A 284,190-nucleotide genomic window follows, 5' to 3' on the forward strand; every position below is an offset into this window, starting at 1 on the left:
TCGCCATTAGAAGACCGCCTCCTTACTGAGTTTATGATGGAAAGGGCGACATCACTCACATACCGCAAATTGCTCAATAACTTCCCTGATCCAACACTCCTGTTGAAGGCGAAATGGGAGGGTGACACTGGCGACATGGATGAGCATGAGTGGAATGAGACACTTGGGTCCCCTAGGGAAGTGGGCATCTCGGCCCGAATGCGGCTAGTGCAACTCAAAATACTACACAGAGTTTATTACACTAGGACCATGCTACACCGCATCCAAAGAATACCTCATCCTTACTGTCTTCGTGGGTGCGGGGAGGAAGGAACATTTTTTCACACCATATGGGAATGCCTCAAGATTCGTGAATACTGGCAACAGATACTTCGCACACTCTCACAAACATTGGACCAGTCGTTGTTACCAGACCCAAGAAGGTGCTTGTTAAACGTATGGGAACCTACTGACCTTTCCAGATACGAACGTCTCTGGGTCACAGTCGGATTAATGGTGGCAAAACGTGACATCGCACAGCGCTGGGGGGCGGCGGACGTGCCGACCAAGTCACAATGGTGTCTAACTATGGACAGTGTGATGATAACAGAAAGGGCAGTTTATTCTAGCCGGGCCTGCCCAGGGAAGTGGAACAAAATATGGACAAAGTGGAATGTGTACAGGGGGGACATTTGTGACCCTTTGCAGGAAGATGATTTAGATGGCTCCGACGAGGACGAGGAAGAGGGGTGAAGCTGAGCGAGAAAGGCGGGGAGAGGGGAAGCCAGGGTTACGGTGCGGGATCTCCTATTAGACTTACTAAATTGGGGGGCGGGTGACGGATGTAGGGTAAGAAAGGGGGGGAGTAATTGCACAAAAGGGTGGGGGACTAGTGTAGACCTCTCACGGGAGGAACATGTAACTCGGATTGTGTTGATTCATGCAAGATCGTAATGCTAATTCCTAACGGTTAAAGTTAGTTGTTGTTGTTTTACAAAAAAGAAACAAAAAAGTACAATCAAAAACCTCATCCAGCGTCGATACAGATATTTGGAAAGCACTGTTATTTTGCAGCGACTTTATTTAGATCTATATTGAGACTGTTGATTTCACTAACTCTCTGTGATGCTGCATTCTGTACCACAAAATGTGTTAGCGGCCGGCCCGCAGGGTTGTAGGCGCTCCGCTGTGTAATATACAAGTGCAATAAAGGTTTTTATTGAAAAAAAAAAAAAAAAAGACAGTGGTGCATCGATTAACATTATGCCCATGGTAAAGTTTAACAGCCTGTCTCCCATGCCTTGCCTCACTCCATCAAGCTTGTAGGTATACACCCGGGCTGCGTCTGAACCGCTCCAAAGCCAAGGGTCATTCACAGCGACAATGCGATACAAAGAGACATTGGTGCAAGCCACCATTCATGTTCTACAGGGAATTCCTCTAGTGCTTGTTTACTCATGTTTGCCACCGCTGCTGACATTAGATTGATATCCCTCAACTAGAACCTCTGTGCTCCATCAACCATCAACTCGAACTGGAGGAGAACTGCAGGCACATTACTACCTTTTCAACTGACGTTGTTTTATTCAGCTATAAGAGACTGAGTTCTCAAATCTGACAACAGCCCGCCCCTTGATAGAAGAGAGTTCAAAGAATTCCTTGTTCAGCTCTACGTCAAAGACCAAAAGTGTACACCCTTCTGGCCCCAAGCCAACGGTGTAGTTGAACAGTTTATGGTCACCCTCAACGAGTGTCCATGGAAGGAATTGAACTGAACCAAGGCTTGTTTCAGGCCTTCAAAGCCTATTGATTAACTCCTTACTCCACAACTGGTGAGAGTCCAGCCATCTTGCTATTTGGGAGAGCCATGAGAACAAAACTACCTCAATGGATCTTGGATTGATCAGTGAGCACTAACCAGGTTCAAGACTTCAACGTAATGCAGAAAAGGAAAATGAAGACCTATGCCGACGAGCATAGCCTGGCACAGGAAACAGTCTTTTATGAAGGAGACTGGGTACTGGTTAAACAGAGACGAAAATGGAAAAAGACACTCCTTTTTGCCGCTGATCCTCTACAGGTTGTGGCGTATGAAGGACATATGGTGACAGTACATCGTCCTGGACAGTCTATCACTCGGGACATGTCACATTTTAAACACCTACCATGACGTTGGCCGAATTCGGAAACCAGGTGTGAGGTGAACGCGCCAGCAGATCCGGCTCAAGTCTAATGGTGTAGGAGCAGCCAAATACCGTTCAGGTTTAGTGTATGCTATACGGCCATCTGGATTAAACTAATGTTGGGCAAATTGAGCCTGTGCAACCAGGTAACAGAGATGGAAATCCGGGACTGCAAACCCTCCCCGCTCATAAGGAAGTGTTAGGGTGTCCTATGCTACTCATGGTCTACGCCCCGCCCAGACCAAGCGGTTAAGCAGACCCCGCAGATGTGTGAAAAACGCTTTTGTAAGCAGGATAGGTATATTAACAAATAAATAGAAGAACCGGGGGAGGACAATCATTTTGATGAGGGCAATGCGTCCAACCATTGATATAGGTAATTGGATCCACCTCTCAATCTGTGAGGCAAGTTGCTCTGTGGCTGGTCCGTAGTTGTGGCGGATAATTTGTTCCTTATTTCTATGCAGAGTAATGCCAAGATAGTTGGTGGTATCCACCGCCCATCTAAGAGGTAGCTCAGCCTCCTGGCTGAGTTGGTAATCGGGAACATCTCCGACTTGCCCCAGTTAATTCGCAACCCAAACATGTCCCCAAAAGGACAGATTTAATCAATTAAAGGTTGTAAATTAACGCTGGGATGTCTAATACAGAGCAGGATGTCGTTCACATACATAGACATCAACAAGGGTCCCGATTGAAACTGGATGCCCCTGAACATGTGTTTTTCATACAAGTGCCAGACTAGGGGATCCATGGCCATTATAAAAAAGTAGGGGGAATTAATGACAGCCCTGGCGGGTGCCACGTCAAAAAACGGAATCAGGAGAGACAGTGAGCCATTCACCTGGAGCCGAGCTATGGGAGATGAGTATTAATGCGCAACCGGGATGGTGTAAGGTCAGTGTAACCTAGCGCTGCCTTTTGCTAAATTTCTATTTTAATCTTCGCTCTGCCCGGCTTTTAAAAAAAACGTAAGAAACCTTCTATGTTGTAAAACTGTACCTGCGCACAACTCTGCTTTGAAGGGGCGCTCTCACCTCGTTCCACCGCAGGGCTCCTAGCCTGATTGTTGTGGAGGGTGACAAGTGTTGTACTTCCGCAGAACCACTCGCAGCTGGCGGGGCTCGGGGGAGGTGTGCTCTGATGGTGACAATGACCTAGAGTTCCACCCTACTTGAAGCCTGCCATTTCACACGCGCAGCGGATGGTGTAAGGTCTGTGTAACCTAGCGCTGCCTTGTGCTAAATTTCTATTTTTATCTTCGTTCTGCCTGGCTTTTAAAAAAACTTAAGAAACCTTCTATGTTGTAAAACTGTACCTGCTCACAACTCCGCTTTGAAGGGGCGCTCTCACCTCGTTCCACCACAGGGCTCCTACCCTGATTGTTGTGGAGGGTGACAAGCGTTGTACTTCCGCAGAACCACTCGCAGCTGGCGGGGCTCGGGAGAGATGTGCTCTGACAGTCACATGACCTAGAGTTCCACCCTACTTGAAGCCTGCCATTTCACACGCGCAGCGGATGGTGTAAGGTCAGTGTAACCTAGCGCTGCCCTGTGCTAAATTTCTATTTTTATCTTCGCTCTGCCCGGCTTTTAAAAAAACGTAAGAAACCTTCTATGTTGTAAAACTGTACCTGCTCACAACTCCGCTTTGAAGGGGCGCTCTCACCTCGTTCCACCGCAGGGCTCCTACCCTGATTGTTGTGGAGGGTGACAAGCGTTGTACTTCCGCAGAACCACTCGCAGCTGGCGGGGCTCAGGAGAGATGTGCTCTGACAGTCACATGACCTAGAGTTCCACCCTACTTGAAGCCTGCCATTTCACACGCGCAGCGGATGGTGTAAGGTCAGTGTAACCTAGCGCTGCCCTGTGCTAAATTTCTATTTTTATCTTCGCTCTGCCCGGCTTTTAAAAAAACGTAAGAAACCTTCTATGTTGTAAAACTGTACCTGCTCACAACTCCGCTTTGAAGGGGCACTCTCACCTCGTTCCACCGCAGGGCTCCTACCCTGATTGTTGTGGAGGGTGACGAGCGTTGTACTTCCGCAGAACCACTCGCAGCTGGCGGGGCTCGGGGGAGGTGTGCTCTGATGGTTACATGACCTAGAGTTCCACCCTACTTGAAGCCTGCCATTTCACACGCGCAGCGGATGGTGTAAGGTCAGTGTAACCTAGCGCTGCCTTGTGCTAAATTTCTATTTTTATCTTCGCTCTGTCCGGCTTTTAAAAAAACGTAAGAAACCTTCTATGTTGTAAAACTGTACCTGCTCACAACTCCGCTTTGAAGGAGCGCTCTCACCTCGTTCCACCGCAGGGCTCCTACCATGATTGTTGTGGAGGGTGACGAGCGTTGTACTTCCGCAGAACCACTCGCAGCTGGCGGGGCTCAGGGGAGGTGTGCTCTGACCGTCACATGACCTAGAGTTCCACCCTACTTAAAACTAATGTCATTTCTCACGCGCAGCGGACACGCGCAGCGGGCGCGCGCAGCGGGCGCGCCACGGGAGCGCTGAAGGCGCGCCTAAGGCAAGCCCGTCCGTGCCCAACCGGAGCCAGGGGCCACAACCCCTGCCCATAATCCTGTAGAACGGATTGTCTTTTCCGCTGATCAGCTCCATGCTCTTCGGCCTCATGAGAACAAAGGCTGTACCTGGCTCCAATTGGACAGATTTTGCTCCAGTTTTTGCCCCAAATGTAAATTTTTCCTGGATTCCCCACAATCCTCTCTCCTCTCTCTGCCTGGGACGAAGGCCAACCCATCAACATTTACCCAGTCCACCTTAAATTTCACCTTTCTCAGCCTCAATTGCCGCTCCTTACCCAAGCACAAAAGAGACATCTATGATCTTCTAACTGACGAACAGCCCAACGCCCTATTCCTCACAGAGACCTGGCTTCATGAAGGCTCTGGCCCTAACATCGCCGAAGCTCTACCATCTAATTATGCTATTGTCAGGAAAGACAGACCAATTAAAATCGGGGGCGGCATAGCAACAATCTTTAAAAACACTCTTCAATGTAAATTTGAGCCTCTAAATTTCCCTAACTGTGAGGTTGCCCTCTTCAAACTTTCTTTACACCCTAATTTCACCTTCTCAGGCCTGCTTATTTACCGACCACCCGGTCCTTCAAACTCTTGGGCTCTATCGTTCCCTAATTTAATAGCCGCTCTCCTCATGAACTCTGAATACTTCTCAATCCTAGGTGACCTAAATTTACATCTAGAGGATCCACTTAACTCTACGAGCAGCAATCTTATAGTTGATTTAGCTGCTATGAACATCACACTCTATAATTCAGGACCCACTCACAGAGCCGGCCATCTTCTTGACCCGATCTTCTCCAACCTTCCCTATATCCACTGCACCTCCGCACTTCCTCTGCACTGGTCGGACCACTTCTTATCTAAATTTAGTTCCGCCCCTCCTATCGCCCCTCCCCCCCCCCCAGCTCAACCCTTAATGTCTACAAAAGAGATTAGAAAAAATTAGATATAAACACCCTTAATCAGGCCCTAAACTTATATCCTCCGTCAGCTTCTTCCAATACGGACACTAATCTAGGAGATATAGAAACTTTTTCAGGAAAGGTTAACGATTGGCTCGCGGGTGCCATTAACACCTGTCTTCCCCTTTCACAAAAAAAACGGAATGACCATAGAATTCCAGCTCCCTGGTTCAGCGAACTGTTAAAAGCTGCAAAATCCAAATGTAAGCGCCTAGAACGAAGTTGGAAGAAAGAATTAAAACAATATCACAAATTATGTACTATTGCTAGGGCTAGCTTTGTTTCAAAAACGATCTCTGAAGCCGCTAACCAATCCAAAACTCTCTTTAGTCTGGTCAAAGAACTAGCTGGCTCCGAGATCACAGCCAAACCACCTCCTCTGAATAACAACCAGTGCGAAGAGCTCGCCCAATTCTTCACGAAAAAAATCTAAACTATCTATCAGGATATAGCCAACTCTCATTCAAACTTGCCCCAGCATTCACAGTCAACCACTTCTAATTCCACAACCGGCCCCGCAACGTCTGACCCTCCTGGCACCAACATATACCTGGATTCATGGCCACTTCTTAATTTGGACGCCCTGATAAATATATTAGGTAAATTAAAGTCTGGTTCACCCAAAGACCCACTCCCGATCTCAATACTAAAACAACTTGACAAATCCCATCTATACATGATTTGCAAAACCCTTAACCTTGCCCTGCAAGATGCAACTGTCCCGGCTAGTTAGAAACACGCCATGGTGACGCCTCTCCTGAAAAAGCTTACGGCAGACCCAAGCGACTTAGCCAACTATCGCCCTATTTCTCTCTGCCAGCCTTTTCCAAGATCCTTGAGAGGCACATTCATTCCCATCTCGCTCAGTTCATCGAATCCAATCACATTCTTCATCCCTCGCAATCCGGCTTCAGAACCGGTTTCTCCACTGAAACAACACTACTGGGAGTTACAGAGAATCTGCGTCACCATCTTGACAGAGGAGATACAGCTGCGCTTATACTACTCGACCTCAGCGCAGCGTTCAACACTATTTCACATACCATACTTATAAAGACACTAACCTCACTGGGCTTCTGCGGCCCAGCACTGAACTGACTCTCCTCTTTCCTTACACACCGCACGTTCCAAATCTTTTCTATCACGGTGAATTCTAATATTCATGCTTCACCCTATGGCGTCCCCCACGGCTCCGTGCTCAGCCCCCTACTTTTTAACCTGTATGTCAGACCGTTGGCCCATATCGCGGAACAAGCAGGCCTTACTCTATTCACGTACGCCGATGACTCCCAGATCACATTCTCCCTTTCAAACACCGGCCCTGGCTCCGCATCCCTCTTGCAGTCAGGCTTAGGGAAAATTGCCACCTGGATGAACAACAATCTCCTTAAATTGAACAGTGGTAAGACCGAAGTCCTGATTCTGGGTAAAAAGACAAGACCTATGGAGTACTAGACACTGGCCTGCCGAGATGGGCACCCTCCCTCTCCCATCTGACCATGTACGCAATTTGGGTTTCACCATTGATAATGCCTTGATCATGTACCAACAGGTCAACAAGGTCTCAGCCACCTGATTTACAATCCTGCGGTGGCTCAGGCAAATCATTTGGATGCTGCCAAGTGACACCCAAAAATCTGTGGTCCATGCTCCAATAACTTTCCGACTGGACTACGGAAATGTCCTCTACTTAGGTGCTAACAAGGCAGTGACAAGACGATTGCAGTTGGTTCAAAACGCCGCTGCTAGACTTCTGTAAAAAATTCCCAAAACAGCCCATATCTCTGGCCACCTCCGTGATTTACACTGGCTCAGGGTAGAGAGTTGTATCAAATTCAAAACCCTGAGCTACATATTTAAAATCAAATCGGGCTCTGCTCCACTTTACCTACAATCCCTTGTTCGTCCCTACACTCCTTCTCGCCACCTTCGGTCCTCATCCCAAGGTAACTTTAATGTACCCAGATTCAAATTCGCTAGGGTGGGCGGCAGATCTTTTTCATACCTAGGTCCCACACTCTGGAACTCTCTCCCCCTGGATATCCGCAAAGAAACGAGTTTCACCCGCTTTCGCAGAGCCCTTAAGACCTGGCTTTTCAACCAATAACACTGTCCACTGTATTAAACGTTATGTCACCTAGCACTTGCCCATCCAGCGCCGGGAAACCCTTTTTGGGTAGCTGTCGCGCTTAATAAGCTTAATAAATAAATAAATAAACCAAAGCAATAAAGTTGGCTGGAATGCCAAGTTTGTGAAGAGTGGCAATGAGGAATGGCAACTCCAAAGAGTCAAAGGCTTTCTCCACATCGAGAAGGGCTATCGTTGCTAGGACACTCAACTCTATCCTGGTGATCACTGAAAAAAACGGTTCGGAGGTTTAGGGCTGTAGACAAATGTGGGATAAAGCCAGACTGCACTGGCAAGAGAATTTGGTCCAAGAGTAATGACAGTCTGGTGGATAGCATTTTGGTCAAGATTTTATTATCGAAATGTATTAGGGGAATGGGGTGATAGGAGGCGCAGTTAGAGTAGGCTCCTTACCCGGATTTAATAGGAGGGATATAGCTGCCTCCCTCATGGAAGGGGGGAGTACGCCATCCTCAAGTGCTTCAGCATACACCTTGAGTAGCTGTGGCACTAAAGCTTCTTTAAATGTCTTGTAGAATATCCCTGACAGTCTGTCATGGCCCGGTGCCTTTGCTCCAACCAGAGTGTCTATTGCCTGAGTGATCTACACTACAGTGAAGGGTTCACCGAGGAACGGAGCCTGCCCAGTAGTAAGCCACACCATTGCAACCTCCTATATATAAGCTAAATGCTGTGTAGATACCTTGGTTGCATATAAGGACTGGTATTAAGAGACCCTATTCTGACAGTATGTCCGCATTGTCAGTGGCCATGGAGTCGTCAGTCCGCCTTATTGCTGCTATATGTCTGGCCCCCCAGGAGGTCGCACCAGTGTCCTAGCAGGACGTCCCTCCTCCCCATATCGACGTGCTGCGTGGTGCTTGCCCAGCAGGGTTGCCTCCCTGTCTGCGTGCTTTTTGAACTCAAGTGTAAGGGTGTTGCGTCGGTTTAAGGTGTTTGGTGTAGTTTGTGATGCGTCCAAACACAACAGATCTGTCTCAACCCTAGCAAGGCTGCTCCGTATTGAGCGCAGATCCCCTGCCTGCTTAGATATGCAAGTACCGCTGATATACTCCTTAAAGGCATCCCATAGTGTTGCATACTAAGCCACCGAGCTCGTGTTCAGGGTAAAATATTCAATGATCGCCTCTTGCAGTTCAGACTTAATCAAAGCATCTAGCAGGGCCGTAGTTGGAAAAGACCTTCTTCGTTCCCACCCCGAGGAGTGTGGAATGCTCAAGTGGAGGAGTACTGGTGCATGGTCTGACAGCGTGCGGGCAGCTTTTCTATACCCTTAGTCTAGTGTATCAGTGAGCCAATTGTCTATACGTGTCTGGGTGGAGTGTGGCGCCAAATGGAAGGTGTATCCCGGGGAATCCGGATGGTTCGCCGGACATCGTGCAGAGTCAGGGATTTTATTAGGCCCCACATTGTTCGGTGGGCATGGGGTTTGGTAGCATGCATTGGGTTAGAGGAGTCGTGTCTGAGGTCTAACCATAGGTTCAGATCCCCTCCAAGGGTGTGTCATATTCATAGCGGGTAAGCATAGTGTGAAGTTCAGTGAAAAAGGTGGGCGCGTCCGTGTTGGTTGGATAGATATTGAGAAACATAACTGTTTTGCCCATCAACGTTCCCATCACCAACAGATATTTCCCCTGCACATCAGATATAGTGTGCTTGTACTTGCTAAATATCTATGAGGAGGCAAACGGGGGGCCTTCTGTAATGGAAGATGGGATTCTTGTAGAAGTGCTATTTTTAAGTTGTGCCTTCAGAGATGCGCAAGTACTAGTTTGCATTTACTGGGGTTGTTAAGCCCTCTCACGTACCAGGTGATTAGTTTTGCCTCAACAGCGGGGTCCGGGATCATGGTCGTAAGGGGGGAAGCATGTATCTGTACCACCAGCAAGCCATAGCATCCGTGCGACGTGTGGAAAGGGAAGGCTACAGAAGAAAAGACATATGAATGACATCAAAATCCAAGGGAACAAAAATACCATCAATAAAACCCAGATGAAAAAAAACAACCTCCACCCCCTCCCATATCTGGGCTCAAAGGTCTGGTGAATACCCTCCATCCCCATACAAAGAACAAAAAGAAAAAAAACAAGGGAAAACTAATCGTAGTCATCTGTAGGAGGCGGCCAACGCCTCAGGTGTCCGATGCCCGTTACCTTAAACTAAACATTCAGCAAAATAGAGATATAGAAACATGTATAACATATGGAAGAGTTGCAGTACTTTTCTCAGTCCCAGTTACATATCGAACATCGTGATAGTTGGGGGTCTTTAGGAGTGGGATGCCATAATTCCGTGGTAAATAAGTCGGCACTCGCAGCCAGCTGTCGGCCAGGAGAGGAGTGTCCAGAGGACTGGGACGGGCTCCTACTGGTTGTCCTTTGATGCTGTTTGCAGAAAGCCAGCACATGCACAGAGCTATCAAAGAAATATGGTTTATCGCCCACCATCACCCGCAACCTAGCTGGGTACAGCATGGCATATTTCAGGTCCATTGCACGGAGCTGGTGTTTCGCTTCCACAAATTTACGACAAGCTACTTCAACTGCAGCTGTGTGGTCTGGATATTTAGAGAGCACGGCACCCTGATATTGCACCGGCAGGTATTCCTGGGCCTGGCGGAGGATCGCATTGCGGTTCCTGTAGTTGAGTAGGCGGGCAATTATGGGTTGTGGGAGGGCACCTGGGGGAGGGGTGGCATGGGCCGAGGGATCGATGTGCTCTTTCCACAATGAAAGTGTTGGAGAAACCATCAGCTCCGAACAGTTCAGTTAGCACAGATTCAACAAACGGTTTTGGTTGCCCGATGTTTGTGGATTCCACCAGGCCAAGGATGCAAATGTTATTCTCTGTGACCTAGCCTCTAGGTCTTCATTCTTTATGGCTACAGTCTTGAGTAGGCATTCCACTAGCTCCAACTGGAGCGTTGTATCTTTGGCTTGGTCCTCGTGGGAGGAGATATGTTTCTCCACCTCATCGAGTCTGGTGCTGTGCCCTTCCAGGCGCTCCCCCATTTTATATAGCCTGGGAATTAGGTAATTGAATCTGGAGTCTATTGCGCGGAACCACGCATGGAGCTCTGCCATTATGGCTGCAGCGCCCTCCATGGCATGTGGCTGTTAATCTCTCTCCGATCCATTCCTTCTATCAAGACTATGGTTTGTGCGTTCCGATGTGCCCTGTTTATCAAAAGTCAGCTTGCGCTGCTTGGGGCCCCCAAGACCCATTCTCACATTGTATGCAAGAGTGTTTTGTCGGGTTCATTACGGATACAATGCCAGAGTTTCCGCAGTAGGCAGGGGGGTTGAAAATGGTGGTGTTTCTCCTGCGCTAGGCATCAGTGGCAGTTATTGTCTGAGACCCCTACCCCTGATAGTTGTGTGAATCTGTTGCCATTTAGAAAGGTGTAGGCGTGCTTGTACAGTTTGGTGGGCTCAGTCCGGGGTGGATCCGGCGGAGATGGGGCTGGGTCAGGCTCAAGGATGTAGTGCTTGATTTAGCCTGATCAGGCAAATGTGCTAGGCCCCGGCGTTATGGATGCATGCCGGTTCGCCCGTGGAGGCGCCTAGTTTTGTAGAGTCCCCGAGCCCATTGCTCTTCCACACGTCAGTGCGCTGGAGCTCACCTCCTAGGTTCAAGGTGTCACTGCCCCTCCCATAGTCACCCGGGTTACACCCCCGGCCTAGTGGAATCTCTTTGGGGTGCTATGCAATTATAGGAGGCCCTCCCCCAGCGTTACAGGGATGTGTTTGTGGCTCCACCTGCAGAAGCCTCTGTTGCCGGTCTAGTGTCTCGTCATCAAGGGCGGGGAGGTGCACCACTGCAGTCCTGATATGAAGGGGGGTTAGGAGGGTGTTGATAGGCTCAGTGGTGGGGAAGATGGCAGCATCTCTAGGCCGTGCAAGTCCTTTCGCTGAGCCTTGGCAGCGGTTTCTTTTGCTGGGCCTCCACTAGCTGTTTATGGTGCAGCGGGAGACCTACAGAGATATTGCTGGTCCTCGTGGGAGGGGGGAAGTGGCAATCGCCCTAAGCTGTGTAAGTCTTCTCACTCGTGGGGGTCACGGTTATTGGGTCTGCAGGCCGCGATGGGCCCCCTTTACTCACCCAGTTCCTGGCATTGAACGTTGCTCCCTCGGTCAGTCCGACCTCTACAGCATGCATGTTCTGTAGTGTAGTTCCTATATTCCCAATAGGCTCTGCGCATTGGAATAATATACACTATAGATTTAACATAGGTCTGAGGCCAGTATGTCTCTATCGAGTATACTAAACTTAATTGTGAGTGCCAGCTAGCTCAGAGGTCACTAGAAACTTTCTCGGATATACAAGAAGGGATTCGTTTCTGACAACTGCATAAACATGGCAACTTTGTTTCCCCAAGAAAAAAAACGTAACTTCAAGAGTCGTGGAAACAATAGTTAACTATTTTACTCAGTCAATCATGCATGCTTCGTTTCTACAGAGTTGCAGAGAAAATAGAGAGACTGGCGTTTCAATAAAAGGGGTTTATTGAACAGTCTTCTTTCTCATGCAAGAGAGGTGAACTGCTACAATCGTTAGACAGAATGCAATGTATAATGCGTACAGCGTAAACAGTCATATAAACTAATACTGTAATAGCATTGTCTGGTGCTATGACATATAAAAATACATACATAAATGACACAGGCTAAAATACTCAACTGGTGCTTGTAAAATATGCCTACCCCGGTGTACCTAACCTAGGTCTAGTACGAGGGAAGAAGTAAGTGTGGTTTTTAGCATAGGTTTAGTTTTTCCAAGAGTTGCCAAAGGTTTCTCTAGGTTCTAATCAGCTCCATACCTTAGAATGAGAGAGGTTGGTATCTCTTTCACGAACTTGATTTCCCAACACACCGCAAGGGGAGTCAGAAACACTGGAGCTGGATTTCTTGGCAGAGGAGGACAGCTTCTGATCAGTGCGTCAGCTGGAGCGTTGTCTTCCTTCGGCACTTGCTGTAGCGAGCCGCGTCATGCAAGTAGGTAGTCGAACTGCACCGAGCCACACCGTGCTTTGCCATAGCAAGTGAAGGTATATTTATACTTTGAAGGTGTTTAGGAATGCCAGCTTTGACAGAAATTCGGGCATATGAACGTCATGAATAAACCCCTAAGGAATAGATGTTCGTGTATAATAACTGAGTTCTTGGAGAAATCAATATTCAAGCAAGGGGAAGTCCCTAACGGCTTAAGAGTCTGGTTTGCCAAGAAATCGTTGTGACGTAGATGAACGGATGGAAGTAGCCATGCCTGTATTTGGGCAGCATGGGCTATGCCTAAATAAGGACTGGATTTCTATGCCTATATAAGGGCAACACGAATTGTACCTGTAAAAGGGCATGAATCGGGAAATTCAATAAAAATCTAAAATCGAACATAACACCCACTCCACTTTCTTATGTACGACTCCTACTAAATACTAAGTTCTAAACATGTATAGACATAACTAAAAAACTATCTATCCAACAAGTGTTTAAAACCCACCCAAAATACATAAAAATGCATTGGTACTGGTTGTACACAAACGAGCATTGGTGCTGTACGCATTTAAAGCAACGTTTCATTCAAGCATATAGTTGACATTTTGAAAAAATGCTACTTGAATGATTCATGAAAATATACATTTATGAAATGGCTCGTAAATACAGAAGAAAAAGTGCCGAAACCATTTCATGTCAGATTACATAAAACTGTTTGTATGTGGACAAGGTCATATATTGTCTCTGGAAGTTTTTTCAAAGAATTCTTGTTCTCTATGAATAGTTCTACTTTAAGCAGATTACTTAGGGCCAGATGTAGGTAATTTCCATTTACCGATTCATAAATACCGACTCATACCGAATCGGTATTCCTGAATCGGTAAATGGTATGTAGGTAAAAAATCGGTAAAAGTTACCGAATCGGTATGACTCGGTAACCAAAATCGGTAATTACCGAATCGGAATAATCCGAATCGGCTTTTTCCGAATCGGTGAAACCCAAGCATCCCTATGGGCCACATGGCCCATAGGAATGAATGGGATTCACCGAATCGGAAAAAGCCGTTTCGGAATTTACCGAATCGGAATTCACCGATTCGGTAATTACCGAATCGGGAGTTTGAAACACGCCATGTGAGCCTGCCAACCAATCAGGGACAGCCTAAACACCCCACAACCAAGGCCCTGTGAATCCAACCAATGAGAGTGAAGCACCCCACCCCAGTACCTGGGAGTGGCCAAACCCATGCAGGTGGAAACCAACAGAACAAACAATTCTTCAGAGGAGAGAGGAGCAGAGCATCCACAGGCAAGCAGAGTGAAAGAATGGAGGCACAGGAAGGCCAAAAGGATGGTGGTGAGAGGAAAAGGAAGATAAAGTTCAGCCCAGAGGAACTACAGGTGGCTGTGGATGAAATAGTAAGCAACTTCAGCCAAATATTTGGGAGACAGTCTCTGCATGTTGCAGAGACTGTGAAGAGGAACATTTGGATAGCCATTCAGGCCAAAGTCAATGCCATTGGTGTCACCCAGCGGGAGATTGAGGACATCAGAAAGAGGTGGTATGACCTGCGCATCGTGACGAAGAAAAAAATAGCTGCACAGAAAAAGGATGCGGGTTTGACTGGAGGTGGCAGGAGCAAAGCACCATAACTGACACCAATAGAGGAGCTAGTGGAAACCACCATGGAGCCAGAATGCATCCATGGGATAGGAGACCTGGATAGCACAGCGAAAGCAGCCAAGAAACAAGGTAAGAGGCATGATCCCACATCCACCCCCAGCAACCCAACCCTGTACCCCACTGTGTACACACATCACACTGCAGAAGAGCTCAGATTTTGTGGCAGCAATGCATCATGGTAGACGTAGTCATGTATACATAGATGCTAAGTATACCACACATGACTCAGCAAGGCATGCCACACACATCACCAAACAAGCAATGTGGACTGTGCAAAGGTGTGCAGACTATTTAATTAAGAACCACACACAGACAAACAACAACATTGACCCTATGTCAATTTGAATCCACAGGAGAGTCGTCACGCAGTTCAGCACCGCCGAGGGAGGAGAGGGCAGCACCAACAAAAAGAGGGGAGAAAGAAAAGAGGAAAAGTTGTCACAGCGCAGGAGAAGGAGGGAACAATCCCACCCATGAGCCATCATCTCCAGACCCACCCACTACACCTGTCCCAATGTCCCCTCTGTTGTTTGGAACTCCTGACCTCACAAACACATCCAGTGCAATGTCCAGAGGGTCCATGCCGGGAGGGGAAAGTAGCCATGCGGAGCCCCCACAGAGGATCCTGCAGACATCTGAATCAAAGGATGAGGAAGATGTCCCCTAAAAGAGTGCACCAGCGGTTGACAGGCCAAGACCAACTATTGCAGCAGGCGCAGCGCGCACCAGTGTCCTTGGCAGGAGGGCACGTGAGGGTGGGAAGGGCCAGAAAGGGGAGAGCGTCTTCTGTGGCCTGGAGAGCACGATGGTGAAAGTACAACGCCAGCAGGCCAAATCACTGCAAGCCATGCATAGGCAGGTTCGCTGTATGAACACCAAAATGTCCAACATGGACAAGGGCATAAGCCAAATGGCATCTAGCCTGGAGGTGATTGCACAAGGAATCACAGACATCTCAACATACATGGGAGTTCTCTCCGACAAGTTGGACAGGGATCATCTCCAGCGTGCCAGGGAACGACAGTACATGCGCCAACAGACAAAGGCCGTGAGTAGGTTCGCAACCAATACAGCACTCCTCTGCAGACGCTCCATTTCAATGCAGGAAGCAATAGAGCACTGCTGCACAGACTTAACACGGGGCATGGGTAGAGTGACCTCTGCGATGGAGCAGATGTTGAACTCCAACACAGGCAATGCTGGTGACACGGGTGTGGAGGAGACTGAGGGGTCAACCAGCAGGAGTGGCTCCAGTACACCTGTACCGGAGGTGCGCCGGAGCGGCAGGCACAGCCATGCGGAGTCAGGCACCAGCAGGGTAACTGAAGGACAGGCACCAAAATCCCGCAATGTAGTGCGAGGACGCAAGCACTGACCTATGCGGGAGACAGACTCAACTGCTCGTCATCTATGTTCTCATGATGTGTCAACTCCACCTCTGTGCCTTCCTTGGTAGCAAGATTGTGCAAAATGGCACAGGTGACTATTATTTTGCAACACAGGATGGGGGTGTACTGTCGCACACCTCCACTTTTGTGGAGGCAACGGAACCTGCTCTTCAGGAGTCCAAAGGTTCTCTCCACTACGTTGCGGGTGGACCTGTGTGCCACATTGTATCGCCTTTCTGCTCTGTTGGTTGGGTTGAGGTACGGTGTCAGCACAAAGGAACGCAGGGCATATGCACTGTCACCTGGGAGAGAAGGAGAGGTAAATGAGTTACATTCACATTTCACTTTTAGATGAGATCCATTTCAGGGTGTGTACAACATTTTTACCTAGGAGATATCCATCTCCAAAATCTCCATTCAGTAGCCGGGTGTATATTCCGCTGTTCTGGAATATGTAGGAGTCGTGCGTGCTGCCAGGGAATTTGGCAACTATGTCGGTGATGATGTTCCCTGCATTGCATATCACCTGCACGTTGATGGAGTGCGTCGACTTACGGTTTCTGTATATGTGTTCGGTGGCTGCAGGTGGGCATAGGGGAATGTGGGTGCCATCAATGCAGCCTATCACATGCGGGAAGTGTGCCAGTCCATAGAAGTCTGTTTTAGTTTTGGAAAGTTCCGCAGGTGTGTCAGGGAACTGTATGTAATGTCCCATTCTCTGAGTCATGACATCCAGGAATTTCCTGAAAAAACGGGACAGACAGCTCTGGGATACACCTCCTACTGCAGCTATCACACTCTGGTAGCTCCCAGAGGCAAGCAGGTGTATGCTACACAGCACCTGGACATGGGGAGGGATGGCGTGGGCCCTGGGTGTTGGATGATCCAGGTATGGGTGGAGGTCCCTTATTAGGTCCATGATGGTAGTGGGGTGCAGCCTGTACCTCTGGAGTATCTCAGGCTCAGTCAATTGGAACAGAGTGATCCTCTGCCTGCCTGTACACCTGCTCCTCCCTTTGCCATACCCTCAGACCTGCAGCCTGTAGCCTTCGCCTCCTCGCAATCACATAGAGTGCCGCTATTTTGCCAACACTGTTGCATTTTGGGCCCTTTTTTATAGCATGCACATGGTTACCACCTGCTTTCAGTTCATGGTAAATATCGACTCTTAAATACCGAATTTCTATGAATTCGGTATTTTTGGCCTTTCCTACATCTCGATGGCCATGTTTTCCGATTTCTTATTTACCGATTCGGTGAATAAGGACTCGGTAATTATCGTATCGGTAAATTACGAATCGGTAAATATGTACTCGGTAAATACCGAGTCGGTATTTTTCCGATTCATATTTACCGAATCGGTCTTTTTTTGTCACCTACATCTCGTTCTCGTTATACCGGTCGGTAACGGCCAATTTTACCAATTTCAGGCCGTTACCGACCGGTATTTGGCTACCTACATCTGGCCCTTAGTGCCAAAAAATTAAAAATAAAATTTTGGAGAAAACAAAATTAATCATAGAAAAAAGAGTTCCAAAGTTAGAAGTTTGTTTTGAAAAATGAAGGTCGTATTTAAAGTCTCTCAGAAAACTGTGTGCCAAAATCAAAAGTCAGTTTTAGGTCTTGGAGAAAACATGAAATCTTCTAAGTCTGTTGACAAAAATGTGTCTACCATTGTAGGTGAAAGTTGGATTACCTTGTTTAGAAGATTAACCGCACATAGATGTGAAGCATCGCCGTCAGCATTGTTCGCATTAGCAATGTTCGTACTGGATGGTACCTGCATGCCTGTTTCCTCTCGTACCTCAGCAGTTGCAATTTGCGTCTGTGAGATCTCAATGAATGCTATCATCAGAAATGGTAGCCACTGGGAACAACACAGTGCATGGGCCGTTACTGGTTCAAGCAAAGTATCAACATCTGTTGGCATGATTGATGGGAGTGTGAGACATGTGTCTAACACGCATTTTTCTCCGCATAGTAGGCAGCCTAGAACAGGTAAGATGCAATCTTGTCAAATTGGTATGAATGACAGAAACCATGGGCCAGATGTAGGTAAATCTCATTTACCGATTCATAAATACCGAATTTTACCGATTCGGTATTCATGAATCGGTAAATGAGATGTAGGTAAAAAATCGGTAAGATTCGGTATTTACCGATTCAGTAAATACCGAATCGGTAAATACCGAATCGGTATTTGCTATTGAATCCAATGGGCCTTGAAGCCTTTTGGATTCAATAGCAAATACCGATTTGGTATTTACCGAATCGGTAAAATACCGAATTGCTAAGGGGGACAGGGTGTCACTTTGACACCCTGTTGCACCCCTGTAACTGGCTTGTGCGCCATGTGGCACCCATACATGCCCTTAGGGCTTGTCTGTGTGCCACATGGCACAGGTGTACATGCACAGATGTGCATGTACACAGGGATTCGGTATTTACCATGCAATTGTATTGCATGGTAAATACTGAATTCTAAAGTCCCTGTAGCACTGTTAGAAATGCTACCTACATCTCAAAATACATATTCGGTAATTTTACCGAATGGTAAATTTACAGAATCGGTAAAATTTACAGAATCTGTAAATTTACCGATTCTGTAATTTTACCGATTCGGTAAAATTACCAATTCGGTAAAATTACCGAAAATGTACGTTTTTGAGCCCCTACATCTCCATAGCCCAATACCGGTCGGAAACGGCCAAAAATCGGTATTTTCGTCCGTTTCCGACCGGTATTGGGCTACCTACATCTGGCCCCATATGTGGTATTTAATTCTCGTAGACGAGGTAGTCCCAAAATTTGGACGATGGGCTCAAGACACTTCATCGCCAGTAGAGTTGTCTCCCTGGAGAACTGGGTGTCGATGGTGTATTGGCTTGCCATATCGCAGCAGTAGGAGCAAAAATAGTATCCATTGCATTGATTCCCAAAACGAGGGGCAGTCCGCCAAACACAGAGTGCACGAAGTTTGGAAATATTCCTAGGACCGCTTCAAAAGGTGCTAATTGTCCAGAAAATACGGTCTTAAATATATGTACAATACCGCTCATATCAGACATGTTTAAGATATGACTTAACATTTCCGAGACATGTATAGGGCAGTTTGTAGTTAAGAGAGCATGTATCTCGGCAGAAGTCCTTGCGACTTATAGATCATAAGTTTCTTTGGCCGAGGTCAGTGGCACAGTATTTTGCAAAAGAATAGCTTTCATTCTGCTTAAAGTATCAATTCGTATAGAAGAGATGTTCAGTGAAGGCCATAAAGGCGAATCCCTGTCTGTCTTGGTTTTTGGAAACAATACTTGTATACAGCTAGTGACCCTGGCTGACACAGTTACTAGATATGGTATACCTGGCAACATACCCCAGCACAACATGAGGTAACTTCCATTTGAAAGTTGTCCAAAAATTGGATCAATCATTGCAACTGGTGAACCTTGCAGGTGGCAGGATAAATTGTTCGAGGAACCATCACAGGCCCCATGTAAGTCTATAGCCTGACAAAGGAGAGAACCGCTTAGTGCGTTTTCACAGTTTTTCCCGCTAATAAACACTTCTCGTCCCCGACTCTAAGATCTATGTGTGTACGGTAATTCCCAGGTTGTCTTGATGCATTCTTTACCCAACCTTTCATATGTGCCTGCTGGTATATGTTTTATGCAATACTGAAAATGGAAAATGGGGTGCCGCTCGCAGACGGATTTTGCCTGTTTGCAAGGGTGAGGAGACGCTGAGGGGACTACTAGGACCAGGAGCCCTGTGCTTCTCTGTGACCCAGCCCACCTGTGCCTGCTATTTCACGGCTCCCGGCCCCCGCTTTGCGGCGCCGCTCGCAGCCGGACTTTGCCTGTTTGCAAGGGTGAGAAGATGCTGAGGGGACTACTAGGACCAGGAGCCCCGTGCTTCCCCGTGACCCAGCCCACCTGTACCTGCTATTTCAAGGCTCGCGGCCCCCAGCCAGAATACTCGCTCCTGTAAGGAGTGCTGTGACTGTTGATACATCAAAGATAGCACTACCGTATGTTGTGATACTGGCAGGTGTTCCTGCATTGAACCAAGGTAAAGATGAGTCATACACTGATCTTAAAAATAAATTCATCCACTGGTTGAATCATACTAGGCCACTCCCCACACAGGCATTCAGTGCAATTCTCTTTGCCCGTAGAGTAAATTGGGTGGGGCAATGAAAGAAACATATTGAGGGCGACTGTATTCTGATTAACTTCAGAAACAGGTGGGTGGTTGAGCACATATGTAATTGGTATCCAGTAAGGTCAACAACACATATACAGTCCCTTCCTCTAACCTACTTTTACCCAATAATTTCATTCCCATTTCAAAGAGAGGGGGCCAGCTTTGGGGTAATTGGGATAGCTGGGGCCCAGGAGTCCAGGCAGGCAATAGAAAGTTTGGTGAAGATAACAATGAAATCCCCCTATCAATTGCATTTGCAGTAAGCAATAGATTCAGTGTTCTGGACCAGGTAGATTGACAGTTTAGGAGTAGTTGTCATCTAGTCCCTCTTGACAATAAGCCGGGACTGTTAGAAACTGGAAAGGGTATTGTGGCCTATGATCAGACATTTCCCCCAAACAGTGCCCAGGGGTGTGAGAGATCCCCGAGGGGAGCAACTGATGATAGCAGGGAGGATACGGGGGGTAGCGTGGAGGATGGTGTGCCGTCTGGCACTTTACCAGTGTTAATACGGGATGGTGTAGCCATAGTTGTACCACCTCTAGCAGTTAGGGGGGCATCAATACAGAACTGGAGGTGGCAGAGCACAACCAGGGCGGACTGTATCCTGATGGCCTATCAGTTAAGGATGATAGCTGCACTGAGGTACTCCAGAATACCCGATTGTTAGAGGCTAATGCTAATATTAAAAGTTTGTCCTGGAATCTGGCTGGTATTAAGAATAAACTATCTTGTCCAGACTGGGGTCTTTTCATAGAAAACTGTGATGTTTGCCTGTTTCAGGAGACGTGGGCCCGGGAGGAATATCAGAAAACAGGCTTTGCTCCTTTCAATATACTGGCCACCACGAAGGGTAGGGGAAGACCCTCTGGTGGCCTAAGTATTTGGGTGGGTACCCACCTTGCTATTAAAGCCGAGCAGATTTCAACCAAATCTGATGATGTACAATGTGTTCTTTTAACAATGCCCTCAAAAACACAAATTGCCTTACTAAATGTTTATTCAAGACCTGTACAGAATGGGCATGAATCCGGAGCCATTGAATATCTGAGACAGTTTATACCAACTCTTGACCCAGCAGTTGTCCTGATAGTAGGGGGCGATTTTAATTGTCAGTTTGAGCCCCTAAACACACCAACTCTAGATGGCCCTGCTGATGAGGATCAGTACTGGCACATACCAGATCCTCAGATTCCACCTGTTAAAGCTTGGAAGCCGCTGGTCTTACAACTAAATTCACTTACCCTGGCATCTTCACTGAGGGCATGTAATGGGAGTACTAAATCCGATAGACCAGGCCAGCCCAGCCCACTTTTAATAGAGAAGGGCAGAACTCGCTCCTGGACTACATCTTGGTCGAAACCAGAACCTGGGATAGGGTTCTAGACTTCCAGATCCACCGGAGACAAGACAGTGATCATAATGCCCTAGTAATGACCCTCAAACTGGGGAGTTTGGGTCTGTCTAACCCTCTATCAGTGCCAAATCCAGCACAAAATGTATTGTCTCTAGCGAACAACAGGCGGAGAGTAAGGTGGTGCCATATCCAGAAATCCCCAATTAAACTGGGAAATATTTACCAACAGGCCCTACCATATTTAATAGAAATGGGTGAGGTAGGTGCAATGGACACACAAATAGGGATTGCAGACAGGCCCCTAAAAATCCACAAGCAGTTGACGTCAAAATTGCTTGATGTGTTCTATCCGGTAGGAAAGCAAAGGGCGAAAATCGACTCTGCCCACACTTGGTACAATGCTAATTGTCGTGAGGCTAAATTAGAACTGCTAACTGCAGTCAAGGCAAAGGATAGAGTAGCAATTAAGCAATGTAGGACTAGGTATAAGTAGATTACTCATCTAGAAAAGAAAAATTGGGAAGCCGAGAAGTGGGAAGATCTTAGGAATGCCCTGCATGAAAAAGACCTGAAAACATTCTGGGCAATAGTCAGCTTTGGGGGCAGGGGGTGGCGACTCGCTGTAGAAGCCAATATAGCCCCAACAGTTTGGGAAGCACACTTTGGGGCATTGTATGCTGATTCAGGCAAATATGGTACTTTTTTTCCTTCTCCGAACCCCTTCCATGAGTATCGATTGGAAGGGGTTTGGGAGATCACCATACGCAAAGTAGAATCCGCCATTGACAAATTACAACCTAATAAAGCGCCAGGTTTAGATAAGCTACCCAGGGATCATTTTAGGATGGAACCGAAAATTTGGGGTCCGTATCCGTGTGCCCTGTTTAATGCTATCTTAAAGGGTATAGATCCGACGGATACTTGGCGTGGGGCCGAGATAGTCCCCATATTCGAAAAAGGTTGCCCTCTCTCACCGTCCAACTATAGGCCTATTAGCCTAATAGATACCACTCAAAAACTGATGGGACAGGTCATCTTAGACAGAGTTCAGGGCTGGATAGAGGAGATGGAGATCCTGAGTCCCTTTCAAGCAGGCTTCAGGTCGAGTATATCAACTATCGATCAGATATTCAGACTCCAGGTTTTATATTGGAAGACGGTGAGTATAGAGGGTGGCAGTCTCTACCTCATCTTTGTCGACCTGAAGTCTGCCTTCGATCTAGTTCCTAGAGAAAAGCTGTGGAAAGTACTGTGTGATCTTGGGATCCCACCGTACCTTTTGGATGTGTTAGTGAGTTTGCACAGGGAGACTTACGCCCAAGTTAGATGCGGGAAATATGGAGAACTGTCCGCACGTTTTCCGGTGAAGCAGGGGGTTCGCCAGGGGTGTTTCCTGGCCCCCACTCTATTTTGTCTGTACATCAATGGGCTTATTGACCATCTACTTGGTGTTAAAGACAGTGATGCTCCAAGGTTAGTCTCGGGGAGGGTTCCTGCGTTGATGTTCACGGACGACACCCTGTTGTTGTCCAAAACATCAACGGGCATTCACCGCACTCTGGATGGCTTTGCTGACTTTTGTATCTTGAGAGGCTTGGAGATCAACTTATCCAAAACCAAATTTATGATCTTCAACCCCCCCAGGACCACTCGTCTGAATACATAGTTAGACGGCACTCCCCTGGAGAGAGTGAAGACTTTCGAGTATTTGGGTATCACTTTATCGGAACAGCTGGAGTGGGACACCCAATTGGCCAGGGCAACCCTAAAGTTAACCCAAACTGCGGGGGGGATAATGAAAATGTACAGACTGGCCACGTTTAAGCCAGCTGCCCCTATCATTGAAATTTATAAAGTACAGGCTAGGGGGGCCACCCCATATGGGGCCGAATTGTGGGGGCACTCTAGGCCCTCCAACCTTATGAAGGTAGAGCATTCGTTCATGAGGAATTTGGTGGGACTTCCGCCTAGCACACCTCTAGTTCCCCTCCGCATGGATTTAGGGTTACTATCCATTGATGAAGAGATTGCTTTAGCCCTTTCCGTGCTGATGACGGAACCGCTCCGTCATCAGCCGTGGTGGCGGTGTGCTGATGACGGAGCGGTTCCGTCATGGGCACAGCTCAACCGCGGCTGGTGACGGAGCGGTTCCGTCACCAGCATGGGCGCGCCGCGCGGCCCACCCGCCCCCTTAGCGCTGCGGCAGAATAGCCGCCCCAGCGATGAGGCTAAGGCCTCTTATGTATTGGGGAAGGTTATGGTTAGTACCAGAACTGTCTCCCTACAGAGACGAATTTAGGGAGGTTTTACCAATCCTGAGTAGTAAGAAAATTCCTTGGCTTAACCATATAAGGGCACTTAGTAACAAAATAGGAAGGCTAGATCTTTGGGAAGCACCGGATATAGCGTACCCATCAACAACTAGGGTAGACCTGGTGCGACACTATAGGTACCATAACTTGTCAATCCTCCAAGTAAGTTCCACTGCTGGTAACTAGACAACAGAGTTTTTTCAAGTGAAAGCGCAATATAAAATAGAAGAGTTTCTAGATTTGATTTACCCTCCCCTGGCCAGGAAATTATACATGCAATTCAGATTGGGGACTCTCCCTCTTATGTCCTTCACTAGTAAATGGGACAATGAAAAGAATTATGAATGTCAGGCGTGTAAACATAAGATAGAGTCCGAAATTCATGTCTCTTTCCTTTGCCCTGCTTATCATGCATCCCGCAAACGATGGGTAATCCCAATTTGTAGAAACCTAGGATTTAGATACTGTTTCCAAGCTTTTAGGATTTTAAAGTACGATACCCATCCCCCTATTGTTTTTGCTGTCTCACGTTTTTTGAACGGGATGTGGCATAAGCGTAGGAGTTTAAAAAAAAAAAATTATCTGTGGAGCTGTGTATTCGCCTGTCTGTTAAAAGAAATTTATGAAGGCATTTATAATCTGGTTATTTGTAACATTTATTAACTTGGTGTTTAATATTGATAACTTTTAAGGAATCTTGATTCTGTTCTTATCAAGGGATGGCTAAAGCATAGTTTTGAACTGGAAAAATGTAGAATATATGATTGTATTGTATAATTTTATGCTATTTATTTACCTGATTGTTGTTTGTATGAATGTATCAATGTGCTTTTATGGCCCGAAGTGGCCGAAATAAAGTTATCGAATGGAATGGAAAATGGAAAATTGTAACAGGCAGAGTGATTGTTCCATGTATAAACCATTCAATAGCTGTTTTTTCTGCTACTGTAAATGGCAATCTTTCCAGTTATTCAATGCTTAGCACCGTATAGTCTGCTCCCTTTTGTGCCAATTTGATCTGTTTGTCAGTGAGATTGAATTCTGAAAACAGTGACGTAGTATTGATTAAACGCCAAAGCACATAGCCTGAATGAAGGTTTTGCAACGTCCAGCCTAATAGCATGATAGAACGTAGTTGCGACTGACCATGTTGCAGCATGACCAAGTCCTGTTCCATGATGTCTATGGCAGAAGACACTGTGCTGTCCAATTAATATATCCTGGACAACAGAGTCGTTAACCCATTGTCAACCACAGAGAGAGTTTGCTCTAAATTAATACAATCAATTTCTCGTATTCTATCTGCAGTCTCTGCTTGCGTAATTTTCCATGCTTCATTATAAGCAGCATAGATACCGGCATATATAAAAGGTTTATGACGCGGTGTTCTTGTTCCTAGCAAGAATTCCCAAAGATCAGCGCCATCTTTAAGTAAAGATAAATGTTGCTTTACAACCTTTAGTGCAGATCTTTGTAGCCAATCAAGGCAAAGCTTCCCTACACTGTATGGTGTTACTATTCCAGTATGCTGTCTCTGAACATATCTTGGGTCTGGCCTATTGAATGTGAAACCCTGTGTTTTGTTCAGGAATCTATCTTGACAGTTGTTTGTGTCTGTGGGCCAGATTAACCATTTATTCCAATCTGGATCTGTTCTGAAGCAAAATAGTATGTACATCGACCTCCCCCTCTGAAGTGCTATCATCCTCAAGTATAGGTGTAGGTATGGATGGATTGTTCATGTCTTTTATCTTGGCTAACCCAAGGCAAGACGTCTGTTGGACAGTGTCATTCAAAAACATAATTTGCTCAGGGATTATACAGGCTTTAAACATAGCTTCTATACCCTGGACCTGCCAATCTTTTGTACCCCAGACAGTTTTCATCTCAACGTTGTCTATCCAAAAGTCAAAATCTAGTTTAGACAGTTGGGCATAAAAGGCTGCAGAATAAATCTGTTTGGTATTTGTCAACATACTTTGCCTTCCTGTTTTGTTTACATTTTTAAAGTAAAACGATTCTGGATTGGACACATTGAACCCTGAAAAGTACGGACATTTTCTCGCAAATGTTTTTGAGCTACCCTTTGGAGGCGTAGGACAATGTTCCCATTGGTTATACATTAATACATTTCTAGGATTTGCAGATTTGTGCGAGAAATTATGACCATAATGATTATAACAATACATTTGTTCATAGTCTGATGAACCTTCTAAATATTCATGCTTTGTGAATACTGCAGACATTTCTAGGTCTGACATCATATTATTAACAGTCTCGAAGTCACAATCATCAGAAAGGTACTAGATGAAACAAAGTCCCTTAATGAAATCTTGAATAAGTGTAGAATCTTCAACAGCTCCGATGGGCCAAAAATGTCATAATCCGTTTTGTCCCAAGCTATACCACCAGGTATAGGAACGGCTGTGATGTTCATTGATGGCAAGTCTCTCTGTTCATGATGGGACGATTTGTCTGGCTTGAGTAAGTTGATGTTCTCACTTGCTGTGTCCTTCATTTTGACATATCTTCCATTTATCAGCATTCCCAAAGTTATTACCAGAGTCAACCAAAGTAGAAGAAAAAATACACCCAACACAATCCAAACTTCAATCCATGGTGAAACCAGATAAGTCTTTTCCAGGTGATGAAAAAATTCTGTTACTTGTTCTTTCAAAGTTCTTTTCCCTGGCGCTGTTTCAGGTTCACTGGGATCCTCAGAAAACGTATCAAAGTTAATGAAATAGCCAGAGGCAGTTCTGTCAATTGTTGGGATTGCATCAGGATTCGTTGAAATCGCAGGAACCACTTGGTACATTTGTGTAGTCAGATGCTACTTCATTGTAGACAGGCGTTTCTTGATGAACTGTTATTTGGGTCTCAAGAGGTACAAGTTCCATAGCTTTGTTGCTTAGTCCTTCATTTCGCACTGCAGATTCTTCAAAGGTGATGAGTCTCTCAGTTTGAACCTCTTGAATAGTAGCCAGAGCAGGGCGTCTGCTACATTGATGTAGTCCACTTGGCCTACTGCTTATTATCGGCCACATAATGTGGTTTGACCAGGTTGATAGACACGAACCTGTTCTCCTTTTTACCAGCAAGGGCGGCAGTAATACTGTTCTTGATCCGTGGATTGCTAGGACAGGTACTAGTTGTCTGTAAGAAGGCCCAAATTCCTTCTTGTCCGCCATCTTATCTCTGACTAGATCACCAAGCTTTGGGATCCAGACAGGCCTTGCTGGGACGGACGGTTTTTCTTCAGTGGTGGTTGGCTTCAGGATCACGTTACTTTGTTTTGTTCTTATTTCTTTTAAGTCCTGTAAAACAGTCAAACGATCTTTGATGTCAAAGTCTTTCTGGTTCACCACTTATGTCTGACAATCAAGGTCCGCAACCAGCATCCTAGTCCCAAAAAGGACTTCATATGGAGTGATACCCCCTAGAGGACTTCTTGGCAAGTTGTTAAGACTACATTAGACACTTATTAATGTTTGACCCCCCGTCACCCGAACCTAATGCCCTAGCTGTTATAGATTGCTTTATGTCCCGGTTTTTTCTCTCCACAACCGAATTTCCCTCAGGATGGAATGGACTAGAGAACCGCAATGCGACGCCCAAATTGGTCATGGCCTCCTTGTAAGCTTGAGAGCTAAACACAGGACCCTGGTCAGAATGTAGCGTGCCGACTGCGTATGTGCCAATAAAGACTTGCAAATCTTTTATAACAGTTCGAGCGTTAGCCAAGCGCTGAGGCCACATCCAAATGAATCTTGTCTTAATATTTGTGGGACCGCATTTGTCCACAGGGACGTCTGCGTGTAGAAAGTCTAATGCTGTCTAACAATGGTGTCTGTAGTAGGCTGGCTTTGCTATAGTCAGGTATCTGCCGGCGTTCTGTGCTGCAATCTCTATTGCAGTCTATGCAGTCAATGACAAACATATGAATGTGAGCATTCATCCCTGGCCACCAGTACGTCTCTTTTACAGTTAGTATTGTTTTAGAGATCCCTTGATGTATCAGACCCTCTCCCAAATGTGCTTTGTATATCAAAGCTACTCTACGTTTCCTGTTTGGCATTACCCTATCCCCCACTCCAGGGATTCGAGCAAAAGGAACAGAGTTTGCATCAATTATATATGAGTATTTGAGTGGAAACTTATTAGGTAACACTGCACCACTGCCTTTGCTTGTGGCATTGACAGCTAGCATTATTTAGCTGTCTATTTTAGTTTTTGAACAAGTGATTGCAGCTACGGAAGCCGTTTGCAAAGCTGCCTTTGCTTCATCAGCCAATGAATTCCTTTCAACGTGAACGCCATCACGTTGATGACTCAGCGTATGTATCACGTGAGTGTTTTGTAGTCCTTGTCCTAACTGAACTACTTGTTCCCAAAGCATTTTATGCTTGATTGTGCCATCTTTTGCATCTTTGTAACCGTTTTGAAGCCAGTTTTGCAAGTATTCATTGTAAGATTGAACACAATAATACGTATTGCACACTATGAGTGTGGGGAATTTGCGGTCGTATTCTCAAGTGCCATCTTGAATGCTTGTAGTTTAGCTCCCTGAGCTGTGCAAACTCCTAGAGATTGCGTTTTAGTGACCATTGGTCGGAATTTGCCATCGCGCCAACGACCTTTAACGATCGCGCACGCCGCACTAAAGGCTTGTTTACCCCCCGTTGTAGGTTGAGCTGATCCGTCAGTATACATTATACATTCATACTGTTCTAGAGGCAGAATTTCAGTAGGCAGAGGACATTCTTGTTCGTATTGTAGAAATGCTTGTGTTTTCAAATAAGGATCAAAAACGTATTCAACAAGAGAATCAACCCATTGTATCTATCTCAGATGTAAAGCTTTAGCATTTGGAATGCTCGCTTTTGTCACTGCCTCTAAGGCAGGTACAGGTGTAACAACCATAATGTGCTTACCCTGTACGAGGACTCTCTCTTTTGCTACAGCAGTTTGAACAGCTGTCAGAATTTTTTCTGTAGAAGTGAATTTCATTTCTGTTTGTGTGTACAAGTGTGATTTGTAAGCTATTAGTACTTTTTTACCTTCGTTAAAAGTACGTGAATCCGCATTGTCCTGGAATGATTTGGATCACTAAGTTGCGTAGGTTTACGCGGGTTTGTAAATGTTTAGTTGCTAACATGTCTGTTTGCAATGAACGCAAAACTTCAGTGTGTTTTTTTGTCTAATTTACTGTTTTAAAATCAGATTTGATTAATTTGTAGAGAGTTTTAACCCTTTTGTGTGTAGTTTAGAATGTAAGTTCTTCTGAAATTCAGGAAACCTAGAATCGACTGTAAGTTTTTCAGCATTTTTGGAGGTTGGAGCAGCACATACTTTTCTAAAAAGTTAGCTGCCAAGCTTTTGACTTCACTTGATAACTCATATCCCAAGAAAATGACGTTGAGGTGGGCAATTCTTGATTTCTTAAAATTGAATTCGTACCCTTCATTGGCGAAGCCCAGTATAATGGTGTTCACCCTGTTCAAGAGCCTATCCGAGTCATCGTCTGTCAGATAGATGTCATCTACAAATGACAATGCTTCGTTATCATACATTTGTAGTAACTCTGTTTCCCTTGCTGAAAATAACCCCGGACTATTCTTGAATCCTTGAGGGAGACAACAGAAGTGACGCTATGTCCCCATTATTGAGAAAGCGGTCAAATACCTACTTTCAGGCGCAATTTTTTGACAGAAGAAACTATTAGAAATATCTAATGTGATTTTGTACTTTTTACGCACAATGTCATTCATTAATGCTGTACTGTATGCATTCTGCACAGCAAATATTTTGCAACAAGAATTTAGATGTCTATAATCCAATACTAGATGATATGTATTTTCTGGTTTGGAGACAGGAAACAAAGGATTGTTCATTGACGAGGTGCATGTTTCAATCACCCCTTGGTATTCAAGTTGATCTAAGATCTCCCTGACCTGTTTTTTAGCTTCTTGTTTCAGTTCGTTGATTTTTTAAATGGATTTTATGGTGAGGCGAATCCTCATCCCATCCTACATTATTTTTGTATAATGCAGGAGCTTGGGCGACTGCCCATTTCAAGGCATAGATATATTTTAAATGAATTGGAATGTGGTTGGAGAAGGCTGGCATAATGATGTCTTCACCATGTGGGCACTCCCTGACAAATTCTGGTGGCCAGTCTTGTTCAACAAGAAGAATTTCATAAACCTTAGAAAGCCGCTCCCAAAAGAGTGCTCTCACTTTTCTTGGTATGTCTCCCCCCATCCGGAGTGTTATTTCATATAACTTATGCGGAGAACTAACCCTGGTATCTGCAGTTTCAACTTGAACGTATTCATTCAAGTCCGCTGTCTCCAGATGATCCTTCAGGTTCTGTCGAGCTATGATGAATTCTGCTGCGCTGTCCAACACTGTCTAAGCCCATTCTCCGTTCTTGAGTTGTGTCCTCAAGATCCTCGGCATGTCTGATTTTTAGACCTGCTACCTTCTTTTTGGTGAATTGAGGTTTCTTGTTTTTCTGAACGTGTTGATCGTCTTTGGACTTCACGCGCTCTTTCTTGTTTTCTGACCATCCTCTTCTTTCGGATTTCTGTGACGAAGTCTGAAAGGTACGAGAGGGAAGTGTTTCAGTATCTTGATATCTATCAGGTTTTCTCAAATTATCCCTATTCCTGAGGTTATACCTCCTTTCAGAGGACTCCTTTTGAGGAGACCTGCCTCTGGAATGAGAACGCTTCTCTTTGGAAGTTTGTTTGCTATTTTCCCACTTCTTTTTAGAAGGGGTAGGAGTGTTTTTAGTAAAGACCTTTTCAGGACTTTCAGACAGTTGGGGTTTCACTGGTTTCCCACCCAGACCGTCTCTGCCTAATTCTTCATAGGAATTTTCAATTATTCTGGCTAGTTCTTGTGGTTGCTCAGTTATATCAAATTACCTTAATTTCTGCCACTTTTAATATTAGCTAATATTATTGCTGAGACCTGTTTGAAATATTTCAGTAGTTTCATACTCAGATTTAAAGCAGGCTCTTCCCCGTATTCATTTTGAATCTGTTTCAGGACGTCTGGTATTACCGCCATAGACGGAACGCCATGTGTTTTAGTGTAGATGGCAGCAAAGACTGTACCCCAAGTGGTGCAGTCCTCCAAATGTGGTGTGATCCCCATTGGTAAACAGATTGTTAAAAACCTGTATTTCTCATGAGGGCTAATACTTGGAAATACTGCTTCGACTTGAGTAATTTTTGAGCTATCCAGAATGGAATTTGTTCCCGTTTTGCAGGTAATTTACCAATGACTGAGTGTAAAGTCTGTGGTGTAATTTTTAGTGTATTCCCCTGGTGAGGGGTATGTTGTGGAATTACTATTGCAGGTTGGACTCTGAGAGTCCGCATGACATATTGAACCAAGTGTCTATACATTTTGATTAACTCTTTGAGTTGAGCTAGTAAGTTTACATCTGACATTTCATTAATGCCAGGATGTGGTGTATAGCTGGCCAAAACCAGCCATGGTGCTCCTGGTCTACCTAGTGGACCGAGCCCGGTAATGTGATTTAAATGTTTTAGGGCGCCTTTAAACTAGAGCTCATGCTCCTGGTATATGAGTGGAATTTCAATATCCTCGGAAGGAATGTATTCCTCTGGTGGATCATCTTCTTTGTAGAAGTGAAACACATGTGTTATTGGATTTGCTTCTGGGAAGCCTATCCATGAATAGAATACATCTGTCTGGTGATATTCATGTGCCTCTATTACAAAAACGATCCTACCACCTCTTGATGTTCTGCTATGTTTTATAAGTTTTATAGTGATGGCTTTCCTTAAGTTTAGAGGAATGGATATAGCATCCTCGTCGGTTTCTTGGAAACCTGTTATGTTAAAAGCTGCTGGATCAGCCGCAGCTCCACCATTCTCGTGTTGTTGCCGTTATTCGACATTGTTTAATAAAAGTTGCAGAGCAAGTTTCAAGGAAACAAAGATAAGGTGCACAATATTTTGGAACACTGTATCCTTCAATGTTGAACAAACCAAAAAGCTAATACATAGGATTTTTCGTCCTACTCATCTATGGTGGATATTATCCCTTTACCCACTCCAGACGTCTATTGGAGTATTTACGGAAAAGGGGATCTCTGAGAAAAGCATGACTGGGCTACTCCGGTATCTAGCATTAAATTAGTGCCTTACCAAACCGTTGGGTGCCATGTAGTGTAGTTCCTATATTCCCAATAGGCTCTGCGCATTGGAATAATATACACTATAGATTTGACATAGGACTGAGGTCAGTATGTTTCTATCGATTGAGTATACTAAGCCTAATTGTGAGTGCCAGCTAGCTCGGAGGTCACTAGAAACTTTCTGGAATATACAAGAAGGGATTCGTTTCTGACAACCGCATAAACATGACAACCTTGTTTCCCCAAGAATAAAAACGTATCTTCAGAGTCGTGGAAACAATAGATAACTATTTTACTCAGTCAATCGTGCATGCTTCGTTTCTACAGAGTTGCAGAGAAAATAGAGAGACGGGTGTTTTAATGAAAGGGGTTTATTGAACAGTCTTCTTTCTCATGCAAGAGAGGTGAACTGCTACAATCGTTAGATAGAATGCAAAGTATAATGCGTACAGGGTAAACAGTAATATAAAATAATACTGTAATAGCATTGTCTGGGGCTATGACATATAAAAATACATACATAAATTTCACAGGCTACAATACACAACTGGTGCTTCTAAAATATGCCTACCCCTGTGTACCTAACCTAGGTCTAGTACGAGGGAAGAAGTAAGTGTGTTTTTAGCATAGGTTTAGTTTTGCCAAGAGATGCCACAGGTTTCTCTAGGTTTTAATCAGCTCCATACCTTAGAATGAGAAAGGTTGGTATCTCTTTCATTGACTCGATTTCCCAACACCCCGCAAGGGAAGTCAGAAACACTGGAGCTGGATTTCTTGGCAGAGGAGGACAGCTTCTGATCAGTGCGTCTGATCAGAAGCTTGCTGTAGAGAGCTGCATCGTGCAAGAAGGTAGTCGAACTGCACCGAACCGCACTGTGCTTTGCCATAGCAAGTGAAGGTATATTTATACCTTGAAGGTGTTTCGGAATGCCAGCTTTGACGTAAAGTCGGCATATGAACGTCATGAATGAACCCATAAGGAATAGATGTTCATGTATAACTGAGTTCTTGGAGAAATAAATATTCAAGCAAGGGGAAGTCCCTAACGGCTTAAGAGTCTTGTTTTCCAAGAAATCGTTATGACGTAGATGAACGGATGGAAGTAGCCATGCCTGTATTTGGGCAGCATGGGCTATGGCTAAATAAGGACTGGATTTCTATGCCTATATAAGGGCAACGCAAATTGTACCCATTAAAGGGCATGAATCGGGAAATTCAATCGGAATCTAAAATCGAACACAGCAGTTCTGCTCTTCTTCCCTGGAAGGTCCGAGCAGGCGGGGGACCCAGCGGAGCACTGCTGCTCCGGCCTCAGGCTCACCTGTGGACCCTGTCACCACAGGGCCTCCGAGGCGTGCTGGGTCTTCGCACATCTCCGCCTGCCGCCGCTGCGCCAGGGGTGTCTGCACAGGATTTCTTCAGCCCTTGCTCCACCACCGTGATGTTGTGTATGGTCCCTGCGGCAGTTCCAATGGTAAAAGCTACCAGATCATGTTGTTTCCTTTACATTGAGGGCATCGGGCGCCGGAGCTTCAACGCCGTGTGGCCATTTTGGTTGACAGCTTGGCCACGCCCCTCATATTTATTCATTTGTAACAAGGCGTTATCACTCAGGGATCAAACACAGGTCTAGAACACGTTTAAATGTGTTTTCAGGTTATATTTGCTGTTTTAATTATGTATAGATAGGGGACAAATAGACCAGCTTTAGGTGATTTGCTTATTTTTTGCTATTTTTGTGCTGGCTGGAACATGAAACAGAACAGAACGAGACAGAAAACCAGTTAGGTGACAACCCTAAATGCAAACAACCTTGAATGAGGAATTAAACCCATTTTTTGCAGTTTTGTATGGAGTAAACGCGTCCCACAGGTATTGGTACACTTTACATGAGAACCGATTACATAACACAAGGACACATTCTTTTTTTAGGCAGAGGGAGATTAAGTGATTTTCCCAGAATTACAGGATCTTGAGCTGATGCCAAAACTGGAACCTGGTTACCCAGTTACAAAGTTGGGAACTCTAGCCATAATGCCCAATCCTAGTTAGACAGAGGATGGCAGGCAGAAGCCACATGAAAGCTTGACTCTTCATGGACTTGTCATTCAAACTGTACCTCGAGCTGAGCCACAGCCAGGGAGTCTGCCTTTGCTGTCTTTTTCTCACATTAAGCCTGATTCAAAGTGATTCTGTATTGTCAGATCAGTAGACAAGGCACAGGGAGAGTGTTATTTGCCCAGGATCAAACAGTTTGTTAAATTAGTAGACCCAGAACCCAAGTACACTGTTCCTTGGTACAAAGGCTATATATTTACCCCTATACTGCATTTAGTTGACTATCACCCGCCTGGACACCTCCCTTCACTCAGGAAATATTTAGTCCATTTTCAAAAATCTCGGTGACTAGCAGTTTGTACATTGAATCAAAATACTCCCAATCTTGCCAAAAAGGAAGCAGCAGAGCAATACACAGGAACACTGGAATTATGTGACGGGGTTAAGTTATGAGGCAGGGCTGAGTAAATTATGTATAAAGAAAAGGCTGGTTATGCGGCTTAATTTGGCACATTTTATGATGGTATTACGTCATTACATTGTCATTTTTAATGAATGAAAAAATGAATTGTTCTTATATAGCGCTTGGCTACTCAGAGAGTGTCCCGGGGCATGGAATTCAGAGATGGAAAATAGTGGCAAAGTTTCTCATGTGTCCACTAATCCCTATAATTTAAATAGATAGGTTTTTAGCTCTCTCTTGAATGGAGATTCCTCTGCGATAGATCGTAGATAAACAGGCATCTGCATCCACATGCTTGCTGACCTGACCATGAAAGAAGATTCCCCTCTCTGGTGTTTTTTAAAAACGGGGGACTGTGAATAAGTCAGCGTTACTAGAGTGCAGCAACCTCCCTCGTCTATATTCATTGATCCTCTCATTCAAATAAGTTGGACCATCGTTGTGGAGAGCTTAGTGGGTCAGTATCAAAGTTTTGAACATGATACACTTGCAGACCGGTATCGAATGTAGCTTTTCTCAAAACAGAGATACTGCGGGCTGCTTTGATAGTTTATTGAGTAAGCAGACTGCCATGTTCTGAGCACCTGTAAATGCTGAACTAAATATTCTGAGAGACCTAGTTACAAAATATTCCAGCCAATAGAGAATCAGCACCCTGACCACAGTGACTTGTGTGTCATGAGGCAGGAAGTTGATTTTTGCACTTATTAACACTGCCTGGGCATTGGTTGCACTTAATTAGAACCAGTTTAATATCCAAATGTAGCAATAAGAAACAGAAGGGTAACCAATCTAGCTTTGCAAAAGATCTTCAGCTGTGCTGCAACACATGTGGTTGTGTTATTAGGAACTTTTGTTCCATTTGAGCTACAAACAAAAATAGTTATTGTTAAAGCCTGCAGATTATGGAGCAGATGGTGGATTATGTAGCAAATGCAGCAAATCTACAATTATGCGAAAAATGCAGAAGCCGCACAAATGCCTAATTTCAGTGGCCCTGGCAATAAATTCAGGAACGTGATTGCCCAAGAGAACTCAATTTAGCCAAATGGGAGGCCAGGATTAAAAAACGTGTCTCCTGGTTCCATAGCTTCAACTAGTCCACTAGACCACAACTGGGGTGTCAGTGATTCTGATCGTAAGGCAAAGAGGCTGCACCACCTAGGGAATCGCTACTCTGTTATTGTGCCTGCTCAGCTTTAGAACATGGTGATTATTTCCATCATAAAACTGTGATTACATGTCAATTATCCTAGGTCCATGGTTACAACATACCAGCTGAACCAGATTCTGTGACAGTGGGTACTTAATGGACAGTATGAGTGTTAGAAATTGATATTTACCACTGGTGTTTCAAAGCTTAAACCTATTTCATTCTGTTTTAACACCAGAGTTCATTTTTTTAACTTGTTGCTCATAATTTGCAATTGCGAGCATTCAAGGCTTACTCCAGGATGTGACAAAAGGATTAGAACTCAAATATAGTAGGAATAGTATTCATGCTCGATAAACTCAATATCCAGCTGAGTTATCTTTTAACATGACCTGTTTTAGAGGGGGTATTTAGAATAAAACCCTACAAATCTGCTATCTAACTTTTAGGCTTTTAGTTCCCCTGCTCCCCAATAAACATCTCCCCTGGGCCCTGCAGCCATGCTTCTGTGCTGCAAGGCCAATGGGTTAGTAGGCTCCCTCCCCTAATCCTCTCAGTACTACACCATGTCTGAGAGTACCAGTAAGGGGGGGGGCACCATGTGTGGGCCCCTCCCCCTGGACCCCACTGAATGTACCTTACAGTTCTGTACCATGGCTATGTAGATATCAATGTGCATTCCTGTGATGTCATTTCCTGTGATTTCATGTTGCATGTAAATTAGAGGAGCTTAACACATTCCCTTTCTGCCCAGGCATAGGCATCAGTCAGGGGTATAGCCATCAGTAGTGCAGCAGGTGCAGTGGCCTCAGAGGTATTAAGCGCCTAAAATTTCCAAATGATGGCCTTATTTTACTGTGCAGCCAGAGTACAATAGTGAGGGGCTGCTTTTACTGTGCACCAGCATCCATGGCATCATTGCTGCATGACTTGCCTCTCTTCCATGGACATTGCAGCCATGTTCCAGAGCTGTGAGGCCTCTGGGCATTGCAGTTGTCTGTGATTGGACCCTTAGGGGAGGAGGTGCCAGTCAGTGTGCTTAGCAGAGGAGGAGTATCGCTGTGAGGCTCGTTGAGGCCTCTCTCAGGGGTGGAGCTATCAGAGGTGCAACAGGTGCTGTGGCGCCAGGGCTCATAGATGTTCTGGACCCAATGCACCCAGATTATGGCTGGGTTTTATTGTCTGGCATCATTTTCTTGCATCAGGGCCCATGGCTACATTACTATGCATCTGATACACTCTCTCATGCACCGTACAGCCATGTTCCAGAGCTGTGAAGGTCAGGAATGGTTCACCCTCCTCTAGGTTTACCAGCCATGGTCTAGTGCTGAGAGGTATATCTATCAATAAGGAGCCCAGATGGTGTTTTTGTGGGAAACGGGTAGCCCTCCACTCAATAAATCACATAAATCAACAATACCCGCCCACAAGGCAAAAAGTATATATATACCGTGTGTAGAACACTAATCTTTGTCTTATAACACGTGGTGTATATATCACAAAATTGTAAAATGTTTTAGCAAAAATAACCTGTTTTTTGCTCATGATTAATTGCTATACATCAATTGCTTTAACAGATTTCTAACAATTGCTTCCTTTCCACTGACAGTCTATAGCACTGTAGCTTGCCCCTTCCTGAATGCACTCTATTTACGTTTGAGGAAGATGGTACTGGTTGTGCATGCTGCAATTTTATATTTAAAGCAGGGGCAAGTATGGAACATACTACCCTAACTACTACCACCTTCACTAACTCACAGGTAACCTCTCTTTTAAAATGCAGCCCTTCTTTCAATAAGGAATATACCTTTTTCAGTATTAATTGCTGCTTGCTCCCTAAACATAAGGCAGACGTCTTTGATCTTCTGATCAGTGAACAGCCAGATGCTATCTTCTTATCGAAAAACATGGCTGTACATGAGCTCTGGCCCTGATGTAGCTTTAGCTTTACCGTCTAATATTGCCATAGTTAGGAAAGATAGGGAATTCAAGACGGGTGGAGGCATTGCTATAATCTACAATAAGTCCTACACGTGTAAATTTGAAGATTTGCCTTTTACGCGCTGTGAGACTGCTTTGTCTAAACTTGCCTTTACCCCCCAGTTTACTTTCTCGGGCATACTAGTCTATCGCCCCCCTGGGCAGCCAGGCCCATGGGCATCATCATTTCCGGATCTAGTTACTTCACACCTTCTTAATGCCGCCACCTTTACCATCTTGGGTGATCTCAACCTTCATCTGGATGACCCCGCGTGTGGAAATAGTACTACTTTTATTAATGAACTGGCAGCTATGAATATTCCACTCTGCAACTTGGGATCTACTCATGTGGCGGGCCACCTAATGGACCCTATTTTCTCTAATTTACCCACTATCCAATGTCCCCCAGCTCTCCCTCTGTGCTGGTCAGACCACTTTTTGGTTGGCTTTCGGCTCAAAACGTTTGTCAACAGTGGCACTTAGCACCAAGTCTAAATCTAGAAATTGGGGAAAATTGGACATTGGAGCTCTTAATAAGCTTCTATTTATTAATGCTCCTACCATCAAACAAATGTCCATTACTGATTTGGGTGCTATACAAAATTGGATTCTTAAAGCCTTGGATGTTTGTCTCCCGACCTCTTATCAAGAAGGTGAAAAATCATCGTCCCCCTGCCCCTTGGTTTACTGAGAGGCTTAAGACTGAAAAAACTAAATGTAAAGCTTTGGAAATACGCTGGAGGAAGAACTATGCATCTAACACCAAACACATATAAATTGGCTAAAAGAGACTATCACGCCCTCTGCAAAGCCGCTCGAGCAGATTATGTTTCTTCTACTATCTCCAGCGTGCACGATAGCTCAAAGACCTTGTTTAAGATGGTCAAAGAACTTTCTGGTTCAGAAACTCAGTCCACACCCTTCATTCTTAGTGGACTGCAATGCGAGGACCATGCCAACTTTTTTCTTAACAAAGTTGAAAAAAGATATTCTACGCTGAATGGTGACATACCAGGGAACGCCATACAGCAACCCTACACCCCTCCCCTGGTAGCCGGAACTATTGGACAAGGAGACAGTGAGATTTCTGAAACCACCAATATACTGGAAACTTGGTTGCCCTTAGACATGAACTCCTTCAAGCAGCTCTTAGGCAGTATTAAATCTGGCTCTCCTTGCGATCTCTTCCTTATCTCTGTGCTGCAACAGCTCGAGTTGCCCTCACTTACGATAATTATTTAACTCCTTAATGCCTCCTTACAGGAAGCAATTGTCCCACTAGAGTGGAAACATGCAATGGTTCCTCCACTTTTGAAGAAGGCTAATGCTGATCCTGCCCAGCTTTCTAACTTTTGGCCCATTTCATTACTTTCTGATTTTTCCAAAATTCCTGAAAAACACATCAATTTACAGTTTTCTCATTTTGTAGATACCCAAAAATGTTTACACCCCTCTCAATCTGGCTTCAGAGCCGGGTTTTCGACTGAAACTACTCTTCTTGGAGTTACAGAAATGTTGCAGCACGGTTTGGAGACTGGGGATACGGTGGCCCTCATATTACTTGATTTGAGTGCCACTTTCGACACGGTGTCGCACACTGTGTTATTGAAAACCTAGCAATCTCTGAGCCTGGCAGTCAAATGGCTTGCCTCTTTTCTTACCGACCGTCCGTTCCAGGGTTTTTCTTCTACGCTAGTTCCAAAACTCATTTGTCTCCCTATAGGGGTACCTAGAGCTCGATCTTTAGCCCGCTACTGTTTAATGTTTACCTTAGACCTATGGTGGAGATTGCAGAAGAGGCCGGTTTGTCCCTGTTCTCTTACGCGGACGACACCCAGATTATCTTTACTCTCTCTGCCGAAAGGGTGCCTACGTCCTCTGCTCTCCAGTCTGGGCTGAGGAAAATTGCATCATGGATGCAAGCCAATTTTCTCAAACTTAATGGAGAAAAAACTGAGGTTCTGATTCTGTGAAAAATAAAGATCTTTGGGGTCCCCGACATTGGCCTGTGGAAATGGGTGCTCTACCCACCAAGTCCGCAATATAGGCTTTATCATTGATTTTTTTATTTTTAAACACAGACTTTTATTGGTTTTCTGAGAAAGCGATACAAACAGCCTCATGGGCATCATAGCGAAGTAGTTGGAGAGACAATATGCATTACAATTATAATCATTAGCATTCCAGCGACCTTCCAAGATGGCTACAAGCAAAAAGTCTTACCCGGGTCCCCCAGGAGCACACTACTGGCTCCCCGCCATCCCCCCTAGTTAGCCTAACATATCAGTTCTGTTTACCTCCACTAGGCTTTATCATTGACGACCAATTATCAATGAGGCAACAAGCCGTGAATGTGGGTGCCACCTATTTCACCATCCTGAAATAGCTTAAGAAAATCATCTGGATGGTGCCCTGTCCTACCCAGAGAACAGTAGTCCAGGCTCTTGTTACCGCTAGACTGGATTACGGCAACATTATATATCTGGGAGTTAATAAGGATGTGATACATAAACTACAGGTAGTGCAGAATGCTGCTGCCAGATTGCTCTGCCAGGTTCCCAGAGCTGCCTCTATCTCTGGCTCTCTGCGTGATCTCCATTGGCTCAGGGTAGAGAATCAGATTTAATTCAAAGTCTTGAGTTATATTTTTAAGATCAAATCTGGCTCGGCTCCTCAGTACCTGTAAGCTTTGGTCTTCCTTTACTTGCCCTCTTCGGTCGACTACCCAGGCTAAATTTTCGGTTCCCATGATCAGACTGTCACGGATGGGTGGCGGATCTTTTGCTTGTCTAGGTCGTTCTTTGTGGAATTCTCTTCCCTTTTATTTTATTTTTATTTATTTAATGCGATTTTATATAGCGCAGACTTTACCCGAAGGTGTCAGAGCGCTTTACATAAGAACCAGTTGCAAAACATAAGGACTAAGGATTACATGCGTTACATAAAAGATACAAACAGAAGAAATTGCAAATGTACAAGATGTAAAGTCACACAAGAACAAGATACAAAAAGAAAGAAAAATTGCAAATGTACAAATAGTAAAGTCACTCAAGGAAGAGATACGAATGGATATACTCTAAGAGTCACATAGGAATGGTAGAGAGTACAAAGGTCTACTGCATATACTAGTGATTAGAGTTATCTCTATATACATAGGGAAGGGATACGAATGGATATACTCTAAGATAGGAATGGTAGAGAGTACAAAGGTCTACTGCATATACTAGTGATTAGAGTTATCTCTATATACATAGGGAAGGGATACGAATGGATATACTCTAAGAGTCACATAGGAATGGTAGAGAGTACAAAGGTCTACTGCATATACTAGTGATTAGAGTTATCTCTATATACATAGGGAAGGGATATGAATAGATATACTCTAAGTGTCACATAAGAATGGTAGAGAGTACAAAGGTCTACTGCATATACTAGTGATTAGAGTTATCTCTATATACAGAAACGCAGAGTTCCATTAAGTGGGGTCGGAGGAGGGATGCAGTCACAGCACCAAGGGAGGGTGGGAGGGATAGACAGGTATGGAGAAAAGGCAAATCAGAAAAGGGAAGAAACATTTGAGGATCGTCAAGGGGGGAAACGAGGGAAAAGGGTTGAAGGACGAGGGAATGGGCAAGATGGCAGGTCAGGGTCTAGAGAAAAGCGGCTGAGAGCAGCAGCGAAATGGCGGCCAGGACAAAAGAAAAAGTAAAGAAGTCCATGAGAGTCCGTGGCGTAGTTTCTTTCATTCAAATGTGGCTGCAGGGCTGCTGCCTGCAACTGTTTTTTTCACGGCCCTGCTGCTTTGGTTTGCGGAGGAGTGTGTGTGCCCCGAGGGCCACTCCGCACTAGCCCTCTCCACTGGCCCAGAATTGCGGGGGCTGCTGCAGACGTGGGGTAATGGGGCAATGTAGGTGGTGGTTCTGGTACTAGGGAGCTGAGGGCCTGCGCAGTCTGCGTGCTGTTCTAGTGCCCTCTCCCTTCTCCGTGCACGGTTTTGTCTGATCGCAGGTCTAAAATGGCGGAGCTCTGTTGTTCTGCTTCCAGTTTCGTTTTGGTTCTTAGTGTCACTGGGCTTTTTCCCTGCCCCACTCCTGTCTCTCTACATCCTCCGGTTCTCGTGTGATCGCCTCTGGGAGTGCCACTTCTGGCAGGGGTCTGGAGGCTCTTAGGCGCCATGCGGATCATTTTATGCGGCTGTCGCCTCTCGCCGTCTGTGTGGTGCAGCTGAAGCAGCTCCTCTCGCTGGTCGTGGTTTTAAGTTCTAAAATGGCGGCACATCTTTGTTGTGTAGTTGTGCCTGGTTTCAGTTTCGGTTAGGGGTTGAGCACATATGCGGGCTTTTCAGCTCCCCTTTTCAACAAAACTGTTTACGGGAACTTCACAAATGTTTGAAAACTTGGCTGGTCAATCAATAACTTTCTGTTTTTCTTTTGCTCTTCTCAGGCTGGTGCCGGGAAACCCTGTTGGGCAGATGTGCGCCTTACAAAATTAATTAACAGAACAGAACTCCTCATTCTCGCCCTTCACTTTCACACTCACCCTGCACTCACAGAGATCACAATGCACTCACACTGATCACCATGCACTCACACGATTCACCCTGAACTCTCAGCAATCATAATGCACTCACACTGATCACCATGCACTCACACCATTCACTCACACCATTCACCCACACCATTCACCCACACCATTCACCCTGCACTCACAGCGACCACAATGCACTCACACTGATCACCATGCACTCACACTGATCACCATGCTCTCACACCATTTACCCTGCACTCAGTGACCACAAAATGTATGCCACTCGCTACGAACTTGCACAGTTCTCATGAGCACACTGCTCATGTGGCACTCACAGTAATCACTCTGCACTCACAGTGCACTTGCACTGTTCACCCTGCACTCACACGAGCACACTACTCACCCTGCACTCATGTGACACTTTACTCACCTGTCCCCCTCACTGCTCACTCTGCAATCTCACTCAAACAAGCCCATCACTAACCATACATTCATTTTTCCCACTCTGCACTTACATCCGCACCCAAATTAATATGGTCACCTCAATCACCCTGCAGTCACTCCTCTCACCCTACTCTCACACTGTTGCATCGCTAACTGTGCACTCACATGGGCACTCCTGTCACCCACACAGTGCAGAGGGTTAATGTGCCTGCTACAAAGACCGTGTACCATGCAGATCACAGAACGGAGTGTGAGTAAACAACGAGTAGCTCTATAAAACAATGAAATGTTTGTCAGAAAGAGGCTGTAGAAAGATGAGGAGCATTGTTGGCAAGGGGTAGTGAGGGAATTCATGGAAGAGGAAATGGGAGAGGTGCCAAAATTGACTGTTGCACCATGCACAACGTGGTACTGCAGGACGCCAGGTGCCGCCGGAGTGAGTAAAAATGGCGCAGCGGAGGGAACCAAGCGGCAACTAAGAAGAGTCACATTGGGGCCGCAATTGTAGGAGGCTTCATAGCGGAATACCCCCCGCATCCCGGGAGAGTCGGCACCTCTGCGGTTGACTGGAGGGATCAGTGCGGCTACAGAGGGTACACTATGGTGGCAGCTGGTGCTCACGGTCCTGATGTCGCGACACCTACGCCTGAGGCTCCAGAGTCCCAGATTATGCACGGTGAGGATGAGGGCAGAGCAGTCGCGGCAAGATGCAGCAGGTGGGGGATCTGATATAATGGGGCACTCTGGCTGCCACTCGTCTGAGAGGCTCTCCAAGCCCAAATAAAACAGCGCAACAGCACGCCTGAGTTTAAAATGGCGGCAGGAGGGGGATTCAAACCTACGGAGAGTGGCAACAGTAATTGGAGGGGTTCTAAAATTTAAGGAGGGAGTGTGGTACCGGGGTAGAGGTGGGGTCACAAATCATTCAGACAGTGGGTGTACCCCAGAAAACGTACCATGTTTGACCCTAAAATGGCCGCCGGAGGCCTAGAGACTGATAACTAATAAACGGACACAGCCGCAACACTGAGTACCACAAGGAGACACATATACCCACGTTGTATTTCACACTGTGAGGGCGCAAACTCCGGTGGCAGGGTATGCCCAGATGTGGGTCCCTTGCTCACTTTACCACTAGATTCTATCTAGCCTAATATCTCACCTTGATGCTGCAGTAAATGTTTGGTTGGACCAGAGAATTTTGCCCTGCTAACCTGGACGCCTCTTGACCTCACATTAATCCGATAATTTAATTTGAATACCGGAATATGTGCCCTCTTCTTCTTATACTCCTTTTCGCTGTCGCCACCCTGGTGGCACCTTCCTCTTACCCTCACCACCCTCCTCCTCCTCATTTTCCTTACATGGCCACCATTCGAGTTAAGTCTGGAGTAAACTGCTTCAAAATCATTTATCCCCCTAATCTGTCTAAAGCTTCAGCAAAATATATTGTTCAAACATAACACCATTGAACAATTTCCTGATTCCCTCTTTGTTGACCAATTCCATAATGGTCGTTATGGGAGGCTAAAAAAGGACTTCATTTTTTTCACTCACGACAGTCCTTCCTGGTCCACCAGCCCTTCCTGGTCCACCAGCTTCTATAACTCCTTCAACGTCACCTCCTCCTCATCTATCCCACAAGGGCAGCAGCTACAAATGTCCCCCTCTACTTGTTTTAATGGCTCTCTCACTATTTCACTATATAACAAGGGTACTGTATTGATTCAAGCTAAAGACACTTGTCTCTCTCTTTGACCACCTCTTCCCTTCCCTACTCCCCACCCCTGCGACTGTGATCTCCCTTGATTCTTCATCTAGCTCCACCCTTTACTCCCTTTCTCCTCCCCTGACCCCCATATACCCCAACAGGCCGCTCTCTCTAGAGGCACAGGCTGACCCTCTGCCCCCCCTTCCCCTCCTATTATTCCCTCTCCCAATGTGAACTTCCTCTAAACATGTTAGTCATACCTCTGGCTAACACTCTCCTGTTCCACTCTGCACCTTCACGGTATTCCAAAGTTACCTCTTCCCCCTACCCTGCCCACCACCCCCTTATTTAATCCACCTTTTCTACAACCTGGTCTCCCGGTTAACTTTCCATATTTTCCCCCCTCTCTTCTTCCCTACCCGCTCTCCCAGTCTCCTTGTGCACCCTGAATTCTTCACAAACCCATTTCACCTCTCTTCATCCTCCCATTCCTCCAGTAATGCTGTATAACTCTTTATCCCCCCTTGGTAATCCCTTCCTTTTCCTTCCCGCGAACCTAGCAGAACCATATTCTTTCCTCAACTCCCCTCCAGCCCCATCCCGCCACTCTGCCTGGTGCCTGTCCCCTTATATTCACCTCTCCTAGCTTACGTGACCTTTCCAGCCCCTTCTCCTCTCTCCAAACCTCCTGCCATTCTATGGCTCCTCTCTTTCCCCTCCCCGCATTCCGCCCTCCCTACTCGTTCCTCACCTGTTTCCTCCTAAATATTATCTCAATTCTATCCCTCTGTTCAACATCAGGAAAGATAACTCTCTTTCCACCTCAGTTGCTCCAACAACCTCTCTCAACCACCATCTATCTGCATCTTTTACTCTTGCACCCCAATACCCCCGCACCTCCACCTCTCCCTGCCCTCCCTCGCCAATTGCACTCCCTCCTGTATCCATTGAGCCACCTAACATTCCGTGCTCAGCCCTACTTTCTCTGGGAAATAAATTAGGATTTCTCATCTCTTCTATTTCGAGGCTTGAAGCTATCATCTCACTCTTAAGCACCAAGATATCCTCCTTTCCAAACTACCCAATTTTCTTGGCAAATACTCACTTTCTCAAACTCCTGAGGAGTACCTTGCTCCCGCCCCAAAAAAGCCAAGCACAATCTGTCTTCTGCAGACATCGCTAACTTACTGGCTAGTTACAAGACTTCTAACGCCACTCCCCTTCCACTTTCCTCTCCAAGTAAGTGTACTCTGTACACTATTCCGACCATCTTTTCTGTCAGAACTAATCATCAGTCTTATTCTACCCTGGCACCCTCTTACAGGAACATTATCCCTATCACCTCTAAAAGCCCAAACGCCCCCGTCACCAAAACAGTCTCGTCAGAGTTGCACTTTTTGCTCCACAACTGCAGATCTGCAATTAAACACAAACTGGAAATTTCTGACACCATCATTTTCCACAATCTTGACATTCTCTTTCTCACTGAGACCTGGTTCAACGACACCTCTCATACTATGTTCGATCTTCTGTTACCCACCAACTATTCTATCTTTAGAAATGACTGAACAGACAAACTTGGGGGAGGTGTTACAATCATCTTCAGAAACTCCTTCAACTTAAGGCTTTTCCTAACAGCTCCTTCCGTACATTCAAATGCCTGTCTCTGGAGCTTCAAGTGCAACACTGTTCACCCTTCAGATTTAATGCCATTTATCACCCGCCTGGTGACTGCTCTTCATTTTTGGAGGAATTCACCGACTTCATCAGTGACCAATACTCTCAAAGTGACAGACAAATCTTCCTGGGAGACTTCAATCTTCACTGGGGCTCTTTGAAAGACTCAGCTGTCAACATGCTTGCCACTTTTCTCCCAGAAAACGATCTTATCCAACACTGCACTGAAACAACACACTCTAAGGGCTCAAATATGGACCTTGTTATAGCTAAAGCAGACATGCTTACTTTTGCAATCCCTATTCATGTAGACTGGTCTGGCCACTTCTTGGCCAACCTAAAAGGACTACCTGGTTCCGTAACACTAAAAACATTGACCGTGACACTCTTTGTAATTCTGCTATGCTTTCACTTCCAAGGCTAGACCCTAACTTGGATGTCAATGATCTTACCTCCCACTGCTTCTCAGTCCTTGCAGTCGAACTTGATAATGTCGCTCCACTTCAAAGCAAAAGGAAAAGGCATATTCCTCCAGCACCATGGTTCAATAAATCCCTTTATGAAGAAAGGAAGAACCTGGGAATCCTGGAGAAACAATGGAGAAAATCTCCATCCACCTCTAATCTTTCTATTCTACGTTTAGCAAGAATTTGACCACATCAAAAATCCAAACTGCTCTCCCTCAACCATCAAGCCTGATGATTCTCCAAAGAAAGCAGCAGAATTTGCTATATTCTTTGATGAAAAAGTGAAATCACTGGTCATTCATCCTACCCCCTAGAGGAGTGCAAATCCTTAGTCATATGGCAGAACTTTGAGGTCATCTCTGAAGACAACCTCCTCAAATATATCCCCGAAGCAAAACCCTCTAACCATTCTTTTGACCGCATCCCTAGTGACATTGCCATTGATTTCTACACCCATACTCTTTCCTACTGGACCTGTCTGGTTAACCTCTTCCTTAGCCAAGGCTCCCTTCCTGTTGCCCTTAAAACAGGACAGGTTACCCCACTTCTTAAAAAACCCTCTGGTGATGCGAAAGACCTCAACAACTTCCGCCCCATCACTAACCTCCCTTTTCTTGCGAAAATTAGGGAAAGATGGGTAGCGAAAGAACTTTCCCTACATATTAAGAATAATAATCGTCTTGACAATTTTCAGTCTGGTTTCATTCAAAACTGCAGCACTGAAACAGCCCTGCGGCAAGTGATTGGAGATGCGCTGCGTATACTCGATTCAGGGGAGTCTCGTCTTCTGATTCTTCTAGATCTCTCTGCAGCATTTAACACTCTTCAACAGAGAATGGGTTTGGAAGGCACAGTGCTTAAATGGTTTGCCTCTTTCCTCTCGGCCAGATCTGAAATGATCAGAATAGCGAACAGTCTTTCGTCTTCATTGGCGGCAGGTCAAGGCGTCCTTCAAGGCTCTATCCTTGCACCCACTTTGTTTAATCTCTATTTGGAACCACTGTCAAATCTCCTAAGTAATCTGGGATCCTTTACCATCTCTATGCGGATGACACTCAAATCTACCTTAAGGTGTTTCCGCACACGATATCTCAATCCTCAACTGTACTCTCAACTCTAATCAAAACTGGATGTTAGCTCATCAACTCATTCTGAATCCTTCCAAAACTGAATCCCTCCTCCTCTCTACCTCACTCTCTCCTTCTCCTGTTCAGTCTTGAATGGATCTGCTGAATTTACTCAACAATATACCTATCGTTGTCGACAGCGCAAAATACCTTGGTGTCATACTTGACTAAGGGGTCAATCTAATCTCCCACATCAATTCCATTGCAAAGAATGCACAATACCAACTGCGCCTTCTCTGGGGGATTCGAAGTTTCTTTATGGAGCAAGACCTAAAAACCTTGGTCCAATCTCGGGTTCTCTCTAGATTGGACTATTGCAATTCTCTTCTTGCTGGCCTCCCCAATCCCACCTTTCCCCTCTTAAATCCGTTCTCTATTCTGCGGCTTGTTTCATATTTGGGGTCAAAAGAAGTGATCCCATCACACACATTATGTCTTAATCTTCGATGGCTTCCCATTGAGGCAAAATCAATTTACAAGACTGCCTGTATCACTCACAAAGCCTTCCACACTTCCTCCCCTCGATACTTGGCGAATAAACTGAAAATTTCTGGAGGCTCTAGACCATCTCATAATATGGAAAAGGAACTGCTTGAGCCCCCCACCTTCAAAAGGACAGATCGATGGCTCAATCCTTCTCAGGCAATGCGGTGAGAATCTGGAACTCGCTTCCTCCACTACTCCGTACCACCACCTCTACCAGGACCTTCAAAACCTACCTCAAATCTCTTCTCTTCCAAACACACTTCCAGAACTAATACACCTCTTTTCATATCCCTCAAGAATTTCTTTCATTATTGTAAATGTGTAATCTATGCCTGTACAATCTTCATCCTATTGTGTTTTTTTGTGCGACTGCCATCTATTGTTTTATCTGTAACGTGTAAATATGTATTATTCTCCTCATGTAACATACTTGGTTCTATTGTGAAGCGCTCTGACACCTTTGGGTAAAGTCTGCACTATATAAAAATATATTAAATAAAAATAAAAAGTGCTAGGGCCAGCCCTGGCTGGGAATCTTAGCACCGCACCCACCCCCACCCCAAAGTTCTGTTCTTTGCGCCCCTGTATACATTCCAATTGAACTAATAGATGCAGGCTGCAATAGAAGTCAATGGGAAAAATACATTCTCAACTTGTATTTATTTTTTATCTCCTCTTCCAAAATGTTGGCATGTATGATAATAGACAGGGAAGTGTCAGGGTGTGGTTAATAAAAAGTATGATGTAATGTGCAATGAGCGAGTTTATGCTGAGGAATAAAGTGTTTAACTACAGCTCCCGAATAGAGTACTTCATCTGCATGCTCCGGGGATGGGAAGACGATAGAGTATGCTAAAACACTGGAGAAGTGCGTTCTCCAACAAGTGGACAAACACATTGATGAGCTCAACCTCCATGACACCTTTCAAACGGGTTTCAGGAAAGGGTGTAGCACCGAAACAGCCATACTCAACATTTCTGACAATATCCCCAGAGCCTTAGATGAAGGTGAAGTGTGTCTCCTCATCATCATTGAACCTATCAGTGGCATGCTACACAATAAATCACCCAGCTTTACTTGAGACCTTGAAGAGGCGCTCTGGCATGAACGGCATAGTACTAAAATGGTTCACTTCCTTCCTTCAGCACCGTTCGCAACAAATTAAAATCAGCTTGTTTCTCCAGACCTACACAAGTCACACTTGGGGTCCCACAAGGCTCGATCCTCTCACCATCACTCTTCAATCTCTTCATGGCACCCCTTACTATCATTCTGAAACAAGCAGGAGTTAACTACCACCTATATGCAGATGACACACATATATTACAAAATGAAATCACCCAGCGACATTCTACAACTCAATGTCACACTAAACAAGATCCAAACTTGTTCAACGCAAACCACCTAAAGCTAAACCCGGACAAAACGGAATTAATAATGTTCTTCCCGAAAAGTAACCACTGACCAATCCAAGACTGGCTCAAGAATCTTGATGCCCTAAACTGTACCCTCTTCCTATCCGACTCAGTTAAGTCACTAGGCATTACCCTGGACAAGAACTTATCAATGAAGATCCACATCAAAAACTCTGCAAAAGGTGCGCTTTACTCACTAAAACACCTCAAGAAAATTAAAGCTTTCATTCCTCAGGATTATCTCAAGACAATAGTACAATCCCTAGTCCTCTCTAAACTGGACTATGGGAACACCAAAAGCTCACCTAGCCCCACTAAGGTCAGTCCTTAACATGGCTGCTCGCCTCATAACTGGTGTAAAAAAATTCGAACACACCTCACCAACAGTCAACTGGCTTCCCATGGAAGAGATGTATTTACAAACTGGCTTCTTGCATCACACACAAAACCCTTCACTCACCTTCCCCCAACTACCTAAACAGCAAACTGGTTAAAGCAGGAAAATCCAGAACTCTGAGAAACTCCAAGTCACTTCTGCTCATCCCTCCGAAAATGAAAAAGAAAACCACTCAGTGCCGATCCTTCTCTGGTACCGTACCCAGGATGTGGAACGCACATGCAACCCCTCCTTCTCCTGCTTCAAAGGGGAACAGAAACACCATCTCCTCAACAAACACTTTACCGACCGTCAACTAACCTAGACTTCAATATCCTAGCGGACTCCCCTGTCACATGACTATTAAGGATAGGTGGTTTCATGAATGTTTTGTTTGCACCTCCCCTTTACTGGTGGCCTAATTATTATGTTTTACAGATATCTTCTCTGCAATGTAATGCATTTCTTTTTTTCTCCTCTGTGTATTTAAAGCTCTCTGATACCCACCAGTCAAGCTAGCGCTATATAAAACTTTTAAAATAAATAAAATAAGTACGGTCTGAGTTGTATTTTAGGATCATTTTCACGTTCACAGTAGTTAAGAATCAATGTAATATTGGGAGATTCTGGAGCGGTGCAGCGCACCACAGCGCGGGGAGAAAAGGATGTTCTCTGTGTTGGCTTGGACATATGATTAAAAGGAGCACGATGGTGGTGTAGTGAGCCATCTAGCCACTGCAATACTTTGTTGCACCAGCAACTCCCTGGGCCGGGCCGGGGAGTATAAACGGCGACATCAGCGCATGTGGCTGATGCCGCGGATCTACTCTCTGTGTGCTGGTGTCCCTTTATTGCGGCTCTGCTTAGTTAGGCCTTCCGTGATCCCCACTCATTAGTAAGTCGGCTTCCACCCCCCAGCCGCACGTCCCTAGGCGTGCCCATAGTCTCCCCACATTTACACTGGCAACGAGGGTTGTGTGGCGCCGCACCTGCCGAGCGCAACGTGCTGAGGAGTCAGTGGCGGCGTGGAGCGGCCCAGCGTGGTGAGGCACAGCGATTTCCACCTGCTGCGGTGAGAAGTGGACCGTGCGGTAAAGCGAGCGAGCGCCCTGAGTACGGTAGGAAGAGGCGCTGTTTGAGCGGAGAGGCCGCGTGCGTGTGAGACGGCTGTTTGGCCTAACGGAGGTGCGTGTGCGGCCTGAGAAGAGGAGAGCATGCGCACAGTGCTGCAGACGCGGCTGGAGACCTCTGGGGAGTGCATGAAGCGCCAGCCTACCCTGGGGGCCTAACAGCGGGGCAGAGAAGAAGCGTATGCACGGAGTTCCTCTGCTAGGAAGTGAGGCAGTGAAGGAGAGTGTACGGGAAGTGCTCCAGATTGGTGTGGCAGAAGGTCAGCTGAGGAAGGGGACGCCTTGAGGCTAAGAGGTTCCCTGCAAAGGACCATAGCACAGAGGCCTGTACCAGTGGTGTGAAACCATTGTGCCTGAGGACTCCGAACGGGCAGCCTGCAGCAGCTCGTGACTAGAGGGGTAGAAAAGGCACGCAGGAGTAACCACTGGTTGTGAGGCAGCTGAGGCGCCTGGAACAAGATGACCACACCCCAAGCAGCGGCGCCGGCGCCCCAGGATGCGGGTGCTGTGGGGAGCAGGCCAGGGAGGATGGCAGTGAAGGCTCTTCCGGAGTTTATCCAACTGGCAGATCCGGCTACGGCGGCGCCTCGGTGGCGAAAGTGGTTAGGTCAGCTTGAGAACTACTTTGTGGCTACGAGAGAAACGGACAATGCCGTCAAATGGTCCACTATGCTCCTGATGAGGAGATGAACTCTATGACCTGTTCCAAGACCTGCAGGATACAGGGGACGGAGATGACTATGAAAAGGCTGTGAGGGCATTAAATCGGCATTTTGACCTGCAGGTCAATCCAGATTTTGAACACTTCACGCTGCCCCAAGACAAAAAGGAGGAGGATGAGTCCATTTATATGTTATTCGTACATCTGCGAAAGTTGGCGAGCACATGCATTGGGATTGACCATCAGTTCGAGATGAGAGCACAACTGTTCGTAGGGTGCAAGTCACTGAAGTTGCGAAAGCTGATAGTAAGACAGCCTGGGATCTTGTTAGACGACATCTTAGTCCTGGGAAGGTGGCACGAGCTGGCGGACGTCCGCACTGGTGAGATGGAGGTGGCATTGGCAAAGAAATCTGGGGCCACTCAACCTTTGTACCCGGCTCCTATCAAGGAGGAGAGAGTGGATGCCATCCGGAAAATGTACACCAGATTGGAAGGTACCAGCCCTGGAACAGAAGAACAAGCAGGGGTGCAGGAACTGTGGGTTGACGCAGCACTCCCAAAGAGGATGCCCGGCGCAGGGGCGGCAGTGCCTCAAGTGTAATAAATATGGACACTTTGCAAAGGTTTGCCAAGGGGCGGCGAGAGCCAGCCAAAAGGGGCGTGACCCCAGAGAAGTGTAAGGACTGTCCAGGAGGTGGAAGAACTGGCCATCAGATGTCAGAAACTGGTGGTGGCCGAAGATGAAGTCGAGGACAACATATTTGTAGTGTCAAATATCAGAGGAGCTAACTCCACCAGGAGACTGCTGCCATTGTGCCAGAAATGGATCGGAAACAATTGCATACAGATACTCATCGACACGGGTGCGTCGGTAAATATACCGGATGCAGCACAGTACAGCGAATTCGTCTCCTGCATCGTTCGATGTCAACCACAGCAAAGATACTTACTTATGGAGGTCATACACCAATTCCACTGCAAGGAATCATCAATGTAGAAGTAAAACACAGGGACAGAGCGACATACACAAGGTTCTACGTCACGTGCGACAGAGCAGGGTCGTTGCCAAGTTGCCACACCGCCGAAGACTTAGGGCTGGTGATGTTTGCAAGGCACATACATCAAACGCATGCGGAGGTGGTGCTAGCCGAATTCCCGGAACTCTTCAGAGGACTGGGATGTCTGAAGGGAGTAGAGGTACAACTTCACATCAATGAAACCATCAAGCCGATAGCACTCCAACATCCGAGAGTACCTTTTCACCTTCGGCCGTTGGTAGAGGCGGAATTGGAGCGTCTGGAGAAAGAGGGATTGATCGAAAAAGTGTCAGGACCAACACCGTGGGTGTCGCCACTGGTGATAGCGCCCAAATCCAAACAGCCAGGAGCTATCAGGTTGTGTGTGGACATGAGGTTAAGCAATAAGGCAATACTCCGAAAGAGACATCACAGATAGTAGCGGACATCAACGGGGCACAATGGTTCTCCAAGGTGGATTTGAACTCAGGTTACCACCAGCTGGTGCTACCGGAGAAGAGTCGACACATAACGTTTTAGACACACGTGGGCCTCCACCCTTTTAAACACCTGAGCTTCGGAGTATCCTCAGCGGCAGAAGTGTTCCAGGACGCTGTGAGGGAAGCACTGTCCGGACTGGTGGGAGTGATTAATGTCAGCGGCGACATTCTCATTTCCTCCAAGTCGCTAGAGGAACACCATGTCCGCCTTCAAGCAACTCTCCAGAGACTGGTTGAGCAGGGCCTGACGCTGCACAGAGCCAAATGTGACTACTATGCCAACGAAGTAGAGTTCTTTGAGTACAGATTTTCTGCCAGAGGCCAGCAGGTCGACCCAGCAAAGGAGGAGGCGATCCAAGTGACGGCCATTCCCCAGACGCAATCGGAAGTCAGAAGCTTCCTGGGGATGGCGAACTATTGTGGTTGTTTCATTCCACATCTAGCAACGCTATCAGAACCACTTCGAAGATTGACCAAGAAAGAAGTGCCATGGAGATGGACGATGAAGAGGTGCGAGCGTTCAGTGCTATCAAGAATGCTCTGTTGAAAGGGGCCACGGTGGCATATTTCCAGCCCGGTGCAGCCACTGAACTGATCGTGGACGCCAGCCCCGTGGGGCTGGGAGCGGTGCTGCTCCAGAAGAACGGGCAAGGGCACTGGGTGTCTATCGCCTATGCCAGCAGAGCACTCACACCATAATAATAATAATAATCCACATTTGTATAGCGCACAATCACCCGTTAGGGTCTCTAGGCGCTGGGGGCCGTCGGGTAGATTAAGCAAGCTATTGCCCAGAGTCGCATGGTGCTGGGCTAACCTGCCGCTGGAGCTGGGGATCGAACCGTGATCCCCAGATTCCAATGTCAGTCGCCCTGGCCGCGGCGCCAAGGTATGCGCAAATCGAGCGAGAGGCGCTGGCCATACGGTGGGCATGCCAGCATTTTGATATCTATTTGTGTGGGCACCCTTTCACGGTGGTGACGGATCACAAACCTCTGGTTCCCCTGTTAACAGGCACTGCCTGGAATGGACCTCCCAGAATACAACGCTGGGCTGTACAGATTCAACATTAACGGTTTGACGTGGAGTATCGCCCTGGTGCCAACAATCCAGCTGACTACCTGTCGAGACATCCTCTAGCACCAAGCTCCGGGAACAAGGGGGAAGTGGATGAAGGTACCACAATGTTCATACGACAGATCGTGGAGAAAGCATACCCACAGTTATTGACAATCGAGGAGATCTTGGAGGCCACCGGGCAAGATGAGTGTCTACAGGCGGTGAAGCGAACTCTCCAAGACCACAGATAGAAGTGATTCCTGCAAGTGGCCGGTCAGTTGACAGAGGAAGTTCGAGAGTACTGGGAGAGTATATGGAGGTGCCGAGAAGATCTCAGCAAGTCTGGCGAGGGGCTAGTTCTGAGAGGCACCCGGTTGTAGATTCCAGCAAGGCTCCGGAGAAGAACGGTCGAGCTAGCTCACCACGGCCACCAGGGAGTAGAGAAGACCAAGGCCAGGCTGCGATCTGAAGTGTGGTTTCCCGGGGTCGACCGAATGGTGGAGGAGAAGGTGCGAGGGTGCCATGCCTGTTTGATAACAGGAACTGATCCGCCCGTCATCGCGGAAGGGCCCAGCAAAGTGCTGTGGTGCCAGGTGAGCATGGATTTTGTAAGCTTTACGGATGGCCGACACACATTGGTGATAGTCGACAGCCATTCCAAGTTCCCAGTAGTGTAGGTAGTCACCTCTACAGCATTTGATTGCATCCAGACAGTTTTGGAAAAAGTGTTCGCTCTGTTGGGAATGCCGGAGGTGATACGGACAGACAATGGGCCATTGTTCCAAGGACAAGACTTCAAGGAGTACCTGAGCAGATATGAAATTTGGCATCGCCGAGTGACCACACAATGGCTTCAGGCTAATGGGGATGTGGAGAGGTTCATGTGGACTTTGAACAAGACAATAAGGCATGGATCAGGAGGAAAATCTGGAAAACTGCTTTCAATGATTCCTAAGAGCGTATCGCAACACCTCGCACTGCACCACCAAGTGCGCACACAGTGACCTACTCATGAAGCGAGTGGTGAGAGACAGTATTCCCACCAGTGATCTATGGGTCCTGGCAGCGCTTGACTCGGAGGGCACCCAGCCCCGGCGGCAACGCAACAATGACAAGGCCAGTAAGAAAAGGGGAGCCCGACCGTCAGCCATACAGGAGGGGGACTACGTGGTAGTAAAGGATCGGCACCCCGGATCCAAGTTCTGGACACCATTCGAAAGGGAACTGTGGAAAGTGGTGCAAATCAAAGGGTCAATGGTGATGACGAAACGAGGAACACAACAGATAGCACGCAACATGTCATGGTTCAAGAAAGTGCATGAACCTGTGGAGGGAGCTGTAGATTCCGAGCCTGAGGAATGGCTGGATGAGGAAAACCCCCAATTAGAGGAAGGGGGGGGGGGATTGTCGAAATGTTTCAGGAGAAATGCACGAGGGAGGCCATGGTGGAAGACACCAGTGTGCATACAACCCCGGGTGGTAAATCGTCGGCCGAATGCCGTGACAGTCAGCATTACGGATTGAGGGGGAACCCTAAACCCAGCATGCGACTAAGAGATTTCCTATGCTGAAGAAGAAGGTGCGCCGGAGATGCTGTGAAAACAAGTCTGTTGGACAGTACTGGTTATCATGTTAAGTGTGGGGTTTAAGTTTGTTTGTACCCTCACATGTTCCTGGGATAGATGGGATGTAATGAGCCATTTGGCCACTGCAATATTCCCCGGGTCCGGGCCGGGGAATATAAATAAACGGCGACGTCAAAGAAAGGATAACATCTTGTTAGTCATGAATACGACATCACTAAACGGATTATGTAGCAACATATCTTTCACTCTGCGCTATTCCAAGTGCAACAAGCTAATCCAAACCTGTTTATTTAAAAAAGAATTTGGGTACTGGTAGACATGGATGTAAAAACAAAGCAGCGGACACAAAAAGTTTAATGTATAAAGATAATAATTCGGCCCAGGTGCATAACCTAATCTACTATTTAACAGCATATTCTTTTTTTTTAAATGAAGCAGATTTTATTTAATCTGTAACTGCTCTTCTTGTCTTTAACACTTAGGCCATGGCCTGTGCACGAATGGTATGCTCCGGGTGTAATGAGTGTAGTTATTTAGTGGCCCGAACCCATGCAAGGGCATAGAGAGCGTCAGCAGCAGCTTCAGCACGTGCTCTATACTCCAGCTGCTCGTAGTTAATCCTGGGAACACCAGTAAGTCCATGCAGCAATCCAAAGCAGGCACCAGCAATCACCCCAGTGGAATCACTGTCCCCTCCGTGAAACATGGAACGGCTGCAGAGCTCCTCCCATGAATCCCCAGCTCCAAGAAGAGCGTCATAAGCAATCATGGGTGCATCGTGGCCGCTGCGGCCGGCCCACCCATCCAAGCTGAAAGTCTTGTAAACGCTATCTCGCTCCAATGGGCCATATGCAGTTGGGAACTTGGCAGGGCCTACACCATCGGAAAGACAACGCTCTGAGAGGTACCAGGCCCATTTTTCTGGGAAATATGTCCACGAAGACAGGTTGGCATCTACGTCGACTCCAACAGCCTGAATGTAGTCCTGTGCCAGTGGAAGGGCTGCCATGAGCCCAGCACCCCACTGCACCAGGGGCTTCTTCTGGACAGCAAAGGCAGTGAAGAGGGCAGAAGCCAGAGCACCAAGGTAACCAGTGGGGTGATGATGGGTCATGCGCCCACTCTCCACGCTGACTTGAATTAGGTCGGGTAGCTCAGAGGGTCGGGGATACCTGAGGCCAATACACATTGCTCTCATTGCAGCTCCACAGCCTGTGGCTGTTGGATTGAATGGGATACGATGGCCCTTGACTTCTCCCGGCCTCAACTGGGATGTACCCAGAATGCTGGTGGGCCCGGGTTTCCGCCCCTCCATGTCCTTCATTGCCTCCACATATCTGTTCGCCATGTTCTGCCATATGGCATCCAGTTCCCCACCTTCTGCCAGGGCCTCGGCCGTAGCCAGGTGAAGTACTGTATCATCACTAACGGGCCAGTCAGGCAGCTGGACCTGTATGCTCTTCAGCCCCCCAAGCTCTGCCAGTTCCTGATGTATTTGTGGCCCAGACGTGCAATACTCCCATCGCTGGTTCCGGTAACCCAAGGCATCTCCTGCTGCGCTCAGAAGCATGGCAGCCCGGTATGCATCGCGTGTGATCTCCATGCTGTAATACTGCAGCTCTTCGATATTCTGTAGTGCACTCGTGCTGGATCCGGGCGTTTAACAGGGCGGGTCAGGATTGATTACTCCTGTCTGCGCATGCGCAGGCTCGACCTAAAAACAGACTGACCGGGGAGGGGTTGCTTAGCCAGCAGAAGTTTGTGGCAAAGGAATCAAAGGTCAAAAAAAGTGTACGAACTCAACGTAAACACAATTGGGCAGCAGGAGAGGAGCAGCGTAAAACGGGGTTGTGTGTGAAGGGACATATCGATGCATACACGGGTGCGACGAGGCAGATTAACTGCATATTCTAAACGGGCTGTTTCAACGATCGACACTACCCAAACCTATGTTGACAGTTGTGGATTGGATGGCATGAGCTCAACAAACAGAGGCGGTCCAGACATCCCCCACTTCTAATAGGTTGACCCAGTGATAGGTGGGTCTTGCTATCCACGAATCCTATCGCTTTGTACGTCTACGGTATACAAGCTTGGGTGAGCCGAGAAGCTGTGGTCTGAGTACAAAAGGTGCAGACATTTGATTGGATGGAGTATAAATTGTTGAGACGGAAATGAAAGAAAGACAACTTATCTGTAATGTATCATTCTTGTAAGCGTTGGTTTGAAGACCACTGTAAAAAATAAAATTCCGGAAAAAGAAACGGTTTACAATATCAAATATTAAAGTATTGCTATATTTCTTAATAAAACTGTCACTTCATTGTGTTCTTACATTCTATATCATTTACTAAAAGAGTTAGTTTTAGAATTCAACAATTATTCTTTTGAGCCATTTGTTTTGCAAAAATAGAATAACCATGTTAGGACTCATAAAAACAATAATTGCAAGCTGCCTTTTATAGTATACCGATTAAGTTTTTATTTGCCTGTTCACTAAAATTCACATTTTAAAATGGCCACTCAGATAACGTTCATCGTAGTTGTCCCTTTTCTCTGTCTATGCTTGGTGTGCTGCTCGCTGCCGGCGGTGGCATCTCCTAGGGTACCTTTACCTCTGTCCTGCACAGTTTGCAGTCTCCTTATCTGATCCCCTCTTGCCCTGCCTCTCCCGCCATGAGGAACAAATGAACGCCCGGGGAATGAAATATAAATTCCAGACAGGGGAGAAAGTGCTCTGCTTCGAACCGGATCCCACGAAGGCCAAAGTGCTGTACGATGCTAAGGTGCGGTGTGTAGATGCCCGAGTCAAGAGTGTGTGCGGGAAATGCCCCTTGCCCATACCCGTTTGTGCCCGACCTACACCTTCCTTTTTAAATGTGGGATTTTTCAATCATTCTTTGTTTACTTAGTCACCCCACATTTATTTGTACCCAACTTATCTTTAATTACATTCACGTCCCAAATTCTGGTTCTCTACTGCTCCCCCACCCCTAACATAAACAAATGGAGAATGCATCTTTCTGCCTAATATTTTACTTTATCTGCGTGCCCAGCTCGCCCCTTCACTGTCTTCAAATCATAGTCTTGTCTCTTGTTTACAAAAAAATATTGTGGGGGGGGGGGGGGGGGCGGGTTTCGAGGGTCAGTGTTTAGACATGGAAACATTTTAAACCTTCGTGAATTATTTTGTGTCCCTATGTCTTTTTGGCACATTTACAAGCCCCTTACGTCTCGTTTGCGCTTCGATTGCGTCACTTTTTGTGACACAGCGGCGGTGTACAAATGCGGCCCATTTACAAGGTGACACATCTAGGGAAATGTGTCACCTTGTAAAGCCCTGCGTCACATATCTGCGTCGGGTATAATGTATGCAGGGTGGGCGTTCCCACGCAGGAATGCAACTGCGTCAAAACCGTAGTCCTGCTTGAAGCAGGCATAAGGAGTGACGCAGCACAATGAGGATAGGCCTCAACATGGATTGCTAGAGTTGCGTTGTGTGACCCCAGCAATACATGACTTTTGCGCCAACAGATGCTTCAGTGACGTATCTGTCAATCCTTGCGCCAAGGTACGCCGTGTAAATACGGCGCATCCATATTGGCGCAAGGATTTCTCAGGGTGATTCAGGGAAAGCGACGCATCTCTGCATATGCGTCACTTTTCTTGTAAATCTGCCCCATAGAGTTCCATTTGTCCAGTATAATGGAATCCGGGATACCCACGTAACTAGAGACAATTAATTGCCTTATGGGACATTACCTTTTGTGTGCAGCACAGTACTATGTGTGTTCGTTCATGAGAACAGTGTAGTTGTTTGGTTGAGTTTAAGGTCTGAGGCCCAGTTACACTTACATCCACTCAGTGCATCACTGTTTGAACATCCGCAGTGCTTGGTTGCGCTGTTAAAAATCTTGCACAGTTCTAGATTCACCCTGTCACACAATATAGTCTGTTTATCATTACGCTAAGTTTTATGCTACAGTACAGGCATGTCAGTTGTGTTTAGCTTGAGGTGTGTGTTTGATGTACAGCATTCAGTGAAAACTTAAACGCAATGACGATCGGCAAAGGGTAGGAGTGTAAAATGTCTACATGTTTTTTGCTGGAATAACGCACACAATTCTGCTCCCCCTTTGCGCTGTCGTCAGGTGATTCATCCTTGGTAGCATTAATGCCCCTTGCAGTATATGATGCTCTTGTTGAATGCAGGGGCCATCATTGTGGTGTTGTAAGCACACTTTTTAAAGTCTCACCAAGTTCTTCTCCCCCACTGTACCTGTGTATGTTGCTGCCTTGATTGTTCCCCTTTCCTTTGGTGCCCAGATTGTGTCCCTTTTTTAGGTCTCGCCTGTCGATGCGCATGCGCATCGAGCAAGCGAGACTATAGGGGCTCATCCACTCTTTATCCACACTGCAAGGAATCGTGGCGATTCCTTGCAGTGCCCGTGACTTTTAAGGTCAATGCGCATGCGCATTAAGCTTATGCGCATGCGCATTGACCTTAAAAGTCACGGGCGCGTGCATGTCCGTCTTTGTTTACCCGCTCCGCCCCCTCCCGCCGTGTCGCCTTGCCTACTCTCTTCCACAGCCTCCCCCAGCTCCGCCCCCTCACTACTTGATTGCACGGCCGCTAGGCCGTGCCTCCCCTACTCTCCTCCCCCCTCCTCCTCTCCTCCCCTGCCTGCCTGCCGCTAGCCTTGCCTACTCTCTCTCGCACCCTCACTACTTGATTGCACGGCCGCTAGGCCGTGCCTCCCCTACTCTCCTCCCCCCTCCTCCTCTCCTCCCCTGCCTGCCTGCCGCTAGAAAGCATGGGATACTGTGCTGCCTTAACTATTTGCTATGGCCATGTTAAAATCAGAGCCAAGTCGTAAATATACATTTTTCCACACCACTGTTTTTTCGATAAAAACGTGATTATTCACAGTTTACGCTGCTAATCCGTGACCAAACAGACAATATGAAGCTCTGAGTCTATTCTCTTCCTAGCGTGCTGTGACTGCCTCCCCCGCTGTATCCCCCCCCCCCCCCCCCCTGCTGTATCCCCTCACCCCTGGTCTCTCCCCACGTCTCTCCGTTGCTCTCCCCTCTGCTGTCGCTCTCTCTCTCGCTCACTCCCCGGCTCTCTTCTTGCCTTGCTGCTGCTCTGCCTCTTTGTGTCTGATCCCAGGCTCACATGTCGGAGCTGGCAGCCCCCGCGGCTAGTTCCTATCTGTGCGACAGCATTTTTAATTTAACACAACCGCCTTTGATGTTTTCAAATATTTATAGCCAGCTTCAGAGCACTGCAGAAGTGTTTCCATTCAGATGGAACGGCTCGGCTCGCTCTCCTCGTGCAGGCCCTCTTAAACTCGGATCCCGCGGGATTTAGTTCACGCGAAATTCTCTCCGTGTCTCGTGCTTTTCTGTCTCTTTAACTTTTACTTTCCTTTCACAGCCTGTCATATGTTGTTGGACTCTCCCAGAAATAGCTAATGGATCGAAATATCAGAATATACAGAAAATCGAAAACTGCGACCAAGAAAAGCTCGTGCTGAGAAGTAAATCTTTAAATCTAAGAAGGACTTTGCGTGCTTTACAAGTGTTTACAGGGGAACAGCGTAGAACTGCACAGTTAATTTGATAGTACAAGCACATGCAATGGATGCACTTATTTCATATCTGTTTAATCCGTTCATTTTAATTCCTTTGGTCGCTTTAGTTCTAGTCATTATTTCTTTGCCTCTCCGATTGCGCTCTATTGCGCTCTTCAATTACCCTCCACGCCCACAATTTATTTTTCTCATTCTCTGTAGTACTCTGCCAATTCTCACAATGTCTACCATTTTTCGAACCCCGCCTCCCCCCTCCCTCCCAGCCTCCACAGTTTCCGCTCTTCCAATATTCTGAATATTTCTGAATTGTTTCGTTTCTCTCCCTGTATGGAAGTGTGAAGTTTAGAAACTACCTGAAAACGTGGTTATTGAAGCAGGCTGTACACTCACCCTCAACCCCTCACTCACCCTCACTCTCACTCATCCTCACTCACCCTCAACCCCTCACCCTCACTCACCCTCAACCCCTCACCCTAACTCACCCTCACCCTCACTCACCCTCAACCCCTCACTCACCCTCTCACCCTCAACCCCTCAACATCAACCCCTCACCCTCACTCACCCTCACCCTCACTCTCACTCACCCTCACCCACCCTCACCCACCCTCACCCTCACTCACCCTCACTCACCCTCACTCACCCTCACTCACCCTCACCCTCACTCACTCTCACCCTCACTCACCCTCACTCTCACTCACCCTCACTCACCCTCGCTCTCACTCACCCTCAACCCCTCACCCTCACTCACCCTCAACCCCTCACTCACCCTCACTCACCCTCACCCACCCTCACCCTCACTCACCCTCAACCCCTCACCCTCACACAGTGCAATAGGTCTCGGAGCATTTGAGTTAGAGCTTTTAGAAATGTTTATGGCTTTTTTTTTTAATTCTTTAGCATTGGCTACAGGAAACAAAAATGCTAAAGATTTACACAAAAACCCATAAACAATTCTAAAAGCACTAACTCTAATGCTGCGAGACCTATTGCATTTCCAATGCTTGTTTCTTCAGTCATTCCCCGCGTCTCCCCCTCGGTGCCCGTTTCCCGCCGCCGCGTCCCGTAGCTCCACCCCCCTCACACCCTATTGGCCGCCGCGTCCCGTGGCTCCGCCCCCTCACACCCTATTGGCCGCCCCGCTCCCACCTCCCAGCTGCTCCTCCATCCCTCTCCCACTCATATGGAGGCCGCGCAGCGGTAGAGAGAGCGACCTCTGACCCTGTTTACCAGGCAGGTCGCTCCCCTCACCGCCACGCAGCCCCCTGTGTGACCACTGACCGCTGCTGCATTGTGTCTGCCTGCGTTAAGAGTGACTGTGCCCTCCTTCTCTTCTGTACCCACGAGTGAGTGATTCTCCCCCACTGTACCTGTGTATGTTGCTGCCTTGATTGTTCCCCTTTCCTTTGGTGCCCAGATTGTGTCCCTTTTTTTCTTCGGTCATTCCCCGCGTCTCCCCCTCGCCGCCCGTTTCCCGCCGCCGCGTCCCGTAGCTCCGCCCCCTCGCACCCTATTGGCTGCCGCGTCCCGTCGCTCCGCCCCCTCACAATCTATTGGCCGCCCCGCTCCCACCTCCCAGCTGCTCCTCCCTCCCTCTCCCACTCATATGGAGGCCGCGCAGCGGACGCGCTGCTGGCGCGCCGAAGGCGCGCCTAAGGCAAGCCCGTCTGCGCCTGTCCGCGCCTGGCCCGCGCCCAGCGCCAGGAACCCTGTCTCCCGCAGACACCAGCCCACCCGCCGGACCTACGACGCCACCGAACTCTACGCACTCAACGCCGGCCGAATCCCGGGCTGCTATCGAGCCACCCCGAGACGCACCCACGGACCCTTCTGCTGCCACTCCTGCAAGTTCACCTGCATCCGGACCTGCACTACACCAGCACCGACCAAGCCGAGCACCAGCAGCAACCACCTCAAGTACATCCTGCTCAACACCCGTTCCGTCCACAGACATGCCGTCGAGCTCTGGAACCTGCTCGACACCACAGCCCCAGACGTCGCCTTCCTCACGGAAACCTGGATGAACGCCTCCTCAGCGCCCGACATCGCCATCCCGGACGGCTACAAGATCATCCGGAGGGACCACGTCAACCAGACAGGAGGAGGCATCGCCATCATCCACAGGAACACCATCCGCATCACGACCAACACCGACGACACCCTCCCACCCGCCGAACACCTGCACTTCCAGATCCACATCAACCCCAAGACCACCCTCAGAGGCACCCTCATCTACAGACCCCCAGGACCACGTACACAATTCAGCGAAGACATCGCCGACTTCATCAGCCCGCACGCCCTCCTCTCCACTGACTACATCCTCCTCGGGGACCTCAATTCCACCTGGAGAACAACAACGACCGCAACACCACCACCCTGCTGGACAACCTCGCCAACCTCGGTCTCAAGCAGCTGGTGACCACCCCCACCCACTACGCCGGACACACACTCGACCCCGTGTTCTCATCCAGCAAGGACATCACCTTCAGCCACGCCACCGGACTCCACTGGACGGACCACAGCTGCATCCACTTCAGCTTCAGAAGGACCACGATCCACCACCACCAACAACAGGTGGCACGCAGAAGCTGGAACAAGATTACAGCCGACCAGCTCGCGAACTCCCTGAGCATGAACCCTCCCACCAGCGCAACTAACCCAAGCCAGGCGGCCACCAACCTCACGAAGTGGATCAGCAACTGCGCAGACGACCTCGCCCCTCTGAAGACCCCGCCTAGCAGACCCGGCAGCAAGAAAGCCCCATGGTTCACCGACGAACTCAAGAGCTCCAAGAAGAACTGCCGAGCACTCGAGAAAGCCTGGCGCAGAGACCCAACACCGAACAACATGACTGCCCTCAAGCTCGCCACCAGAAAACACCACCAACTGATCCACGCCACCAAGAAAACTGCATTCAAGGAACGACTGGACAACAACGCACACAACAGCAAGGAACTCTTCAACATCGTTAAAGAGCTCTCCAACCCCAACGCCAGAAACAACGACATCACCCCTTCGCAAGACCTCTGCAACTCCCTCGCCTCCTACTTCCACAACAAGATCGCGGACATGCACAACAGCTTCAGCACTCAACCGACGCACGCCACGACTGAACCACCGCCCCCCACCACCACCCTCCGCGCCTGGACCCCGATCAGCACCGAAGACACCATCCGCACGATGAACTCCATCCACTCCGGATCTCCGACCGACCCCTGCCCTCACCACGTCTTCAACAAAGCCGACGCTGTCATCGCACCCCACCTGCGGGACATCATCAACATTTCCTTCAACACCGCTACCTTCCCGGAGAGCTGGAAGCACGCCGAACTCAGCGCTCTACTAAAGAAGCCATCAGCCGACCCCACCGACCTCAAGAACTACCGCCCCATCTCGCTGCTCCCGTTTCCTGCAAAAGTCATAGAGAAGACCGTCAACAAGCAGCTGGTCGCCTTCCTCGAGACGAACGGATCCCTCGACCTCTCGCAGTCTGGCTTCCGGGCCAACCACAGCACCAAGACCGCCCTGATCGCAGCCACCGATGACATCCGAGCCCTGCTCGACAACGGAGAAACAGCGGCCCTCATCCTCCTAGACCTCTCCGCGGCCTTCGACACTGTCTGCCACCGTACCCTAGTGCGGCGCCTCAGCAACGTCGGAATCCAGGAGAAGGCACTGGAATGGATCATCTCGTTCCTCGCCGGAAGGACACAGAGAGTCCGCCTCCCCCGTTCAGATCAGAAGCCACCGAAGTCATCTGCGGCGTTCCCCAAGGCTCCTCGCTCAGCCCAACCCTCTTCAACGTCTACATGAGCCCCCTCGCAGCCATCGCACGCCAACACAACCTCAACATCATCTCCTACGCCGACGACACCCAGCTGATCCTCTCCCTCACCAACGACCCCGCCACCGCCAGAGCCAACCTACACGAAGGGATGACAGACGTAGCCAAGTGGATGATGAACAGCCGCCTGAAACTGAATTCGGACAAGACGGAAGTCCTCATCCTGGGATCTTCACCCTCCGCCTGGGACGACTCCTGGTGGCCCCCCGCCCTGGGCAACGCACCCAAACCAACAGACCACGCACGCAACCTGGGCTTCATCCTGGACTCCTCCCTCTCCATGACCAGACAAGTCAACGCCGTCTCCTCGTCGTGCTTCAACATCCTGCGCATGCTACGTAAGATCTTCCGGTGGATCCCCACCGAGACCAGGAAGACGGTCACCCAGGTCCTCGTCACCAGCCGCCTGGACTACGGCAACTCCCTCTACGCCGGAACCACCGCCAAACTCCAGAAGAGACTCCAGCGGATTCAGAACGCCTCTGCACGACTCATCCTGGACATCCCCCAACGCAACCACATCTCCGGACACCTGAGAGATCTGCACTGGCTCCTGGTCAACAAGAGAATCACCTTCCGTCTCCTCACCCACGCACACAAAACCCTACACAACCAAGGCCCAGGATACCTCAACAGCCGCCTCAACTTCTACGCCCCCACACGCCAGCTTCGATCGACCGGCCACGCCCTCGCCTCCGTCCCCCGCATCCGAAGAGCCACCACAGGAGGAAGGTCCTTCTCCTACCTGGCCGCCAAGACTTGGAACTCCCTCCCGACCCACCTCCGCCTGACCCAGGACCACCTTGCCTTCAGGAAGCAGCTCAAGACCTGGCTGTTCGAGCAGTAGCGGACCCCCCCTCCCCTAGCGCTTTGAGACCCTCCGGGTGAGTAGTGCGCTATATAAATGCCTTGATTGATTGATTGATTGATTGATACAAGAAGAAAGGCAGAAAGCCAGGAATTAATTTTTATTTTGCATTTCATAACCCCGCACTTTGGTACTAGACATAGTACATCACCATCTATTTTTTCATTTTTAAACCAACAGAACATTGCATTGTGCGGATTCAAGTTTAGTTTTTAACAATTTCACTATGGGCTCAAAACCCTAACTTGCAGAGGGCTTTGGGCTAAAATGGCAGATTTGAGTAGATGTATTGTAAATGGCTTGGAGCCACTTTTCAGCTAGGTTCTTAAGTTTTGCAAAGTAGCCTATTCCATTTAAAAAACTGCTTGTTTCATGCGGAAAACCAAAAGTAAACTCTGCTCGCTTATTTTGTGGCAAATCATTCTTTCACTCACATCATGCATTTAAAGAAGCATTGGCAACGTGAATCGTGTATTCGTATGTGTAGTGAAAAGTTTTATACCGGGCTTCCCAACACAATCAAGGTACAACTTGGGCTGCAGCAGCACAACCTTCCCTAACACAAATAGTAGGTTAAGGACAGGTGGCAGAAGAAACATATCCCAGTTCACTCACACATATAGGACAGGTACAGCACAGGTAGCTAAAGAGTGAGTGAATGGCACTAAATAACTGTTGGATGTTTATTCGTTTATGGAAATCATACAAGAAGTACAAAACTCCTGGAAGAAACAGCTAAACAACATATGCAGTTACCATATGTTCATGCTCCTATAAAGTATGAGGAGCGCTTAGGCTCACCTACCTAGTATGTTACGCTTTATCGGAGGGTTCAATATCCTGCACTAGGAAGCATTCAAGAGTATTACTGTACACTGGTTGGGCGCATCGTCCTACTTATGAGTTCCCTAGTTTGGTGAAGTTCTGTTACTTATGTCAACATTTAAGTTCTTCCTTTGTTAAACTGTCAAGCCTATATTAAAATTGTGTGGGTGAGCGAAATGTTTTTTTTTTTAACTTTAACTATTTTCTCTCTACCAAAAGATTATTTTTTTTTTAAATTGGGAGAGCAGAGTAGCAAATCCTACTTCTCTCTTCTATCAACAAGTTTTGATGCTTGAATATAGCACCTATGGGCTCCGGTGTCATCCACCGGGATATAGGTCTGGTATGAACATGTCCTGCCTCATAGAGCATATTCACATACTGGGGAGGGGGGAGTGGAGTGGGCTGGGCTGGGGGATGAAATGCACTTTCTTAGGACCCACTCCTCGAAGAGGCCTTATGACAAGTTGTTGGCAAACTGCCAGCATGTGCAGCTTGTTTCACTTTACAAGTCACTGGAATTGTAGTGTGCTCAATGAAACAGGCAGTGCCAACGCTGCCAAGCCAGATTCACAGCTGCCTGGGTGTGGGAGTGCGTAGGTTTTGAGACTGTAAATCACATGCCCAACACCAAAACATCTCCTGCATTATTACCAGCACAATAGAGCAGTGGTAGTGACTTAGGGGGCCATTACGATGGCAGTCTGACTTTCTTACGATTGCCATTGTTGTAGTGGGATCGGCCACCTACGAGGCGGCCTACCCACCTATCGTATTACGATGCGACTGCCACCGCAGCGGTCGCAGGCCCTATCCCAAACATTGCGGCAGGGATGCAGTCAGCAGCCCCCACCGCAATTCCCAGAAAAGGGCACTTGCATATCCCTGCACTATGTAGCAGGCACCATGCTGTGTCTGCTACAGAGGCGGGGTTGAGGAGAGCACAATCCTTAGGAACCAATAAGAATATAAGAATGAATGACTTGTTAGTCACAGTACATAAGTACATCAGTCCAATTCCAAATGTCGTGGAGTCTTCGTTATTAGACAGGATAACAGAGAAGAAAGTTCATGTTTTTAATTCTCTTTATTTGGAGTTGCGTCATGAAATAAATGCAGAATCAACAAAAACAGCCGACACGTGTTTCGTTAGTACCATCAGTCGGTACCATGACTTTCTCAAGGCTTAGAAGACACAAATGACCAAGATACGTCGAGGTCTTGTCTATGTGATAAAATATGACTTTAGAGCCAGGAACCATAAATGTGTACAGTTAGGATGAAAGCCAGGACATTCATTTTTCAAAAAGGAGATGAAAGTCCGAGACAATAGTCTTGACAATGTACAGACTTCCCCCTAATCGTGGTACCGTGCCACAATCTAAATCTGGAATGGTGATCATCCACACAATATAATGTGTTAGATGTCAAGATAAGAGTTTGATATTTAAACACGAAATTGGTAAGGTAAGAGCCATACTCCGACAACAATTAAGAAGGACATCAGGGTCAGGCGAAGAAACGGTGTTGAATCAACAGTAGTAGATGCACAGGTCGCATAGTAACAGCAAACTGAAACGCTGCCCCAAAGTCTCTATAGGCTGCAATTAGGCAGAAAGGTCCGTGTAGTGACGAAACCGAAAAAAAAACATGCTGTGCCTGCCACATGGTACAGGGATATATATGTAGGGGTGCACCATAGGGCCCTCCACTGCCCTTGCCCCAGGCCCAGAGATGAAGGGGGGCCCGCTACGGGCCTCTAAATCGGCTTCCGCTATTCGTTTTGCTGCTGTTTGACCGCCGCAAGACGAATGGCGGAAAGGGATATCATAATCGCGCAGGCACCGCCGCAATGTAGGGCAATGTTTTGGTTCTGACAGGCGGTCGGAAAAGGACTGCCTGTCGGACCCGTGGCAGGTGGTCTTTTACGACCGCCGCGCTGAATCAACGATTCCCCCCGCCATCATAATTTGGCAGGGGGAAAAACAGCAGCACAATGGCGGAAGGCCCGCCACCGACAGGCTGTCAGTGGCGGGCCTTCCGCCATCGCAATCAGGCCCTTATTGACGGCCCGGTCCCATGATTTTCCGTTTCCCCTTCTGCGTTGCATTCTGTCTGAAAGAGCAGTTTTATGATGCTGCAGAGAGCAGCTCGTAGCTCAGCCTTCTAGCTCACCTGGTGGGTGTTCAATGGATTACGCATTAATACCTATTCATTTGCACCTAGGAATAGAGCTGTGGATTGTCTTTTGCAAAGGTTTTTATGGCTATTTCAATTGTTATGTGTTTCACAATTGCATTTTTCCAGTAGTTGATCAGGCACACTATTTGCTCACTCTACTCTTCAGCACAGTGAGGTTTTTGCAATCAATATTAATCCAGTAATGTTTTAATAAAATGCATCATCTATATTCTTTTCATTTTAATGTTTTAATTTAACTGCAGTTGATTTGGCAACTACTAGTACTCTCTCTGACCTGCTATGTTACCATCTTCCTCCTTCATTTAAGATTGCTTAATAGTCTACCTCTTCTTCCTGGAATACAAGAATCATTGACAACCTCATTCTCTCATCGCCATGCGCAACAGACAGTAAATACCACATGCATACTACATGATACCTTAACTTATATCGCACGGTGCTTAATGTATAATAGGTATTAATCTCTCCATTTTTTCGCCATCTACTTTCAATTAACTTGTATTCTCTCAGTTGTGTTGTATGCAACCAAACTGACTTTGTCCATACGTTCGTACTGTTTCTCTTTAAAGCATTCTTCTAGAAATGTTACTGCTGCTAAATATATACCAATTGCTTCTTAAATACAGAGCTTAGGTGAATACGTACATTAAAAGCCTTATCTGTGGCTACTAAAAGTGATTAATAACAATAAGAGTAAACAAAGGCACAATATCTGACTTGAAAAAATAAAGAAGGATTATTTGACATTTCCCAACCTTTATAGAATGTTGAAATATGAACAAATGGACAGTATTTTCTCTGACAAAGGTGGCAACCCTATTAGCATCACTACCTGACATACTATTTTCTATTGACACTATACCTGGCCTTGCTCTTCCATTCCCTCTCCACCACTGAATTTAGGCTAATTTGATCTCGTGTCTCCTACAATTACTTAACGTTGAACCTTATCACTTCTGCGGGGAGCCTAAGTAAATTGCCCGTAGTAATGCTTCTATAGTTTTTCTGCATGCCTACTGGCTCCATGTTCTGCCTTCTGACCCATATAGTATGCAGGAAATGTATTTATTGTAACTTTGTGAATGAAGCTCTGTACTTTTCTTTCATAGGTTTATATAATACTATCAATTATTGTTTTTGGGACCTTGTAACCTGTTTTGTTTTTTCAACTAGGACCACAGAACGGAACACTCCAGTTGAAAATGCCACCATGAATTGTAATAGCGGTTTAACCACTGTGCTTATTTGTCTGATTACTTTTTAGCAACAGTTGTATTTAAAAGTCGATTTTTTTAATGTTTTACAGCATTGCGTATCCAAATTGATTTTCAGATACCGCAAGACTTTGTCTCATTTGATCAGAATTCCTTTGTGATACTCCATTTTGAAATATATTTAAAAGTTATGTTATGCATTTTGGAAATTCAAAAATATATATTTTGCAAAACTTTTAGGCAGGCATTTTAAAGATTTGCTGTGTTGGTTAATAGCACACTTTTTTTTCTTTCAGGTGGTTGATGTTATTGTTGGAAAAGATGAAAAAGGCAGAAAGAATCCAGAGTATCTGATTCATTTTAATGGTTGGAACAGAAGGTGAGCTTTCTTGGTACTCAGTTTGAAAGCCTTCCAAATCTGTGCTCTTTTTATCTTTTAGTGTTCTTTTCTGAGCGATAAATGCACAGTTTTTTGCTATTATTACTCTTGAATCTTTTTACGGGTATGTTATCCTTTTAATAGTCTAGTGCCTCTGATAAAGAAACCATTTTTATATTTATTAAGAGAGCAGTGTTATATCTTCTGTAAAATTCGAAAGAAATGTTAAAAAACGTATATTCTGACAAAGGCTTCTTCCTGCAGATTCCTCTCCTCATGAATGTTCTCCAGGCTCCAGACTTGATGTGGGAAATGTTTACCCTGCAATAGCTGTCCGGTGTCTCGGGTGGGGCACTGTGTTTACAATTGCAGTTGTGCACCAAGGTGTTATGACATCTGGCAGTATATTGTGTAGTCTAGCTCACTAGTGTCAGTTCCTTTTTTTCTACACCTCACCAATGCAGGTTTGGAGCTTTCCCCTGTTCCTTATTACGAGTTCTACAGCAACTAGACCAAGTGTCTCCAGCTATGGTCTCTAAGTGACGAGCCCATAAGGATGCCCTGAAATGGTACCTCCTCCATAAAGGGCATAGGATGGAGAAGACATCTTCGTCCTTAAGGAAATGGTCATACTCCCAGGACCGATCAGAGACTTGCTAGCACCTTTCCCAAATGCTAGCCTCCTTCACCGTCGCCTAATCTGATTCTGGTTCTCAAAAAGAGGCAGCCATAGTTTCCAGCTTTCTCCGCAGTCACTTTCTAGGTTGAGGCCTTTTTGGACACCTTGGCACAGGACCCTCTAGGCCACTCCTCTGTGGTGGCACCGTTCTAGGTGGTTTGGCAGTTCTGGCGCCTCAAGTCTGATGCCTCCTGAATGAGCCTCCACAGACTCTGGCGTTGCTTCCAAGGAAACTATTGTCTATTACGACTGCCTGCATGGTCCAAGGGATCATCACCTGCACCACCGTCAACGCCGTTCTCAGTGCCACGTCAACCATCAAAGTCAGTAGACCTTATTTTAGTGGAAAGAGACAGAGCATCTCCTCAAAGCCAAGTGATTCACGCGACTGGAGAAGATATGTGGCTCAGACTTTCCCTTATACATGTCAATCAAAAACTGGGGGATCACGGCACAAGATTATTAGGAGATTGTTAACCTCCTCCTTCATTGTCACACTGTTGCTGGTCTCTAGACACATCTACAAAACACTAGTCGTCTTGACACATCTCCAGAGGGAGGTTTTCAGTACCTCTCTGGTCCTACTTCAGAAGAAGTTTGTTCCTTTTTGTCTTTTTGACTGTGATATGAAAAACAGTATATGTCCTGAAATTTCTTTTCCCGACTTCTGAGGTAAAGACCAATATTGGAACTTTGGTAGCTCCGCATTCCCTGCTGCTGTTAAGTGAAATGCTCTTGGAGTTCGTTCCAGCGGGTGGGAAGAAACCCTCCTCATGCTTGAAAGTTCATAAACTTAGCCAAATGCCTTCTTGGGTGGAAGTACACGCCCCCTGAAACCCCCCCAAACCGCTCAAAGAAGCCCTTCCCTGACCTAGGAAAGCTTGGAGATCTGCAGATCCAGAGCACTCTTAGTCCATCTAGAGTCCCCAGTGAAATGGTTCCACCAACACACTAGTGTCGTTTTTAGGGATTCTCGTATGGGCAACTCTCTCAACAACAGCCTTTCTAGTTGGTGGAGACCCCATAACAACTCTACTATTCTTTTTGTAAAAGTGGTGGATCTAAGGGATGCAAGCAGCAGCACATGCTCTAGCTTTTTTCTTATTTTCTGCTGGGTTTGCCGCTTCAAAAGCAGTCTGACTCCTTCCCCCTCGATTACCAGCTTCAATAGAGCAGAGGGTGTCCATGTTGTCACCTTTTGGGAGTTGATTGTAGCAGATCGCCTCATCCCATCTGCAAGCTACAAGGGTTGTTCACTTTTATTTTCCTTCTTTACTTTCTTAACCTCCCACACTTCTCCTTCCCCTTTCCAGACTGTCTACAGAGGGTAAGGAAGGCCTCTCCACCATGACACACCTCGATCTTGAATGCAGAGGTCTAGCCCTGTCGAAAAAAGGTGCCATGCTAGTGGTAAACATGGTGAAGAGGGGTACAGTAATTTACTCCTTTTATTTCTTTGCCCCGAAGATGGCATAGACCTCAGACACATTATGGACATACAGCTCCTCAACCTCTTCTTTATGCAGGACGGGTTTAAAATGATTGGCCTCCGCCACATGTTGCTAACCCTCAATGCAGGAAATGGGACGGCGTCCCTGAATCTTCAAGATACCTGTTTTCCTTCAGACAGTCCTCACTGCTTTAAAAAAAATGTTTTATATAGCGCGAACTAGACCCGAGGATATCGGGTATCAGAGCGCTTCACATGAGCACCGGTTTTGTTACAGATGGACACATTCATTTTTGTTAGGCACGGGGAGATTAAGTGATTTCCCCAGAATCACAGGATGTTGAGCGTCGTATCCGAGGCTCGAACCAGATTCCCCAGTTTCGAGGCTACAACCTCTCCCCAATGCTTACAAGCGCTACCTCCAGTTACGTGAGGTTTCAGCACAGAGATTTGTGTTACTTCCATTTATTCTGACATCTGCTGCTGGAGATTTTACTAATGTGCTAATTCTTGCGGCAGCGTCATTCAGGAGGTTGGGAGTCCATGCATTCTCATACATGAATGACTTACATGTGCTGGTGCGGTCCCTGGAGTTGGTCACGGACTATCTCCAGTGCATTATCATTCTCCTGCATGACATGGGCATCTCCATCAGAATCCAGAAGTACCACCACCACGAGGCAGCGAACAGTTATAGGTGCAGTGCTGACACAATCTGCACAAATGCCTTTCCACGTCACTAGAGGATTGTTGACACTCAGGATAAGATTCTGATGTTTTCGACTCTGGCTCTGAACCTATTTCTGCAAGTCCCTCGCCTACTCGACTTAATGTCCTCATACATCTTGTTGGTGTAGTAATTTCTTTATGTTCTAGTCCCTTATCACCTAAGATTTTAAGTATTAATAAATAAGTTAAATACAGCTTTAAGTGTCTTTCTTTAAGCATGATATGATATTTCTGGCACATTAACATAATCTGTGTTTAATGTATACCGTTGGTATATATGCAGCAATTCATATATGAATAGATTATAATGTTGTTTGTGTATATGGTTGATAATATAAACATTTAGCCATGTGCCTTTGACTATATTCAATCACAAATAGTGTTACAGACTAGGTCCCCACAAGGATGGTAGCACGTGTTCAAGTCCCCACAAGGATGGTGTTGTACGCACGATTAAATAACAATATATTTGCAAATTTGAAGCAGGATCCTGTATCATGAATTTTTTCTGAACATTTTTCTGTTATTAGTGTATTTTAAAAATATTGGGAAAGGTTAGTCCCCACAAGGCAGGTATTCACACATAGTCCCCACAAGGATGGTAACACGTGTATGTGTGTGTTGTTGTGTGTTTTTGTGTGTGTGGTTGTGTGTGGTTGTGGTTGTGTGTGTGTGTGGTTGTGTGGTTGTGTGGTTGTGTGTGTGTGTGTGGTTGTTTGTGTGTGTGGTTGTTTGTGTGGTGTGTGTGGTTGTGTGTGTGTGGTGTGTGTGGTTGTGTGTGTATGGGTGTGTGATTGTGTGTGTGATTGTGTGTGGTTATGTGTGTTTGTCGGTGTGGTTGTGTGTGGTTGTATGTGTTTGTGTGTGTGATTGGGTGTGTTTGTGCATGTGGTTGTGTGGTTGTGCTTGTGGTTGTGTTTGTGTGGTTGTGTGTGTGGTTGTGTGTGTGGTTGTGGTTGTGTGGGGGGTTGTGTGTGTGATTGTCTGTGGTTGTGTGTGTGTGTATGTGTGTGGTGGTTGTGTGTGTGTAGAAAATATCATCAAATACACCTGTTAGATGTAAGTGGAAAGGTCTTCTCAAAAATCCATTTGGGGATGTGTATAGTTGAATGGCATGCATTTTAGCTGTTTCTTATACACAAACAATTTAGTCGTTTTTAATTTGACTGAAATTGACCTCCACAGCAAATTAGATGTATTTTCAAACTACTGTGTGGTTGTGGTTGTGTGGTTGTGTGTTGTTGTTGTGTGTGTTTGTGTGTATGGTTGGATGTAGTGTGTGTTTGTGTGTGTCTGTGTGGTTGTGGGTGGTTGTGTGCGTGTGGTGTGTGTGATTGTGTGTGTGATTGTGATTGTGTGTGTGGTTGTGATTGTGTGCGTGGTGTTGTGTGTGTGGTTGTGTGTATGTGGTTGTGTCTGTGGTTGTGTGTGTGCGGTTGTGTGTGTGGTTGATTGTGTGTGTTTGGCTGTGTGTGGTTATGTGTGTGGTTGTGTGTGTGTGTGGTTGATTGTGTGGTTGTGTGTGTGTGGTTGTGTGTGTGTGGGTGGTTGTGTGTGTGTGTGCTTGTGTGTGGTTGGGTGTGGCTGTGGATGTTGTTGTGTGGGTGTGCTTGGGGTTGTGGTTGTGATTTTGTGTGTGTGTGGTTGTGTGTGGTTGCGTGGTGTGTGTGTGTGTGTGGTTGTGTGTGTTTGTGTGGTGTGTGTGTGTGTGTGGTTGTGTGTGTGGTTGTGTGTGGTTGTGTGTGTGGTGTGTGTGTGGGTGGTTGTGTGTGCTTGTGTGTGGTTAGCTGTGGATGTGGTTGTGTGGGTGTGCTTGGGGTTGTGTGTGGTTGTGTAGTTGTGCGTGTGGTTGTGTAGTTGTGCGTGTGGTTATGTGTGTGGTTGTGTAGTTGTGCGTGTGGTTGTGTGTGTGGTTGTGTGTGTGGTTGTGTGGTTGTATGTGTGGTTGTGTGGTTGTATGTGTGGTTGTGTGTGTGGCTGTGGTTGTGTGTGTGGTTGTGTATGTGTGTGTGGTTATGTGTGTGTGTGTGGTTATGTGTGTGGTTGTGTGTGTGGTTGTCGTGTGTGGTTGTGTGGTGTGTGTGTGTGGTTGTGTGTGTGATTGTGTGGTTGTGTGTGGTTGTGATTTTGTGTGTGTATGTGGTTGTGTGTGTGGTTGTGTGGTGTGTGTGGTTGTGTGGTGTTTGTGTGTGGCGTGTTGTGGTTATATGTGTGGTTGTGTGTGTGTGAGAGTAATACTAAAAGCATCTCAAAATAAAGGAACACAAACATCGAGTTTGTGGAAAGAGAAAGCACGTAAGTCAAACGGGCAGCAGCAAAGCATTAACACATGTTCTTTGATGTTTGATGTTCTTTGAACAAGAACATCAAATGGGCGCTGCGAAAGTGATCGCAGGCGAACATCAAAGGGGCGCTGCTAAAGTGATTGTGGACGAAAGTGATCTCGGGCGCTTAATGAGTATGACGAGGTTTGCCATTTGGCGCCTCGGCTCCTAAGCGCGCGCCCGCGCACATAGACTGGTGATCTAGGCTGGCCATGGTAGCAATTTTTGAGCCCTCACTAAATGTCTCGCCAGGGCAGCGTATGCGCTGGGTCAGGCGAGACCTAAAAAAAAACAAAGGCAAAAATTCCCGCCAAAGAAACTATCAGCAAATACACCTGTTAAATGTAAGTGGAAAGGTCTTCTCAAAATACTTTTGGGGAAGTTTAGAGTTGAATGGCATGCATTTTAGCTGTTTCTAATACACAGACAATTTAGTAGTTTTTAATTTGACTGAAATTGACCTCCACAGCAAATTAGATGTATTTTCAAACTACTGTAAGAAGAAAAAATGAACATGGAAAAGACCAAAGTGCTTCTGATAGGGAAGACAAGATGGGGTTAAGCTTCAAACAATGTAAAAATTCGAGAGAGCCAAGAAACATAAATATTTAGGGATGTGGTTCTCCCATGACTTACGTTGGAAGGATCACATAGCTTCTATACAAGCCTAGGCTCTCTCATCAGGGGAAGAGGGTGGGGGGCTGAAGAAATGTGATAATCGCTAAAGGAATCCCTCCCTGCATCCAGTGCTGGCAGTCTTTCAGGGTATCATAAGGCCGCAGTTCCAGTACGTTGCCAAGGTGGGCGACAAAGGAGGTAAAAAATCTGGGACCACAAAGAAGGAAATGCCGTGTAGGAAGCTGGCTTTGTATATAATATGTCCACTAGGTGCTTATACCGTGCACAGAGTTCAGGGGTTCGCCAAAAGTGTACAGGGCTCAATGTAAAACCCAGAGTGCTATTAGTGGTAGTGTTGGCAAGCAGCTTTAGGCAGACTACAGAGGAGTGTTGGATATTTCTTTCACAGCATTGATCAATAATGGACACGACTCAAAAAGGAGATCCAGATACGGTTGTGAAAAAAAAAAGGAGATCCAGACCAATTAAAAAAAAATAAGCTTTGTTTGGTTTTTATTTTAAGACCAAGATCTTCTCAATAAGGTATGTACATTTTTAACAAAAAATACTTTTCACTTTCAAAAGTCGACACAAACAATTTCTGAACAGTTCAATGCTATCCTTTGGGGAAAACAATATTGCTGTTAAACAGGTAAGTACCGCATTTACAGTTCAAGTCTTCGGGACCAAAAGTTAGCAATGGGCAAGGGTCAGATGAGTACCAAAACTGCACAACCAGTGGCAAAGGGGTGGCCGGGTGCAGAGATCAAAATCGTAGTTGGCCCAATTTGTTTCATTGACGAATGGGAGTTCTCTGAGCAACACTGCTTGCAGGTAGGTAAATCTATTATGCCATCCTCCTGGGGGAGGGAGTCTAGACCAGCCCTGATTGGAGAGGTTCCCCCATCTTCAAGATGGTGGGGACTGAACAATGTGCTTCACCTCACCTCCCCCACCTTAGGGTAGGAGTTGGCAGAGCAGGGTTCAATGTTGGCTTTGTCGTTTTGTACCTCACAGGGGTATGCAAGCTGCAAGGGCAGTGACATAGTCCAAGTGAGGGGAGTCCCAGGAGGCCCTCTTTAGCTCCCAGGTACCCAGGGTACCACTTACTAGTAACTTACAGGGGGCAGAAGTACCAATTGTGGATAGGTTTTTGGAAAAAAGCACTGTCACAGGGGGCCTGGTTGAAAGGGACCTTGTTCACTACATTCAAAACCAGGAAAAAGTTGGGGCTAATCATGTAAAAAGAGGCACTTTTCCACATGCCTAAAAAGAATACTTTTTCTCCCATCATCTACAATGATGCAGGCAGTTAGAGTAGAAACCGGTCTGACGGGTTGGACCCAGTTAGCAGATGCAAATATAAAAAAATTCTGGTTGCGGATAGATTGTGAGGAGATTTCCAAATTTCTCTGCTATGTAACAGGGAGATATTATAAAGTGAGCTAACCTGGGCCCGAGGACTTGAAGGTAGGATTCTTAATTGCTGGAGGAAATAAAAAAATAAAAATAGCAGATGGTATTGATCAGATAGGGTTGAGCAAGGCTGAGCTCAAAAGAGTATAAAAACAGGTCTCCAGAGAGGAAGATTTCATATATCTTAAGAATAAGAAATCTGTTTCCCATCCTCTGATATTTCTCCTAATAACCCCCTGACCTTCACTACACTTCCTGACCTTAACCCCACTTCGTTAGCGGAACTTGCTACCCGGGTCAAATCAGGCTCCCCTAATGACTGCTGTCCGCCTTCGGTCTTGCGGAACGTCTGCTTCAACCTACCCGACTGCATCCTACCCCTGCTGAACGGCTCACTCAGCAGTGGTATTGTCCCTAGATCTCTCAAAGAAGCCATTCTAGTGCCCCTCCTCAAGAAACCTGGCGCTGACCCTGCGGAACCATCCAATTATCGCCCCATCTCTCTCCTCCCTTATTTTTCCAAATTAATGGAGGCTCACGTCACTCGATGCCTTTCTAATTTTATTGAAACCTCCTGCCACCTCGAGCCCAACCAAGCCGGCTTCAGGCCTGCCCACTCTACTGAGGCCGTCATTTTGGCAGTCCTGGACACACTGAGGAGTAACGCGGACGCGGCGATTCCCCAAGCCCTTGTACTCCTGGATCCTCGGCCGCCGCGTTCGACACGGTGGACCATAACATCCTCCTCCACCGTGTCGGCCAGGCAGGCATCCAGGGTACTGCTCTTAAGTGGATCGAGTCCTTCCTGACTGGAAGAACACAGGCCGTTTGTCTGGGCCCCTATACAGCGGCAAAAACTCCCACGACCTGTGGAGTCCCCCAAGGCTCCTCCCTTTCGCCACTGTTGTTCAACCTATACCTCCGGCCCTTGATTCATTCACTTCAGAACTGGGACATTACTGTATACAACTACGCCGATGACTTGCAGATTATTTTTCCACTCAACTTTCCTAATGCCACTAACACTTTTCACACCGTCATGATCCACATCCAACACTGGATGAACCTGAATCAACTAAAGCTAAATCCGGGTAAAACCGAGCTCCTTCTCCCTGGACTCAGCCTCGCTCACTGGGGCGCGCAGTTCTGGCCTTCTGAGCTAGGTCCCCCCCCAGTCCCGGTCAAATCAGTAAAAAGCCTAGGTGTGATTATCGACTCTGAACTATCTCTTAAAGCTCAAGTGGCTGCTGTCATCTCCTCTTGTATGCATCAGCTCCGGAAGATCCGCAAAGTCAGCCATCTACTGCCACCCGCCGCACTAACCCAGGTTGTCATCTCTCTGGTACTATCCCGTCTGGACTTCTCCAACTCCCTCTACCATGGTCTCCCACAATCACTGCTGCACCGCCTTCAGGTTATTCAGAACCAGGCGGCCCGTCTCATCCATAAAACTCCCAAATGGCAATCGGCAAAACCTCTGCTTCACAGCCTGCACTGGCTACCAATTGGTCAAAGGGCAGCCTTCAAGGTGGGCTGCCTCACATTTAAAGCCCTTCACTGCACCGGTCCCGCGTTTCTCAAATCCCTAATTATCCCTCATCGACCAACGCGCAACCTCCGATCAGCTTATCTTCACCTGGTAGTCACCCCCAGAGCTAAATCCAAGAAATTCGGTGGCCGCCGGTTCTCCCACCCAGCTCCCGGTCTCTGGAATTCCTTCCCTCTCTCCATCAAATCCAGTCCTTCCCTTCTTAATTTCAGAAAATCGCTAAAAACTCACCTCTTCCCCCCCCTTGGTTAAAGCTCCGTCACCCCTGCCTCACCCTCACTCACTCTGTCTTCAAGCGCCAGGAAACCTTTGGTGTCAGTGCCCTATACAAGCTTCACTTAACATAACATAACGTAACCTGATAAATTCATGGATGGGATAGTGTACAGGTGTGTTGAAGACTCCTGAGATTTATATTTGGGGTAAACCAAGTTCTGATGTCTGAGGTGATTGGAACTTTGCTAAATGAAGATAACATTTGTAAGTGTGGCCTCAACACGAAGTATGATCTAATACACATCCTTGTGGACTGTCTGTGGTTTTAAGTTCAACGGAAGTTCCTATTAAATTTTTTTTCACGAAATATGATATCAAGGATATGGGGAAATCGATTTCTCTACTCCTAGAAATGAGATTTCTGTATGTAGTGTGTGCTATGGGACGATTTTTATTGTCTTTTGATACATTTTTACGGTCATTGATATATTTTAAAAGTATTATGAGGACCAATTTTAATCTTCTGTGTAATCTTAAAATAAGTAGATTTATACGCGATTGATGAATTGTGGTTTTAATTGTGTTATATTGTGAGTGCTGCCCATTTTAACCACTGGTCCTAACTGTCATTTGTGTTTTTAAGAATCTATGTTTAAAAGACTAAAGTCTAAGAAAACTTGTCCTTTGACTTGAAAAAAATCCTGTAAGGCAATGCGGGTTCTTGGAACCTGTGTGAGGAGCTGAAGCTGGGTGTTTTCCCGGTGGCAGCCAATCCTGTTGATGCTAGAGTCACCTCTCTGTAGAGAACCAAGAAAGGGATTGTAATCTCGAAGTCACCTTCTCCAAATTGGGATATCTGCATGCGGACCACTTTGCCATATTCCTGAACAGAAGTATACACTGTGTTGTTTCATTTATTTCACTCTGAAGAAATTGCCTGGAGAATGCCTTCAGATTTGGCTGACCACTGGAGCTGCTTTATATGTTCCTCCTCTTCTGCTCATCTCCAGGGTCCTATGGAAGGTGTGAGAGGATCGAACTCCTCAGACTGGGCGAGGAGGATCTGGTACGCCAATCTATTGGAACTAGGCATTATGCCTCCACTTTTACATTTGCAGCAGGATGTTCAGTTGCTTAACCCTAATCCTCATACTCTTCATCTACATTTGCAGAGATTTAGTGGCGTTAACCAGAGACCGATTACTTGTCACCAGAAGTAGTAGATGTCTTCCTGGCTGCCTGAAAAGTTGCTAAGTCAGTCTTTGCGAGCTGTTGGTCAAAATGTGTTGCTTTGTATGACTGAAGGCTTAAATCTTTTCAAGTCTCGACTCTGATGAGGGCTTGGCAGTTGCCACTGTAAAATTATATTTGCCTGCCTTTTCAGCTTTTGTGTCTCTTCCCGACCAGTGTATTCTCTGCTGCCACTGTAGCTTAAAGCTTTCACAGTACATCTCGATAGGCCTTAATTGGATGTGGAAAAATGTCAAGGAAGTTATGCCAGCGTACCAGTCAATGCCATAGATGGCTAGATGTTCTCAGATCCTGTGTCCTGAAGCTTAATAGGAGTCTTGAATTGCGGCCTGTCTGCGTTGGAGAACTATTGCTTGGGGAAAAGATTTTCTTTCTATACCCCGGTGCCTGCCGAATCGTCATAATGTGAGGAACTTGTCGGTATGGTAAAATTATTACCAGGAATATTGCCAGTGAAAGTAACTTTCCCATTTAGTTTTTCCCTATTTCTTATTTAGTGTTGATGATACAAAGTGGAAGGACTGGCTGAATGCAATCATTCGGCATTATTGAAATGCAAGTCTCAGGCAATGGCATAGCACCACTCTATGTGACTGCTTTGTGATACATACCATCATCCTTTTTCTTTTTTCATTCTCAATAGAACTGAAATGTGTGTTATGGTTGAAAGGTAAAATAGAAAAATGGCAGGACCAAATTTATATCTATTTTCACAGCCTTTCAAAGGCTTATAGCTCTGGCTACTCAAAAGCCCCTATTCCTTCTTTTTCTTTTTTTTATAAAGTAATTTGTTGTTTTTAAATAAGCTGCGTTAATGGTGTCAACATGGATGTGGTAGGCCAAACGGCCTACCACATCAATGGAATTTTGCTAGTGAAAATAGTCGAATAAACTGTACCTACCATACTGCAGTAATCCACCACTAAAAGAAAAATAATCACATTTGTGGTACTAGATCGGGCTGTGTGCCCTACTCAAAGATGAGGATGCCTGCTTTTGTTCTAGTGCCTGTCTGCGGCTGTTGATCATTTTGCTTATGAGACACTGATATCGTAGCACACGAGAACTGGTGCCAGTTAGAGTTGTATGTTCAGAAGCAGATTTAACCCAACCAACATTTTAAAACCTCATAGTAGAGTCAAACTTCAGTCCTTGAACTTAGCTTCTTTGACAGTTTCGTTCCTAAATGTGCTCCACCATTGCAGAACCTATAGAGTGTTTCAATGTAGCACATTATAATTGCTTTTATGTGAATTTATTGAATCTCTTCTTTGTTTAGAACTCCAAGTGGTGAAGCAGGTTTGGTGCAGCTTCAAACACACTCTGCATATCTTGCCTTCTTGTTATTGGGTTGCAGCTATTGATACTTTATATCTTCTTGATTGGAGTAGGAGAGCATTTTCTGTCTTTGTTCATCCAAAGAAACTACTTTCTTGGAAGCAGAAGACTGCAGCTCTTCTTCTTTTTGGACTGACCTGTCTCAAACATATTACACTATATTATTCTAAGTTGTTTGGTAATAAGTTTAACTCTGTGCTGGGTTCTCAAACGTTAATCACCCTTTAGTTCTTTTTGTGAACAGGTTCAAACACCATCACCCTTTTTGTTTGACCACTTCACACTTTACTTTCTGGTCATAGCATTTTGTCTTTATAGCATTGCTTTCTCGTTTGCTGAACTTAATGCCTTGCTTGGAAAACAAGTCCATAAAGCGATCAAACTTAATTGTTGCATCTGTAATGATTATCAGTTGAATGGACGAGTAACTAATATACACATTCAAATAATACACACACGCACCAAAACTCATCAGCTTTTCCTTGAATTAGTCTTTCTCACTAACTCTGTACCATTTGCTGTTCTGATAGCCACCCCACACTTCTGACCACTCATTCATCCACTTGACTGTCTCATCCCACTGCCCCATCCACTGCATAGGAAGGAAAAATTATGACTCACACTGATTGTAATTGTAATTCCGTTTATACAGCACTTACTACCCCTGATGAAGCGCCGAAGCGCTTTTCGTCATGTGGCACACTACTCCATAACCCAAATAGGATTAGTGGTGAATTAGTATAGGGAGTTATAAAATTTATTTGAGCGGTGTGCAGTGGACATGTGAGTTTATTTGGATTGTAAAAGAAAAATGGGGGGACAGAAGAGCGAAGGGTTTGCATTTACATAGCGCTTGCTACCCCTGATGAGATTTCAAAGCACCTTTTGGTGGGTAGCACACTACTTCGGAACTCAGACAGGATTAGTGGGGAATTAGTATAGGGAAATATGAAATTCATTTGAGTCTGTTAGTTGGTTTGAAAAGGATACTGGATGATTTGGAGATCATAGCAGTAGGAGGAGGTTTGGGATGAGTAATGGGGACCTGGGACCGGGAGAGGGGAAGAGTCAGAGGGAAGGGTTTAGAAAGGCTTGTTTGGGAGATCTGAATAGTACAAGAGGTTTGAGATCATTCAAGAAGGGTAGAGGAGGGAAGAGTCAAGAAAGCATTCTTTTGGGGCTCATAGTAGTAGAATGGGGTTTGGATGACTCGGAGAGTGGAGGTAGAGGATATATTAAGAGAGCTATAGAGTGAGATATAGGGTAGTACATTGGCTATGCTGAATTACAAATAAAGTAATAAGTATAAACATGTATATGAAAGGTTTATATATATATATAAGGAAAGTAATATTTGTAGATTTAAGTTGCATTTAATAAACTCAGAATTTCAAGTGTTTATAATTATTTTTTTATAATTCGATAGTGAAGCAATTGTAGATAAATAGATATGATGAGAATGTACCTATTTATGCAGTGACCCATATACACGTTAAAAATAGAATAATATAACCATAAGTAATATGTACATTTGTTAAGCAGAACTAACCAATATTTATAAACATAATTATTATACATGTTTATACAAAGGAATACACATATCTAGGTACACATTAATAGTCCAAAAAGATGCATAGTTACACAGGGATATGCTGTATATTTATGTTTGAGGATGGTGGTTATGTGGAGGAGAGCCAACTCTTGAGTAGTCTTCTGAATATAAGGTAATTATCAACAGAGAAAGATGTGCCACCAATGTTTTTTTCTCCTGAGGCAGGATTTCGTGGCGAGGTGCCAATCTACAGTAGAGATTCCTTTGTTAAATATATTTGGTGCTTTTATTCCTGATGAAGACCGGCCCTGTTCCATGTATCGCTTTGTGGGAAATACAGAGCAGCCTGAGTGTCGATCTTCTGGCAACCGGAAACCTATGTATAGCCTTTAAGGCAGGGTAGATGTGGGCTTGTGGCATTTTATGTAAGAATAGTCTGGCAGCAGAGTTCGGAATCCATTGTAGTCTTTTCATAGTGGTTAAAGATGATCTGTGGTAAAGGCTATTGGCGCAATCAACTTAAGACAGAACAAGAGAGAAAGTAGCCTGGACCTTGTGTGGGCATCCCAGGTGGGCGAAGATGCGTCACAGAGTTTTTATATAGTGAAGCTTGATCTTGCTAGTTTGTCCACTAGGGCATTAATTGATAGCTTGGGGTCCACGGTAGTTCCTAGGTTTCTTACTTCCTATGATACTTTAGGCGGAGTTCCCAGATGGTCCGGTCTGGCGGCGAGTGGGTCATAATTTTTCCAATCGCCACATGTGAGCATTTTCATTTTGTAAGCATTCAATTTGAGATGGCTCCATGTCATCCACCGATCAACGGCTCTGTGGCAACTAAAAATTTTGTCAGTTTCCAAGGTGTTTGGGGCTTTCTAGCTTAAGGAGTATTTGTGTGTCATCTGCATAGTTATGGCATATGAGGTGAAATTCATTGATCCGTGCTTGTAATGACTTCATGTAGATGTTGAAAAGCGTGGGTGAAATAAAAGAGTCTTGAGGGACCCCTGCTTTTGTAAAGTTTGGATGTGCAAGGGGATATGGATAGAATTAGTTTTGTTTTTAAGGTAGGATGTGATCCAGTCGAGAGCAGTCTCCGATATGCCTGCTTCGTAGAGTGTTTGTATTAGAGTGATATGGTCAACCATATCAATGGCAGCTGTGGGGACCAAGAGAAGTAGTGCAGCAACCTCTTCCAGTCAACTGTGCTGTTACGGTCATCCTAGATAGAAATGAGGGCAGATGCTGAGCCTCTTCCTGGACGGAATCCTGTTTGGAAGTCTGAAATTATGGAATTATCTTCAATGAATTGTGGCATCTGGGAGAATGCTGATCTTTCTATCAGTTTGTCCAGGAAAGTTCCATTTGTATTTGGTCTGTAGTTTTCAGGGTTAAGCGGATCAAGGCTTGTTTTCTTTAGTAATGGGCATATGTATGATTTTTTTTTTAGCTCTTCTGTGTAAATTCCCATAGTTAATGAATTGTTGATGATTCTTCTTACTGATGTGGCAGCAGAGGTAGTTTGAAGCATTTTCTTGAAGGTTTGTGGTGGACGTGGGTCAGAAGGACTGCCGCCAGACCGACTTGCTTTGACCAGGTCCCTAAATTCATTGCGTGATAATTTTTGGAAGTAATGGAGAGGCTGGGTTGCCTACTCTTGGGATCGGGGGGAGGGGGGCGGGTTGGAAAAGGGTTGATGCTGGTGGGTTTTCTTTGTTTTAAATAAGAGTCTAACGTGTGTACTTTGGTTGTATATCGATTTACCAGTTTGTCTGTGAATTCTTGAGTAATGGGATGAGCTCCTAGGCAATTTGGTTTACTGAATTCAGTGAGAATGTTATCAAATTCTTTATTTGCACATTTATCATTTTGAATTCTGTCGGAATAGTATTGTTTCTTAGCTTTTAATTGTTAATGTTTAATCTCTTAAGTTTCTGTAGGTAAAGTTTGTCTTGATTGATGTTTGTTTTGAGCCAGGTGCTTAGGAGCTTTCTAATTTGCTGTTTTATCTTTTTTAGCTCTGTATTTCTCCTAGGTGCCTGCTTTCTTTTCTTTTCCTCTGGGGGTCTTACTGGCATTAGGATCGCAAAAGCTTGCTGTAGCCACTCTTAATTTTTAACAGAATTTATTGTGCCTATAGCTGTACTGGATGTTAGTTGTGTTTCTAAGTGTTTAAAATCTAATTTGTTCGACGGTCAATATGTGGATGCATGTAAGGTGGTTTACGTTGTGTTGCTTTGTGTTGTTTTATGTTGGAAAGCAAGCAAATGGTTGTCTGACCATGTGACTGGAGTAATTGAAAGGTAACAAGTTCTGATTTGGCAAAAATGACATATCTGTGTCCAGCGATGTTTGTGGATGATCTGATATAGGTTCAGTGTGTCTAGGCCATTTTGGGTTTGTCAAACCAAATGTTTGGGTCACCAAGAATGCATAGGTTGAAGTGTAGTGTTATTAGGTTTGAAACTGTGTCTAGAAGTGTTGCATTGCTAGGTGGAGGTCTGTAAAGGAGTAGGAAGTTACAGGAGGAAGATGGTGTAGGGTTGCATCTGGTAAAGCGGACCTCACAACCTTGTATGGAGACGTTGTCAGCTTTAGTGACGTTGAATACAACAGCTAGGCCACCTCATTTTTCCTATATGATTTTGTGTGATAGTTTGATAGCATAGAGGAACGGCTGCATGCAACACTGGAGCCATGTCATCTCCCAACCATGATTCAGTTATGAAGATTAAGTCCGGTTGTTCATCAGTGAGAAGGTTGTAGATGTAATGCTTGTTTCTTTGTAGTGATCAAGCATTTAATAGTAGGCAGTTTTGAGAATGTGTTCTTGTGATGGTGTAACTTTGGTTTGTAGAAGAGTGAGCAATGTTTTGTGTATTTGTAGAAGGTTTGTCCTTCGTATTAGCTGTATGAGAATATCAATAGCATAGTTGTTCTATATCAGGGGTCTTCAATCTGTTGGGTGCGACCCCCAGGGGGGGGCGTGGAGTCCTAGAAAGGGGGTCGTGCAGTCCCATCGCACAAACGTTTGCATGGAACTGCCTGGATCTGGAATCTAAAACGTTTGCTGTTTGTTTTGGATTCCGAAAAGTTTGGCATCTTCATGCGCCCTCTGATTGGAGGACAACAGCGTCATCAGTGATTGTCCTCCAATCAGGGAAATTGCAGAGTGAACACCAGTAAATGCCGGGAACAGGGGCCATAACTATGCTCCTGGGGAAGTGTCTGCAGTGTTTCAATGTTTTGTTGTTGCCGCTGCCTTTCACTCCTGCTGCATTTCCTGGACGTCCTCGTCGTCGCTGTGTTTTTCCAGCTGGTGTCCTTTTCGTGCTCCTTCTTCGTGGATCTTAGCTACTGAAAAGCCGAAAATGATGTTTTCTGCTTAGAGTCTAAGCAGAAAACATAATTTTCTGCTTTTCAGGAGCTGAGATCCAGCAGAAGTTTTCTACATAGGGCCTGATTACATGTGAATGGAACAGTATTAATGCAGGCTTTATGCGTTAATTGCGCTCTGCCTGATGACTACTGGTTCGGTTTTTTCGCACCCAGTTTTACTGGATATGAAAGAACATGACCCGATTTTTCGGACTGGTAAAACCTGCTGGAAAAATCGCATTAGACTTTGATGACAGTAGCAGCAAAGCCTCATCCCGCATTTTAGAAGCATACAATGCTTTGCCCTGCTAGAAAAAAAGTGTTTCCCTCCCTCCTACTCCCTCTCCTTTCTCACCCCATCTCTCACATTTACCTCCTGCTCAAAACAGTTGGGAAAAGTATTTAGAAAATTTCCATAGCATTGCGAATTATGTGTGATTCTATGAGCGGAAAAATCATTCCACACAGTAATTCCCTGCGCGATGAGGCATAATGACCACAAGTAGTGTAAGGACAAAGGTTACCCAACCAGCTATGCAACTATACTACTTCTGCCATTTGCTCACTTCATTCGATCAAGCTCCCATCCATTTTTGTATTCAGAGAACAGTTTATGGGCTCTCTGATTTTGATTGATTCTTTAAAATCCATATGAGGTGCCCCTTAGGAACACAATTACTGTGCCTTAAGAAGGAAGGGTGTCTATTGGTGTCCCCACCTTTTACTCTCGAGGTGGTAGCCCAGCTTGATTTTCTATGTACAGCATTTGGCTTGTGGCAACATTAATATGTTTTTGGTGCTGTTACTGCACCAAGGGAAGATGTCTGCTGCTCTAATCTTCTAAACTCAGGCCCAGATTTATTAAGCCCCCGCGTTGGATTGCGTCAACTAATATGACACAAGGCAACGCAAGGGCTTATGTGATATTTACTAAGCACCTTGCATGGCTCTACATGGCTTAGTTAAACCAGAGTAACGCAAGGCAGCCCAAATTGTGTTACTCCTCGTTGGGATGGCGTTCCTACGCATCCACCCATGGATTTTTGCAAAACCCCAGGTTTACTACAGGCAGTAAAATTCGGAATGCATCAAATGCTACCCCATCCCAACAGCGGCAGAATGAAGAGAAATATATTTTTTTCCACGATATTTCCTCTTTCGAGAAAGAGGAAATGCCTCTGATGATTATTTTTGTGCAGGAAGGTGTCCGTTCCTACACAAAAACAATCCTGCTTGTAACGTAGCCGTTGCACCATGGCGCAAGGGTGCCTGCATTGGCGCTAGGCTGCACACTTTGCACCAGCGCAGAGAGAGCAGGAACGCACCATATCTTAGTAAATATGGTGCATTCCTGGTCCCTATTTGATGCAGTACAGCACAGCTCAGCTCAGCAAGTTGTCTTGCTGTGTTGCGCTATGTCAAGTGTTAGTAAATCTGGCACTAACAGCATTGGCCTGCGGCAGGTGGGGCATAGTTTGTGTTTATTTTTTATGCATGGAAATGTTTGCTGGCATTATGTTGATGAATTGCAAACATTGAACAGTGTGTGCACGGGAGATAATTTGTGATCACTAGCAGTGAACTATTCAATAAGATTACCATTAATTGAGCACACACTTCTGTACTAAGGATTTATTGAGCCCTTAATGAGCCTTCGTTGACTGACTAATTAATGCCTGTGTCAAAGGAGGATTTGGCAGACTACAAAGATCATCCTATCACTAATAATGGGTCACACCTTATCACAAGTTGACACAGCCATATATAATTTGTGGCTGTTTCCTGGTTTTCACAGCAACCGGAACTTCGTGTAACTTGTAAGTAGACAGCCTCCGCCCCACCTCCTCCACCATTCTCTGGCTTTTCACCCCTCAGACCCACACACAAGCATACCGGCACGCACACACACACATCTTCTTAACTCCAAAAATTCACGCCCACCCTTTCACCACTGCTGTCTTTGGGATTCCTCTGCTAAAGTAAGTCACACAACCAATAGCATGAGGTTGGAATAGTGAATGCAGGCTGGAGAGCATTTCTCATAGGTTCAGCCAGGCACCTGCTGACTTGCCTTGGCTATGCTTTCAGACCTTTTATACTTTGCTTGATACCACCAAAAACTCTGCACTGTGTTTTATGACTATTTAAACAGTCTCTAAATATGTTATTAGTACATGAGCTGATGCTGTGTTTCTGTGTTAAAGTACAATTTTGACAGATTCCAATTCTCTTCCATCCTCTGCTCCAAACTTCGTCTCCTTCCACACATCTTTGTCTTTTATTCTCATTTCTTTTCTTTCACTTATGTCCTGCTGCTGATGTCACCCATATAATGTTGTCAAATGTGCAGCTTCCACCATAGAAAGCCCTGGTGGTCCCTTTCTGTTTTGAAGATTGTCCATGGCAGGGGGTGGTAGTGTATTCCGCCCTTACCTTTTTGTCGAACTTCCTGTCTCTCTTCCTATCTTCTCTCCCTTAATTTCCTTCAGGTGGCTTCTTCACTTCCGGATTTGTTTTCTCTACACCTGTCCTCCCACCCCTTCCTCTGCCATCATGTCCAGGGCAGGCATGACTCTCTGTTTCAGTATATAAGTGTATTTCCCATCATCAGGATCATGTGGGTCCTGTCCCCTCACCCCTCCAGTGGTTAAGACCTAGCTCTGTCTTAGATATGGTCTCCCTTTGTTGTGAGTAAGGAGTGTCTCTCCCACACTGGGGATCTCTTGGCTGGGTCTTGCCCTCTCACCCCTCCAGTGGGACTGCCATTCCACAAGGTCTCCCCTTCCATTATTATCCAACATATTAACCAGGGAAACTGTGTTTTGACATTAATGATTTCCTGGAGAACAGGTGGATTGAACAATTTTTTAATTTGCCTCAAACTTCATGTAGAACCTGGTCTCTCTGTAGAGAGGAACACAGTGTTTCATGGTCTGCCTGTTTATTTGAATAAAGTATTGTTGTCTGTGAATTGTAGTCCTCCAATGTTTAAGATCAGTTGGATTGCTGCACCTGATAACAATATTTTGCAAAAATTAAAGCCTGAAAGTGGATGCATGGACACTCTTTTACTAATGTTTTGTAAGGGTGCTTGCATGCTGAAAGGCTACACAAGAGTTAGTGTCAATCTACTTACTTTTTAAAGGCCTGTATGCTTTATTGTGTTGTGTTATGCATCCGCCAATGCACACTTGAGTAAATAAATGCCATGGTGTTTGGCTTTTATTCTGAGATCTAGTTCCATAGTGACCTGGTAGCATAGTGTAATTTAGCGTCCCTATGGATACTAGGGTTCTTTGCGGCGCTCTAAGGCTGGCTTCAGAGCCTGGCCTCTCAGTAAAGAGGGATGCAATGTGGTTCCCTGGAGAAGGTAAGGTGTGACCCTGAAGAGGCAGGAACTGGGTGGTCTGCTCCATAGCACCCATAGTAGAATGGAGGTTGTCCATGAGAAGTAAGCAGGTGGTGGTTTGCGTCCCAAATTTTATTGATGGGGCAAAATGAAACCTGGGGGATGGCAGGAAGCAGTGGCGGTTGGCAGGGACCCTGAGAAACAGAGATGGGTAGGTAAGTCTATCCTAGATACTGCATAGTCTGTGGTTGCCTTGTGGGCTGTGGTCCAGGTCCTGATCTCCGAGGGTAGCAACCCTGAGACAGAGAAAGTAAGGACTAGGAGGCAGGTGTCAGCTGTAGCAGTGGGGCTGAAGGAGGGTAGTAGGAGAGTCTGTCTGTATTTATATTTATTTATGTTTGCCCATCTTATTGGTATTTATCCATATTTATTTTGTGTTTTTTGAAAAGATGATGTGATAACTTGTATATTTCCACATTTACTCAACAGATAGACGTGCACTCATACTTTTATGCCTGTCGCGTTTTAGCAAATTACACTGCCAAAATAATATAATACACACATCAAACAATTGGCATAATAGCACAAATACCTGTTGAGAAATGCAACAGTTAATTTGAGCAAATCTCAAGCTACTGGTCTGAAAGTCAATGATCTCAGCATAGTCACCCAAAAGTAGCCAATTATCTGTATTTTTCCACTTTTAAAAGTAGATACAGACAGGATACACAATGTTTTCCGTCTGTAGTTATCTATAAAAATCCGTAAAAACGGAAAACAGGGAGCCCTAATTATGAGGAGTACTAAGTTCTAGAACTTTTTGTAAGGAGAGGGTCCTCCTGCCTGAAAAGTTTTGACAGGGGGGTCTCGGCATCCAAAAGTTTGAAGACCTCTGTTCTATATCATATTCCACGTCCAGCAGGCTATGAAGGCATTTTGATGGGTCTGCGTGTGTAGGTGGTGGAGATGGTGGCTGACAGTGAGTTTGTGACCTGAGTTGTTTTTGTGGAGTAGCCTTGTTGTGCAATAGACATGGAGATGTGAAGTTGTAAAGAGTGTCATGTAGCTAATTTTCTTTCTGTCTGTTGAGGTTGGAAGGTGTATGAGTTAGGGGTGGTGGTGCAGCAAGTAGTCATGTTGTAGGGTGCTAAATTGTCCAATGGATGAGAGAAGGTCAAAAAGGAGTTGCTGTATATGTGTTAGGTGTGGGGGAAGAGAGAAAGCTTAGCAGTGGAGTTGGTTTAGGGTGTGTATTATTTGTTTAGTCAGGAGGGTGGGAGTGGGTGTATGTTTCTAGTTTGTGACGGAAAGGTTAATGATGTAGTGTGTATGTGTGAGATTTTGTTGTGTTGGTGTACGTGTTATATTTTGTTTTTGAAGAGCAGTGAGAGCAGATGATCATGTATTTGGTTTCTGAGAAGTATTTGTATGTACGTAAAGTATTGTTGGTGAGTGGACGTTGCAGGGTAAAGGGGAGTGGTGATGTGTTTTGGAAAAGAGTGCATTTAGTGTGTGAGAGGGGATGAACAAGAGTTAATAGTGTTTGTGTTAGATGTGATTGCTGGAATAGGTAATATGTGTGGTTGTGTTTTTTTGGTGAAGAGGAGGGTGTTGGTGGATGAAAAAATGGAAGGCTGATGATAGGTTTGGTGTTGACAGAAATTGGTCTTTAGGAGTAATTAGAGCAGGGTGTGTGTGTCTGGATGGGATATAGTTCCTTGTGGCGTGGATTGGGGTTGTGTTGGCGATGAGTGAACTGGTTAGTGCTATAGGATAGATTGGTGTTTTGTGTGTGAGTGAAGGTGCAAATCTGAGATAGTTGGCGTAAAAGGGTTTATAGGTGAAGTTTGTGAGGGTTTGCATTGGGTGTTGAGACATTGAAATGTGTGTAGGGTTTCTTTGTAGTAAATAAGTATAGTACATTTGATGTGAGTGTGTTAATATGTTTGTGCATGGGTTAAATTGGGTGCTGCTGAATGGGAAAAATGGCAGCATTTCTGACCCTAGGCCAGACCAGGCCCCAACAGGTAACTGCCTTGTCCTCTCTGCCCTTAGCCTCGATGCCTGGGCTGAGGTGCCCTGAGCCCTAAGCTAAATAGCCCTAGTGATCAGGTGAACCCTTCGGTCAATGAGAACCTTATCCCTAACCAATCGCATTATTAGCCCTAAGACCAATAGGAGACCAGGCCCTTACAACCAATTCAAACACAAGGAGATGATGGACAGAGTGTTGAAACTTTTCAGACATTCACCCCCAGTCACAGGTCTGGGTTGAATCCATCATGGTTCTATAGCTCACTTCACCACCCCAGTTCAGGCCCATCCATATGCAAATCAGTCTGGACACTGTACCGAAAACAAGGATGTGTTTGCCTTATAAACAATCACAGCCCTAGTCCTAGCAGTTAATGAGAAACAAAACCCTAAAGCTTGTGCTTCTTTCCAGATGAGAGAATGGAGAAATGGGCAATACAATAATTACTATTGCTGCATTGTGTTCTAGGTCTTGATGTAACCTACCTAACCACTGTAAAAAGTCCTCAACCTTTCCATCGACACACTTTTAACTTCCCTTGATGCACCCTCCACCTTCTGGCACCAGGCTACCTGATACTCCTTGTTTAAGAGAACCATTTGCAAATGACTGTTCTGGATTTACAATCTTATGCCCAAGAGCTAATCCCCTGCCCAAATTGCACATTCTATCCCCCTCGCTGTTCACTCTGCCCCCATGTGATCTTTTGTGTCTCCACTCAAACCTCTCTGTTCCTCCTCCTGGTTTCTTTTATTCACACTTGTTACCTTGTCTGTGTGTTAAGGTGCCCAACACCATGCAAGGAGTGTCTTCACAAAAAATGGTTGTTCTATAGTTTTGTTCAAATGGATACATGTCAATTTCAAGGGAATCACTAATTAACATGAGTTTTCTTCAGGGCAAGGATGGTGGACCTATAGATTCACATGAGGGCAATTTAAGGTGGTCAGAAATACCTTGCACTAGATATGAAATAATGATGAACTGTGTTTATAGAGACCTTTGGAATGCCTATGGTGTAACTCTTTCAGAGTTTTCTGAATTACGTTAGCCTTTAATTTGTGAGCTAATGTTCTCTCATGGAACTGGTAAAATGATACTGTGCCCGAGTGTGTGATCTGGGTACTGGAGAATTGAGCATATCTTCCTTATTGATCTGATTTACAACCAGCTGATATTTTTTAAAATTATAGCTTGGCAGTTTAACCATGTCGAAAAACGCAATTGCAGTTTACTGAGGACTGTGCAATTTTATAGTCTTACTGATGTATGGCTGTGATTTTGCTCCTTTGAAACCAATTTTGAGATATTTAAGAAATGGTCTCCAAGGGTTTTTGAACTCAAGATAGTACCAATGCTTGACATTTTAGTTTTTGAACGTGCATACTAGTGTCAGTGGATCCTTAGTGGAAGGAATTGCCTCAATTTCACAACAGACTTTTTATTATCTACAGCTGGGATCGATGGGCGGCTGAAGATCATGTTCTTCGTGACACAGACGAAAACCGCAGATTACAGCGCAAATTGGCAAGAAAAGCTGTTGCTCGCATGTAAGAAAAATTTGATGCTAACCAAAGAAAAACTTTGCAAATCACTGAAGATAGTTTTGTAGTGCATTTTTACCCACTTTTGAAAATAATAAAGGTGTAAGTACTATAACTTGATTTCCAGTGTACCATCCTGAACACAACCACAAGCCAATTTAAGGCCTTATTTAGAGTTTGGAGGACAGGTACTCGGTCACAAACATTAGGGATATCCCAGCCACCTTATTACAGGTGCATTCGGATACAATACACTTGTAAGAAGGAGCGCAGGATATCCGTCACTTTTTTGACAGAGTACCAATCCACCAAACTGTAAATCCAGCCCTTTATGTGGTATGCCTAGGACACAGGTTCCACTGAAAGTTTCCAGAGATTAATGTTAATTTAGCACTATCTGCGTTTTAGATGTAATATACATGTAGAACCTAATCCATACTGAGTGTTGAATGATTGTAGATCAGATTTTGTACTGCACGTTTAGGATACAGAAGTCCAGGTAGAGTATCCATGTGTCTATGTAGACAGTTTGTAAAAGTGAGGTCTGGTGAGACAGTCAATACTTGTGGCTAATCGGCTGAGAGCCTGCATTTGTGTTTCTGCTTATTCCCGAACTTCATAATATGCGTTGAGTGTCATTGATGAAGAGACTGCCAGACAGGAGTCCAGGATGCTAGGATTTGTCCCTGCCACACTTAAAAGTGTGAGGCAAGTGCGCAACTTGTTCCTGCAAGAGGGTGCCTAGCCTGGTATGATCTTTCGCTGGACAAATGGAGTAGATTTTCTTGGACCAAATCGGTGGGAGAGTGAGCACTATGGTGGCAGTAAGCCACTGGTGAGCACATTATCTTGTGCCTTCTGTAGTGGGAGCTAGTGTTGAAGATGGTAGTGTAGCTGACTTAAACCCAGATCCTATAACCAGAGGAGGGCTACATTTGCTCCTTTTGCAGAGCAATTATCTAAATTATTATCAGACTCCCAAGGAAGGAAGGCTTACAATCCAGTCAGTGTGCCCACTTGAAGCTCAAGAGTGTTCACACTTTACTCCTGTTCAGATGACCATTGTTTTACATTGCTTCTTACACTTGAGTAGCTCCAGCGTGAGGCGGTGCCAGATCTGTGAACCCATAATTTGGGAGGCTGGCTATGTCCCAGTCCCAAGGGAAGGAAGGAAACATTACACCTTGGCTTAAGATCATACTTTAAAATAGAGATAGTGAAAGCCCGTTTGTGAGGGAGATAGTGTTTGTATTGCCAAGATATCCACGTGGCTGTAATGTTTGATTTGCCATTGCTTTCTGCTTAATTAGTTTTCCAAATGTAGACAGCGAGACTGCAGTATCTTGTCCCCTCTGCAGTAATTAGAGATATTGATGTTAATAGAGACTTTGATCCTGGCTTACATCTACTTGTGTGAGCGCTTGTTAGCTAATAGAAGGGACATAAATATTACTGGGCGATAAAGGCCTAGCTGGAGGCACTGGAATTCTCATTATTCAACTCTCCTGACCTCTGCATTTCATACGAGCAAAATTCATGTCCCTAGTCTTAAACTTTGGTACAGTAGCCAGCTTCCTGGGCATGTTTGTTTCATATACCCCTACTTTTCATCAGAGGGAAATTAGTAAAGGGGGGGGAAGCTAAGGATAAATGGGTTAAATGCATATACCTTGATATATGATCTCTTGTACACGAGTCTACTGTTTCTTATAGTGCACAACATTCTGCAAGTTATTGTGTTTTTAGCCCAGTATTTTTGTTCCATTTTGGCAGCTAATGTTACCCATTTCTTCTCAGTTTGTGGGAGTTCCTCCTCAGTTCTCAGGCTTTCAACCTTTGCTAAGCGCCTCCTGACTCTCCTGTCATTAATTATCCTGTTATATCTCAGTATACTCATCTGACCTCCTTCTGCCTCACTCGAATTATCTCAGCTCCTTTGCTATCTCCTTCCGACTTATTAAAGAAGTATGTCTAAGGAATCCTTCTTAGGGGTGTTTTATTGCCCCTGGTACAGATTTGGAGGATGGGGCTTGTGAACAGGATAGTAACAGTAGTGTAATATTTTAAAGAATTCAGCTGCACTATTGATTCATTTCAGCAATGATACTGTTGAATTTGTGACTTTTGTTTGCTTTTTAGGAGAAGGAAGGGGCGGAAGAGAAGACCGTGTAGGCTGCCTGGCGTAGACTCTGTCCTGAAAACTGGGCCCTCAGAAGATAAAGAGGAGGTTGAAGAAAACTGTAAGTGTACTGCTCTTGTCGTTTATGGTGGCAGAGTTTTGTGACGTCGCTGTTTGTTCTGTAAATTGTGCATGAAGTGCAGCACCTTCTGTGGCATTTATGCAGTCACCTAACTGTAGACAATGGGCCATGCCAACTTACTGCACCTTTGAGAAGCATGCAAGCCAGTCGAAAACTGCCATTTCCAGCTCAGACTGGTAAAGGGCATCCTAGAAGTGGTATAGAGAGATACTCTGGGTAGGGGGTGATTGTTTGTGCCAGTGCATTGTATGCCGGGATGCCTGCGTGGTTTTTACAAAAGTCAAGAGAAGAGGGAAGAGTATTTTAAGATTGAAAATGTGTGCTCACATTACATCGCCCTTGATGTGCCATTGGCTGTATTTGCATCATCCCGCCCCCCCACCCAAATACAACTAACTTCATTGTTTATCCAATATAGGCCAACTAGAGCTCTCAGGTCAGGTATAGGCCTGAAGCTCACAGTGTCAAGAAGAAAGTCTGAAGATGTACAAACTTTAATCTCTAGGCTAAACCCTGGATTACATTCTGGCTGAATACCTTATCTTGAAGCAAACTGTGGGATATATTATAGATGCTATATATATTATTATTAACTTGACTGAGAAGGCAGTTCTCTTGTGAGACCCCTTATTAGATCATCTGTTATTGTCTTGTAGCTGTGCTAAACGTCCCCTCACCCAGTAGATTTCCCTTGGCCCTGCAGACAACATGATATACCAACTTCCATTTTGAGCAGAGAAAACGGGTGTCCTGCCAACCTCTCCCAAACTTAGCTAGAAGAAATCCACCTTAGGAACAGACAATCGTAGATTACTTTTTTGGGTCCCCTTTACCCTTCCTCTAAATTGAGTATACACGGACTAAGCTTATGATAGGCTTTTATTAGAAACCAAAATAGTGCAGAACAAATGCAACATTATTGTAACAAATATGACACTAACAAACGTGACGGAGAACAAATTAAAAATTAATAAAATGAAAAAGAGTAGCATGTTATTGTCTATAATTCTCCTTTCTACTTAGTCTCTGCTAATTAGAATTAGCACCCAAAATACTGCCATTAGGAGAGATGCAGTGCATTATCGCATGTTTGGTACAAGCATGCTGCCATCTACTTGCACAGCCAGGCTTTGTTTGTGGGGGCTCAGCTCGCTACCAACCAGTGGTTTTGATGGAGAAACGAGCTGCATGGCTACCAAGATGGACATCTCTGTTTGACATGGCTGTTATAAGAAAGAGAACTCTTCATTGCTGAATCAGTGTGTAAAGAGTCACATGTGAATACCTACATTTCTACCTATGAAGTTCTATATAGGAAACCATTCGGTCTGGATGACAATGGTTAATTAAATTAAGTAAAGGTATCCTATCATATTGTTAAACAGCTATCCGCGTAATGCAATAAAAGCTAGCCACATTAGCGATGAAATAATGGGGGCCTTACACTACATGTGATGGGAAATGAGAATGGAAGGGTAGAGTAAATAGAGAAAGTATCTGTGCAAGTCATGCTGTAAAGCCATTTTCAAGATTCGTAGGATATACACCTTAAAACAATGTGGAGAACAATTAAAATAAACACATTCTAAGAATTGTTGTCTACCAAAAAGGTAAATGTCATTTATCTTGGGTGGGTAAAAAGTTGAGGTGAAATACTTGAAATTGGCAACCTGTCAGTTTTTGTAATAAATTCACATATACCTGGTCCATCACAACAAGTTGTTGTAGCAAATCCACCTTTTGTGCTTGGACACCCCAGATTTGCCATCTTTTTCCGGACCCTGCTTTTGCTGGCTTTATGTCTCTGCCTATACACATGCTAAACATTAGTTAAGTGCCTGTACTTCCCCTCCAAAACATTTGCTGTACATTGGAACTTCCTATTTCGCCTACATAACTTCCCTAAAAGTCCATTGTAAATGGTGCCTAAAGTGTGCCTATGACCTGCAAAACTGAATGTCATGTATGCTACGTAGTGTATATTTGACCAACCACTGTGCTCTGGCCAGGCTGCAGTTTAAATGCACTGCAGTTATATTCTGCTTTGCTAAGTATGAAACAACCCATTTTTTAAATATTTATACAGTACTTATTGGGATTAGTGTGCCCTCACAGTGAAATAAAACCCAAAAGCTATTTCACTTTGTTGCCCTGGCTAGGCTGTTCCCTTATGGGCCTAGGTAGGATTAATATTGTGATTTATTTTTTCACCTCCTCATAGGAAAGGGCTAAAACAAATCATCAAAGTTATTTCCTCTTAAGTCTTTGGTTTTAATCTCACTTAATAGCGAAATCAGATTTTTAAAATAATTTAAGTAGCTATGTAACTTAGTAAAATGTACTTTAGGCCAAGTTAAAACCAGTTTTGCCACTTATAATATCTCTAGAGCTAAAATATGCATTCTTAACTAGGAGAGTTAGCAGCCTTAGTTCTGCAGTCAATGGCCGGCCTCTGAGCCAAGGCAAGGCCAGTGGATGTTTGCCACTGACCACGTAGCAGGGATGAGCTATTTCTGAGTAGACATAACAATTAGCAGAACAAAGAGCAGCCTTATCACTAACTCTTTTGACTTGGGGATGCCAGACAGGTGGCAGGATGCATCTCCTATTGATCCTCAGGATCCCCCTAAACAGACAGACTTCAGTCACAGTAGGATCAAAAACCAGTGTTAACCCTGTCAGGTAGGGGAGTGGCCAGGAAGCTAAAGACAAGCCTGCCTATGGACTGTCCTGCTATGTTGAAACCGTTCTTACTGTTTGCAGTAAGAAACTGTAAATAAGCATTGGAAAAGCCAATAGGTCTCATCTATGAAATGATTATTGGCTGTGCCAATATGTTTTAACCATGTTGCACACCAGCACGGCTGCTGTTCACCATTGGTAAAAGATAGCAGAGTAGAGTGGAGGGGTGTAGAGTGATGTAGAGTTCAGTGGAGTGAAGTTGAGTGACATGGAGGGCGTGGAGTTGAGAGGCGTAGAGTGTCAGAGCAGAGTGCCATGGAGTGGTGTGGAGCAGAATGAAGGGGTGTAGAGGGTGGTAAGTAGAGTGGAGTTGAGTGTTGTACAGTAGAATGGCGCAGAGTAGATTGCCATACATTGGAGTGTCACAAAGTGAAGTAGAGTGTTGTAGAGTCGATTGGCGTGGAGTGGCGTTGAAACAAGTAGTTTGTCGCACAGTAGAGTGGAGTAAAGTGAAGTAGCATAGAAGGAGTTGCCTAGAGTGTCCTCAAGTGGAGTAGTGTTGTAGGGTGTCAGAGTGGCAAAGAGTTTAATGGAGTTGAGCATCATAGAGTGGAGTATCGTAGAGTGGCCTAGATTTAATTGGCTTAAAGTACAGTGGTGCAGAGTAGATTGGAGTGCAGTGGCTTAGAGTGCACTGGTTTTGAGTCGGTGACATAGAGTAGAGTGGCATAGAGTGCAGTGTCGTAGAGTGGAGTGGTGCAGAGCAGAGTAGAGTGCAGTGGCTTAGAGTGCAATTGCATAGAGTAGATTGTTTCAGAGTAGATTGTTGCAGAATAGCGTGAAGTGGAGTTGTGCAGGGTAGAGTGGCATGGAGTGATGCAGATTATAGTGGCATATAGTAAAGTGGTGCAGAGTAGAATGAAGTGGCGTAAAGTCAGTGATGTTGAGCGCAGTGGCATTGAGTGGCGTAGCATGCAGTGGTGCAAAGTAGAGTGGTGTTGAGTGTAGTGTCGTTAAGTGGTGCAGAGTAGAACAAAATGCTATAGAGTGCTATGGTGTAGAGTGGCGTAGCGAGCAGTGGGGGCAGAATAGTTGGCGTGGATTGCAGTGGTTTAGAGTAGAGTGGCATAGAGGGCAGTGGTGTAGAGTGGAGTAGTGTGGTGTAGAGTGCAGTGGCGTAGAGTGAAGTGGCTTAAAGTGGAGTGGTGCAGGATAGAGTGCAGTTACATAGAGTAGTGGTGTAGGGCGCATGGGCATAGAGTGCAGTGGCGTAGAGTGGAGTGGCCTAGATTGGACTGATTTATAGTGTAGGCGAAGAGTGCAGTGGTGCATAGTGGAGTGGGGTAGAGTGCACTGACATAGAGTGGAGTGGTACAGAGAAGCATAGAGTGAAGTGGCGTAGAGTGCCACATCTGATGCCAGCAGTACTAAAGCTGGCCCTGGTGGTAGGCCATTGTTGTTTCAGTGGAACATCTTCACTTATTTCATTGTTGACAACACACGCAACCACCAATTAGTATAAAAACTATGTTTTGACATAGGCAGGTTGTCTAAGGCTTTAGTGTAAATAATGTAGTCGGTTTCTGGACTCCTCTTTGTACTTTTCTGGGAAGCAGTAGTCTGTGTTGTCTAGGTTTTTATGGCATGGTGCTACTGCACATGTTGCACAAACTGAGACTGGTGCCCATTAAGTGTCATTGCGTAGGCTATACCTTTTGGCTTGCCAATACATATTAGTATTAAAAGGGTTTGATGCTCACTGGCTGACTGTAAACAGAAAGATCGTTAGACATTCACTAGAGGGTCATATTAAGCAAAAGCCAGCAGTGTTTGGATAGAACAACTTTGACATGAACATTTGTTGCCTCAGAATATGCGTGCACCTCCTCCCAGCAGGCCTGTTTTAACGGTTACATTACAGCCTTATAAACTGGAGTATTGGAGGGGAACAAGCAAACTCCATTGGGAGAGTAATCTGCATTCCTCTTGCTTTCCTATAAACGCTCTCACTTTAAAGTCACAAAAAATCAAAGTAGATACCAAGCTCCATTGAAAGACTGATCCTGACATTTAACCTGTGTGTTTAAATGCACAGCAAATGTTATGTTATGTTATATGGGTTTATAAAGCTCACTGTTACCCAAGGGTGTCCTGGCGGTGAGCACTGTCTACCTGGTACCCTCCACCCCTGAGCCCAGACTGAGACTTACCTGAAAACAACCAGGTCAAGATCAGAACAAGATTTAAAGGCCTGTTTACCAAAAGTGAGATCTCGGAAGGATACAGTATGCAGGTTTGGGCAAGGGAAGGGACGAACTTAAGCTGAACAGCTTAAAACAAATAGAGCCAGAAAATAGAAAGCTAGGAAATGTGAGTTACAAACCGCAAAGCCAATGTGAAGAAATAGGCAGAATGCATTCCCAGGGAAATGTTCTGAATGTCTCTAAGATGTCTTCAGCTAACCCGACAGCTGCACTGTCTTTTAGGCTTCGACCTAAAAATGACTAGATATTTACCCATCCTAATTGACCGGGTGGACATGTAGCCATTTCTCCATCAGCCCTTACTCCCCAGGGCAGTCGGAAAAGTTTGGCCACAGCGGAGACAGGCTAGTTTCTGCCACGGCCAAACTTGAGATCCGCTCGCAGTTAAATTAGGCAGGTGGGCCACTATGTTGGCGGGTAGGGAACACTGTCACTGCTGCGACTGTGTTCCCTTCCCGCCAACATATAAATTATGCCCCAAGTCTGAAGGTAAAACCTTTTGACAGAGACAACCAGCTTAGTGTATCTGACCTCTGCTCCATCGCGGTCAGCCTGAATTTGTACCTAGGGCCCATTCCATTGCAGACTGTTTTTCCATAGTGCTTCACTTTTTCCTAAATCTTTTGACCTTAAAACATTTACAACTCATATCTCTAGTTTCTCTTAATCTATTTTTACGAACTTGTTGTCTTATTGCTTATTATTGTTTTAGCTATTTTATTGTTCTAAATAGTTTGTGGATTTTATTGTGTTGTATGTTTTTTTTTTTTTTTACATTTGCTGGTACTGCCTGAATTTAGCACACGTCTCTGGAGATTCCCTTCTGCTTGTGCCATAGCTATCAAGGGTTGAGCAGAAAATCTCTCAGAACTGTGTTTTGACCTAACCAGAGTTTGTTGGTAGTGGTTTCATCCCCCAAATTAATAACCCCATCTCTGACAGTACTATTGATCAGTCACCCTAACTTTATTTTCACGGTGTTAAGAGAAATATTTTCGTATTATGCTCACGATTCCTTAGCTGAACCCTTCCCTGACATTGATGCTAAGTGCACTTTAGGATTTTATCTCACTCTTTATTCTACAGATTAGTTGTTTATCACTTACGGTTGCAATGACTCTGGAAGCCACCTTTGCCAGAAGGATTACATCTTGCTACTCTGCAGGCACACATCCTAAACGAGTGCCAGATCACTGTATCAGAACTCAAGAGTGTTTCTGTTTCAGTATTGAGGCACCTGTCTGCTACAAGGAGATGCAGGGCAGCTATGGGGCTGCTTTTTTCCCGGTATGATGTTGACCTCTGTGTTAATCCTAGGATGTAAGCTCCACTCATTATAAACATTTCAAACCAGCCGCTACTCCATCAAGGAAATGAATACCTACCAAAACAGAGAGGCCAACCAGCCTGAACCTTTGCTTGTTGCTTGTCTCATTGAATTCGCTTGAGAGAGGAATTGGTCGCAGATCACGGCTGCTGGCATAGGCTGCTGTCTTCTCTCTGGACTTCCGGCATTGTCGCAGCTGCATCTGTCACATAAACAGCCCGGCACAGTACTCCGCTGTGATGCATTTGCTAAGGCTTTGCTAAGACTTAAGTTCAAGTTCAAGTTCAGGAATTTGTATAGCGCACTACTCACCCAGAGGGTCTCAAGGCGCTTGTGGGAGGGGGTGCATTATTTATCGACTAGCCAAGTTTTAAGTTCCTTTCTGAAGGAAAAGTGGTTCTGTGTGAGGCGGAGGTGAGTGGGGAGAGAATTCCAGGTCTTGGCCGCCAAGTAGGAGAAGGATCTCCCTCCCATGGTGGATCTGTGGATGCGCGGAACTGCGGCGAGAGCTTGATTGGAGGATCTTAGTTGGCGGGTGGGTGTGTAGAAGGACAGTCGTGTGTTGAGGCATTCGGGTCCTAGTTTGTAGAGGGCCTTGTGTGCGTGGGTGAGGAGACGGAACGTTATTCTCTTGTTGACGGGAAGCCAGTGAAGGTCTTTCAGGTGGCCGGTAATGTGAGCTTGGCGAGGGATGTCCAATATGAGTCTGGCTGATACATTTTGGATGCGTTGGAGTTTTTTCTGTAATTTGGCTGTGGTTACGGCGTAAAGGGTGTTTCCATAGTCCAGTCGGCTAGTGACGAGTGCGTGGGTGATAGTCTTTCTTGTTTCGGTGGGGATCCAACGGAAGATTTTTTTGAGCATGCGAAGTACGTTAAAGCAAGAGGATGAGACGGCGTTGACTTGTCTGGTCATCGAGAGGGAGGAGTCTAGGATGAAACCTAGGTTACGTGCGTGGTCTGTGGGTATGGGTGCTGTGCCCAGGGCCGATGGCCACCATGAGTCGTCCCAGGCAGAGGGGGATGACCCTAGGATGAGGACTTCCGTTTTGTCTGAGTTAAGTTTTAGGCGGCTGTTTTTCATCCATTCGGCTACTTCTTTCATGCCTTCATGAAGATTGGTTTTGGCAGTGTTGGGGTCTTTGGTGAGGGAAAGGATCAGCTGTGTGTCGTCAGCGTAGGAGATGATGTTGAGGTTGTGTTGTCGCGCGATGGAAGCGAGAGGACTCATGTAAACGTTGAAGAGGGTGGGACTGAGTGATGATCCTTGTGGTACTCCGCAGATGACTTCGGTGGCCTCTGATTTGAATGGGGGGAGTCGGACTCTCTGGGTTCCCCCGGCGAGGAACGAGATGATCCAGTCCAAGGCTTTTCCTTGTATTCCGACGTTGCTGAGGCGTTGTATGAGGGTGCTATGACAGACTGTGTCGAAGGCGGCGGAGAGGTCGAGTAGGATGAGGGCAACTGTTTCTCCGTTGTCCAGTAGCGCTCGGAAGTCGTCTGTCGCTGCAATGAGGGCGGTTTCGGTGCTGTGTTTGTCTCGGAAGCCAGACTGTGAGGGGTCAAGAGAGTTGTTGGATTCAAGGAAGGCGACGAGTTGGCTATTGACGGCTTTCTCGATGACTTTGGCAGGGAATGGGAGGAGGGAAATGGGGCGGTAGTTCTTAAGTTCAGAGGGGTCTGCTGTGGGTTTCTTCAGGAGAGCGCTGAGTTCGGCGTGTTTCCAGCTTTCTGGGAAGGTAGCGGAGTTGAAGGAGCAGTTGATGACATCACGGAGATGGGGAGCGATGATGGAGTCTGCTTTGTTGAAGATGTGGTGGGGACAGGGGTCGGTTGGCGAACCTGAATGGATGGAGTTCATTAGGCGGATGGTGTCTTCAGTGGTGATTGGGTTCCAGGCGCTCAGGTTGCTAGAGAGCGGTTTAGGTTCGGAGGTGGGTGGAGTGGACTGTTCTTTGGAAATGTTCTTAAAACTGTTATGTATGTCGGCGATTTTGTTGTAGAAGAAAGAGGATAACGAATCGCAGAGGTCTTGGGAGGGAGTAATGTCGTTTGAGGCTGCGGTGGGGTTGGTAAATTCTTTTACGATGTTGAAAAGTTCCTTGCTATTATGGGCGTTGTTGTCGAGTCGATTCTTGAATGCTGCTTTCTTGGGGGATCGGATCAATTGGTGGTGTTTGCGGGTGGATGCTTTGAAGGTGGTCAGGTTGTCAGTGGTTGGGTTTTTTCTCCATGTTTTCTCGAGAGTACGGCATAGTTTCTTGGATTTCTTAAGTTCATCGTTGAACCAGGGGGCCTTTTTGCTACCCTGTTTGGTTTGGTGGTTTTTCAAAGGTTGTGAGAAGTTGGCCTGATGTGCAGTGTTCACTATTCTAGTGATCACTATATATCAGTCCAAACAACCCTTATTGATGATTGGTTGTAAGTCAACCTTATAGACCAGCTATCCTAGTAGCATGGATACGAGCAGTCTAAGGCTAAGACTCTAGAGGGCGTGTTAAGCCAGCTGTTTTACCATCACATTACCCCTTGAACACCCAGTGAAAGGACACCACACAAGTTGTTATGAAAATAAACAGTGTATTTATTTATAACAAGACTACCCTGGCTCTTTATGAGACAGGGAGCTAAGCACACAACAAAACTCTTACGAAAATACTTAAGTTAGCACGTTATACACAAATGCCCGAGGGGCACGAAAAACCATATACTCTAAAAGTGGAATGCGAATTACTAGCAGGTAAGTAACAGTTCTAATAGGCTTTGGAATCGCTAGGACTGGACTAGGGAATCGTTAGATTACTACTAGGAGGCCCAGGGGACTCGGGTGCAGAGGGTGCACTCTCATGCGGGATGCGGGACAAAGTCTATGGAAGCTAGAATTCACAAAGTTAGTGTTCACGGGCGAACCCGACCTGGTAGGGAGAAAACGACAGTGGATCCTGACCCTTGGATAGTGAGGCTATGCTGGGACACCGGAGTGCCGAAGTTACCTAGCCCAGGGGCTGCAGCTGCATAGGTCTGAAAAGACGTCGGGGATCTCGTTGCCGGACCAGGAGCCTGGAAGGAAGAAGTTGCTGGCAGGCGACCAGTGAAGAAGAGTTCGATGGATCCAAGCCTGGATCAAGGAAGAAGAAAACCTGAAAGCAGAGGGGACCAAGTTCTTGAATCACTAGCCAGTGATTAAGTGGGCACCAGGATGGCACCGGGCGAAGTCACCGCAGTCAGGTGAGTGGGCGCTGCTGGGCTCTGCAGTCTCTCGGACCAGGAGGCGTTGTCGGCGACCAGGATGGAGGTGCGAGCTGTCCCACGAAGGTTCTTGCTGTCGACGTCGCTGGACCCAGGATTGGGCAACAAGTCTTGGCAAATGCAAGGCCCACGCGGTGGACCTAAAATGGCGTCTTGGGCGGACCAGGAGGGTCCAGGGTACTTCTCCGATGGAGGGAAGCAAGGGCCAGTCTGGAGCAACCAGACCAGCAGCAGAAATGTCGTCGGGCGTCGTCAGGAAGGCCACAAGCCAGCGGGCTAGTAGCCAAACAACGCGGTGAGCAGCAAAAAGCAGAAGGGCCCCACGCAGATCGTGGAGATGCTGGGGGGCTGCACTTCGGTGCTGGAGCTGCTCAGGGTGGGGGCTTCTCGGACCCCAAAGCACTCACCAGGAATTCACTCGGCGGGCTTGCTGGAAAGAAGTCGTGCAGTCTTGAAGATGGCCGGTCCCTCGAGGTCTCGTCACACCCACGAATCTCAGCGTGACTGATGATGTAGGTAGAGGTCAGAGGTGCCAGGGAAGCCGGTTCTCGTCGAGCTGGGCAGTCGGATTCCGGAGGAAGGACTTGCAGCAGACCGCAGTGTTCTTTAGATGGTGCCTGCGGATGCAGGGTGACTACTCCTTAGTCACAAGGGAGAAATCTTAGGAAGAAGTCTTGAGTTCCTTTCGTGGAAAGTAGTTTCAGGATTCAAAGATGATCTGCTTTGGAAGGGGGCCAGTTCCTACCTTTATCCTGTAAAAAGGGGCTGGCACGCGACTAAGTCCTGCCCTAGGGGTGGGACTAGGAGGGGGGTGGTTACACCCACTTCCTTGGCGGGCTTTTCCCCAGCACAGGGTCTGGAGTGACCCTGGAACTGGTTCCAGCCAGCCTATGCACAGTGAGCACCGGGGTGCCACGTGCAGTCACCTTCCTCTAAAGCCCTGCCTACCTACAATACACAAAACCCTGTCTGGGACGGTGCTGGCACCGCCCCTGGCAGGAAACCCTTTGTCCTTATCTCCTGCTCTGGGAGGACTCCCAGCATCAGGAGGGCAGACTTGTGTCTCGGTGGCAGCATCCATTTTGTGGAGCTGAGGCTCTGTTTGACTTTAACCGGGGTTAGGGGTTACATACATGTCGTGTCCCTCTAGAAGGGTGGAATGCTAACCCCGTCGCCAGAATTGGCGAGGGGTTAGTATTCCAATTCGTATGACACCTTACTCGACATGTTTTGATAAAGCGATACCAGAGTTGGCATATAACCGCGAGGATTATAATGCACTTAAGAGTATATGGTATGCGATATCATGGAAACGGCTAAGGGATGGCTCCCGAAAGCCGCAGACAGGCTCAGCTCATGCCAGAGCACCATCTCACACGATTCCAAGCACTCTGCCTTCAGGATTGTTAAGGCCTGCCATAGGAGTGACTGATAGGAGATCTGTGTGTCCATTTTTAAGGTTAGATATAGGTATACTATATCTAAAGCAAAGGGTGAGTACACCACCTTGCCCCAGCTGTCGTGCAGCCAGTTGTGTCAGATTTGGATGGCCAGCCAGGGGTGGCATAATACATGCTGCAGCCCCTGGTAGGCCCTGGGTACACCTATGCCCTGGGTACCTAAGGTACACTGTACAGGGACTGGTAAGGTGACTCAGTATCCAATTTAGATATGTACCTAAGGTACATGGAATCCATTTTACAGAGAGAGCAGTAGGCCTGGGGTCCTGAATAGCAGGGCCCCAGGTCAACTAAGTCAGAAAACCAGCAAAACACCAGGCAAAAAGTTGGGGGCAACCATAGTCAGGGATCTACCTTCCTACAAAGGTGCTAATTCGTCAGCGCTGTGAGTGATCCATTGTTTGAGTTTGGTGGCAGCTTCGTTTGGGTCCGATGAGAGGGTGGGAGGGTTTTGGTTGAGCGATGTGAGGAGTTGGTCGGTGGTGATTTTGTTCCAGTTTCTTCGGGGAATAGGTTGTGGTGGGATGTGGGTCGTGGTCTTTTTGTAGTTGAAGTGAACGCAGCTGTGGTCCGTCCAATGGAGAGCTGTGGTGTGATCGAAGGAGCAGTTGTCATGCGAGCTACAAAACGGTTAAGCAGCTACCAATCCTGAATGGGACGAATTTGGAATGATTAAGTCCAGAGTTTATTTCATCACCTTTAATGTAATAATTGCCGAAGAATGTAAAATGTATCTATCCTTTCTTGAGAATTTTAAGATCGTCGTCATTACACAAGAGGTACAGAACGTCTTTGAGGACATTACCGTTCTAAAATGTCTGCCATGTTAGACCTGGTCAGTTGCTAAGGCAACCTTCAAAGTTTCAGTGTATACAGTACAGAAAAGCGTCCCGCCATATTGCCATGTCCTCTGCCTACCATGAGCGGCTGTGAGAGACTTTCTTTTCTGAAGTGACCGCATGCTTCAACCAGCTAACAACAACATGTCCCTGCATCAGCCAAGGATGAGTGCACGTTTGCCTGCCACTGTGGAGGAGTGCACAACTTGGAAAGCAATAGCTGCAGAGAAAAAACTGTTTCCAAGCAGAAGGTGCATCAAAGAGAGCTGATAGCGGGTGGCATGAAATTCCTATCATCTGCAACACGACTCTTGCCAAATTTCAAGGTAGATAAACAAGGGAGTAGTGGTTTAAAACAAAATGAGGAGGCTGCAACCTTGGGTATGCAGGTACGTTTTCTGAATGATGGTTGAAATCATCAGCATACAGTGAGTATATTACTGAGTAATGGTGGAAACCTCAACATGCAGTTTGTATTACGGAGGGATTGTGTAAATCTGAACATGTATGTAGGTTTACTTGGTTATGAGTGAGTCTAAACATGCGAGTTATGAGTGAGTCTAAACATGCACACGTGATTACAGACGAAGTAGGCAAATTTGAACGTGCACGAAGGATTAATGAGTGCCTTTGCAAATCTAAGCATGCAGCCAAGATTTATGAGTAATGGTGCAGCTTTGGGCATGCATTAAAGATGTCTTATTGTTTGTGTAAATATGAGTATGCACTGATTATTTCTGAGCAGTAGTGGAAAACGTGGTAAGGATTGAGGAATAAAAATCGGAACAGTGAAGGTGCAGACGAAGATAGCCAGCCGAGACTTATAGTCATGCTCCGAATATGGGCTAGCAGGCAGTATTTCTGAGTACACATTTGAACATTTATTCAAGAGTAATGAGTGATAGTTCAAGTCTGAACTTCATTTTGGATTTTGTAGTGGGGCATTTTTAAATGAATACCAATTGCAGGATTATATTCCTCTGTATTCTTGTTACAACAGTGCCCCCTCATGATTTAAAGGCTGCATTGGTATAATGGTGGTATTTATTTATATATTGGGATCTTTCTTCGTGCAGTTGTGCCCAGTGCTGGTGTAAAATTTGCTCTGGTCTGATGTTGGTAAATCTTGTCATTTTGCATATTCAACCATTCATTAATGCCGCCCTATACACCCATGCTCACTCACCCATTAATTATCCGTGCACGTAGTCATTATCATCTTTCACCCACTCGCTTGTCCCCACAACCAACCCCCCCACACACACACAAACAAAAACATTGTAATCAGTGAAGCAGCAGTTTCACTTATAAAATAGCAGACCTGTTGGCATTGCTCTTCTGTTGTCAAAGTCTTTTAATTAAACAGCTAGTTAAATAGCTACATAAAGCAGTTTACAGTTTCCCCCATCACATAGTACTTGCACCCACATTTTGTTTGTGGAAAAAGCTTGCAGGTTGGGAGAAAGGCTCTCTATTGTAGGAACGTGCCCCTTTCTGACACGGTCAGCCTCACTTTTTGGCTGGTTTCTGATGCAATTTTGACAAAAGTGCACTGAATTGGGACTGTCCAGGTCCCCAGTATTCGGTCTCTTTTCCTAAACTGTACAATTTTTCCCTCAATTGGCAATACCTTTGGCACCCCCTGTAAGTCCCTAGTAAGTGGTACCCCAGGCAGGGCTCGAAAAATCATAAAAATGTTATTAGACCTGCAGGTCCAGTAATTTAAATAATCTCCTCGACCTATTTGTAATGCTCTTGACCCATAAACTGGTTTTAAATGATGTGATTGTAGGCAAATATTTTAATCCATGGAACCGCCATTTTCTTCATTATCACATATGAGAGAGCCTTCAAATGTGCAAGTTCAGCATGTCTGCTGTACAAAAAACTCTTATTTGATTGAATGTGTAGGAAGGTGGATACCTGACTATGGTTAACCCAGATTTTTTGCCTTGTGTTTAGCTGGTTTTCGACTTAGTTGGCCTGGGATCCTGCTAATCAGGGCCCCAGGCTATCTTCTCTCACTGTAAAATGGACTCCATGTACTCTAGGTACATCTCCAATTGGATATTGGGTCACCCTTGTGAGTCCCTGTATAGTGTACCATAGGTACCCAGGGCATAGGTGCACCCAAGGCCTACCAGGGGCTGCAGCATGTATTATGCCACCCCTGGCTGGCCATCCAAACTGACACAACTGGCTGATCACTCAGCTGGGGCAAGGTTGTGTAATCACCCCTTGCTTAGGTATAGTATTCCTATATCTACCCTTATATATAGACACACAGTAACCTATAAGTCACACCTATGGCAGGCCTTAATAATCCTGGAGGCAGAGCGCTTGGTTATGTGTGAGATGGTGCTCTAGCATGAGCTGAGCCTGTCTGCAGCTTTCGGAACCATGTCCTTATAGCTGTTCTATGATATCGCCATACCATATACTCTTAAGTGCATTATAATCCTCGCGATTAATGCTAACTTTGGTTTGGCTTTATCCAAACATGTCATGTAAGGTATCATGCACTTTGGAATACTACCCCCTCGCCAATTCTGGCGACGGGGGTAGCATTCTACCCTTCTAGAGTGATAAGGCATGTTGTTGCTGACTATCCCGGTTAAAGTTAACCAGGGCCCCAGCGTCACAAAATGGACGCTGCTGCCACCAACACAAGTCTGACCTCCTGCTGCTGGGAGTCCTTCCAGTCACGGAGGTTTGGACAATAGGTTTCCTGCCTGGGGAGGTGCGAACACCACCCCAGTCAGGACTTTGCGTATTGGGACAGGGAGGGCTGAATAGAATGAGACACTGCCTGGAGCACACTAGGTCCTCCACGCATACCCCAGTTCAAACCGGTTGCTAGGGCACTCCAGCCCCAGCTCTGACGTGAAACTGGACAAAGGAGAGGGGGTGTAACCACCCCCCTTCCTGGTCCCACCCATAAGATGGACCTAGTAAGTAATCCATCCCCTTTTAGTTGTATAAAGGTAGGAGCTGAGTCCCGAGAGATTAGATTAATCCTGAACTGCAAACTTGAAACAAAACTCTGGAACTTCGACATTCTGCTGAAGCTGAAGACTGAAGAATCTCCCTTGTGGCCAAGGAGTGACCACCCTGGGCAACCAGGCACCATCCAGCAAATCAACGGCTTGCTTTGTCGACGTTCCCGCCGGAACCGGAGCACAGAGCCTGACCAGACCCAGACTTCCAGACCTGTCTGACCCTCTCTTCACGACTGCAGCATAGCCGAGATCCGTGGAGGCGACGAGACACGTGGGACCGGACATCTTGGAAAGCCTGCAACTTGCTAACTGTGCAGCTCCTGAGGCATCCTCGAAGCTGTGCACTGGGGATTGAGAAACCCCGAACCCGAGCTCCACCTGCACCGAAGATCAGCCCTCCACACTCCACGAGTTCTGCGTGGCGCCCTTCTGCCTGTGTTCTGCTCGACGCGTTGTCCGGTTGCTGGCTCGTTGGCTAGTAGCCTCTGTGACGACAATCCTTTTGAACCACCTCGCTGGTCTGGTTGCTCCAGACTGGCCCTTGCTTCCCTGCAAAGGCGAGGCACCCCAGACCTTGCTGGTCAGCACCAGAAGCCTTTGTTGAATCCTGAGTGGGTTGCCTTTGCCAAGGCTTGTTGACTCCCATCCGGAAGTCGACTCCTCCATCTGCGAGAACCTTCGTGGGACAGCTCGTCTCCAGCACCTGGTCGTCGTCGACGCCTCCTAGTCCACGTGGCTGCCAAGACAAGCTTCACGACAGCACCTGATCGCTCCTCTACGTCGTCTGGTTCCTTCCTGGTTCCACCGGTCACTGGCTAGTGACCCAGACTCTGTCCCCTCTGCTTTCAGGTCCTCTTCATCCTTAATCCACCCTTGGATCCACCCGGACATCTTCCTCCTGGTCGCCTGCAGCATCTTTCTTCAGGTCTCCATAGGATCCAACGACGAAACCCGACACATCTTCACACCTATGCACCCACCGTCCGTGGGTGAGGTAACGCGAGTACTTCGGTGCTCCCAAGGGTATTGACTATCCAAGTGTCTAGGTATTTAGTTGTTTCATCCTAGCTAAACCGGAAGTGTCCTAAATCCTTCTAAATCTAACTTCTAAGTTCCCATTGACTTTGCATTGACTCACACGTGTGTGTAAAGACACTGCACGCGCCGCCTCTGGGCCTCCTACTACTAAACTATTGTTCAGATAGTGTAGCCCCAGCGATGCCCTAGACCTTTCCTTTTCTCGTGATGTGGTACTTGTACCACTTTCTTAATATATGGTTTTCTTCGCCCCTAGGGCCTAACTGTAAACTGTGCAACTTAACGTATTCCGACTAAGTATCTTGATATGTGCTTTGACCTCTGATCTCATAAAGAGTTCAGAGGAGTGTGTTAGTAAATAAATACATATATATTTTATATATATCCTGTATGGTGTCCTTTCATTTGATATTCAAGGGGTTACATATGGTAAAACAGCTGGCTTTACACGCCCTCAAGAGTCTTTTAGCCTAAGACTGTTCTGTCCACGCTACCACTAAGATAGCTGGTCTATAAGGTTGACTTACAACCATCACCATAAGGGTTGTTTGGACTGGTGCAAGGTGAGCACTAGAATAGTGAACATCATATACCAGGCCAACTTCTCACATTGGTATGCAGCGGTTGGGATTTGAGCTTGCTGTTGTTTTATCACTTGTAATCTTGAGATATCATTTGAAAGATCACATGGGTACCTGTAGGTACATATAAAAACATGTCTTAGTATACTTAAGTTCTACTGAACTTAGCTGTTGTAGAGAAAAGGGCCTAGCACACCCTGACTACAACTCCTAGAAAGGTTCTGTGGGAAAACAAATAGTGTAGGTAGGTGCAACACCACACCTCACTAGAAACCATGTCTCAGACAGTGAACCCCAGTGGTTCGCTGCCTGCAGCGGTAGATCCCTTGAGGACTGCTTCGAGGTATGAAGCCTTAGCCTTCCAAGAATTGAGACAACTGTGTACTTCTAGAAGGCTAAAACAAGGGTCAAACCCTACCCTCAGATTCCTGGTTGAGTTCTTAGAAGAGTATGATGCTCAACAGGCACCTAACCCAGGTTCCCCAGGTAGTGCAGAGGAAGTCCTTCCCTCCTCAGATGATGCTCCTGATACTATTGAACCAGAGGAAGAAGGGGAGGTAGTGGAGGAAGATTCTGATCTTGAGGTAGACAGCCAGGTCCCAGTCAGAAGACTTAGCCAGGCTAACCTAAGCATACATGGGAGTCAGTATGGGCAGCCCTCACACAGACCCCCAAGTGGGCTTAACCAGAGGCAGAGGAGAGGAAGATCCCACTCAAGGGAATCTCTCCAATCTCATGCTTCAAATGGCTCTCATGGCCCTGCTCAGAGAGCGATGACCTCTCCTCAGAGAAGAGAACATGAGGCCAGAATGAGAGAGGCTGCTCTGAGGATTGAGAGGCAAGAACTCGAAGTTGCCTTGGCCAAAGAGAAGCTTGCTCGTGCTAGAGAGCACAGAGAGAGTGGGTTAGAACCCACTGGTGACAGCAATATCCCTAAGGATAAAGATAGGTCCTATGATAATAGAAACCTAAGCAAGATTGTGCCCCCCTAAAAAGAAGGGGATGCCATCCACAAATTGATAACTGATTAGGAGAGGGCCTGCAAAGTACAGCAGGTACCCCAAAGTCAGTGGGCAGCAATCTTATGGCTCTCCTTTTCAGAAAAAGGTAGAGATAAGCTTCTCACAGTTAGTTATGAGGATGCTAACAATTACACTGACCTGAACCTGAAGAGTGCTCTGATTGATGGGTTTGGCTTAACCAATGAACAGTACAGGTTGATGTTCAGGGATACTCAGAAGACACACACTCAGGACTGGACAGATTTTGTAGATTATGCTACTAAGGCTCCGGAGGGCTGGTTATTGGGCAGCAAAGTACAGGACTTTACAGGATTGTATAATTTGATTATGAGGGAGCAGATCCTTAGTAATTGTCAAAACCAGCTTCTACACCAGCACCTGGTGGACTCTGATCTGACCTCTCCACAAGAATTGGGTAAGAGGGCAGACAAATGGGTCAGGACCAGGATTAGGCCTAAAAATCAGGGTGGTGACCAGAAGAAAGATTCTACCAAGCCTCAAGAGAAAGGTGGGGATAAAGCAAAAGACAAGTCCTCCACGGGGCCCCAAAACTCCAATGGTGGGGTTGGGTCCCAAAACACTTCCTCTAACCAAAAGAAACCTTATTGCCATGCCTTTAAACAGCCTGGCCACTGGAAAACTGACAGCAGTCACCCAAGAGCCAACAATAAGGAAAACATTCCCCCAAGTAATACTCCCAGACCTCCTGTTACTGTTAGTAGTAATCCCCCAGGTGGTGGGAGTACCCCCAAGAATTTGGCTGGGTTTACTTTGGGAACTCATGTGGACTCTGGCCTAACCAGGTCCCCTAACACAGCTACTCTTGTCTGTGAAAATGGCATGGGGTTTGCCAACTTCACTGCTTGTCCCAACACTTTGGGCAAGTACAGGCAGGAGCCCCACATCAATGGCCAGAAAGTTGAAGCCAACAGAGACACAGGGGCTAGCATCACTATGGTGACTGACAGTCTAGTCCCCTCAGGACATCTTTTACCTGGGTTCACCTATCAGGTGACTAACATTGATGGAGTGCAGAAAGATCATCCCATGGCAGTAGTAAATCTCAGCTGTGGAGGTGTCACTGGCCCAAAGGTCTACAAACTTGCGTGTAGATTGTCTACTGGGGAATGATCTAGAGATCTCAGCCTGGGCTGGGGTAGAACAAGAAACCCATTCCAAAATGGTAGGCATTCCAGAAAAGGTTAGTGGGGCTGTGATGGCTACAGCCCCAGCTCAAGCAGACTTCCTTCCTAAAGAGGTTGGAAGGGCTGTGATGGTCACAGCCCAAGCTCAGGCAAACTTCCCTGAAAAGGTTGGCAGGGCTGTGATGGTCACAGCACACACCCCCCAAACAGAGTTCCTTCCTGAAAAGGTTGGTAGGGCTGTAATGGTTACAGCCCAAACTCAAACAGATGTTTGTGTTGTGAAGCCTGAAACTATGGATCACTCCACTCAGACAGAGAGTATTGGGGAGGAAGAAAAGTCTCCCTCCCACCAGACATTAGGTGAGAGTCAGCCTCCTCAGGGAACTGACCCTACCCCTTGTGAAGAAACTGCCCCAGAGGTAGCCAGGCTTGGCCTGACAGAGCCTCTGATGTCAGTGGACCCTTCCAAGGTGGGACCCAGTCTGGAGCAGGTAACCTGCCCCTCTCTACCCTGCCTCAGTCAGCCCAGGGCTGTAGAGGTCAGGGAGGCCAGTGGACCCCAAAGGGCCCCCTGTCCACAAGAACACCCCCATCAGCAGATTAGTGGCACCAAAGCTAGCAGCCCTAGCAAGGTGAAAATGTCAAAAACTCCTTAGGGATCTCCCTTACATTTAATTAGGAACCTCCCCCAGATGGACACTGTTGGGCACAGCCAAACATGGGACCCAAAGGCCCCAAACCTCACCTGTCCCTCCGGTAAGTCAAGAAAAGGGACCCAGCCTCCAGCTGTAGGCCGCCAGAGGTTGACCCTGAGAGCACAGAGCAACTCAGTCATGGAAAGAAAGGCACACGTGGTGGATAGTGATTGGAGGAAGCTGAGCCCTACATTAGTGGAGCATCACTTCAGTACTCCATCTCAACACCAGCCTTTTACTTTGCCAAAACACACCACAGGTAGAGATTCCCTATGGTGGAGACCCTCTGATACCCCTAGGGTGAGGGATTGCTTAGTGGACCATGAGACAGGGGGTAACCATGCTAGTGCAGGTACTTCCTTATATGGCCACTTAGGCAATATAGGCTTACCTGGTCAAGGATAGCCTTATCTCCTTCGTTTTTTTTTGGGGGGTGGGGTTGTGTAGGAAGGTGGATACCTGACTATGGTTACGCCAGATTGTTTGCCTTGTGTTTAGCTGGTTTTCGACGTAGGTGGCCTAGGATCCTGCTAATCGGGGCCCAGGCTATCTGTTCTCACTGTAAAATGGACTCCATGTACTCTAGGTACATCTCCAATTGGATATTGGGTCACCCTTGTGAGTCCCTGTATAGTGTACCATAGGTACCCAGGGCATAGGTGCACCCAAGGCCTACCAGGGGCTGCAGCATGTATTATGCCACCCCTGGCTGGCCATTAAATCTGACACAATTGGCTGATCACTCAGCTGGGGCAAGGTCGTGTAGTCACCCCTTGCTTAGGTATAGTATTCCTATATCTACCCTTATATATAGACACACAGTAACCTATAAGTCACTCCTATGGCAGGCTTTAAGAATCCTGGAGGCAGAGTGTTTGGTTATGTGTGAGATGGTGCTCTAGCATGAGCTGAGCCTGTCTGCAGTTTTCGGAACCATGTCCTTATAGCTGTTTTATGATATCGCCATACCATATACTCTTAAGTGCATTATAATCCTCGCGGTTAATGCTAACTTTGGTTTGGCTTTATCCAAACATGTCGTGTAAGGTGTCATACGCTTTGGAATACTACCTCCTCGCCAATTCTGGAGACGGGGGTAGCATTCCACCCGTCTAGAGGGAGAAGGCATGTTGTTGCTGACTATAGGGGAGAGGTGTGGCGCCGCGGCCAGGGCGACTGACGCTGGAATCTGGGGATCAGGGTTCGATCCCCGGCTCCAGAGGCAGGTCAGCCCAGCACCATGTGACTCTGGGCAATAGCTCGCTTAATCTTCCCGACGGCCCCCAGCGCCTAGAGACCCTTACGGGTGATTGTGCGCTTTACAAATGTGGATTATTATTATTATTATCCCGGTTAAAGTTAACCAGGGCCCCAGCGTCACAAAATGGACGCTGCTGCCACTGACACCAGTCTGACCTCCTGCTGCTGGGAGTCCTTCCAGTCACGGAGGTTTGGACAATAGGTTTCCTGCCTGGGGAGGTGCGAACACCACCCCAGACAGGACTTTGTGTATTGGGACAAGGAGGGCTGAATAGAACGAGACACTGCCTGGAGCACACTAGGTGCTCCACGCATACCCCAGTTCAAACCGGTTGCTGGGGCACTCCAGCCCCAGCTCTGGCGCGAAACTGGACAAAGGAGAGGGGGTGTAACCACCCCCCTTCCTGGTCCCACCCATAGGAGGAACCTAGTAAGTAATCCAGCCCCTTTTAGTTGTATAAAGGTAGGAGCTGAGTCCTGAGAGATTAGATTAATCCTGAACTGCAAACTTGAAACGAAACTCCGGACCTTCGACATTCTGCTGAAGCTGAAGACTGAAGAATCTCCCTTGTGGCCAAGGAGTGACCAACCTCGGCATCAGGGCACCATCCAGCAAATCAACAGCTTGCTTTGTCGACGTTCCCGCCGGAACCCGAGCACAGAGCCTGACAAGTCCCAGACTTCCAGACCTCTCTGACCCTCTCTTCACGACTGCAGCATAGCTGAGATCCGTGGAGGCGACGAGACACGTGGGACCGGACATCTTGGAAAGCCTGCAACTTGCTAACTGTGCATCTCCTGAGGCATCCTCGAAGCTGTGCACTGGGGATTGAGAAACCCCGAACCCGAGCTCCACCTGCACCGAAGATCAGCCCTCCACACTCCACGAGTTCTGCGTGGGGCCCTTCTGCTTGAGTTGTGCTCGACGCGTTGTCCGGTTGCTGGCCCGTTGGCTATTAGCCTCTGTGACGACAATCCTTTTGAACCACCTTGCTGGTCTGGTTGCTCCAGACTGACCCTTGCTTCCCTGCAAAGGTGAGGCACCCCAGACCTTGCTAGTCTGCACCAGAAGCCTTTGTTGAATCCTGCATGGGTTGCCTTTGCCAAGGCTTGTTGACTCCCATCCGGAAGTCGACTCGTCCATCGGTGAGAACCTTCGTGGGACAGCTCGTCTCCAGCACCTGGTCATCGTCGACGCCTCCTGGTCCACGTGGCTGCCAAGACCAGCTTCGCGACAGCACCTGATCGCTCCTCGACGTCGTCTGATTCCTTCCTGGTTCCACCCGGTCACTGGCTAGTGACCCAGACTCTGTCCCCTCTGCTTTCAGGTCCTCTTCATCCTCGATCCACCCTTGGATCCACTCGGACATCTTCCTCCTGGTCGCCTGCAGCATCTTTCTTCAGGTCTCCATAGGATCCAACGACGAAACCCGACACATCTTCACACCTATGCACCCGCCATCCGTGGGTGAGGTAACGCGAGTACTTCGGTGCTCCCAAGGGTATTGACTATCCAAGTGTCTAAGTCTTTAGTTGTTTCCTCCTAGCTGAACCGGAAGTGTCCTAAATCCTTCTAAATCCAACTTCTAAGTTCCCATTGACTTTGCATTGACTCACGCGTGTGTGTAAAGACACTGCACGCGCCGGCTGTGGGCCTCCTACTCCTAAACTATTGTTCAGATAGTGTAGCCCCAGAGATTCCCTAGGCCCTAGGCCTTTCCTTTTCTCGTGATGTGGTACTTATACCACTTTCTTAATATATGGTTTGCTTCGCCCCTAGGGCCTAACCGTAAACTGTGCAACTTAACGTATTCCGACTAAGTATCTTGTTATGTGCTTTGGCCTCTGATCTCATAAAGAGTTCAGAGGAGTGTGTTAGTAAATAAATACATATATATTTTATATATATCACGTGTGGTGTCCCTTCATTTGATATTCAAGGGGTTACATATGGTTAAACAGCTGGCTTTACATGCCCTCAAGAGTCTTTTAGCCTAAGGCTGTTCTGTCCACGCTACCACTTGGATAGCTGGTCTATAAGGTTGACTGACAACCATCACCATAAGGGTTGTTTGGACTGGTGCAAGGTTAGCACTAGAATAGTGAACATCATATACCAGGACAACTTCTCACAGAATGGACTAAACTTTTTTCAATGTATAATATAAATCTAGCCACATATAGGATACACATGACCCCTGACTTTCTTCTTAGTTCATTAACAGCATTGCCATCATGGCGGGGGCAGGAATGTTTCTCAAATCATGTTTAAAAACCATCACTTTTAATAAATACATAACTAATGCATTAAGTGGTAGCACACTGTCATTTGTAATCAGCTGATTCTACATTGAAATGAACTTTCCCACTGATATGCAGTTTTACTGATACACCATACAGTGTACAAACAATAATGTTTGGAAATGGAGTTTCTGCAGATGTGTCATTTGCACATCACCAGGTAAAGTGTTCTATTTTGTTTTGCTCCTATTGCCTTTTTGTTTGCATCCGTCTTCTTAATTTCAAATACATGTGCTATCGCCGGGACACTTTCGAGTAGCTGTGCGCTGTGCAAATTAAATATAACATGTGCTTTTGTAATTCCTGATATATTTGTAATATTAATTTACAGGCTATTTATATAAATGATATGTGTTAGAGAAAATAACTGGTATCTTCATATAGCTCACTTGACAAAACCCTCTAACTCTATCTAGTAAGATAGGGAAAAATAAACCTAATTTTCCAAGCAGCAGTTAGTTCAATGATCAACTGACATTTGACCTCTTTCCTTGAAAAGAAAGCAAATGTGTCAAGATAAAAACAAGATTTAATGGCATATTTATTGCTCATTCACTTTCTGAATCAACACCTGTTCATTTACAGCCTCAGTTTACTAACCAGATGGGACTAGTAGGTGCTAAAAATAGTTTGACCTGATTAAAGTTTTACTCACAATTGCGAGTGGGCGAGTAGAGTTTTTGAAGCCTGCCCAGGTACCTAGGGCAGGGAGGCTAAACAGGGTCATCAGGGGTTGCAGCATGAGTTGTGCCACCCTGAGAGACGCCGTAGGACCAACATGCAAACTGCCATTGCATGCTGCATGTCTTGGGGCTAACAAAAGTGAAACCATGACATGAAAAATATCCCTATGTGCCAGGCCTGCAGACACTGTCTGCAGTGTAGGTAAGCCACCCCTACAGCAGGCCTTACAGCCCTAAGGTGGGTGCACTGCACTACATTTGTTGACATATCTGCATGAGCAGAATTGCCACTGTGATGTCCAAGTCAATTCGTAGATATCACAAGTGAACAGGGAAGCCATTTTAAGTGCATGTGCTGGACACTGGTAAAAAATGAGTTGTTAGGTATGAAAACCCTTGTATTAATGTACCCACACTGATTCCAGTGGTGCATTTATGAATACATGCACCCAGAGGGCACCCTGGAGGTATCTCCTGAAAACCTACTAGGTTGTAGTGTGCTGGCTGACTGGTGTGGACCAGCCTGACATCACAGACCGGTTTCTGACCCCCTGCAGGTGATAGCCTACAGTGTCTGAGGGCTGAGAAAATGCCCGCTCTGCCCTCCAGTGTTGTCACGTCCTCAAAGCAGGATGGCTAAGTAATCAGCATATCTAGGCAAGAGGCGTTAAAGGCCTCTGCCGCCTTTATTTTGCGACCAAGGCTTCCCAGCCAGGGGAAATGCCAACCCCCTGCCCAAGGCCCCTTTGGCACCTGGACAGGCAGGGAATTAGATATGCAGAGAGGCGTGGTGCACTACCAGGCCAGTCACACCCCTAAGATGAGCTGCCAGATATGCCTCTCCTTTGGGAAAATTCTGCCATCATGATGATGGCAGAATTAGGAACTCTGGGACAGGGTAAGGCCCACTTCCCACAGAAAGCGGTGGTATAGGGGGTGTAGTGACCCCACAGGTAAGTACCCCATCGGCTACCGTCCTTCACTCCCTTAATGGCCTTAAATCCAGTATTTGGGGGTGCCCTGGCAGATTCTACTGACCTAAGAAGAAGGCCACTGAGGAGCTGTGAAAAGCAAGAACTTAGGAGCAGCAACTGACCTGCTGTCCCCGACAATTGCACCAAAGTCGACTCGTCCTGCAGCTGCTCTGCATCCAAAAGCTTGGGAGGACTGTCAGCAATTCAAGAAGCAACCAGGATTTCATGTGGAGTAGCGAAGCTGCTCCCCTGCACCCTGCCAATGATGCCAACGAGGTCCTGAAACCCTTCCAGAGTCAAACCCCATTTTGGGTTTGCCCAGACTGGATTCCCAGTCACCGCCTGCAACCTCTTGGTGCAGGCCCCCTCAAACGCCAAAAGTATTCCTGGCTCGACCCTGCTGGACAAAGCCCCACTGCACACTTGCCCCCTAGCCAGAATTGCTGTGTACCAATGGTGTTCCTGTTTTCCCAAGATGCTCGAAACCTAAGCCCCGCTCTTGGTTAGGCCGGACTGCTCCTCCCCAGTCCCTACTTACAGCATCTTTTGCCTGGGACTGCTTCCCATTGAAACCAAGGGGGCAGGAGACACCAAAAAGCCCCTCGGCACTCAGATGCACCAGAGCCCACTCAAGTGACCTGTTTGTGCAGCCTTGGTCCTTGCCCCATACTTATCTTAACTTCAGAAGATTATTATTATTATTATTATTATTATATGAAATTTGTAGCGCGCTCAGTTACCCAGGGGCATCCCGGCGCAGAACAGAACAAGGAAGGGAAAGCTCAGACTCAGTCACTACACAGGAAACAAATACGTCTTCAGAAGTTTCCTAAAGTGCAGAATGTTGGGCTCCGAACGAATCTTAAAGGGCAGGGAGTTCCACAGTGCCGCCACTTGCACTGAAAAACGCCGGCCCCCAGGGCGAGCTCTTTTTACTCTGGTTAACTGCAGAAGACATCCTTGGTCCGATCGCAGTGGCCGTGTGGGTTTATAGGGGCGTGCCATATTGGACAAGATAGAAGGGCCCCTACCATGCAAGATTTTATGGGCCGTGCATAACGCTTTAAATTTCACCCGCTCCTTAACCGGGAGCCAGTGAAGCGTTTTCAGGGCCGGAGCAGCTGAGTGTCTTCTAGGAACCTCCATCAGCAGTCTAGCGGCTGCATTCTGCACCTGTTGAAGGGTCCTAAAGGTCGCTTCCGGAGCGCCAAGGAACAGTGCGTTCCCATAGTCAAGTCTCGACAAGATTAAACCACGAATCAGAAGCTTCCTGGAAGGATTGGGGAGCAGTGGTAGCACCTTGCGCGCTGACCGCAGCAGGCCAAAACACACCCCTGCGATCTTCCTGGCATGTGTCCTAAAGGACAGGTCTTCCTCCAGCCATACTCCTAGGCTCTTAATCTCCTTCTTAGGAGATGGTGGATCACCCAGAGACTGAGGCCAGCAACTGGCGATAAGCGAAGGCCTAGATTTGCCTAGCAACATAAGCTCAGTTTTCTCTCCGTTGAGCTTAAGGGCAGAGTGGGACATCCAACGATGAACGTTGGCAAGGCAGTCATGAAGAACCTCTGGTTGTTCCGCCAGCTGGGTAAGGCCTACAACCAGCTGAGTATCATCAGCATAGCTGATGATCTTCACTCCTGAAGGGGAGACCACTCTCTCAAGTGGAGTCATATAGACGTTAAATAAGGTAGGGCTCAATGATGAGCCCTGCGGGACTCCACATTGAAGAGGGAACAGGGTCGACTGCTCTGCCCCTTCCCAGACTTGATAGAAGCGGTCAGAAAGGAATGACTCAAGCCATTTGAGGGCCATCCCCGTGACACCCACCTCTGACAGTCGTTGGAGGAGCACCTGGTGACTCACGGTGTCAAAGGCAGCACTCAGGTCCAGGAGGATCACTGCCACTGACCCCCCCGTATCAAGAATGCTCCTTGCTTCCTCCACCACTGCCAATAAGGCCGTGTCCGTCCCCTGACCAGGGCGAAAGCCCGTCTGGGAGTCTCCCAGCAAATGATGGGATTCTAGGTGGTACGAGAGCTGGCGATTAACCATTTTTTCTGCGTTTTTTGAAAAGCCGGGCAAAAGAGAAATAGGCCTAAAATTGGCCAGATTCGAGGGATCGAAGCCAGGTTTTTTCAGCAGTGCTTTAACAACTGCTTTTTTCCATCTCTGCGGCACCGTGCCCTGGGAGAGGGAAAGGTTGATAAGATCTGTAAGCGGGGCAGAAATAGTATTTGCCACTTGTTTGAGCCATTTCATGGGCACCGGGGCACTCGGAGACCCGCTCTTCATCCCTTTCAGAACTTTTACGACCTCCTCCTCCGAAAAAGGGCCAAAAGAGGACAACTCAAAGGGACATATTCCTGGGCTAGAGTCCATCTCCAGATTCTGAGATGTCGCAGGCAATGAAGCCAGAATCTTCTCTATTTTGGAATGGAAGAAGTCTGCCAGCTCTTCACATTTTTCTTGGGGGTTGTCGTGCACGACTGGAGGAACCGGAGACTTTAGCAGTTCCTTAAAAATCTTAAAGGATTCCCCTGATGAGTTACTCGCCCTATCAATCCTATCACTGAAATAGCTTCTTTTGGCATCTTTCAAGGCAGCTTTATACTTCCTCATCGATGCCTTGTAGTGTTCTCGACTTTCTTCCGTCAGCTTTCTCCTCCATGCCCTTTCTAATCTTTTACAGGGTGTTCTGAGATCCCTAAGTTCAGGGGTGTACCAGGGAGCGGAACCGGCTCTTCTTTCCCTAATGGGCCTTTTCTTTTCCGGAATTAACAAGTCAAGGGAATTGATCAGCCAATTTCCCACATGCTGATCAGCAGTGATAGGGTCAGAGACCAAAGGAGGACAGGTTCTCGCTAACTCAGCCGCCCAGTTATCCACCGGCAGCCTAGACCAGAGCCGTTCAACTGAATACCGTTAAGGTACAAGATCTCTCCCCTTCCCCAACTGCCATATAAGGGGGACTAGACAATGGTCTGTCCAGGGAAGAGGCAGAGGCTGAAGGGCTTGAAGATTCTCTGAGTTTGTGAAAGCCACATCCAGCTGATGACCTTTAATATGGGTAGCTCCGACGTTAACAAGATGCAAATCAAGTGCACCCAACATACTTTGTAGCTCTCTCGCCACTGCATCACAGGGATCATCGAAATGCAGGTTGAGATCCCCCAACACTATAAATTTGGAGGAGGCGGCAGCTAGTTGTATCACCACCTCAAGGAAGGAGTCTATGATTGGTCCTGTAAGTCACTGCTAAGTCCCCATGCGCAGTATATGTGTTTTCCCCGTAGGAAGACAGGACCGCGATAGAGACAATACAAATGTATTGACCTGTTTTCATCAAAACTTCTACCTTAAGTACTTTTCCAAAAACAAAGTTCTTGGTGCCTAAAATTATATACAATAAGTGTTATTTTCTTTATTGGTGTGGATGTCCTTATTGACTCTGTATACAACAAATGTCTAAAACTCCTTGTTAAGCCTAAGGCTGCTCGACCACACTACCCCTTAAAAGAGCATCATGGGATTGTTGAAGCAAGCCCTGTCCAGTCTTAAGGGATACCTGGACACACTACACAACATACCTCTTTTTGATATATTCTATGAAGAGCCATAAAAGTAACTTTATCCTTTTTTTTCATCAGACATTATTTACTCCTTTCCCAAACTGACTGTAAATGTCATTCGTTCTCCACTACGCTGCCAAACTTGCATTTACATTTTGGAACATGCTGAATGTGCAAGTCTTTAGGAAGGAAAACGCTAAATTTTAATCCCTCACTAGTTCCCATTGATGACTTGAGTAACGACAGCAAATTATTTTTCAGGTGAGCGGGTGTACTGATGTTGTCTTTGTTTCAACACTTGGGATGTTGGGTGTCAAAAGTATGCAGTAGCTAGTATGAAGACAACTGATTTGTGGTACTTTTAGTGGGTTCTATGTAGAAACACAGTGAATTTGAATCAAATGTTTGGCTAAGGGATCTATATTCTAAGTGTTGTAAATGATGAGAATCAATACACAACACCAAAGTACATAACTGAAACTAGAAGAACCTAGAAGAACATATTGGGGTAAACCCGCGGACAGTTGCTGATTGTTTGATGAAACATTTATCTTTAAAAACATAGTTTTTAACACTGAAATGTGGTGTAGTCCATGTCTATTAAACCCTTTTTCTTCAATTCTATTACATCGTTGTGAAACTTAGATTTGTAAAATGAAAGCGGAGTAGTGTGGCTCACTGGTTAGAGGCAGCAGGCCCGAGAGTAGAAGTCTGCCCGGGACCAGGGTTCAATTCCCGACGAGGCAGGGTCGTGGACCTTGGTCAGCGGACTCGATAATTCTCGCTTCGGTGCTTACTCTAATCAGGGGTTCCACTCGGCAACTCTGGGCATTAGCTTGCCTAATCTCCACAACGGCCCCACCAATTCCGGGGATGCCTGGCTCCACCTTGGGGACTCCCAGCAAAGGACCATCCCACAGGGAAAGCCAGGATGGGTTCCCCAGAGTTATACAGCACCAGGAGACCTATGGACGGGTAGCAGTGCACTTTACAAGCTCAAAAACATTTACATCACATTTACAAAGCATTTACCACTAGGAGAGTTCCCTGAAATTCTGCCAAAGCAAGCATGTGAGGCAGAGGAGTTCTGCTCCTTACTCCTGATCTAGTTTATTTCTATATAAAGCACTCCATAATAAATGGCTAGGATGAGTGTTCTTTTTCAATTCACAATTTGGGTCTGTTTCTCAAAATGTAAGCTGGTTCATGACATGTATTTACATAATTAAAAACGTGCTTTTTAGTAGGAACAACAGCTATGTTAAAGAATGTTAATACAAGATGCTGTTCTATGCAATTTCGACACTTGTACTGTCTAGCATACTCTGTTATGAAGATATGTATATCCATATTTTTCAGCTGTGAGCAGTTCTTCTGATGACAGTGACGAAGGGACCGATGAAGAAATAAAAAGTGAAGAAAGTGACATAGAAGAGAAGCCTGAAATGGTATTTATGTTCCACATATTTGTCAATGTATTGCAATTTGTTTCTCTTCTAGTTAGAATGTAAATGATTATCGGGTCTTCTGCCACAATAAAAAGCACTATAAAATAGAACCTGTACCGAATTGTGGACTTGTTAATGATTGGTAATTCCTAAAGTATAGCTGTGGATCCCTGGACTTCAATTTCACTTCAGATATTGAAGTATTAAATATTTAACATAATATGTCATCCTTTTTTGTAGAAAAAGTACAGTAGGTATGTTGTGTTTTGCTTGCCATGTCTCACCCCCGGATATAGCATAGGCTCCATATTTCAGTAGACTTTAGTTGCACATCAAATTAAAACATAATCCGCATTTTGCAAATTAGCATTAAGAACCTCTACTTGGTGTATGAAAATGCGAAATGTATAGATTGATTTTTCCACAACAATAGGAAATTGACTCATCGGAAAATGTTCCAAAATCAACATTTTTTTCTGGAAGTAGAATTTTGGATAATCACCAAACTCTTCATTTTGATGGAGAGTGGTCTGTGTGTTCGTTATCCTATTCTTTATTTCTTGTAGTTTGTCTGCAAAGCAAATTATTGAAAACTACAGTTCCCAGCTATCCTGGAAAATGACAGTTACTCGGATGTACTTTTTGTTACAAAACTCAGATCTTGGTTCCACCTTTGTATCCTCCATACACAAATAGTATCTAATCAAACTGTAGGTCATCCAGCTGTCAATTGTGCCCTTTTTCAACAGTTAATGCCTCATTGGCTACATGCTCATAACAAGAGGTGCTTCACTATTCAGTAATGTCTCTACAGTTGACAAAATCAACCACTATGCAATTTGTTAATTTCAAGACCTTTTTAAAAAACATTTATTTATCCAAAACGATTCAGGAGCATTGTGCTTGCTCATTTTCGAGAATCCACTACCCTTGTGGGCTCTCTATAGGCAGGATTTCAACCTGGCAGAGGGACAAACTCTGTTCTTTTGGGGTTAATCGATAATTTCCCTAGGAAGTTGGATAAGGGTGGTGCTTTAAGGAAAAGGTAGAATGGGGTTGGGCGGGGGAGGGGGGGTTATCCCGTATGTCAAAACTATAGCCCAAATAATTCCAATTTCCTCATGCTTGCCATGGTGAATGGATGCACTATTCAGACTCTGGGTCAGCCTGTAACTAGGGTACCCTACAACTGAGTGGAGAGGGGGTGGATATTAAAGGGCCTTTACTCTACTGCCTCCCTAAACTTACAACATGCTGAAATCATGAGACTGGTAAGCTCTGTTTCAAGAAGTTGTCGAATATTAATTCCTTGTGTTACTGTTCAGGGGCTTTATGTTGCTTGGGGAATTACACACCACTACATGATCTGAGTTTCTAGATTTAGATAGACATTTTTCTATTTTTTAAAGACAGACACCCTCCTTTGGTGGCATGCTGTATCATGGGGGTGATCCTTCGCCAGTATCTTCATTGTGCAGGGCAAACTCATCGAGTCTTTTATGCTCACTCTGTGTCAGAGTTTCTCTGACAAATATGAAGGGGTTCTACGTTATACTGGTAAAGTTGTATGGGTAGATGCACTAAGAATTAAGTTTGTCTCTGTTTAACCTGTTCCATACAAGACTGAGAATCACTGCAGGTAATAACCGCTGCGACCCAGAGGCCGAGACACATGGTGCGAAGGGTGTTTGAACTGCATGGCCTACCTTTTGGTAATGCACCTTAATAGTATTTCCTCTCCCTGAACGCAATAATCCTGTTGTGAAAGGTGCTGCCCTAATTGTGAGCTTGACATTGAATCAGGCATGTGTGGATGCCTGCATCGAGTGATGAGGCCTACACACTGCACAAAGAATCTACGGGGTGTACACCTGAAGCACCTTCAGAGGCTCACCGTGAATTCGGGTTGCAGAGCCCATCGCTGAGCTCGCGGAGAGGCGGGGCGCTGAACCTGCACTCTACGGAAGCAGGCCTTGCGGAGGTTACTGACTGAGTCCTGGTGAAGTCCTCGCTGATACTGACACTGATAGTACCAAAGCTGGCGCACCAGGGAAGAGGCGAACACAATACTCCCGGTGCTGGATACTAGATAGGCCCACTCATTTTGGAGGTAAGAGCTACCCTGGGAACCGGCGAGGAAAGAGGTGATGAGTTTGCTAGCAAGAACCCCAGAGGGCCCCCATTGATAACTCGGTCCATATGGACCTGCCTAGAACGGTGAGCATCCTGACTGACAATTGCAGTGGTAGCACCTCCAAAACACTGGTCCTCTGCCCACAAAGCCACTAACACTCCAGGCACTGTTGCTGTGACCTGGGCAACATGAGAAGAACCGAAACAAAACAAGCCAAATTGCCCTTTGAAGCCAATCGTCACAAAACCCCCTAGGAGATACAAACGCAAACATATTGCACGGCCAATAGTCGATTGCGCCACCAAAAGAAGCTGATGTGAAGTCCTTATTGCTTACTATGAAACAGAGCCTCACATCAATTGAATCCAAGATTGATTCCATGAGCATGCGAATGGACTATATCAGGCAATGACTCGAGAAGCATGAGGGACGCATCGGCGATAAAGAACACAGAATTTTCCATATAGAGAACGAGGCCACAACTAAAGGAGAAAAGCTGCATGACATGGAGCGTCTGTTAAAGGTTATCTCTGCCAAAAATGAAGATTTAGAGGCGCGCTCGCACAGAAACAACATCCGTTTCATAGGAATCCCGGAATTTACGAACATAAAACATATGGAGGACTATATAGAAGCCATGTTGTTAGATCTGTTGGGGCCACATCCTTCGCCAAGCTGCTGGTGGCAGAGAGGACACACTGAGCGCTAACCGCCAAACCACCTCCATGTGATCCCCCTGGCCCATAATGGCTAGGCTTCTCAATTACCCGGACATGGTACTAAGATTGGCACGGGCAAAGGGCAATCTGAACTATGGGGGCAATTCCATTTACCCAGACTTTACAATAGCAGTCCAAGAGGCTTGCAAGAAGTTCCTCCTGGTGAAGCGGAGATTGCGGCAGGCCAACATCCCATCCGCCATGTTATATCTGGCAAAGCTACGCATAACCTTCAGTGAAAAGCACAATTTTTTCACTACACCGCAGCAGACCCAAGAAAACCTGAAGCGAATGGGCAGATGAGGTGCTCAGACTGGTGACACCAGCCGCAGGTCTAGTCCAACTTATCCTCTATCAGAGACAAGATAGTTGGTTGGCTTGACGCCTTCCGGAACTCTACATTTCAGACAACCTACTACTCCGTGCTGCATTGGCACTTAACAAATAGACTCAGGCATGAATATTATCAAATCTTTAATATCCCCGTTCTCTTTTTCCACTACTTTAAAGTATTTCCTCAATGAGACACCATTATGGAGGGACACCGAATCACATTGGATGATATTCACTTCAGTGAAGCCACTACTTTAAAGTACTTCCTCAATGAGAAACCCTTATAAAGGGCACATAGTCATATTGGAAGATATTCACCTCAGTCAAGAAATGCACCATATGCTATAAACAAAATACTCAGTGGCAGTAAAGACTGTGGACAGTCTCCACTAATTCTCTGAATCTCGGGCACCCTCGTTCTTATGAGAACTATAGCTGGTACCATCCAGCAGGAATTCCCCCTTAGAATGGCATACTTGCTGTTTCTCTTTAATGATGTATTTCTCACCCTTCCCCTCTTCTCTACTTCTTCTCTTCACCCCCTTATTCTGACCTAATTTCTACTGCACTTCCAATTTTCCCTCTACTCTCCCCTACCACTACTCTAGCTGGTGTCCTCTGTGTAGGGCAGTTTCCTGCTTTCAGGCATTTGAAATGACTGTTCTTTTGTTCAGCTTTTGTTGGGTTACATTATGGGGACATTTTTGCCAGCGAGTTCGGGCTGCTGGTGTGGGAGGGGGGGTGGGAAGGGGTTAAAGAAATGAGAGGTTTGCCCATAACTGCATATGCTCTCACTAACCCCTTACAACACTTAGACTAACCCAGGAATACAGAATGACCACGGATGGTAGACAACAACAAACTGCTCCCAAGGAAATTGCCAATGTCCCCCCCCAAACAAGCTGCCCCTTTATTACCCTGCTAACTTGAAATATGCGTTGCCTCAGGGACCCTCGAAAGCGCAGGCACATATTAGGGTATCTGGATAGGCATAACATACAAATAACTATGCTACAAGAGATACACCTTGACCCTGGATACAGATGCTTTGCCTCCTATTCAACTTATGCTCAAGGGACTGCCATATTATTTAAATCTAATGTCTAATATCCGGCGCTTTGCAGGATCCCCAGGGATGATACTGTGTCATGTGGGGACACTTAGCCACGCACTCCGTCACACTTTTGAATTGCTACGGACTCTACGTAGATGATCCTACCCTCTTTAGTAAACTATGGGGACTCATCCTAGATATTGGTTCTACACACCTAAAATGGGGAGGAGACTTTAATACCACACTTGACCCAAGCATAGATCGCTCCCATCACACCCCAGCACCTCAAGCTAGAGCAGGAAAGTGCCTGGTGGAAATTGTCGGCCCACCAGCTATTTGGTGCATGGAGGGTGTTGCATCCTTTGTGTCAAGTAGGCACCTTTCATTCCAGCGTGCACTCCAGCTGTTCTCGTATTGACTATTTGGCTGACATTGCGGGGACTGGGTATATGGATTGTTGATGCAGCTCATCTTGCACGGACATATTCTGACTACTCCACAGTGCTGCTGAAACTGCGGCCTCCAGGTGTTGGTTTTCCCATTCGTCTTGGAGACTCCATGCTACTGCTCTCCTAGATGAATGTTTCCGTACAGAACTGAATCAGGAAGTATGCAATTTCTTTCCAAGGAATCTAGAATCGGTTTCTACATAAACCTGCGTATGGGAGGCCTTCAATGACACTGTGCGAGGCATGTGCATCGCAAAGGGAGTAGGGATTCCAAGGGACATCAGACGGCAGCTTAAGCATTTAGAAACGGGCATTAAGGCCATTGAAACACACTCAACATATATATTGAAAGGTTAATAGCAGGCCAACCTTCAGGCCCACCTTCATGAACTGATAACGAAATACCAAGAAACAGCAGAACAAAAAGACCTCTTCAGATCTAAATACCACTGCGCCCGCAGATACGGATAGGATGAGAGACTGGGGAGAGCCCTGGTGGAAACAGTACGTATCCCCAGGTTCTCTAACTATATACTAGCAGTTGAAAACACTGACGGTTCAGTATGCCAAGACACCAAAAGTATCCTTGGTGCCTTCTCTGCATTTTACTCTTCCCTTTACACGATGCATAGGACGGAAGGTACACGCGTAGATAGTTACTTTGAAGATCTAGCGCTTGGGAATTCCTCTCAGCGGATTTTGAGGCAGAGGAGATATGAGTGGCTATAATGCAGCTAAGATCCGGGAGGGCCCCTGGTTCGGACGGCCTACCTGCCGATTTCTATAAATGCTGTGCTAAAACGCTGGTCCCCATCATAAAAGCAGTCTATGATGAGGCAAGAGACTCAGGAATCCTCCCCCCTAGCCATGCGTGAAGCATCGATCATCACCATTCTTAAGCGGGCAAAATAGCCCCAGCGTGTGAAGGCTACAGGCCATTGTCTTTAATTAATTGCAACACAAAGATATTAGCAAAGGCATTGGCTAACAGGCTGAGTCTCCTAATGGAAAGATTCGTCCTACCGGATCAAACGGGATTCATACAAGGACGCACCACCTCCCAAAATTTGCGTATCACCTTTGCTCTGATTCAAGATATCGACCCTGACTTAGCTGAGGTGGCAGTTGTTTTAGATGCCACCAAAAATTCGATCCGATAGACTATATGTTTGCGGTGCTAAGGAGGAGGGGGTTTCCCCACTACATTTCTGTCCTGGATCGCCCTACACTATAGCAAACCGAGAGCCTTTATGTAGATCAACGGCAGCAGATCTAGCTCTTTTCCCATTTCACAAAGCATCAGGCAAGGGTGCCCCCGTCACCCCTCCTGTTTGCTCTCGTAGCAGATCCTTTAGCGGCAGTGCTTCGTCAAAGGCATAGAGAATAAGCACTCAGATACCCAACCCAACACCTACTGATTTCGCCATATGCTGATGATAGGACACTTTATTTTCGTGCCCTGCATATCAACCTGAATCCTATTCTTAGGGAGATCATTCGATTTGTTGCATTTTCAGGGATAAAGACAAACACATTTAGGCCCATATCTCTGTACTGGGATGAATGTATGACATTGCTCTGCATTCTGAATGAAAGAAGATTTATAAAGCGCGTGGTTACCCGGAGGCATCCCAGCGCTGTGGCGCCATTTATGTTGTGAGGAGATCAAGGAAAGAGAAAGGTTTTCAGTAGTTTTCTGAAATTGAGATAATCAGGTTCAGAGCGTATGTGGAGGGGAAGATTATTCAAAAGCCTGGCTGCCTTATATGTAAACAGTCGTCCTCCACTCCATGATCGTTTAATCCTGGGAACTAAGATTAAACCTTTATCAGATCTAAGGGCTCTGTTGGGCCGATAGGGTTGGATAAAGGGACGAATCAGAAGCGAGCCCTTTCCAGAGTATGACTTATTTGTATGCAAAGGGCCTTGAATTGAATTATTTCCTGAACAGTGAGCCAATGCAAGGTGGCGAGAGCGGTTTTCGCTGAGGAGCATCTGGGAATATTCAGAAGCATGCAGGACTCACAATTCTGTGCCATTTGAAGTATTTTGATGGTGGCCTGAGGGGCTCCCAGGTACACACCATTAGCATAGTCCAGTCAAGATAGAATAAGAGCTTGGACTAGCAGCCGTCTGGAGGCAAAGGGTAACGGGGGAGTATCCTTCTGATCATTCTTAGAAGGCCATAGCAGCAGCTGGCTGCCACTTTGCGTGATTGTTCCTTGAAATCAAGGTTACAGTCAAGCCAGACCCCTAGACTTTTAATTTTTTTTTTGTGTTAGGGGGGCAACCTTGGCAGCCAGGCCAGAGGAGGTCTATGTTTAGAGGGGTGGACTTCCCCAAGAGCAAGAGTTCGGTCTTTGATCCATTGAGTTTTAAAAATGAATTGTTCATCCAATTAAAAACCTTCTCAAGGCAAGAGGCTAGGTCAGGACCATGTTGGTTGTGTTGCTTCATGGAGATAACTAACTGGGTATCATCAGCATATGTGACGATCTGTACACCGAATGGGCATACAGTTTCTGCCAGTGAGATCATGTAAACATTGAACATAGTGGGGCTTAGAGAACATCCCTGTGGGACCCCACATGTCAGAGGTATTTGTTTCGAGGAGGATTCTTCTTCAAAGACTGTAAAGACCCTGTTTTGAAGGAAGGACTGTAGCCATTTTAATGCTACGTCACTCCAGCCTCCCTAAGTCTTTGGATCATCAGATGGTGATTTACTGTATAGAAGGCTGTGATGAACTGAAATAGAATTAGGGCCGCGCAGCCTCCGTTATCGAGGATCTTCCTGGTTTCCTCTACTACGGCAAGAAGAGCCGTTTCGGTGCCCTGTTGAAATCTGAATCCTGTCTGAGTGAGATGAAGACGATTATTGTTTTTCAGAAAGGCAGATAAAATCGAATTAGTGTGCTTCTCCGCTAATTTACTTACTCCAGGCAGCAAGGAGATGGGTCGATAGTTTGCCCAGTCTTCTGGATCCAAATTGGGTTTCTTTAAAAGGGCTTTGTTCTTTTTGCATTTGTCACCCCAAGTGGGACGGGTATGCCCAGACATGGGTCCTGTGCTCTCCATGCTACTGGAGTCAAGCTATCCCGGCTGATGAGGGGTGAAACCCCAAAACTGGTCCTAGGATGCTTGTTTCCAGTTCAGGGAAGACCTGGCCTGGCAGTTCGGGCTGGACTGTTCCCATGAGGCACAGGGTCAAGACTGATTTGCATATGGCTGGGTTCAAACTGGAATGGCATGGTGAGCAAAAGAACGATGGATTTAGGCCCGGATCTCTGTACTGGGGTAAATGTATGACATTGTTCTGCATTTTGTCCATCATTTGTTCTTTTTGCATTTTCAGGGATTAAAATGAATTAGAGCAAATCGCAGCTGTTTCCCCTCATTCCACTTTTTGCAAGACTACTGATGGACTTTGACTTGATGTGCCCTTGGTCCCTGCCAATCAGGTTCCCATGGCCTGTGTTCTTTCCCCAAAACTGTACTTTGTACCCCCAATTGGCACCTCTCTGGTCACAGGCAAGTCCCTTGTAAAAGTACCAAGGGCACTGTGGCCAGGTAAGGCCTCTAAGGGCTGCAGCACCGATTGTGCCACGCTTAGAGGCAATGTACATGGTACACATCCCTGTGTGCCATGCCTACAACCCACTGCCCTGGCATAGGTCAGCCACCCTTCTTGCTGGCTGCTCTATACCAGTGGTGAGCGTACAGGTGCATGAGCCCTGTACCCCTACAGTGTCTAAGCCAATCCTTAGACTGTGTAAGTGCAGTAATGTCTTTAAGAGTATATGGTGCTGGGAGTTTGTCATTACGAACTCCACAGCACCATAATGGCTTTATTGAAAACTGGGAAGTTTGGTATCAAACTTCTCAGCACATTAAACCCACACTGATGCCAGTGTGGGATTATAATGAAAAATGTACTCCGAGGGCATCTTAGAGAGACCCCCTAAAAAACGACCAGCCTCTGGTGGGTTCCCTGACTGGTACTCACCAGCCTGCCATCATGAGACATGTTTCTGGACCCTTAGGGTGGGAGCCTTCACTCCCTGAGCCCAGAAACAAAGCCTTTCCTGGGCGAGGTGTTCACACCACCCCCAGGCCAGGAAGAGCCATCTATGGCAGGGGAGCTTCAAAGGCCTTGCAGCCTTTGTAATACAACCCTCCGCCTTTCCTGCTAACTGAAGCAGGCCCCCTTCCAGTCTCCCCTCATTTTCGGCAGGAAGACAAGCAGGACAAATTTGCCAGCCCAGAAGGTGTGCCCACCTCTGCCAACCCCACCACTCAGGTGGGGGAGGCGAGGTGAAGCCCACTCTTCAGTGCCCGCCATCTTGCAGATGGCAGACACTACCCAATCAGGATTAGGGATTGTGCTCTCTCCTCCACGTGGGGTGAGCACCCCAAGGGTGTAGTCACCGTAAGGTCAGTAGCCCATTGGCTAATGACCTCGAGGCCCCTAAATATAGTATTTAGGGGGCAGCCCTGAACCAAGAACTCAGATTACCGCAGCCTACGAAGAAGAAGGACAAAAGAAGACGCCGTGCAGAGGAGACTGCAGAGAACAAAGAACTTGGCCCCAGCCCTACGGCCGTCTGCAGTTTCCAAAGTTCCTGAGCCAGAAGTTGTCCTGTCCTGCAGTCAGCGACCTCCAGAACCCTGGGAGAACTGGCTGCCTTCAACAAACAACGGATCTCCTGTGAACAGCAGCTCTGTTTAAAAGAAACAGCCAAGAATGACTCTGAGCTTGGTGAGGACAAAGAAACCAGACGCCTGGAACCACCACTGCTCCCTATGGTCCGAGTGGCCCACCAGTCCCAGCGAGGTTCCACAGCTCTCCAGAGTCTGAGCCCACTGTTGGTTGACCCCTCCAGGACTCCCTGATATTGTCTGCAGTCTCTGCACTGAGACCGCCCCCCCAACCGCCAGTGGCACGGTAAGGTGAAATCCAACCTCAAAAGACATCCCTGCACCTAGCCGCCCTGCACACTGGAGAAAAGAACCTGAGGTTTCACCTACGTCCCCGAGCCCTCCAACTTACCTACCCAGTTGTTGGTTCCTCCCGGAAGTTTTCTTATACCGAGCCTGCAGCTGAAAACTAAAACCCCCATTGAAAACAACAGGGCACCTGACGCCAACACAGCACCCAGCCACTGCTGCAGGTGCACATTGTGTGCTAAACTTGATCCCCCTTTACCCTATTCCTAACAGCAAGAGCTTTGCTCCCACAACCTTGTGGCCTGCTCGTAGGCAGCCACCAACCGGAGTCCCCCTTACCCCATTGGATAACATTGGGCCTCAGCACCCGGCCATCCTAGTGCCGCTGAGGGTGTAACAAGAGTGCATCCTTGACCCTGGGGGACCCTGAGTCTAACTTCGGAAACCCAACTCCCACAACAAAGTACTTACCTCTGAACCGATAATACTATTATCTCCCATAGGATAACATTGACTGTTTTTCTATGAAACGTTTCGAAGTGTGGAGTTGGAAAATCTATACCAGTCTCTAAAACTGTAACCAAATAACAAAAACGCTTTTACTTACCTGTTTACTGGAAATATCCCAGTGCGGTATCCAGGCATACTACACTGTGTGAGAAAAGTAATCTGCAGAGTAATCTACTTGACATTCTATTGAAAAGCCAATACAAAGTATATGTACAATATTTCAAAGCATTGCATTACTAGCAGTTCTACTGTAATCAAAGTAAAGTATATACACAACTGCAATTCCAACTGTATATTCTTACAATCCAAAGTGTATTATTACTGCAAAGTATAAGTCACTTACCTGTGCCAGGCTGGCTTGGTTCTAGGAAATAAAATAACTAAAAGAATATGTTTATACAAACAAAAATGGTCTGAGTTCAGTCTTTAAGTGTGTGACAATCATTTGCTGATTGAGTGTGAACAACAAATGCTTAACACTACCCTCTGATAAAGCCTTACTGCTCGCCCACACTACCACAAATAGAGAATAAGGTGCTATCTACTTTTACCTCTGCCTACCTTTGGGATTCCACTGGACTCTGTGAACACTATACCTCACTTTGGTATAGTATACACAGAGCCAGCTTCCTACACTCGAAGAAAGCAACATTTTCTATGGATTATCCTTTGCAGTGGTGTGAAACGGAGGTGAAATATCTGGGGTTGACAGTCTCTAGGGACAGGGAGGAAACACTGCAGGCAAATTGTGGCACATCCATAACCTCCATCGCAACTTCAATATCACGCTGGATAACAGAGCCTCTGCCCTTGGCGGGCCGGATCTCCCTTATCAAAATAGTTATCCTTCCAAAGCTTTTATATTTTTTCTCAACATCCCCCGTTCCCCCAACCCCCCCTCTCCCCTCCCCTCCCCAGGAAGAACATTCTTTTAAAAGTTGCAAATGCAACTACTTCAACTAACTTGAAGGTGGGGGGGGGGGGTAGACACCCCAGAGTCAATTGGAAGACACCCTCCCATTTGCACTTGGGGGCTTCGATGCGCCTGATATGGAACTCTATTATCTTTGCGCACAGACCCACTATGCGGCCTATTGACTCAATCCACCTCCATATATGCCCCACTTAGCCATTGTCCTCCTACTTGGGAGCTAGAGTCCCACGAGAAGAGATCACCTACTCCACTGTTGCATGCCCTAATCTTTTGTGGAGGAGACTAGCACGACAGCTATGCAAACCCCTATTATATTCTCCTTGTCTCCCTCCCGTTTCATCATCTGTTCCCTGTCACCCATGAGGGGTTATGCTGCACCATGCAGAGTAAGAGAGAGGGATTAATATGTGGGGAGATCTATATCATGAAGTACAATTTAAATGCCATAGTGACCTATTCAGCGAGAGGTCCCCAACACCACTAGAATTATTTTTATATCTCAGACTACAGCAGGACGTCCGCTCCTTTACAACTAGCTTCCCTCATGAGCCCACCACATTTACGACATTACACAATCTACTGCAGTCACCGAGTCCAGCACATGCAGTTTCCAGACTTTACCGGACTCCCCTTGCGGAGTGGCCAGACACATAGGCGAGTTCCAGACATAGCTGGGACTCGGAACTAAGCAAACCCCTTACTGATGGGCAATGGCTCTACTGCTTCACGCAGGCAAGCATGATAATGGCTTACAGACGGTTGCGTATCATACATTTCAAATTCTTACATCAAGTATACTATACACCGGTAAAGCTGCATAGGTACAAATTATGACCCGAGGACCGTTGCGACTGATGCACGCTGAAGGAGGCAGGATTTTTGCACCTGACCTGGCAATGCGAAAAGGTGCATCAGTACTGGATAGAAGTGGAGATGGCGCTGTATGAAATGGTGGGTACCCCATCACTCTCACTCCACTTATAGCGCTGTTAGGCTATACAAAGGAACTCCCAGATACACATAGGAAATTCATTTATCTAGGACTGTTACTGGCGAACCGCAGGGTTGCATGTCATTAGAGCAGAGGGAGGCCCCCAAATTTAAGGATTGGATAATCGATCTAAGTTATGTTATGTTATGTTAAAAATATTTGTACAGCGCACGGTCACCGGTTTCATGGCGCTAGGGACGAAAGGGGAAAAGAAGGATGCGTGGCTACTCATAGGCTTGTTGGAACAAGTGCGTTTTAAGGAGTTTCCTGAAGAAACCATAGCTGGTAGTGAGTCTGAGGTTACTCGGGAGAGAATTCCACAGCTTGGGGGCCAGAAATGAAAATCGGAGGCCACCGTGTTTTTTTCGCTTAAACGCAGGAATAGTGAGCAAGTTGTGGGAGGAAGAGCGAAGGTCGCGTGAGGGGGCATAGCGAAGGATTCTGGAAGCAATTAATGCCGGGCCCTGATCAGATAAAGCCTTAAGGATGGTGCACCCAAGTTTAAAACTGCAGCGTTTTGCCACCGGGAGCCAATGGAGGCTCTTCAGCAGTGGAGAGACATGTTGGTGTTTGGGCTGACGAAAAACAAGCCTCGCTGCCTGGTTTTGCACCAGCTGCAACCGGCGGAGCTGGTAAGCTGGGATCCCAACATAGAGAGTGTTGGCGTAATCGATACGGGAAGTAATCAAGGCCATGATGACAAGTATAAGAGCCTCCTTGGTCAGAAACCTGCAGATCTTGCGAATTCTGCGAAGATGAAAAAAGCAGGAAGAGGTAACTGCGTTGATTTGAGGCTTCATTGACCGATCTTTACAAATGATGACGCCAAGACTCTTCACCGAATCGGCAGGATGAGGAGGGGAACCCAGAGAAGAAGGCCAGGAGCTAGCATTCCAGGGGTTGGCAGGCCCACCCGTAAGGACTAGCTCCATTTTATCGGGGTTGAGCTTCAACTGGCTGTGGTACATCCATTCACTAATAGAGAGCATGATGGATTGAAAGTTAGTACGGGAAACCGGGGTGGAGTCGAGGGTGAAGACCAGCTGAAGGTCATCAGCATAGTTAAAGATGGTGACCGGGCTATTGCAGAGGGAAGCTATCAGGGGTTGCATATAGAGGTTGAACAGAAGAGGGGATAAGGCCGAGCCCTGAGGGACTCTGCAGGACAGATTAGAGTGAGATGCCGCAAAAGTGGATAGGTGAACCGCCTGGGTGCGCTGATGCAGAAAGGATCTGATCCACCTTAGCGCTAAACCCTGGACACCAGCATTATTGACACGGTCGATCAAAATTTCGTGATCGACTGTGTCAAAGGCCGCCGATAAGTCCAGTAGCACAAGTGCCTGGAAGATGTTCTTATCGGCGCCCTTCCTAAGCTCATCCATCACGGACAGAATGACGGCTTCGGTAGAATGGGCTGGCCTAAAGCCCGCCTGCTGAGCATCAAGAAACTGAGATTTCTCAATAAATAAGCTAAGACAGCTAGTGACGTGGGCCTCCAAAATCTTCCCAAGATAAGGGAGGAGGGAAATGGGCCGAAAATTGCTTAAGACCAGAGGGTCGGCGTTCGTTTTTTTCAAAATGGGGACCACAACCGCGCGTTTGAAGGAGTCAGGGACTATGCTGTTGCTAAGGATTCATTAAGCAGTGCAAGCGGGGGGTCAGGGCAAGCAAGAAAAGCCTCCTTAAGAAGAGGGCAGCAGTCATTAGGTGAGCCCGAGCTCACTTTGTTCAGTAAAGCCACAAAGTCTGTCATGGAAATGGGAGGAAAAACATCCAAAAGTAATGTATTCTTGGGGGGCAAAACCGGGGAGATGGGGTAAGAGGGAGTTGGGATGTTGTCTTTTATAGTAGTGATTTTATTAATAAAATAGAAATGAAGTGAATCACAAAGTGTCTGTGAAGGGCTAGGTTGTGCAGTCACCCGATCAGGTAGTGTAAGTTCATTGACGATGGAAAAAAAATCTTTTGCCTTAGAGGCTGAATCAATGATCTTTTGAGAGAAATATGTTGTTTTGGCTTGGAGGATAGAGTTTTTGTATTGTTTTAACAAAGCAACATATATGGATTTCTCTTCAGGGCCATATGTACGTCTCCAATGGCGTTCAGCCTGACGAAGGGCCAATTTGTCTCTCTTTAATTTTTCAGTGAACCGGCGTTGGGCGTCATGAGGGCGTTTGGTTTTTATTATTTTCAAAGGTGCGACCCTATCACTGACTGATTCCAACCACAGCTCAAGGCAGGAGGCCTGACAGGCAACCGAGGCCTGACCACTGGGGGCGGAAACAGGCAATAAAGAATGGAATTCGTCCAGATTGGCTTGTTTCCAATTTCGAGCCGAGAGGTTGCTAGCCAGAGTCGGGGGAGTGGGAGAGATATGAGCCAAGGTGAAAGAAATAAAAAAGTGATCAGACCAGGAACAAGGGGAGATAAGGAGGGGGAAATGTCAATATTAGAGGTCCAAACTTGGTCCAGGATGTGTCCCTTGGTATGCGTAGCTACCTTAACATGTTGGGAACAGTTCATTCCAAGCAGGAGGTTGGAGAACTCTTCCGAGAGACTACTTTCACGAGTGTCTGTGGGCCAGTAATTAAAATTCCCAATAATGACAATCTTAGCATGGTTAATTACAAGCTGGGAAAATAGGTCACCAAACTGCTGAGGAAACAGAGGCATATGATCTGGGGGACGATAGAAGAGGGCGCAGATAAAAGAAGACCTCGGAGAGGAAGAGACTATCCACCCTAGGAAGAGTAACGCTTTCCAGGGTCGTGAATTTATACTGTTGACGGATAATGGCTGCAACCCCCCTCCCCCCCCCGCTTTACCCGGAGGCCTATTAGTTTGCAATATATAGTATCCGGCGGGAATAGCAGCAAGGATATCTGGGGCGGAGTCATCTGTCAGCCACGTTTCTGATAGAAGAAGGATATCCGTCTTGTTGGCATCCAGCAGCTGGAAGATCTCGAGTTGGTGCTTCACTATTGAACGCGTATTTAGGTAAGTCACCACAAGAGAATCAGTATCCAGGGGCATGGTGCCGGAGGGCGGCTGGGGGTGCTCACGGGACTGATAGGTGGCACAGGGTGCATGTGGGCTAGGGAGGGGCCTGCGGGGAATTAAAATACCACAGTCCAAGGCTGCCCTCCCAGCACAAGGATTCAAGGGCCCGTTGTGTTGGAACTTATGGAGGTCAGACCAGAGGTAAGTGACCAAACAGGCATTATCACTGGCCCCTGGTCCCGGACGGGCGCAGACGGGCTTGCCTTTGGCGCATCCGCTGCGCCTCCGTCCGTTCTTCATCTTAAATAGATCTAGGGAGGGAAATAACTAGCCCGCTAACCTGCGGGATCTCTGTGGCAGGCCGGAAGTAGTACAGTATGTAGCGCTCGCAGTAAGACCCTCCGTGCAAACGGCACAATGCCGCGGCGGAACGGGGTCAGGAGCGTGAAGATGCCAGATGGGTCATCTAAAACAATGAAGGAAACAACTGACCACGTATGCAGAGCTTTTGCCTCTGACCTCCCGCCCACTGGATATTTAGGCTTCCTTACAGGCATACCTAAGAGATGTGACCGATTCATGCAACATAAGATAGGCTGCTGGCATTTAGACAGCGCTGCAGATTTAGAATGAGACTAAGGATGGTGTGGAGACGATAATAGATTTCCCCATATGCAGTAGAAGGGGGCAACGGGAACACTCCCCCTTCCTCAATGATAGGGACATTCACTATTATGCTGTGTAGCTGCAAATTTATTGCTGTTCACCAGGGATCTGGGCGAGGAGGGCAGCAGAGGGCTTTTAGAGGGAACCATAGGTATGTGTTACTCAATCTACTCTAATAAAGAGCGTTGGAAATGGTAGAGATTGTTGTTTATGGTTCAACTTGAATGTATTGTGAAAGGGCGTATTATGCAGAAAATTATATATGCACCTCTGTACTTCATGGTTAAAATTTAATAAAGAAATACAAAAAAAGAAATACAAATATAGAGAATCCTTGCAGGAGTGGGAGAAAATTGGTACTAGTTGGGATATCTTCCTCACAATCCTGCTTGGTGATTTGCTAGGTTATATTCACCCTGTGAAAAAAGGGTTGAATCAATCAATATCTGTTAGATGTTTTTAGATTTCCATCCCAGTTCCTAAGGGGATTAAAACATGAACTGGAATAAAAATAAGTATGATTCATTGAGTAATGCTATTGGTCTTGCATATGATCCCACAACTCATAAACTCACACCCTACTATTGTTGTCAAAAGACCATGCAATTGTGGCACCCAGTGAGCATCCCTGCTCATCTATTGCAAATAAACATCCCTCTTCTGGAGAATAGGTAATGCTACACCCCATCTACCCTGTAGAATACATTGTATTTGCTCGATCAAATGTATGGTAAATAATGTTTAATCAAATTGCAGAGTATGAAATAATAATGCAATAGTCCCCATTGTCCCGTAAGATTTGTCGTGCTTCTATTCCTTGTACTGTTCTGTCAGATAGATAGAACCTCTACTTATACTATACTCAACCAGATGCTTTTTATGTAGTTTGTAGGGATGTTTAAGTGTGGGGTAGTGAAGCATGTTAGTCTAAAGAAAATCAGGGAATATTTATGCTCTCATATAGAGGGAAATAAGTTGCTAGTTTAAGTCAGACGGCCATGGGAGTGACTTACTGGCTCAGTAAGATCATAACAAGTAGGCGTCTCTAACTTGATTGGTGTTGTGCAGCTGTGTGGATGAACTTTCACTCATATATTCAATTTGTTAGTGTTTGTGGCCTGTAACATGTATGTAAAACTAGGATATGGCCAACCATCTAAAGGAAACTCATGGTTATTTCAAATCACTTGTGAAAAAATAGCTGTAAAAATATTATCACACTTTGCTGTGTTTGTAGTCGTTACCCTGTATTTATTTGTCTAGCTGGTCAGCCGAGTAGCTAAGTCATCTGATCAATACTGTGACAGATAACCCCTTCACCTTCATTGCCCTGAATAGCACTCCTGGCCGATAAATCCTTCTGAATAATTGTCTTGAGATCTTGTTACAAAACACTTACTAGGAGACAAGCTCACATACCATGAGTTGATGTTGAGTTCATGTTAATCCACAACGATGTAAATAGTACATTTAATGCGCAATGGGCATATTAAGTGCAATAAGATTTTATAAAAGGTTCTAACTGTAGATCGGTGCTGGTAAAAATCAGTTTTACCTAGCAGTTTTGAAAATATTACAAAGATTTTAACTGTATTATAAACCTTTTTTTTAAAATTATGATATTTAGGTAATATGTGTTATAAGTAAGTTTTAATTAACTGAACAATTTCGTATCTACTACTACAATGGTAATAACATAATCCTTTAGAATCAACATTATAAAAGGTATGTAACCTTTTCTTAGTAGGCCTGTGGCGAACTGCATGATTTTCTCATGGTCTAAAACGAGAAAAAAACCTTGTTTATATTTGCTTGCCTAATGCTTCTCCATTGCCATCTCATATCAAGAATCCACAAATTATTCCTGCTTTGATTGTGTACTGAAAGTTATTGTCACTTGCTATAGAAACATCCTTGGGTTGTTCATTTCTTAATACCTTTGCCGCAAAGCTAATTCCCCCGCAGTGCTGGGTGGGGGGGAGGGGGCACAGCGCCACAGTGCTTGTGACGAGCACGGCTCGTCACGCTGCACGGTGTCGCTGTACTCATGACGAGCTGAGCTCGTCCTGACCACGCCCGTTTTTCAGAACGTTCAGCACAGCAGGGGAATAAGCCCCGCGTGTGAGCGCCGGCGTGTCCTGACGAGCTCAGCGCCACCGTGCCTCATGACGAGCTGAGCTCGTCACGAGCATGGGAGGAGTTAAGGAATGATGCTCCACTCTGTGTCTAATAAAGTTGAAGACCTTTGCTTATTCTACTTAGGCAAAATGTGCTTTTCCGACTTCTCCTAGTTCACAATGTAATGAAAGATAAAAACATGCTTAATATGTTTGAAATGGATGTACTAGTAAGTTGAATCTCCAGACTGGTTAACCACTCCAGGCTGTTCTCCAGTCTTGCTCCACCTTTTAGCTCATGATCCCCTACCATAGTTTTCTAGCCAGTTTGCTGCATTTACCACTGCTCCAAATGTGAAGAAGTTAGTGAACGTATATAGGAAAGTGCCCCTTTTTGCATGGTTACCTTCTAAGTTTTTGCTAGATACATGAAGCCAATTTGACTGAGGGTTCCTTGGGTCCCTGCCAATCAGGTTCCCAGGGCATGTGTTCTTTTCCACAGTTGGCACACCTCTGGGCAACATGTAAGCTCCTTATGCCACCTCAGAGACTCCTCTCCTAAACACCCAACACAGGCTGCGTGGTTTGGTTCAGGCTAAATCCATAGATCCCTGGATGCCATGTCCACCAACACTGCCTGTGACCAGGGTAAGCCACCCCTCCAGCAGGCCGTACAGCCCTAAATTCAGGGTGTACCTTACCACCCGTGAGGGCATATTTGCATGACCAATATGCCCCTAAGTGCAGTGAAGTCATTTTGAGTATAGGGGCTGGGAGTCTGTCATTACAAACTCTTTAGCTCCATGATGGCTCCACTGAAAACTGGGAAGTTTGGTACCAAACTCCTGAGCACATTAAACCCACACTGATGCCGATGTGGGATTTAATGTAAGATGCACTCAGAGGGCATCTTGGAGATATCTCCTGAAAAACGACCAGCCCTGTTGTGGGTCCTCATTGGCTACCAGCCACCTGCCACCACTAGACAGGTTTCTTGACCCCTGTGTAGAGAGCCTCTGCTCTTTGTGTCCTGAAACAAAGCTCATCTGGGGCAGAGGTGTCCTGCCTCCTCCCCCAGGATGGGTAGGGTCCATGAAGGGGTAGCTTTAAAGGCTTGCTGCGTTTGTTAGCTACCCCCAGCCGCCACTGCTGCTATCAGTAGCTGGCTCCCACTGTTTCTGTCCCTCACTTTGATGGCAGAATTAGCGGGAAAACCTAGTGAGAAAGGGAGATGTATCCACATTTGCCCCCCCCGCATGTGGGGGAGGCAAAGTGAAGCACACATCTCAGTTCCCTCCATCTTGAAGATGAGGGGACTACCCTTGTCAGGACGAGGTGCCACTGGAGCGTGGCGTAAGAGGGGGTGTTAGATAAGATCTTGTGTTTGATGCTTGAACTGTCTTGATTCAGTCAAGAGTAAATTAGTTCAGCTTGACAGTATGTGGCCAATTTGTTTGCCTTTTTTACTTTTATATATTCTTTGTAGAAGGATGTCCAGTAGGCAATTTGCATACCTGTATTATCTATGTATGTAGGGGTATTTATGTTACTCAAAACGTAGCTCGGATGCAATAGTGCACTAATCCACCACATCGACACTCTCGCACATCCTTGAATCTAGAAACTATATCCTTTAAAATGTATACTTCTTAATACTTTATTCTCTCTCTAATTTTACTGTCACAACATTTACTTTAGAAAGAGGAACAAGATATTCACTCAAAAAGAGAAATGGAAGAAAGAATAATAAGCATTGAAATTCCAGAGGTTTTAAAGAAAAAGCTTGAGGAAGACTGCTACTACATCAACAAAAGAAAAAGGGTATGAAAAGGCACTTTTCAGTCCTTCACCTTCTTATAAATTGCATTTTTACTATCTAATAAGTTCAGCTTTATTTTCTAATTAAAATTATTCTAAGTAACTGATAATAGTCTGCCTTTCCCTTTTGATTAAGTATTATTATCCACAACTTTTGACATCTTGCAAATTTTCTTTAAATTCTTATCTATCTTTGTCACTTCATACATAGCTCCCAGAAGTTATGCTTTTAACATTGCTGCTGATCAGTATAAAGTCCGTAGACATATATTTTGAGTAGAATGTCTGAAGTGTTAACATTCTTAAATTACTCCCTTTGTCTCTGTATCATGGTAAACATTTCCTTGATTTATCATTTTAGCTGGTGAAGTTGCCTTGTCAAACCAATATTATCACAATTTTAGAGTCGTATGTGAAACATTTTGCAATTAATGCAGCATTTTCAGCAAATGAGCGATTTCGAAACCATCAAACGACTTCCAACGTTAATATGAATTTGCACTACATCCCACCAGAAAAGAAGTAAGTGTCCTTTGGTGTACTGTTCATTAATTGGTCACTGTATCAGTGTCTCTCATTTTTTATGTTTTTGATCCGAGTGCCTCTGTCTACAAACCAACAAACTTTGATTGTTGATAGGAATAGAATATTTAGGTGGGCTGTCTAAATGCTATCTGAATTTAAGTACCAAGAAATAAACAAATGCATTTTTATGTTAAGCTGATTTAATGCTTAATGGTTGCGTATCCTGTAATTTTTCCAGTGTCGAACTGTGTAAAGAAATGGTGGATGGGCTAAGGATCACTTTCGACTTTACGCTGCCATTAATTTTGCTATACCCGTATGAACAAGCTCAATTTAAGAAAGTGACGTCATCTAAGTTTTTTCTACCTATAAAAGAAATTCCAGTTGTAGTAAACAGGTAAGATTACACCTTCTCCTTTATGTTTTTGTATCCTTCCCTATGTCTGTGGTTCCTGCACCTACTCACAATCCTAGCCGAATGCCATCTTCCTTCATTTTGTCTTCTTCTCTCTCGAAAAAAATAAAAAGACAGAAGTTCAAACACTAGCACATCTAGTTATTGTAACTCTTTCTTCTTCAGCTCTCCCTGTGTTGATTCTAATTCATGTCAATGTGCAGTTTGATCTACCTTCTACATGAGTCACTCTGGCTGTAGTAACTTGCCCTTAACAACTTTTTTTAATTTCTTGGGGTACTTCACCTGTCCAATGCATTTCATGATGTAACTCTTATCTTTATTAGTTTGTTTGACTAGTAAATGTTGTGACTTCATTCCCATTCTGTTTAGGGTTGATCATTCAGGATGCCATGGATTAGAGTGTTTGTTTTTACAGGCTTGTAGACAGTTCATATGTCCATTCCCTTTAAAATATGTTTTGTTGCATCTGTGGCGCTGTAAATACACATGCTCTGCATACTCCTGTGTTCTAGTGTTGGGTGCAGATGTTTGCAAGTTTTTTTCATTGTAGTTATTTTCAAATTTCAAGACCTGTTGTGACTCCACCCTAATCGATAATGCAATAGGACAAAGACACAACCTCAGATTATTTTCTTCTGCCATTATGTTTGGGCATTTGAGTGCCAGCTCAAGGAATCTTTCCTGGGAACTTCAGTGCAAACCATTGGGAATTAGACCTAAGGGACAAGAACACTTCAGCAACCATCAGTGAGAGCCGTAGAGAAGTCTTTTCCAGGAACCAGCCACTTAAACGCACCATGGCTAAGAATATGACTTGCTGGACCGCAACCAGGGATGCTCAGCGGCGGTCGCACTGAGAAGTCTGGACAATAAGGTACTATTTGGAGAATGACTATTGTGAGGGGTGTGAAGGATAGAGCATGCTTTCTGTTCTGTCTTATTTGCAAAACCAAATCCCGTTGGTCAAACCAATGCAGAGTCTGCGGTCTATACTGGTCCCCTCAGCACAACAAGATGTCTTGCTCCTTCTGCAAGGCCTTTGTGCAGAAAGACTATTTAATACTAAAGGCCTGGCGCTGGGCACCCCATAAGATGTAGTGCCAGCATTGGCCCCCCGACCCTGAACATTTTCAGCTGCGATGATATCTTCGAGAACGCGGGAGAGGGAGCATGGGCCATCAAGTCTTTCATAGGTGCATAGATATAAGAGCCTGGCATTGCTGTCTTCCTAGACATCGGAGTCTGAGCAAGAGGAAGAAGAGGTCTGTGGCTGTTCCCAGAAGCCCACAGGGCTAAGACAAAGACCACACCTAGCATCTCTATCCCTCCTCTTCAGCCCTCCCCACATGCTTGAAGGACAACCTGGGATGGCCCAGCCTTGAAACCATCAGCCAAGTTGAGGCAGAGAAGCACTGGCTAGTGAGTGTTGAGTTGAGTCCCAAGCTAAGCCTCGGTATGCACCGAGCTTCAAGTCCAGTTCTGGCTGCTGAGCCCACTCAATCCTGAGAGTCTGTCTCGACTCAGAACAAACCCTTGGCGAAGGATGCTGGGCTGTGCCAACCGTCATCACACCTCGAGCCTGAGGCACCTGCAAACCTGCTTCTCATCCGAAGTACACTCTGAGGCCGCGAACCAGGCCTGTTCCTAAGCAACCCTCTACTCAATTCAGCCTTGAGAGAGATGCCAATCATGCTGCAGCTCCCGGATGTTTAGAACAATAATCCGGTATTTGTAAAGTGCAAACTAATCACCCCATAGGTTCTCAATGCCCTGTGGGACATCAGGGAGATTAAGTGAGCTGTTGCCCAGAGTCACATGATGCTGACCTGCCGCCTGTGCCGGGTATTGAACCGGGAGCCCCGTGCTCCGGAGTTAGACGCTTTGGTGGCTGCACCACACCTTTCCCTCTATGACACTAAACAAAGGATGATTTTCATTCACGTGGAAAAACTGGCCAGGCCCCTTTCACAGGAGCTCCCACAGACACACCATTCCTAATCACTAGATATGATAGGTTTAGTTTAGTTTTTGAAGAAACGTTCCAATAATTGCCAGTCACTCTCCATTTCCAAAGAGGGTTAGGGCCACAAGCCCACCACCACTACCGGTTGTGATTTCCTACACCTCCCAACACCCCCCGTCACCACCACCCCGTCTCCATAGTCCTCTTCACAATGAGTCCACACAAACCAGGAAACACATACTACCCTGGAGGCTCCTATTGTGAAATGTAGTGCCTTCGGGAGGATCCCTGGGAAGACTACCACGTGAACCTTCAAGATGACATGGATACTTGTCTGGTTATGGCTGGGCCTCATGATGGCACTGATGTGTCCCACAAAGTAATACAGAAGGCTGCACTGCATCATAGTGTAAAGCTACATGTAGTATAGGTGGAGGATACGTTTCTCATCAAGAACCTCTAGAAGACTGAGAGGACAATGCAGTACCTCCCATTGCTTGTGGATAAGCTTAAGAGGGCTATGGAAAACTTTGAAGACAAAGTGATGACAAGAATTGTGACACCCTCCCCCGCAACCTCCCCACTCCCGGCCAAAACATTTGTTAAAGCTTAAAGCACCTCCAGCTCTGTATCAGGGAGCCTCGCACGAGCTAATAGTCTGCCTGACGAGGAAACATGCCTTCGCCAAGGAGGCCCCCCAGAAAACAAGAGGAAATGGTTGCTTACCTGTAATACTGTTTCTGCTTCAATCTCCATTGAAATTGTTAGCACTGAATAGTCCTGGCCACATGCAGGATCCCAGAGCACTTCTTTCAAAGTCATGTTTTGTGGAAAATCTTCACCTTACCGCTGAAAGGCCATGAAGCACATGACACAGATACATAATTTAGCATTTAAAGAAGGCTGTTTTATTTCAATTAGATTAACAGTTGGAAAAAAAACTCAATAGAAGGTAAGAAAAGTGACATTTTAAATCATGCTTCACAACATCCTTTTATTTTATTTTAAAGTGAATAAAAGGGAAGGACATGGCAATGTAGCTCTATGGATTGCAGCTATTGATAATCATAAGCACTGAATAGAATGGCTTGCTCGTCACAGAATTTGTGATTGAATAGGTAATAAGAACAGATCCATAAAAGTAAGCAAAGATCTCTTGATGAGGGCAGTTCACCAAACGTGCCAGATTTTTCCACCATATTCTTGCCCTAACAACGTGCTTTTAAAGTAATACTATGCCATTTATTTTCAAATGTGCACTGGAAAAAACCCTGACGTTTCATTAAATGACCTTCAACTGCGCTCCTAATTCAAAGAATGCCTATATTGTGCTTCAAAATGTGCTCTTTGCCACAAAACATTCTTACAAATAATACACATTAACCTGCCTTTGATAATATGAAGTTCAGTGCAGTTGTAGCATAAATGTGCAATCAGATTTCCAGCATCTGTGTACCTTCAACATCTATCAAGGTGCCAATATTGCATACCATTTTGTGAGTGTTGTTCATGGGCCAGAGAGGATGGACTCTGTGGAGCATCACAGGACAGTGGGTCTTGGACTAGGAGAATAGTCTACACTGAGTATGGTTGCTGTTTTGTCAGAATCTTCCAAAACTGCATAGGTCTTTGTCAGACTCACTAGAAACAGTAGTAAGTCTAGAGCGAAGTCCTCTGTAGGTAATGCAGTGGACAAATCAAGTACTAAGTCTGGGCAGTGAACTCCGCTTGCGGAGTTTTCCGCACTCCGCGTTACGTGAAGCTCGCGGAATTCCCAAAAACTTTGCTCCGCTGAGTTTTTTTCCTCGATCGCGCCAATCAGCATCAAGTTGGCAAGCGCGAGCGAGGGAAATCAACCGCCAAGCGAGAGAAGTCTCAACGCGGGCAGTCGGATTTCTCAGTGCGAGTGGCCCGTATGCTCGCGTTGAGAAACCGTATGTTTGCGTTGAGAAAGCTGCCTCTCGGGTTGAAAATCTACTCGAGAGGGCGAAAGGAAGCAGCGCCTGCTTGCGCCCATGTGCATGGTGCCCTTCGCGATAATTTCACAGCGCGAATAAACACCCGGCACATGACTATTATCGCGAACTACATTTTTTCTAACCCACTCTGCCCCTTGCGGAGCACCGCAGAGTGGCTGAGGTTTTTTTTGTACTGTGCGAAGTTCCGCGTTGCGTAACTCCGCGAACTCTGCCCAGGCTTATCAAATACCCTTGAGAGTAGCTTCTAAGGTTTTTCTCAGTACTTCGTTGAAAATATGCATATGAGGCAGTCGTTTTTGTGTCTCTGGTGGTTCTGCGTTGTGCTTTCTTATGAGATGTTGGTATGTTTTGGTGAAGGGCATTATGGGAAGAGAAGTGCTTATTATGCTTGTGGTCAGTGGGACTATTGTGTCACAAATTACTTTTATTACAGGTCAGTGGGGCAATGATGAGCAGAAGACATTGAAAGATTATACTACTACCGCCAACGCTGCGCACACTTGTGTAACCCTGGCTTAACTACATTCCAGGATTCCATAATGGCTGCTGAGCAGACCTGTTCTGCCTGGGATGGCAAAGCAACAATTTAGACCTGTTCTGCTTTTCCGTTGTACACAAGACTGCTCTTGTTTAACATTTTAATTTTATCAGAGAAATAGGAGTCAAAGTGTGAGGTTGTGACATCCTGACACCATAAAGCTACCTCTGAGGGCAATGCTAAATCCTATGTAAAGCATTAAATAGCAAACCTTCCTTTTGAGTTTCAAAGTTTCTTAGGATGGATTGCACATCATACATACTGGCTTCAGCTATTCTTGATGAGAGTTCTGCCAAGGAATCAAAAATGTGTGCGCTGGGTGAAGGAACTCCTACTACAGGATTTCTTGAATCAACTCTCCGCCTAAGAGTTACTCGTGCCGCAATCTATCGTGACCTCTAGCGATTATACTGGAGTGAAGACCTCTCCTGATCAATGGTCAAATACCAGGGATTTTATCATCTTTGAACACTGATTTGATCTCCCATTTTCAAAATAAAACAGGTTTCTGAGACTCTAAGATTACATCAAGAGTAAACTAGCTGGCACAAAATGTGTTAGCTCTATCTACACGTTGACATTAAACCTCCAGCTTTATAAACAGTAGACTTACACTGAAAGGGGCGGTATTGTAATGGCTTTGTCTTTTAATATAAATAAAAAACATGTCAGCCTCTAGAGTGGTCGGCAATGATGACAACAACATTTTTGCCGGTACTCTAGGAACTTCCTACATTCCATTAGAATGCAGAAGAGCTAATGACAGGCAAGGAGTGATAACAAATTAAATGGGAACTGTCACATTGTTCACAACAACCTTCCGCAAGGCAAGTTCTCCAGGAAGAAATCGGACTGTCCACAGAACCTATATATACACCAGAGTGTCTGTTCTCGAAACTGTCTTCCCCAGGTTTTGGGTAAAGTCCCTGAAGCTTCTCTCTCTCTTCCAGAAGGGAAATTCCTTTTGAGCAGCATGGAAGTGCTTTCTCTTCTTTCCTTACACACATATCCTGACTATTGAGCTGTGCACAGGTTATTCACTTGTGAAAGATACTTTATCATTGGTACCACTAAACCTGCTTTTACTGTTCCTAAAATTTGACCAACTCAAAGTTTCTGAACAAGATGTATTTCATGCTATGCTGAGTATCATATAGCAAGTATGGTCTCCCCAAGCTCCTTGAAAGTGAATCGAAAATGGAAGAAGGCTTTTTATATTTTTCTCAAGATATGTCTTTCTTCAAACCTGGGCTCATCTTTGACCAGAAATGCCCTTCCATAAAGTAAGGAATGCCAACTACTTAAACGAATACTAGCAGCATTCCACTGTACAGTGAGTTTTTGTACAAGACATACAATTAAACATATACCTGAGAAACAGCCATTAACGCCTGTCTGGGGCATTTAATCACTTTGCTAATCTGTTGTCTAAGAATCCTTCGAAACTTGGCCTTAGGAATATGTCTATACCAGGCATATTTACGTAAGGTATTTGGATTTCGCTCCAACCATAAAAGTGACCATTATCTCAATTAATGCCTGCAGGAAAAACTATAAAATATTCAGTCATGCTTACCTTAAAAGCTATTACAAAATTATACTTTAATTATTCTGTACTGGGCAAAACACTTCAAATGTCTAAAGTAGCTGCCACCAAACCTGTTTTATTATTTTAAGGCTATGCTCATCCTTGATCGATGAGAAAAGGTGGTACAGAAAGGCTGCCATTTATTGATGAGAAAATGTGGTACCTACAGAAATGCTGCCAGTATTGATCTTGTCACACAGGTAATGGAATTTTTTTTATTTTGGGGTAAAAATGGTCCTCCCACAACACCCAGTAGCATAAGTAGCATAACAAGGGTGCCATCCGTTCTAATGCAAGAAAGGAACATGTCGCCCTCATGCAACTGTTTGGCAGTAAAAGATAAGAGTAATAAGGGTTGCAATAGCCCTGAACACTCCAGGGCTCTTTTGCTACTGACCTGCTGTACTAATGATGACTGCGTCTCTGCCACCACTAAATATTTGTGTATCTTTTGTATATATGTATGTGTATGTGTGTGTGTGTGTGTGTGTGTGTGTACATACATATATACAAGATGGAATGTATAAACACCAATAGCTTACAGTGGGTTAGTATATTCCAGACCCTTTATTTTCATTCTTTTAGCTTGACACAGTGTCAGAGCAGTTGTAAAATAGAAAAAAGGTGAAAGGAAAGCCCCAACCACAGCAAGAGTTCAACATCTTTTGTTGAATTAATGTAAGTCACATTTGAGACTCTTTTTTCCAAACAAAGATCGGTTGATATACTGTAAAATTCTGTGAGGAGAAAGTAATAATGAAAATGTATGCCTTTGAAAGTTCAGCTTTGTTTAAGAGTTAGAAGCATAGAAGTGCCTTAGGATCCAAAATTAAGAAAACCATTTATCTCTATTCACAGAAATCAAGAAGAAGTATCCCCAAGTCCACCTCTGTTGAATCCACCTACCCCTCAGTCTACAGATAGTCAACCAACAACTGGAGAGTCGCACACCCCCAAAAAACGAAGAACTGAACCAGATATTTTGCAGTCTTTAAGACGCTCTACTCGCTACTCTACCTGTGACATGCAGTCAGAAAGTAGTGCATCACCACAATCTAAGCGACGCTACCCTGAAACACCTGCTTCAATGCCGAAGTTGTTTCTGCACCTGGATAAAAGTAAGTCCATCTGTGAATTGTACAAATCATTTTGCCATTATTTATTTTCATGTGGTTAACCAGTATCTGGACATCTTTTGTATTTTCAGCGCTTTACAACTATAAATGCATAAGTTGCATCGCCTTTAAAACAAGCATTGGCATTGCCAATAGGTCTCGCTTGTGGGACCTTATAAGTATTTAGTTTTGCAGCACAATATCCTTGTTGCACCAAGGATATTGTGCTGCAAAACTAAATACTTATAAGGTCCCACAAGCGAGACCTATTGGCAATGCCAATGCTTGTTTAATAAATGATGCTAGGAAGGCAGGGCAATAATTGAGAAAAAAAGGCGGAAGGTGATGGGAGAGGTCTTTTTAGCCTGCTGCTATTTTTGTAGTGAAGGCAAGTGCCGTTTCTCGAGTGGTTCTTTCTTATTTTGAAAAGGATGCTGGCTAAACACAAATATGAAAGCGTGTTCCGTGCACCGGGATGAGGTTGTCGGGGTTATAGCTGCACTCTCTGCCCTTTGTTGATTTAATGGGATTTTGTGGCTAGGAAAAATGTGTCGAATGGCATTCTAAAAGCGAGCATTTTGCATTGTAATACTCGTCGTTGATTTACTGAAGCGTAATTATACACCATGCTTTGTTTTATGCATGCTTTGCACGAGCTTCTTTTATTGTAAGTTAGTCTGTGTGAAATAAAAGGTGTCAGAATGAGCGAATATCGCACCGCTGGTGTCTGCAAAGAAACACAGCTCATGATACGTGAAATTACGTAACCCAGCTATATTAAGGTTTTAACCCAGAGCCTTTGTAGTTCCTTAATAAGCGTAGCTATTAATCTCCGCCTTGCCTGCAACGTAAACATTGCAATTGGAAATTAATCTTTTTCGGATTTCTAATTAACGGACGCTTACACCAATACCAACGTTTTTAATAATGTGCACATTAGGTCTCATGTGAGTTAGGGTGGATTGGTAATATTGGGGAGATGTGCTTGGTCCCTGTCTGCATGCACTGTGTTAAATTGAACTGGAGGACTGCAGCCTTTTTCGGGAGGGGGAGGAGAAATGCAAGGAAGGCTGTGTGCCGGCCGGCCATCCAAGAATAATTAGGGGAGGAGAAGCCGAGAAGCCGCAGAGCGCACACTGGGCGAAGCCCTTTGATGTGCTGTGCGGCAAATGCAATTAGGAGGGAGGGAGGCAGATGCGCGTTCGTGTTTGATCACGTGGTTCACGTGAACTTCATGAAAACGCCAGCAAAAAGCTGGTGGTTTCATTAGGATTTTGGCTACTTGAATTCTCGCTCCGCTCGATGCGCTTGCGCGCATCGATAGGTCGCAAGACCTAAAAATATGACTGTCCCTTACTAACTCTCTTTGCCTTTTCAAATGGTTGATACTGCCTGATTTCAACATTTTCTATATGACTTGGGCTGCTGTGGTTGTTTCTTGACTTTTGTTTTCTTTTTATCCCTTGAGGTTTTTTAGTCCCTAGTGTAGGAAGCAGACTCATTTTATAGTATACCAAAATGAGTAATACTGTGCAAAAGTCCAGGTATTCCATTATGAGTGGTCTGGGGCATGCTCTAGAAATCCCATGGTGCTCTTCTAGGGGGGTAGGGTGGTCGAGCATCCTTAGACATATCAGAGAGAAGTGTTAGACATCTGCAGATACACACACGGTCAAAATGGTACGCAGTACTCAATAAGGAGCTCCACACCAATTTATGAAAATAACACTGATCTTCATATATATTTAGGCACCAGAATCAATACAAGCAGGAATGTAGGTTTTGTAATAGAAATACTTTCAGTTTTTAAAAGTAGACGGTGCAATTTTCAGAGTTGGCAATGTTATCCTATGGAGGAAAAACAAAGACTGCATTAGGTATAGTACATCGACTTACAGGACCTATCTCCTGGACTTAAGGTGAGTATGGTACAGGGGTGGGGGTGAAATGGGGTATGGGCATCCTCTCCTGTGAGGGAATCCAGATTTGCATAAGAAAGAGGGTGAGCTCTTTGAAGTCTCCTTGCCTTTGAATGCTAATTCGCAGGTCATTCTGTGGGAGGTGGTGTAAACACCCTCTGCCCAAGCAGGCTATGTTTCTGACCTGCTGAGACCAAACTCCCTCACCCCTGGGGGTCATAAGCTCGCCCATGGTGACAGACTGGCTTGGAGCAGTCCGTCAGCACACCAGTAGCTGGTAGGTTTTCCGGGGACACATCTAAGGTGCCTTCTGGGTGCATGTATTAATAAATAAATCACTGGAATCGGTTACGCTTATTAATGCGAGATGTTTGATGCCAAACATCTCTGGTTTCAGTGAAGCCATCATGAAGCTGGGAAACACGTTTCACCAGTGTCCAGCACATGTACTTAAAATGATTTCTGTGTCACTTGTTCTGACAGCAATTGAACTGACCAGCACAGGGGCATATCTGCTCATGAGACATGTTCACACATGTAGCATAGTGCACCCTTTCTTAAGGCAGTAAGGCCTCCTATAGGGAAAACTTATCTAGACTGTATGCAGTGTTTGCTGGCATGTCACACAGAAAGGTGTGCCATGTTGTGTTTTCACTTTTAAAAAGCAAAAACCCTTCACTTTTGTCTGCACCAAGACATGCAGCCTGCCGTGACAGTCTGTATGTGTTTGGTGAGGGGTTCCTTCGGGTGTTACAATTTGTGCTGCAGCCCTTAAGGACCCTCTTTAGCCTCCTTACCCTAGGTACCAAGGGTACCATTTACTAGGGACTTACATGGAGTGCTAAAGGTATTACCATTTAAGGAAACAATTGCACAGTTGTGGGAAAGAGATCTGGCATTGGTGACCTGGTTTAAAGAAACCCAGTGCACTTCCAGTCTAAATCGCATCAAATACGAGGCAAAAAGTGGGGGGTGACCATAGTTCGCTCTAAACTGCATGCATGCGCGGGCGCACACCCTTGGCTTCCCTCCATGCAGAGATGTACAATCAGCACACACCACAAAGGATTCCCCAGCATTCATGAAACGCTTCACTGGAGCCTTTGAAGTGTGCTGATAGTTATGAGGCTACGCTGCTGAATGCCTTTTAAAAAAATATCTTTTTGTCTTTATAAATGATAATATCGGGTATTTAAATACCTGCAGGGTACCCTGAAGCAGCAGAAGAGCAATTTAAAGCTTTCCCTGCAGCCTGAGTCCAGTCTGCACGTCCCTCTGCTCACCCTCAGGGAACAATGGGGTGAAATGAGGCCGTTTCATCCTCGGCTCAGATTCTTTATATAACGCCTCTCTTGGGCCCGGTCGGCTGGATGTTTTCTTCTGGGAGTGTAGGGTGTTTAAGGTCCAAATTTGGGACAATACAGCGGAGCCTTACAAGCTACTTGTAAATGATTTCCACATTCTCCTGTGTGTCACAATAAAGTGAGGCTGGAGTTTTCTCAGTTTCTAATTTGACGAGGCTGAGCACAGCTGTTGTGTCTGCTGCTTGGGCATCCAGGTAATTTCATGTTGCTGATTACCCTCTCCCGCAGATGGTGCTTCTAGTGGCGGTGACTGAGTGAATTTTAGATGACTGAAAATACATGTCCAGGATCTTAGTCTTTGAAAGGTCATCAACCATTCAGGGGCATTCAGAGAGTGATTGCACAATTGTACTTATCTCATTATAAAAACAAGACTGCACATACTACGTAAGTTTAGTGAGCCAGGAAGCAAAGGTTCCCGGAGGTCGTCCCAATCACAGGCCCTTACATACAAGCCAGGTCCCTGAGGACTCACACCCACCCCCAGACAGTTCCAAAGACCCACCCTGGAAACCTGAAGGGCATGCCAGACGAGCCAGCCCTGTGTGCCCTCTGCCAGTTCACTCTAGATAAGAGACATTGTCATTTCCTAGGGCCTTTCAGATGAGCCACCGTGGGATCAAATAGTCCTTCTAGAAAGCAGATGCACCACAGTGCATTTCGCCAGGTGTCTGCAGAGTCCCCACCCTCTTACAACCTTCTCAGGCAAGTCTAAAATGGAGATTAAGAGCTAAAGATAGACACAAACTGTATTCCTCCTTTGCAAATCAAAATAATTCATATAATCATAACTTTATGCAGAAACTTGATTTGAATGAATGGATTAGTGATTATGCAAGCAAACAGTGAGTGAGTGAAAGAAAGAGAAATGGAATGAATGAGTGAATGGGCAAAGTGAGTTTGTGGGTTTTTGAATGAGTATGCCGCTCGCATTGGGAGTTGGACGTTGTGTTTGTTGCCTGCTTGGAGCCCCGGTACCAGAAGCCGTGTTGGGGGAGAGAGCGCCTGCCACAGGAGGACGGGACTGCGAGGCCCACCAGGCTGTGCGCGAAGCATCCAGCACACCTGCCGCCTCTTCCCGTGTCTCCGCCCCCTGCTCTGAGCCTCTGAAAACTCCTTGCGGCCCCCGCTTCGCGGGTGCCGCTCGCATTGGGAGTTGGACGTTGTGTTTGTTGCCTGCTTGGAGCCCCGGTACCAGAAGCCGTGTTGGGGGAGAGAGCGCCTGCCACAGGAGGACGGGACTGCGAGGCCCACCAGGCTGTGCGCGAAGCATCCAGCACACCTGCCGCCTCTTCCCGTGTCTCCGCCCCCTACTTAACGTCCCGTATAAGACCAGGAGCTATACCGCGTTAGCGGGACGCGTGAGCGGTACGAAGCCCGGACTAAGGGCGGACCCTCTGAGACCCTCCGAGAACCGAGGAGATCGGACTGGGCACACCCATTTGCCTGCAGGTACTGACTGTTTTGATAATTTCTCATTACTTCCGCTGACTACTTTGCAATTTCCTCCTATTGCTTATAGATGGCCACCACAAACTCTGAGCATCCCATGCAGGAAAAACAGGGCTTGCTGTTAAATGGGACTTTGGATAATTACTTTCCTAAATCTTCACCTGATATTGCAAGGGACATCGTATTGGCGGAGCGGCGGGCGGATCTACGCCGTTCCGTGGAAAGTATAAAGAATGGGTCTGTTTTACCGCCGTTAACTCCCGTGACTGGAACTCTTGACACTGTTACTGGCATAGTGGCCGATGAGACGATTAATATACCGATTGCCAACTTCCGGAAGCGAACATGGTTGTTCACTCACCAGATATTTTATCTAGGTCGGATACGATTGGCTTGCCTTTAATACCACATGCAAGTAGTTCAATTACATCGAAGGGAGATGCTTTGCCACAGTTGCATACAATTCGTAATAAGGCCAAAAAATTGCCACCCACGCGAAATAACTTTGGTCCACCACCGATCAAAAAACGGCGGAAAAGATGGGATCCGCTACAACCTAAATTGAGCTGCTCTGATTTTGGAAAAAAAGCTGCCAAACCTGATAAGAATCCCTGTGTTTTACAATCTGATACAGAGGGGATCCATACCATATCTACATCTTTAGTCTTGCCTAATACACCGATAGACAAGGAGGACAGTATGGACACTAGTGTTATTGTTAATGAACATACTGAGATCAAGGGTCCTGTGTCCTTACTTGATATCGAGAACCTGATTAAATCTTACTCTGCATCCATTTTGGAGAGGCTATTGGAAGTGGAGTGTAGATTGTCTAAAATTGAGGATGCATTGGTCAAAAAAGATTTTGTAACTCACACAGGTACCATCAATGTATCCAGTCTTGCATCTAACAATGCACCTCAAATCACGTCATCCACAGTCCAACCACTTTCTACCATTTCCCCCTGTATTGTTTCTATCCCCTCCTCAACTGCATCTACTTCTAAACTTATGCAGAATACAGTGTCAGCTATTGTTCATCACCATGCATCCCCCACACCCCCTCAACAAAAGACTGCTGATCAATTATTGTGTAATATTACAAACATAACTACTGATAATACATCCAAAACTATCGGTAACAATTCCAACCTACTTTTGATAAAACCACCAAGGGAGGTGGGGGAAATCAGACAAACCTGGGGGAAATCTAGAAGGGTTCCGCTGCCCGAACTTCCACCAGAGGCAGTACCCTACGTAGTAGTATTAACAGGTGTCCCGGTGCTTGAACAAAACAAGAGGGAGGGTTTTTTCCAATTAAAAAACAAGATAATGCATTGGCTGAGAATGCATAGGCCAATTGCAAATCATATCAATGGGGAAATTGTTCATGTTCGTCGTCTTGATTGGCTGGGGGGCAGACCTAAAGATATTGATGGTGACGTGGTGGTGGTGAACTTTAGGGACCCCAACGCGGTTCAATTTATATTGAACTGGCAGACAGGCAGCTTCAATAATACTATAATTCCAAGACCCTTAACGTATTTTTATCCAAGGTCAGTGGTGGTTCCATCCCAGTATCCCCCTCCCCCTCCACATTACATAACTCAAACTCAGCCACCTAACTACCCTATTGTACAGCATGTGGGGTGTAATCAATATGTTCAGTACCCTCCGACCCAACAGGGCACAAGAAGTACGTATTATGCCCCCTGCTCTGTGACAGCCCCAGACCCTATGGGATGGAACTACGTTCCAGTTAGATCTCAAAATTTTCAAAACAGAAGGATGGATCACCTAAAACCCTTCACGCCACTGGAAACGTCAAATAGATTTGATATTTTTAGTGGCCTTGATAATTGCGATTGATGTTTCCCGAACCGGGGGGAAGAGGGAAGAGATATAAGGAATCCTACTGTTCTGGGTGCTGTAAATGAGCGTGATGTATTTGCAACTCTTGTATCCCTGTCTCCGGTTAAAACTGTAACTTATAACACAAATATTCCCGAAGAATTGGTAGAACCAACACGCACTTTGAGTCAGTCGCCTTCCGAGGGAAAACCCTCGGCATTTCAACTGGTAACAAACATTAGTGAAAAGATACCAAAGGCCAACACTGTTATGCCATCTGTACTTGGGGTGCCAGTTAACTTGGTATGTTGGAATATAGCCGGGGTCGCAAACAACTTGAGGGATCCTGAGTGGGCTAATTTCATAGAATCTTTTGATTTTTGCTTACTCCAGGAAACATGGGCAGTTGATACTCCCCATAGGGTAGGCTACAAGACCTATGGTATTGGGGAAACCCCTTCCAGAAGTGGAAGGTCGTCGGGGGAACTTCTGATTTGGGTAAAAATAAATCTAAAGGTTAATATTGAGGTGATAGACGTAAATTCTGTAGATATTCTAGTATTAAAAATTACAACTTCTAATGGGAATAAAGTATTCCTAATAAATATCTACAATAGGCCAGCTTCATCTTCAAAAGAATCTCCAACCGTCTCTAAATTAGACTGTTTTTTGAGTGGGCTGGAGCCTAGGGAGGATTTTGTTATTTTGGCTGGGGATTTGAATTGCAATTATGAACCTGTTTTGGGCCTAAGTGAGATCTTTGAGGAAGAAGATCAGGCGAATAAAATCCCTTTCCTCGAGAATATTAAATCGGTCAAATGTTCCACTTTGGCTCTCCAGCTGATCAAACTATGCACAGAGCATTTCCTTAGAGCCTGTAACGGTCGGTTACCATCCGACACCTTAAAGAAACCCACCTTTAGTAGGAACACCTACAAGAGTAATTTGGATTTTGTGTTAGTTTCTATTCCCTTTTGGCCGTATCTTGTAGATCTTGAAATAATGGAGAGGGTTGAAAGCGATAATTTCCCCTTAAAATTGACCTTAGATGTTGCACTATTTAATGATCCATCTCCACCACTCCCATTTGAGGAAGGTGTTGGCGATGACAATGAGATCCATATTAGCAACAATAGGAGATCGCTAAAATGGCCATTTATTTTGGATCACAGCGATATCCTTAGTGAAATATACTCACCTTTTGCGGGGACCTTTGCTTTATATTTAGGTTTAACTCCCGAGGAGGAAGCAAAAACTCCCTTCTTGACTATACATCAGGAGTTTTTTCTCAAATTAAAATTATTGGTAACTAAAATGCCTAAAAAAACCCAGCAAAAGACCCAGAATCTGTCTCATAGCAAGCCTTGGTACGACAGATCCTGTAGAGAGTCAAAGAGGGAATTACTAATTGCGATTAAATCCAAGTCCCAATTGGATGTACAAAAAGCAAGATATAACTATAAGTCTGTCCAAAGGACATCAAAAATAGCATGGGAGGAAGAGAAATGGGCCGAATTGCTGTTAGCCGCAAGACTACGCGATAATGTAGCCTTTTGGAGGCTGGTAGCAAATGGGAACCATGTAGGCAGGGTGGTTAAGGACACCTTTTTAGATGAGCTAACTTGGGTAACTCATTTTACAAATTTGTATAAAAAATATGATGATTCCCCTATAGTATCAAATACAGTAAGTCACGAAATTCCAGCAGATCCGCTCGTTTTTAGTTTAGGGGAAACAGAGTTGGCAATAAGCCAAATAAAATCTGGGAAAGCTCCAGGCTTGGATAAAATCCCTGGGGATCTCTAAAGCATGACTCACAAATATGGGCACCCTATATTAACTATCTGTGCAATAAATTATCATTCAGTTTAGAATTTCCCGAAAGTTGGAAGGGAGCTGAAATTGTTTTAATATACAAAAAAGGTGACAGGAAGGACCCCTGTAATTATCGGCCAATTAGCCTAATGGACATCCTTCAGAAAATCTACTCACGTCATATTTTATTACGTGTGAGTAATTGGTTGGAGGAAAATTTATTTTTGACTAAATTCCAAGCCGGGTTTAGAACAAAAGTCAGCACTATAGATCAGATCTTTAGATTCTGCTGCCTCTATTGGAAGTACGTAAAGATAAAAAAGGCCCACTTATATGTTGCCTTTGTTGATTTAAGGGCAGCATTTGATTTAGTGCCACGTGATCTTCTGTGGAAAACGTTGAGTGCAGCGGGTATGCCAAATAATATAGTTGTTCAGATTATAAAACTACATGAAGGGAACTTTGCGAGAATTAGATGGGGTCCAAACGGCGAGTTAACACGAAAAATTCCAATCGAACGTGGAGTTCGTCAAGGATGCGTCTTGGCCCCCACGCTTTTTTCCATTTTCGTGAATGATATTCCCTCATATTTGGAGAAATGCAAAAATGACTCTCCGAAACTGAATGGCGAAAGGGTAACATCTCTATTATTTGCTGACGATACCATCTTGATATCTCAAACAAAAAATGGCTTGCAGACTTTATTGAATACTTTTAACGAGTATTGTAGTCATAAGGGGCTGGAGATTAATGGAAAAAAAACAAAATACATGGCCCTAAATCCAACCAAACCAGACAAGGGGTGCCTAACTTTAAAAGGAGTAAAGTTGGAGTCAGTGCCACACTTTTCATATCTAGGGGTGACACTAGATTCCAACTTTACCTGGAAAGCTCAATTGGAAAAAAGTAAAATGTTATTTGCTCAGAATGTCAAACCAATACTTAGGGAGCAAAGCCTAAGCACTAGTAAAGCGGTGTCTCCAGTAATGGAACTATTTAAATTCAAAGTTCAAGCATCAGTTCTTTATGGTGCGGAATTATGGGGGACTGGGTCTAAGGAGACCTTTAGCGTCCAAGATAACAATTTTATGCGAAGCTTGGTAAGGGTTCCGAGAGGTACACCATTAGTACCCCTGCAACTGGACCTTAACTTTAAAAGAACTGACCATCATGTTCTTATCAGACCGTTAATGCTATGGGTTAGATTGTGGCATGTCCCTGAACTTCAAGCCTATAAAGATGGGCTGATAGAGATTATGGCGTTTGACAGCCAGAAAACTATACCATGGCTTAGACATGTTAGTACTTGGCTCAATAACATAGGTCTGAAACACTTTTGGGAGAACCCTGAGCTGTTACCACCCAACCCCAAATTAGTCCTGAAAAGAGCCTTTTGGTCCTTCGTAGCAAATATGACTGTAAACACCACAACTAGTGGTTCATTAGTCTCAACATTTTTAAACTTTAAGGATGAACCCCTTAATGAGACTTTTATGGACGAAATAGAGCCCCCACTTGCCAAAACATTATTTTTAAAATTTAGATATGGTAATCTTTTAATAAAATCAACTTTGGCTCGTTGGGCAAGGAACCGAGATCCATCTTCTCATGCATTGGACGAAGTTTGCTCATTTTGTGAAAACAACCAGATAGAGAATGAGCAGCATATTCTTTTTTTCTGCCCTCTGTATGGCCAAGAAAGAAAAAGATGGATCAAACCAATATGCCTATTATTAGGCTTGAGTTCCTGCCTTCAGGCTCTGAGAATCTTGTCCACTAACACATCGCAACAGATAACATTTAGTGTTAGTAGATTTTTACTTTCTATTTGCTACCAGAGGAAAAAAATGGGTCAGCAGCTGTAACTGAGTTGTTATCATTTTTTAGACTTGAATCGCTTTTGACAGTACTACTGAGCCGTATATTTTTTTTTCCAGAATTATTGTGGTGTCCTTCAGTGTCCACATGTTTTTATTGTCATGCTCCGAGTGTCTTTCAACATGTATTGCACAGCTTCAAAGAATGAGTTTAATATTTTAATTGAATGTTTAATTATCCATGAACTGCAATGTATAAACTGTTCTTTTATGGCGTGAAGCCGAAATAAAGATTTTGAATGAATGAATGAGTATTTGACTGTCCAAGCAAGTAGGAGAATGAACAAGTGAGTAGATAAGTGAAACGGTGGGTGAGTGAGTCAATGAGTGGAGTGAATGTCTAAGTTATTGAACAAGTGAGTGAGCAGTTTAATGTGGGAATGAGCATGTATGTGAATGAATCAGTAAGTGTTTGGATGGCAAGTGTGCAAATTAGTGAATGAATAAGCAAGTGAAAATCAGTGAAAGGGTGATCAGCAAGTAAGTGAGTGAGAAAGCAAATAAAAGAGTGTGCAAGTCAGTAAGTGACTGAATGATATATGCAAGTGATGAGAGTGAAGGAGTGTAGTGTGATTCCTATATTCCCAATAGGCTCTGCGCATTGGAATAACATAAACGATAGTTTAGACGTAGGACTTAGGTCGACTAGGTCTCTATTGAATACGTTAGACTTAATTATAAATGCCAGCTAGCTCAGAGGTCACTTGAAACTTTCTCGCGTAAACAAGAAGGTGTTAACTTTCCTGAATAGACAAGAAGGGATTAGTTTCTGACGACCGCATAAACATGACCACTTTGCTCCCTCCAGAATAAGGAGTATACCTCCAGAGTCGCGGAAACAATAGATAGCTATTTCACTCAGTCAATCGTGCATGCTTAGTTTCACCAGAAGCGCAGAGAAATAGATTGACAGGCGTTTTCAATAAAAGAGGTTATTTATTGAACAGTCTTCTTTCCCGTACAAGAGAAGTGAGTTGCCACAATTGCAATACTTGTCATAAAGTAAAGTGCGTACAGTAAAAGGAGTAATATGAAATAATACTGTAGAAGCATGGTATGGTTTCTGAGCCATATGGTGTTTAAAATAGATAAGATATATACATAGATAAAATTATAACTAAACGTACTCAACTGGTGCTTCTAAGATACGCCTACCCCGGTGTACCTAACCTAAGCCTAGTACGTGGGAAGGAGTAAGTGAGCTGCCGTTTTAGTTAAGATAGTTTCTGCCAAGAATCTGAATAAAGAATTCTCTAAGGGTCTAATCATCTCCGTACCTTGGTTATAGAATGAAGGAGGTCTTGTCTCTCTCTCTCAGGACTCAATCTCCCAGCAACCCGCAAGGGTGACAGGGAAACACTGGAGCTGGATTTCTCGGCAGGAGAAAAGACAGCGTCTCTCTCCGTGCGTCAATGGGAGGGTCGGCTTCCTTCGGCAGGGCGTCGGGCAAGTAGATAGCCGATCTGCTCCAAACCACTGTGTGTTTTGCTAGGGCAGATGCTGGTATATTTATACCTGGAAGGTGCCGAGTTTGACGTAAGGTTGGACATAAGACGTCACTAAGAACTCGCAGTTCTTTCAGGACTCCAGGAGTTCTAGGACAAATCAATACAGAAGTAGGGGGAATTCCCGGGCTGCTGTAGGCTTGGTTTGTTTAAGAACACGTTGCGCTTTCTAGGAGTCTATGGCAGTAGCCTTGCCATATTTGGACTGCATTGGCTATGACTTAATATGGGTATGATTATTATGCCTTTATAAGGATATGATTTGATATAACCACATAAGGGCTTATATCGGGAATATTTAAATAGGGTCCTAGATTCGTTTACAACAGGAGTGTGCAAATGAGTAAGTGACTAAGCACATGATAGTGACTTAGTGAGTTTGAGTTTACAAGTCAGTGAATTAACAAGTGAGTGAGTGAACCATGAAGTGACTGAACAAACAAATGACGACCAAGAGTTTAAAGCTTCTCTTGAATTTAGACAGAAAAAATTAGCATGCCCGCGATCAAGCTAAGTGAGTGAGTGCAGAAGTTTTTGAGTGATTAATACAATCAGTTAGTGAAAATAAAGCCTTCTGCTGAAGAGAGGCCAAGCGGTGTAACACAGTCCCTTAGCCACACTGCCTTCACCTCTCCCCCTAACAGGAAATCTTGCTCGCCATATTCTTCGGAGAAGAATAAAAAATATTTGACTAGTAACACTATCCCTTTACTCATTATTTGACACCATGTGTTGGATTGGGAACTTTTGGTCAATACATTCTGCAGCAAATTCCCTGGCCACCCCAAAAACAAAATACAAAAATATGGCATACTAAAACATAATTAAATAAAAGATTAAGTTTTAGGGGTGTAGAGAATTCATGGAGCTCCCCAACATTTGGGGGAAATTATGCAAAGTTAATACTTATACAAAATGCAATCCAGTTGTTCTTTAGAGAATTTTCATTTTGTAAGTTTGTCATTTTATTGCAGGATACATGATGGTTGCCTTGTAGGAAAGCTTATTCTCAATACATGTGGCCTGACTTGACAGTGACAAGCCAATGGCAAAAGCCATACACCTGATTGGTTCACTGGGAAGGTTATTTCTGATAGTTTGGATCCGTCGCCCATGAAAAGTTCAGACAAAAGCAGTAGACCTAATTTATTCACTATGAAACATCTGTTAAAGCCAGTAGGCATTTATAGACTGAGCCCTACTGGACCCTCTTAAAGATGACAGATTTATTTTGTTACATGGAATCTCACAAATTACAGTTTTTAGGCAAGGAGTGTGGTGTTGAATACTCCCTTCAGCAAACCTTAGGGGTGCAAAATCCGCACTGTAATAATTCGTGCTAGAATCTCTATGGAAGGCCTGACAGGTTTATTTGTATATCACGTTCTTGTAAAAAAAAAAAAAAAACATTAAAAAATCATGCATTTATATATACATATACATCCATATAGATACTGAGAGAGGCTTATGGTCAGCCATCTTCTGCCACTGGTCTGTATGGGTGTCATTTACACTTTCCTTCTGTCATTGATATCATAGAGCATAGGGGAATGTAAGTGGCATGTGGCTGATCACATGTACACATCCATCTGAAAATGAGTGCCTTCAGTTTCGAAGCTAGTAGGCCAGTCTTTTAGTTTTCCCTTTTCGGCTTACAAGTGCTTTTATTTACTTATTTTTATTTTCATTTTTAAAGCATGCTACAGCTCCAAAGATGGAGCTTATTGACTACTTGCTTGAAGTTTACTTCATCTGCAGTGCACCTCAACCTGCCCAACGGCTGCCTCTAAACTAGCTGATCACCATGCAATGATATTATCCACACTGCATCATTGTTTTACCATTGCAAGATGTTCTACAGAATTCTAACGTGGCAGTCAGCTGGAACTATACACAATGTACAATACCACTGCAAGATTTCCACCACTATTCACAATACCATTGCAAGATGTCCATCTGCTGCTTTGTTTAATTTTGTTATTGTAAGAATATGTCTGCCATTTTTAGGCAATAGCACGGTTTGTACTTTTATCTTGTATACGTGGCAGAATCTGTGTATGTGTTGTATTGTGGTTGTTTGAGTTGGTGAATGCAAGAATGAATAAGTGATTAATGGATGTACAAGGATGAGTGACAGAGGGCATGTATGATGACCAATCAGTGTCTAAGGAGGAACTTGAATGCTTGTTTTCAACATTTCAGTGGTAGCTGGTCTATTTGTCTAGTTGCACATCTCATCCCTCAGTTGTGCACACTAACAAGAAAAGTATGCACACAAGCATTCTATTGCCGCACACGAGGAAGAATAATTAGAGAGAACATTGGGGTTGAACATGTCAAAACGTGGCAGTTTTCTACACCTAGTGCATAGACTATGAAGCTTTTCATTAACCCCTTCCACGCGTGACTAATTCCCCCGCGGAGTGGGGGGGGGCTGCGCGTGGCGCCGCGGTGCTCGTGACGAGCCCAGCTCGTCATGCTGCACATTGGAGCTGTGCTCATGACGAGCTCGTCACGACTCCGCCCACTCCTTTAGAACGCCCGCACAGGCGAGGAATTAGCCCCGTCCGAGGCAGTTATGACGAGCTCAGCTCGTCATGAGCACAGCTCCACTGTGCCTCATGACGAGCTGAGCTCGCCATAAGCATGCAAGGGGTTAATGGGTTTCTATCTGGTTTCCATTTCCTTTCTCACCTCCTACTGTCATTTTGTATACACTTTTAAGTTGCTTGGCTCAAAGGCAACACTCTTAGTGTTAAGGAAGGTAATTGTGCCTTTATTGTCCTGCTAGAACTGTACTGTATCCAACTGGGAATGGTTTGCTGTGTGGACATTGTAGCACGTCAACAGGCATGTGTTAGCCGGACCATACACGGATCTTTACTATTACGTATCTGCACGACTAAATGGCTAGCTACCGCTGGGGAAGAACTGCTTTACAGACAATGCAGTGTAATGCAAAACAATGGCACTTAGGCATTTGAACGTGACAATGCTACCAACCAAACTGTCATTTTTTCCAAACAATAATCAAGAAAATAGTTCTTTATAAAAGCATTGTATTGCACAGTGGGTGTGATGAAAATATTTGCTTGGTGCCCTCTCTTCGGTAACACACACACACGACAATAGTGAGAAAAAATGTGTATCTAAAAACAAGAAGAGCACACCCCATTCTTGGCTAATCAACACTATAGTTAAAGGTCCGTGATTGCAGTTGATGTTTCGATTCTTAAGGCAATAACAGGATCATCATGGGGACTCTAGATATAATAGAGTCCAAGAATCATGAGTAAAAATGTACCTTGTAAAAGACTTCACGGGTAATGCAAAAAGAGCATTCCCTAAGGCGTGATACCTTGGGATACTGTTCCAAAACTGTGGGAGGACGACCCCAGGAGCCAAATGGAGGCGTCCCCAAGCCAAGGGAGACTATGCTCCCTGCCTAGTGTGTAGTGTGATACAAAAGGGACACAAAGCGATACAAAAGGGGATGATGGATGGAGCGTTTGAGCTAATCAAACACTCACCCCCAGTCAACTGATCTGGGTTTAAATCATCACCATTCTTTAGCTCACTCAGCCACCCCAGTTCAGACATGGCCATATGCAAATCAGTCTGACCCTGTGCCTCATGGGAACAGTCCAGCCCGAACTGCCAAGCCATGTCTTCCCTGGACCGGAAACAAGCATCCTGGCACCGGTTTCGGATTCATAATCCTCATCAGCCAGGCTATCTTGAATCCAGTGGCCGAGTGAGCAAGGGACTCACGTCTGAGCATACCCTGCCAACTTAGGGCGAACAAAGCGATAAAAAAGGGGATGATGGACGGAGCGTTTGAGATAATCAAACACTCACCCCCAGTCAACTGATCTGGGTTTAATCCATCACCATTCTTTAGCTCACTCAGCCACCCCAGTTCAGACATGGCCATATGCAAATCAGTCTGACCCTGTGCCTCATGGAAACAGTCCAGCCCGAACTGCCAAGCCATGTCTTCCCTGGACTGGAAAAAAGCATCCTGGGACCGGTTTCGGATTCATAATCCTCATCAGCCAGGCTATCTTGAATCCAGTGGCCAAGTGAGCAAGGGACTCACGTCTGAGCATACCCTGCCAACTTAGGGCGAACAAAGCGATACAAAAGGGGATGATGGACGGATGCCACTGGATTCAAGCAAGCCGGGCTGAAAACGGCTGTAATGCCAGAAACCGGTCCTCGGAAGCTTGTTTCCGGTCCAGGGAAGGCATGGCTTGGCAGTTCGGGCTGGACTGTTCCCATGAGGCACAGGGTCAGACTGATTTGCATATAGCCATGTCTGAACTGGGGTGGCAGAGTGGGCTAAAAATGGTGATGGGTCAAACCCAGATCTTTTGACTGGGTGTGAGTGTTTGATTGGTTCAGATGCTCCGTCCATCACCACCCCCTTTTGGACCGTAGTGTGTAGTGTGAGCCTCTCAATGCAGAAGCAGTCTCAAATGGGGAGAGCATAGAAGAAAATTGAGCGTGGTGCGATGGAAGCAGAATCCCAATGATGAAGTGAACAGCGCTGTTCACTTCGCCATCGGAATGCTGTTGAGTTTTCCCAAGGTCCCAGCCCACTCTGGCGTTCCCTTGTTATGTAGAAACTTAGTCAATACAGAGCATCTGTATCTACAGCCATATGCTACAAATGCATTATGTTACTTACCCTGTAGACATCTATTCATGACATGTAGTGCTGTAGATTCACATAAGCCAACCCACCTCCCTAGAAGTCATTGGTGGTCTCCGATACTGCTTTTTGCTGTATATACTGTACATATTTGTACACTTCACTTACAATACATGGTCAGCATTATATCCAGGTTTCTAGATGCACCGCTGTGCATCTGCTGTGCAAAAAACACTCGAACAATGGAGTTGATCACCGTGTGCATTGCCATGGAGTGGAGGGGTCACAATTTCTCATGATTTGAAAGACTTCTTCGAAGAAAATGTTGCAGATGTCAGAGCCCAACACTAGATGGCAGGAGTAAGCAGAGAATGTGAATCTACAGCACCACATACCACAAATAGATGCTTACAGGATAAGTAGCACAATCCTAGTTCAAACTTCAGCTAGCAGTGGGTCCTCATTTAAATAAGAATGTTTAGTTTTGTTTAACTTTCACTAATCAATTGTTGATAAAACAATGCTCAATTGTGAGTTGTTTTTTTTTCTCTGAGTTTTATATAGCGCGAACTTGGCCCTAAGGTATCAGGTATCGGAGCGCTTTACATGAGCACCAGTTGCTTACACAAGGACACATCCATTTTTGTTAGACACGGGGAGATTACTTGATTTCCCAGAATCACAGGATATGGTGAGCGCCATTGCCGAGACTCATACCCGGTTCCTCAGAATTGAGATCGACCGTCCTAGCCATTAGGCCACATCCTCTCCCCAAGATTAGTGCATTTATGTGATTCTGTGGCTACACTGTTTATTGCATCATTTTGGATTTACTGCAGTTGCCACATAATTTGCAGATTTGTAGATTTCACGCAAAATATTGTTTCTAGCTCAGATGGATGGAAATAATACTGCCCGAAAATATGCAGCATACTTTACCTTTTTTGCCACATTATTTAGATAACCTTTTCAACCCCATCCCCATCAAAATCATCAAAAAACTGGATGATCACGCATTGGAGATCATTGCGAATCTCCTAAATTCTTCCCTTGACCTCGCCACTGTCCCAGCCTTATGGAAGCATGCCATGGTGACGCCCCTTCTGAAAACGCCGACTGCAAACCCGGAAATACTGGCCAACTATAGGCCTATATCTCTTCTCCCAGCATTTTCGAAATGTTTAGAGAGACATGTACACTCTGCTTTAGCCATTTTTGCAGAAGAAAACTCTCTACTTCATTCTTCACAATCTGGTTTCAGGGCTGGCTTCTCTACAGAAACCGCCCTGCTTGGAGTCACTGAACATATCAGGAAACTTCTCGACCAAGGTCAGACAGTCGCACTCGTGTTATTGGACCTAAGTGCGGCGTTCGACACCATCTCCCATGAAACTCTTATTAAAGAGCTGGATAAAAATGGCGTACGAGGCAAGGCATTGGATTGGATCAGATCCTTCCTGGCTAGCCGAACGTTCCAGATCGCATCTTCACGAGCCGTCTCAGACACCCTGCCTGCATTGCATGGAGTGCCCCAGGGGTCCATTCTAAGTCCGTTGTTCTTCAATATATATCTCAAACCCCTGGCCGACCTTGTTGAACAATCAGGTCTAACGCTTATGAACTACGCTGACGACTCCCAAATTGTCTTCTCCCTCTCTGAATCTTGTCCCCACTCCCCTTCATTACTCAAAGAAGGACTCTTAAAGATCCTGAACTGGATGACTAAAAACCAGTTAAAATTAAATGGTGACAAAACGGAAATACTGATCCTGGGAAAAGATCAAGATCTCTGGAATCCCGTACACTGGCCCGACCAGATGGGCACTTTCCCTACCCCAGTGACCCACGCCCGTAACCTGGGTTTTATACTGGATAACTCCCTATCCATGAACAAACAGGCCAGTAAAGTAACTGGCCTATGTCTCACCATAGTTAAATGGTTAAGGAAGATCCTCTGGATGTTGCCTGTGTCAACGCAAAAGACCGTAGTCAATGCCCTTATTACATCAAGGCTTGACTACGGCAACATTCTGTACTTGGGGGCAAATAAATCTGTGATTGGACGTCTGCAGATCGCGCAAAACTCTGCGGTCCGACTTCAATGCAATATTCCAAAGCATTCTGGAGTCTCGAACCACCGTCGAAATCTTCATTGGCTCAGGATCGAAAGCAGAATCCGCTTTAAAGCCCTGAACTACGTGTTCAGAATTAAAGCAGGTACAGCGCCCAAATATATTCAAACTCTTGCCTACCTCTACACCCCTAAAAGAAACCTACGGTCGCAGACGGCAGCCTGTTTCTGCGTACCAAGGTTCAAACGGGCAAGAATAGGTGGAAAATCCTTTGCCTACCTAGGACCCTCCCTTTGGAACACGCTCCCCCCCTGCATCCGAAAGGAAGAACATTTTTTCAGGTTCAGAAAGCTTGTTAAGACCTGGCTGTTTGAACAATAATCACTCAACAGCCCTCTCCCCCGCTATTCTGCCCTCAAACTAGCTGTGTCTAGGCGCCGGGAAACCCTTTTTGGGTAGCTGTTGCGCCCTATAAATTGATAAAATAAATAAATAAATAAATTCAAGGTTTTTGAGCGTTCTGATTCTGAAGGTGATTCAGGAGCTGGAGATAAACTCCTGGCGGCCCGATATCCGAGAACTCCACACCACTCAAGTTCGCGGTCATATGGAAGGTCCCAGGCCTGTCCTCAGAGTCGTTCCTGCCAGCTGGCGGTGTCGAAGTCATTGTCTCCTAAGTCCCATAAAAAATATAAGAAGTCGAAGCGCACTTTTGACTTCACTGCACCAGTCTAAGTCATCGGACCAGGCGCTGGGACGATGACACAAGTCAAGGCCCTGCTCCGGCACTCCACCTGTGGTGCCTGAGCCTAGGACCGATGTGTGCCTCCCTGAGTTTCCTCAAACCAGAGTAACCCCCACCCAGCTCAAAAAAGTTTGAGGGTATGCACCTTAAATTTCGGCATGCTGACCCCTCTGAAGTGCCTTCGGGCCCCACTTGGATGTGCCCTAAGTGGACTCCCACCGGCGGGTTCACTCTCTACACCACTTTGACTCTCTACATCCGTACCGGACTGACTCCAGGGGCGAACCCATGACCCTTGCCAGGGTTCGGCCCCGTGGCACCGTTCCCGGCAGTGGCGCCAGGCCACCAATGTTCAACACTGGCGCCGGTCAGACACCATCGATTTCCTAGACCCGAGACAGTGCCTCCTTTCCTTGACCGGCCCTGTGAGGAGTTTCGCTGGGGTGAATCTGAGGATACTTACAGTTACCCTGATGCCGATGAAGACCCTCTGGTCCAATTGGATGATGACTCACACCAGTCGCTGGCTTCGTCTCTCCTACTAGTGTGGTTACAGAGAAAGGTACTTCCTTTCCTGTGGTGGAAAGGAGCGAGGCTGATGTCCTCGACCTCCAGCTGCCCTCCGCGGAGGTCCAGACCACTGTCTTGACAGAGGTTCTTCAGCCGTGGTCCCCCACTTAAAATCTCTATTTCCCTTCAATTAAGTTCTCTCTGATGTCCTGCTCAGCAGCCTGGGCTACACCTGCACAGGCACCCCAGTGCACAGGATGATTTCACATCGCCACTACCCCGTTCCTAGGGACCCCGCTTTTCTCATGCAGCACCCCACCCCTTATACATAAGTTTGGTTTTGGGTTCCTAAATGTGATATTTTAACTGGTATGAACTGTTGAATGTATTGCTAGCACGGATAATGTATGACTGAATGGAGTGCATGAGGGGTATGGCTGGTACTGCTTACAGGGAATTTCTTTGTTAAAGGTGTTTTATATTGGTTATATATTTATAATATGTTTTGAAAAATATGTACATGTGAAATTTAACATGCATATTCCAAAAAACAAGATAACAAGAGATACATTATGCAATAAATGTTTTTCTAAATACATTTATTTGGCTTGGGTGGGCTATTGAATATGATGGCTCTAATGTGATATTTGAAGTGTTAGGAGTTACACCATTGTCAAAGAATAGAGTTGGCAGGTTGCTTTGTTGTCTCCGAGCCTTCCTGAATCAGGCTATTGCCAATGTCAGGGATGCTGTAAAGTTCGCCATCAGATGTGGACAGACTCACTGGGCAGAGTCATTGCTTCATCGATTGCACTCCACCGTAACACCTGGCTGAGGTCATCTGGCTTTTCGGGGGGTGGACCTGCCCTATGAAGGCACTCTCCTTTTTAGTGAAAAGGCTGATTCATTGCTTGCACGCTTCAAGGAGAGTAAGGTCACCGCCCGGTCCTCGGGGCACGTCATGAACCCAAGCCAAATTCACTCTTCTTTCGCTCCTTCCATAGCTACGGTCGGGGCTACTATCCACGTCTCTTATAGCAGCGCCAACAAGCATCTCAGCCTTTGCATGGCCGTAACTCACACAAGTCTGAAGGTCATTGATCTGCCCAGACTTCCACAGTCCCAGCCCCACACCCCTGGCAGCCTCCAAACCCCTTTAGCATGCCCTAGCAACAACTCAATCACTCTCTTGGAGGCAGGATCAGGCACCGCCTACCTCAATGGCTATCCATAACTTTGGACAAGTGGATGCTCCTAATTATCTGCCAGTGTTGCATCCTACCACTGCTAGAAACCCCACTGCCCCTGCCACCGTCCTCTGATCGGCTGATGGAGGGCCACCTCTCCTTGTTGCATTAGGAAGTGCAGGCTCTTGTGGCCAAAATCACTTGCTCAAGTCCTGTCTGCGTTAGATCATGAGACTGAATGGTAGTGTTGGACCTGCATTATATCTATATTCATATATCCGTTCTTCAGGCCTATCTGCAATACCTGTGGTTCACAGAGGGACAGGACCATTTTTAATTTGCAGTGCTCACCAGTGCCCCTCAGATGTTCACAAAGTTGATGCCAGTGGTTGTTGATCTTCGGGGGTTGGGAATTCCAGTCTTTCCTTACATCAACAACTGGCAGCTGAAGGCAGTCGTTACCCACTTCCAGACTACGGCGGACCTCCTGCATTTGCTGGGGTTCACTATCAATGCGCCAAACACACAGCTGTCTCCTCCTCAGATGCCTCCTTTCATCTGAGCCATTCTGGACACGGTGCAATTCTGCACCTATCCTCCGAAGCGCAGAGTACACAACATTCGGGCTTTGAGCCGATCTTTCAACTTCAGTCCTGGAATTCGATCAGACTGACTCTGAGACTGCTGGGTGTGATGGCCTCCTCCATCATGCTGGTGAAGCTCGCTTGTTGACATATATAGGCGCCCCAGTGGAATTTGAAGTCCCATTGGTTACAACACCAGGGGAATCTCTCCGACCTGGTCCAGATTTTGAAGGAGACTGCAAACGAACTGCAATGGTGGTAAATGTACCATGATTGGGTCAGCTTCTGACCTCTCTCTCTTCCCCACATAGATTGACAGTGGTGACCGATGCATCGCTTCTGGGATGGGCTGGCCTTCTGGGAGAGGTGGAGATTAAAGGCCTCTGCTCTCCGACAAAGACTCCGCTCTACATCAATCTTCTGGAACTGTGGGCAACTCACCTGGCCTTGAAAGCTTTACTGCCTTTAATCAAATGGAGCTGGTCCATGTGTTCACGGACAACACTACAGCCATGTGGTACTGCAACAAGCCAGTTTGAATGGGGTCTTGGACCCTGTGCCAGGAGGCTCCATGCCTCTGGACATGGCTGGAACGTTAGAACATTTCCCTGGTTGTGCAGCACCTGGCGGGGTCTCTAAATGCCTGGCCTGACAAACTCAGCTGTTGATGTCTAGCAGCCGATGAATGGTGTTTGCATCCAGAGGTGGCTCAAGGTCTCGTTCAGGACTGGGGAGAACCATGGCTAGATCTACTCGCCACCACTGAGAATGCAGAATGTCAGCACTTCTGGACGCTGGAGTATCTGAAGGAGACTATTAGTTATAGATTCCTTACCCTAGAATTACCCCCAGGCGTCAGACTGGATCCGCATAATTCTTTCCTCAGCATTACCCCTGTGCGTCAGTAGGTGGCATCGGGCGACTCCACGTCAGGCGTCTTGGTCACCGGGATGACGTTGCGGTGCCTACTTAGACGCTGCCCCTGCCCGCTGACGTCAGTTCTTTCTTTTTCCGCGCCAGCCTAGCGCAGATCCGGAGAGAGCTTGCCCGTTAGTCACTTTTTGACGAAACTTTTTTCGACTTTTGTCGACTTCTTTTTTTGAGTCCTCGACTCCTGGTGCACACGGGATGTCCCATCGTCGGACCGGCTTCAAGTCTTGCAACTCCTGTCACAAGCTGATGTCTGTGACGGACCTGCACCTCGTGTGCCTCTGGTGCCTGGAGTGCGACCATGACCCAAAGTTGTGCTCCGAATGTCATGTCATGAATCCGAAGTCTTTGCGGGAGTGATCCCGGAAGCTTTCGGAGGCACAGCAGTCCGCTTCCGCGTCGCTCCCGGTCTCGTTCGAAGGGAAGGTCTCGAGACCGGTCGCAGAGCCACCATACATCGTCCAAGTCTTCACACTCCTTGGGTAAGTCGAAGCACAAGAAGAAGGCGAAGAAGCACTGTTGCTCTTTGCCTTCTCTCCGTCAGATGGTTGACGCGACGCAGGATCCGGAGCATCGTCACTCTAAGGCTCCATCTCCTGCGCCTGACTCAAGGACGACTCTGCACCTCCCCTCGTTTCCAGGAGCCGGGATGACCCCTGGCCAGCTTTGTATGTTCTACGAGGCCCTCCACTGTGTATTTGGGCAGCACGCCTCCGCTGGCGCACCTCTGTGCCCCGTGGAGTGGGTTGGGGGCCCTGGGCCTTCGATGTCGGCAGCTCTGGCCCCGGCAGGCCGCCCTGGAGCCGGATCAACTCCAGTCGTCCTTACTTGACTTTCCCTGGCGCCAATCCCGGGGTTGGCCCTGCCCCCATCCTCCTCCCCTGGATGGACCCAGAGCCGGACCGACGTCAGATCGACACCGAAGGGTACTTTTGTTCCCTTGTTCATCTCAGGTGTTCCCTATCGCGCTGAGGGTGGTGATGAGGACTGGGAGGGGTCGCTGGACCTTTTAACTGACCAGCTGGAAGAACCGGACTGGAGAGAGGAATGGGGTGACGCCAGCGGTCTGGACACCTCCCCAGACGTTGGCATGCTTTCTCCCCCTATTGTGGCTGCGGAGGAGGGAGTGTCCTATGCAGTGGTGGGGCGTAGGGCAGCCGAGGCCTTGGACCTGGAGCTCCCTACAGTGGCAGTCAGGACTACCCTCCTGACAGAGGTGCTTCAACTGGCGGCAACTTCCTCTTCCTCACGGACATCCTTCTGGGTACTTGGTCCAAGCCCAGCACAGGGGCTCCTGTGGAACGGGCGATTGACTGCCACGACCACCCGGCGATCCCATTTTTCTCACCCAACACGCTTCCACGGGAGCTTGGTGGTCCAACCTTCTTCCAAGGGCACATTCTCTTCTGCACCACTAGACAGGGAATCCAAGAAGCTGGATCATCTTGGGAAGCACATGTTCTCTTCTTCCAGCTTGGCACGGCGGTCCATGAATACCGCTTACCTCTTGGGCCGATACTCCCATACCATCTGGTATACGGTTGCGCGGGTGCTGCCTCAGTGCCCGGAGGAAGCACTAGCCATCCTCTACCAAGCCGTGGCAGATGGGAGGGACGCAGAAAAATTCAAGATACGCTGTGGACTGGATACCACCGAGTCACTGGGCAGAACAATTGCCACGTCGGAAGCCCTTCCGCACTATGCCTGGTTGAGGACGTCTGGTGGTTCAGGGTATGCGCAGTCAACACTGCTGGGCATGCTCTTCGATGCCCATTGCCGTTTTGGTGACATGGCAGACTCGGTGCTGGAGTGCTTCAAGGATTATCTGGCTACAACAGGATCTTTAGGCCTTGCTGCGCCCTCCCGTCCACCACAGTCTGCTTTTTGCCCCTTTCGTGGCTACGTAAGTGGCACGCCACCATGTTCGACCCAGTCCAGCCACCTGTCCACTCAAGCTGCCCAGCCTCTGCATGGCCACAGACGTGGGACCCAGCGACCCAGGTCTGGGAACCAGTGGGCGGGCCGGTCCACCCTGCCCGTCCCCCCTGTAGCAGCCTCCAAACCCTCCTATTCTGACCTTTCAGGGCCATCAGCGGCCAGTGGGTGGCAGGATTCGCACCCATCTCCCCCACTGGCAATCCATCACGTCAGACAGGTGGGTTTTGCAGATAGTCTGAAAGGGCTACTCCCTCCCCATCGAGACTTACCCCTCCCTCCATGTCACCGTCTTTCGATCGCATGTCGGAGGATCATTTGGCGCTTCTCTGCCAGAAAGTTTCAGCTTTCTTGGCCGAGAGATATCGAAAGGGTCCCTATGCCAGAAGTGGGTCGTGGTTGCTATTCCCGCTACTTTCTGGTGCCCAAGAAGGATAAGGGCCTGCGTCTTATCCTATCCTAGACCTCAGGGCCCTCAACCGCTTCCTCTGTAAGAAGTTCAGAATGCTAACTTTATCTCCGGTCCTGTCTGCCCTCAATCCTGGCGCCTGGATGATGGCATTGGACTTGCAGGACGCCTATTCTCACATCCCCGTCCTGCCAGCCCACAGACATTACCTCCAGTTCATGGTAGGCCACAAGCATTTTCAGTTCACCGTGCTTCCCTTCAGCCTTACCAGCATCTCATCTGTGCAAGGGGTTCCAGTCTTCCCCTATCACGACAATTGACTGTTGAAGGCGGGCTCGCCCCAGGCTGTGGTCTTCCGCTCCAGCCTACGGCGGACCTCCTATAGTCGCTGAGGTTCACTATTAATGTGCTGAAGTCACACCAGACTCCCTCTCAGTTGCTTCTTTTCATCAGAGCTGTTCTGGACACAGTGCAGTTTCGCGCCTATCCTCCCAAGCAGCGAGTCCTTGATATTCGGGCTATGATGCGATTTTTCAGCCTCAATATCGGATTTTGGTGAGAATGACCCTCGGGCGGCTGGGCCTCATGGCCTCCTGCATCCTGCTGGTGAATCATTCCAGATGGTCTCTGCAGGGGGACTCGAAGTTCCAGTAGGCGCAGCATCAGGGGAATCTCTCCGACTACGTCCAGATCTCAGCGGGAACTGCGCAACAGCTGCAGTGGTGGTTAACGAGCCAGGATTGGGTCAGAGGCAAATCGCTCTTCCTTCCCCAACCAGACCTTACAGTGGTGACCAATGCATCACTCCTGGGATGGGGCGGCCACCTGGGAGAGGCGGAGATCAGAGGAGTCTGGTGTCCGGCGGAGTCCTGGCTCCATATCAACTTGTTGAAGCTTCGGGCGGCACTGAAGGCATTCCTTGCCTCACTAAAGGGGAAGGCAGTGCAGATGTTCACAGGCAACACCACCCCCATGTGGTACTGCAACAAACAGGGAAGGGTGGGGTCGTGGATCCTTTCTCAAGAGGCTCTTCGGCTTTGGACATGGCTGGAACATCAGGGCGTGACCCTGGTGGTTCAACACCTGGCAGGTTCTTTGAAGACCAGGGCGGATAAACTCCGCCATCTGTGCCTGATGGATCACGAATGGCGTCTTCACTCAGAGGTGGTGCAAGGTCTCTTTCAGCAGTGGGGAGAACCTTGGTTAGATCTGTTCACCACTGAAGAGAGTGCGCAATGTCAGCAGTTTTGCGCGTTGGAGTTTCCATGGCAGCAACACTTTTCATCACGACTGGAGTTGTGGCCTCCTGTACACCTTTCCACCTATACCCCTACTGCCCCGAGTGCTGAAGAAGATCAAACGCGACTGTGAGAAAGTGCCCTCATTCTGCATTGTAGCCCCCACTTTTTTCTGGACTGCTGATGTGCTTTGACTGAGTGTGCCCTGGGCTCCTGCTAATCAGGTACCCAGGACCTATGTTCTTTCCCTAAAACTGCATTGAAAACAAAACACAACTGGCCTCTCTGACCACAGGTCAGTCCCTGGTAAATGGTACCACAGGTACCCAGGGCACTGTGACCAGAGAAGACCCCTAAGGGATGCAGCATGTATTGTGCTACCCTTAGAGGCCCTATACCACCACACTCACACACTGCATTTGCAGGCTACGTGTTTTGGTGCAGAACAAAGTGAAGAGTCGACATGGCACACATCCCTGTGTGCCATGCCTACAACCCACTGCCCTTGCATGGATCAGTCACCCCTCTAGCTGGGTGCACTATACAAGTGGTGTGGGTACAGGTGCATGAGCCCTGTACCCCTACAGTGTCTAAGTCCACTTTTAGACATTGGAAGTTTAGTGCTGCCATTAAGAGTATATGGTGCTGGGAGTTTGTCATTACGAACTCCACAGCACCATAATGGCTCCACTGAAAACTGAGAAGTTTGGTATCAAACTTCTCAGCACATTAAACCCACACTGATGCCAGTGTAGGATTTAATGGAAAATGCACACAGAGGGCATCTTGGAGATGCCCCCTGAAAAACAACCGCCCACTAGTGTCCAGGCTGAGTGGCTGCTTTGAGCTGCCACCACCAGACATGTTTCTGGACCCCTGGGTCGAGAGCCTGTTGCTCTCGGGGGGCCTGAAACAATGCACATCCTGGGAAGAGGTACAAAGACTCCTTCCCCAGAATGGGAAGGGTTCTCGAAGGGGAAGGTTCAAAGACTTGCTGCCTTTGTGAGCTTCCCCAGGCCACTTGCTGCTTTCAGCAACTGATCCCCACTGGTTCTGACCCCCACTTTGGGCGGGCAAACTGGCGGGGAAAACAAGTGAGGAAGAGAGGTGTTCCCACCTCTGCCAACTCCACCCCTCAGGTGGGGGAGGCGAGGTGAAGCACAACTCTCAGTTCCAGCCATCTTGCAGATGGGGGGACTCAGCCAATCAGGCAAAGGCTTATGCCCCCCTCCCACTCAAGGGTGGCATAATAGGGGATTTACCCACCCCACGGAAGGGACCCATTGGTCCCAACCTTTTTACCTACCTGTAACGCCCCTAAATCTAGTATTTAGGGGCAACCCTGAACCTTGCTTCTTCAGACAAGAACCTGCAAGAAGAAAAGAATAAGGACCAAACAGCCGTGCCGAAGCTAACAAGAGGAGGACGCCCACTGACCCGGCCCCCGCCCTACTGGCCTGTCCTCACCTCGAACCTGCTCCAGTGAAATCCTGATGTATCCTGCAGCCAGCAACGTCGACAACCCCAGAGGGCCTGCATGCCTTCAATCCCAAAGACTTTGTCTCCCGTGAACAGACTCCAGTTCCGCAAGGATCTGCGGGTCTGCACCCGACGCCCAAGGCCCGAGTTCGAGTGGCACAACACCAAGAGGGGGTCCCCCTGGCGATCCTGACCTGAGATCCGGCGACCCCTGACCTGCCTCCAGCCGACTCCTGCAGCCTCAAACCGGAAGGTCCCCCCAACCGCGACCAGGAGCTGGTAAGAAGACCCAACCCTAAAAGGCGCCCCTGCACCCGACGCCCCTTAAACTTGTGTGGCCCAACTGACGGTGCCTAACCAACCACCAAGATCCCAACTTACCTCTTGTGGTGGTCGCACACATAAGACCTTCGTCCCGAGCCTGCAGTGCTGTTGCAAACCGGAGACTCCCCATTGAAAGCTACAGGGCTTCCGACACCAAAACAGCAATCTGCACCCGGCCACTGAGGGTGCATAATTTGTGCTGGCCTAAACCCCCTTTGCTCTGAGCTGAAGTCCAGAAGCTTTCCTACCACAACCCAGTGGCCTGTTCGTCAGCAGCCACCTACCGGAGGCCCCCCTATGCCCCATTGGATAACATTGGGCCTCAGCTCTCTGCACTCGGCTGCCCTAGTGCCGCTGAGGGTGTAACAAGAGTGCATCCTTGACCCTGGGGGACCCCTGAGTCTAACCCCAGAACACCAACTCCCACAACAAAGTACTTACCTTTAAACCGATAACACTATTTTCCTCAATAGGATAACATTGGCTGTTTTTCTATGAAAAGTTGCCAAGTGCGGAGTAGGAAAACCTAAAGAAATTCTTTAAAATTGTACTAATAAAAATGCTTTTACTTACCTGTTTACAGGAAATGTCCCAGTGCAGTATCCAGGCATACTGCGCTGTGTAAGAAAAGTAGTCTCCAATGTAACTTACCTGTAATTTTACTAAAAATCCCATTCAAAGTATATGTACTGTATTCGGAAAAGCATTGCATTATCCGTAACACTACTGTAATCAAATCAAAGTATATTTACAATTGCAATTCAAACTATTTACAAACTGCATTACTACTATAAAGTATTTATTGCTTACCTGTGCCAGGCTTGCCAGGTTATTTTGTTCTAGAAAATAAAATAACTAAAAGAATATTTTTATACAAGAAGAATTGGTCTGAAGTTCAGTCTTTGAGTGTGTGAATTCATTTGCTGACTGAGTGTGTACAACAAATGCTTAACACTGTCCTCTGATAAAGCCTTCCTGCTTGACCACACTACCACAAGTAGAGAGTGAGGTGCTGTCTACTTTACCTCTGCCTACCTTTTGAGTTCCACTGGACTCTGTGCACACTATACCTCACTTTGGTGTATACAGAGCCAGCTTCCTACAGCGACCGGGCCCAAGTCATTCATGTGGCAACGGACTGGGCACGAAGAGTCTGATACCCGAGCTCCTGAGCATGGATATCGATCCTCCGATCAGACTGCCCCTTCGGGAGGATCTTCTGTTGCAGCAGCAGGGGACGGTTATCCACCCTAACCTGTCCAGACTCCTCCTCCTTGCGTGGAGTTTGAGTGGCGACATTTGACAGCTTTTGACCTTCCTCCCAAACAATGTAATATCTTTAGGTAGAAAAAGCTTTATTCGAGTTATACACTCATAAAAGCACACACTTATAAATTCATACATTTCTTAAAAACTTCAAACATTCTATAACAATAAATTTGTAGTTAAAAATACATAATACATAAGCATAAAAATTGTTTATCAATTAGAATTAAAATAAGCTTTTTCATAATATGCGGAAACTAGATGCATGTTGCAATATAGAAACCTCCGCGTTACGGACCATTCCCGAGTTTATACAATAAAAACTCATACCATACATATTAGCCGCATTTTAAAGTTAAAATTCATATATATCTCCCAGTTGCTATCTGCAAGGATAAATCATACATAGGAAAATGTAAAATTCAGAACACATTAGAGGATAGAGCCCTCCTCCTTATGGACCATGCCCACCCCAAATATTTAGCAGTTCCGACTACGATGGACATTTCAGTGGAGGAACAAATAATTCTCAGCCCCTCAACACCACTTAGGACACCGAGGTTCCTACAAACTGGAGCCAACCAAGATTTTCTTGGATTTACATAAGCCACACATAAAAAAAGAAAGTGTGCGATGCTTTCATTGGGGGCCCCACATGACGGACAACACGCGCTACCTCTAGCTGTAATATCATCTTTTCAGCCAGGCGTCCCTCCACTAAGACGGTATATGCCTGTTGATGGAACAAGTTTGTGACATGGTGTACTGCACAGGCTGTGAATCCCCTTACTGAGGTTCTTTTGTTCCTTCTATCTTTGGCCCAGCAGGGTTCAGCTCTGGGCACTCGTAAAGGCTATCTGGCAGCCATTTCTGCTTTTCTTCGGCTACCAGATCAGCCCTCTTTGTTCAAGTCCCCTATTGTAAGTAGATTTTTTAAAGGCATTATTCATCTCTTTCCTCTATCTCCTTTCATATGCCTCAGTGGGACTCGAACCTTGTTTTGACTTACCTGATGTGCGCTCCCTTCGAGCCTCTTCACAACTGTCCTGTTAGGCTTCTCACTCTGAAAACTGCTTTTCTTGTTGCTATCACCTCTGCTTGCAGAGCGAGTGAGCTTCAGGCTTTTTCTTCTAAGCCCCCTTCCTTCTCGGTGCATCCTGACAAAGTGGTGCCTCGAATGAGACCCTCAATCCTACCTAAAGTTGTCACTCCCTTTCACATCAAACAGACTATCACTCTGCCCAACTTTTTCCCGGCTTTGCACCCTTCCAAGGAGGAGAGACTCCTTCGTCTGTACCCTTCAAGTGCGCTGGCTTTCTACCTTGACCGCACAAATGATTTCCGGGGTGGATGATCAATTCTTTGTTGGCTATGTGGGTGCCAAGAAAGGTAGGGCTGTGCAAACGCGTACCATCTCTCGATGGGTCATCCTTTGTATAAAGAATTGTTAGGCTTTAGCTAAAAAGGAACTGCCAGTGGGGTTGCGAGCTCATTCCACTAGAGCTACGGCAGCAACTACTGCTTTGTCACTTGGAGTCCTACTCATTGACATCTGCCAGGCGTCCACATGAGCTTCTATGCACACGTTCACCAGACATTACTGCCTGGATAGTCAAGTCCGGAGAGATGGCTACTTTGCCCGTTCTGTCCTCCAGGACTTTCTGGTGTGAACTTGGTTCGCAGTCCCTCCTCCAGGATTGGTAATGCTGTGGTATCTATTCTAAGGTAAGGAATATATAATGAATAGTCTCTTTTAGATGAACAAGTTACTTACTTTTGGTAACGATGCATTTGTAAGAGACATATTTTAGTTATAGATTCCTTACCACCTCACCCATCTTCCTCGCTCTGCGAACTGACTTCTAGGGATAGGGACTCCCTTGCAGGGCTCTAGTGTCGCGCACCAGTGGTCAGTGTCTTTCAGTGCTCTGCTCTGCTGGCTAGCAAAACCATCTCAGAACTGACGTCGGCGTGCTAAGTAGGCACCGCAAAGTCATCCCAGCGACCCCGACAACGGGTGCGGAGCCGACCGCCACCACCTACTGACGCGCAGGGGTACTGCTGAGGAAAAATTTCTCTGGATCCAGTCTGACGCCTGGGGGTAATTCTCTTACAGATACATCGTTACCGAAGGTAAGTAACATTTTATTTTTTTACTGAGTTTTATATAGCGCAAACCTGACCTGAAGGAATCGGGTATCAGAGCGTTTTACACGAGCACCAGTTGTATTACATGAGGACACATTCATTTTTGTTAGGCACGGGCAGATTAAGTGATTTGCTCAGAATCACAGAATGTTGCGTGTCCTTGCAGAGACTCGAACCCGGTTCCCCAGATTTGAGGTCGACCGCCCTAGCTGTTAGGCCAGCTCCTCTCCACGAGAACTTGTTCCTCCACGTTTCAAACGCGAGTCTTGCTTGGAGAGGCATTCCGACTAGACTGGAATATGGGACTCCCATACGCTTGTCTGCCAATACCTCTCCTACCCTGAGTCCTGAACCTCTGGATTGGGTGAGCAGAGTATACGATCCAGAACTCCTGACCAACTGTTCTCTGATCCAACTGCCCCTTCGGGAGGATCTCCTGTCACAACAACAGGGGAGGATTCGACACACAAACCCACCCACTCACTCTTCATCTTCATGCTGGGAGTTGAGCAACAACAGTTGAAGGTGTTCGATCTCCCTCAGTGAGGTCATCCTTGCAGCCAGGCATCCATCAATAAAAACTTTATTCGCCTGCCATTGGGACAAGTGTATGGCTTAGTGCGCAGAGAAACACATTGACCCACTTTCTATATCCTTGTCCAAAGTGCAGTTTGTTTTGTCCTTAGCCCAGCCCAACTCTGGGCACATTTAAGGGGTATCTTTTAGCCATCTTTGTGTTTTGTGGTTGCCAGAGTAACCTTCCCTGTTTAAGTCACCTAATGAATTTTCTGAAAGGTCTACAGCAAATATTTCTCCCAATTTTTTTTAATTATACTCCTATGGCATCTTAATTTGGGTTTAACCTTTTTGATGTTTTCGCCCTTTGAACACATGAATAGCTGTCCTCTCAGACTTCTGAATATCAAGACTGTTTTCTTGCTGGCCAACATGGTCTGCGATCTATAGGCTCTTTATGTTCACCCTCCATACACAAGCTACTTTGTAGACAAACTGGTTCTCCAAACCCATGCATGTTTTCTACTGAAAGCGGTGACACCATTCCACATTGGCTAAGGCATCACAGTGTCAATTTTCTTTGCTCCACTTCACCCCTCCAAGGAGGAAGAAAGACTCCACCAGCTGGACCCTAAAATGGCACTGTCCTTTTTTTATCGGTCGCACCAAAGGATACCGGTTCAACTATCAGCTCTTTGTAGGGTTCACAGGAACGAAAAAGGAGAAAGCAGTGCAGAAACGGACCATACCCAGGTGAATTATACTCAACATAAACATATGTTATGCATTAGCCTAGAAGCAACCCCCTGAGGGTTTGTGGGCTTATTCCACCAGAGCCAAAGCTGTATCTACTGCTTTAGCTAACGGAGTACCCGTCCTGGACATCTGTCCAACTGTTACATGGGCATCCTTGCACACACTTACCAAACGCTACTGCCTTGACAGTTGGGTTTATCTTGACAGGCACTTTGCCTGTTACCTTCCTCCAGGACTTTTTGGTCTAAACCAGTTTGCAGGCCCACCTACAGGGAGGTGTTACTTTGGTATCTATTCTAAGGTAAGGAATCTGTGGCTAAAAGTCTCTATCAGATGAACAAGTTACATACCTACCTACAAGCTTTTTCTAGTAGAGATGCTGTCTAGCTGCAGATTCCTTACCGACCTCCCTCCCCATCCTCCCTCTTCTGCAAACTGGATTTTTCTGTTCAAGAAGGGCCTTATAGGCCCTTAGAACGTGCACACTGGTTGATCAGCCTTCTGATGTGACTGTATGCTCTGGGGTGAAAATAAACACAAAACTAATGTCAGCATGCTGGGGTAGCACCTATTTAGGCACTACACAAATCACATCCTGTGCAGCTAACGCAGAGCCATTCGATGTCACCTATTGGCACACAGGAGTACTGCTCAAGATTTTCTGCATCCAATCTGACACCTCAGAAATATTCTAGGGCAGTGGTCCTTAACCTTTTGACTTTCGTGGACCCTCACTGAATCACTAGTGGAGGGCTGACCCCTCCCTAAACAATTCAATTTCTACGATGTGAACCTAAAAAAATACACAACTACAGAAACAAGTACACTTGGAACAAATACACAAATTATTAAATATTTTCTTTAATTCACAAACAAAAATTGAAATCATAATTGTAATTGGAAGATTGGAGCTTTTCAGAATTTAGGTTTATTCCTAAAAGACAAAGCTATATGCTATGCTCCACCGTATTGCTTTGCCTGCAAGTACTCAGATTACAGCTGTTGTACTGGAAAATCGTGTGTCTAGAGGGCGGCAGTCTTTTCCTAGTGTTTGTGGACCTGAGGTCAGCTTTTGATTTAGTCCCAAGGGAAAAACTGTAGTCAGTTCTACATGAGCTGGGGGTTCCAGAATATTTAACCCATCTCATTAAACAGCTGCATGAGGACAACTTTGCGCAAATTAGGTTTGGCAAGGATGGCGAGTTAACTGCCCCCATCCCGATCAAGCGTGGTGCCGGACAGGGCTGTGTCCTTGCTCCCACTCTTTTTAGTTTATATATCAATGGTCTAATGAATTCGCTACTGGCCGAAAAAGACTTAGATGCACCCAAGTTAGCCTCTCAACTGATCCCGGCAATGATGTTTGCTGATGATACGTTATTAGTATCTAAATCGCCTATGGGGTTACAGAGGATCCTTAATAAATTTGAAGTTTTTTGCAGAGAAATAGGTTTAGAAATTAATCTGCAGAAAACCAAATTTATGGCGTTCAATAGTTCCAAGAGCACACGTCCTAATCCCCTTTTATTTGGCAAACCTCTCAAAAGAGTTTCCTCTTTCATTTATCTGAGGATCACTATTACAGATAAAATGGACTGGGGGAACACATTAAAAAATCATCTCTAAAACTGTCTCAATCTTCGGGTGGGATTATGAATGTCTTTTGCAAGTCCACTTTGAAACCTATTAGCCCAGCCATCGAAATTTACAAGGTGCAAGCTCGGGGAGGGGCTCTATACGGGGCAGAATTATGGGGCCATTCTGCCCCCGTGAATTTACCACAGGTTGAGAACAACTTTTTACGACACTTGTTGAATCTCCCACAGAGTACCCCGTTAACCCCACTCCGATTAGATTTGTGGCTTATGGCAATCTCAGATTTATGAAATCTCAAGACCTTAATGTATTGGCGTCGTCTGTGGGTAACCCCAGAACTCTCTTTCTATAGAGATAAACTTCTAGAGGTATTGAATCTGCGGGGGCTGCTAATTTGCTTTTATCAAACTCACGCTCACCAGTATGGGGCTATGGGAACTCTGGGTGGACCCTGAGCTTGCCTGCTCCTCAATTTCTAGAAAACAATTGAAGACTCTTTTTGAGGAGCATAATCTGGCAAAGCTTTATAGCTGTCCCCAAATAGGCAAGTTAACATAAGCATTCCTAGAGATAAAAGATAGGCCTCTATTTGAGCCGGCCCTAGATGTTATCAAACCAGCTGCCGCCAGAAAACTTTACTTTCAGTTTAGGTATGGGGTGTTGCCACTTCGTTGTTTTACCCACAAATGGAAGGGTTTGCAAGTTTCAAATTGTCCGGCATGCGATTGCCCCGATGAGACAGTATTACATGTGTTCTATAGCTGCCCTGGCCACCACAAAGCAAGAAAACGTTGGCTGGCGCAGATTTGTAGGAACCTTGGAACTAGACACTGTATGGAGGCGTTTAGGATCCTCAAGTCTGATACAAGTATCCCTATTGTTTTTTCAGTCGCAGGTTTTTTATTTTCTATGTGGTGTTCCCGTAGGCATTATCTAAAATCTTCCCAACAGGCGATAGATGCCCCTATAACAGAAATGTAATTATCCCACTCCTCCGCATTTTTTGTTAGTCCACTCTCCCATGGATATTTAATGATGGTCATAAATGTATAGTCTTGCTATGTATGTAAATTTAACATAAATATGTTTACTCATTGTTTGAGGAACCACAAATCAATTAGTTCACTTCCACAATTTTTGTAGACATTTTATGTGTAGAAGTAACCTTTAGCAGGGTATAATTCCAATGTGAGGACTATCTTAATATTTGTAAGATAAGATGTGGTCATCTTTTTATGATTTTTTTTAAAAACTGATGTATTTATTTATTATCCGTATTATGCACTTTCCATAGATGAATTCTTGTGTACAGTCCAGTCCCCCACGATATGATCTGTTGCCCTGTATTACCAGGCTCGTGTATTTTTGTATGTCTATTATTGTCAAACTTTGTACATATTGATAGCCATTTTTATCCACACTTACATAAAAATATGTAACTGTATTATGACGCTATTTTATATTTTCATTTTACCTTGTCTTCTTTCCTTTCTTTTTTAAATTAATTGTATGTTTTTTTATTGTACTTTTAGAGGCCACATTGACCGAAATAAAGTTTATGATGATGATGATGAAATTATATTTGTAATTGGAAGATTGGAACTTTTCAGAATTTAGGTTTATTCGTAAAAGACAAAGCTATACGCTATGCTCCACCGTATTGCTTTGCATTTTTTGCTATTATTGCAGCCTCTCTTTTTGTTGGAGCATGCTAGTGTTCCAAATGAGATCTCCAATTATTACTGTCTGAAGTACTTGTGCTGTTTCCTCGAGTCAAGCAAAGGATGTCAACTTAATTTTTAGCCTCTAGTTCCAAATTTCTTCACATTTACAGAGCATTTAAACATTTTAATGTAGCTTTGTTATGTGTGTATACTTTATCAATCTAGGGATGGCTTTAGCATTGATGGCTTCTGGTTTCGGCAATCTTTGTTGACACTCCCACAATGACCTTCTTTTCCATGGATTTCTTCACTAACAACCACCAACAGTGCCTCTCATCTCTTCATAGCCACTCTCTCATATTTATTGATTTTTTCTATAGTCCTACTACTCCGAAAATATGGTGTCAGAGCATGGTGACTTTATATCAGTTACTTTCAAAAGTTTGCATTCTTAGAATTCAGATGGTTAAGAGCTGTACTATTTTCTGAATGCTTACATGGTGTCATTGAAGCCTGTGCATTCTACATTCTGTTAACTGTCAAAAACTGAACATAGTAACTGGTGTTGGGCTTTGTTTCAACATGGGGAGGACCAAAATGTTTGTTTATTCCTTTTTATTTTTAAGAAACCCCTGTGCATAGTGGATCATCCTCACCTATCACATTGACGCCAAGCAAAGATGGAAGCACTGTGTTTGCTGGGTTTGGAGGGAGAAGAAACAACGAATTAAATGAGGTAATCAGTGTGTTTTGCGTAGTTTCTGGTCTGTAATATACATGCCGTAAATTAATGGGCCAGCAGTGTTTTTTCTTTTTGTTTTGTTTAACAAAGCGAACAGCATATAGCAGCTTTTCCTATGCCAATTCTCAATGCCAGAGCAATTTGAGTGCCTAAATAACATATTTCTACATAATTGGATCATTTTCATGTTCACAAGCTATTAAAAGGTGTGTGGTATGTATATACTTGTGTGGTATTTGTGTAGCTTACATCTTGCTGAAAGCCAGTGGGGTCAAAGACTAAGATAGTCAACGAGTGATTGAAGGGATAACTGGGCTTCTTTGAGAGTAGAAGTGTGCTGTTACTGCATCATGATGCAGTGTTCTTTAAAGAAGGGGGTCTCTATTAATATGAGGGTAAAGTAATTCCCTTGTGAGTATGAGTCCTGGATGAAGATTGAGTGTAGCTGAAATGACTTATTGAGTAAGGGAACTTCGAAAGGCTGACAAATTCCAAGGAGGTACCTAGCAAGGGATATCATACACAGACGCTCTTCATTGAACAGGCACTAATGTTCGAGCATGTGAGTGATACTTAAGAAATACATAGATTTCCTTACCTTTTTGGAAAGATGAGAAATTCAGGCTTTGTACAAAGTTGATGGTTGAGGGACTGCAGGCTGTTTTAGTGTTACACAAAATCACCGTATGGCACTGCACAAACACAAGTACCGACTCTCACCACTGAACACAAATTTAGTAAATTGGGTTACTGGTAGAGGAGGGTGAAACTCTACTCAAGCAGCAAGTACAGTCCATGTCAGGACGAAACCCAAGTAAACCCCAAATTAACCTGTGCTTAATTCTCCAGTAGTTTGGCACAAAAGCAGTCAGGCTTAACTCGGAGGCAGTCTGTGAAGTATTTATGCAGCACTTCAAACAGTAATAAAGTGGAAACACAACAGAAGAAAAATCCCACACCAATTAAGAAAAATAGAGTGAAATTTAATAAATTAAGGCGAAAAATATAACAATCCAATCATTAGAACCTTAAATATGCAGTTTAAAGATTTAAGTAAGAACAGTGCATAGAAGCACAAAGCGACAACTGTGGTTATGTGGTCATACCGGACCTCCCTCAAAGTCACATGTTCAGACCAACCGTAATGGAGCACTGGCCAGATACAGGGACAAAGTTAAACTAGCTGAACAAAGTACCTTAAAAGTGGTGTGATATACCGCATCAAGGATGATTCATTCAGTGGCAATTCCAAGAAGCTGTAGGCGGACAACGGGAGGTCTGCATCGGAGATGGCTTGCGCAGCGACGGTGTACGTTGAGGCTGTTGACAGGACTGCAATGTGAGGTCCTGTGTCGCACAAAGGTGGTTCCAATGCGGCGCTGCGAGGTGATGCATCGTGGTGCGTTGGTTCTGCCTTAGAGACTACAGCTGTGCTTGCAGAGCACCTTCAAGCCCATCGCCAAGGGTGCAGAACTGGGGTAGCACCACTTAGAGTGCAAAACTCACAGCAGCAGAGCCCAGGTGCTTGGTTCAAGGTGGTTGGAGCCTGAGGCTCTGATGAGGAGGTCACCAACTATTCTTAGGAGATGCTCTGATGATCGTGGGTTTAAGATATGCAGGTCCAGTCTTTCTTACTCAGGCAGCTGAGTAGCAATCCTTCTTGCAGAGCAGCACGCCAGTCCACACGTCCAGAGGTGTACTGAAGAGTTTGGTCTGAGGATCCAATTTTCATACCATTGTTCTCGGTGTCACTTATCGAAGGATGCGACTCCGAAGTAATTGTTTCTGTGTCCCTGACGTCATTGAAGGGATGAGATCACTTCGACTCCTTCACCTGAGGGGACCCCGGGTCCATCTTCGAGAGCAATGACTCCACCTGTTCCGAGAGATGCTACGAATTCCCTGTTGCTGAATTCGACCACTCCACCTCTGGCTCCGTGGTGTCCAGCACTGCAGCCGGAGCTGAATTTAGTGCCTCGTTGAGCAGCTCCAAAGCCTGTATTACCGGATCCTGTGTATTCTGCTTTCCCGATGCCAGGTTCGGATCCGTCGTATTTCTTGAATGTGATGTTTGGCCTGTTCGCCAGAGCAGCAAACCCTACTGGTGTGCCTGTTGGGCCCCATGGGTCAGTTGGCATATTACATGTGGCGTGTGCCGCCCCACTTTCCTCAGGCACCTCTCATGCTTTTCATGCAAATGGCTCCTCGGAATTGGCCTCTCCAGACGCTAAGACACCATTGCAGTGTCTGGCATGGCGAGTTCCTCTGGATGATACATCCCCTGCGCCATCTGGTTCCGAACCAGCGCAGACTCGAATTCAACAGGCTTCGACTCCTGTTCCTGTGGCCCTTCCTTCGATGCCAATCCCGAAGTCACCCGCACTGCTTCTGGCACCTGTGATGCTTGTTCCGAGGATGAGAGAGGCGCAAAGACTATTGGAGGAAGAAGAGTACCAGGAGGATCATAGAGAGGCTGTGGAATGAGAGATTGTGAATCCTGAACTGAATTTTGAGGGGTTACAAGAGGCTAGTGTCCTTGACACCTTTCCTAAATATGAGCTTTCATCTCTAACGGGTCTATCGACGCATCAGGAAGGCTGCAGATCTCTTAGAATTGCCTCCTTCTACAGCCAAATTAAAGTCTAATATCCTAACGTAGGTGCTCCATTCTCCTTCCTCTATTTCAGAGCCTTTACTCCCTTTAATGAGGCTTTGGGAGAGCCCATTCTTGATGACTGTCAGAAGCCTATGTCTGCTCCAGCAGTTTTCAGGACAGTGGCATGGAGATACAAGGTGGGTCTGGGGGATCCTTCTTTTTTGTCTCCCCATGCTTCGCCGGAAAGCTTGGTCGTCCAGGCTTGGTGCTCCTCGAGGCATTCTGCAGGTTCATTCCCATCTACGCCTGCAGATAGGGAGTCAAAATGCACGGAGCGATCAGCAAATAAAGAAGATGTTCTCGTCGGGGAGTGTAGCACTCAAGTCAATGAATGGCACATGCCTTTTGGGTTGCTACATCCACTCCCTCATGGACTCTGCCTGAGAGGTGATCCCAAAATTGCTTGAGGACGTGCAATCGCATTTCTCAGAGGTGTTGTCGGATGCCCAAGCTGCAGCCCGCCAGGTGATACAGTCTGGTCTGGACACGGCTGATTCGGTAACCAGGGCGATGGGATTGTTTGGGCCTACTAGGAAGCACTCTTGGTTGCTTGGTTCAGGATTCACTCCTGATGCCCAAGCTACTTTACTGGATCTGCCATTCTGCGGATCTCATCTGTTCTGAGCTAAAGCGAATTAGATGCCGCAGTGCTTTAAAGACATCAAAGCCACAGCATTGGGACTTCAGTCTCAGTCCAGGAGCTTTGGACAGTTCCGCAGGTTTCGTGGTTTTGGGAGGAACTTGTCCTTTCGTGCCAGGCAACAGCCGCAGCAATAGCAGGCAAATCCCTTGTACAGATCCTATAGGGGAAAGGGCAGAGGTTGTTTGCGGTGTGCTGCTCGACAACAGGTCTCCTGTCTCTTCCTCCTCCCTCCTCTTCTGCCCTCCAACTGGTGTGGCAGGGAAGCATCTCTCGCTACTCCATCCTAGAGCTTACCTGTCGCGTGGGAGGATGGGTGTCCCATTTTCAACAGCATTGGAGGTCTGGTACTACAGATCTCTGGGTGTTGAACATAGTAATGAATGGGTATGCCATACCTTTCCGGGAGTCCCCCCCCCCTTTATTCCCTCCCCATTGGGCCGTGTGCTTCTCCAGCAGGAGGTTCTGTCAGTGCGATCGAGGTGGTTCCAGGGCCGGGAAGAGGTCAAGGATGCTACTCCCGGTACTTCCTGATTTCCAAAAAGGATGGCCATTTGAGACTGATCTTCGACCTCAGGGTTTTGAATTTTTACCTCAAACAGGAGAAATTCAAAATGTTGAGCCTGGCTCAGGTTATTTTTGCGCTGCAGAAGGAAGACTGGATGGTGTCGATCGAGTTACAGATGCGTATTTTCACAATCCCATCCTGAAGTCGCATCGGAATTATCTCCGTTTTACTGTAGGGTCTCAACACTGCCAATTTGCTGTCCTTCCATTCGACTTTACTTCTGAACCTCGGGTCTTCACAAAGGTGATGGCGGTAGTGGCAGCACATCGCAGAAGGTTCAGGATTCCTGTTTTCCCCTATCTGGACAACTGGCTGCTCAAAACAAAGTCACCAGAGATATTACATCATTTGGAAGTACCAACACAACTGTTATTTGACTTGGGGTTTTCGATAAATGTACTCAAATCTCACCTAGTGCCCTCTCAGCGAAACCTGTTCATAGGGGCAGTACTGAACACTACTGTAAGTCTTGCCTTCCCATCTCTACAGAGAATTCAAGACATCCAGACTATGATTCCACTTTTTCAGAATAGAGCGGCTGTTCAAGTCTTGAAGGTTTCGCCCCTGCTCAGTCTGTTCGCTTCCTGCATACTGTTGGTCGACCATGCATGCTGGCATATGAAAGACCTCCAGTGATACCTCCGCAGACAGTGTTTTCAACAGAACAGAGATCCCGAAGAGGTGGTCAGAATCTTCAGAGACCCTGCAGCAGAGCTGGTATGGTGGAGGCTTCCAGGCAACCTGTCTCAAGGGAAGCTGTTTCTGCCTCCTTCTCTAGTGACCACAGTGATAATGGATGCCTTCACTCTAGGGTGGGGAGCTCATCTGGGGGATCTGGAGGTCAAAGGTCTTTGGTTTCCAGAGGAAAGATTATTTCACATCCATCTCTGGAATTGCGGGCGATACATTTGGCTCTCAAGGCCTTCCTTCCCTCCCTTTGCGGGCAGTCGGTTCATGTCCTAACGGACAACACTACTGCGATGTGGTACATAAACAAGCAGGGAGGAGTAGGGTCGTTCTGCAGTTGACAGTATCCCATGCGGGGAGTGTTGGGGGATGCATTTAAGTTAGATTGCGGTTCACAGCTTCTTTACTCGTTTCCTCCTATACCCTTGATTCATTGAGTGCTGAGGAAGATTTGCCAAGACCTGGCCCAAATCATATTGACCCCCCTGGATTGGCTGCGAAGGGTGTGGTACACAAACCTTCTTTATCTATCATTGCACCCTCCACTCCACCCCTCTCTCAGGGCAGACCTCCTCTCGCAGTTTCAGGGGCAGGTTCTACACTCCCACCTCCAAAGCCTGCACCTTCATGCCCAGAGATTGAACAGGGCAACCTGAGCTCTTTCCGGTGGGAACCGGATGTGGTGGATGTTATATTATCGCCAGAAGACACCCCACCAAGTTTGTTTAAAATTCGTTTATTGAGGTTTTTTATATGAAATTTCATACATCTCGACACATTCACTATACACATTTTTACAATTGCATTAAGGTGTGGATCTGGCGCAGGTTAACAATTATTTGTTTCGTCAACATTCATCTAATAAAATCGCCCGACTGTTGGGAGTGTTGTGTGGAGAGTTGGCCCACCCGCTGTTGATCGTCAGTGACAATTACAGTATTGATTTCGGGTGTGTTTGCTATCGATGGACCTGTGCTACCCCACTGCTTGTGTGTGCCTGCTCTCAGTGCGTAATGTGTCCGTTCTTGATTGAGTATGTTCCCAACACACTAACATTAGAACTATAACTGCTAGTGCAGAACTTCGAACCTGTAAGTATTGGGGTGGGCTATGGGTGGGGGTGGCAGAGCGTCACCAAATTTCGGTTGGGGATGGTCTACGGTATGGTGGTGGCATTGTCTCCTTACAATGTGATTGTACAATGACATATGTTCCTTCATTCAGGGGGGGGTCGGAGTGTGAAACAGTTCTGATTGGGTATTTTTACAACGACCAGGGGACGTTCAGGCATGACTCCAATGTTGGTGGAAACCTAATTGCGCTGCTCCGACCCCGAAGTTACCACATTGGATCCCATAGGGGGTGTGGGCGGGGCCTGGGGTTAGGAGTTTGCTGGCGTTTCCTCAAGGGTGGTTTTGTGTGTAAAGGTGTGCAGTAGTTGTGCCCACTCGAAAGAGATGGGATGTTTGCGGGTACCCTTTACTTCCTCGTCCCGCAACACCTCCTCTTCCGCCTTCCCCCATTTTTTCAAGGCTCCTATCCAGGCCGCTATCGGGGGGGCCTGTCGGGGCCCACCAGTGCATATCTATTCCCTTTTTCGCTAAGAGGATGGCGAGGAAAATAAAGCGAGACTGCACTTTTTGGGTCTTCCGTCTACGGAATACACCCAGGGCGCACGCCTTCCAGGTGGAAATGGATGTGATGTTGGTCGTTGCTCTAAGTGTCTGGTGGACCCGGTCCCAATACTCTTGAAGGTTAGGGCAATCCCAGAACATGTGCTTAAAGTTCGCTTCTGGCACTTGACATCGGGGGCAGGCAAAATTTGTGTCAGGGTAAAACCTATGGAGCCGAAGGGGTGTGAGGTATGCTCTGTGAAGGATATTGAATTGTATATTTCGAAAACGTAAATTCCTGGATACCTTTGTAGGATATTCCAGGGCCACATCCCATTCTTTGTCATTTAACACCCTTCCTATTTCTGCTTCCTACTTCTGACGTAACAGCTGCAGTGAGGGGAGAATGAGTTCCCGTATAGCTTTAAGGAGCCATATAACCAGGTGGCGCCCTAACCCCATATGCAGAATACTGTGAATCACTGGGTGTGTCGGAGGCTCCCCTGCTGTCGGGTCCCAATATCGACGGCTGCTGTCAATCAGTTACCTGTGTGTTAAGAATTGCCCAGGCAGGAGATCGTACTGTTCAGTCATTTGGGCATACGTTTTAAGTTGGCTGTCTTCAAATAGGGATTCTATCTGCGTGACAGCGAGGTCAGTCCAGACTTGAAGAGTGCCAGGGCTGTAGTATGCATCTTCCCTGGGGAAGCCCACCAGTGGGAGCAGGGGTGAGTATGGGGGCCTTTCCTTGGACATGCGGTGGATGCGCAACATACAGGTGCGGGCTATGGACATCTGTAAGGGTCATATACGCATGGGTTGGTGCCCGGTAGTAGCATCCGGTGAATTACTGGCAATTTTATTTTTATTTATTTTGAAAGTTTTATATAGCGCGGACAAGATCTTTGCAGATATCAGAGCGCTTTACACAGCAGGAGTACATGAGCGAGCATAGTCAGATAGATAAATCAGAATCATGTAAATCAATAATACAGGTAATACAAATATACAACGGGGTCAAACAGGTAGTACAGATCGGTGCAGAGTCTAAAAAAGAGTCTGAAGTAATAGTTCAGGTGTATTTTGCCATGAGGATAGCTTTTACTTCTTTCTTAAAGAGTGTAGTGGAAGAGATGAGCCTAGTTTCGGGAGGGAGTGAGTTCCAGATCCTGGGTGCCATTCCTGAGAAGGAGCGTTTATAGGTTTTTTCCTTCCGGAATCTACGAGGTTTCAGCAAAAGATTGTTTGTGCCTCTAGTGTTTCTAGCACCGCCAGAGATTGTCAGCTTCTGAGTGAGGTAGCCGGGAGAGTTCAGGTGTACCGCCTTGTGTGTCATGCAGGCGATTTTCAGATGTATTCTGGATTCAAAAGGCAGCCAGTTCAGGGATTTAAAGTCAGGAGAGATATGAGAGAGCTTTTTTGACCCAGTGATGAGTCTCGCTGCAGCGTTTAGAGAAGCTCTTAGGGGATGTGTGCAATGGTGTGCGGCCCTCCATGGTGACGGTTTCCCCAGTGTGATGCTTCGCAGACCAGTACGACAGCCATTGCAGCTGGGCTGCGAGGATGTATGCCTCAAAGGAAGGTGCTCCCAACCCCCACCTGTCGTGGGAATGTGTAGTGTGGACAGGGCTACCCTGTGACGACCCTCCCCCTCCCCCCCTCAGATCAGCTCGGTAAGTAGGGAGTCCAGTTCCTTAAAGAATGGCTGCGGTGTTATTACTGGGAGGTTGGCAAAGTGATCTAGCATTCGTGGGACCATGATCATCTTGGCTAGCGCCACTCGTCCTATGGGGGCCATGGGTAGTGTTTTCCAGAACCCCACCGTCGACCGTAGCCATGCCAAAGCCCTGCGGTGATTCCCTTTGTACAGGTCCTTAGGGGAGTGATATAATCTCACTCCCAGATATCTGGGCGCCTCGGAATTCCAAGCAAGTGTGTGTGGTCCGACCTGTATTTCGAATCGGGCTATGTGAGAGCTGAGCGGATAAATCGTGGATTTTGCCCAGTTAACCCCGAGACCCGAAGCCTCCTTGAAGTCTTGCAATGTCTGCCATATGGGTGTTAGGTCTTCAATAGCGTCGCGGACATATATCAAAAGGTCGTCCGCGTAGAGGGATACACAGTGTGTCGTGCCTGCCAATGGGATACCCCATTCCTCACCCTCCTGGCGCAGACGTATTGCCAGAGGTTCCACCGCCAGGGCGAACAGGAGGGGGGACAAGGGGCATCCCTGCCTTGTGCCCCTTTCCACAGCAAACGCTGAGGAGATATACTTGCCTATCCTAACTCTTGAGGTGAGCTGGTATACAGGAATTTTGTATAGGCCACTAAAGTGGGACCTATGTTTATCCTGCCGAGGACCTCAAATAAATAGGCTATAGTAGCATGTCGAAGGCCTTTTCAAGGGCTAGTATGAGACATGCTGCTTTAGGGAATTGCGTGCTCGTCTCATCCTGTATATGGAACAGCCTACGTAGGTTTTGCGAGGTAGTGCGCTTTGGGATAAATCCGCATTGGTCTGGGTGAATTAATGGTGTCAGAATTTGGGTGTATCGTTCCACTAAGATTTTCCCCAGTATTTTACACTCCGTATTGAGCAGAATTATTGGTCGATAGGAAGAGGGCAGGGTTGGGTCTCTATGCGGTTTGGGGAATGTGACTATGACCGAATCCCTGAGGGAGCCTGGAAGCTCCCCTCTGTCAAGTGCATCATTGTACATTACTGCCATGCGTAGGGTCAACCGGGCAGCATAAGTATTCTACTGGTAAGCCATCCATTCCTGGAGCCTTATTTCGCGCTAGCACTCTAATCGCTTGGGAAACATCTACAGGCTTGATCCTCACCTCCAACTGTTTTTTTATCCTCCGGTGGGACCTGGGGCAGGGGCAATGGGTCTTGGAAGTTGGCGCTCGCTTGGTGACCATCTCGCTCCGGGGCCCTGTAAATGCCAGAGTAATAGTCATGAAAGACACTCAGGATATCCAGTTGCGAATGCCGAATAACCCCTGAGTTATCTACTATTTCTGTGATTGTCTTGACTTCCGTATCTTGCTTGGCTAGCCAGGCTAGGAGCGCTCCCCCTCTGTTTCCCTCCCGGTGGACCCTAGCTGCATACATTCGAAAATTGTATTTACGGAGATCTGTAAGTGTCTAAGCGTAAAGCGCTTTTGCCACTTCCATTTGCTCCGGAGTAGCCTCATCCTTATCCGCCCGTTTCGAGAGGTTCACCAGGGTGTGTTCTGCCTTTTGCAACGTTTCCCCTAAGGTTTTACGTATCCCCACTATTTGCTGGATACAATGCCCCCTTGCCACCACCTTGTATGTCTCCCACTCTATCAGACGAGACGTCGCTGTACCGGCGTTTAATGTGAAGTGTTCCTGGATATGTTCCCCATGGTCATGTTTAAACACTTGATCTGTGAGGCAGTCTCTCGGTAACTTCCAGGTAGGTATGGGGCGGTGTGGCGGCGTCCATCATAAGGTCCGTACGTGTGCGTCATGGTCTGAAAGTACCCTCCCCAAATAATCTGTATGTTGTACTCTTGGTAGTAGCGGGGCAGAGCAGGGAAATCTGTCCAAGCGCACCCTTAAGTCATGGGGAACTGAGTGGAAGGAGTATATTGTGGTGACTGGGTTGCGCATCCGCCAAACGTCAGTCAATGCCCAGTGTTTTACCCACGTGTTAAACATTTCCGCCTGTTTGAACGCTTGCGAGTGTGCTGGGGGGGGGGGGGGTGAGACCTGTCTAAGGATGTGTCTAGGGTGCAATTGTAGTCGCCACCGAGTATCCATGCGGCGTGCGTGTGCTTTGTTAACATTCCAGTGAGGTGATTCCAAAAGGGGGACTATTCTACATTCGGGGCATAAATACTACCTATCAGTATAGGTTGTCCCTCTAATAGGTCTTCCACCACAGCATATCACCCTTCCTTGTCTATCTCTCTCGTTATTTCCTTAATTGGGGTACCGATGCGGATCCAGATTAGGGCCCCCCTGGCAAATGCCGAGTACGCTGTGGCGCATATTATACCTCGCCATTTCTTACGCAAGCGCGCTACTTCAGCCGCTGTCAGGTGTGTTTCCTGTAAAAGGGCTATCTGAGCCTGCTGCCTTTTTATGTAAGAGGATTCAGAAAAGGGGGTGGTGATGAACAGAGTGTCTGAATTAAGCAGACCACTCTTACCCAGTTCAGAGATCAGGGCTTGATCCATCACCGTTATTTAGCTCACTGCCCCATCCCAGCTCAGAACCTGGCTATATGCAAATTAGTCTGTCCCTGGCCCAGTGCATCATGGGAACAGGGCAGACCAAACTACCAAGCCAATTCTTCACCAGAAAGGAAACAAGCTTCCTGTCCACCATAAGCGTGGAAGGGTATACTCAGATGTGAGTCCCTTGCTCATTGCACCATCAGGATTCAAGCAAGCCGGGCCGACGACGGCTGAAATGCCAGAAACCGGTCCCCGGTAGCTTGTTTCCTTCCCAGTAAAGGAATTGGCTTGGTAGTTTGGTTTGCCCTGTTCCCATCATGCACTGGGACAGGAACAGACTAATTTGCATGTAGCCAGGTTCTGAGCTGGGATGGTGCAGTGAGCTAAAAAATGGTGATGGATCAAGCCCTGATCTTTGGACTGGGTAAGAGTGGTCTGCTTAATTCAGACACTCTGTTCATCACCACCCCCTTTTCTGAATCATTTTGTCCACCATAAGCGTGGAAGGGTATACTCAGATGTGAGTCCCTTGCTCATTGCACCATCAGGATTCAAGCAAGCCGGGCCGACGACGGCTGAAATGCCAGAAACCGGTCCCCGGTAGCTTGTTTCCTTCCCAGTATAAGAATTGGCTTGGTAGTTTGGTTTGCCCTGTTCCCATCATGCACTGGGACAGGAACAGACTAATTTGCATGTAGCCAGGTTCTGAGCTGGGATGGTGCAGTGAGCTAAAAAACGGTGATGGATCAAGCCCTGATCTTTGGACTGGGTAAGAGTGGTATGCTTAATTCAGACACTCTGTTCATCACCACCCCCTTTTCTGAATCATTTTGTCCACCATAAGCGTGGAAGGGTATACTCAGATGTGAGTCCCTTGCTCATTGCACCATCAGGATTCAAGCAAGCCGGGCCGACGACGGCTGAAATGCCAGAAACCGGTCCCCGGTAGCTTGTTTCCTTCCCAGTATAAGAATTGGCTTGGTAGTTTGGTTTGTCCTGTTCCCATCATGCACTGGGACAGGAACAGACTAATTTGCATGTAGCCAGGTTCTGAGCTGGGATGGTGCAGTGAGCTAAAAAACGGTGATGGATCAAGCCCTGATCTTTGGACTGGGTAAGAGTGGTCTGCTTAATTCAGACACTCTGTTCATCACCACCCCCTTTTCTGAATCATTTTGTCCACCATAAGCGTGGAAGGGTATACTCAGATGTGAGTCCCTTGCTCATTGCACCATCAGGATTCAAGCAAGCCGGGCCGACGACGGCTGAAATGCCAGAAACCGGTCCCCGGTAGCTTGTTTCCTTCCCATTGTAAGAATTGGCTTGGTAGTTTGGTTTGCCCTGTTCCCATCATGCACTGGGACAGGAACAGACTAATTTGCATGTAGCCAGGTTCTGAGATGGGATGGTGCAGTGAGCTAAACAACGGTGATGGATCAAGCCCTGATCTTTGGACTGGGTAAGAGTGGTCTGCTTAATTCAGACACTCTGTTCATCACCACCCCCTTTTCTGAATCTTTATGTAAGAGTACACTGCATATCGCTTACTCGCAGTGTGCATTCCCCGGACACTTAACGTGATGAATTTGATCTCTGTGTTAGGAATGCGCGTGGTCATGGCAAATGTCTTCTGAATGGGGGCTGTTTGTGTGTTATCGTGCCGAGTTTTCGTTACCCCCTCTAATCTGCTGACCACCCTCTGCGGGACTGACACCCTGCCAACCATGTGCTCCTGTAAGGGTTCTAGGGGACTGCTCGGAGAGGGGGGGGAACTGTAACCAGAACTGTGGGAAACATTCCCAACTAGGAGGACTTATCACACTAGGTAATACGTCCCAACTGCACATTGCGTGCTAACTGTAATTCGTTATATTAGGGGAGGTTACTGTGTGTGTGTTCATTGGCTGTCCCCTTCCAAGTCCAAGTTTTTTTCCTGGCGCTATCCCTAGACACTTCTCGGGCTCGAGCCAGGAGGAAAACAACATTTAGCCAAATGGTGCAACAGAGTCGAGATATAAGCCTGCAAAGAATTTGACCTTTACATTTGTCCCCCCTCCCCTGCTAGGCATGGAGCATATCGAGTTCTGCTGCCCGGCTGATCTAAACCCCTAGCCTGGGGTTCACAATGAGAAGAATCCTGATAGTTGAGCCGGGAGGAGGCATGCGTGGTTCTTCAGCTGCCCCCCAACGTCTAGAGGGCTAGGGAACCCCATACCCATGCAGATTTATTTATTGAGGGTCCCAAACCCCAACTCTGGGCACCCGGTGGCAAGAAAAGCAGGGAAGCATGATCACGCTTCCCCCGCACAAGGAGAGCACATGGGGTGGGCCCAGAACCCCATCCGTCGGCTCCGAGATCAAAAGGGGTAGATGGAGTTGGATGGCCGCCACAAGTCACTGCTCCTTGCCTGCAGGAATTGGAAGGGCAGCCAAAACCTGCTGGCTTTTGTAGCAGCACAAAGGAGTGCTGCGCGGGCGGGTAGCTGGTGGGGGCAGCCAGGGTTAGGCTCCCTGGGCTACCCCCTATCTTGGAGTGACTACTGGTTGCCCTAATGTAACCGGTCACCCCCAAAGAAAAGAAGAGGGCCGCACGAGGGGAGGGGAGAGGAAAATGAAAAACGAAAGCAACGGCTCTCCCCATTACAGCAGGAGGTCCGATAATTAAGTATTCATGAGCTTTGAGGTACCGCCCCATAATTCCCTCAGGGCTTGTTCATTTGGCACTGTTTCTGCCTCTGTGGTGGCCCCAGGTCGGCTAGGCCACCACACAACGAAGTTCAAACTCGCAGGTCGAGCTGCAGGAGTGGCGCACCCTCCCCACCAAAAAAAAAGATTTAAGGAGCCTCCCAAACTAAGTGTGGTGGGACTCAGAAAAGATGACACCCCAGGGTTTTCCCTGGAATTTAAGCACACTCCTAGCTGGAGCATGTGGTCTTCAGCTGGAAAGGCAGCGCCCGCTAGGGGCGAAGTCTGTGGCTGCAAGTGCTGTAGCCAAAAAAGTCCTTCAGGTCCTTCTGGCCCCCTCTGGTGCGTCTTTGGACCCCTTGGGCCCCTGAGGTTGGTTTTCTTGTACCCATACAAGTTAAGGCTTCTGCTCCACACCAAGTTCCATGCTAGTTCCCTCCACATCAGCACCAATGCCAAATTTGCTGGCACCGGCCTGAGATTAAATTCCTTGCCTGGTTTCCTATTCCAAGCTGACATCAGCCCCTATCCAGGCCTATGTCCTGCTACAACATCAAAAAGGCACTACCACTTTCTATGCAAACACTAATAGGAGGCATCTGCCGTCACCAGTACTACTAAAGTTAGAAGTTGTTCTTGGATCCAATTCAAATGAGGTTCAGAATGTATCTAATGTTCCTCATTATACTGATGATGGTAATGAGGAGGGGGCGGATAATTAGTGTGATGATGGCTTATATTTATAGTCAAAAAATCCCACTTGGTTAAACGCATCCATTGAGATGGAGCTAGACTCATCACCTGGGCCAGAAGCAGAGAGAAGTAGCTCTTTTGCAATAGTGGCATGAAGGGCAGGCAAAGTCTTGCTATTGCCCAATATTGAATCACTGGCAAATGTGTCCACTAAAGTTCTGCCACCAGGGCCATCTTCATCTAAACCAGTCCTGCCATTTGTTTAATCCCTCACTGACATTTTGATGGCTACATGGGCTAGACAATTCTCTGGCCCTCTGGTTCAACAACCTGTGGCTCCAGTGACCCGGATTTCCTGACTAACAATCCTACACATGAAATAAATTCTGGTGCTTGAGTCATTGACAAGCTAGGTGATTGCAAACTGGAGTCAAAATGAATTCATGCTCTTGGATAGAAAATGTTCTCCTCCAGCTTGGCCCTCAGATCTCCTAATGCACTGTGCCATTTGGGTAGATTCACCAATGCTTTGTTAGACATGGACAGCAAGATCTTGCCAGCCTCCCCAGAAGATCTCAGGACCTAGTGACCCACACAATACAACATGCATAGGTAGGGCTTTCGGCACCTGTTTCGTGCATAGAAGGCACACCTGCAACCAGGTTTTCAGAAGACATTCAAGAGTAATCGATGTGTTGTCTTGAGAGAAAGTTGGTTCAGTGCTATTACGATTTGAGGAACATTGCACCATAGCAGAATATTCGGAAAGTACTGTCACGCTCACTCTGTAATGACCTTCACCTCTAACTCATGAATCAATTAATGACTACTGCACGTTTATGAGGATACTGAAACTCTACCTTTTGGGTTGAGTTTTTCTTCTGGCCTTAGTTGAACCTAGTTCCTTGCACCATGATGCTTTTAGCCCAACTTTTGTGCTTTGTAGGTGTTCAGTTTATTTTTTCATTTGTACATTCTCATTTCACATTGTTCTTCATTCGCATTAACCGCTACCGCGTTTTCCCTCTGTACGCGGGAATTTCAAAAATGGCTTGATCGTGACAAAGCCAGCTCGTCATCCGCGCACCGCAGGTAACGTTGATGACGAGCTGGCTTTGTCATCAGCATCAAAGGGGTTAAATATTTTTCAGTCACTTTTTACCTCCAAACCAGTTTTACAAGGTCCGTGCATAGTCAATCATTGAGCCCTTGGTATGCACTGCTTCTGTCACATAGGTGTAAGGAATAAGGGAACAACCCAAAAAATTCTAAAATTGTTTTTGCAATTATTCTTTTTAGGGGAGTTGAGTAAAATCCTAGAGGTTATATCACTCTATACATGGCACTCTACTCTTCTGATTTATTGTAGAACCACTGTGCAGTATATGATTGATGAAAAATCTACTTTAACGTAATTAGAAACAACATTTAACTTCACTTTTCTAATGTTAGTCTATTCATGTTTGGTACAGGTATTGTCTTGGAAACTGATGCCAGAAAACTATGCAAACAGTGATCAACCACCTCCTCCATCTTACATCTATGGGTCACAACATTTGTTGAGGTTGTTTGGTAAGAAATTGCAATTGTTTTATGTTAACGTACTGAAAAATATATTCATTTACTTAAATATGTCAGTTACTGCTATGGTTAGGTAGAAAGTCGTAATCAAATAAAGGAATACACGCTTATTCTAAAACAGATGTTTTGTGGCAAGAGAGGTTTATAAGAAAGTTGCTTTGTTCCATGATTGGAAAAAAATGGATACATATGAAAAACAATCTGAAGGAATGATGTGCAAAATATGCACTGATTACTGGATCGGCCACGTGCTGATAGTGGTTCATTTTTTGTTGACTGGCTCAGAAATGTAATTGTAAGCGTATTCTTTACCTTCGAGTGGCTTTGACCTCTTCATGTGCATTCCTATTCGTCACAAATCGGCGGCTCAAATTCATTTTCATGGTTTGTTTTATTGGTTTCCTTCTTTAAGTAAGTTTCATCCTGTATGAGATTTTTACATAGATTGTCAGTTGTATGAGGGTGGGAACTTCAAAGGCCACATTAATAGATTTGTGGACATTTCACGACGGGATACACTCTGGTCACATGTTTTTGCCCCATGTTGATTGCTGTTTTTTTTTTCTTTTTCTTTTATTTATTTATTTTTAAAGTTTTATATAGCGCGAACAAGATCTTTGCAGATATCAGAGCGCTTTACAGAAACAGTAGGTAGGATAAACAAGACTCTTAAATCAATATGAGATTCCGTAGACAGTGAGATGCAAAAATAGGGTATCAATCATACAAGAGTATACAGAGTAATAACAATCAAGAAACAATAATATGGAAGCAGTACAATGTCTAAACGGATAAGATTATAGCACCCCAGAGGGTGAGTAAACACAATGTTGAAAGCAAAGTAGTAGTCAGTAGTGGGTGCGTTGCAGGTTATTGAGGCACTCAAGTCCTAGTGTACAACCCAATAAACAAGTTGGAAATCAATAGTATAGCATCCGTGCAATGAATTAGATCCAGAAGCAGACAAAAAATGGACTGACATAGATAAGTATTCAGACAGCCGATAATGTGGGAGCCAAATACTGTCATTGTTCCAGTATCAATAGTGTTCAGGTGTATTTAGCCATAAGGATGGCCTTCACCTCTTTCTTGAAGAGTATAGTGGACGGGATAAGCCTGGTTTCTGGTGGGAGTGCATTCCAGATCCTAGGTGCCATTCCAGAGAAGGAGCGTTTGTATGTTTTTTCCTTCCGGAATCTCCGTGGTTTCAGGAGGAGAGTGTTTGTGCTTCTGTTGGATCTTGAGCCTCCTGATATGGTCAGCTTATGAGAGAGGTAGTTGGGTGCCTTGTGGTGTACGGCCGAGTGTGTCATACAGGCAATTTTCAACTGAATTCTGGCTTCAATAGGCAGCCAGTTCAGGGTTTTTAAGTCAGGGGATATATGCGAGTGTTTTCTTGAGCCAGTGATGAGTCTCGCGGCCGCGTTCAGGGAGGCTCTTAGGGGAGCCGTTGTTGTCAGGGGGAGCCCGCTGAGAGCCACAATTCCGTAGTCTATGCGAGGAATGACTAAGGCTTGTACCACAGTTTGGAAGTCCTTGGGTGGTAGGAAGGGTTTGAGTTTTCTCAGCGTGTTGATTTGGAAGTTGGCTCCTTTAGTTGCTATGCTAATATGCTGCTGCATGTCGAGATTGCAGTCCAGTGTGATGCCAAGGGATTTCGCTGAGTCCACGATGGTGGGTTGGACATTGAGTGCGGTTAGATGATTGAGCCAGGTTTGGGTGATGCACTTTTTCGCAGGAGGAGAGATCAGAAGGAACTCAGTTTTCAGAGCATTTAGTTTGAGGTGATTGTCGGCCAGCCAAGCTTGGGTGTTTCTTAGTGTGGCATTCAACAGTTTGATGTCTTCAGGGGATTGAAGCTTGAGGTAGAGCTGAGTGTCATCGGCGTACATATGGAAATGTACCTTAGAAGATTGAAGCAAGGTGGTGAGTGGTTCCATGACGAGGTTGAACAATGTGGGGGATAGGGAGGAACCTTGCGGGACGCCCAGTGTTACTGGCACAGGCGAGGACAGTGCGTTGTTGATCTTGAACCTCTGAGAACGGTTGTGCAGAAAGGACGTGAACCATTTGAGAACCGTCCCGGATATGCCCATTCTGGTATTTAGGAGCTCCAGTAGATTCTCGTGTTTGACCGTATCAAATGCTGAAGAGAGGTCAAGAAGGATGAGGAGGCAAGACTCATTGTGATCAAGTATTTGGAGGGCTTTTTCCAGGGTTGGGGGGACGTTGGCCCCAGCCTAAGTGCACATGCTTCCCTCTCCACTGTGTCCATAGGTATTTTGCCACCTACTATTGCGGCACTGGTTAACTAAGCTCTGCAGCGCAGGCGTGAAATATCCATCTGTATAATAAACACAGGCTAAAATCTGTATACCACCTTAATAGAGGCCATTATCATGCCTGTAAAGATTGAGCATATCATAAACAAAGGGGAGAGGTAGAGGTGAAAAGAGAGGACTCTTCCTCCAGACTAAGTAAATGCAACCAAAAGGAGTCCCTCCAAGTGGAAGAAAAAATAAACAATACTAGCGGAAAAGGACCCCAACCTTTTTGTAAAAGGAAAGTAGTTTCGCTTTTTTAGTAACCCTCACCCACCAGGGTTAGCCTTTGGTGGCATGCTTCATCATACGGTCCATCCTGACCTGCTAAGGAGAGGGGCGTGCTGCGACCTGTGACTACACGGGAGCACTAAATTAGTAATGTTCTTATACACCTATGCTGATGGAGATGATTAATGAAGTGGGTTAAGGAATATATACAAAGAAGACTTAAAAATAAATCCTAGCTAGTGGAAGAAAGATAATTGTATTCGCTTCCCTGGCTGATATGGTTAAAAAATGGGGATGACGGGAAACCACTAATGAATCTGGCCCTTAGTTTCCCTACTCTGGTCGACTAGTTTCAAGCTTTATCCAAAGGCTTTTCTTCAGGACCATAGGGAATGATACAACTCCTATACTTATTTCATTACTTGCTAAATAGCACAGGTAATGATGTACAATATGTAAATAGGAAATCAGTAATATACAGCACCAAATAAGTCTGTTCTCACAGTGTCACAATTATATATATGACCCCAATAGGCCTCCTGAGTTCAATATGGGAAGAAGGGACACTTGTAGTCAGACCTTCTTCAAGGCTACTCCCTCACTGGGGATGGAACCGGTTCACCCGGAACTCCGCAGCTAAGGAGTGGCCAAGGGTATGCTCAGGCGTGGGTCCCTTTTCTCGCTGTGCCACTGGATTCAAGCGAGCCTGGCTGATGATAGGTGAAACCCTAAAACCGGTCCCAGGATGCTTGTTTCTGATCCAGGGAGGACCTGGCTTGGCAGTTCAGGATGGACTGTTCCCATGAGGAGCAGGGTCACGACTGGTTTGCATATGGCTGGGTTCAAAATGGGGTGGCAAAGTGAGCAAAAGAACACTGGGTTAAACCCAGATCTGTTGACTGGGGGGTGTGTGGTTGAACATTTTTCAGCACTCCGTCCACCATCTTGTTGTGGTTCCCAGGAAGCACTAATCAGCAGCCTCGGCCAACAAAAGTCCTCATAGAATATATTAAGGTAAAACTGTCTCCTTCCGCCTCACTTCAGTGTCTGAATCCCCAGCTTCCTCCACCGGAATGCAGGCAGTACACTTCTGCCGTCTGGGGAATGTGTCCTCATCCTTCATTTTGTGCTTTGCCAAATCATGGGGTGCCTAAAATGAATCCCACTGGCTTCATTAGGCAGGCTACTACTGTACATATGCTAAATGCAAGTTACATATCCATTCACAAGCACTCAACATACACTCAGGATGTCAGCACAAGGTTCAGGGCATTCACATAAAAGTAGAACTTTACACAAAGTCGGCCAGTAGGCATGCTATCCTACAAAGATAAAAAAAATCTAATCACTCTATCAATCTTAAATCACAATATGCTGCCACCACCGCTCTATGTGCTGTACCCAAGACAAGTAATATTAAACAACAAAAATTGCCGCCACCCTCATACCTTAATGAAAAAGAGTGTATCTAATGAAGACCAAGTACAACCTTATGACACTTGGTACGGTATTTTTATTTATACCAGTTATTCTTATTTTTGAAATGTTTTTTTGAAAAAAAAAAATTTATATGGCAAAAAAAGACAGAACATACACAATTAGACAATTATACAATATTTACAATTCTGACAACAACACGCTAAATCAAAACAATATCACAAGGACACAAGACATTTATATATACAATATAAATCTTCATCATTGTTTTGAAAATAAATTCATAAATTGGTCAAACAAAGCGATGTGGAAACAAGAGCAAGAGCAAAAGTAAAGCGTCTTCAGAATTATTCATTCAATGATATAACTTGCTCTTGTAAGTGTGCGGACGCGTTTCAGGTTCGAGTATTCAATTTTCGAACCCTCATCAGGGCTTTGTTATTCGTCTGTGTGGGGTACAAAAATAATAAAGTTTTGTTGAAAGCCTATGTGCCTCAATAGACTGCCTCCTTTTGTGTGTTAGAATTCTAAAGAAAAATACCTGTGTTTTTCAGGCAGGGCATCTTTTCATCAATGACTCTTTAGGACGTGGCTTCAAGCTTATATTTCTAGAGTGAACAAAGCATGAATTATGTCACAATCTTCTCCTCAACTCATGAGGACAGTGTAACAAATATGTCTGCGCCTTATTTACCTCACTGCACAGCGTCTGATGCCTTGTGAAGGGAGGGGATTGTGGTCACACGGTCTACCTGATCAGAGAAAAAAGGGCGATTGGTATGCTATTCATTTCATTAATGGAAATATAGATATCGTTGTTCCGTTTACCCCATACCTTGGAACAGCTTGTTCAAGTTCTGCAAAGGGTGTTTCTTTCTGTGGCTCGCACGCCGTTTTTATGTGAAAATGACCTGTTGTGCAAAATGAGGGCTAATGAGTGTCTGAGCGAAAGTGCGCCAAGTACATAATTAATACTGCCGTCTCTTATTTTCAGCAAGATCCTAGCTGCACTGCTCGGTCAACGCCGGTGTTCTTTCCGGATTTTTCGCTGAGTCTCTGTCTAATCGTTGCGCACTAGACGGGGATAGAAAACCCAGTCAGGAAAGGGACGTATCTATAAAATGACTGGTACCGCGAGTGGCTCAGAGCAAGAGAGCATACATACCTTGGGGAGTACGCAGTCCGCCTTCACTCACTGCCTTCGCCATTCACTTCTCACTGAAAGGTGTAACAGTGACGAACGGCCATTTTGGTTATTTAGCGTTTTTGCTTAGCAAGGATTATGGGATATGTAGTCCCTTACTATACATCTCATACGTATTGGCATTACTGATTACTAAGGAGTGGCCAAGGGTATGCTCAGGCGTGGGTCCCTTTTCTCGCTGTGCCACTGGATTCAAGCGAGCCTGGCTGATGATAGGTGAAACCCTAAAAACGGTCCCAGGATGCTTGTTTCTGATCCAGGGAGGACCTGGCTTGGCAGTTCAGGATGGACTGTTCCCATGAGGAGCAGGGTCAAGACTGGTTTGCATATGGCTGGGTTCAAAATGGGGTGGCAAAGTGAGCAAAAGAACACTGGGTTAAACCCAGATCTGTTGACTGGGGGGTGTGTGGTTGAACATTTTTCAGCACTCCGTCCACCATCTTGTTGTGGTTCCCAGGAAGCACTAATCAGCAGCCTCGGCCAACAAAAGTCCTCATAGAATATATTAAGGTAAAACTGTCTCCTTCCGCCTCACTTCAGTGTGTGAATCCCCAGCTTCCTCCACCGGAATGCAGGCAGTACACTTCTGCCGTCTGGGGAATGTGTCCTCATCCTTTATTTTGTGCTTTGCCAAATCAGGGGTGTCTAAAATGAATCCCACTGGCTTCATTAGGCAGGCTACTACTGTACATATGCTAAATGCACGTTACATATCCATTCACAAGCACTCAACATACACTCAGGATGTCAGCACAAGGTTCAGGGCATTCACATAAAAGTAGAACTTTACACAAAGTCGGCCAGTAGGCATGCTATCCTACAAAGATAAAAAAATCTAATCACTCTATCAATCTTAAATCACAATATGCTGCCACCACCGCTCTATGTGCTGTACCCAAGACAAGGGCAGTAGTTCTCTGTCCATTATGAGAGCACAAGTGGTGCATACTCACTAAGTAACAGGGCAGGTCCAGGACCTTGAATAGTCAGGGACAGGCCTAGATCTGTGTTCTCCGGCAGAGATTAGTGTGACACTAGGGTAAAACAAAAGTCAGGATAACAGATACTCATGTAGTCTGGCACGCCGGGCAGGGGAACACATCTGAATGCCATGCAGGGACACTCCCATCCCAAAAAAGAATATGTGGAACAAATGAGCATTTCAGAAAATTAATTTATGGTACTCTCCTTCCATCAGTGTCACTTAAAAAATTATACAAGTGCCAGCCCAAGTACAGAGGGTGTGACAGAAAGGGCCTAGGTGCAAAGGTAACAAATTACAACATAGTCGCTTGAACAGGGGTTTTTCCTTCTTCTAAATGTAGTGTAGGATTAATATTTGTTTAACTTGTCTCTTGTGTTGCACGAGTAATTCATTTATGTTGACCTTCCTCTTGTGCCATTTTTTCAACAGTAAAACTACCAGAAATAATGGGTAAGATGTTCTTTTCGGATAAAAACATCAAGGCTTTGGTAAAGCACTTTGAACTCTTCCTGAGGTAAATAAAATAATACATGTTGATTGTAAAGAATGTGTAAACATTTAAACAGAAAACCAAATATTATGTGTAATAAATGTATGCTATCACACTTTAGACGCTTGCACCTCCGTGTCCAGGCACACAACTTATTCTGGTTATTCTGATTATTGTGTTTTTTTCTTGCCTGGTTCAGGCTATCTGCATCATTAACAGTTTGGCTCTGAAGTCAATTGTTGCTTAAAATGTTTCTTTATTATGCAGTGGAAATGATAATATGGACATCATTTACACTATCCTGTTTTAATTAAAAAAAAGATTACTTTGTAGTGGATAGTGACAATTTAGTTTCTACTGTTTTTTCGGTTTGCTTCTAATGTTGGCACTAAATTTGCTACTGACTTAGTACATGTGGGTAATTTGAGCATGTCAGGTTTCACATGGTTTCGTTTGAGGAAAGGCAGGAAGGGGGGGCAAAAGTTGATTCCCTTTCAACCTACAATCAGCAAGTTTGCTCAAAACTACATCAAAAACCTTTGACAGAAATATCAATCTTGATATCAAACTAGACTCTCATACAGAAAAGAGCCTTTTTTGTGGGTTATGTAAATTCAGGCATTGTGTTTTGGTATATTTGTTAAGAGAAAAATGTTCGGTAGTGGTAATTAGATAGTGATTTTGGATATCTTAGTTAATTCACTGACCCTCAGCAGATCAGGATCCATGAAGCAATCAGGGATCCAGAATTAGACACACAAAACAAATCCCATTGGAATGAAGATCATTTCCCGTTCGTTAAATTTGATGATCAAGACAATCTGATTGGCTGGCAGCAATTAAATAATTTTGTTGTGGCAGCCATTTTAGAGTCTCCGGCACCAAAGCCTGTGCTCTTAAAAAAAGAAAAGTGGCGAGGGACCCCCGGACTACTGAGAGGATGGGATGTGTGAGGGTCCTAAAAAAGGTAGATATTAATTTTTTTGTAATAGGATTTGTTCACCCAAAACAAGAGTCAGCTGTTTTTTTTTTTTTGTAATCCTAAAAAAATAAAATAGACCATGCATATTGAGCCTTGTGGACCTGAGATACAGGGCCTTTGCCCAGAGCCTGCTATCCTCTGCTGAAGGCCACATACAGAGTATGGCTACAGACCAGACCAGGCCCTGCCTACCAGCCCACTGGGCTCAACCAAAGGCCTTGCACAACTTATTCAGTGCCTCAGAAGCTGGCACAGGGCCTTCACTTAGAGCCTCCTGCAGACAGCCGAAGGCAGTATATGGGACTGGTAATATTTCAAGTGCCTGCTACTCACTGCCTTTAGCTCTGCGCATTTGGGTTAACAATAAAATTAAGCACCTACACAGGCCATGTGGTTATCTGTAAATTTGCTCAGCAGTGTTACGCTGTGTGGTAGTTTGGCTGCCCAGGTAGTTGGTTAACAGTCCTTGCTTCTCAATGATATTATTTGAGATGCTCTCAGTGATATCATTTGTGATCTCATCAGTGATGTCATGTATGAGGTAAGAGGCCGGCATGCTGTGCAGGAGTTAAACTTGCAAAGCTAACCATTTCTTGCTGATTTCAGTGGGTTTTGGTGTTTTTTTTTCTTCATTATTAACTGGTGCTTCCCTTTTGCAATATAACCAAACAGAAAAGAAAGTTCATTTTCAAATCCACATAGTTATTAATAAAGTTTATAATTAATTTTTCTTATTCTTATCTGGTGTATATTGTAGTCCCCATTCGTTTGTGTATTGACATATATAATCATTACAGATCTCCGTCATCATGTGCATGCCCCTTTTAATTTTTTATGCTCTAACGCGGGTACCCATATGCTGATGGAGATACATTGGTGGTATCGGAATGATCCTCTTAATACGTCTGTGACCATACAATCTGCTAATATAAGTTAGTGTTAAAAAAGGCAACTAGTAGATTTGCTGCCAACCAGTGGGAAAATATCTGGGACCAAGAGTGCTAGGAACCTGTCTTAATACAGGTGTGAAGTGAACCCTCTTTACTAGTACAGAGCCTAGCTCTTTAACACTTTGAATCATTGGCATGCTGCAGCGGCACCAATGATAATATCAAGGTAGGTCAGAAAGAACTGGTTTTCGATCTCCTGCAAGGCAGGCACTACCTTGAAGCACCTCTGAAAATGTGGTGAACTAAATACTGCTCAAACCCTTTTTTAAATGAAAGAACAATTATGAGGATGTGTCTTTGGCAGTACCAGAAAGGCCGAACCTATCGCCAGGGAAAATTTCGAAATTATTTTGCTGAAACATACACAACAGGCATCTTGCAGTTTTTGCTTCTTTCCAAAAAGCAGAAACGTGTCCGATTAATATTTTCTAGAATACAACAGTTCTCTATTCCCCCACTCTTCCTGTTTTTTCCCCCATAGTAATGAGCATCATGGTCCACATGGCCAAAATAGTTACATACATCTATACTAGAAAAGTCTGATGCTGATTTTATTCAGCCGCAGAGAATATTTTTTTCTCCAGCTTTAAGTCTTTGATATATACTAATACTTGAATCATCCCTGGCATCAGGTTGGGAATCCCCGGTAACAGCAGTTAACTGTTAAAGTGGTTATGGGCCTCAACAGCAATGTTTATTATGTAGCATATACATCTCATTTGAAAAACCCCGAACTTAAGCCAATGAGGTGAAACTGCTGATCCCTCCTCCTACCCCTATAAGCCATAGCTGAGATGTCTGCTACTTGTCAAATGTGAGGGAGTCCCCCAGGAAGCTTTCCGCTCTAACCTCTTTGTGACTTTATCCTGATACTTTCCTGGGCTTCAACCAGTTCTAACCTCAGCTTTCCGCATGCTATAAGTTATTTTTAGGGAAATGGTGTGGCAAATCTCCACTTTCTAGACAAGTGGGGACCCTTCCTTGTCACTAACTGCCATCATCACTGAGAAGGAGAAGAGATACGTTTTAAAAACCCTGCTTAGGTCATGCACAGAAGAAAATCCACCCAGATGACCAGCAAGAGCACTGTATTTATCACTTCTAGACTTCTAGCCCCAAATTCCTTACAATAGAACATTCCCCAGGTGTCTGACTGAATCCGGAATCTTTGCGCAATCCCCATTGCATGTCAGTAGGTTGTGTTGTGGTGTTGGCATTATTTGAAAGAAACACAGTGATTGACTCCTTACCTTAGAATTACCCCCCAGGCGTCAGACTGGATCTGGAAAGTTTTCGTCAGCAGTACCCCTGCTCGTTGGAAGGTGGCGTTGTCCGACTCCGCGTCCGTCGTTGGTGTCGTGGTCGCCGAGATGATGTTGCGGCAGCTACTTAGACACCGCACTTGCGCCCTGACGTCCGTTCTTTATTTTTCCGTGTCAGCAAGAGCTGGTCTGGAGAGAGTGGTACTCCCAGTCATTTTTTGACTGAGTTTTTTTAGGCTTTTTGTCTCTGCTTTTTCAAGTCGATCGACTCCTGGTGTCGTAGAGATGCCCGGATTCAAGTCGTGTGGGGACTGTCATTGGATGATGTCAGTGACGGACCCGCACTGCGTGTATCTCTATTGCTTGGGGCACGAGCACGACCCCAAGTCGTGCCTCAACTGCCAGGCCATGGCACCGAAGACTTTGCGGGAGCGGTCCCGAAAGTTGCTTGAAGTCTGGCAGGCGGCTCTGCGCCGCTCAAGGTCCCAGTCCCGTGGGAGGTGAGTGACCGGTCGCGGAGCTATCACCATTGTTTGTCGGGATCGAAGTCTTCGCACTCAGGGTCAGGTAAGACGAAGCACAAGAAATTGAAGCAGTGTTATCGCTCGACGACTGCCCTTCGCCTGTCATGCTACGTGGCTGAGGGTGCAGGTGGTGCCTCCCCCGCGGAGCCTATGATGTTGCCCTCGGCCTACCCACCCTTCTCAGGTCCGTCGGCGACTCCGGCCCAGCTGCAGGAATTTCTGTCTGTCATGGACCGCCTCTTTGGACCGTCGGGCCCGGGGGCCTGACTGGTGGTCCTCGTCCTTCACTGTCGGCAGCTCTGGCTCCGGCATCACTGTCCGCTCTGGCCCCGCAAGGCCCCCAAGGGTCCAGGCACCACCTCCGATGTCGCCCGGGGCCCCGGACGACGTCACCCCCGGTCTCAGTCCCGTCATGGACACGGAGCTGGAACGGCACCGCTAGACACCGATTCCGACGCCGATGGGGCCTTTCTACACCTATGTCCAGCCTCCTAATTTTCGGGCTGTATATCAGCCTTCGGAGGACGGGGAGGACTGGGAGGGGTCTGAGGACCCTCGCACAGCTCAGTGTGAGTATGACCCGGACTGGGCAGAGGAACTGGGGGATGCCAGGTCTGGATACCTCTCCTGACCTTGGCATGCTCACTCCTACTGCGGTGGCTCCGGAGGAGGGTGCAAGTTATGCAGTGGTGTTGCGTAGGGCGGCGGAGGCCCTCCACCTCCCTACAGTGGCCGTCAGGACTAACCTCCTGACAGAAGTGCTTCAGCCGGCGGCTACCTCTGCGGAGCCACTACTGCCCTTTAATGAAGCACTTTCTGACTTTTTTTGGGCACCTGGTCTAGGCCCAACACAGGGGCCTCTGTGGATAGGAACGTGGCCCAATGCCATCGGCCGGCTCTGGGAAATCCCATCTTCTTCTTCAAGCACCCCACCCCTGAGAGCTTGGTTGTCCAAGCCTCAACATCCCAGAACACATTCCCTACCACACCCCTGGACAGGGAATCCAAGAGAATGGAACAATTTGGGAAGAAGATTTTTTCTTCCACCAGTTCAGGGCTGCGGTCTGAGACCACCGCATGCCTCTTGGGCCGTTATTCCCACTCTGTGTGGATTGCGATGGCGCAGGTGCTGCCTCAGCGCCCGGAGGAGGCGCAGACAGTGCTCTCTCAGGCTACTACTGAGGGGAGAGATGCAGCCAAGTTCAAAATACGATGTGGCCATGACACCGCCGACTCGCTGGGCAGAGCGATTTCCACGACAGTGGCGCTCCGCCGCCACGCCTGGCTGAGGACTACTGGCATCTCAGGGGATGTCCAGAACACCCTGATGGACATGCCCTTTGATGGCATTCCCCTTTTTCGCAACAAGGCAGATAGTGCGTTGGAGCATTTTAAGGACTCGGGGACTACGGCCAATTCCTTGGGCTTTTCGGCCACTCGCCCTCCTCCGCCTTATGCCTTTCCCTCCTTTCGTGGCCACGGAAGAGGCGCCCCAGCACGTTCGCTTCAGAGCCACAGGCCACAGCAGTCTCAGCGCGGACATGGGACCCACAGAGGCGGGTCAGGGGGCCAGCGGGCGAGTCAGTCCACTTCCACCTCGGCCACAACTGCCCCAAAACCTTCCTAGTCCAGTCTTTCAGGCCCATCAAACGCCAGTGGGTGGCAGGATTTGCCATTACCTCCCCCACTGGCGCACCGTCACTTCAGACAGGTGGGTTTTACAAATAGTCCAAAGGGGCTACTCCCCCCACTTCGAGACTACCCCTCCAGTCATGCCAACCCAGTACCACTGCATGTCGGGGGATCATTTGGCACTTCTTCAACAGGAAGTCACGGCCCTCTTGGTCAAGGGGGCCATCGAGCGCGTTCCTGCGCCAAAGGTAGGACGTGGTTGTTATTACCACTACTTTCTGGTGTCCAAGATGGACAATGGCCTGCATCCTATCTTGTACCTCAGAGTCGTCAATCGCTTCCTCCGGAAGGAGAAGTTCAAGATGCTAACTTTGGCTCAGGTCTTGTCTGCTCTCGACCCTGGAGACTGGTTGGTAGCCAGGGACTTGCAGGACGCATATTTCCACATTCCTGTCCTGCCGGCCCACTGGCGTTACCTGCAGTTCACTGTAGGCCACAAGCACTTTCAGTTTACCCTGCTCCCCTTTGGCCTTGCCAGTGCCCCTCGGGTGTTTACGAAAGTGATGGCGGTGGAAGCAGCTCATCTGTGCAGATCAGGGTTTCCAGTCTTCCCCTATCTCGACCACTGGCTGTTGAAGGCAGGCTTGCCCCAGCTAGTCGTCTCCAGGCTGTGGCCGACCTCCTGCATTTGCCGAAGTTGCACCTCATTCCCTCTCAGAAGCTCCCCTTCATCGGATCCGTTCTGGAAACGATGATGTTTCTGACCTATCTTCCCGAACGGTGAGTCCAGGATATTCAGGCTATGATTACGATCTTTCGCCTCTATCCTAGGTTTCTGTCATGATGACCCTGAGGCTGCTGGGCCTCATGGCCTACTGCATCCTGCTGGTCACTCATGCCAGATGGCATTTGTGGGCTCTGCAGTGGGACCTGAAGTTCCAGTGGGCACAGCATCAGGGGAACCTGTCCGATTACGTCCAGATCTCGGAGGGCACTTCACAGCAGCTGCAGTGGTGGCTCATGAACTGACATTGGGTCCAGGGCAGATCCCTCTCTCTTCCCCAACCGGAGCACACAGTGGTGACAGACACGTCCCTCCTGGGAAGGGGGGGCCACATGGGAGAGGCGGAGATTAGAGGTCTCTGGTCTCCGGCGGAGTCCAGGCTCCTTTTCAACCGTCTGGAGCTTCGGGCGATCCGACTTGCACTGAATGCATTCCTTCCTTCTGTCAAAGGGAAAGTGGTGCAGGTGTTCGCAGATAACACCACTGCCATGTGGTACTGCATCAAACAGGGCGGGGTGGGGTAGTGGACCCTATGTCAGAAGGCTCTGCGCCTCTGGACATGGCTGGAACAGCAGGGCATTTCCCTGATGGTTCAACACCTGGCAGGTTCACTGAACGCCAGGCGCAGGTGCATGATGGATCGCGAATGGCGTCTTAATTCGGACGTGGTGCAACGTCTCTTTCGACAGTGGGAAGAGCCTTGGTTAGATCTATTCGCCACCAAAGAAAGTGTGCAATGTCCGCAATTCTGCTCGTTAGAATTTCCAAGGCGGCGCTCGCTAGGCAACTCTTTTCGTCGCGAGTGGAGTTGCAGTCTGTTGTACAAATTCTCTGTGTCGCTCCCATTCGTTGGATGACGCAAGGGAAGGACTCCAAAATCCAGGCCCAGCTCACAGGTTGTTCCTATGCAGCCGGCGTCTGACACTGGGCCTGCTCCATGCTTCTCCGAGCTTCCCAGAACAGGAGTAACCCAGCTAAATTGCGAGAGTTATGAGGTCATAAGCCTAATTTTTGGGTAGTTGAATCCCTCTGTAGAGCCTTTGGGCCCCATTGGTTCAGAAGGGACTCCGACTGGGACTTCGCCTTCGACGGGTCCATCCTGGGCGCCATTTAAGCCCTCAGATCACCCCTGGCCGCACCTTCCTCCGGAGACTGCACATGAGCTAAGCTGACCCAGCATGATTCCTGACTCCGATACGGAGCCGGACTGGCTTTGACCATGCCCGCTCAGCCTAAATTAGAGACAGAGCCATTTTTCCCTGAAGGGACCTCTTAGGAACACAAATGGAGGGGATCAGAGGATCCCTATAGCTACTCAACACTCCTAGCAGCGTCCATGGCCAAGGACGCTTGATATGACGCCAATGGTCTCGACATCTCAACAGACACTAAACTACTCTCTCCCCCCACTGTAGCTACGGAGAAAGGGGCCTTCTTTCCAGAAGTGGCCTGGAGGGGGGCAGGGGCCTGTATCTTCAGCTACCCATGGTTGAGGTTAGGACTAGTGTTGACAGAGGTGCTTCAGCCTGGATTATCCCCTTCAGGGCCCATACTGAAGCTTTCACTGATGTCTTGTTTGAGACTTAGCCCAAGCCCAGCACAGGCTCTCCTGTGCACAGGACTATCTCTTGCCAGTATCTTCCCACGCCCAGGGACCCAGCCTTCCTCTCCCCAGCATCCAACTGTGAGAGCCTGGTGGTCCAGGCCTCAACCTTCTGGATAAATTCCAGTGTGTTCCCTTCCACACCACCGAATAGGGAATTCAAGAGGCTGGACACCTTTGTTAAGAGTATTTAACTTCCACCAGCTTTGCCCTACTGTCCGTGAACGCTGCATGCTTAGTGGGCCGTTATTCCCACACTCTGTGGGATACAGTAGCACACATGCTGCTTATGATTTCAGACGAGGCTGAGCTATACTCTCCTAAGCTATTGTTGAAGGGAGAGATGCAGTAAAGATCGCCATAAGATGGGGATTGGATACAACTGACTTGCTTGGCAGAGCCATTGTTTCCAACGTTTGCACTCTGACGTCACGTCTGGCTGATGACAACTGGCTTTTTGAGGGATGTCCAGGCATTGCTATATTCTCTCTGCGTGGCCCAGGGTTTGCCGAGACATGGGTCCCTTGCTCGCTGGGCTAAAAGATTCAAGCTAGCCTGGCTGATGAGGGGGAATGACCCCGAAACCGGTCCCAGGATGCTTGTTTCCGGTTCAGGGAGGACCTGGCCTTCCCATGAGGAACAGGGTCAAGACTGATTTGCATATGGCTGGGTTCAAACTGGGGTGGCATAGTGTGCAAAAGAATGATGGATTAAAACTCAGATCGCTTGACTGGGGCAAGGGGTTGAAATGTTTCAGCTCCATGTCCATCATCTTGTTGTGCTTGCTATGTTTACCCTAAGCGGCAAAGGGTTTGCCCAAACGTGGGTCCTTTGCTGGCTGTGCCACTGGTCTCAAGCTAGCCTGGATGATGTACGATGAAGCCCCAAAATCTGTCCCAGGATGCTTGTTTCCGGTCCAGAGAGGACCTGGCCTGGCAGTTTAGGTTGGACTTTTCCCATGTGGAATAGGGTCAAGACTGATTTGCATATGACTGGGTCCAAACTGGGGTGGCATAGTGGGCAAAAGAACGATGGATTAAACCCATATCTCTTGACTGGGAGTGAATGTTCGAAAAGTTTCAGCACTCAGTCCATCATCTTGTTGTCAATCCATTATGCACATGCCCTTCGATGGGGCTCGCCTTTTTAGCGACAAGACAGATTCAGCGCTTGAGCGTTTCAAAGACATTCAGACCACCGCTAGGTCATTGAGGCTCACAATGGTCCTGCGACAGTCACATTCTGATACTTCCTTGGCTATGGTAGTGGCTATCATCCCTGTCCTTTTCATCCAAGCCACTACAGCCAGCAGGCATCACTGTCCTTTTGTGGCCTCAATGGCACAAAATTACTTCGGACAAATGGATGTTTTGGATTGTCCAGCGGGGCCGTGCCCCCACCTTTCCAACAGACCCTGATGCATTTGCCACAGTTGACCAATCAGCTTTTGGAGGACCACCTCCCGGTCTTGGTACGGGAAGTATTAGCTCTTCTGGCCATGGAAGCCATTTGGAAGGTGCCAACATCAGAAGTAGATCGTGGTTGCTATTCCCGCAATTTTCTAGTCCTGAAAAAGTATGATGGCCTCTGTTTTATCTTAGACCTAAGCCATCTCAACTACTTCCTGAAAAAGGAAAAATACAAAATGCCCCTTATGGCTCTGGTTCTGTCTGCCCTCGATTCTAGAAACTGGATGGTAGGTCTAGACTTGCAGCACACCGACTAACACATTTCTATCCTGTCTGCCTACAGCCATTACTTGCGGTTCACTGGTGGGACAATAGCATTATCACTTCGCTGTGCTCTCCTTTGGCCTTTATCAGCACCCCTCGGGGTTCACCAAGGTGATGGCCACACATCTGCAGAGGTCAGGTGACCCTGTGTTCCCCTACCATGAGGACCGGCTTTTAAAGCCGGGATTACCCTAGGCAGTTGTCTCCCACCTCCAGACTACAGTGGACCTCGTGAAATTGCTAGGGTTCACTATCAACAAGTCAAAGTCACACCTGAGTCCCTCTCAAATGCTCCCTTTCATCTGAGCTATTCTGGATACAGTGCAGTTTTGGACGTATCCTCCAAGACAGTATGTCAGGATATTCGAGCTATGATTCCTATGTTTCAGCCTCTATACTAGATTTTGGTGAGACTAACTCTGAGGCTGCTGGGTCTCATAGCCTCCTGCATCCTGCTGGTAAAACATACACATTGGCATATGTGGGCTCTGCAGTGGGATTTGAAGATTCAGTGGGTAGAGCATCAGGGTAATCTCTCCAACCTGGTCTAGATAACAAAGGGAACTGCAACAGATCTGCAGTGGTAGCTCATGATTGGGTCAGTGTTAGACCCCTCTCACTTCCCCATTCAGAACATGCAGTAGTCACAGATGTGTCACTTTTTGTTGGGGGCGGCCATCTGGGAGAGGTGAAGACCAGAGGTCTCTGGTTCCGTTTGAGTCTCAGCTCCATATCAGCATGTTGAAATTGAGTGATTCGCCTGACATTGAAAGCCTTTCTTCTTTCCATCAAGGGAAGGCTAGTTCACGTGTACACCGCTGCCATATGATATCGCAACAAGTGGTGTGGGGTCTTGGACTCTGTGACAAGAGGCCCTGCGTCTCTGGGCATGACTCTGGGCATGACTGGAACGTCAGAACATTTTCCTGGTGCTTCAGCTCCTGGTGGGATTTCTGAACGCCAGAGCAGACTAACTCGGCTGTTGATGCCTCACGGATCGCCACTGGCATCTCCATCCAGAGGTGGTGCAAGGTCTCTTCAGAGATTGGGGAGACCCTTGGTTGATCTGTTGGCCGCCACCAAGAACGTACAATGTCAGCATTTCTGCACGCTTGAGTTTCCAAAGAGGCTATTGCTCTGAGACTCATTTCGTCTTCAGTAGAGCTCAGTACTTCTGTACACCTTTCCAAAGAGACCACTCCTGTCCAGAGTTCTCAAGAAGATCAAGAAAAACAACACACACATCATCTTTGTGAGTCCAGATTGGGCAAGGAGAATCTGGTATCCCAAACTCCTGAGCATGAGCATTTCTCCTTTGATCAGGCTGACCCTTTGAGAGGGTCTTCTGTTGCAGCAACAGGCCAGGGTCCTGCACCTGAACCTGAGCACTCTCCATTTACAGACGTAGAGATTAAGAAGCAACATTTTAGGGTATTTGACCTTGAACAACAAATGCCCCCCGAAGTATGTGATGTCATTCCGGCAGCCAGACATTTCTCCACAAAAACTACTTAATGTATGCCTGCCGATGGGACAAATTTGTGGCTTGGTGTACTCTCAAATGAGTTAATCCTCTGCCTAAACCATTGTCTGAAGTCCTTTTGTTTTCATTATTCCTTTCCAAACCAAGCCTTGGTCACAGTTAAAGGGTCATTTTTTGCCATTTCAGCCTTAGTACGCGTGCCGGATCAACCCTGCCCGTTCAAGTCACGTGTTGTGACTCTTTTAACTGAAAGGTTTACAGGGAATGTTTCTACGCCTTTTATCCTGCCCTATTAAGACCAGAATGTAGTTCTCACCTTTTTAATTTGTTCTCCATTTGAGCCCATGCACAGCTGCACTCTGAGACTGCTGACCTTCAAAATAGTCTTCCTTATGGCGCTAACATCTACCAGGATGGTGAGCGAATTGCAGGCACTGTAGATTCACCAACATACACAACCATTTTCCCAGACAAGCTGGTCCTTAGGACCTGCTCCTCCTTCTCACCAAAGGTTTTTACACCTTTTCACATCAGACAGAACATCACAGTGCCTTCTTAGTCCAACCAAATGCCCCTCACCCCCACCAGTCCTAGCAAGGAAGAGTAGAGATTCGACAGTCCAGACCCAAAAACAGCGCTGTTGTTTTATGTTATGATTGCACCAAACACTTCTATGTGGACGATCAACTCTTTTTTGGTTCTGCATGTTTGAAGAAAAGCAAAGCAGATCAAAAGAGGACCACCTCCAAATGGATTGTTTTCTGTATTAAAATCTGCTATGCAATGGCTTAGAAGCAACCCCCTGAGAGCTTGAAAGCTCACTCCACCAGAGCTAAAGCAGCAACCACTGTGCTAACTAGAGGAATCCCAGATCTGGACATCTGTCAGGCAGCTACTTGGTCATCACTGCACATATTTGCCAAACATTACTGCCTTGACAGTCTGGTCTGGTGTGATGAGCCTTTCGCCCGTTCAATTCTTTAGGTCTTCGTTTTGTAACACAGTGCTCAGACCCTCCATTGGGGAGAGATCTCTTTGGTGCCTATTCTAAGGTAAGGAATCTGCAACTAGAAGTCACTATCAGATGAACAAGTTACTTACCTTTGGTAACGCCTTATCTGGTAGAGACTCAGAAGATATGTATTCTCTGTCTGCCGATTCCTTACTGAACCTCCCCATTCTGCAAACTGTGTCCCTCACATTGAAGAGATCCTTCAGGACCTCACCTTGGCACACTGATCAGTCCACCTCAGTTCAGCTCCCTGCTTCTGGTGCCGAAAAAGTCAAGACTGAGGTCAGCATTCTGAGATGTTCTATATAGGCACCATCCATTTCATGCCCGCCACCGACGCCACACGGAGCCAAACAACACCACCCACCGTTGCACAAGGGGATTGTTCAAAAGTTGCCAGACCCAGTCTGACACCTGGGGTATATACACTAAGGTAATTAATCAGTGGCAAGATAGTCTCTGCTAGATAAGGGGTAGCCAAAGGTAAATAACTTGTTCATTGTGCTTTCCCAGTGTGTGGAAAAGTGGGGTTCTGTTACAGTACCCTCACTTTTTGCCAGGCTTTTGATGCAACTTTGACTATAGAGTACTGGGCCCCTGCAGTCCAGGTTCCCAGTACCAGTGTTCTTTCCCTAAAACTGTACCACGATTGGCACTTCAGACCCCCCTGTAACTCCCTAGTAAATGGTACCCAGGTTATTTGGACTGAAGAGGGGCCACTTAAGGATCCCTCACCAAGGCCATGCAAACTGCCACTGCAGACCTGTATGACTTGGTGCAGAGCAAAAATACAAATTCGGCACTGCCTAAGATATAGGTAAGTCACTGCCTTACAAGCCCTAAGAAACGGTGCCCTATTGTTCATTTGGGGGCATATATGCATGAGTAGATAGGCCTCTACAATATTTAAGTCTATTCTTAATATTGTAAATACCAATACCAATACTGCATCAAACAGGGCGGGGTGGGGTAGTGGACCCTATGTCAGAAGGCTCTGCGCCTCTGGACATGGCTGAAACAGCAGGGCATTTCCCTGATGGTTCAACACCTGGCAGGTTCACTGAACGCCAGGCGCAGGTGCATGATGGATCGCGAATGGCGTCTTAATTCGGACGTGGTGCAACGTCTCTTTCGACAGTGGGAAGAGCCTTGGTTAGATCTATTCGCCACCAAAGAAAGTGTGCAATGTCCGCAATTCTGCTCGTTAGAATTTCCAAGGCGGCGCTCGCTAGGCAACTCTTTTCGTCGCGAGTGGAGTTGCACTCTGTTGTACAAATTCTCTGTGTCGCTCCCATTCGTTGGATGACGCAAGGGAAGGACTCCAAAATCCAGGCCCAGCTCACAGGTTGTTCCTATGCAGCCGGCGTCTGACACTGGGCCTGCTCCATGCTTCTCCGAGCTTCCCAGGACAGGAGTAACCCAGCTAAATTGCGAGAGTTATGAGGTCATAAGCCTAATTTTTGGGTAGTTGAATCCCTCTGTAGAGCCTTTGGGCCCCATTGGTTCAGAAGGGACTCCGACTGGGACTTCGCCTTCGACGGGTCCATCCTGGGCGCCATGTAAGCCCTCAGATCACCCCTGGCCGCACCTTCCTCCGGAGACTGCACATGAGCTAAGCTGACCCAGCATGATTCCTGACTCCGATACGGAGCCGGACTGGCTTTGACCATGCCCGCTCAGCCTAAATTAGAGACAGAGCCATTTTTCCCTGAAGGGACCTCTTAGGAACACAAATGGAGGGGATCAGAGGATCCCTATAGCTACTCAACACTCCTAGCAGCGTCCATGGCCAAGGACGCTTGATATGAGGACCTGGCTGACGCCAATGGTCTCGACATCTCAACAGACACTAAACTTCTCTCTCCCCCCACTGTAGCTACGGAGAAAGGGGCCTTCTTTCCAGAAGTGGCCTGGAGGGGGGCAGGGGCCTGTATCTTCAGCTACCCATGGTTGAGGTTAGGACTAGTGTTGACAGAGGTGCTTCAGCCTGGATTATCCCCTTCAGGGCCCATACTGAAGCTTTCACTGATGTCTTGTTTGAGACTTAGCCCAAGCCCAGCACAGGCTCTCCTGTGCACAGGACTATCTCTTGCCAGTATCTTCCCACGCCCAGGGACCCAGCCTTCCTCTCCCCAGCATCCAACTGTGAGAGCCTGGTGGTCCAGGCCTCAACCTTCTGGATAAATTCCAGTGTGTTCCCTTCCACACCACCGAATAGGGAATTCAAGAGGCTGGACACCTTTGTTAAGAGTATTTAACTTCCACCAGCTTTGCCCTACTGTCCGTGAACGCTGCATGCTTAGTGGGCCGTTATTCCCACACTCTGTGGGATACAGTAGCACACATGCTGCTTATGATTTCAGACGAGGCTGAGCTATACTCTCCTAAGCTATTGTTGAAGGGAGAGATGCAGTAAAGATCGCCATAAAATGGGGATTGGATACAACTGACTTGCTTGGCAGAGCCATTGTTTCCAACGTTTGCACTCTGACGTCACGTCTGGCTGATGACAACTGGCTTTTTGAGGGATGTCCAGGCATTGCTATATTCTCTCTGCGTGGCCCAGGGTTTGCCGAGACATGGGTCCCTTGCTCGCTGGGCTAAAAGATTCAAGCTAGCCTGGCTGATGAGGGGGAATGACCCCGAAACCGGTCCCAGGATGCTTGTTTCCGGTTCAGGGAGGACCTGGCCTTCCCATGAGGAACAGGGTCAAGACTGATTTGCATATGGCTGGGTTCAAACTGGGGTGGCATAGTGTGCAAAAGAATGATGGATTAAAACTCAGATCGCTTGACTGGGGCAAGGGGTTGAAATGTTTCAGCTCCATGTCCATCATCTTGTTGTGCTTGCTATGTTTACCCTAAGAGGCAAAGGGTTTGCCCAAACGTGGGTCCTTTGCTGGCTGTGCCACTGGTCTCAAGCTAGCCTGGATGATGTACGATGAAGCCCCAAAATCTGTCCCAGGATGCTTGTTTCCGGTCCAGAGAGGACCTGGCCTGGCAGTTTAGGTTGGACTTTTCCCATGTGGAATAGGGTCAAGACTGATTTGCATATGACTGGGTCCAAACTGGGGTGGCATAGTGGGCAAAAGAACGATGGATTAAACCCATATCTCTTGACTGGGAGTGAATGTTCGAAAAGTTTCAGCACTCAGTCCATCATCTTGTTGTCAATCCATTATGCACATGCCCTTCGATGGGGCTCGCCTTTTTAGCGACAAGACAGATTCAGCGCTTGAGCGTTTCAAAGACATTCAGACCACCGCTAGGTCATTGAGGCTCACAATGGTCCTGCGACAGTCACATTCTGATACTTCCTTGGCTATGGTAGTGGCTATCATCCCTGTCCTTTTCATCCAAGCCACTACAGCCAGCAGGCATCACTGTCCTTTTGTGGCCTCAATGGCACAAAATTACTTCGGACAAATGGATGTTTTGGATTGTCCAGCGGGGCCGTGCCCCCACCTTTCCAACAGACCCTGATGCATTTGCCACAGTTGACCAATCAGCTTTTGGAGGACCACCTCCCGGTCTTGGTACAGGAAGTATTAGCTCTTCTGGCCATGGAAGCCATTTGGAAGGTGCCAACATCAGAAGTAGATCGTGGTTGCTATTCCCGCAATTTTCTAGTCCTGAAAAAGTATGATGGCCTCTGTTTTATCTTAGACCTAAGCCATCTCAACTACTTCCTGAAAAAGGAAAAATACAAAATGCCCCTTATGGCTCTGGTTCTGTCTGCCCTCGATTCTAGAAACTGGATGGTAGGTCTAGACTTGCAGCACACCGACTAACACATTTCTATCCTGTCTGCCTACAGCCATTACTTGCGGTTCACTGGTGAGACAATAGCATTATCACTTCGCTGTGCTCTCCTTTGGCCTTTATCAGCACCCCTCGGGGTTCACCAAGGTGATGGCGGCCACACATCTGCAGAGGTCAGGTGACCCTGTGTTCCCCTACCATGAGGACTGGCTTTTAAAGCCGGGATTACCCTAGGCAGTTGTCTCCCACCTCCAGACTACAGTGGACCTCGTGAAATTGCTAGGGTTCACTATCAACAAGTCAAAGTCACACCTGAGTCCCTCTCAAACGCTCCCTTTCATCTGAGCTATTCTGGATACAGTGCAGTTTTGGACGTATCCTCCAAGACAGTATGTCAGGATATTCGAGCTATGATTCCTATGTTTCAGCCTCTATACTAGATTTTGGTGAGACTAACTCTGAGGCTGCTGGGTCTCATAGCCTCCTGCATCCTGCTGGTAAAACATACACATTGGCATATGTGGGCTCTGCAGTGGGATTTGAAGATTCAGTGGGTAGAGCATCAGGGTAATCTCTCCAACCTGGTCTAGATAACAAAGGGAACTGCAACAGATCTGCAGTGGTAGCTCATGATTGGGTCAGTGTTAGACCCCTCTCTCTTCCCCATTCAGAACATGCAGTAGTCACAGATGTGTCACTTTTTGTTGGGGGCGGCCATCTGGGAGAGGTGAAGACCAGAGGTCTCTGGTTCCGTTTGAGTCTCAGCTCCATATCAGCATGTTGAAATTGAGTGATTCGCCTGACATTGAAAGCCTTTCTTCTTTCCATCAAGGGAAGGCTAGTTCACGTGTACACCGCTGCCATATGGTATCGCAACAAGTGGTGTGGGGTCTTGGACTCTGTGACAAGAGGCCCTGCGTCTCTGGGCATGACTCTGGGCATGACTGGAACGTCAGAACATTTTCCTGGTGCTTCAGCTCCTGGTGGGATTTCTGAACGCCAGAGCAGACTAACTCGGCTGTTGATGCCTCACGGATCGCCACTGGCATCTCCATCCAGAGGTGGTGCAAGGTCTCTTCAGAGATTGGGGAGACCCTTGGTTGATCTGTTGGCTGCCACCAAGAACGTACAATGTCAGCATTTCTGCACGCTTGAGTTTCCAAAGAGGCTATTGCTCTGAGACTCATTTCGTCTTCAGTGGAGCTCAGTACTTCTGTACACCTTTCCAAAGAGACCACTCCTGTCCAGAGTTCTCAAGAAGATCAAGAAAAACAACACACACATCATCTTTGTGAGTCCAGATTGGGCAAGGAGAATCTGGTATCCCAAACTCCTGAGCATGAGCATTTCTCCTTTGATCAGGCTGACCCTTTGAGAGGGTCTTCTGTTGCAGCAACAGGCCAGGGTCCTGCACCTGAACCTGAGCACTCTCCATTTACATACGTAGAGATTAAGAAGCAACATTTTAGGGTATTTGACCTTGAACAACAAATGCCCCCCGAAGTATGTGATGTCATTCCGGCAGCCAGACATTTCTCCACAAAAACTACTTAATGTATGCCTGCCGATGGGACAAATTTGTGGCTTGGTGTACTCTCAAATGAGTTAATCCTCTGCCTAAACCATTGTCTGAAGTCCTTTTGTTTTCATTATTCCTTTCCAAACCAAGCCTTGGTCACAGTTAAAGGGTCATTTTTTGCCATTTCAGCCTTAGTACGCGTGCCGGATCAACCCTGCCCGTTCAAGTCACGTGTTGTGACTCTTTTAACTGAAAGGTTTACAGGGAATGTTTCTACGCCTTTTATCCTGCCCTATTAAGACCAGAATGTAGTTCTCACCTTTTTAATTTGTTCTCCATTTGAGCCCATGCACAGCTGCACTCTGAGACTGCTGACCTTCAAAATAGTCTTCCTTATGGCGCTAACATCTACCAGGATGGTGAGCGAATTGCAGGCACTGTAGATTCACCAACATACACAACCATTTTCCCAGACAAGCTGGTCCTTAGGACCTGCTCCTCCTTCTCACCAAAGGTTTTTACACCTTTTCACATCAGACAGAACATCACAGTGCCTTCTTAGTCCAACCAAATGCCCCTCACCCCCACCAGTCCTAGCAAGGAAGAGTAGAGATTCGACAGTCCAGACCCAAAAACAGCGCTGTTGTTTTATGTTATGATTGCACCAAACACTTCTATGTGGACGATCAACTCTTTTTTGGTTCTACATGTTTGAAGAAAAGCAAAGCAGATCAAAAGAGGACCACCTCCAAATGGATTGTTTTCTGTATTAAAATCTCCTATGCAATGGCTTAGAAGCAACCCCCTGAGAGCTTGAAAGCTCACTCCACCAGAGCTAAAGCAGCAACCACTGTGCTAACTAGAGGAATCCCAGATCTGGACATCTGTCAGGCAGCTACTTGGTCATCACTGCACATATTTGCCAAACATTACTGCCTTGACAGTCTGGTCTGGTGTGATGAGCCTTTCGCCCGTTCAATTCTTTAGGTCTTCGTTTTGTAACACAGTGCTCAGACCCTCCATTGGGGAGAGATCTCTTTGGTGCCTATTCTAAGGTAAGGAATCTGCAACTAGAAGTCACTATCAGATGAACAAGTTACTTACCTTTGGTAACGCCTTATCTGGTAGAGACTCAGAAGATATGTATTCTCTGTCTGCCGATTCCTTACTGAACCTCCCCATTCTGCAAACTGTGTCCCTCACATTGAAGAGATCCTTCAGGACCTCACCTTGGCACACTGATCAGTCCACCTCAGTTCAGCTCCCTGCTTCTGGTGCCGAAAAAGTCAAGACTGAGGTCAGCATTCTGAGATGTTCTATATAGGCACCATCCATTTCATGCCCGCCACCGACGCCACACGGAGCCAAACAACACCACCCACCGGTGCACAAGGGGATTGTTCAAAAGTTGCCAGACCCATCCTGACACCTGGGGTATATACACTAAGGTAATTAATCAGTGGCAAGATAGTCTCTGCTAGATAAGGGGTAGCCAAAGGTAAATAACTTGTTCATTGTGCTTTCCCAGTGTGTGGAAAAGTGGGGTTCTGTTACAGTACCCTCACTTTTTGCCAGGCTTTTGATGCAACTTTGACTATAGAGTACTGGGCCCCTGCAGTCCAGGTTCCCAGTACCAGTGTTCTTTCCCTAAAACTGTACCACGATTGGCACTTCAGACCCCCCTGTAACTCCCTAGTAAATGGTACCCAGGTTATTTGGACTGAAGAGGGGCCACTTAAGGATCCCTCACCAAGGCCATGCAAACTGCCACTGCAGACCTGTATGACTTGGTGCAGAGCAAAAATACAAATTCGGCACTGCCTAAGATATAGGTAAGTCACTGCCTTACAAGCCCTAAGAAACGGTGCCCTATTGTTCATTTGGGGGCATATATGCACGAGTAGATATGCCTCTACAATATTTAAGTCTATTCTTAATATTGTAAATACCAGTAAAGCCATAGAGAGTACATGGACTGGTGGAAACTTGACAACTTGACAAACAACTATCAAAAAACTCCTCTCAATAAACCCACACTGATGCCAGTGTGGGACTTATTGAAACATGTACCCAGAGGACACCTCAGAGGTGCCCCTCGAAAGCCTACCAATCCTGGTGTAGTCCCTGACTGGCTTTAGGCAGCCTGCCACCACCAGACATATTTCTGGACTACTGGTTCGATAGCCCCTGCTCTCTGAGGCCAGAAACAAAGCACATCCTGGGCGGAGGTGTCACACCATCTCCCCCAGGATGGGCACCGTTTTCGAAATGGAAGCTTCAAAGGCCTTGCTGCCTTTGTAATGCAACCCCAGCCTCTGCTGCTAGCAGCAGATGGATGTCCCTGGTTCAAACCCCCACTTTTGGTGGGAGAACTGGTGGGAAAACTAAGTAAGAATAGGGGTTGTGCCCCCCTTCGCCAATTGGTGAATCGAAAGGGTAAACTGTGGGACTGAAGAGTCAGTTGTCAGCGTGTGATGGGTCCTTTAGAAAGGTATCCGGATTATGTCCCTCTACTCCCTGTCCACTGTAGTTGTGATAGCAAAGTGCAGAATTTTCTAATCTCTGTCCCTCTCTGGTCTTGGTACTCCACCCTGGTGGTGACCCTGCTGTGAGGAGCGTCACTCTGGACAAAAGTGGAGTCTAGGAGACTGGCATAGAAAGACAAATGAAAGAACTGACCAAAATCCTGGTTTGGAAATGCAGACAGAGAATACATATGTTCTGTTGTCTCTATCTGTATGAGAGAAGGACTTGTTGACAAGTTCTCGTTGATCAAGAAGGGAGTGCTCTGCAGATTATACAGAGGACTCCTTGCAATCAAAACTGGTGCCCATCCTAGGGACGAGGCGACATCACTTGCCATCTGAGCTGAAAGAACAGCTGCTCTTTGTCTTAGAACGCCTTGAAGAATCCAATCTGGAAGAAGAGGGAAAGAAGCAAGCCAACCCTTTAGGAGGAGTGGACTGCTGGCACAGGCAAGAGCAGTTGACTACAGTGCTCTGGGCGCATCTAACAGACTTGTGGAAGCATGACTGGCATGCTTCAAGCTAGTCACAATAATCCAAGAAGAGGATTTGCGGCTCTGCCGAAGTGCACCCACGTGGATCACCCCATCGACCCTGCTGTCGCAGGCATGGCACTTGCCCCACATGTGACCAGCAGTCTGTGGTGCTCAAGGAGGGACTAGCACAAAATTGTGGCATTCATCAAGAGTGCATGAGTTGACTTGCTGGTACAGCCATGGCACTTTCCCCAAGTATGCCCGACCTGTCCACGCAGCTGAAGAACACTGGTCAAGCTTGTGGCATTTGACTCAAGTGTGCTTGGATGGCCATGTCTAGTGGCTATCCCCGTAGCACTTGCCTAATGTGTGCCCTGTGCACTACACCACTAGAAGTGAAGCTGCTTCCTTGAGGCATTTGCCACTATGTGCCTTATTTACTGTGCAGCTCCCAAAGTGCTGACTGGAAGTGCACCTGATCGGACGAAGCTGTCGCACTAAAGACCCTTCAAGCAACTCCACTGCCGTCCCGGGACCTTCGACAAGAAGCCTACCGCATTGTTGTCTCACTCCAGGGATTCCACTCTATTGGCGACTCAGCCGGTCCAGGAGGAAATTCCTGCACAACTTATGGACCCTCCGCTGCCAACACAGTTTGCCAGGGGCATGTATGCCAAATGAGGACAGCTGAACGTCTGCTGCTGCCTCTGGATACTGCTCACAACCTATGTCTGCTCTGAAGAAGTGGAGCAGCCGCTTGACACACCTGCAGCTGATGCATCTTTCCCCACTGCAGGAGGACCAGAATTGAAGAACAGGAGGCCAGTGTGAGACCTACTGCAGATTCGAACTGTGGGTGAGACGACACTCTCTGTGCCTGTTAGTAGTGCCTACCAGACCAGAGGAGGTTCACTGCATCTCTGCTGAATTCTACCCTGGGGTACCTTAGACACGGGTAAGTGGAAGGTGGCAGACGAGGGGTCCTCCTTGGTAGGCAGTACCTGATCATTTGTGGGTAAAGCGTAGTACTGAGTTTTGTTGTATATTAAAGCCTTTCTCTTTTTTTAGAAAGATGAGCTCTAAACTTGACAATAGCGTTATTACACTGTTGGGTGTCTGAATGCTGAGTCTGTTGTACCCCCACCACAAATCACCCTGAAGATCTTGTGACTTATTGCCGTCACTTCCACTGAGAGTCAAGTGCTGAAGGGGTTGTACATAGCCCAGTTTACAGAGTCATAGTATGGTGGACCCCGGGACATGAGGGGCAAATGATTGCTGCAGCTCTCCTGCAACCCTGTCTCCTCTGCTTTTCCCATGGCCACCCGAATGGTGTCGCACACCAGCACTATATAAAACAAGTTACAATATTAATGCTATTTTTAATCTTATGCTGATCTGTTCCTTGTCTTATGTTTTTTTAGGTTTCTTGCTGAATATTACGAGGATTTCTTTCCAGAATCTGCCTATGTCGCGGCAAGCGAAGCATACTACAGCACCAAGAATCCTCGGGCAATCTATTAATGCATCTTGAATAAATGAAACCTAAGTTTCATTAGTTGAAGAATTGCTGCTTTGGTCATGTGTTGTCCAGGCTTAGTATGGGCTTTTTTTACTTGGTAAAGAACATTTGAGGAAAGATGCATCTTTTGGCAGAGATGGACCATTATTTCACTGGAGATATTGCTGAGCACCCACTCTTTTGCTTTTAATCATCACTTACAGATGGCGGAAGAATGGAATTTGATGCTGTTGCAAAGGAAAGATTTTTCAGAGAACAGACTAACAGTTTGATTTGTTAAGGACAAACATTTCAGCAGACCATTACTCTGGCATGATCTACCTGGTGCATTCATTTTCTACGATGAAAGGTGTGAAGACGTGATGGTTATGAACAAAACAGAAACTAAACACTTTTGTTCTGTGGCACTGTTTTTCCCCTCAGACTATTTACTTTCTTATGGGACTGTCTGAAATACAATTTCATAATGTACAAATGTCAGATTTTGTTTGTATATTTTTGTCAGGAACTGTTGTGTTCTGTTGCTTGAATAAAAACTGGAAAAGATTCCTCTTGATAACTTTTTCCTGAGTTCTTGGCAGTTGTTGAGCTTAATTTTTCCCGATGGTTGCAGGTGAGGCCAACTGCGGCACTCATTTTTAGGGACTGTCACTTATTTTTGACGACCAGCACTTATTTTTCCTCATCAGACTTTGATCCAAAGCAAGAGAGGGAGGAAAACAAACAAGGGAGAAGGGGGGTTCGAAAGACTGAAAATCATGACAAAGGGAGAAAGCAAGAGTGTGAGAAAGGGGCACCGAACGTTTGGTGGTCGATTAAGGAGGCATTTGGTAGAATTGTTGCAGGGATTCTGCTCAGGTACAGAACTTTGCGTGGGGCCATTAAACATTAGCAGATAGGGACTGAGTCACCATACCTCCTTAGTACCATGAGCCCAAGTCTGACTAGCTATAGTGTCTCACTTGCCCTCCTACTCATATTCAATCAATCAATACATTTGTAGAGCGCACTACTCACCCGTGAGGGTATCAAGGCGCTGAAGGGGGGGCGGGTGCCGCTACTGCTCGAATAGCCAGGTCTTGAGGTGTCTCCTGAAGGTGAGATGGTCCTGGGTCAGTCGTAGGTGTGCTGTGAGGGAGTACCAGGTCTTGGCTGCCAGGTAGGAGAACGATCTTCCTCCGGTGGTGGCTCTGCGAATCCGTGGGACGGTGGCGAGGGCGAGGCTGGTGGAGCGGAGCTGGCTGGTGGGGGTGTGGAATGAGAGGCGGTTGTTGAGGTATTCGGGCCCATGTTGTGGAGTGCTTTGTGTGCATGGGTGAGCAGCCTGAACATGATCCTCTTGCTGACGGGGAGCCAGTGCAGGTTTCTCAGGTGGGCGGATATGTGGTTCCGGCGAGGGATGTCGAGGATGAGTCGTGCGGAGGCGTTCTGTATGCGCTGAAGCCGTTTCTGAAGTTTGGCTGTGGTTCCTGCGTAGAGGGCGTTCCCGTAGTCCAGTCGGCTTGTGACGAGGGCCTGGGTGACCGTGTTTCTGGTTTCGGTGGGGATCCACCGGAAGATCTTACGGAGCATGCGCAAGGTGTTGAAGCATGAGGACGAGACTGCGTTGACTTGCTTGGTCATCGTGAGGGAGGAGTCCAGGATGAATCCCAGGTTGCGAGCGTGGTCCGTGGGTGTCGGTGCGGTGCCCAGCGTCGAGGGCCACCAGGAGTCGTCCCAGGCGGATGGGGATTATCAGAGGATGAGGACCTCCGTCTTGTCCGAGTTGAGCTTCAGACGGCTGTGCTTCATCCATTCTGCGACATCTTTCATTCCGTCCTGGAAGTTGGCTTTGGCGGTGAGAGGGTCTTTGGTGAGGGAGAGTATCAGTTGGGTGTCGTTGGCGTAGGAGATGATGTTGATGTTGTGTTTGCGTGCGATGGTGGCGAGGGGGCTCATGTAGATGTTGAAGAGGGTCGGACTGAGTGAGGAGCCCTGGGGTACGCCGCAGATGATCTTGGTGGCCTCGGAGCGGAAGGGAGGGAGGCGGACTCTCTGGGTTCTGTCGGAGAGGAACGATGTGATCCAGTCCAGGGCCTTTCCTTGGATCCCAGAGTTGTAGAGGCGGGTTATATGGGTGCGGTGGCAGACGGTATCAAAGGCTGCCGAGAGTTCCAGTAGGATGAGGGCGGCTGTCTTTCCGTTGTCCATCAAGGTCCTGATGTCATCGGTGGCTGCGATGAGGGCGGTCTCGGTGCTGTGGTTGGCTCGGAATCCGGACTGGGATGGGTCGAGCGAGTTGTTTGCTTCGAGGAATGTAGTCAGCTGTTTATTGACAGTCTTCTCGATGACTTTAGCCGGGAAGGGAAGAAGAGAGATGGGGCGAAAGTTCTTGAGGTCTTTGGGGTCCGCTGTTGGTTTCTTCAGAAGGGCGTTGATTTCTGCCTGTTTCCAGCTTCCAGGGAAGGTGACTGACGTGAAGGAGCTGTTAATGATGTTCCGGAGGTGGGGTGGGATGATGGTGTCGGCTTTGTTGAAGATATGATGAGGGCATGGGTCGGAGGGGGAGCCGGAGTGGATGGTTTTCATGACGCGGGTGGTGTCTCCAGTGCTGATGGGCGTCCATGCGCTGAGGCTGGTGGTGGGGGTCGTTGGTTTGGTGGCTGGAGGCGGAGTCTGGGGTCCGAAGCTCTCGTGTATATCTGCAATCTTGCGGTGGAAGAATGCGGTGAGGGAATCGCAGAGGTCTTGCGAAGGTGTGATGTCGTTGTTGCTGGCGCTGGGGTTGGAGAGCTCTTTGACAATCTGAAGAGTTCCTTGCTGTTGTGGGAGTTGTTATCAAGCCGCTCTTTGAACGATGTCCTTTTGGTGGTGTGGATCATCTGGTGGTATTTGCGGGTGGCACTCTTGAGGACTGTCATGTTTTCAGAAGTCCGTTCGTGGTGCCAAGCTTTTTCGAGGGTTCGGCAAGCTTTCTTAGCGATTTTGAGGGCGTCTGTGAACCATGAGGTTTTTCTGTTGCTAGTCTTGCCTGGGGCTTTCTTCAGTGGAGCGAGGTCGTTGGCGCAGTTGGTGATCCACTGTGCGAGATTGTCTGCTGCGTCGTTGGTGTCAGGGGTGTCGGCAGGTGGGTTCTGGCTCAGCGATGTGGTCAGCTGGTCTGTGGTGACTTTGCTCCAGCATCTGCGGGGGATCTGTAGCGTGTGGTGGTGGGATGTGGTCTTCTTGAAGGTGAAATGGATGCAGCTGTGGTCGGTCCAGTGTAGGCCGGTGGAGTGGCTGAAGGCAACGTGGCTGCTGGCAGAGAAGATGGGGTCGAGGGTGTGGCCGGCGTAGTGGGTGGGGGTGTTCACCAGTTGCTTGAGTCCGAGGTTGTCGAGCAGGGTGGTGGAGTTGTTGTTGTTGTTTTTCTCCAGGTGGAAGTTCAGGTCCCCTAGGAGGATGTACTCTGGTGAGGCTAGGGCGTGCGGGCTGATGAAGTCGGCGATGGTTTCGCTGAATTGTGTCCGTGGGCCCGGGGGTCTGTAGATGAGCGTTCCTCTGAGGGTGGTCTGGGGGTCGGTGTGGATTTGGAAGTGTAGGTGTTCGGCGGCGGTGAGTGTGTCTTCGGCGTTGGTCGTGATGCTGATGGTGTTCCTGTAGATGATGGCGATTCCTCCTCCAGTTTTGTAGACGCGGTCCTTCCGGGTGATTTTGTAGCCGTCCGGGATGGCTATGGCGATGTCGGGAGCCGAGGAGCCGTTCATCCAGGTTTCCATGAGGAAGGCGACGTCTGGTGCTGTTGTATCAAGGAGTTCCCAGAGTTCAACGGCGTGTTTGTGGATGGAGCGGGTGTTGAGGAGGATGCACTTGAGGTGGTTGTTGTTGTCGTTGCTGTGTTCGGTGGGCGGGGTGCAGGTTCGGAGGCAGGAGAATTTGCATGCTTGGCAGGTGAAGGGTCCATGGGTGCGTTTCGGGGTGGCTTGGTGGCAGGCGGCAGGTCGTCCTGTGTTGAGTGCGGGGAGGGTGGCGGTGTCGTACCTCAGTCGGGTGCCCTGGCAACGGCTGGGGCCAGGGGTTCTAGTGCTGGGCGCGGTCCAGGCGCGGACGGGCGCCGACGGGCTTGCCTTTGGCGCCCTCCATAAGAGGCGAAGTAGGAGGAAGGAGCAGCTGGGAGGCGGGAGCGGGGTGGCCAATGGGCGACTGGCACGGGGTACAGAAGGCAAAAGGGGGCGGGCCGCAGGGGAGCAGCGGCGGGAAGTGGGGAGCGGGGGGGCACAGAAGGCGAGGGCGCAGAACGAGCGGAAAACAGAGGGGCAACCAACAATTAAAACAGGGCAACAATCAGCAATAAAAGAGACAAGTGAATGGACACCCCAGAACACAACACTCCTGACCCTCTTGGAATTCGCGGTGACAGGACACCCCCTTTCGCACACACACTCGTACTCGCCCACAATAAGATGTGATAGAGACACAAAGAAAATTTGAAATGCTTATTTAAACTGTACTCTAGAATGCAGTATAATTGCCACAATCAGAAAACAACTGCCTAGCAAAAATACCATCAGCTTTGTCAATAAACTGTATCTAATGAAATGCCCTGTCCTATTATGATACAGAATATCTTAACCCCTCTCCCTTTCTACAGAAGCAAACTGATTATACTGCAAAGATCTCTGGATTTATCATTGGCCCCCTTACCTTAACATACACAGATGGATGCTCTACATCTCAGATACAGCTGTGATCTTCTCTCAGAAAATATCCGTCTCTGTGTGTTACATTGCTATGCAAGCCTATATGACAAGGTTTACATGTTCACAAACAGCTGCATTTCTGTGTTGTGTCTATGTGCGAGAGGCTGACCAGAACAAAATAACAGGGGACATCGATATCTGACCTTGTCGGCTGTTCAGACTAAATCTTAAGAAAGAACAGAACGAGAAAACAACTGCAGGTTCTGTGTGAAAATATATAGGTGACACAGAAGCAAAAGTGTTTATAAAGTAACGCGTGCAAAGCTAGTGCGGCTAACATAGGGGAAACCACAATGGGCCATGTACGGGACACATGACCGAATCAAGACTTTGTAGACTTTTTATTTGGCATACTAACATTTTATAGCGCAGGCAACGGGCTTCTGTGCAAAACTTTGGGGCCTGCTACTCATTCTTTCACACATTAAGCACGGAGTCCACTGCTATTCGTTTTGAAGATTCACATTAATAGGTAAATATGCTATCAATGGTTATTAGCTAAAACATTGTAGCCTCAGATCGCTACATATAAAGAAATTTAATTATTTTTATTTCATACAGCACTAACAACATCCAATTCAGGTTTCTCTCTTCTACAGTTACTCTACAGTTGGTTGCAACTTGGATTGTGCAATGCTGGTATCAGTTTAGGTGTTTGACTTTCATATGTTTCTAAAATGCAACGCTCTATAAATGTAAATGGTGTGTCAGGGTCTGATGTGGGAATGAGGTAAATCAGTGGCAAGTAAGATGGTCAGGGGACGACTACAAAATGTGATTCTGGGTGAGGCCAAATGTCGTGGCTTAGCTCTATTACCCCACTTATTCTCTGACACAGCACCCAGATCAGTATTCACAATACATACTATTGCCAGGACTGTATGCTGAAAGTCCCAGGCAACAAATCTGGCGGTTATGAACAAGAGTGAGAGGAACCGTGTCCGACATCTTGCGTCTTTGGGGAAAGGCATGGAGAGCGGCCTTACGGGACACCACATCAGGGTGACCCCTGGAAGCTGATGGTTGGTCTGGAGGAGGTGACAAGCTGGTGAAACGGCTAGTTAAAAAAAAAAAAATATATATATATATATATATATATATTTGAGCAAACAAATAAGCGGGTAATAACAATAATTCATACATATTTTTCCATCGAGCAAGTTCATATCCAGTAAAACCATCTCAAAATCAGTTCAGCATGCTTGTCTAGATGAACTGAGCACATATTTATCTCCCTAGCGGCATCAAAACCCATTAAAAGGGACAAAGTGCAGTTACATAAAAATAAAAAGCATATCCTATAGTATTTATTGATCTAAAAAGTCATTCTAACCCATATAGAAATATACAATACTAGTCTTGTTTCTGAACAATCTATCTGAAAGTATAATCTTAGTTTACTCATAGCACAGTAATAGTTTGAAAGTGCAAAGTCCTATTCAACGATATCAATATAGCAGCGTTAATCTTATTATGCTAACACCTTAGGTCGAAAGCATAAAATGCTAACCGAACGAGTGGTGGACAGAGTAGTTGAAAGATGCAAGGATGGTGATTTAGTGATGTGGCACCAAGGCCTTAGGTGAGAGCTGCAGTGGATTTCAGAGGTCGACAAAGAGGAGGCCTTGATACTGTCAGGGTGCCCCCCTCCCACACCCTCGTGGCCTGCCTGGCACCGCTCAACATCGGATGATTGGTGACAGGGAGGGAGACAGCTTGTCACCAGACAGCAAGCTACAGCCAAACACTAAGACGGAAGACTCGTCTGGAAGCAGAACAACTGCTCGGCCCTATGGAAGAGGGAGCAGAAGAGGTGGACAGTGGCTCGTCTCCGTAGACCCAGCTTGTGTCAGACCTAAGATGAGACCATATCATGGGCTGAGCAGCCCGTGCCAGACACTTGCCAAGAAGGAGTTACAGCACTGCTTGGGACCTGTCTAAGTTTTGTGCTTTGAAGCCTCTAACAAGACCCAACGAAATCTGGGAGAAGGTAAAGGCATACAGAGCAAGTGCACTTGGCAGCTCTGTCGTGGGCCATGGCAGGAGGCTGAATAAAGCTGCTGATCCACTCTAGGCGTTTAGTTTCTCTGCAGGACTTGCCTGTTCATGGTTCTGTCTTCCTGTGTGAGGACTTTAGAATGGGTTCATGACTTGTGGCATCTTTCTCTTGTTGTAGGATTGCTGTAGCATCTCCCAGTGCTTGTACCATGATTGTTGTGGCATGTACATCATATGAGTGGTTGTAACATGTCTGCTGTAGTTGGCCTCATGTCCAGTGGGTTCCTGAATCACCATGTTGTGTTCTTGAAGTATAAACACGTTTGTAGCACTTTTTCTCAGTTATGTAGCTCTTTTGCCCACATGGATCACATTTTGTATCTAAATTGGGGGGAAATAAATAAATAAATAAGATATATTCTGGATTTATTTGTGCCCCTTATGGGCTGCGCTGCAGAATGCCAGCGACTTTTTCACCACTCCTATCCACTAAGCAACAATAGTGTGCTGCATGGGATCTGATCCGCTGCCCGAAAAATACAGCTAAATGATCTTTGAGCAGCAATTGTGCAAATCCCTGCTGTGGCACCCCCTGCCAGCACCAGGGTTGTTTTGGGTAATCCGATTTTTGTGGCAGGAGCAGTGTCAGCCCCCTGTATTCCAACCTTTGCCTGCACATTTCTCTCCCCTTCTCTCCCCCCACTGCTTGGGGCACTTGTTTTGATACTTAACTCCAGATTGAATACTGGGCATGTCCATCATTCCTGATGCACAATATGATTAAATAAAATTGTACAGAATATTCCGATGTGTAACTGAATTAATACTTGTTGCTTTTTGTAGTGTATATCTGGGACAGTTCCTACTTTGTACTGCATATTTTTTATCCTGATGATGAAAGGCTGAGTGCACCCTCTCTGCTTTGACCTTATGCCCATATGTGAGTGTGTCATAGACAGAGCCCTGTATTAAATGCTTTCAACGAACACAGCCACAGCTCATATATTTTCTGAAGATTGACTCCCCCCCTCAAATAAAGTACTAGTCACTAATTGTAATGTTAGTTGGGTTGCTGTAGCCCCTGAATAAATGACATCATTTTATAAGTCTTTTCCACAGACTAGATCAGAGTACATATTTAGCCGGGCTGGAAATTAAAGTAAGATAGCATGATTTAATGAGGTGTCATAAGTACATGCCAGAGCATATTGCTCGGATATGAATTTACCTTAAAGAAATGAAAAGACAAGAGGCATTTGGCAAAACGGGAACAAGTTGGTTTAACTAAACACAGCTGACAGGGGGAGTCTCAACAGAATGCGGCTGAGGAAATTCTCTCGGTGTACAACGTTTTGGCTGCTTTTATACACATCTTGTGAGGTACAATAAAATAATTTCTGCATTCTTGAAAAGCATCTCCGTTGTAAATTAACAAATTTGGATAACGAATTGTAATGTTGATATGGTTGCTGCAGTCCCTGAATAAATGGTGTTATTTTACAAGTCTTTTCCACAGACTAGACCAGAGTACATATTTAGCCTTGCCGGAAATTAATGCAGACCTCTGTATTAAATGCTTTCAACGAACACAGCCACAGCTCATATCTTTTCTGAAGATTGACTCCCCCCGTCAAATAAAGTACTAGTCACTAATGGTAATGTTAGTTGGGTTGCTGTAGCCCCTGAAAAAATGACATAATTTAATAAGTCTTTTCCACAGACTAGGTCAGAGTACATATTTAGCCGGGCTGGAAATTAAAGTAAGATAGCATGATTTATTGAAGTGTCATAAGTACATGCCAGAGCCAGTTGCACGGATATGAATTTACCTTAAAGAAATAAAAAGACAAGAGGCGTTTGGCAAAACAGGAACAAGTTAGTTTAATTGAACGCAGTTGCCAGGGGGAGTCTCAACAGAATGCGTCTGAGAAAGTCTCTCGGTGTACAACGTTTTTGCTGGTTTTATACACATCTTGTGAGGTACAATAAAACAATTACTGTGTTCTTGAAAAGCATCGCTGTTGTGAATTAACAAATGTGGGCATCTGATAAGGGCAGAGATGGCTCTCAACCTTGGGCAGCGCCGGTGTGTATGTGTCCAGATGTCTGGCACGAGGAGTGTGTGATCACAACATGTGGTGTGCATGTTGTGTTCTGATTGCCTGAGTCTTTCTATCTAAATGAGTTATCTAGCTTTGTGGTATTTTTGGGTAACAGGAGCTTTTGCCCAAATGTGTTTTATTGGGGCCAATCGCTATGGACGTGTTTGTGGTGCAACTATCTATCTATGGGATCGATCAGGGTTTATCTTTGGATTCAGATGGACCCCACCTGTGACCTGTTATTCGAAAGGCATGTGGGTGGGTAGCAGGCCTGTCTGACCATGTATCTCTGATCTGGGTTCATGAGGAGATCAACTTGGGTAAATCCGGCAGCAATGATGCGAGTTCACTGGAACTCCTGAAAATAATATGGCAGCTACTTATGTCTTTTTATCGACATTTTCAATATTGCGTGTACAGTTGTCATAGCATACATTGATATTGTTTTTTACTGATATTCACATAGTTATGCATTCTTTGATCATGACGTACATTTACATCGATTTTACTGGTAACCATCTTGTCATTCGTACATGGATAAAGGCATATATCGATATCATTACTGTCAGTATCAGCACTGTTGTGCCGTGATGGCACACTTTGACATTGCATTTATTGGTATTTCCATTGACGGACCTGCACACATCAGGGTATTCATTGACATCGTATTTACCCATTCCAACAAGCCCATTTGTGCTCCCGTTGCCTCGGAGGTCAGAGTGTAGCTGGGCAGGTATTTTTACAATGCTCGTATTACTCTTCACTTTGCAAAGCAATCTTGCCTGTTCGGTCCGCAGAAAGAGTCTAACGTGATTTAAAAAAATATTTGATCAGTCTCAGAACTTCCCTAAAGAAATGGCTACACAAGTTCGAGCCCTGCCTGTTTCTCAATACACTACTACATATTCGGTTCTAAAGTTAACCAGGTAGTGACGAGTGGTATTACATCCTGCAGTGGTTCCCAAACTGTGTGCTTGGTACGCGGCGGTCCAGGCTAATTTTGATGGCGCACCGGGGTGCCCCAGCGCACAGATTGGAACCCACTGCTGTAGTGGGTAATTCAATCTAGTAACCCAGTAACAAAAAGGGACTAGCTCCATGGTCTAGATCCAGAGCCCAGCCCCCCTTTCATGATAGTCTGAAGGAGGTAGTTTACTGTCATGGAGTGTCACCCGTGTGCATCTAAACAGCCTTTTGGATGACATGCAGTCCCCAGTGTCCCACCTCAGGACAGGTCATCTTCCCCAGGACAGGTCATCTTCCCCTGAGGATGATGGTTGCCGTTTATTTATTTATTTTTGGGTTTGTATAGCGCTAGAATCTACTCCCGAAGGAGTATCTCTGCGCTTGAGCGGGCGCTAAGGAGAGTTGGGAGCTGGCGGAGTTAATACCATTCTTTATTTATTTTGTTTAAGGTGAAGTTTGTAGGCCACTCTGAATGATGATCGGGAGATCTGAAAGTGCCATCTCCTGCCTTGGTCCGTTGGGTTTGTGTTGTTTTGGTTATGGTCTTGGGTTGGTGGTGGGGAGGCCAAGGATTTCTTGTCCCTCCCGCAGATCCCACACCATGTGGCGCTTATCTCTGTAGGTGAAGAGAAGTTGAAGTGGGAATCCGCAGCTGTAGGCTATTTTTTTCTTTTGGTGGTAAAGGGTGATTTCTTGCAGATCCTTACATTGTACCAGCATTGATGCTAGTATATCCTGCACGATGGTGATGGAGTCACCCTTGAAGGTCAGGGGTTCCTGTTGTACTGCTGTTAGAATGTTCTCCTTCACCTGGTAATAATGAGCGCAGGAAAGTTTGTTGCGGGTCAAGTTCCTCTGGTGTTGGAAAATCGAGCATACTCTATTAGTGCGGTCCAGAAGGACAGGAGTATCGTTAGGTGCCTGGATCAAATACTGGAAGCGAACCTGTGTGAGAAGTTGGCCTGGCATATGATGTCCACTATTCTAATGGGCACCTTGCACTAGTCCAAACGACCCTTATTGATGGTAGGTTTAGACAACCTTTATAGAAATCTATCCTAGTGGTAGCTGTGGAGAGCAGCCTTCAGGCTAAGTCTTGAAGGAATGTAAAGCAGCTTGTTTTACCAGTCTATAATCCCTTGAATGGTCAAATGAAAGCAGAACCACACCAGGTATATGTATAAAATATATGTATTTATTCTAAACACACCCCTATAGTCTCTTTATGAGGCTAGAGGCAAAAGTACAATACAGGAACTTAAATAGCACACAGTAAATTAGCACAGTATACATTTTGCCCTAGGGGCCTCACAAACCATATACTAAGAAAGTGGTATAAGTACGGCTCTAAGAATAGAGACAAGGCCTAGGGCCTGTAGAACCGCTGGGGCAACAAGGACCCACCCAAGGTAGGGATGCAGGAGACCCACGGGGGAACTGTGCAGTGTCTAAACACAGCCGCAAATCACCATTGACTTTTATGGAGAAAGTTAAAGTTACAGTTTTAGAGTTTAAGGACACTTACGAGTGGACTACGGTAAAACCACTTCAGAACTAGACACTTCGAGAGTCAAGACCCACGGGAGCACTGAAGTACTCGTGTTACCTCACCCAGAGAAGCCGGGTGCAAAGGTGTCTTTTCGTGTTGGATTTCGTCGCCGTTTCCTATGGAGAGCTGCATAGAAATGCTGCAGGTGACCAGGAGAAAAGTGTCCGGATGGATCCTAGGGTGGATCGGAGATCTGAAGAACCTGAAAGCAGAGGGGACAGAGTCTGGGTAACTAGCCAGTGACCACGAAGGCGACAAGAAGATGCCAGCCGATGTTGGGTGCTTTCAAGTGATGTAGGTGAAGCTTGACTCTTCAGCCACGAGGGCCAGGAGGCGTCGATGACAACCAGGAGCTGGATTCAAGCTGTCCCACGACGGATGTCGAGTGCTGCAGCGTCGGTATCCGGATTGGACCCAACAAGCCTTGGCAACAGCAACCCACGCAAGATGACAAGATTGGCTTTGGAGCAGACCAGCAAGGTCTGAGGGACTCACCCTTTGGAGGGAAGTCAGGGCACCTCTAGAGCAACCAGGGAAGCCCAAAAAACAAAGTAGATTCCTTCGTGGGGACCCACCAGTCAACGGACCAGGGATCGCGAAGGGGCCTTGAGCAGAAAAGCAGGAAGCGAGCCCACGGAACACTCGTGGAGTGTATGACTCTAAGCTTCAGTGCAAAAGGTGATGTTTTCCGTCTTCCAGTCGATATGGAATGTCGAATGTCCAAGATTTATGTTTCAGAGTTTCTTCCAGGGTAATCTAAAGTCTTAGTGAGTGGGTCCCTATACTTATACCAAGTTTAGGGGCTGGACTAACTTTAAGGTCCCACCTATGGGAGGACCTGGGGAGGGGGTGGTTAGACCCCTTCCCTTTTGTCCAGTTTCACGCCAGAGCTGGGGCTGAGTGCCCCAGCAGCCGGTTTGAACTGGCTGGGAAATGCACCTTGTGTGCCCCGGCACTGTCTGTAAAGCATTCACTGAATGCAACCCACCCTGCCCCAATACACTAAAGCCTGTCTGGGGAGGTGCTAGCACCTCCCTGGACAGGAAACCTATTGTCCAGGCTTCCCCTGCCGGAGTTGCATCCAGCAGCAGGAGGTCAGACTTTTGTCTGTGGCAGCAGCATCCATTTTGTGATGTTGAGGCTCTTATAAACATTTACCGGATAAGTACGTGTGTACATGTCTTCTCCCTCTAGAAGGGTGGAATTCTACCCCCGCCGCAAGATTGGGGGGGGGGGGCTTGAAAGGGGTAGGATTCCAAAGTGTTTGACACCAAACACGACATGTTTTGATGCAGGCATTCCAAAGTTAGCATTTACCGTGAGGTTATAATGCACTTAAGAGTATATGATATGGCTGTATCATAGAACAGCTATAAGGAAGGGATTCCGAAAGCTGCAGAGGGACTCAGCTCATGCTTGGGCACCCTCTCACACAAAACTAAGCACTCTGCCTTCAGGATTGTCAAGGCCTGCCATAGGAGTGACTTATAGGTTTATATGTGTCTATTACCTACTGGCGGTCGCCAGTAGGTAGTTATAGTTAGGACCTACTTTCCATAGGAAATCCACAACATTCTATTTGGAATAACTTTGGTGCTGGTGGACAAATCTTTTCTAATTTCTCCAAAAAATGGCCTGCTCCGTTCCGCTCCTTCCCTGAAAGTTTGGGGGTGATTCGTTAAGTGGGGGCCAAGAAATAAGGGGGGTCCCAAAACGTGTTTTTCCCATGCAATTTTCCATAGGGACCTTTAGCCAGGGCTACAGCCCGAACGGCTGAACGGAATTACACCAAATTTGGCAGAGAGGTAGAGTTCGGTTCGCAGATTGTGCTGTTTGTTAAATGGTGTAAATCCGTTCAGTAGTTCCTGAGAAAATCATAGTGATATCTAGAGACGAAGTACTGCACGCATACGAAAATCTGTACAATTACGAGCACCAGCTGCATGCTGATTGGATGTCAACTGTCTGTCAACACTCCAAACCAGGAAGTGTTGGCAGCCATCTTGTGCCTCGGTAGAACCGAGTCACAAGAAAACTGTAAAAGAAAGTTGTAAAATAAGAAAAGGGGGCAGGGTAGAAACATGTTGACCCTCTATGCCTGCTCAGGGGGTCCCACATGGATCTTTAGGCCCAAATTTGATTTTTTTTTAAAATAAAAACAACGCGGGGTAAGCGACTGGTACTCGTACGCGGTGGAAAAGGAAAAAAACCAGAAGTCCGTTTTATTCTTAATTAGCTCCCAGGGGGCCAAACCAAATCCCGGGGGCAATTTATTTCTAAAATGGGGGGCTTGCTTGCTGATAATGCTGCTGCAGCAGTTGATGTGCTTGGTGCAGTAGCAGGTGGGTTGTCTCGCAACCTCCGTGTTGCAGCTCGAGCAAAGTTGTTGGGGTGCAAGTTCTTCACGTGTCGCTCCATATTTGCTGTGCCAAAAGTACTTTATTCGGTTTACTTTATAAGAAACCATAAAAGTTACAGGTTACAAAAATACAATGCGTTCACAAGTTTAAATACACAGTATACACATTCCCCGAGTTAAAAACAGTGGTGGTAGTATATCTTCAGCGTTTACACAATGAGGAGGGCGACATAAGAGGTCCAATAAATAATATAAGTTAAAAGAGAGGAGAAAGGACCATAAAAATACTATTACCAATTCATTTAAAAGTCCAGACTTTTTCTATACTTCATTGAACATTTCAGAAAAGCGGCCACAAAAGGGATACAATCAGATTTTAACAATTGCAAATATAAAAAGCGGGACGTACTTGCACAAAGTTTAACTTTATTAAAATAGGTTTTAGGTAAAAAATCCGAGGCATTTCATAAAATTTACAAAAGAACATAAAGTGCAGCATATCCTGAGGAGACATATTGTCGCAGCCACAGGGTGCTAGCACTTTCCCTTTGTGACAACCCCTTGGGACAGCTAGTAAAAGATGGAAAAGGTCCAATCTAAACCTGATTAGTAAAAATCGCTCGTAAGCTGGTAACGGCCATAATAGATATGGTTCCATATCTAGGGAATTTTTGAGCGTCATGTGTATACGCACACTAGACTTCAGCAGTTGTTTCTCCTCTCTTTCCATTACTTTACGTAGGATAAAGGAGTGTTTTACGAGCGCCACATCTTCTCTAGTGATAAAAACAAGTCCAAACGTCCCAGCTCACTAAAGCAAGTTTTTAGGGATTTCAACCATGGGATGTTGATCATGTAGTCTAGACTCAAGATCTCTTTTAGGAGATTATGTGTGAGTCCAAGATGTTTATTAAGCCAACATTGTAACCAAAAAGTGAGGGGACGCAAAGCCAAGGTATCACAGATAAAAGGCATGCCGGTTTCTTCATGTACTGACAGATTTGCAGTCCCCTTTGGGACGCTCAATAGTTGTTTTAAAAAATTGTTTTCTGTCACCTGTAGACCCTCAAGGCCAGAATATCCACATAGGTCGCTCCCATAGCTGGCTATGGATATACTCTTGGCTCGATAAATCTTTAACATGGCTGCCACAGGTCGATTACCCATTTTGGCGGCAAAGCCAAATAGCGCGGCATTGGCCCTGGTGACCTCTCCCCTTTTCTTGTTTAAAAGTGCAACCCAATTGAGCCGGTGATCTAATAGGACGCCCAGATAGGAAAAGGTTGTGCATGTTGGCACTCTAATTCCGTTCACCATGAAAGGATACTGTTTCTTTGGGCGCAACCCTACCTGCATCACATAGGATTTAGAGTTGTTTATGGACAAGTCTCGGCTAGCCATAAACCCATGGAAAGCGTCAAGTAGGGTTTGTAACCCTTTCGGGGTGCGGGCCAAGAGGACTGCGTCGTATACATATAGCAAGACAGGCAGACCACATATGGATAGTCACCCCCTGTTTCTAGCAGTGATCCTTCTAGGTCGTTAATGTAGAGGTTAAAAAGGAATGAAGCCAGTATGCACCCCTGTCGTACCCCCCTTTCGGTGCTAAAGTTCCTGGTTACCTTGAGGTCTATGGTATATCTGATGTTTGCCCTTGTATCTCTGTGCAGGTCCATCAGAAAGTCCACTAGGTTTCGCTCCACTCCCATGGCCTCCAAGGATTGCCACAACTTTCCCCGAGCGACACAGTCAAAAGCGGACGAAAGATCCATGAAGGCCATGTAGATGGTCCCCGAGCGAGCAATGGTATACTTTCCTAGGATCAAGTAGAGATTTTTGGCATTGAGTCATAGTCGAGTGGCCTGGGCGGAACCCATACTGGATGTCCGAGATGATCTTGTTCTCCTCTGCCCAAGCGATCAGTCTCGTTAATATGACTCCCCTAAGACCTTTACAACGGAGTCAATCAGGGAGATTGGCCTATAGTTCGTAGTGCAGTCACGATCTCCCTTTTTAAATACTGGTACAATTGTTGAGACTCCCCAGGATATTGGGCATCCTTCTTTGGCCGCGGCGTTACCCACCGCGGCCAGGATCGGGGCCCAAAAGGGGGGGTTTGATTTAAAAAGGTCCGGGGGAATACCGTCCGGGCCTGGGTCCTTCTTATTTGTGAGGTTATTAATGCCCTCCTCCATTTCATTCACAGTGAACACTACTACGTCTTTGCCTGAAATCTTGTCAGGCGGGTCTAACGGGGTGGATGTGTTTTTAAAGATATTGACAAAGTGAGACACCCATTCATCCTCTGTAATGTTGGAGCCCACTTCTTTGACCCCTTCCGCTAGGAAAGGTGATCGATTAATAGTATTCCAGAATCTGGAGCTACTAGATAAGGTCAGAGGATCTAAGAGCTCCCTCCATAGTGCTTCTTTCAATTCCGCTTTACGTTTAGCCAAGACTTTTTTTTATAGTTTATCCGGAGAGTACCAATCAGTATTCTGTCCCTAGGTGTTGCTTTCAAGCCGCCTTAAGTTCTCTTGCGACTTTAGAGCATAAATGACAGAACCATTTAGGTTCACTAGACATACTGGGTCTCCCTGAAGCAAATAACATGCCTCCCACTTTGGAGGCAATCCCTTCAAAGGCTTTAAGTATTCCTTTGGCCGGGGAATCATCGTGAAGGCAACAAGAGAGTTCTGCCGCACAGGCATCTTTACGTTTTTCGTGAAAGAGGGACGGAATTATTTGGTTCCATTTAATCCGCCACCCTCCATCAGCTGGTTGCAACGTGTTGGTACCTAGTGCTAGACCCTTTTTCTTCATGATACTCCCTCCCATGGTTACACAGAATGGGTTATGATCACTGTGTACACTTGGGATTATGGAGAAACCCTGGAGAAGGGATAAAGTGGTTCTGGATAGCAGTATGTGATCTATAAAGGAGCCATGTCCTCTGCCTTTAAAGGTCGGTTCCCTTTGTTTGCTAAGCGGGGGGGCATAACCCATCACAGAGGACAAATCGTGCTCGTTAAGCATATCATTAAGAGCATTTCCCTGTTTGGTGTGCTCGAAATGGAGTCCCGATATGAGCGGACAACCTTGTGTCCCTATAACATTAAACTTAGGGTCGCCGCATGGATGCACAATAAAGTCTCCTACAATGAGCACATTTTTTCTAAGATGGCCACAGCGCTGTTCAACGTAATTATTCAGCTCAGTGATCCCACAGCCCTCTTCTTTATGAATGGCGTTGTAAAAGTTAATCACATGGAGGTTACTGTCTTTTTGCCCCAAGGAGATAGCCTGTATGTTTCTATTATCGGAGGGGATAGCCCTGATGCTACATCTTAAGGTCAACGAGGTAAAAATTGCCAAACCTCCCATTGCTTGGCCGCTGTTAGCTCGGATAGCTGGGACAAAGAAAGCTCTATACCTCACCAGCGAAACATTGCAGTTGACAAGCCACGTCTCTTGGAGACATATTATCGAGTAGTGGCTGACAAACTGTACCCATAACGGGTCTAGGACCTTTCCTGCCAGCCCCGCGATATTCCCAGAGAGTACATTGTAATCCTGGGTGTGCTCCTTTATACCCAAGGGGGGCTCCCAAGGGGTAACAGACAGTATTTTTTCAGGGAAATTACCTTCTCGAGGCCCTGCTCCTGTAGTGGAAACAGGTGTTTCTAATTTAGCCTCCACAGGTACAAACTCTGATACTGGGCTATCTACTGGAAAATGCCAATCAGTGGGTGAGTTAATGCTTTTATGGGGGTTTAAAGTTTCTTGTTTCCCACACAGTCAGTCACAGTCATTAAGACCAGAGAGAACTGCGTATCTGTTTGGGCCCACGGGAAGCGGGGGATAGCCATGTCCACCCCAGATGTGATCCCCATTTAGCCTCAGAGATGATGAGCCCATCCCCAGTTGTCCTCTGTGGTAAAGTGTCCTGTCGTGTTGACCCCTATTCCAATTTTCAGGTTGACCTCGGATCGCTGTCCTGTAGAAGAAACCTAAAGGTAGTATCTCTATACCCTGGCCCCTAAGTGCTGTTCCTAGCTCCACTTCCCTGAATATCCTTTCTACTGGTGCTGGGCTATTAAAATTTATCACAATGCAGTCACCATTTCTTGATTTCCTGGAACTGCCCAGCTAGTATACTCGACGGGTAATAATAACATTGAACCCTGCCATGTGCCCCTCTGCAGTGTTACGAGACAACCAATGGGTTACCTTATTTTTAAGTTGGCTATATTCCTCTTTGACTCCCTCGGGGAGGGGTGGTACATTTTCCAGTACTATCACCAGTGGGGTAGATTGTGGGGGTAGGTCGATGACGGGGAGGTTTTCCACATTTCTAGTTATCTTGTCTGAGTTTGGATTTCCCTCGACCTGTGTTGATGGTAAGGTGCTATCTTTACGATGTTCTATTTTATCCCCCTCAGCACGTGACCCTGTATATTGGTTCTTTCATCCTCTGTTCTATGCTCCCTGTTGATTGGGATACCTTGCTCCTCAACTATAATAGTTGGAATTAGGCAGGACATTGATGATGGACTTTTGATGGATTCTGGTTGTTTTCTGGAGTGTGGGACAAAGCTCCCGGTTTTCATACAGGCTGACAGGCTTTCCAGAGTGTGAGTGTTATCTAGGGTAGCCTTTTGTAGCTTTCCCAGGTTTTCATTTATTATCTTCAGTCTCTCTGAGTGGGAGCATGAGTGACTTTAAAATCTGTTCCATTTGTACAACAAGTCCTTCATCAACATGTGGTACTGGTATAGAGCGTTTAAGTGGCTGTGATGTGACATTAGGAATAGTTTTTGAGGGTACACTCTTCAGGGCAATAGGGACATTAGCTGATGAGGAGTTTACTGAAGGAATTAATTTTACCACTATATTAGCTGTTTTGGGTACCTTTGGGCGACTACCCTTTTGTCGACCCCCACCCCTCTTTTTTTTCCCAAGTTGTTTGGGGCATATTACTGAGGTTTTTGGTGTGGGATCGACTTGATTCTTCATAGAACTTATTTCAATGGGCCTGTTTTCTTCAGATGATATGCTACTGCCTAATGTGGTGTTCACGGAGGTAATGAAATTACACCCATCTAGTCCTGTGCTTGTTTCTGGCAAGCTGGTCCCGCTATATCTCTGACTATCTGGTTGTTCTGGGGTTACAGCATTCTTAATGTTGCCTAATGAGGACCGCTTTGAACCAAGTGATTCCAGGGATAGGCGCTTTTGTGTAATGGCTATTTCACGTTCTAAGACGACCGCTGCTCTGGTGATAAAATTATCTAATGTCCCAGTGATGCTGCCCCCTATGGTATTTGGCACTATCTTCCTCCCCTTCCCAAGTCGATGTGCCATGATCGTCAGTTAAGAGGTTACTCGGTGAGGGCAAAACACACACAAACAAATAGACAATATTAGCAGCCCTGTTCACCTACAGTTACTCTTGCCTGGGGAGGGGACACGTTAGGGGGTGGCCCGGCCCGGCCTCCTCCGGCCCGTGACGGCCTTGGACGGTCCCGCCCTTGTCCCGGGCTTAAACCCGGCGCGACCCGTGCGCGATCCCGCAACGCGGGGGCTCAGTTCAATTTTATGCGCCTCCGGGCGCGGTGAGGGCGGTGGTGGCCTCCGCCGCTAAGATTTATGGGACTTGTAGTCCCCCTCTCTACGCTGGCCGCGCTATGCTGGCAGAAGGCTGCGGCAGCGAGGGGGGACCAGGGAGACCGGCGGCAGGGCAGGAAAAAGCGGCAACAGTCAGCAGGTCAGCCCACAATGAGTTTCCTTTGAGCTCCCGCTCCACCGGGGCTCAGTTCAATTTTATGCGCCTCCGGGGGCGGTGGTGGCTTCCGCCGCTAAAATTCACAGGACTTGTAGTCCCCCTCTCTACGCTGGCCGCGCTATGCTGGCAGAAGGCCTCGGCATCGAGGGGGGACCAGGGAGACCGGCGGCAGGGCAGGAAAAAGCGGCAACAGTCAGCAGGTCAGCCCCACAATGAGTTTCCTTTGAGCAAAGGAGTATTTTTAAGATGGATCACCCCTTGGAAGAGTTGTCTGGCAAATTTTACAGGTTACTTTTGGAGCATTAACCTTTTTTTGCCCTTCTGGAAAAGTCAAAAACTGCTGGGACGGAACTATCAACAGTTGGAATAGGAAGTGTTATGAACCAATCAAATCTCTTCTTTTAAAGTCACATGGCTTTGCGTACGGTTACGCTGTGCTTACGGTGCTCTTACGATGCGAGTTCGCATGACGTTCCTCCGTGATTTGTGTAATTGCTTTTAAAAGTAATATACGATTGTTCAAAGTTTAAAAAATATATTTTAATAACTACCCTATATAATGTATTCTGTTAGTATGTTCATTAAATACATAAATATATGTTTTTAAATAATGAAAAACATTCGCGTCTTTCGCGTAAGGGGCGCCGTACATGACGTCACACGGAAGCTTTGATGCGACTCGTAATGTGAAAGCGTATTCGTAGCTTATGCTGAGAATGATTAGCAGTACAAACTATGGTGCGATCACTCTGTCACCGTCAAATCAGAGCACAGGGCGCGCTATGAGAATGGTTACAAGTGGTCACTCATTGGAGATCCGATTCAGCTGTGTGGCTTATCCACGGTATCATAATGTTACCTTTTTGCCTGCTTAAGTTTGAGGTTTGCATGAAATATGCTATAGGCAGATATGCATCTTTAGGCAGCGCTTATCTCCATGAAGCTTGGTTATTACCATTTACATATAGGTGCCTGAGGGAGGGAAAAGAAGTTTTTATCTGAATGGCGAGGATTGCACAATAGCACCAGATCACTCCTTAATTTGTAGACACATACAATTGCATGGCTCTTGTAATCAAGATGCGCCTAATTTGGCCTGAGTTTTGAAAGGCACTCCGTCATGTGCTATCATAACCACGTTGAGTTTACTGGCAAACGGGAGTTATTTACTTTGAAATAATGCAGATTTTTGTGCGATGTTAGCAGGCATCGCTTACATGATTACGGTAACTGAGCGTGTGGTTTGCTATAAAAAAGTTGTGTTTACTCCTCTGCATGGGAAGCTGGATGTTTCTATCTGTCCATCGATTCCGACCTTGAAAGCAGAGTCACCCAAATGAGCCGTATAAGAGCGCTATTGTCTCAAAAAGAAATACTATGATTAGCATTGACAAGATTCTTCCGGTTGTATGGTCTGATCATAGAGCTATTACATTTACAATCAAAGCCACTTCCCAAACAAATATAGGGTCCGTACCGCCTTCAACTTTTTATTATTGAATTTGGAATAAAATCGATCTTGATCTCTTTTACTCCTCTCTTCAAAAGAACAAACCCAATCTGGGGTTAGATACGGATCCAGTGGTCCATAATCTCAGTGATTGGATCATTCAGGCAGTCAATATAGCCACGCCTCTCCTAATTTCCTCGACAAGAAGAAAAAAACAATCTGAACCATGGTTTTCAGATAGACTAAGGTTCCAGACACAGCTATGTCGCAGGACAGAAAAACAATGGAGATTGAATTACAACATAGAGCTGAAAAGTAAATATGCACAGTCATTGGCCACCTATAAAAAGCTAATTAAGGAGGAGAAAAGCAGATACTACGCCGACAAGATCTTAGCATCTAATAACTCGAGCAAAGAGCTCTTTAAAACTGTTAGAAAATTGGCCAAAATCCCCGAGAAAGCTATGTCGGTTGACAACGCAGACTTCTGCAACATCTTGGGCCAGGCCTTCGTCGATAAAGTGCAAGCAGTCTGTGAGGCTTTTTGAAACATCTCTAGTGAGCCTTACGCAAAAATCGTTCCCTCAAAAAACCAATTGAGTTTTTCCTTCTCTCCACCTAGCAGGGACCTAATCATTCAAACAATTAAGGAAATCAAATCAGGGGCTCCCTCCGACCCTTGCCCCCCCCAAGGTATTCCAGCTCTTTTTAGATGAGCTTAGTACTCAACTAGCAGATCTGTTTGGGGGAATCATACATTGTGGAAAGTTCCCAATGGCATGGAAAAAAGCTTCCGTGCTCCCCCTGCTGAAAAAACCCCACTTGAACCCTGATGATGCTAAAAACTATCGACCCATCTCCAGAATTCCGTTCTGCTCTAAAGTCCTGGAGAAACTTCTTAATATTCAGCTTTCTATTTTTATTTCTTCAAACAATCTACTGGACCTTTCTCAGAATGGATTTAGAGAAGGACACGGGACCGAATCTGCTCTAATCACAGCATGTGAAGAGTTCAGGATATCTCTTGACGGAGGCCGCCTTGATATTGTTAGACTTATCGGCGGCCTTCGACACCGTCAATCACAATATTCTAATTTCTAGATTTTCATAGTTGGATGTTCACAGCGCGTTTTTATCACTTCTTCTATCCTATCTTGCAGAAAGATCTTTTAGAGTAGAAGTAGGGGGTACTATCTCACAAATTTTTAATTTGCATTGTGGAGTGCCTCAGGGCTCATCTTTGAGCCCTACGCTCTTCAATGTTTATTTGGCACCTTTAGCTGCTTTGATTAGACAGTATGGTTTCTCAGTAATCAGCTATGCTGATGACACACAAATTGTAGTCTCAATTACCAACAATGAAGACGAGGTGACAGATTGCTTTAACATCTGCATGTCACACGTTAATAGCTGGATGCAATCTAACTGTCTAAAATTAAACGGCAGCAAAACAGAGGTCCTACTGCTAGGGACTAATCCTTTGGGCTGGTCACCGAAATGGTGTCCTGCTGAGTTGGGCGAGTGCCCCCAACCAGTCTCCAAGGTTAGGAATCTCGGGGTGATCTTTGACTGTCGGTTAACTTTTGACAGGCAGATCAACTCCCTCACGATAAGGTTCTGGGCCATACTTAAGTTGATCAGAAAGATCAGATCTTTTATCCCCCCTGAGACCCTGAAAACTGTGGTAATCGCGCTTGCAATATCAAGGTTGGATTATGGTAATGCTCTTTATCTTGGGGTCCAAAATCAACATTTGAGCAAACTTCATCACCTGCAGAACGCGGCTGCCAGACTGATCTTGAACATCCCCAGGCACGAATCAGTGGCTCAGTGGCTGGTAGCACTTCACTGGCTGCCGGTTCGGAAAAGAATAGCACTTAAGGCGCTCTGCATTACCTTTAATGCACTCCATGGCAGAGGTCCCTCCTACCTGACCTCCAGAATAAAGTACTACGCCCCTTCCAGGAACCTTAGATCGACTCAACAGAAGCTGCTCCAAGCACCTAGATTTAAGCAGGTTCGCTGGGGGGTAGGAGTTTTCTGGTAAGAGTGGCTAAACTCTGAAATAATCTACCTATCCCGATTAAACACAGCTCGAACCTTACTATATTTAGGAAATCTTTAAAAACCTGGCCTTTTCAAACAGACATCTAATGTACCCGCTCCACTCGGACTCGACCTTTTTAGCTGTCAGCGCCAAGACGCCTCCGGGCATTCGTTGCGCTTTACAAATTTTAAAATCAAATCAAAAAGAGGTTGCTCTTACATCTGCTAGAGAAACATTCGTCCTTCATGTAGAAAACACCCGCACAGAAGTGCATGCTTTATTAAATACAGACGTGCCCCTGCATTTTGGGGAGTTAATTCAGACTATCTTTAATGCGTCCTTGACTACGGAGTTACCTTACTTTTTTAAAGTTATAAGCAGTGGCCTTGTGACTTCTTTTCAAACTATATTTGCTGTCTTCTCGGCATTTTTCCATTCGATTTTTTCCAGCATCTTTGGTGGATTACCCTTAATACTCGCATTAGTTGCCGGTGTGCTTTTATTAATTTGTTTACTTAAATATGGATGCATATCCTGCAGCACACTACAATATTTCTCGACTGTTGCTGGTCCGCAAACGAATGCTTAGTTATTACGGAGCGCTGCCTCTGGCTACATTGAGTGCAGCTTATGGATTATCGTTTCGATTTTCCTTTTTCACATGCGTTCAACCTGTCTTCCATTGTCTGAGCTGGGATTTTGACTGGGCCCTGGATTTGTGTCTCTGCAGTACGGTGTCTCCCAACGCGGATTATGACCAGCTGATGAGCCCCTTAGTGGTTCATGACTTGCTCTGTTCTGGCGGCGGGATTATGGCCTTAGCAGCGATACATGGAATAATGGGACATTAGAATGTTTTTGCAGCGGCGCATGACTTCTTGGCACGCAGTTACATTGAAGATGACCCGAGTTTTCCTCCGATGGTGATAGAGGCTCCGGTCTTTGAGGAACATGTATGTCCATTCCCACTATTGAATTGGATGGCTGAAATGTTTTCAGATGAGAACAATGACTTCCTCTTGGAGGCTGTTGCTACATACTGTGCTTATACGCTGTTGGAATAAGAGTCTTTGATTTTCTACCTATTCTTTATTATTTACTTATTGCTTTCTATGAAACAGCGAATAATTTTTTTTGCAAATTTGAACTTGACTCTGCTTTTCAGGCTTGGACTCTGCGTTCGTAATTCGCCCACGTTTATATCACGTGCTTTGATCAAGGAAGGGTGCCGTGGGGCTGAGCCTTGCACTCACACCGTGTTAAGTTAGCATGGGTTTATTAGAAGCTTAAACGCCATTTTTGCTTTCCTGCTCTGCTTTGCACACGACACGCACTTGCGATATTGTTTGGAGAAGGCTGAGTATTTAGCTTCACATGAGAATAATTTGTTATGCTACATTGGTAGACTGCCTCACTACTTTAGTGTGTATAGTGAGAGCATGGAATATCAAGGTTATCTTGGACACTGTATCTGTTATTTGGAATGATCCTCGCACGTTCGAGCCATAACACATATGCAGCTGTGTCCACCTCTGATACTGGCACGTTTAATAATGCACTGTGCAGGCATGATTACACACAGTTGGAGAACATTCATATCCTGACAGTTTGTGCAGAACTCAATGTGATCCACTACTGCTGAGTACCAGAGGTATGGGTCCGCCCATGTTATCCTATGAGACCTTCTGTAGTTATAAACTAACGTGCTAGGTAGGGAGGGTGAAATCTAGGTATATTTTAAATCTGTTTCCCTTTAGCATTATAAGATGCTTTCTCCCTTTGTATTTTATGGAATAGTAACAATGCTGACAACCTTGTTTCTCATAATATGTTTTCTTGTATTATCTAAGGTACTGCGCATGAGATTACGGCATTAGAAATAAACATTTTAAACGTGCACGTGTCTTTATTTACTCCTTGTTTTGGACTGGTGTAAGACTATAACGAAAGAGTGCTCTTGTTATCCACCTTACTTGAGGTAATCTAAGTCGCATGTTCTGGGTTGACTAGTCATTGGTGTTTTTGCTATAGAGCGAAGAACCAATGAGTCACTGATTGTTAGTCTGTTAGAGGTTTGGGTACTAAGGTGGGTTTTGGAACACCGTAATTCACTGAGGTCCGAAGTCTTTATTCACAGTTCTGTGTAAGAGTAGAATCCCTGCAACAGTAGTTACAACAAAAAGGCTCGATAAAGGCTTTGAGTTTGAATCAGAATATGAAATTGAAGAATAATTGATAACCCCAGCCAATAAAGGGAGCAAGTGTGCAAATTTCACTGTGCCTTCGGCCGGGGTAGTTGTTACAATAAAAAAGGCTTGATAAAGGCCTGCACTTTGAATAGGAATATGAAATAGAAGAATAGTTGATAATCACAGCTAAGGAATGCAGCAAGTAGTTGTGCGTATGTTTGGATGATGTGTTGATTGAGTGGAAGATGAAAAAGGTGAAAAATAAGAAAGGCTGGAGACACGTAAACTACCCATTGCCTTGTCAGTGAAGTGGATATTTGGATTTCCAGCTCATTGCACAGATAGAGTGTTGGGAGTCCGCAGTGGGAGCAAAAGAAACGAGTACCACATCTAAGGAAGCAAGCTAGTGCACAAAGTACACACAGTGTGCAGTAGAAAGGATGCAAGAAAGGACGCAAGTGTGCAAATTACCCACTGCCATTCACGGGTAGTAGTTACCAAGAAGGCTGAATAAAGGGCCTGCACTTTGAATTTGAATTAAAGAAGAATAATTGATAACCCCAGCCAAGAAAGGCAGCAAGTAGGTGTGTGTATGTGTGGATCATGTGCTGATTGAGCTGAAGATGAATAAGGTGAAAAATAAGAAAGGCTGCAGACATGCAAACTTTCCACTTCTTTGTAAGGGAAGTGGGTGTTTAGTTTTCCAGTGCATATATATATATATATATACACACGATATAGTTAGGAATTCTCATTTAAAAAAACCATTGAAATTCACTGAAAAAACCATAGGTTTCACACACGTTATAGTTAGGAATTAGCATTTAAAAAACCTTAGAAATTCACTGAAAAAACCATAGGTTTCACACATGTTATAGTTAGCTGGACATTTCACTCATACAAAACCTTTGAAATTCCCCCGTTATAGGTAGTTCAGCTAACTATAACTCGTGCGCCCGCAATGCACTGCTGATGACGTCATATATTACATCACTCATGACATGGCCAGTGACATCACTCATGACATCACTGATGACATCTCAAATGACATCACTGATGACATCACTGATGACATCATCCTTGTGACAGAGTGGCAGACCTGCTGTCAGCGTAATATAACCGTTGATACACACATCCAAAAATAGAAACAAAACTTTTCAAAAAAATGCAGATACCAATACCACTTACAACAACCTATACAGTAATTCCACCATCTACATACACATCCACTCATTCACCAACACTTGTATATAGTCACTCATACATGTAATCACTCATCATATGTACTCATACACCTATACATGCTGTTACACACCGACACTCATCCATAGAGTTACTCACACACATACACAGGCATGCAAATAAACTATCAAACATCCATTTACTTGCATATACAGCTATACACAAACCACTACACTTACTTTTACAGAAACATACACATACTTACTCTCTTAAACAATCACTTATAGAAACACATACTTATTTATACAGGAACTCTTCCAATCTCTCACTCTCACATATACTCACTTATATACATCAATACTTAACATACTCACATATACTAGTTTAAAACATGTTGTCACTCATAAAGATACTATTTAGGCAGTCATTCACTCACTAACACACCCATACACACACTCATCCACCCATACAGTCCTGCACACATTTTGTCTTGAAAACACATACAAACAGTGAGTCACTCATTCATGCATCTATGCACTAAGTAATATCCCTCACTGAACTATACAGACACTCATACTGATACTCAAGAAACCAACTAATAACCAATATTGACACTTATGTAGCTACTCACCTACCCATGCAGCCACTTATAGACACAGTGAGACACAAATACAGATATTTACATATTTAAACATTACTCGCTAATACATGTATTCCCTAAGATACACTTAATAAGTCAGTTATGCAATCATTCTTACAAAAAAGAAACCATTTACACTACACACTTATTTACCCATTTATTCTTCCATTGACCTTTAGATATACATATATAAAAAATATTTATTTTTCATGAAAGACACACAATCACTGGATGATGTCATCAGTGATGTCATTTGAGATGTCATCAGTGATGTCATGAGTGATGTCACTGACCATGTCATGAGTGATGTAATATGTGACGTCATCAGCAGTGCATTGCGGGCGCGCGAGTTATAGTTAGCTGATCTAACTATAACGGGGGAATTTCAAAGGTTTTGTATGAGTGAAAAGTCCAGCTAACTATAACATGTGTGAAACCTATGTTTTTTTCAGTGAATATATATATAGGTAGATATAGGTATACTATATCTAAGTAAGGGGTACAAGTACCACCTTACCCAGGCTGCAGTAACAAACCAGCGTGCCATTTTGGAAGGCTTCCCAGGAGTGGCATAATTCATGCTTTAGCCCCTATTAGGCCTCTGGGGTACCTAAGGTACCATATACTAGGGACTCACAAGGGTAACCCAGTAACCAATCTGAAATGTACCTAATGTACAGGTAATCAATTTAGAGAGAGAACAGCTAGGCTGGGGTCCTGGTTAGCAGGGCCCCAGCCAGACTAAAGTTGAAAAACCAGTGAAACACAGAAATACTAGGGGTTAACCATAGGAAGCAGATCCTACTCTTCTACACACTGGACATGGGGCTCTAGTTCTGTTGCCAGTACCAAGGTTGTTCTCTTAGGCTGACAGTCACTCTCACCTCTTCTGGACGGCATCAAAACATCCGGGCCATCATAGTATATGCCTTCGAATTAGGTGGTATCAAGGAAAGAAGGGGATGCTGGGCATCTGACAGAGCCTGGACAGGGTGCCCCAGTCGAGCCCACTCCTGGGCCCGGTTCCCTGAGGGAGTCACCAATCCGCACCGGGTTGTGCTTTGGGGTCTCGGTCCACGCCCCATGTTGGTCGACTTCTGTGGGGGGGGGGGCCACAGCAGTCCCAAAACGTCCTAGGGGAAGCCCCGCTGACTAGGGGACACGCACCTCCAGCCGGGCTGCACTGCCAGGGCAAGACCTACCTGCTTTCACCCCTCCAGGGCCGACTGGATGCTTGATGGGCAGTCTGGGAGCGTCTTTGCTCCGAGCCCTCGGCAGGCGCGGACTTTGTTCGCTGGACCTCTCTTACCCGACCTCTGGGCCACTCTGATAGCCCATCTTGGCTGAGGTTGTTTGTGGCCCAATGATGGGTGCGATCTCTGGCTTTTCCAGTCTCCCATGGGTCGCCGGATTGCGGAGGATTAGACCCCACTCAGCCCTTTACACGTGGGGTTCAGATGTCCCTCCATGCTGGTTTAAGACACTTTAGAACTAATTGGGCTCCACACGCAGAGTTCAGGGGAGACAAATCTTGCCTGGTCTCCTCCCTGGCCATGCCCCCACACAGAGCAACTCTTTGACCACTTCCAGGATGGTAAAAGATGTGGCTGACCACAAACTGACGTGTCTGACCACAAACTGACGTGTCTGTAAGGGTTCACAGTCTTTCCACTTTGAACACACCTTGCACTGTCCACTCCACACCACTTGCATGGAATTTACTCCTGTATAATATTACGCTTTTGCAACGGACTATCAATGTATGTAAATGGATTTAAGAATGTTTGCTCACCCTTTGTGAGTACACAGCAATTTTAAATCCTGTCACTTGCTTATAAAACTATGAAGGCATATAGATTTAGGAAGAGGGTCTGTGGTATTCAAATGCTGCCTCAAATTCTGTGGGATTGCACCTTCAGCATAAGATATTATTCAGATATCCCGCTCACTGCTCATGTTTGTTTTTTGCAGCATGTGTTCCATAACAAGCTGTTGCTCAGAGATTAAAATAAAATATCTGTTCAGGAAAAGAGGGTTCTTACAAAGAAATGTTGTTCTCAATGTAATCTACAACTGTGATCGCAACAGTTCTCCTGTATATAACCCAAACCTGTTTCTAACTGGGGCTCATTATTTTATTCAGTGAGTTGAATTGTGCCCCACCCACATGCCTAACTACCAAGAGGAAAATAATTGCTATAGCCTATTTTCCACCTAGGGCATGTCAACTATTCCAAGTAAGAGATTTCTCTTATTCAGTATGAATCAGAAAAGGTTTATGCTAAGAATGACATGGACTATGATGAAACCATAGGAACATTCATAAAACTTTGAATGTTAATTCCAGGTTTCTATCCTTATCCTAAAAATTCCTAATTGTTCAGTGATATATATACTGTTGTACATACTTATTGACGACAACTGTGATATTTATGCAGAAGGAATGTAGTCTGTGGATTTCACTCTCTGGCTAATGATAAAGTAGAAGTGGAGGCGTTATTGGTACAGTTACAAAACATAGCTTTATAATATAGTTAATTATTTCGTTTCACACGTTTTGTGTCCGGTAAGGGAAATAGGTATCCTTGTCAAGTTGAATAACCGTGTTTCATGCAAGATACCCCAATAGCTCTCCTGTTCACCACACAGCACTGTATACAAGGTTCAAGTGGCAATAGCACTTAGAAGCTGGTGTCAGATACTGTATCAGATGCATTATACATGTACTTCCCTGCTGGCTTGCAAATTAGCAGTAGCCACTGCTACATAATTAACCCTTAGCAGGGAATCTAGAAGCCAAGATGACCAAACAACAACTCTTTCAGTATTTCTATTAGTCTACCGTGGAAGGAGATGTTCATCAGTTTCTCTGGACCTGCCAACGTGTACATGAAGGGCTATTTTTGAAAGCAAACTATAGTTCCAAATTCCATGGCTAGGGATCCATTGTAGAGGGTAGAGATCGGCACTATTTGCCCCCTGCAATTACCTTGGATACCAAAGCCACCCTGATAGTTGTTGACTATGACACAGGGTATCTTCAGGCAGTGCCACAGAGGGGTTCCACCCGGTATGGCCAAGACTCTCAGGAGGATACTTTCCTGAGTTGGATTGCAAGATAGATGTTTTTTGACAGAGGATGCGACTTCATGAATGCTACTGAGGATGAGTGTGAAGTAATTAACAAGTTCAACACAGCATACCCCCATTAACCAACACCCATGTTGAGCACTTCATTGAAATTCTTCAAGAGCTTGATGGGTGTCTTGGAACAACCCTAGAGGAGGCAGTGTAACGTCTCCTGCCATGTCTGCTATTTGCAGTACATGCCATGGACGGCAAGAGCTGAAGCCCTTCTGAACTTTTATTTGGGTACCCTGTCTGCTCCCCCTCCTTTAGTAAATGAGGGCTGAGAAGGAAACTCAGTCTCCTGCACGTGACTTGATAAACTATATACTGATCTTGAGATAGAAGAAGGCCCAGTTTATGCAAAATGCAATGATAAAATTCAAGACTTAGGGTATCCAGAATGCTCTCGTTGCTACCTACTAGAAAGATTAGAAGTTCTGGTTATTAAGCCAGTTAGCCTTTGTGCTCTTGTAAACAAGTGATCAGGCCTTGTCACTGTCTTCGAAGTGAACAGTGAGATCAATAACGTTGTTGACTGATTACTGACTGAGAACCCTGCACTGTGGTCCATGTGAATTAGCTGAAGAAACACTACCGGAGTTTGCATCGATCTCTGTGGACTGCAGCCCAGCCAGGACCAGGAAGACAACCAGTCCATCCCTGACCACTGCAGGTAGATGAGAATGATGGCTCCTAGAGGGAAGGAGTTCACAATTGTTTCAATAAGACTGAGGACAGTGTAATTCTCTGCTGGTTTCCAAACTTTTTTTTCTAAAACTTTGACTAAATCCAATGAAAAAGCTGTTTACAAACTGAGGCAGTCAAAATGCTCTACTAAAAACTAATTGAGAGCCCCCAGAAACCATGAGCTAGTTCAGTCATGTTGGTTCCTAAGCAGTAACAAACTATAGGAGGATACCCTTAAACCCACTAGAGACCAGGGTAGATAATGTATAGCATACACAATGTCTCAACGGGTCTTGTTTAGTAAACAATTTACAAGAAAGCACAATGAATTGCAATGAACAGGGAAGAAAGGGAAGCAAGGAGACCAGAACCAGGAGACATTAATTGGAAATGCTTTTTCCATTTATTCTGTTGTGTGATCAAAATTACAATTACAAAATCACAATTACAAAAGCACTGTGTTACATTGAATGTCATGTAACCTGTACTAAGCAGTGCACAAGTGCTTGTGAAAAGGTGAACGGCGCTTGTGACACGTGAAGGGGTATATGAAGTGGAGAAGTGTGGCTCAATGGTTAGAGCGGCAGACCCTGATGCAGAGGTCTGGCCCGGGACCAGGGTTCAATTCCCCTCGGCGGGTCTTGGGCTCAATTTCCTCGGACCTGATAATTCTCGCCTCGGTGCCTATTCTAATCATGGGTCCCACTCTGCAACTCTGGGCAATAGCTTGCTTAATCTCCACGACGGCCCCAACAGCGCTGGGATGCCTGGCTTCACCTTGGGGGTGCCCAGGAGTGGACATTTCACAGGGAAAAGCCAGGAAGGGTTCCACAGCGGTATGCGTTACAGCGCCAGGACACCCATGGGTATTAGTGCGCTTTACAAGTACAAATTACATTTACATTTATATACTGCCGGAAAAGAGGAGCAAGAACAAAAAGTAATATATACAGTGTACTCCTAGTGTTGCCCATACATTTGATACATTAAGAACAGAGAGAGTGTCTTGGGCAACCACGAAGGAGGCGCCATGAATTACGCTGTAGAAGTTGACGGCGTTTTGGCCTTTATACAGACTCTAGGCCATCATCGGGACCAGGTTACGAATTTTTGATGGCAGCAGTGCTGAAGAGTCTGAACAATCGAGACACCTTGAAGAGAGCACTGTGATGGTGCAGGAGTAGGTAGTGACCATGGGGGGTGGGGAGGTAAAGAGAGAGCACCTCGCAGAGTTGAGGCTGCAAGTAAGGATGTTGGATGCTTCCGGATCACCTATGAGGAATCAATTGAAGGGTGACCAGGGTCATGCATTCATTATTGGGTTGGGATCGCTTCGGGGGCAGGAATAAATCTGCTGCGGGGTGTCCAAGGTGACTGGAAATTCAAGCAGCACCGGTGTGAGTGTCGGTTCCTAAGGCATTTTTGCATGGATAACCTACACTTTAATGCAGTGACAAGAAATGATGCCTACCAGACACCGAAAAATGATACTCTGTTGGACAAGGTGGTTGTAGCAAAGGTTCTGTGCAAATTTGATCTTGCCAGCTAGCCCTTATTCAGCAGGCTAGGGCAAAAATTGCATTGTCTGAAAACAAAGGGCCTTCACCAATTCTTACACTGGATGATTTCTGTGTCATTTATTTAAGTGTAGTAGTGATGTGCTGTCCCACCTCACGATGGTTCTGTAAACTCTGCAATCAGTCTAACAATCAGGACATCCAATTGACAGTTTGGTTAGATCTCTATTGTCTACTTAGAGCCCGAAAATAATAAATAACCTTGAACTCAAAAGCTTTTTGAAAAAAATTGTTTATATTTTGCTTTGAAATACAAAACGTTCTGTTCAAATTCAGTTTCTAGGCAAGTGCAGCCAGTGGCATTATGTTGTGTCTATAGGTGAGAATTACATATTGGAAGACACCACACTCTTCTTGGTCATAGGGATGTTCTGTCTGTATGGTAGTCATAAAAATAAAAGATCCTCAGTTCATTAGCAACCACCTTCTTGTAGTCAACTCCATAATTCGATTTTTCATATCAATGTGATATCCTCTATTGATACTGTAGAGAATACATCAATTCCTATATTGTCAGTCACCCAGTTTTTAATTCATGCCTGTCATCATGAACTGTTACTTGGGTTTGCGACTTCTTCACAATGCAAAGTTTGAGCTGCTTACCTACAAGGAAACGTGTGCATCAACACATGGATCACAGGATACATGCTTTGCTAACACGGATGTAAGTTGCCCAATAACGGTCTCCGCATCGGCTGAGGCCAGAGATCATATCTACTCTTACGAGCTTGTGACTTGGGCTTCGCCCAATCATTATGTGTGAAGTCAGACTCCTTCATGGAGTCTCTAGCCTTTGAGATGGCGATTAACGCAATGGATTCCTCCAAAGCACCATCATTTGTTTTTCCAAAGTGACATTATCTTATATTCATTTTCAGTATCTCTTGGTTCTGAACTATGCTTTGAATATGTTTACCTTCTGAATACATTTATTATATTTAGTATTCTTTTTAGTGCTATTGGTCTGACCAAAGGGAGTGGCTCATGTGTTTCCTGCATGGCACGTTGTAGTTTTCCCTATGTTAGCCTAATTGTGCACGTTGTAGGCCGCAGGTTCTTTTGCCCACATTATTTTATAAACACATTTGCTTTGTGCCATGTTGTACTTTCACACAAACCTGCATATGTTTGCACATTCTGTTCTTTTCCTGGGATTTTTCTGAACATGCTAGACAAGGTCAAACAACAATGCTCCTTGTTATTTGCCTTGTTATTGGTGTCCTGTCTTGGCGAGAGGCAGGACGCCACGGACATGGTCTCCTAATGACGGAGCAATTTGCTTACAAACACTTGCACACTGAGGACACGTTCAGGTACAACCACAGGACTGGCCTGGGATATCGCCTATATGGATATATAGGTGGTCCTCTCTCACTGAGGCCATCTTTTAATCTACACGTCCCGACACGGACGAATACGCGCACAGCAGTTACGAAACTAATTTTTACTTGGCGAGATATCAGCAATTCTACCTTTGCCTGGAAGAAGCTCATATTTGGGCGAAACTCGTTGGCTGTTTGTATCTGAAAACCAAGCATAATTGAAATAAAGAAACATACAGGCTACAACGACATTGTGTATTCATTGTTTTTTTCAAATTTGCACATATCCTTTTTTCTATCTGTTCTCAATATTTATTGCCTCTCATATCCCCCTTGTGCATCACTTATTTCTCTGGTAAGGTTAGGAGGGCAAGTGAGGCACTATAGCTAGTCAGACTCTGGCTCATAGGTACTGAGGTCGTATGTTGACTCAGTCCCTACACACCGATGTTCTATGTTCCCCCGCATAGTTTTGTTCCTGAGCAAAATCCTTGCAACAGTACACATGTCCATTGCAAACACGTCTCAGTTTTAAACTGCCATTGTAACTGGCAAGTGCAAACCTTCCCTTTTATTACATGTAAGTCACCCCTAAGGTAGTGGCAAGGCCGCACCATGGGAAGGGTGTAGTGTATTCAAAAGTTAGGACATGTATTGGTGTATTTCACATGTCCTAATAGTGAAATACTGCTAATTTAGTTTTTCACTGTTGCAAGGACTATCTCTCCCATAAGGTAACATGGGGATTGCCTTAAAATATCTTTTAAGTGTAATTTCCCATTAGGAGCTGATAGAGATTTGGAGTACCTGAACTCACAATTTAAAAGTACATATTTTGGTGAATTTGATTTTTAAATTGCATGTTTGAAAATGTCACTTTTAGAAGGTGGGCCTTTTCTTGCTTAACAATTCTGTCCCTCTGCCTGTCTGTAGAATCCACGTCTTCATTAGGATGACAGTTGGGCTCGTGTGCATTCACTCTAGACTGTCCGACAAAGGAAGATGAATGTGTGCTTTCCATATTACGATGGGCCATCACCAGACTGATGGGTCTTCCTGAGCTAGAGTGGTGGGAGGAGTTGTCACTGACACCTGAATAGGGCTGTGGCCATCCTCAAACAAAGCTGTCTCCACCCCCCTTTAGTGTGGCTGGAGCCAGGTCAGGGAGGGGCAGGGTCTTGTACACTATAAAGACTTTCCTTTGAAGTTTGCCTACTTCAAAGGAAGAAAGGGGTATCGTATTGGACCACTGACACCCCAAAATCGTAACACTTCTGGACTAAAGTATACTGTGCCGGGAAGAAGGGCTGTATGTTGTTGGAGGAACTGCCACTCTGCATGTTGCTTTTTTGTTCTGGTAAGCTGCTTCGTGCTTCTGTCCTGGGAGTGAAAGGACTGAACTATGCTTTCTTTACCTGCTTCCAAGGTTCTCCAAGGGCGTATGCGTGCTAGCCTCCTGCTAAGAAGTCACAGGGCCATCAAAGACTTCACCTTCCAGTGCATGGGCTCTTCTGCTGGTAGCACTGACTTGTCAAGTGGTGCCAAATCCATTTCCTGGGTCCTTGGAAGTAGAATCTGGTGATCTGAAGATAAAAATCCATGCATCGACTCTGAGTGCCCATATTCTTGATGCAGCACCACCATACGGCTAAAGATTTGACGCATTGCCTGCTTTGTGGCTGAAAAATCACCACAGCCCGAGTACCAAACACTGTCACCATTGACCACTGGCATCTGCTCCGACTCCTACGCAGGTCCTGCTTTGCCGCTGAAGAATCGATGGATCACCTGCTTGCGGCTGTGAAATTGACGCTGTGTCTGCTTTGCCGCTGGCGCATCGGTACCACATCTGGATTTTCAACCTATCGTCCCTCAACGCAGACTTTTCATTGACATCTCCCAGCAGTAATGAACTAAAGGCACATCTGGATATTGATGTATCACGTCCCCTTCCAGTAATGAACCAACGCATCACCTCTCCTGCCGAGCCGTAAGGAACCTATTCGTCCCCTCCTTTGGCAGTAAAGAACAGACGCATCACCATCCCTGGGAGTAAGAAACCATCTCATCACTTTGGCTTTCTGGCACCTCACCTCCCCTGTGCCTGTTTCGTCTGAATTGTGACGCAGTGAATCTCTTTTGAGTTAACAGAAAGGCATCCATATATTTTTATGGACTGAACTTATTTTACCTTTGAAAAGTGATACCTTTACTTGCGTGTGTTGGTTTTTGTCATTTTGGTCTTGTTTTATTCAGAGAAGTACTGGCTATTTTTCGAAACTGATGTGGATTCCTTTTGTAGTGATTTCACTGTGTTATTGTGTATGTATGTACAAATTCTTTACACATTGCCTCTGAGATATGCCTAACTGCTTATGCCAAGCTACCAAGGGGGTGAGCAGGGGTTATCTAACTGTGCAACTCCCTTGCCTTGACTAGAGTGAGGGTCCCTACTTGGACAGGGTGCAAACCACTGCCAACTAGAGACCACATTTCTAACAAATATTATACCATAATATACAAAGAAGCCATACCATACCATACTATACAATGACAGGCCATTCCACACTGTACTCTACTGTATTGTACTATACTGGAAGAAGGATTGCTGATGTTTTCCCACTGCCAGCCCTTATTACAGGGGGCCTCCTCCCGCATTGTGGGACGTGCACAGGCGGAGCTAAGGCAAACCATGGGCCAAGGGTGGGCCCGTCGGCACCTGTCAAAGCATGTACAAGGCTGGGCCAGGCCACCCCTCTTTTGTCAGGATTAGCGAGCAGCAGACACGAACTTAGAGAAAGACTACATCTTCCATAATGCCCGGAATGGGAACTTGATTTAAGCCCTGAGATAGCGCGAGAGGTCGCGCGTAATCTGTTGTTGTACTTGGATTTCTTCCTCGGCTGAGGAAGCATCGGTTTTTCCGTGGAGCTCGAGTTCTGAGTTCCAATCTTCAGAGATGTCAGCCCCCGTGAGTAATTTGATTTAGAGAAGCGGAATACAGCGGCGGTCACAACCGCGTGTTACCGTCTTCCGTGTTGTCTTGTTCGTACCTCTAGTGTCTTCTGGCAGACAGCGGTGCTGCAACCGATAGTGGACTGCAATCTCTTGTTTTTCTTTGGATTGTATTTAGACGGACAGCGGGTTACGGCGTATGGGTTGCCGCGTAACACTGTGTGTCGTTATTATGGTTTTAGAGAAGAGGCGGAAGCTAAGCCTCGCAACTTACAATTATTGTTTGTGAACAGTGTGACAGGTTGCTCAGCGGAATACAGCGGTGGACGCAACCGCGTATTACCGTTTCTTGTCACAGGTTTGAACTTTCTTTTTGTGTAGGAGAGAGGAACAGAAGCGGAATACAGCGGCGGTCACAACCGCGTTTTGCCGTTTTCTGTACGAACGTTTTGTTTATTATAAACTTTATGGTAGGGAAGGTTATTGACGCATAACCGCATCGCCTTGTGCATATTGCCTAAGAACTCTGTTCGCTTCTCTGGGTGAGGTAAACCCAAATAGGCATCTTGTTCTTTTTTTTGCATCATCGAAGATTCGTATTCTAACCCTGCCTACTGGGAGATAGAACAGGGTAGGGGACATTACAGTACACTGCATATGTATATATATAAATTGGAAGAACAGTTAGACGAGATACTCATGGTGCAATTGTTTTCTCTCTTCAGGGTTGTACGAACATATGTTGTATGCTTCCAAGTTCATGGTACAATGCAGAGGTCAATCAGGTACACATTCACCTACCTTGTTTAGTGAGAATTATTGAGAGTAGACTGTTTATCATTATCTAATTGTTGTGTTTGTGTCATTCCAGAGCCTTTGTCCCTGCAGATCCCATCCCTATCTTTTTTCCCTCACCTGATAATACGAAGACCCTGGGGGGAAACCCCATATCAGGGGACTTGGTAATGTTAGGAGGTGGACCATTATTCTACGACAACCGACTCCTGCAAAGCTGGGCCTTGACATCTTTCACCTGACCCCCTTCTTCAGCTAATGTACCTGCCCCATATCGCTGTCCCTGCGCTGCCTGCCATTCATATCCCTGCTCTGCAGACGGCTGTCCCTATACTGCCTGCTCTCCCTATCTCTGCGCTGCCTGCTGTCACTATCTCTGCGCTGTCTGATGTCCCTATCCCTGTGCTGCCTGCTGTCCCTATCCCTGAACTGCCTGCTGTCCCTGTGCCTATGCTGTCTTCTGTTCCTGTGCTGCCTGCTGTCCCTGCTCTGCTAACTGTCCCTGCGCTGCCTGCAGTCCCTATCCATGCCCTGCCTGCTGTCCCTGTCCATGCGCTGCATGCTGTCCCTGTCCATGCACTGCATGCAGTGCTTGTGCTGCCTGCTGTCCTTGTGCTGCCTGCTGTCTCTATCCCTGTACCGCTTGCTGTCCCTCTCCCTTCACTACCTGCTGTCCCTGCGCTGCCTGCTGTCCCTGCGCTGCCTGCTGTCCCTGTGTTGCCTGCTGTCCCTATCCCTGCTCTGTCTGCTGTCCCTGACCCTGTGCTTATTGCTGTCCTGGTTCCTGCGCTACCCACTCCAGATCCTTGCCCAGCACCCTGGTCCACTAGGCATAGCTACCAGGACCACAAATGTAGGCCGCCGCACAACCATGCAGTGGACGCGTGCAGCAGGTACGCCGCCAACGCACCCCTGGTTGAACAAAACCCAGCACCAGGATGGCTAGCCCTCCCGCCACCCAGTGGTACACTGCCAAGGAACTCCAGGACCCCGGACGCTGAAGCAATAGCTGTGTCTCCTCCTCCCCACGAGTCACCATAGGACCCGACCCCTGCCGACACTGCCACTTCTCTTGCCACATATGATCCAGTACCACTCATGCCCACAAGACAAAGAACACCCCACAACTGATCCAGTTCTCTACAAACATGCCTTGAAAACGTGGCTCGACTCCTCCTCGAACCCCCGACATCACCACCGCTACTCCTGAAGGCTGAAAGATGATACACGGAGACTGCGCCAACAAACAAGGCGGCTGTATTGCCATCATCTTCAAGGAACTATCAGATACACCCTCACCCACGACCACCCCATGTCGCTCATTGAACTCCTTAACTTCCTACTACTAACTGACGCGAAGACCACAATAAGAGGCACCCTAGCTTACAAACCCCCGGGACCCCGAGCAACATTCTGCGACGCCATCACCAACCTCATCACCTCCCTGGCAATTGACTCTCACAAGTACAGCCTACTCGGCGACCTCAACATTCACATCAATGACCCTATTGACACCAACTCCATTGACCTGCTGGAGAACCTTAACAACATTGGCCTCACCCAACTGGTCTCTGAACTTTCAAACAAAACCCGGACACACACTCAACCCCATTTTCAACTTCAGCAACAGAATCAAATTCAGAAACACCACAGAACTCACCTGGACTGAACACACCATCGTACCCTTCACCATCACTGATGCCCAGCACACCATCACAGGTGTCAGATCTCTTCCCACAGCAGCTGGAGCTAGGTAACCAAAACTCAGTTGTCTCAGGCCCCCACCACCTCCCAACCCGAGGCATCAACAGACCTCGACCAGCCTGTCCAGAATTCCATCACCTGAATCTCCGACAAAGCTGATAGACGCCCCACTAAAACCTACAAAACCAATATGACCTCCAAACATGCTAGCTGGTACACCCCAGGACTCAGGACCACCAAATACAACTACCACCAACTGGAGAAGTAATGGCACGCCACTAAGAACCTCACCGACAGAGCAGCTCATAAAACAGCCCTCAGCAACTTTCGCTGGCACATCAAAGAAGCCCAGAAAGCAGACATCACCACCTGCATCAACTCCATGACCAAGCACACAAAGCAACTCTTCAAAATAGTCACAGAATTCTCCAACCCAATAGCCATAGAGAACACCATCCACTCCACCCAAGAACTCTGCGACACCCTTTCAGACTACTTCCACAGCAAGATCCCCAACATCTACAACAATTTCAATTTCCAACCCGCCACCCCCAACTCCAACGACCTGAACCAACTAGCAAACTCTCGATCTCCACTCACAGCCCTGACCACCTCAGGAATCATGTCTTCTATCCACTCTGGAGCACCCACCAACCCCTGCCACCACCACCTCTACAACCTTGCAATGAACCCAATCAACAAGCAACTCAGATGCATCCTCAAAAACTTCTTCTCCACAGCGACCTTTCTAGACAATTGGAAACACGCAGACGTCAGACCCTTCCTAAAGAAAGCCTCTGCCAACCCCAGCGATTTCAAAAATTATTGTCCGATCTCCTTGCTCCACTTCTTGGCCAAAGTCCTCGAGAAAACCATATGTGAGAAGTTAGCCTGGTATATGATGTCCACTGTTCTAGTGGGCACCTTGCACCAGTCTAAACGACCCTTATGATGGTGGTTGTAAAGTCAACCTTATAGATCAGCTATCCTAGTGGTAGCATGGACCAGCAGTCTTAGGCTAAAACTTCAGAGAGCATGTGAAGCAAGCTGTTTTACCAATTATAATCCCTTGAATAACAAATGAAAGGACACCACACAAGGTATATACAAAATATGTATGTATTTATTGCTAACACAACCCCTCTGAACTCTTTATGAGGTCAGAGATCGAGATACATCACAAGTTACTCATTAAGCATACTTTGATAAAGGCGATCAAGATCCGCTAGCCCAGAAATTACAGACTACTATGACCGCTCTTGGTTTAGTACAACTTGTGGAAGCTCCAACCCACAAAAAAGGCCATATTTTAGATCTTATATGGTCCTCCATGCCAAAGGCGGTCATTACTAGTATTACACCCTGTATCTGGTCGGATCACCACCTAATCCTGTACGACATACCGCTAAACAATTCCCAGGCTAAACTCCCTTTAAAAACTAAAAAAGTGCGCCAATGGAAAAAAGTCAACTCTGACACCCTGGCCAAAACTCTGCCCAAATACAAACAGAATTCCATAGTCTCCCAAGGTGACACTGACCTTGACTCAATGTATGATGCGATAACAACTACCCTCAGGCAATCAATTGATGAGCTAGCCCCCGAAAAGGTACAAAGAGTAAAGGGTGCAGAGAAAGGAGCCCCCTGGTTCACCCAAAGTTTACGCGAACAAAAAAGAAAACTCCGCTGTCTCGAAAGATGTTGGAGGAAATCCAAAAAGGACACTGATAGGGAATTATATAGAACATCGTTTCAAACATACAAAAAGCTTATCGTTTCAGCTAAGAAGGATTACTACGAGACACGCATAAACAACGCTACAAACATCCAGAGAGAAACCTTCCAAATCCTGAAAGAGCTAAGTATGAAGGAGGAAAAGATTGACATATCAATCAACTGTGATACCTTTCAAGGATATTTCCTCGAAAAAGTTGCGATTATCTTGTCTGATATTAAGAAGGATAATCCAGTCTCACACATCGAACAAATGCCTCCTTTAAATTCCTCAACCCCTATCTTTATTAGATTCCCCGAAATCGACCCTACCACCCTGAGACAACTTGTAGCATCCACCAAGTCAGGCTCCCCCGCCGACCCATGCCCACCCGACATCCTCCGACTAGCAATCCCGATCCTAGAGGATCAGATCTTAGACCTCTTAAACACTTCACTAGCTACTGGCGCATTACCAACCTCCTTTAAAGAGGCACGCGTCAGACCCCTGTTAAAAAAGCCTGGGGCAGATCCATCCAGCCTGAAGAACTACAGGCCTATCTCCCAGTTGCCATTTCTGTCAAAAGTGCTGGAGCAGCACGTGCTAAAATCTTTGTCATCCCTCCTGGAATCTCACCATCTTCTCCAGGAGCGGCAAGCTGGTTTTCGTGCCCACCATAGCACAGAGCTGGTAATGCTGTCTGTGCTGGACGAGCTTAGATGCATGGCTGACAGTAAAAAGCCAAGCGCCCTGATATTATTAGACCTCTCAGCGGCGTTTGATACTGTCAGCCATGCATTGCTCCTGGGCAGATTGGCTCGGTTTGGGATAAGAGAGCAAGCCCTCGAATGGTTAACAGCCTTCTTATCTGGGAGGACGCAGAGAATCCAGGTAGCAGATCAGGTCTCCGATGGGGGTGCCTTATCCTGTGGAGTCCCGCAGGGCTCCGCGCTCTCTCCACTCCTATTTAATTTGTACTTACAGCCATTGATAGAGTCCCTGGCAAATATGAACTGTAAAGTCTTCAACTATGCCGATGATACTCAGCTGCTGCTGAGTATCGACAATACACCATCGGCTCAGTCCATGGCCCAAGACATATTACGATTTACAGTAAACTGGATGTCGTCCAATTTACTGAAAATCAACCCAGATAAAACGGAGGTTCTCGTAGTTTCAACCTCGACCTCCCCCTGGAATGATTTGTTTTGGCCACAAGAACTCGGACCTACTCCAAAACCGTGCCCTAGCGTTAAGAGCCTCGGTATGAAAATTGATCAGGAACTCTCGATGGCCAACCAAGTGTCCGCTGTAGTTGGTTCTTGTACCAACTTAATCAGGCAACTGCGGAAGCTCGTCCCCATACTCTCAAGGAATATGCTTCGAACCATTGTCTCAGCCACAATAGTGTCTAGAATTGACTATGGCAATGCATTATACCTTGGCCTCCCCAAAAACTTATCCAACCGTCTTCAGGTCACTCTGAATGACGCAGCGCGCCTGATATTTGGAGTGCCAAGGCGGACTCATGCTTCCCCCTTGCTCTATAGGCTTCACTGGTTGCCTATAGTACAAAGAGTCGAATTTAAGAGTATGTGCATCTGCCACAAAGCAATCCATGGACAGGCGCCAGCCTATATTAAAGAGAGGCTTGAAATATACGAACCCAAGCGCGCCCTGCGATCATCCGGTTCTTTCCTGCTGTCCTGCCCACGCTTTAAGCTGGCAACTAAAGGAGGCAGATCCTTTTCAGTTCAGGCTCCGATCATCTGGAATAAGCTACCGGAGGCGCTTCGCAGAGAGTCCAATCTTCTCCACTTCAGGAAATCCTTGAAGACTCTACTCTTCAAGGACGCATTTACTTCCTAGTATTTGGTTATTGGCCCCAGAATCCCCCATATACTCATCTTGTTCTTGTTGCTGCACTTGGTTAGTAGCGCTTTGAGACCTGTCGGTGAGTTGGCGCGATACAAAACCCAGTTACAAATTACAAATTACAAAATTACTTTAAGTTGCACAAATACAATTCTGCCCTTGGGGCCTCACGAACCATATACTAAGTAAGTGGTATAAGAACCACTTCAGGAATAGTGAATAGGCCTAGAGCCTAGGGAATCGCTGGGGCTACACTACAGAACCAAAGGTTAGGAAGTAGGAGACCCATGGGAGACGCGTGCAGTGTGGGAACACAGTCGCGAGTTACCATAGAGTTAGAATGGGAACGTAAAAGTTACAAAGTAGTAGATTAAGGACACTTCCGGATGGACTACGGTAAAACCCTGTTAAACTAGGACACTTCGAGAGTCAACACCCACGGGAGCACCGGAGTACTCGAGTTACCTCACCCAGGGAAGCCGGGTGCATAGGTGTCTTTTCTTGTCGGGTTTCGTCGCTGTTTCCTATGGAGAGCTGCAAAGAAGTGCTGCAGAAGACCAGGAGAAAAGTGTCTGGGTGGATCCAAGGGTGGATCGAAGATGAGAAGAACCTGAAAGCAGAGGGGACAGAGTCTGGGTCACTAGCCAGTGACCAGGAAGGAACCAGGCGATGTCGAGATTCAATTAGGTGAAGAGGTGAAGCTTGTCTCTGCAGCCACGAGGACCAGGAGGTGTCGACGATGACCAGGAGGTGTCGACGATGACCAGGAGCTGGATTTGAGCTGTCCCACGAAGGATCTAGATGTCTGCGGTGTCGGTATCCGGATTGGACCCAACAAGCCTTGGCAAACGCAATCCACGCAGGAAGGGAAGATTGGCTTCAGGTCAGACCAGCAAGGTCTGGGGAGCTTCTCTTTCGCAGGGAAGCTGGAGCAAGCCCGGAGCAACCAGGCAAATGGTGTAGTTTCACAAGGAAGTCTTCGGAGGGCTAACTAGCCAACGGGCTAGCAACCGGGAAGACATGTCGAGCTGAAATGCAAGAGCAGGCCCCACGCGGCACTCGTGGAGTGCGGAGGGCTGAGCTTCGGTGCAAATGGCGCTCGGGTCTGGGGCTTTTCAAACCCCAATTCACAACTTCGAGGGTACCTCAGAAGCTGCACGGTTTAGCAAAGAGCAGGTAGTCCAGGGTGTCCGATCCCACATCTCTCGTGTCCACCAGGGGTCTCAGCTTTGCTGTGGATGTGGATCGGAGTCGGAGAAGTCTGGAAGTCCAGTTCCTGAGTCCCTGAGTCTTCGGGTTCGGCAGGAGGGTCGACAAAGCAAAACGGCAAGTTACTGGTGGTGCCTGTTTGCACAGGGTAGTTACTCCTTGACCACAAGGGAGAAGGCTTCAGTCTTCTAGTCGGTATAGAACGTTGAAGGTCCAAGAGTTCCGTTTCAGAGTTTCAGTCCAGGATAATCTAATGTCTCTAGACACAGCTCCTATCTTTATACTAATCTAAGGGGCTGGATTACCTGCTAGGTCCCTCCTATGGGTGGACCCTGAGAAGGGGGTGGTTATACCCCTTTCTCTTTGTCCAGTTTCGCGCCAGAGCTGGGGCTGGAGTGCCCCAGCAACTGGTTTGAACCGGGCTATGCATGGAGCACCTTGTGTGCCCCAGGCAGTGTCTCATTTTGCAGCCCTCCCTGCACCAATACACTAAAAGCCTGTCTGGGGAGGTGCAGGAAACCTATTGTCCAGGCCTTCCCTGCCCGAGTTTCGTCCAGCAGCAGGAGGTCAGACTCGTGGCAGCAGCATCCATTTTGTGATGCTGAGGCTCTGTTTAACTTTAACCGGGTAAAGCAGTAACCAACATGTCTTCTCCCTCTAGAAGGGTGGAATGCTACCCCCGCCACCAGAATTGACGGGGGGGATTAGAATTCCAAAGTGTTTGACACCTTACACGACATGTTTTGATAAAGCCAAACCAAAGTTAGCATAAACCGAGAGGATTATAATGCACTTAAGAGTCTATGGTATGGCTATATCATAGTACAGCTATAAGGACATGGTTCCGAAAGCTGCAGAAGGACTCAGCTCATGCTAGAGCACCCTCTCACATAAAACCAAGCACTCTGCCTCCAGGATTGCTAAGGCCTGCCATTGGAGTGAATTATAGGTTACTATGTGTCCATATATAAAGTAGGTATAGATATACTATATCTAAGTAAGGGGTGATTACACCACCTTACCCAAGCTGAGTGATCAGCCTGTGGTGTCAGTTTGGATGGCCAGCCAGGGGTGGCATAATACATGCTGCAGCCCCTGGTAGGCCTTGGATGCACCTATGCCCTGGGTACCTATGGTACACTATACAGGGGCTCACAAAGGTGACCCAATACCCAATCAGGTATGTACCTAAAGTACATGGAGTCCATTTTACAGGGAGAGCCGATAGCCTGGGGCCCTGAATAGCAGGATCCCAGGCCAACTAAGTCAAAATCCAGCTAAATACTAGGCAAAAAGTTGAGGAAACCATATAGTCAGATATCCACCTTCCTACACCATCAACCAGCAGCTCACCGAATTCCTGGAACAAAACCACCTACTGGCCGCCTCACAATCAGGATTCCATGCTAACCACAGCCCTGAGACCATGCCGATCGCCGTCACAAACGACATCGGACCACCCTTCAACCGTGGAGAAATGGTGACTCAGATCCCCTTTGACCTCTCAGCAGCATTCAACAGTGTTTCCCACAACACCCTCATTAGCAAACTCAACAACATAGCATACAGCAAGATGCCCTCAAGTAGATCACCTCTTCTTACTGACGCACATAGAGTATCCTACTGCCTCCCCTCACCTTCACCAAAGACGACATATGTGTTGTCCCACAAGGATCATCCCTCGGCCCAATCCTGTTCAACATCTACGTGACCACCCTCTCAGACATCGTACGTCCCACATACTCAACATAATCTCCTAGGCAGATTACACTCAACTGATCCTCTCGCTCACCCTGGACCCCGCCAAAGGCAAAACCAATTTCCACGACACCATGACCAACATAGCCAAATGGATGAGAGACAGATGCCTCCAACTCCATTGTGACAAAACTGAACTACTGATCTTTGGGAAGAACACTTCTGCTTGGGACCACAGCTGGTGGCCTGCAGAATTGGGACCCACACCCACACTGACCGACTATGCACGCAAGCTCTGCATCATCCTCGACAGCCAACTGACCATGAAACGATAAGTCAACGCATTTGCCTCCTCCTGCTTTCACACACTTCACATTCACTGCAGAATCTTCATATGGATTCAAGTCAACACTAGAAAGACCGTCATTCAGGCCATGCCAGTAAGACCGTCACTCAGGCCCTCGTCACCTGCTGCCTCGACTACGGCAATGCCCTCTATGCCGGCATCTCCACCCAACTCCTCAGAAAACTCCATACCATATAGAATGTCGCAGCCAGACTCATTCTGGACCTTCCCAAATAAACCCACATCGCCCCCCACCTGAGAGACTTCTACTGGCACCCCTTCTGGAATAGATATCAGTTCAAGATCATCATGCACGCCTACAAAGCCCTCCACGACCTAGCACCTGCCAACATCAACCTTTGACTGAACTTCCACCAACCCTCTAGACACCTGCTTTCCTCTTCACTCACCCTTGCACACCCTTGCACACCCCTGCATCTGTAACTGCCATAGAGGTGTCCGCTCCTTCTCGTACATAGCTGCCAAGACCAGGAACGACCTTCTCCCCCCTTGCTCACAGACTTCAGAAAGAGACTCAAGACCTGGCCCTTCGACTGAGACACAGTGTCCAGATACCCCTAGGGGTGACAGCATTGCACTTTACAAATGCTGTTTGTTTGATTGTTACAATGACTGCCCATATCAATCAATCAGGGAATTGTAAGCGCGCTACTCACCCGTGAGGGTCTCAAGGTGCTGAAGGGGGAGGGGGGAGGGTGTACGCCGATCTGTTTAACCGAAGAGCCATCCAATATTATACAATGACAGGCCATATCATATCATACAATGTCAGCCTGTACCATGCCATACTGTACAATGACAGGTCATACCATGGCAGACTATACAGTGACAGGCCATACCGTTCTGTGCAATGACAGGCCATACTATAATATACCATGCTATACAACGACAGGCCATACATTACTATACAATCAGTATACTATACTACACTATACAATGATAGATACATAACATACTATACAATGACAGACCATACCATTCCATTCCATGCCATACTATACTATACAATGAAGGGCCATGCCATAATATACAATGACAGCCGCATCATAGCATGCCATAAAATGACAGGCTATACCATACTATACAATGATAAGCCATACCGTATCTTACCATGAAATAACAGACCATATCCTAATACCATAGTACAGAATGACTGGACATACCATGCTATACTATAGATTAGAATGACAAACCATACCATACTACAGCATGACAGGTCATAGCATTCCACACATGCCAATAGACCCAATTCAGGAGACAGTCTCCCAATTTTTTAAGCAAAAAATACTTTTTTGGGCTGTCTTCTGCCTGAGATGACCCCTGCTTCAAAATAAGTCAATGTGGGAAATACAATGTCCCGATTTTTAGGTCTCGCGACCTATCGATGCGCGCATGCGCATCGAGCGGAGCGAGAATTCAAGCGGCGAAAACATCATGAAACCACCAGCTTTTTGCTGGCGTTTTCATGGCGTTTTCATGCAGTTCATGTGAACCACGTGTTCAAACATGAACGCGCATCAGCCTCCCACCATTTGCCGCACAGCACATCAAAGGGCTTCGCCCAGCGTGTGCTCTGCGGCTTCTCCTCCCCTAATTAGTCATTTTCGCCGCTCCCCTGCCCGCCGTCTCGCATTTCTCCTCCCCCTCCCCTTCTCTGCCTTCCTTTCCCGGCGCACGCATTTTTTTTTTTTTACCAGGAGCACACTTTTAGCTCATTGGCAACATTTTTCCCTCAGTTTAACTACCCGATTTGGCCCTCGCACACATATATATATACTACCTTTTACATTTGTTTTTCACATTCTGACGCATTGTTATTTATTTTCTTTCATTGTCGTTTTCTTAAGTACTTTTATAGTTATCTCACGCTTTCTCTTTCTCCTGCACGCGCTCTTTTCTCTTCCTATTTATTTCCCTCGCGTTCTCACTTACTTTCTCCTTCGCTTTCTCTCGCCTACCACTACCCGTCTCTCTTTTTTTCGCATTTCACCTGTCTTCATCTTTGCACGGGTTCTTTCTAATCGAAATAAAATAATCTCCGCTAGCATCGGTTAGAACATACGTATAAATCGGATATTTGTGTTTGATACTGAGAATCTGTTTAGTAGGCTTCTGCAAAACCCATAAAGCCGCCTCCCATCAGCGTACTTTCGTCTTGCCAGGAACATATACTTGTTTAGCTCCACTTTAAGAGCTGATTTTAATCGGCAGGTGGTATTTACAGGCGAATGCTGCTTTAAATCCCAATGTCATATTTTCTGACATCACTTAACTGCTCCTTATTTTTATAGATGCGCAAATGTTTATGTGGCGATAGTTTTGGGCCCAAGATCACACGTTTCGGTCAGTCGTGGAAGCCGTATTCAGGATGTCTGACTCAGCACTGTGGCAGTTTCTGTCCGTGATAGCCTCTCCCGGGCGCTTCCCTCTCCACGGCTTCGTTGATGAGCCACCGTGGGAGTGAGTATACGCCGTGCCCGTGGTTGGGAGTGCCCGCCTCGTGACAAAGTGTCTGCATATAACACGCGCGGGTCCTCTCTGCCCCGCACAACAGCTTCAATAGGTAGGAATTAGGAGCAGGGAGAGCTCCGTTCTCCAGATTTACAAACCTACGTCAGACTTCAGTTCTTTCATTTCTTTGCTGCTGGAGCCTGCGATGCATTTCATTGGGCAGACTGAAGTATGCATTGCTGTGATCGTGCTTGTCTTATAATACCCAAACAGGACGAGACGTAGTTGTTACGTTTGTGAGCTAAGACTTTACGGGTATCACAGATGAAACCGTGGTCGTTAGGCGTCACTGTATGTGAGCATTTGAACTGTGGGGTGTATGCTAAGGTTTCAAGAGCGGCACGTCGCCTTACCCACGCCTAGTATAGCCCCTCCTCATGCCCCACTCCCGCAGCGACCGAAGCAGGAAATAGCATGTTTTTAATACCCAATTTAATGGTGCCCAATTTATCGACCTCAGAATACTGAAAGACTGGCCCGACATCGTACGGGACCCAACTCGGAACATTTAGACAATTTCTCAGCGATGGAGGTTAACTCGCCGAGCGGCATGACGTAAATGCCCTTGGGGTGGACTAAAGGGAGTGTGAGGAACAAACGACGATTCCGTGTGAAATTAATAAATCCTAGTTTCCCTTAATAGCACAACGACCTTGCTCTTCAGAGCGCCCCAGAAGAAAAGGTTGTCGTAAGTGTGAGCAGCCCTTCTTTCTTTCACAAGTAGTTTGAAAACTTGTGCCGACGTTTTCCGTGCTTTGCTTTCTTATAACGTTCCTGGTGAAAACATTATTCTTAAAAACCAAATTAAACCTCGCATTCATACATTTAAATAAATGCCATTTCACCTAGCTGATGCCCAGCTGACACGTGTTTTGCTCTGCCATGTATGCGTGTAGCCTGTTTTGAGGCAATGCCCTTTAATTGTTGGCAGTGCAATCACTCGATCATGGCCTGGTGGATACCTGTAGTAACAGCGCCTTTTTCGTTCAGTTGTGTACAGTAGCGGCTACTCTGAATATAGCGGCCCGTGCAACCAGAGAGTGGGGAAGTTCATTCGCACAGAGTGCAGCTGGGTCCGCTCTACGCAAATCTTTGTGAATACCCCGAGTAGTGTCACACTACTAGTGTGGTCAACCCCAGGTGACATTGCCCAGCGCCTGAATAAAACATTAAAGAAGAGAAATACAGAGCGCTTCTGGCACTCGGACAACAGAAACGCATCCTCTTCCTACTGGAGTCATCTAGAGGAAAATCAATATGTGGATTCAGGGCCGGCGCTAGGCATGGGCAGTGTGGGCAGCCGCCCAGGGCCTCGCGCTCAGCAAAACACAGGGGGCCTCGCGCCCCTGTTAAAGGTCACACTTTCACAGCTCACTACAGGGCCCCCGCAGCGCCTCGGTTAAGTACCGGCCATTCTCGGCTCTGTTTGGGCATTTTGTATCCAGGCAACAGAGGCCCCTTTGTTTCTTTCGAGCACCAGCCAGACACAGGTAAGAGAAGGTGGGTGAGGGGAGGAGGGAGCAGCCAGATCAACTGGCTTTTGTTATACTTCGAATCTTGGTAGGGCAGTGTCGATAAATTAAACGCATTTCATTTATGCAGAAGCAATATTTGACTTGTACTGATCTGA

At 46.3% G+C, this 284,190-nt stretch overlaps 1 protein-coding gene and 1 pseudogene across 2 annotated transcripts; one reads left to right on the plus strand and one right to left on the minus strand.

The window, feature by feature from the left end:
• Nucleotides 1-56,045: 56,045 nt before the first annotated feature.
• Nucleotides 56,046-57,738, minus strand: LOC144771864 (ADP-ribosylhydrolase ARH1 pseudogene; annotated as a pseudogene). Its single transcript, XR_013599523.1, has one exon. The product of XR_013599523.1 is annotated as an ADP-ribosylhydrolase ARH1 pseudogene (transcript).
• A 594-nt stretch (nt 57,739-58,332) lies between these two features.
• Nucleotides 58,333-234,595, plus strand: MSL3 (MSL complex subunit 3). Its single transcript, XM_078657908.1, has 13 exons — nt 58,333-58,556; nt 70,614-70,696; nt 94,035-94,130; nt 96,264-96,364; nt 125,835-125,923; nt 145,478-145,600; nt 145,959-146,119; nt 146,361-146,519; nt 153,467-153,726; nt 190,146-190,255; nt 205,488-205,587; nt 212,204-212,288; nt 233,935-234,595. The coding sequence occupies exons 1-13, from the start codon at nt 58,458-58,460 to the stop codon at nt 234,032-234,034; spliced, it is 1,566 nt and encodes a 521-aa protein (XP_078514034.1). The 5' UTR covers nt 58,333-58,457; the 3' UTR covers nt 234,035-234,595.
• Nucleotides 234,596-284,190: the final 49,595 nt, after the last annotated feature.

Source organism: Lissotriton helveticus, chromosome 8 (genome assembly GCF_964261635.1).
Source record: "Lissotriton helveticus chromosome 8, aLisHel1.1, whole genome shotgun sequence".
NCBI classification, from domain to species: Eukaryota; Metazoa; Chordata; class Amphibia; order Caudata; family Salamandridae; genus Lissotriton; species Lissotriton helveticus.

Excerpts from the sequence above, each read along its gene's own strand:
- MSL3 (XM_078657908.1), top strand. The coding sequence starts at position 58,458 with ATGAACGCCCGGGGAATGAAATATAAATTCCAGACAGGGGAGAAAGTG. Across the intron at positions 94,131-96,263 it reads AGAAAAGCTGTTGCTCGCAT|GAGAAGGAAGGGGCGGAAGA; the intron begins GTAAGAAAAATT and ends TTTGCTTTTTAG. Across the intron at positions 146,120-146,360 it reads TACATCCCACCAGAAAAGAA|TGTCGAACTGTGTAAAGAAA; the intron begins GTAAGTGTCCTT and ends TAATTTTTCCAG.